General features: G+C 33.5%; 12 protein-coding genes, 1 long non-coding RNA gene and 1 pseudogene across 23 annotated transcripts; 4 read left to right on the top strand and 10 right to left on the bottom strand.

The window, feature by feature from the left end:
- Positions 1 to 27,977: 27,977 nt before the first annotated feature.
- Positions 27,978 to 32,084, top strand: LOC146883528 (uncharacterized). The gene is made up of 2 exons (XR_014984670.1): positions 27,978 to 29,473; positions 31,847 to 32,084. It is a non-coding gene; the product is annotated as an uncharacterized LOC146883528 (long non-coding RNA).
- A 12,671-nt stretch (positions 32,085 to 44,755) lies between these two features.
- Positions 44,756 to 49,666, bottom strand: LOC114163444 (uncharacterized; annotated as a pseudogene).
- Positions 49,667 to 50,936: 1,270 nt separating this feature from the next.
- Positions 50,937 to 53,505, bottom strand: LOC114163445 (uncharacterized). Its single transcript, XM_028047754.2, has 12 exons — positions 53,479 to 53,505; positions 53,356 to 53,395; positions 52,973 to 53,048; positions 52,755 to 52,882; positions 52,575 to 52,674; positions 52,368 to 52,494; positions 52,142 to 52,155; positions 51,918 to 52,038; positions 51,657 to 51,827; positions 51,514 to 51,582; positions 51,225 to 51,293; positions 50,937 to 51,137 (listed from the first exon to the last, which is right to left on the bottom strand). Exons 1-12 carry the CDS (start codon positions 53,503 to 53,505, stop codon positions 50,937 to 50,939), a joined length of 1,143 nt encoding a protein of 380 aa, XP_027903555.2.
- A 1,470-nt stretch (positions 53,506 to 54,975) lies between these two features.
- On the top strand, positions 54,976 to 67,851 carry LOC114163446 (peroxisomal membrane protein PEX14-like). Of its 4 annotated transcripts, none has more exons than XM_085666856.1 (11): positions 54,977 to 55,648; positions 55,774 to 55,813; positions 55,949 to 56,142; positions 56,320 to 56,509; positions 56,661 to 56,750; positions 57,245 to 57,306; positions 57,422 to 57,464; positions 57,548 to 57,615; positions 58,721 to 58,765; positions 66,682 to 66,750; positions 67,113 to 67,851. In XM_085666856.1, exons 1-11 carry the CDS (start codon positions 55,505 to 55,507, stop codon positions 67,539 to 67,541), a joined length of 1,374 nt encoding a protein of 457 aa, XP_085522982.1. In that variant the 5' UTR covers positions 54,977 to 55,504; the 3' UTR covers positions 67,542 to 67,851. The 4 variants fall into 4 exon arrangements, with proteins under 4 accessions (XP_085522984.1, XP_085522982.1, XP_085522983.1 ...); XM_028047755.2 differs by having other exon boundaries at positions 54,978 to 55,648; positions 57,416 to 57,464; XM_085666858.1 differs by lacking the exon at positions 58,721 to 58,765 and having other exon boundaries at positions 54,976 to 55,648.
- Positions 67,852 to 83,033: 15,182 nt separating this feature from the next.
- Positions 83,034 to 98,079, bottom strand: LOC114163134 (peroxisomal membrane protein PEX14-like). Of its 5 annotated transcripts, none has more exons than XM_028047253.2 (14): positions 97,786 to 98,077; positions 97,454 to 97,528; positions 96,739 to 96,828; positions 90,353 to 90,597; positions 90,188 to 90,227; positions 89,859 to 90,052; positions 89,492 to 89,681; positions 89,252 to 89,341; positions 88,697 to 88,758; positions 88,539 to 88,581; positions 88,388 to 88,455; positions 87,238 to 87,282; positions 84,135 to 84,203; positions 83,034 to 83,772 (listed from the first exon to the last, which is right to left on the bottom strand). In XM_028047253.2, exons 3-14 carry the CDS (start codon positions 96,815 to 96,817, stop codon positions 83,344 to 83,346), a joined length of 1,554 nt encoding a protein of 517 aa, XP_027903054.1. In that variant the 5' UTR covers positions 96,818 to 96,828; positions 97,454 to 97,528; positions 97,786 to 98,077; the 3' UTR covers positions 83,034 to 83,343. The 5 variants fall into 5 exon arrangements, with proteins under 5 accessions (XP_027903054.1, XP_027903052.1, XP_027903053.1 ...); XM_028047251.2 differs by having other exon boundaries at positions 88,539 to 88,587; positions 97,786 to 98,075; XM_028047252.2 differs by lacking the exon at positions 97,454 to 97,528 and having other exon boundaries at positions 88,539 to 88,587; positions 97,786 to 98,079.
- On the top strand, positions 93,241 to 94,740 carry LOC114163135 (peroxisomal membrane protein PEX14-like). Its single transcript, XM_085666287.1, has 4 exons — positions 93,241 to 93,982; positions 94,108 to 94,147; positions 94,283 to 94,476; positions 94,654 to 94,740. The coding sequence occupies exons 1-4, from the start codon at positions 93,839 to 93,841 to the stop codon at positions 94,738 to 94,740; spliced, it is 465 nt and encodes a 154-aa protein (XP_085522413.1). The 5' UTR covers positions 93,241 to 93,838.
- Positions 98,080 to 109,208: 11,129 nt separating the features above from the next.
- On the bottom strand, positions 109,209 to 110,432 carry LOC114196281 (uncharacterized). The gene has a single exon (XM_028086877.2). The coding sequence runs from the start codon at positions 110,281 to 110,283 to the stop codon at positions 109,420 to 109,422; it is 864 nt and encodes a 287-aa protein (XP_027942678.1). The 5' UTR covers positions 110,284 to 110,432; the 3' UTR covers positions 109,209 to 109,419.
- A 7,737-nt stretch (positions 110,433 to 118,169) lies between these two features.
- LOC114162800 (putative inactive poly [ADP-ribose] polymerase SRO2) lies at positions 118,170 to 120,517 on the bottom strand. Its single transcript, XM_028046775.2, has 5 exons — positions 119,898 to 120,517; positions 119,388 to 119,626; positions 119,162 to 119,298; positions 118,990 to 119,085; positions 118,170 to 118,433 (listed from the first exon to the last, which is right to left on the bottom strand). Exons 1-5 carry the CDS (start codon positions 120,395 to 120,397, stop codon positions 118,404 to 118,406), a joined length of 1,002 nt encoding a protein of 333 aa, XP_027902576.1. The 5' UTR covers positions 120,398 to 120,517; the 3' UTR covers positions 118,170 to 118,403.
- An 11,835-nt stretch (positions 120,518 to 132,352) lies between these two features.
- ATM (Serine/Threonine-kinase ATM-like protein) lies at positions 132,353 to 214,887 on the bottom strand. Of its 4 annotated transcripts, XM_028086425.2 has the most exons (78): positions 214,608 to 214,885; positions 213,976 to 214,084; positions 213,707 to 213,850; positions 212,840 to 213,001; positions 212,547 to 212,739; positions 212,306 to 212,462; positions 212,072 to 212,211; positions 211,864 to 211,951; positions 210,509 to 210,612; positions 207,631 to 207,729; positions 207,071 to 207,127; positions 206,806 to 206,890; positions 205,580 to 205,654; positions 204,572 to 204,613; positions 204,435 to 204,505; positions 203,189 to 203,237; positions 186,463 to 186,534; positions 186,153 to 186,308; positions 185,972 to 186,061; positions 185,709 to 185,896; positions 183,292 to 183,889; positions 183,085 to 183,156; positions 182,844 to 183,005; positions 181,165 to 181,287; positions 180,560 to 180,687; positions 180,177 to 180,333; positions 179,938 to 179,984; positions 179,805 to 179,868; positions 178,095 to 178,169; positions 170,564 to 170,683; positions 169,928 to 170,113; positions 169,251 to 169,372; positions 169,083 to 169,152; positions 168,843 to 168,970; positions 168,567 to 168,708; positions 168,347 to 168,484; positions 168,161 to 168,259; positions 168,018 to 168,064; positions 167,248 to 167,440; positions 166,926 to 167,147; positions 162,261 to 162,332; positions 161,113 to 161,182; positions 160,139 to 160,256; positions 159,876 to 159,999; positions 159,526 to 159,663; positions 157,339 to 157,449; positions 157,182 to 157,229; positions 156,945 to 157,049; positions 156,718 to 156,804; positions 155,926 to 156,356; positions 154,249 to 154,315; positions 154,101 to 154,175; positions 153,031 to 153,153; positions 152,739 to 152,903; positions 152,044 to 152,142; positions 150,846 to 150,997; positions 150,544 to 150,745; positions 149,524 to 149,571; positions 149,375 to 149,458; positions 145,185 to 145,268; positions 142,513 to 142,593; positions 142,330 to 142,419; positions 142,187 to 142,249; positions 141,811 to 141,951; positions 141,669 to 141,725; positions 141,473 to 141,532; positions 140,203 to 140,297; positions 140,003 to 140,111; positions 138,341 to 138,430; positions 135,289 to 135,368; positions 134,903 to 134,981; positions 134,251 to 134,297; positions 134,074 to 134,173; positions 133,606 to 133,737; positions 133,390 to 133,524; positions 133,238 to 133,303; positions 132,799 to 132,942; positions 132,353 to 132,599 (listed from the first exon to the last, which is right to left on the bottom strand). In XM_028086425.2, exons 1-78 carry the CDS (start codon positions 214,680 to 214,682, stop codon positions 132,522 to 132,524), a joined length of 9,099 nt encoding a protein of 3,032 aa, XP_027942226.1. In that variant the 5' UTR covers positions 214,683 to 214,885; the 3' UTR covers positions 132,353 to 132,521. The 4 variants fall into 4 exon arrangements, 3 of the variants coding, with proteins under 3 accessions (XP_027942226.1, XP_085522645.1, XP_085522646.1); XM_085666519.1 differs by lacking the exon at positions 138,341 to 138,430; XR_003606605.2 differs by lacking the exons at positions 132,353 to 132,599; positions 132,799 to 132,942 and having other exon boundaries at positions 133,390 to 133,513; positions 214,608 to 214,887.
- Positions 170,781 to 172,331, bottom strand: LOC146883529 (uncharacterized). The gene has a single exon (XM_085666521.1). It carries the CDS (start codon positions 172,329 to 172,331, stop codon positions 171,504 to 171,506), a length of 828 nt encoding a protein of 275 aa, XP_085522647.1. The 3' UTR covers positions 170,781 to 171,503.
- On the bottom strand, positions 186,579 to 193,151 carry LOC146883530 (uncharacterized). The gene has a single exon (XM_085666522.1). It carries the CDS (start codon positions 193,068 to 193,070, stop codon positions 192,558 to 192,560), a length of 513 nt encoding a protein of 170 aa, XP_085522648.1. The 5' UTR covers positions 193,071 to 193,151; the 3' UTR covers positions 186,579 to 192,557.
- On the bottom strand, positions 193,457 to 195,127 carry LOC114195971 (uncharacterized). The gene has a single exon (XM_028086426.2). It carries the CDS (start codon positions 194,878 to 194,880, stop codon positions 193,459 to 193,461), a length of 1,422 nt encoding a protein of 473 aa, XP_027942227.2. The 5' UTR covers positions 194,881 to 195,127; the 3' UTR covers positions 193,457 to 193,458.
- Positions 214,888 to 236,967: 22,080 nt separating the features above from the next.
- Positions 236,968 to 238,851, top strand: LOC114196321 (dof zinc finger protein DOF5.6-like). The gene is made up of 2 exons (XM_028086928.2): positions 236,968 to 237,153; positions 237,542 to 238,851. The coding sequence occupies exons 1-2, from the start codon at positions 237,100 to 237,102 to the stop codon at positions 238,514 to 238,516; spliced, it is 1,029 nt and encodes a 342-aa protein (XP_027942729.1). The 5' UTR covers positions 236,968 to 237,099; the 3' UTR covers positions 238,517 to 238,851.
- Positions 238,852 to 250,015: 11,164 nt separating this feature from the next.
- LOC114196173 (pantothenate kinase 2-like) lies at positions 250,016 to 272,452 on the bottom strand. The gene is made up of 23 exons (XM_028086730.2): positions 272,152 to 272,452; positions 271,621 to 272,035; positions 270,893 to 271,102; positions 270,646 to 270,698; positions 270,271 to 270,387; positions 269,665 to 269,784; positions 269,261 to 269,355; positions 269,085 to 269,178; positions 268,848 to 268,979; positions 267,828 to 267,940; positions 267,557 to 267,749; positions 266,282 to 266,493; positions 265,068 to 265,112; positions 264,949 to 264,997; positions 262,520 to 262,602; positions 261,098 to 261,214; positions 260,088 to 260,151; positions 259,315 to 259,461; positions 259,087 to 259,245; positions 258,625 to 258,708; positions 256,377 to 256,571; positions 256,217 to 256,288; positions 250,016 to 250,337 (listed from the first exon to the last, which is right to left on the bottom strand). The coding sequence occupies exons 2-23, from the start codon at positions 271,919 to 271,921 to the stop codon at positions 250,248 to 250,250; spliced, it is 2,745 nt and encodes a 914-aa protein (XP_027942531.1). The 5' UTR covers positions 271,922 to 272,035; positions 272,152 to 272,452; the 3' UTR covers positions 250,016 to 250,247.
- Between the last annotated feature and the right edge of the window lie 7,771 nt (positions 272,453 to 280,223).

Below are 280,223 nucleotides of genomic sequence, written 5' to 3' on the forward strand. Positions count from 1 at the left end.
TTTATTAAATTTGTAAACATTAATGGAACCTAGTTTATAAATTTAAAAATATTTTTAAAAAATTAAAAAAAGAAAACAAATATTTAAATTAAAATATATTTTAAATGTCTGTTTACTTCAATTTTTTAAATTTAAATGAATATTTTTTTATACACTAATAAATATACATCACTTGATCAAAATCACGCAAAGAACAAATATTAAGCAAATAATAATAAAATTTTAACATAGATCTTGTATCTTTTAAACTTCAATATATGTTGGATGGTGATAAAAAAATTCATGGAAATTACATTAAATTTTTATATTATAGTAAATAAAATTTATTTATACAATTATAATGACAAAATTACAGTATGATTGATAATGAGTTAGAAAATAAAAAATAATTATATAAAATATATCAAAATAGTATTCTATATGATAAAAATAAACAACAAATAAAAATATTAAAAAATTATCAAATGTGTGTCTTAGAAACAATTGGAGAGACTATTGAATGAAATTGCACAAGGAAAACAGATGTATAATTAAGGGTATGATAAAATGAAAAATACCTTAGAGATTTGAGAAAACTTTTCAAATATCAACATAATATGGTTGAAAAATAACGAAAATTGTTTTAGCGAAATAAAAGAGTTATTCAAATTAAGCAAAAATTAATAATAATAGAGTAAAGGAGATAAATTTGTTATATTACCTAGTAAATGAAATGTTTATGTTATTAAATATTTAAATTGAGAGTGTTTAACAAAGGAAAGAAAAATGTGAAAGGAAAATATACAATAAATGTAAATATTAAAAAAGAATAGAAATATTAAAAGGTGAGACATAAAAAATATTTAATTGACATGCATCATTTCAACATAATTGCATAATGGTTATGATAAGATGAAAAATATATTGGAGATATGAATGAGTTTCATGACAAACTAACCAATTAGAATAAATAAAAAATAAAAAGTTTCTAGTACTATATATATATATATATATATATATATATATATATATATATATATATATATATATATATATATATATATATATATATATATATATATATATATATATATATATATATATATATATATATATATATATATATATATATATATATATATATATATATATGTTCCTACTAGGACCAAACGTCCCTAGAGGGACATAAACTTATGCAAGGCCCGAAAAGTTCCATACGATCCTGATGCCTACTCTACCTGGGTGGCATAGCCTCAACGAGCGCGGGGTGCCTGCAAAGACACTTTGAAGTTTAAGTCAGCAAAGGCACAAGTAAGTGAATAATAATTAGTGAATCATAATCATACCTCGTAAATTGTGAACTATTTATACAACCTAGATGGACATTGCTTGTTGGGCCTAAGGTTTACGAGGTTGCTCCATCCTAGGATTTCCTTAATCAACTTATATGCTCTTAGTTGCTTTGTGATTCATACTTCTGCCTAGTTGGATCTTGTACTGTAGTACTTTAGATGAACAATGGCATGATAGCTTCTGTCTTTGCCAAATGTGGACTTCGTTGTGATGTTCTCTACGACTCTGTGTGGATTGGGTCGAGACAGCCTCCACCACCCCCTACGGGTTGGGCGCGTAGGTTAGCCGAGATGGTCTCTACCACCTCCTACGGGTTCGGTCGAGACTTATTCGACCCTACAGATACAATATATATATATATATATATATATATATATATATATATATATATATATATATATATATATATATATATAAGGTTACTTAATTAACTATGAATGTTTTAATAATTTAAATGGGAACAAGGATATGGCGGAGACATGTATTATAGTGGGTATGGGGATGGAGCGGATATGTACATCTTCATACCCATCTCCATACCCAATTGAAAATGTAAGATTCTCCATACTCAGTCAATACAGAAATTCTCTGTTAAAACGAGAACGGGTTTGAATAATACCCACATGACAGGTTTAGTTATCATCCCTAAATAAGAGGAATCCAAAGTTATCAAGGCATAATTTATTCTATGATTCTTTAATTAATTAGGATTGAAAATGAAATCATAATTAAAGATACGTTTCATTCCAAAGAGTCGACGATAAGAAACAATTATACCCCTTAACTATAATAATAATAATATTATTATCATTATTATTATTATTAATAAGTTTTTCTTTCAATATTTTGCTATTTTTTAATGATAATAAGATATATTATTTTCTTGAGTGGATAATCGAAGTTTAAATTATTAACATTACTTATGTAAGTTAATAATTAACTAAAATTTAACTTAATTAAATTTATCTACATGACATATTTGAGTGCTTTTAACAGAGTTTTTATTAACAAAATTTGTTATTAAGTTCTCAAAATATCATTTATTTTCGTCTAAGAAATTTGTTGTTTTCTCACTTTGAACTTGTTCATAAATTCTTGGTCTACTTTTCGCTCAACTTACTCTTGAAAGAGAGAAGGAATAAGTTAATTTAGTGATTTAAGAAGATTGGAGAGAAAAAAGTGAGTTAGAGATGAGAAAATAAAAGTAACGTTACACCTAGGTGAGACAAAAATCTAAGAGTAAGTAAGATCTTTAAATAAAAATGAAAAAATAAAATAAAAAATTGATCACTCACTAAAACAAAAATTTAAAAATTGTAGTTAAAAATATTCAAATGTGTAAAATATTTAAAACTTTAAATAAAAACTTGTTACAAAAGTTAATAACTGGTGTAATTTTATTACCAAATTATTGTCTTTTTACTTCATGGGAAAAATAGTGTTAAAAACATACATATGTAATACACATGTATAATATATAATAAGCTTTATTCTCTAAAAGAATTATGTATAATAAAATATCATGATGCTCCTATGCTAACATACCATCATAATGATTCAATAAATATAAATGTTAAGGTAACTTAATTTAATTTTTAACATTATATATATATATATATATATATATATATATATATATTAATGAAAACATCTGTGATCACTTTTTTATCTTAATAAAATAATAATAAAATTATTATTATTTTTATTACTAAAATATTGAAATTTAATATAAATATTTTTTATAATTTTATTGTAAATAATTTTTATTTATTTTATAGGTTATAATTAAAAAAAGAGAGTAAAGTCTAAAAAATTATTAAATTGAAAAAAAAATTATTAAATTGAAAAAAACAGTAAAATTGATAAAATAAATATTTTAATTTATAAAAACTTTTATTTAAAAAATAAGCTTAAAAAATAAATATGAAATCAAAAAGAAAAATCTTTTCACGCATTTATATATCCAATAACCATATTATTCACACATTTAAAAAAAAAAAAAAAACTTATTATGTGTAGTTGTACATATCAAATCTTCTTACCTAGATTGAATCTAAGCTTTTCTTAGCACTTCCATAAATCAAGTAGAAATCCAAGTATCCAACAACTCTCAATCTATATCAACAACATCTCCTCTTAAAATCCAATAAAAGAGACGTAAGAATATAATTAAAACTTTAATAGAAAATGATATACTTACCAAACATAAAATCTTATTGATTTACAATCATATTCTTCTAGCTCCTTAAAGAATAGTTTGAAGAAATAACAAATAAACTTGTCCTCGTAGGTATTGCTTGAACCCGTCCTCATTTTAACAGGGAATCTCCGCATTAACTAGGTAAGGGTATGGGTATGGAGAATCTCCGACTTTTTCAATTGGGTATGGGTATGGAGATGTACATATCCCGCCATAATAGCCGTCCCCGCCATTTTTATGTCTCACATTTGAATATTTATATTATTTTTAAATATTTTTATTTATTGTATATTTTTCTTTCACATGAGAATATTTAATACTCTCAATTTAAGTGTTTAATAACATAAGTTTTTCATTTACTAGGTAGTATAAAAAAATATTATTTACTTATTATTATTCATTTTTGTTTAATTTGAAAAACTGTTTTGTTTCGCTAAAATAATTTTCGTTATTTCTCAACCATTGATTATATATGTTGATATTTAAAAAGTTTTCTTAGATCTCTAACGTATTTTTCATCTTATCATACCTTTAATTATACATTTGTTTTTCTTGGTGCAATTTCTTTCAATAGTCACTCAAATTATTTTTAAGACACACATTTGTTAATTTTTTAATATTTTTATTTGTTGTTTATTTTCATTATATAGAATATTATTTTGATATATTTTATCTAATGATTTTTTATTTTCTAACTCATTATCAATCATACTGTAATCTTTTTCACTATAATTGTATAAATAACTTTTATTTATTACAATATAAAAATTTAATGTAATTGTCATGAATATTTTTTTATCACCATCCAACATATATTGAAGTTCAAACATACAAAATTTATGTCAAAATTTTATTATTATGTTTATTATTTTTTCTTTGCGTCATTTTGATCAAGTGATGTATTAGAATTTTTTTAGTGTATAAAAGAGAGATTCATTAGAATTTAAAAAATTGAAGTAAACAAACATTTAAAATATATTTTAATTTGAATATTTGTTTTCCTTTCATATTTTTTTTTAAAATAGTTTTAAATTTGATCAACTAGGTTTCATTAATATTTACAAATTTAATAAATATTTTGGTTCTCATGAAATTTTATTTGGTATTCTAATCTAAAATGTAAACAATTATAATTTATTTCAAAGTATTTGATATTGAAAAAACAATCATCCTCCTAATATTAAATATTTGATAATATTATGTTTCGTTTACCGTAATTTTTTATTATTTTATAAAAATTAATTAAAATTAATATTGAAGTAGTAAAATAATGGGTACGGGTATGGGTACGAGATTATTTTTTCTTTGCGTCATTTTGATCAAGTGATGTATTAGAATTTTTTTAGTGTATAAAAGAGAGATTCATTAGAATTTAAAAAATTGAAGTAAACAAACATTTAAAATATATTTTAATTTGAATATTTGTTTTCCTTTCATATTTTTTTTTAAAATAGTTTTAAATTTGATCAACTAGGTTTCATTAATATTTACAAATTTAATAAATATTTTGGTTCTCATGAAATTTTATTTGGTATTCTAATCTAAAATGTAAACAATTATAATTTATTTCAAAGTATTTGATATTGAAAAAACAATCATCCTCCTAATATTAAATATTTGATAATATTATGTTTCGTTTACCGTAATTTTTTATTATTTTATAAAAATTAATTAAAATTAATATTGAAGTAGTAAAATAATGGGTACGGGTATGGGTACGAGATTATACTCGTTACCCAATGAAGATGAGAATGAGACAAAAATTTGAAACCCGTTGTATTTGAGTATAGGGATGAGGAATAATTATTTTTACAGGGATAGGTATGGGATAACGAAACTTGTCCCCGCCCCGTCTTGTTATCATTCCTGTTTGACAAAGTAACAATAGTTAGAAACTTATATGAATTTAGGAAGAATTCAAATTAAAAAAAATGAACGAAAAATAAGAAACAAATATTTACCTTCTATATATAAACTTTTAAATATTTATCTATTTAAAATTTATCTTAATTAATATTATTTCTTTTTTTTTTTCATTTAATGATTTAATTACAAAGTTTTAATTTTGGTAAGAACATAGTGCTTGTTTACAAGAGTTGACAAATGAAAAGAAGGTTGTATATTCACCTAGAATTTTTCATGAATTGTGCTATGTCGAATGACTAAATTCAACAAGATTATAGTATAGCTGAAGGTTTAGCATCTTTTTAGGTGAAAAGTATGTTGGTCCGTGAGTCTTAACTTTGCTATAACAGACAAATTATTACCTAATAAACGTTGAAATTACTGGGAGAAGGTACACTAAAAGATTATTTATATGTATTGTATTGTGTATATTTATCTTTTCACGACATTTTATATTTTTCAAAAAAATTATTTATTTTTTATACATATGCTCTTATTACTACATTTATTCTACTAAAGTTAAAAACATGTAAACATCAAAACTATGAACGTGCAATTAGATCAAGGGATGAACATGTAATAAAAATAAATCATGAGGGTTATTTTTCTTAAACAATCCCTACGATAAAATTCTTAAACAATAATTAATTTTAATGATAGAAAATATGTTTAAAAATTAATTTTATAATTAAAAACTAATTTATTTGATAATCAAAATCTTAATAATTAATATTAACTACCAATTTAAATACAAATTTATAATCTAAATTATTTTAGTTTCCAATTTAAAAATTAATTATAACTTCTTATTCACTATAAAATTTTTTTAATTACTAAATTTTAATTTATAAATTAATATCTAAATTAATTACTATAATAATTAATTATTTTTTGTATTAAAATCACTGATTATTTAAAAATTTTCCTGAACAATTGTAATAAAGTTTTATAGTAACTAAGATTATTATATTTTTCCAAAAGGTGATATATATATATATATATATATATATATATATATATATATATATATATATATATATATATATATATATATATATATATATATATTCGATGGATTATTTTCTAGAGTAAATTTTGTGACAATTGTCTACCATTTTCACCTATTCTTCTTCAATTTATAGATCTATATTTTCTATTTAATTTTTTTTTTCTTTTTCACAAATAAGAGTAATCATAAATAATTGCTATCTTCTCTCTTTTTTTCCTATTTGACCCTCCCATTTTACCAGTAGGTAAAGAAGACTTTTCTATTTGTTTACCTCAAATGAACTTTGTTTAGATGAATAGTCATTGCGTCTATTGTAAAAAACAAATGTGAAAAACACAAATTATTTTGGATACTTAATATTTTGCGGTGTTTGATAGAACATGTAGAAACATTCTTTTACTTTACAGGGGGTTCTTTGTTAATTGATTTCAGGAACATTTATCTTATTGTGTAGTTTTTACACAATTATTTACACAGATCAACATTTTTATGTTTTGTTTTCTTCATAGGTTTCAGAGTTTCAAAACTCAAAATTACATACAAAGTTTATACTAAAATAATGTTATTTATTTTGGAAGTATATATATGATAAACTCTGGTAAAATTGATTCTTTCCATCGTTAATATATAACTGTATTTTTGTAAATTAGTTTTGGTTTAAATAGAAATTGTTCATTCAATTTGACACGAATAATTTTTAGTCCTCTTAGAAAATATATTCAAATTAATCATCATAAATCATTATTAATTTTAGTCCTTCAGAACATACGAAGGAATTAGTCCTAAAATCATAATGTTGGTTTTCTTTCACTCTATATGTTGCTTACATGGTAAATAAATTACACACCACTCTAGCTAACATTTATGATTAATGGATCAAAACGAAAATAAAGCATATCATTAGAAATGTCTTTTTATTTTTTTTTTTACAAATTCTTATTAAAACTCTAATGCTGACAAGAAAACACGTTATAATAAATTCTTTTCTCTTAGCAACGAAATTGGTTGAAAGAATGAAAAATAAGAAAAGCATATTGGTTACCTTCATGCAAGGGACCACGAGCATTTCCTCTAAGAAAAGAAATTTATGAGTGAGGAATTACATAATTATTCATTAATTACAAAAGAGTTTATGTATCATTTGTTTGTTACATAAATCAACCATACAAACAAAATGGTCGAGAAGAAGCAACACCATTTTTAGGACTAGTTTCTACAAAAAATTTTAAGAACTAAAGAAAATGTTTTTGAAAAACTAGTTTCTACATATTCTACAAATATATTTAAATCATTAGTTTATTAGTAATTTAAAGGAGAGATTTACAAGAAATGTTAAATATCAAAATGAGGTAAGAAAAATTATTTTGGTTTTACTTACTATTTCTTGGTATTTTCAATTGAATCTTAGCGTTGTATGTTTCCTAAAAATTCGCAAGTCCATTCAATTTTATAAATTTATAAAATTCGTTTCAATCTTAGCATTCTTACAATATAAAACGATCATAACTCAAACTACAAAAAATTGATTACAAGAGTATGTTAAATAAAATTTTACAAGTCATTACATTTTTATTTAATCTTTAAAATTCACAAAAACTTTTATGTTAAAATAATCTTTTAAAATTATAATCCAAAACAACTCCTTAAATTTAGAGGTATTAAATAAAATATAAAAAATAAATATACCGATAGGGATGTAATATACAGACACAAGAGTGGGTAAGATGCACTACTAATTACCTAATCCAAACAAATCATAGGCAAATAGACAAATTTTTTTTATCCCTTGATCGTATCTGAATTCCTACCTAGGAAATAGTCCTCCACCTATAGCACTAGATGGATTCTTTAATGTTTGTGTGCGTATGCAAATTAGCAATAAAAGAGATTATCTTTATTACTTAATTATTGCAATAATCAATTGAAGAAACACGTTTTATACTTGATTTCGTTAAAAAAGAAGTAAACTTATCTGAATTAATTAAAAGGATATGAAATTTTTTGTATTAAATAGTTTAATAAAATACAAATTCATTAATAAAATACAGGTTTAATTACTTGGACACCCACTTTGGTAGATGTGTGTCAATCTGGTACTCGCTTTTAAAAAAGTGTCAATTGCATCCCACATTTTGAAAAAGTGCTTCATTTAGGTCATTTTCAAACGGGATTGACTAACGCCGTTAACGACGTGTCACATTCCTGTGTGTGACATGTGGCATTGTCAGTGTCACGTGGCATTGTAATGCCACGTGTCAATATCACTATCAGATGTCATTGTGTTGATTTCGATTTAGTCCCCATATATGTCTTTTTGTTTTAATTTAATACCTACTTATGTGTATCTGATTCAATTTTAACCTCCTTTTTTTTAATAATTAAAATCTATTTTTTATAAAATTAAAATTAATTAAGTATAAAAGTTTTATAAAAATTAAATATTTGATATTTATATTAAAATTTAGTGGTAAAAGTCATTTTATTAAGTCATTTTCAATAAATAAAAATTAGTATAACAGTCATACAAATAGAAATTTTGGTTTAAAATTAGTAAGAGACAATATTGTTCTATTTTGAAAAAAAAATAATTAAAAAAACATGAGTACTTAATAAAAAAGTAATTAATAAATTAATATGTTAAAAAGTCGTTTTTAATAAAAATTATTAGTATAACATTTATACAAATAATAAATTTGGTCTAAAATTAAGAGAAACAATATAAATATTAGTACTTAATTTTGTAAAATATTTATACTTAATTAGTTTTAATCTAATAAAAAATGGATTACAAAATTATTTTAATTATTAAAAAAAATTGGGACAAAATTGAATTAAGTAGGTACTAAATTGAAACAAAAAGACATATATGGGGACTAAATCGAAATCAACACAATGACATCTAATAGTAACATTGACACGTGGTATTGCAATGCCACGTGGCACTGACAATGCCATGTGTCACACACAGGGACCTGACACATGACATTTTTAATTTTTTTTTAAAATATTAAAAAAAAATCAAAAATTTAAAAAAATCAAAAAAATCACATACTAACACGTGGCACGTCGTTAACAGTGTTAGTCAACTCCATCTGAAAGGGACCTAATTGAAACACTTTTTCAAAAGTTAAGATGCAATTGACACTTTTTTAAAAACGGGTACCAAATTGACACATTTCTACCAAAGTGGTACCATCCGAGTAATTAAACCAAAAATACACTAACTACAGAAAATCTAATAGGTAAAGCTTCAAACTGGCAACACATTATAATTACCCTTTAACATTAAAATAATTTTCCCACAATGTTAATTGTATCCATATTAACAGATTGAAGATTTCCTCAATATCATGAATCATGAATTTTGTAACAATGTTAATTATATCCATATTAATAGATTGAAGATTTCCTCAATATCATGAATCATGAATTTTGTAAACAATGGTATGGGAAATGATTAAAATTTCGTTTTTCTGAAAGTATACATTTCTTTTTTCACCCTATCATTCTCTTCCTTCATCCTATCATATTATATAATTCCTACCATGCCCTTTAGTCTAAAATATATGAAAACTAAGACCCTGGATATTACTCAAATACCCACATTGGGATCATTTACATGTGTCCATTTGACAATTTTTTGGACAATTACCCCTTTTGAAACATGCTTTCTGTGCTTTAAAACTTCAAAACATTAATTTACTGCTTTACCCATTCTATCCCGTCTCCATTTCGTTTTATTGATTGCGTTAAAACTCTTTTGGCGTTTTCCACCTCTAGGATTGCTGGGTGGAGGGAGTATTGTGCATTGAGTTGATGAATGTTGCATCGATAAATAAATGTTATGTTAGAGTTAGATTGTGATATTTTTTTTAGTGTGATATTTTCTCAGTTTGTAAGGGTGTTGTTGGGTTCTTCCTTTCTTTGTATTTCCTACATTTGTCAAGGTATGCCATTTTCTGTTCTTTGGTTTTTCTTTTCTTTTTTCGTTCTTTAGTTTTTCTATTGTGGTTTATTTTTGTTAACTACTTTGAAGGTTTTAGTTTTCAGTTGTTACTTCTTCTAGGTTTCATCAATGTCATAAGGTATGGCATTTATATTTTTCATTTTTGTTCCGTAGGTTTTTTCTTTGCTTTATAGTTTTAGCCCTGCATTTATGTTTTTTTTAGTTTTTTGTTGTCAGCTTCCTTTGTTGGTGTTCGGTGCTTGCTTTCTTTGCATTTGTTGAGTTTGAGGATGTATGTATTTTAAGTATTGGCATGTGTTCTTTAAAGGTTTTAGCTTTTGGTGTTTACTTCCCATGGGTTTCGTCAAAGTCATAATGTTTGGCCTATATGTGTTTTGTGTGTTACTTCGGTGTTGCTTGAGTTTTGCTTTGTTTTTAAATTATTCTGAGCCATTGATCTTATTTTATATTTTTGGTTTTGTGATTTCCAAAAGGCTGTATTACTTCTCTTTAAATGGTAGGGAAATTTGATATGATCAAAGATATTGATAATAGAAAGAAACTTTAAAGCTAGCCGTTAGAGTAAAAGACTTGTGGTTTGTTCAAAATCGTGATACTAATCATCATATGGAGTTGATTCTTTTGGATCAGAAGGTAAACAAAGTGTATTGTCATTTTTGTTTGATGAAATATGGAATCATCTATTTTTAATGGTTATTGTTACTGTGTTGAGTGATGTCATAGCTACAATGGTAAAAAAAAGGAAAATTTAAGTTTGTGGGAAGAAAAGTTGGTTGAGGGTCATACATATATAATTCATAATTTTAAAATCTTGAAGAACAAATGTCAATTTCAGGTATATGAGCATTCTTACAAGTTATTGTTCATAGGAGCAACAACTATAAAAGAACAATCAATTTCAAATATTCCATTGAACGTTTACAACTTCAAAAGTATTTAGATATTGCTGCTGATTTGGTGTATGGTAAGTAAATATAATGTTGTTTTTTTTTTCAATACATATGTTTTGTTAATATTTATGAAACCTTTAAATATTTAATGGTTTGTGGTGATGTTATTATTGGTTCAAGATATTATTGGAGTGGTGGACAACGTCAAGTGTAAGCCCCAATCCAACAATGTTGTATTTCATATAAGAGATTTTAGGTTATTAAGCATTGAGTATAATGATTTTTTTGTTATTGTGGTTTCATATTATTAGTTGATATTGATAAACTATTATGATTCCTTCTATAGTTGTATTGTGGTTGGGTGTACATTGTGTAATTCCTAGTACGTGAAATTTATGAGTAATTGGAGGTGAGACCCAAATTCAGATATTGTTGTCATTATGTTGACTCAAGCTAAGAGCAAACTGTGTTCAGGTTTGTAAATTTAATTTCAATGCGGTTTTGTGGTTTTGTAATAATGATTTGATTGTTGCTTTTAGAATGGTGACCAATGTCAATATCAAACTCTAGGAATGGTTCCAAGTTGTTAATGGGTGATGAATATGCTGAATTGGTCTGATTCAAGGAGCCATGGATATAGCATATGTTTGTTGAATTGTTTAGTATGGATGATATTGTTTACCATTTATTGTATCTAATAACTTACATATTGGAATTATAGACGTTTTGGCAATGAAGTTAGTTAGAGTCAAGAATGTAACCAATTGATTTCACAATCCTAGTATAGTGAACATGACAAATTTATGTATAAAGTTGTTGTTAGTACTGTATCTGAGATCACAACTATGAAGAAGGTAATGAAACACTAATAATTAGTTTGTAAGATGCTTATTGAATTTTTAATTTCATATTGTAATAATTCTGTCTTTGTTGGATATAGGAACTATATTGTATTATTGTTGCGAATACTATGAAGTTTAATTTAGGGAATGACGAATGGTGTTATCCAATATGCAATAGCTGCAGGAAGAAGATTGGTGAAATAAATGCATTTAAGTGTTATCTTTGTGGGTTTTATAATAAAAAACCTGGAATTAGGTTTGTATATTTTTTTTAGGCTTAAATACCTTTTTGGTCTTAATTTTCATGAGTTTTGTTTCGTTTGTTCCTCATTTTTTTGAAATGTTCTAAATGGTCCTCATTTTTGTAATTTGTGGTCAATTTGGTCATTTTTGCAAATGTCTGATTCAAGGAGTCATGTCTTAGGAACACGACAATAAAGGAAAGAATAAAAGAGAGAAAAATAGACACAGAGGATTTAACGTGGTTCAGCGTACAATGTGTATGCCTACGTCCACGACTACACTAGAAAGTATTTGTATTTCTGGTGTATCTTAAAGCTTTACATAGAGTCTCTTATATAGTAAAATAGAGAACCACATCTCACTATTCTAAGCGATGTGGGACTAAATCAAGCACCATAATACTAACAATTCTCCCACTTGGGGTTTGATTTACATTACCACCTAGTGTAATGCCTTCATCATCAATTTTCTCGAAGGCCAGTTGAGGCAATGCAAAGCCTCAACTTAGTTGTTGTGACAGTCTTGGTCAACATATCAGCTGGATTCTCTGCACCTGGAATCTTCAACAAAATCAAATCTCCATCATTTATCAAGTTTTTGATAAAATGATACTTCAATTCAATGTATTTGCATATGGAGTGAAGAATTGGATTTTTAGCAAGATAAATGACACTTTGATTGTCACTGAACAATGAAGGTTCATCTTGCCCTTTTCCTAATTCTTTTAGAAGATTCTTCAACCATATAATCTCTTTTGCTGCTTCTGAGATAACTATATATTCAGCTTCAGTGGTTGAAATGAAGACTCTTCCTTGAAGTTTGGACTTCCAACTGATAGCTGTGCCATCCAACGTAAAAATATAACCTGTTGTGCTCTTTCTACCATCCAAATCACCTCCCAAATCTGCATAAGAAAACCCCTGTAAAGTGAGATTACTTCTTTTAAAGGACAAATGCATCTTTGAAGTGCCCTTCAAATATCTCAATATCCACTTCACGCCTTCCCAATGCTCCTTTCCGGGATTGGATAGAAACCTGCTCACAACTCCCACTGCATGTGCTATATCAGGTCTGGTGCAAACCATAGTATACGTCAAGCTCCCTACTGCAAATGCATATGGCACTTTAGACATGTGATTTTCTTCTTCCTCTGTCTGAGAAGATTGCCTTTTTGAGAACTTTAAGTGAGTTCCCAAAGGTGTATTCCTAGTTTTAGCATTTCCAACATTGAACCTACTAAGCAATTTTTCTATATATTTTTCTTGAGATAAGTTTAGAATACCTTTAGATCTATCCCTGGAAATTCTCATACCAAGAATTTGCTTGGCTGGACCAAGATCCTTCATTTTAAAATTTTCTGACAATTGTTTCTTCAACCTATCAATTTCTGCCATATTAGCACCAACAATCAACATGTCATCAACATACAAGGCAAGAATGATATAACTATGAACATATTTCTTCACGTAACAACAATGATCTTCTTCACATCTGTGAAATCTTGAGTTTCTCATAAACTCATTAAACTTCTTATACCATTGTCGCGGTGCTTGTTTCAACCCATACAAACTTTTATGAAGCTTGCATACAAGATTCTCTTTGCCTTGTACTTCAAAACCTTTTGGTTGTTCCATAAAGATTTCTTCGTCAAGATCTCCATGTAGGAATGCAGTTTTCACATCTAACTGCTCCAGATGAAGATTTTCTGCAGCTACTATACTCAAGATAACTCTAATGGTAGTCATCTTGACAACATGAGAGAAAATTTCTGTGAAGTCAATTCCTTGTCTTTGTTGGAACCCTTTCACTACGAGTTTGGCCTTATATCGTTTGCTCCCATCTGGTTCTTCTTTTAACCGATAGACCCACCTGTTTTGCAAAACCTTCTTTCCTTCTGGAAGCTTGGTTAAAGACCATGTCTTATTCTTCTGAAGAGACTTTATCTCATCTTCCATTGCTAGCTCCCACTTAATAGATTCACCTCCCTGCATAGCCTCAACAAAATGCTTTGGCTCACCAACATCAGTCAACAAAAAGTAACGCAATGAAGGGGATTACCTTTGTGGTGCTATAATTGTTCTGTTAGACCTTCTAGTCGGTAATTCAGGAGTTACTGACTCTACTATCTGTTCAGGTTTTGACCCAAACTCTGACTCGGGCTCTGACTCAGGCTCTACTTCTGTATTCTGCCTTCTGTTGGCTACATCACTTTTTGAAATTTCTTCTAATGATACCTGCTCTGGCTTTTTATTTGCTTTTGCAAATTCTGCAGTCCTGTCCTTATAGAACATGTTTTCATTAAAAGTAACATTTCTACTTCTGATAATTTTCTTGTTTTGGTCATCCCAAAACCTGTAGCCATATATGTCAGATCCATAGCCAATGAAATAACATCGCTTTGCCTTAGGGTCCAATTTATCTCTACTATTAGAGTTCAACAAAATACATGAAGCACAACCAAAAACTTTCAGATGTGAAAGGTTTATCTCATTTCCATACCATACTTCTTCAGGTAACTGATAGCCTAAAGGAACTGATGGTTCTCTGTTTATGAGATAGGCTGCTGTGCTTATTGCATCTGCCCAAAATACCTTGGGTAATCCTGACTGGATTCTCATACATCTTGCTCTCTCATTTAAGGTTCTGTTTATTCTTTCTGCCACATCATTTTGTTCTGGTGTTCCTGGAACCGTCTTTATCATTTTGATCCCATTCTCTGAACAAAACTCCTTGAATGGATTACTGTCATATTCTCCACCATTATCAGACTTCAAACATTTAATCTTTAAACCTGTTTGAGTCTCAACCTCCTGTTTCCACCTTTTAAACACAGAAAACACATCAGATTTATTTTTAAGAAAATAAACCCATACCTTTCTTGTAGAGTCATCAATGAAGGTTACGTAATACTGTAAACCTCCAAAAGACTTCACTGGAGCTGGCCCCCAAACATTTGTATGCACTAGTGCTAGTCTTTCAACTTTAGACGACTTACTTGTTTTGGAGAAGCTAACCTTTTTCTACTTTCCAAAGATACAATGTTCGCAAGGTCCAACGTCAACATGCTTCAAGTTAGGTATTTTACCTTTTGAGACCATGAGCTTCATTCCTTTCTCACTCATATGCCCAAGCCTCTGATGCCACAAAGAGGAATTGTTGCCAACTTCTGCAACTGATATCATATCCTCATCTGCAATCATGTAAAGAGATCCTCGCTTCTTTCCACGAACAACAACAAGATTACCTTTCATTACTTTCCAGTGTCCATCTCCAAAGGTGGTGTAATGACCTTCATCATCCAACTGCCCTATAGATATTAAGTTTCTCTTTAAGGCAAGAATATGTCTGACATTGTTCAAAGTCCACACACTTCCATTAGAGGTTCTGATATTGATATCACCTCTTCCTATAATATCAAGAGATTTTCCATCTGCAAGGTAGACCTTCCCAAACTTTCCTGGAACATAGTTAGATAATAATTCTAAGGAAGGTGTAGTATGAAATGACGCACCTGAGTCCATAATCCATGAGTCAATAGAACTATCTAGACTACATAATAGTGCATCTTCAATTTCATCAGTTGCTGCATTTGCTGATTGATGACTATCTTACCTCTTATTGTTGTTCTTCCTTGGAGCCTTACATTGATTTGTAAAATGACCCCTTTTCTGACAATTCCAACAAGTGATATCATTCCAAAATTTTGGTTTTGATTTCTCTCTAGACTTTGATCTACCTCGGCCTTGATTACGACCTTTCTGGCTACTTCTTCCTCTAGTTTCAGTACTCAATGCTGAACCAGAACTAGAACTGGAAGATTCCCCTAAACTTTTCCTACGAACATCTTCGCTTAAGAACAAGTCACGGATGTTATCAAGCTTCAACTTACTATTACTTGCAGAATTACTAACTACAGTAACAGTTGCACTCCAACTTTTCGGAAGAGATGATAATAAAATTAATGCTTTCACCTCATCATCAAATGTTATCTGTACTGATGTCAACTGCGCAATAATTGTATTGAATTCACTAATATGATTAGTAATCGAGTTACCTTCACCCATTTTTAGGTTGACTAGTCTGCGAATCAAATACACTTTATTGGTTGTAGATGGCTTCTCATACATATTTGACAATGCCTTCATCAAATCTACGGTTGTGTTCTCGTTCATGATGTTGAACGTAACATTTTTGACTAATGTCAACCGGATCACACCGAGTGTCTACCGATCTAACAAATCTCATTCCGCCTGCTCCATGTCAGTTGGCTTCTGCCCTGTTAAGGGTAGATACAACTTCTTCTGATACAGGTAGTCCTCTATCTGCATCTTCTAGAACCCGAAGTCACTGCCATCAAAGTTCTCAATCCTCACCTTCCCTTCTTCCAATGCCATTGCTCTTGCTGCTTTTACGAAAGCTCTTGCTGCTTTTGACCAAAGCTCCTGCTGCGACTTTTGACCAAAGCTCCCACTACTTCTCTAAACTGAGATCCCCAAGAAGAAAAAATAAAAACCAAATCTTTTCTAATGTGGAAGATCAGACAATGCTGCAACCACAGAGCATACTAAGAAAAATGGCTCTGATACCAATTGTTGGGAACAAGGCAATAAAGGAAAGAAGAAAAGAGAGAAAAATAGACACAGAGGATTTAACGTGGTTCGACGTACAATGTGTATACCTACGTCCACGACTACACTAGGAAGTATTTGTATTTCTGGTGTATCTTAAAGCTTTACATAGAGTCTCTTATATAGTAAAATAGAGAACCACATCTCACTATTCTAAGCGATGTGGGACTAAATCAAGCACCATAATACTAACATCATGGATAAAGTATATGTTTGTTGAATTGTTTAGTATGGATGATATTGTTTACCATTTATTATATCTAATAACTTACATATTGGAATTATAAACGTTTTGACAATGAAGTTAATTAGAGTCAAGAATGTAACCAATTGATTTCACAGTCCTAGTATAGTGAACATGACAAATCTATGTATAAACTTGTTGTTAGTACCATATCTGAGATCACAACTATGAAGGAGGTAATGAAACACTAATAATTAGTTTGTAAGATGCTTATTGAATTTTTAATTTCATATTGTAATAATTCTGTCTTTGTTGGATATAGGAACTATATTGTATTATTGTTGCGAATACTGTGAAGTTTAATTCAGGGAATGACGAATGGTGTTATCCAATATGCAATAGCTGCAGGAAGAAGACTGGTGAAATAAATGCATTTAAGTGTTATCTTTGTGGGTTTTATAATGAAAAACCTGGAATTAGGTTTGTATATTTATTTTAGGCTTAAATACCTTTTTGGTCCTAATTTTCGTGAGCTTTGTTTCGTTTGTTCCTCATTTTTTCGAAATGTTCTAAATGGTCCTCATTTTTGTAATTTGTGGTCAATTTGGTCCTTTTTGCAAATGTCGTTTAAATCGTTAACGAAAGGTGAATAGTAACTACCATGTGTCACTCTGTGGTTTTTTTAATTTTTTTAATTTTTTTTTTAATTTTTTAATTTTAAAAATGTTGTCCACGTGTCAAGTCAGCATTGTGACACATGGTAGTATCTCGTGGCTTATATTCAATTTGGTCCCAATTTTCGTTAATTTTGTTCAATTTAGTCCCAATTTTTGTTATTTTTGTTCAATTCAGTCCCAACTTCGTCTTAGATCTTAAGCGTCGAACCTCCGCTAAGGCACAAAGGGAGATGTGTGCAGTTTATAACTATAATTTGTATCTTTAGCTTTTGTCTATGCATCTTGTACATATCACCCTATCATCTCATACATCTTTTTTTATTTTATTTTCTCATTCTTTTCTTTTTTTCTCCATACTTTTTCATGGTCTTGTCGCATTTTGTTGGTTCTAGGTAGCAAATTTTAAAGTTGTGATTAAGTCCTCAAAAGAAAATGGAAACTAACATGGGATTTGGAGACGGGGAGCATTCAAGTGCAAACAATTTGAAGAAAAGGATATCGATCAAAGCAAAGGAAGGTAATCTGAGTGGTCTCCGAGAACTAGTGAAGAGAATGAAGTCGACCCAGAGGGATGCATTCAGGGGAAAATATGGAAATTTGTTGAACCTGTTAGAGGTGGAGGTCCAAACATCAACGATTACTGTTTTAGCTCAGTACTATGACCCACCCCTAAGATGTTTTACTTTTCAAGACTTTCAGTTAGCACCAACAATCGAGAGCAGATTTTGGATATGCCTCTCGAAGGCAATGCTCCATATAACTACCTCAGACAATATACCCCTGTCTTGATGTTGTCTGAAATAATGAAGATACACCCTATGAAGTTGGAAAGCAAACTCACAATTAAGGGCAAAGCAAGGGGCATTCCTCAAGAATACCTCGAGTGGTACTTGCACCAGTTAGCTGGGGGGAAAATGGGAAACATTTATGGATGTACTGGCTTTAATCCTCTATGGTGTCATGCTTTTTCCTAATGTCGAGAATTTTGTTGACTGTGCTGCCATGAATGCGTTTGTGGGATACAAAAGTCATTTTGAAAATCCTGTCCCTGCCATTCCAACAGAGGTGTATGGGACTTTGAATCAATGTCATGAGCTTAAGAGAAGGAAGATGTTATGTTGTTTACCGGTGTTGTATGTATGGTTCATCTCTCGTGTGAGTCAGGGCACTTTGAATGCTACATGTCCTGTGGAGGAGCTACTACAATGTAAACCAGAGATAGAAGGGGCCAATGAATGGGCACAACTCTGTGCAAGCTTAAGTGAGAAGAAGATTAGATGGTGTGTTACCCTAATGTGCCCCTTATGGGCATCTGGTGTTGTATGAATTACAATCCTTTGCTAGCACAAAGACAATTTGGGTATCCTATGAGAGGATCGCCAACACCTACATTGCTCGCCACATTGCGAATTTATTACGAGGAAGGGACTTTTGCTGAAGTGCTTCACCAAATTAGAGACGCTTGGGGCAATATTGTTCGTGCAGAGGGGGACCAAAGATCATGGACTGTTGATGAAAGAATTCCTTACAACCAATGGCTTGCAACAAGGGTTAAGGAAGTCAAGTTGCCATTCAAGTTGATTTCTCCAGACTCGAATGTTGAAAAGAGGTTGTTGAATGCTGAGGTTCAACAAGCGAAGTTGCTGAGGGCAGAACTAGAGAGGACGAAGCAGGAAAATATCACGTTGACCAATGACCTTCGAAACCTACAACAAAATTATGCAAACCTCAAACATGATAAGATGGAAAGCGAGTGGGTGCATGAAGAGTTGATAAGAAAGCAGAAACAAGACCTAACATCAGTTAATGCTGAGCTGAGGTGGAAATCCATGGAGTGCGGTATAATAGAGATATCAGAGCGTGTTAGAAAAGACTTGTGTGATGAATTCAAGAGGGACAAGCAAGAAGCACTGGAAAAGTTGCGGGACATACAGATCAAACTTAATGATGCCGAGTAGCGTGTGGAAGAAGAAGTGGCGAAATTAGAGAAAGAACGTTTGCATCATGCAGAATCAGAAAAAAGACATCGAGAATTGATGATTCCGGTGAATGAATATGTCGTGGAACAAGGACGAATTACAGAGCACTGGAAGATATGTTTCTCACAGCTAGCCTCCCTTGTTAATGAAGCCATCAAAAATGTCCCTAAGTTATTAGCTGATGCTGAGTCTGCAATGCCGATTTTTAACCCACCTAAGGGGATTGAAGCTTTCCTCAACCACTGCAAGAAGCTGATGGAAGAAATGAAGAATGTGATGACTAGGGCTCAAGATAATTAATCATGACTTCCTGTGTTTCAATTGTTATGCACTTGGATGCTTTCTTGTATGGATCACATTGTTGACTCCGTTTTGTGCTAGTTTCCATTATGCTTGTTGTAACATTCCGTCAGGATATTACGAATTTATAAATAAAATAAAGAAAATAAAATACTCAGCGCATTTAATAATACCTCATTTTCCCAAAGCGCGGGAAAATTTAAAAATTTATTAAATGAGCAAATAGAGTTCATAATCATACGATCCAAACTAAAGAACAATGGTATAAAATCACCCTTCAGGGTTTACAATTGTTTTCAAAAGAAATAAATAAAACATAAGAATTTCCCAAGTCAAACCCCTCTCCGCGACTAAGCTGCACCTGAGTCACATGCATCAACAACATTTGCTCTCGTGTATCGCGTACACGATCATCGCCAAACACACGCAGATAGGATGAGCTTAGCAGATAAATCATATATATATATATATATATATATATATATATATATATATATATATATATATATATAAGGTTACAAACATATATAGCTACATACACACGTATCATAGTACTTAACTTGACATCCCACATTGGTCTATACTTTTATTCCTACTATTTGACCCCCAATCAGATTATTCGTGTTCTACATCGTCTATTGATTACTTCAAGGTGACATGCTGCCATACCTATCGAGCACAACCGACAGAGCACGTGCGAGAAACAATGTTACGGATCATACACCGCAACGCCAGGTAGAGTTCCCATATACGAACATAGTCCGTATCGTCCCAAGACTACCAAACTCGTCAACCAACAACCGAGGAGGGCAATCTATCTGGACCCATCCGTACTGGCCACAACCAGCACACTCACACCGGCAACACTCGCCAACCCGAGCCACAACTCAAGGGTTCCTTGTGTTCATCCGCCATCCCGAGCCACAACTCAAGAGATGCTATTCCGAGCCACAACTCAAGGAATACAACGTGCTTAACCCCTATCCCGAGCCACAACTCAAGGGATACGTTCTGAGCCACAACTCAAGGAACTCAGCAAACCCACCTTTAAAGCACCGCTAGACGTCTTGTAGATCACAAAATTCACAACCAAAATTCAAAGCTACTGCAGCATAAATCGCCAAGCGGGTGACATGTACCGCCAGGCGCTGCCAGCTCTCAGACCGCTTGGCGGGTGTCGCGTACCGCTAGGCGCACAACGCCTTTAAATTTCTCTTGCAACAGCAACCGCCTGGCGAAACTGCCCCCGCCGCCAGGCGCACCAAGCCTCGAGACCCCACTGTGATCCCGCTACCGCCTGGCGGTCCAGGTCCCACCGCCAGGCGCCATGATAGTACAACGCGTACTGGTTTTTCTGTTCAAGTTTAACACAGTTTCTTACCTCATTTCCATTTGATCAATCCCCAATATTATTTAACTTAAATGGTTACTAACAATGGTGAGGTCAAATCCTCACTCCCTAGCTTGATAACAGGACTCATTCAATTACGATATTAAGCTCCTTCCTTCTTAACCTATTGGTACTCTTAGATTCTTTACCATTAAGTTGTTGTCAAACCTCTTTCACTGTTTGGACTCTCATCCACAATAATTGGTCAATTCGCTAAACCCCCTTGTACCCAACTTAACCAGTATTCAGAATCTCTACTACGCCATAATATAGAAAGACCTCCAATATTCGATATCACCACCTCCTAAGGAATTTCTCACCCTTGTAGTTCATACACAACTCCCTCGTCAAACCATCCCAACTATCACAATTTCCATCCACTGATCCCAACCCAACGGAAAACAGAATCCAACCTCAGCACACAACACTTCAACCTACAACATCTCTGCCATTGCACTGGCACCTGGCGGCCAGCCCCCGTGCCGCCACGCGTTGCTTACCATCTGGATATTTTTCCAGATTTTTCCCGCACCCAAAATCCCACCATTTCTTCACCCTTGTGAATTCCCACTACAATGCAATCCAGTTCAAGTACAATCACAAGAACTACATATTTTAATCACACTGATCCTTATTCCTATGTCCAATTCACGGTAATTCAGTTCAAATAGCAATCAAAGATATCACACCTTCAACCCTAAACTTACACACACTGTTCCATTCATTTAAGCCATTAATTAGGTGACTATACCTACTGTTGGTTAACATTATCACTCTATACGATTCCCCGCTGACTTTTGCCCCGATTAGATTTAGCCTAGAATTCCAGAAAACCCAAAAATGAGTCAGATTACCTCGCACCGCCTGGCGGTTCAACCAGTCCTGCCAGGCGCTTCATCAACAGACCCAGAAAGTGGCTAAGACGCCTGGCAACCGGGAGTGTGCCGCCAGGCGGTTCCTCTTCCAGGAACCCAGACACACCAATTTGCATGAGTCGCCTGGCGGTGGTTCGTCACCCGCCAGGCAGTTTCTGGAAAATTCCAGAAAATGCAGAGTTTCACAGAATTAACAATGCACAGACAATCCAATATATCATACATCACACACTATTTAATAATAAGCATAAGATTACGAAGTCCAGCTCCCCTAACCTGGAATTCCTTCGCTTAAATTGAAATACTTGAGAGCTCCCAACAATCACCAATGGTCCTCCTCTTGGCTTCCCCTCAACCAGCCCCAAAACTCACTCCCACTCACTAATCTCAGTAATTTTCGTGCTTTGTTTCTGGTGCCACTTCTAATATTTCCAAACCCTTTCAAAAACTTCACTTTGGCCTTTTAAATGGGAACTTAAGGTTAGGGAAAGGGTTAAAAACAATCTGCCACTTAATTTGAACGTTAATGACCATTCAATCTCCCATTATGGAGTGTTTTTACAGCCACCCTTGGCTACTACTTTCTCTAGGGTTTACGCTAACCCTTCACCTTCATGCCAAACCCAAAACTAGCAAAAAGAGTGTCTAATTTGGGTTTCCCAAGACTTGAACCCATACCCATGCAATTGCCAAATCAATATCAACCATCATGCCAAATTCATATTTCATGCTAACAATCATAATTCAATTATCATATTATGCCAGAACATGATTACATAGATTTAAATAATAAAACAATAATATCTAAAAGTTAGCATACATAGGACTCAAACCCAAGTCCTCTCACACAAACAAAGTACTCTCAACCACTTGAGCTAGTACTTTTCCACGTCATACTAACCATAATTTAATGTCATAATTATTTCCCCACCCGTATTTATTAATTAATTATTTATTTAATTAATTTAATCCTACGGGTCTTACACTTGTGATGGTGTTTTTCACAACTTTATAATTTCTAACTAGAAGTGATTGCATTACGTCGTCTTTTCTTTTTCTTTCCATTTCCTTTTTGTTATTTCTTTATCCATTTCACTCAATAAAATTCAACTAAAATGAAAGTAAAATATGGCTAAATCTCCTAGACACCCTACAGGACGCGACCCTATCGCAAAATCATGGAAAACCAAGGAGAAACCTAAGAAATGATGAAGGTCGATATCCAACAATTGAGGAGTCAGATGAGTCAAATCTTGGAGGCCTTGAATGCCATGCAAAACCCTGGAAAGACATGCACACCACCACAACAACACAGGGTTCAGGGAAACCAAACTTGTCTTCCATCTAGCCTCCCTTCAAATTACACTCCACCCCCTAGAGTGGACTCGAGGAAAGTTTACGTTCAAAATGCCGAAAATAGTGCGGTTGATGAAGAAAATAAGCTTGAAGCTGCTACTTTCACATGTTTTAGGGAAACCACTCATCTAGATATCGTGAACATAATAGAGACAAAGCAACACGAGGTGAAGTTTGTCGCTGCGCTTGGGGACGTTAAGGACGAAGAGAGTAAATTAGAAATGCTTGAGAAGAGGTTGAAAGCCATAGAAAGAGAAAGGAATTTTGCATTCAGTGATGCTTGTTGACTATGCTTGGTCCAAGACATGGTGATACCCCCAAAGTTCAAGTTGCCGGAGTTTGAGAAGTATCGAGGGAACACTTGTCCAAATAACCATATAACCATGTTTTGTCGGAAAATAACTGCTTATGCTCATGATGAAAAACTACTAATTCACTTCTTCCAGGAAAGCTTAACTAGCATCGCTCTGAATTGGTATACGCTTTTGGAACCGACTCACATTCGTTCATGGAAAGATCTGGCTTATGCATTCTTGAGGCAATATGGATACAATAGTGATGCAATGCCTAATAGCTTACATCTGTAAAATATGGCGAAGAAGGAGTTCGAGCCGTTCAAAGAGTATGCTCGGAGGTGGAGAGAGATTGCTGCTCAAGTAGTGCCACCTTTGCCTGATAAAGAGATGACAACTATGTTTATAAGCACTCTGGAATCACCCTTCTATGAGCGTATGATGAGTAATGTTTCCTCAAGCTTTGCAGACTTGGTCATAATTGGAGAAAGAATTGAAATTGGTGTGAAGACAGGGAAGATCGCACATGCTTCTACCATGGTAGCAAGTGTGAACGAGTCTAGTTCTAAACCTGGGAAGAGGAGAGATGGAAAAGCTCAATCACATTCCACCGCTCAAATACCCTTGACCTACCCTCATTTTGGAGCCTTTCTAGGATAAAATAGGAGACCCGACCTTGACTCAACTTCCCACCGAACCGTTGTATAGGGAAATGTTAATCAAGACAATAGGCTTGTGAGTTTCACTCCTATCCCTATGACCTATACAGCATTGCTCCCAAGTCTTCTCCAAAGAGGTTTGGCCTCTATTTGCCCGATGAAGCCTGTCAAGCCCCCGTACCCCAAAACTTATGACGTAGATGAAAGATGTGATTGTCATGGAGGGGCTATTGGTCATTCAACCGAAAATTGTTGGGGACTCAAGAGTAAAGTGCAGTCCTTGATTGATTCAGGACAGTTAAAGTTTGAATGAAATCAACTGACCACTGAGGCAAGGTATGGCAACGCCTTTGCAAATGCTATGGAGAAATGAAGTGGGCTTTAGGACCACATAAGAAGGCATAATTCATTGTAACAGTGAAATTGATGTTGTTTTGTTTGCTTGCTATGAGGACTTTGCTCATTAATGACACGGTTTCATTCATGAACTTCGCTGTGTTTAGTCATCACGAGGTTTCTCCTAGTTTTACTTGAAAACAAGTCCTAAAAGGGTGTCGCGGAAAAGAATGAAAGATGAAATTAATGAAGAAAGTAATGACAAAAAATGGAGGTCAAAAGCAACGCGTTCTGAGTCATTTGGTTTTCTTGCAAATTGTCAAATTCATGTCTTTCAAAAAAAAAAAAAACAGGAAAATGAATAATCAAAAAGAAGAAAAGAATAATGGGGTATCATGCTTTTTGGAGGTCAAATGTTTTAATCAAGAACTACTTGGTGTTTTCTTTTGAAATATTCGTGCACCTATTGCTTGAAATCCTTCACCCTTCGCTTTCCCAAAATAAAGGATCTGCCGTAACATCGTTTCTACCGCCCACATTAATAAACCCAAACCTTCATATTCGGGCAAATTTGCCAAGGTTATCCTCGCTTGTGCTACTAAGGTGATCTCTTAATCCATTGGGACAAATCAAATAATTTGCTAGATTGAAAACCCAAGAGGGCAGTTTGAGCAAAAAAAAAGGGGAAGAAGAAAAAAAAACAAAAACAAGAAAAAAAGGAGGCAACTTGTGTTAAGGTCGTCGAGTTTTGTCGTGGAGTTAATCTTTTGAAAATAAAGCAATTTGAGTTTGAAATGATGTGTGGCCATCTGTCTATATTCATAGAAGTAAGAATTATCCCTTGCTACCCCCATTGAGCCAAAAATAAGTTTTTGTTCAAAAATGTCCTCAAACCAGGGTTATCATTATAGTAAAGGTTAACTTAAAACACGCGTACAAAGCACTCAGTAATCAAATGAAGGAGTCATCAAGGAAGAACAAAAAAAGAAGAAGGAAGAAATCACAAGTGATGACAAATGAAAAATGGAGATAAAATCTGAGAAAAGTGCAGCGTTCAAAAAGTTGGCAAATAAGTCATGCAATACCTATATGATAACCCAGGTTTCAAAAGTGATAACTGATAAACATTCATTTGGACCTTTATGTCCTTTCTTTCAAAACCTTTCAACCCAAAGTCATGTTACAAGCCAAATAAAAGTCCACACTGATTGAAAAATGATTGCTCTAATTTTCTGAAAGCTTAATTCTCTGATAAGGCGACATGGCTGACAATGCAATCGTTAAAATTGAGTGAATGAAAAAAATGCAATAGTGAAAAAGAATGAAAAAATGATGATGTCTCGGGAAGAAGAGAACTCCTTATCATCTAGTCAAAAGCAAGCAAAGGGAAAACGAACCAACTAGGGCAATCCTTTTCATCCAATCCTTTTCAGTCAATCCTTTCCATTTCCACTACCTCTTTTGAAACAACACCCTTGTTCATCCAATTTCTCCTCCATACACCAAAACTGGGGCAATTTTGTGAGTCTCACATAAATTTCTCACCCCAACGCTCATGAATCCCCATATTCGGAAACAAAACCCCTTGTTCAATCAAAATTCTTCTATGAATACCAAAGCTGGGGCAGCTTTCCGGGTTTCACGTGAATATCTCACCATAACACTCATTGATCCATATCCTCACATCCCTTTCCCATATACCAAAACTAGGGCAATTTTTAGGTTTCTTGTGTTTTTCACCCTGACATTCACAAATTATATCCCCTTTTAGGAGTGTAAGAGAAATGATGTGGCCACATGGTTATCTCAGTCTCCTTCAAACTCTTCCCAAACATCTCTCGCTTTTCACTCTTCCATGAACCCGAGCAAGCGTGCACGCATTTTTCGAAAGAGAAAGTCAAGTTAACATTTTGAGCATTACACCTCGATAAGTATGACATTCCTAACTTTCAGGAAACATTGAAAATAAATATGAATTTGATGATTATAAATGAAACAATTGACTCAGACATGCATGAAAAGAACAAAAGACAAGACACATTCAACTTTTTTCACCAAGCATGCGGCTTTTCATATCAAGGTTTTGACACCCTCATTCTAGCAATAAGGTTTTGACACCTAGTGGCAAAAAAAAAATCATAACATGTGTTGACATCAATCCAAAAAAAAAAATCATCAGATTAAAGCCCTCTTCATTCATATGAATGGTTATCAAACTCTTCCCTTTCAAAAGTGCAAAAAGATCAACATATAGTCAGGTTTCCTCCTCCAAGTTACAAAATTCTTATCAATCAAGCTTCTCTTACATATAGGGGTTACGACACCCTGATCCATGCACCAAGGTTTTGACACCTTGTCTCTCTTGCATATCGGGGTTATGACACCCTGATCCATGCACCAAGGTTACGACACCTTGTTTCTCTTGTATATCGGGGTTACGACACCCTGATCTCTGCACCAAGGTTTTGACGCCTTGTTTCTTCTGTATATCGGGGTTACGACACCCTAATCCCTGCACCAAGGTTACAACACCTTGTTTCTCATGCATATCGGGGTTACGACACCCTGATCCTTGCATCAAGGTTACAACACCTTGTTTCTCTTGCATATCGGGGTTACGACACCCTAATCTCTGCACTAAGGTTTTGACACCTTGTTTTGCTTGCATATCGGGGTTACGACACCTTGATCCCTGCACCAAGGTTACAACACCTTGTTTCTCCTGCATATCGGGGTTACGACACCCTGATCCCTGCACCAAGGTTTTGACACCTTGTTTCTCTTGCATATCGGGGTTACGATACCCTGATCCCTGCATCAAGGTTACTACACCTTGTTTCTCCTGCAAATCGGGGTTACGACATCCTGATCCCTGCACCAAGGTTTTGACACCTTGTTTCTCTTGCATATCGGGGTTACGACACCTTGATTCTTGAACCAAGGTTACGACACCTTGTTTCTCCCACTTATTGGGGTTATGACACCCTGATTCCTGCACCAAGGTTTTGACACCTTGTTTGTCCTGCATATCGGGGTTACGACACCCTGATCCCTGCACCAAGGTGTCGACACCTTGTCCACCACTTCTAAGTCAGGGTTACGACACCCTGCCAAGGTTATGACACTTTATCCCTATCCTCCTTTCTTCATAACCCTCTCCTTTGGAATGATCTCATTCACGTATAAAAAAGAAAAATCTCAAGAAGAAGCAAAATCTAAAAAATATTTTCAAAGAAAAAAAGAAAAAAAAAGAAGAAAAATCTAAAAAAAAAGGAATTTCAAAATTCAAAATAAATAAAAATTCAAAGTTTGTCTAACATTACAACCCTCTCTAATAGAATGGTTAGTGATTTCTCTCTCCCTTTTGGATAAGACCCTTTTCTTAGGATTGGTTCAGTCCAGTTCACTTTAATTCTTTTCTTATTCACCCTCTTCCTTGTCAAAACCCGAACGAAATTAGTGTTTCTATCTTTACTTATCTTTTACTATGATATTACAAAAATTCAATTTTCATATTATCAGTAAAATCTAACTAAAAAGGGACAGCTGTCAACACCCAATTTCGTCCGGATTATATATTTATTTATTATTATTATTTATTATTTTTATTTTTATTTTTATTTTTATTATTATTATTCTTTTGTTATTATTTTTATTTTATTTATTTATTTTCCATCTTATTTTACTTTGATTTTATTGTGTTTTATTTTGTCTTTTTATCTTATTTTCTTTTTATTTTATCTATTTTTATTTTGTTTTCAATTCTCTTCATTTTCATTATTATTTTTATTATTATTTTATATATATGTATTTATTATTATTTATTTTATTTTATTTTTACTATTCATTATTTAAAAAAAGGAAAACGGATTAAAAAAGAGGATAAAAAGAAGAACGGATTTGAAAAAAAAGGGATAAAGAAGACGTAAAAACAGAAAAAAGATAGAGCAAAGAGAAAGAAGTTGCAGAGCATTTAATTTTCTGCACACTGATTGCCTAGCTCTTTCCTCTTTTCGCCCCCTGGAAGGTGGACTGGCTGAACTGCAGCTACCTTACCATACAAAAAATAAATTGCATCAGGGATAAGGAATGCCATAGTGACTAATCAGAGGGGCATGGATTGATTGAAGGGAAAAAGTGGCTCTGTTGGTGACAAAACAAGGCGAGTAAGCAACCGCCACTTCCCACCCTACCATGAACAAACAGAGAGGATCTCATAAATAAAAGAAAAAAGAACACTCGAGGAGGAGATACACAATTTAGGAACAAAATACAGAACAAGGAGAGAACAACAGGGAGCAAAAGAGCACGCAAAGGAGCACGAAGATAAAAGAAAAGGCAAAAGGGAGGGGACGGGGAGTGTCACAAGAAAAGGAGTTCCGAGCAGGAGAGGAAATAGCACCAAAAGGTAAGTTCGCTACTTGAATCTTGGGTAATTGTGATTTGAAACGTATGTGACTAGTTATGCGCTTGAACGAGTGTTGGTTGTTAATTCTGGATTCCATGAAAGTTATTGTCACCTCCATTTATATATACTTGTGCCTTGCATCTGAATAAAAGAAAATGATCAGAATCGAATCACTTCAACCTGCAACCAGAATACATACACAAGAGCATATTTACATCCATCTGACCACAACACGTTTTACATTCCTCATTCCCCATTCCTCCAATCTACACAAAACAACCAAAGCCAGAGAACCTCTATTCACCCATCCTCACCATTTTCCATATCCACCCAAATAGCCAAAGTTGTGAACATTCCTAGGACCTATTTTCACCACTATCTCGTCCACATTCTCGCACACGAATGAGCCCAAATCTGTCTTAGCTTTCACCTCCAGATTCATACCTTCATATAACAACAATATTTTCTTCCTCAATGTTCGAATCCACCTGCATAGAAACCAAGATAAAAAACAGAGAACCGGAACCCCCTTTCCAGTGTCAAATACTCATGCGTCATCTTCCCCAAATCCATTCATCCCACCGAGCACAAATCAGAAACGGAGAACAGTGGCGTCTTCGGGAAGGAGGAGTGACCCTTGGCTCGCGCGCAGGGAAAAAACGAGAAGGGGATGATTCGGGAAGTTGGGTTCTCATTGGCGATGCTTTCGGTGGTGGCTGGCGTCGACGGCGGCATGTTTCGCCGACCGTGGGACTTGTGGCAGCGGCACCTGTCTTGGTGGCTCGTTGGCTTGAGGCATCAGAGAAGGGGCTACCGTTTGTGAAGTGATGAGAGGTTTAGCTAATTAGGGTTATTAGGGTAGAGGAAAAATTGGGTCTGTGTGGCTTTTCTCGTACACCCCCAATATTAAGTTTCTACACATCCACGACTTTGCTATGGCTTGGGATGGCTATTCTTCGTGCGCCTCCATTTTTACGACCCTGCACTCCCGCCTCGTTTTGTTGCTTGTTGGGCTTCGCTGCATTATTCACTTTCTCGCGCACCTCCACAATTACTAATCTCACACCCCTTACATACACTTTTTACTCTTATTTTGGGCTTGTTTTATATTTTACTCATCGTACCACCACTTTTAATAAACACACCTCACTTACTTCATGTACCTCTCCCTAATTACTCATGCACTTTCATAAAAAACAAAAATATTTGAAAATTACCAAAAATTGTAAAAAAATAGAAAAAATAAAAATAATAAAAATGTTCTCTTTCACTTTATTGTGTCTGTCCGGTCGTCCGCACCGTGTGACACTCATTTTCAAAAATACCAAAAAATGTTTTCTTTCTCTTTTAGTGTCTGTCCGACCTCTCGCGTCATGTGACAAGTATTTTCAAGTAATTCAAAAAATACAAAAAATATATAAAATTTCAAAAAAATATAAAAATATAAACTTTTTCAAACAAAGTCTTTTTAAGAACTACGTAATCCTTGATTCTCCACCGTGAGATACGTAGGAGCAAGGCTAGTCCTTGTCAGGTTCACCTCCAAAAAATCAAATTATTTTCTCAATTGTTTCTCATATCTTTTAAAGAACTACGTAACCCTGATTTCTCATTTTGAATGAGAATACGTAGGACCAAGGTCAATCCTTATCAGGCCCAAAAAAAATTAAAAAAATATTTTGTTTCTTTTAGCATTTTTGTCTTATTATTTTTGGGGAAAATTAATATTTTGAAAACCATATCAACTTTGCATTTTTAATTAAAGGTACCACCCTCGGGCGGGCGCGGTAGGGTGCTAACACCTTCTCTACGCGTAACCGACACCCGGACCCAAAATCTGGTTTTTCGCAGACTTGTTTTATTTTTATGGTTTTCCATAGTTTTTCATAATAACTATGGTGGCGACTCCAAATCTCTTTTTAAACCTGTTTTCTTTTTTTGGTTCGCCGCCCCGTCGCGATTCCGGTTGCGACAACAATCAAATCTTTTATAACTCACAAAATTAATATCAATAACAAAAATCTTGTATTGTAGTTGACTTTAAGTGGTTCGATAGCTCATGATCCTTACATTGTTATTTGTGTTACCACTACAAAGGAGTTATTGTTGGACTTGGAGGTTGGTTGCGAGCACCTGAATAATATACCAAGTGCAGAACTTTCTAAGACGAAAGCTAAAAAGTGAATGAAACAAGAAAATGACTAATGTGGACCAGTTGATATATATATATATATATATATATATATATATATATATATATATATATATATATATATATATATATATATATATATATATATATATATATACTTATTAATGTTGTCCATTATGTGGTGTATTTTGGAACCTATAACAATTTGAATGTTTTTTTAGGTCGTGTTTGACTTTTTGGTTGGAGTTGACTGTTATGGACGGGTAATGGTTGTAATTTTTGTAGTACCGATGAATATCGAACATTATTGGTAAAATGTAAATTTGTTTGCAAGTACCAAATTTTATGTCATCATATGTTGATAGTGTTGTAACTATCAATATACATTTGAATTGTTAGCCTACAAACATGTTAACCTACTTTTGTGGCATATAATAAATGTCATATGTTATCACTTAAGTTAAATGTTACACATTTCTATATTTATGCACTTTGCACATTATTATATTAATATAAGTTACTCAATATAGTTTTTTTACAACCAATCATGTAATTTGATTGGTGAAACGTAAATTTGTTTGGACTCTTTATCTACAAGTACCAACTTCTTATGCATAAAAACTAAGGCCCAAAATATGTAAATATGTAAGTCTTTGCACTAATACCAAATTTGGTTTTGAAGTTGTATATTTAGTTTTTCGTCTCCTTTTCTTTAAGGTTAACCTATAATTGTCAAAGGCTACATAAATTTAGAGCTAAGGAATAAGAACCACGAACACAATTAATCATACATAATATACTTAACATTGATATACATAATATAGATGTATTTGAATGTACTGACAAAATAACCCATGAACCAACATAGCTATATCTTTATCTCCATTATATAGATATACGTGGTTAGGTCCTCATCTACACCAAGTCGGATTATAGTTCCTTCCTTGAATTCATTCTGATTGTAGAAATTTTTTGCATCCACAACTTAAAAAGCATTCTTTGTTATTTCTTTGAGACCTTTAAATTGTACAAGGCCAACAATCACCATCAACATTGACCAATAAGTGGCGCTTCCTCTTTTTAGCCAAATCTTTTGCTGCAAAGTTGGATTCCAAATACTGAACAAAGTGAGAATTTCGTTATAAGTATAACGCATGAAACAATATTACATAATAATATCCAAGTTTAAGAGTTAGATACTAGTGAAGAGGATTCAACATCATTTGTAGATAACTATTTTCTCATTGAATGGTAAAAATTTGTAGGGTCATATCCTCTAGAACTTGAATCATCATTAGTATTGGTAACCAATTCAGGAGAGTATTCAATCCCAATGCCTTCAAAAGAAAAAACCTTAAATAAAATGTATTTTTGTCAACATAATTCATATGTATGATTTTGTTTTCCTTCAGACTGTAGTACTGACACATCTTTATGACCCCTTTATATAAGATCAAATATTTATTGCCTAACATCTAGATACCAATATCATGTTTCTTCTGACGAGGATCAATAAGGTGAACCATGTCAAAGGGCAATTCATGTCACCAAAATAGAAGAAAAGAGTCATCCAAGCGAATGAAATTCTACAACCACATTAAAAAAATTGCAAGATATCGGGATAAATTTAATACACCAAAGACAATATTATGAACTTTAAAATAGTACCTCAGAGACCAATAGATCATATTTAAAACAAGTCAAAAACCTCAAAGAATACAAAGGTTGTTGTGGAATAGGAATCATTTTGAATGTACGATACTCTATTTCATCAATAGAGAAATTGAAAATCCTAAACTGAAAGTAGCGGTGTCCACAATATAGTATGACTAACCAGTACATATAATCAAACTTATAATAATTTGCAAGTTCACGAGCTATATGAATTGTTCGGGTTTGGGTCAAAGAGTCCTAAAATTCAACCATGATATAGTTCCCTCTTAGATCCTGAAAATAGTTTGGACCCATTAGCATGTGTTGTCCCCAGTAAAGCAAGAAAGTTTCTTCAAACTGAATGACACAATAATCACAAAATGGAACCAAATCATGTTTACATTGATTTTTATAACCATGTATTGACCAAATAGCATATTACAAAGCTTGGAGAACAAACCATAAACACAATTCATCTAATAAATTCAAAATGTAGTTTTTTCCTTTAGGTATGCTTTATAAGTAACTGATTTTGGAAAAGTTGGAGTCTTTGAGATGAAAAGTTACAAAGTACTTAATTGTTGCAAAAATACAATATTTCGCCATGTCAACTTGTAGGACAACATTAATTTAAAACTCTAAATGTATACGATCTAAAAGTTGGACATTTGATGAAAGATTTAATTATTACAACCAATCTAACAAAAAGAGTTACAAAATAAAGAATTATTTGTCAAAAATGACAAATAAGTAGTGTTAAAGAAATATGATAACATAACTTGAAAACTAACCTAGTTAGGAGATACCAAGGTAATTAGACTCTGAACCAGTTCTTGAAGGAATAATCCTCATTGTAGAAGTAGGATTGTGAAGTTCAAAGAGATTTACAGAAAGGGGAAAGTCAAAAGTATATATTACTCTGAACCAACATCAACAGTTATCAAAATAGAAGGTTCTACGTTAACACTAATTATGGATGTAGACATTTGATGTAGTACACTTGAGATTAACTTTTAGAAATTCAGTTCAACTAATACGCATTAAAATAATACAACTTTATCTAAAAATGAAATGAAAAAAGGAAAAATTGTATCAAAATGTCCAACCTTGAAAGATTGTAAAAGGTAAAGTTACAGAATATGACATATAAAATTATTTCCTTAACTATTCCTTCATTGTTGATCTCAAGAAGTTCAAAATGTACTCATGATATACTATCAATCATTTCTACATTAAAGGATTTAATAAAATAAACTGATTAAATAGATTTCATTTTGGCACGCATTATACATCTACCTAGAATGAAAAGTCCATTTAAGAAGTTTTTTTTCAAAACTCCAAATATGGGAAGTAGTAAAACAAAGAACAATCTCTGCATATTAACAATTTAAAGGAAAAAGAAGGCATAAGTCAAGTAAATGAAGTTGGAGGTATACTAAACAAATTTTCCTCAATACATTATGGATTACTACTTCACTAATAATGGATTGGACATTATTTTTAATGTTTTTGGTTTTCTTGGAACACTATCCATGTATTTCTTTTATTATGGGATTGAATGTAAAAGTTTAACTACACTCATCTATACTATTATTGTCTTTCAGATAAATGTGTTTTTAGTATAAAAGATTAATATGGAATGTGAATGTGTACAATGTTTTTGTTTCAGTAACAATATCTATTCTTACAGTGACCAATATGAGTGGTCAGAACTTCAAATCAAATGCAGCTTGTGCAAATGCAAGACTGAAAAGAAAGTTGATGTTAAAAGAAAAGAAAATGAAATGTGCAAAAATGAGTCAAAGTGTCCAACATGATCAAGAGTAGGGGAAAAAGAAGGAATTGCACACCACTTTGTGATATAACAATGATGACTTTCCTCAATCAAGACTTTCCTCAACCACCACAAGGAAAAAATAATTGAATGAATTGTAGAAGCTTGCATTAGAATTCTCATCGTCAAACTCTATATTAGAAGTTTCAAGTTGCTGCCCTAACAGGTCAATCATCTTCGGAGACACTGCTAAATGAAGCTATAGTACATCAAAGTAAAAGTCCACAAATTAAAAATATCGTTACAAGTAGTCCTTACTAAATTTGTACCTATTGAACTTATATACGGTAGATTACATTTCAAAACACATTTAGAATAGAAATATTTGTTGACAGAACTACAACATCATTTTAGATATACTAGAAAGGTTTTCAGATTCACCACCCTATGTAAACAAAGACATGCAAGAACATTGTATAGGAGAGGGAATGAAATTACACAGAGCATGAGTCCAAAATTAGATTGTATTTAATAGTTAATGTTTGTATTGCATCTATATTGAATTCCCTTAACTAAGGATATTCTTTATTAGACACAATGTATGAAGATATTGGTGATCCAGTATTCATATTCAAGGAATGCAAGGCCTATATATGGTACGAGGAAAAGATTAACAAGAGCAAAAGGTGCGTGAATCTGACTTTCATGTGTTGTGGTAATGGTAAAGTTCAACTACCAATTCTAAAGGACCCACCAATTGTTTTGCAACGTCTTTTATTTGATAATGGATCCAAAGAGAGCAAGAACTATCAAAATCATATTAGAACATATATGATGTTTGCATTTATATCACCCGAAGTAAAATTTGATAAAAAATTTAAGAATGGAAAAGGACCCCCCTAATTTATGAATCCACTGTCAATCTTGTCATAGAATAGGCAACCTTTTACCCGTACGAGGAAGGCTTTTGAATTTTGCCCAACTTTATATTTATGACACTGAAAATGAAGTTTAAATAGAATGAAATCTTTAAGGTACATGAATGTTTTTATTCTATTGTTGTAAATCCAACAAAATAATTCCTCATTTAATTGATTATTGTTTTCAGTAATAAAGACAATATTGATTCGGAAATTGTCAAAAAAATAAATAAGATGCTAATGAGTTCAATTGTTCATGCCAAATCATTTAGAATGGCAATGCACATATATAGAGACCAGCCATTTGATAACTTGAAATTAGGACTTATTGTAGACAAGACCAAAGATGGAAGGATATATAATGTGCCTAATATTTCAGAAGTTGCAGCCCTAATAGTTGGTGATGTAGACACTACTTCAGGCAGAGATATCATTATGGAGAAGCAATCCAACAAATTACAAAGGAGAAATGAGTTGCATATCAACTATTTAGGATTTCAATATCCTTTACTCTTTGCATATGGGGAGGATGGTTATAGATGTGATATCAATCATCGTGATAAACCAGGATTCAATAGCAAAAGGATCTAACTAATAGTTTGGCACTAGTTCTATTCAAGTTACAAAAAGGACACTCGGAATCATTAACTTTGCTTAGATCTAGACGACTTTTTCAGCAATTCATTGTTGATTGATATACAATGATGGAGTCTTAAAGATTGTCATTCATTAAATATAATCAATCAAAGTTAAAGGTTGATAAATATAATAACCTTTTTCAAGCTTCCACAAACTCACAAACTCAAGGCTCGCAACAAGGAAAGAGGGTTGTTCTTCCTCCTCTTTTATTGGTAGCAGATGTAACGTCCTAGCTGGAAATTACTTGAATAAAATAAATAATATATAAATAAAACTCAATAGTCATAAAATACTCTTCCTAAAACGTGGGAATCTTTAAAATTTGTTCTACACGCTTAAATTCAAATGAACATAACTATGAATTATATTACAAGTTCCAAAAACCATTTGAAGGTAAATCAAATAACTATAAATAATTCATAATAAAACTCCCAAGATAGCCCTTTTTCCATCTCTATGCGTCCCCAGCATCACCTGGAACATCATTTGCTCCCGTGTGACAAGTCACACGATCATCGCCAAACACACAAAAAGGGTGAGTTCATAACAATATAAATATACAATTAGTAAAAATAGAGATTCACCTATTTACCTATACAATTACTTGACCATGGACTCAGGCTATATCATATAGCTCCAAACCTCCCCACTCGTAGCAAGTCTCAATGAGCACGAAACATAAATAATAATAATAATAATAATAATAATAATAATAATAATAATAATAATATAAATAACAATAATAAGTATAATACTAATAATAATAATAGTAAAATAAAATAAAAATAATAAAAATAATAAGAATAAAAATAATAAATAATAAATTTAATAAATAATAATAATAATAAATAATAATAATAATAGTAAAATAAAATAAATAATAATAATAATTGTAATGATAGTATTAATAATAATAATAATAATAAAATATATTAAGAATAATAATAATAATAATAAAAATAATAATAGTAAAACAAAATAATAATAATAATAATAGTGATAATAATAATAAATGTGTCGTATTTAGAAGAAAAACCCTAAACGCTAAGCCAAAAAGATATAATAATGATAATATGCGAAAAGAAATTTTTTTTATGCCAACAAAGGTTTGAACCCATATCCGCATAATGACCAACAAAGGTACAACCAACAAGCCAATTCATGTTTCTTGTTATTTTGAGCACCTACACACTTATCAATATACTTCACGCGTTCATGCATAAATGAAAAATAATTAAGTAATTAAATTATAATACTAATAATGACATAAACATGACTCAAACTCAAGTCCTCTCATCACAATCAAGTGCTCTCAACCACTTGAACTAGCACTATTCCTTACCTTCTCTCTTCACATTAATTAACTTAGGGGTTCTCGCCCTCGCGTTAATTAAATAACATATATTTCTTTATTTAATTTTCTCGGGTCTTACAATAGAAGATTCATGGACCAACTATATTTTGATGGAATGACAATTTGTAGTTATATGGGATTTCTAGATCTTTTTATAACTCTCACATGCAATCCTAAATGGCCGAAAATAAGTAAAGCACTGATCAAGCTAAAGCTATCATCAACAAACCGTCCGAATATAGTTTCAAGGGTCCTCAAGATTAAGTTTGAACAACTTTTGACAGACTTAAGTAAGAATCATTTATTGGGGGAAACTATTGCATGTTCATCCCTTTATAATCATAATTATTTAATATTGTTTTGTATCAAATTATTTAATATTCTTTTGTTTGAAAATAAAGGTTTTCTGCTTAATTTGCATTCATGAATACCATAGAATTTCAGAAGCGTGGTCTACCTCACGCACACTTGTTGATCTTTTTGCATCCCACTAGTAAATACCCAACTACTGATGATATTGATAAGGTAATCTTTGTTGAAATCCCTTATCCAATAAATAGTCTTGAATTGCATCAATGTGTTCAAGATCACATGATTCGTGGTCCTTGTGGAATAACAAACAAATCACTACCTTGCATGAAAAATGAAAAATGCTCACGGTTATTTCCAAAAAAAAAAAATCAAAGCACCACTACCATATCAAAAGATGGTTATCCTCATTATCGTAGAAGGAAAAATTCATTAATTGTAACCAAGAATGGTGTTTGCCTATATAATCTTTCTATGGTTCCTTACAACCCAGAATTGTTGTTGAAGTACAAAGCACATATAAATGTTGAATGGTGTAATCATAATACTTTCATTAAGTACTTATTCAAATATATCAACAAGGGTTACGATAGAATAACAGTTGCCATAGTTGTAGAACAACATGAATTCTTTTTGAACAAAGAACCAATAGATGAAATCAAACTATATCTTTAGAATTGTTTATATATAAAACAATGACATTTTAATATATATATATATATATATATATATATATATATATATATATATATATATATATATCTCCTTGTGAAACATGTTGGAGAATATTTTCGTTTTCTATTCATGGACGAAATTCAGCAATAGAAAGACTATTTTTCCATTTTCCAAGAGAACAAACAATATACTTTAAGTATGATGACGAGATTGATGATATCATGGGAATGACAATAGTTTCTAAATCAATGTTTATAGGTTGGATGAAATGTAATAAAAAATACCTAGAAGACAAGGAATTAACATATGTTGAGTTCGTTTCCAAGTTCATTTCCAAGAGAACAAGAAGTAAAGTATGATGACGATATTGATGATATCATGGGCAAGGCAATAGTTTCTGAATCAATATTTATAGGTTGAATGTAATGTAATAAGAAATACCCTAGGGAATTAACATATGTTGAGTTCGTTTCCAAGTTTGTTTATATCACGAAAGATAGATGTCGGAAACCGAGGAAAATGAGGAATACTATTGGAAGACTTATTTGAGTGCCTCCAAGTACTGGTGAAAGTGTTTTATCTTAGAAGAATGCTAACCCATGTAAAGGACCAACATCTTACATAGATATCAGAATAGTCAATAATATAATATAGGTTAAATTATGCCTTTGGTCCCCATTTTCGTAGCAAAATATTGATTTGGTCCCTCTATTTTTTTTATCTCAATTTGGTCCTTATTTTAGAAAATTTGATACAATCAAACCCTTTCTGTTAGTGGTGTAGTAACAACGTTAAAGGAGTATCACGTGTTAGTCCCTGGATTTTTTTAATTTTTTTTTATATTTGATAAAAATGTGTTTATATAAATAACATCAGTGTCGTATTAAACCCACAGTAGAACTTGAACAGATTGACTTCCACATCCTTGATGAATTATCGTTTAACAGCAAAAAAACAAAATTGACACATGTTTTATTCCACAATACTAACTTTAGATGATAAAAGTAGTACGATCGCTAAAAGAATTTTAATTCTACAACTTACTTATATGCATGAGAAGCCATAAACAACTCAGGTTCTCCACCCCATATAAGGTTCCTCTATCCACATATACATCAAAAATATTAGATAACCAAGCAAAGAAAAATACAATCCAAAAGAATCATACATCATCAAATTACAAAACATACCATTCTGTCTCCTCCCACAATGCAAAAAAAAAAAAAAACATAAAACCACAATGTTAAATCCAATAATAATAACAACTAACGGTTAATACAAAATTTTAAAAAGAAGAAAAAGGAAAAGCATTTGAAGCATAAAATAAATGAAAAACAAGTTGAATATTTTTATAATCCCTTTTGCAAAACTAAAGATCTTAAATCCTTATCGCTGAGCGTTATCTCTCCAAGCTTCAAAAACAAACCAAAAAATGTTAACTCCAACAACTAACGATGAATAAAAAAGTTCAGATAAAAAGGAAAAACATTTGAAGTGTAAAAAGAAAAGCAAAAAAAAAAAATACTACAGATCGAATCTTTTGCAAATGACCTTAGATCTTTATCCTCGAGTCTTATTTTGTTCGACCTCAAAGCACTTCAATCTGAAAAAAAAAAAAATCAAATCTTTCATGAAGAACAGTCAACACGAAAGAAAAGAAAATTAGTGGAGTATGAAGAAAAAGAAAGAAGAAGGATCCACAAAGAAGAAGAAGAAAAATAAGAAAAAAAAAACCTAGACCAAGCAAAAGTTCTATTTTGCATGAAGAACGACAAAAAGGAAGTAAAAAAAAATTAATTTCATACGAAGAAAAATAAAGAAAAAGCATCCACGAAGAAGAAGAAAAACAAAAACTAACCTGGTGGAAGCAAACGTTTAAAATTGATGTCCTTGGAGAAGAAGATCTATCATGCTGTCAGTCAACATCAATCAGTAATTAAAAAAGGTTTTCAACGATAAAAACACAACAACATAAAAAAGATAAAAATATCCTCAATTTTAGACTCATGTCAATGAATTAGAATATTTATTTTAATAACTTACCTATACTAAGATTTTTTTAGATATAAGTAGATAAGTAGATATAGTAGATTTTTCAGGATATTTGGGGAAATTCTATAGTAGTTTATTTTGTTTAGATATTTTTCTTTTGACTTTTACTCCTTGAAATATTAGACTTTGTATTAATCGTTGAAAATAATGTTAATTTACATTTCATTCCTACTATTATGTTTACTTTTATCAAGCGATTTCTATAATACTTTTAAATTTTTTGTTTGCTTCCAAACTTTTTTATCATAATAATCAATATGTTTTATGTGATATATATATATATATATATATATATATATATATATATATATATATATATATATATATTACTTGTTTTTTATAAAGTATATCATAATAATCAATATATTATACTTTTTGTTTTTTATCAAGCAATTCATTTTCATCAATTTTCATCCTAAATCTACTCAAATTACATAATTTTTCTTTTGAATAAATAACCACACTTTCATCTTATTTTCCTCTCAAAGCCATTCAAATTCATTTTTTTCAAATTCATCTTTAAATCTAAACACACCTTCATCTTTAAGTTTTTAAGTGAGAAATGATGATGCTATCCATCCAATAAAAGTTATATAAATTTGTTAGAACCTAAAAGAAAAAAAAAATCATGTAGAGTTATAATTATTGTATTTTGAGTGTCAGTTTAGTTGAAATACTAAAATATATAAAAAATAATTTCTGTAATACCATATAATTATTGTGTTTTTAATGTTAGTTGATATACTAAAATATATATCTAACATTAGCTTAAAAAGCTTACACGTGTTAATATGTTTAATTCCTGACCTATTATTTCACAAACTAATCATAATATAATAGATGTATGAAATATTAGGAGTAAATTAGAAATAACAAATTTATCAAAAAAAAATCTGAATTTTTCTTCGAGTGCCATGTGTAAAATCTACAAACTTTTATAAGGAACTAGCATGAGACTCGTGTCGTGTTTTTAGTTTTTAAAACTTTTGTTTAGAAAACAGATTTGAATATTATTATGAATAAATCAATAATTTAATTTAAGAGTTATAGATGTTATAATTGTCAATTTAAATATATTAAAACGATAAATTCATCTAACAATGATATAATTATATATTTACGTATAATTAATTGTTGCTATGTATTATGTGTTATATGTTATGTGTTTTTGAGTAATTTGGAGTAATCAATTTGTGATGACATAGATTGTTATTTTGTTTAGATTAAGAAATGTCAGTATGATGTTTTTTAGAAGTTTAATTACAAAACATTGTTTGTGATAATAAGTTTAGAGTTTTAGTCAAGATTAAAGAGTAAAAAACAGGTGTTAATTTTTTTTGTTTTGGATTTTCTTGTCAGATTTCAAAGTTATTTTTTATAAACACATTACTATTTATATTTACATGATTCTAAAGAATATGTAATAATTATATTCCTTAAGTAAATATAATTTTGATATAATTTTGTATAATTAATTACGGTTATATATTAGTGTTCTTATATTTGTAATATTATTCTCTTATTGCTTTATTAATTTGAGAATTAATTTGAATTTAACGTCAATTTCGCTTAATTGTTGTATGTTTTGCTATTATGGTTTCTTGTTTGACCTAACAGTACATCATTAAAGTGCTATGGTAAACGTTTTTACTACTAATTTAATATCATTAAAATAAATGTAATATTTCTATCAGGATACGAAAAGATGGTGGCAATATGAACTTATTACATGTCTTATCGGGTTGATATTTGTTTTGCACATTGATTGGTTTCGTCAGGGGGTTTCATTTCGTGCAGACGTTACGTTTGGTTTCTTTAAAAGGTAAGTTGGATCAGTGCGCGTGTGTCTAGTTAGAAACGAAGAAACAAACCATCATCCCTCTCGCAGTTACAACAGCGTCCAAACCTGAAAATGTCTTCATCCAGGTCTATCAGCTTCACAAACTTTTACCAGAACTCAGTCATGGTGATGGAGCCCGCAGAGGTTGGTGCATTATTTTCTTTCGTTTAGTTAAAGTTTGGTTTTTTGGATAGCAATACCTACTTTCTGGCCTAAAGTTCATATTTTTTTGTACGATGGTGTTCTGGTTGAAGTGTTTCTAAAATTTTTTGTTCAAAGTTTTGATTTTTATGAATCCTTCTCCTTTCATATATGTTAGGAGTGTCTCGAGTTCGAAGTTGGTTTTTATGAACAATGGGGCAAATTACTACTAATGGGGACCAACTTTTTTAGTGATCTGAAAGGAAATATCATAAATATAGAGTTTGAAGAAGGTCTTTTGGGTCAGAGACAGATTCGTGGTGTTGAGAAGATTCGGTCCTTTTATAACCTTAACGATGTTTACTATGTCTGTATTGTTTATTGTGGAGACCGTTATTTTCGTATAAGGGTTTTCGACTTGGACTGGAAGGAGGTTGAGTATCCTGGTAAAGCAAAGAATTCTTGCATGTAACCCTTTGTCTTCAATAAGGTTTTTCCAAGCGTTTAGGGTGCAGTTCATCCCAGCCACGGTATGCAATATTAATCCATTTTTATTGCATTTACAACTGCATTTGTATGGTCATTGATTCTAATACATTTAATCTGTTCATTGTTGTCTTAGATGTTGATTATTGTGCTAGATTACTTCCAAATATTCTGTCAGGATAAATTTGCATTTAATTACGCGGTCAAGATGTATGACCCTTTGTCGAAGATGTTTGAAATATATGTGGATACAGATGAGTCTTTGAGGATGGTTCTGTTTGGTTTTAGTAGGTACATTCCATATTATCGGATGACTGGTCTGTGTTACCTACATTTAAACTATGTAGGAAACAATGTATTTCTTCATAGGATCTTCTCGGCCGAAGGAGCAGAAATGGATTATAACAGAGATTCAGCCAATGCTCCAAACAACCAAGTTGCAGTTGTTGCTCCTGATTTTGAGAAAGTATTAAGCAATTATGATGTTAAAGCATCTTCTTTGGTAAGACTGATATGTATAGTCATGTTTTTATATTTTAGTTCATATCTATGATGGCTTAACATATTTTCTTCGAATGTAGTATCTGGATTCCAAATTTGCAAAAGAATGCTTGATCAAGGGACGCAAGAGCTACACACTGACGAATGGCCAATCTCAATTCTGGGACTGTAAAATACGTTGGACGAGTAGAAGTTCCTATGAGTGTTACTTGACCTGTGGTTGGAAGAAGTTTTGCAAAGAAAATGGTTTGGCTGCTGGTGATCGGATAAGATTTGTTGTGGAGGATGAAGAAAACAACGTCATCCATATATTGAAGAATTAGCTTATTGTAAAGTTTTCAATATTTTGTCTCTGAAAGTATTACGTAGGACCTATGAACACTTAGTTTAAGTTTCTTTTTTTATGAACTGCAGATGTTAGATATTTTGTATATCAACATTAATGTATTTTGGAATGTTGATATATATGTTTATGTAAAACTACTTATTTATATTGACTATTATATTGACTTATTGACTATTGAATTCATATATTGTTATTATTTATAAGAAATTAACCATTCGTTTTTAGGATTTAACTTACTATAATATTACGTTAATATAAAAAATAAAATAACTTCTATATAATAATATTACTTATATTTATGTTTAAAAAGTCAATTTTATAAATAATTGTAATGTTCATAATTTGTTGGATTTAATTTAGTATGGATAGTTGTAATTAGGACAACTTGTTAATAAATGAACATGGATCATCATTTGCATCAGCTTATTTCATTAATAATATCAGACATCTGGGAGGTGCAATCCAACACAATCTAAAGATTGACCTTGAGATTTGTTTATGGTCATAGCATAGGATAACATGATTGGGAATTGTCTTCTAATCATCTTGAATGGCCACGGTGACTGAGATGAGGACATGGACATACGCGGGATGTAAACTTTTGTTCCTTTGTTTTTCCCAGTTCTAATTTTTGCACTAGTTACATGCTTTGCTAGTCTGGTGACTATTAATCTGCTTCCATTACAGAGACCTTCAAATTGATCTAAATTTCGCAAAAGCATTATTGGTGTCCCAACTTTGAGTGTTATATTATGGTTTGGTAATCCTGATGTTCTCAATGAATTTAAAAATTTTGGTGTAATACCGTCATATACATCAACGTCCATGGTGTCTGAAGTATCAATGCAGTCTACGCTGAGGTATTCTTTGACTTCACCTGAATTTTATGAATAACAGTTGTTAGACTTTTAAAATATGACAAATGTATGAAAAAATGATAAGTATGAGTTAAGTATCACCTGGAATAGAATCCAGAACAGATTTATTGATTTCATCTACTGTTTCAATTCGACTGGCTAGAATAGCTCTTGATATAAAAAACATCTCATCATTGAATTTTTGGTGTAGTTGTGGATAAGTGATATTGATTATAGCTTGGATAGGGTCTTTGTAGTTTTTGATTATCCAGGAAGAAAACTCTTAAATTTCAACAATAATAGAGTTGTGCAATCCCTGTTGTAACAGTCGCATGTTTTTGGTCAAGTTCAGGATCTGGCAGTGCTCCCAAAGATAGGATGAGTTGATAGTTGCATGAACAATTTGTCTAAAATCCCCTTCAAATACTATTACTTTGCCACCAAAAACAAAATCAGATTTGTTATGTTCTCTCAAGATATCTTTTAAAGTTCGATCCAGTGCCTCAAAACAAAACTTGTGTGCCATTGGTACTTCATCCCAAATTATGAGGTTGGCCAATTTCATCAAATTTGATAGTTCACTACCTTTTGTAATGTTGCAGACAGAGTGTTCAAGTGTTGGAACTTGAATTTTAAATTTTGAATGAGTTGTTCTACCTCCAGACAATAACAAAGAAGCTATACCACTTGATGCAACTGTTAGAACTATTTTTCCTTCAGAACGAAGAGCAGAAGATAATGTGTTCCACATAAATGTTTTTCCAGTTCCTCCATATCCATATAAAAAGAACATGCCCCCTTTTTCATCATGCACCGCATTATTAATCTTTTGGAAAATACGTCTTTGTTCATCTGCATATCAATAATAATTTAGATATATTGCAATGACTTGTATTGCAAAAATATTTAGAAGAAATGACTAACCTGTCATACTTGTAAAATTTGATTGAAAGATACGTAGTTCATCATCCTTGTTATAATCAAGTTTAGCATACACTAATCAGTTGCCACAGTAATTTACTGCAAAATCATTAGGATAAGGCATGGAGGGAAATTCCTTTAATGTTCTCCTATTGTTCTGTAAAAGCTTCTCAATTTCAATCAAAGTCAAATTTTTCAACAATTCCATATTCAGGTTGAGGCCTGCAACAAACAACTTAAGTTAGCATACTTTCATATCAAAACTTGAGATTAATATTGTTAAAAACTATTTGACATGGATTTCTTGCAATAATTCTTTCATTATATAGAATTCCATCAGAAAGTCATTCCTATGTTTTCTTCCAAACCTCCTCAGGTTTGTTGATACTATTTGACATGAGCATAGTTACGAATAATCTCCTCAAGAAGTTTCTAGATCCCCATTCTTTGACTTCCTTGATAGCTTCAACATATTCTCTATCATCTCCAAAAATCCAGAAGCTTCACATGCTTCTCTAAATGTAGGATAAGTTATGTTTGAACAGTTCACAGATCTATGTAGAATATTGGACCTTTAACAATTGTTAGCATCCTCCTTAGTTAGAAAAGTTCACCAGTTGTTGGGGGAACCCAAATAAGTCTTCCAATGGTATTTCCTTTTTTCCTTGGTTTCCAACACCTTTGATTCTTATTATATACATACTTAGTAACAAATTGTGGATATGTTAACTCCCTTGCATCTGAATATTTCTTATTACACTCCATCCAACTTATGAACATGGACTCCCTAATTGTCGGTTTTGCCATGATTTCATCAATGTCATCACCATCCTTGAAGTACACTAATTGCTTGCCTGGTAGATGAAAAAATAATCGTTCAACAACTGGATTTCTTCCATGAATTGGAAATGAAAATATTCTCCAACATGCTTCGCATGGAGAAATATATCTGCAATCAATATATTGTTTGATTTCATCCTTTGGAAGATCAGTTCAAAAACCTTGCTTCTCATTAGAAATAATGGCAGCGGTAATTCTATCATAGCCCTTATTGATGTACTTAAATAAGTATTTGATTGAATTAGACCGGTTGCACCATTCTACATTGACATGAGCCTGATATTTGAGTAATATGGTAGGATTGTAAGGAACCACAAATCGGTTATCTAGTGCAATATCATTCTTCAGAACGCTAAGACCATTGTTTCTTCGACGATAATGAGGAAAACCATCTTCTGAAATTATTGTAGTATCTTCAAATTTCTTTGGAAAAAATCGAGAACACAATCCATTTTTCATGCATGGAGATGATGTCTTAAAGATTCCACATGGGCCGTGAATCATATGTTCTTTTACACAGTTATACAATTCTGCATCTTCTTTGGCACATGGTATTTCAACTTAGATTACTTTGTCAATATTCATGGTTGTCGGATACTTGCTTGATGGATGCAAAAATAACAACAAATGAGCATGTGGCAAACCACGTTTCTGGAATTCAATACTATACATGTCTGCAATCATAGATCAGTTACATGATTAAAATAATCAATTAAATGAAATAAGTAAATAGTTAAGTATATGAAGTATACAGACATGCTATGACCCTTCCCAATATGTTCTTCTTTGTTAAATCTGATAATAGTTGGTCAAATTTGATTCTGAAAACTCTTGCAATGATATCTGGCCTGTCTGAAGGAGTTAATTTTAAAGGGTTCAATATTCTGGAAATCTCTGGCCATTTTGGATTGCACGTAAAAGTTACAAAAAGATCTGGGAATCCTACATGACCACATATTGCCATGCCATCAAAATATAATTGATCCATAAATCTCCTACCACCAACAAAGCTAGATGGAAGCACAAAATGTTTTCCTTTCTGTGAAGCTTTTGTGTAGCTATCATTGCTTGATTGACAGAGGTTATTGTATTTGTCAACCCTGAACTTCGACTGATTGTTTTTGATGAATGATAGCCTTTCAGACTCAATCATTGTATATCCATTTACAACAAATTGTTGGAATAATCTTCTTGATCTAAGAATGATCATTGGCTCACATTGTCGGGTTTGAATTCTGAAACAAAACCATTCCCTAATTGTTAAGCGGTTACGTTTGAGTGCTAAAGAATCACGATGATTAATATCATGCCTATATCCATCTTCACCATAGGGAAACAGTAAAGGATACTGATATCCCAAGTAGCTTGTGTGCAACTCGTTTATTCTTTGTAATTTTCATGTTCTGTTTTCCATAATAATATCCCTAGGAGATGCAGTGTCAACATCTCCTACTATTAATGTAGCAACCTCTGAAACAGTAGGGATGTTGTATATACGTCCATCGTTCTGCCTATCAGCAATAAGTTTTAATTTAAGATCATGACATGGCTATTTTGCATATTTGTCCCTTGCCATACGAAAAGATTTAGCGTGCACATTGTACTTATCTAGCATGTTTGTTAGTGTTCTAACAATTTCAGCATCAATATCATTGTTGTTCCTACATTAAATTTCAGATCAATACAAACATGCAACATAATATAATAAGAACTATTAAGACAAATTAATTGTACCTCAGTGATTGAATTTTGTTGTGTATCTCGTTTTCTGTATCATAAATATATAATTTAGCAAACTTTGGTTGTTGTCCAATTGGTGGAAGAAGACTACCAATTCTGTGACATGATTGTCCTTGGATTCTCAAATTTGGTGGACCACCTCCATTGTTGTATTTATTGTCAATTTTTGCTCCAGGTGATGTAAATGCAAACATCATGTTGTATGTTCTAATATTCTTCTGATAAGTTCTGCTCTGTTTTGAATCTGATTGAAATAAAAGTTGACTTAGCTCATCCGGGGGTTTTTTCAACATTGGCAATTCAACTTTTCCATTTGAGCAACATAGCTGAAAGTTCGGATTAATCATATGATGAGATTTGGCAATGCATTCTTGATACCACATATATGCATTGCAATGCTGACAAACATAGATCGGATCTCCTATATCTGCATACAATTTGCAAATTAATATAATTATCAGTTCAACTTCCCATATATCATAACAACTATGTTTATGAAAAACTTTTTAGATTACTTATCTTGCATTAGCCTCCGTGCTTTGATGGTTCATATCATGTACTTCATCAATGACTGCTTAATTAATAATGATGAAGATATCAGTAATAATGACGAATTGTTAATTTGATTTCCAAAATACAATTACCTTCTATTGTTTCACCACGCAATTCAGACTTATCTGAATCTGATTGTAGTTCATCAACATCTTCTAATACAAATGATTGACTTGGTATATTCCCTTGACTTATGTTAGTCACATTATTCACAATGCTTTCAAACTTGTGAAGCAAACTTTGAGGCTTTTTTCGTGAGGCTGTAACATTTCTTTGAACATTCCTAAATCTAGGATCAGAAGATTGAAGTTGTGATTCCATATGCAATGAATCTTGATTAACAAAATAAGTTGTTACATCAGCTAATGTTGTACGATCTCGTGTTTTGTTTTCAACGCGCTTCTGATTTTTGCATGTAGCTTTCATCCTCTTCTCCTGCATTATCAGTTTTCTTTTTATTCTTGCACTTAAACTGCAAATTCTATTTTCATCAGCTATCATTCTACATTAAACAACACACACAGTGATAATTATTTCGGAAATAACAACATTTGCATAATATATAAAGGTTATATATGAAGATGATAGAAAAAACTTCTACACGAAATTTTCAGAACATTACAGATATAGTTCATAATACTGCTTTGTGAACAGATAAATGAAACAATTCCAATTAATGAATAACAATAGTATGGTGTGCTTCAACCATTTACAACAGATTTGATTTACCAAATTCTAATATGCTTATCCATTAAAGGTTGTGTTTACATAAGGTTATCTAAAAATTTTGGCAGTTGCATGATATTGGATAGATGAATCGTGAAATTTTTACCGTCAAAATTAACACCACTATAAAGTCATGTCATGGGAAACATGATTTGGGGTTCTTAAATGCAAGTCTTTTCACCTTAATGTGTCTAATCTGCCAGCTTTATACAATTACATTTCATTATATTATATATGATATTTGCTCTTAGACATTGCTTGTAGCGTAGGAAACAATCATCAAATTCATTGGTTTAATGCAATACAATATCGTACCGTCAACTTTAACTATTGCACATTTTTGGCTTTATTAAATGTCGGTCTGATGATTGCTTTAATGAATTATGATATCCTACTGCTCTATAAACTTTTACGTATTTTTATTAAATGCATGTCTAATCAATCCAGATAACATGTTATAAAAAAGATATGAATATGTTAAACTGAATGCATAGGTTCGAATGTAAGAAAAGTTCGAATTAATATACATGTTAACGATCATGTATCAACGCGTATAATGGTAGTATTCATAACACGGTCTGATACTAGTCTTCTTTAAAAACAATGGATAACATGTTCAATTCTGATTATAAATACATAAACGTATTCAAGGTTACAATTTTTTTTTATAATACATGTTACTATTGACTTTATATATGTTAAGATATAAAGTCACTATGATTTATGAATTGCTAAATACGATCCCTAAATATATCAATGAATTAAACATTTAAAGATCACAACATACAAAAAGTGCACAAACTTTCTTATAGGTAATCACAACCAAAACTATTTAAAATACTAAAGAAGGTTTCCTAGTGCAATTTATCAAAACAGGATCAACGAATGTAACCTTTGAAGGAGCCAAAACATTTCTAATAAAACCAACATAAAGTCTTAAGCAAAATTTACTACAATAATTTCCATAGCTTTCATAAATTAAATATCATTTCTCGTTCTTGATAGTCTTCATTGTCTTTGTAGCTGACAATTGGGCTAATGGCAGGTCCTCCAAAAGATCAAATTCCATGAAATTTGATGGAATATACTCTATGTCTTCATTGTTACTGGTAGTACAAAGATCTTTTCTGGGCGTGACACATAAAACAACATCCGGATCAAGATCAGCAGTCCTAGAAAGGCACATCTGCAACGAATTATATGTTTAGTCAAATTACATCTTTAAACTGTCCAGTAAAATTAAGACACTAAATGTATGTACTTATATACTTACTAATGAACTATCAGTATCAGCAAATAAGTCGCATGCTGCATTATCACCACATTCAGGAAGTTCCATTGCCTAAAAATTTAACATTCAAAATTATAAATTTTGATCAGACCACAAATCAGACCGACTTTAAAATATTTACTAAAGAACTCCCAGTATGAGTATGGACATCAGACTCATTAGCACTCATACGTTTCCTAACCTCAATTGCATGCATTACTCAATATACATTAAAACATACAATACAGGAAAATGGGTATTAATAAAAGCAACTAATTTCAAAAGTACTCACTATGGACTTGTCCTTATGAACCTCTAATTCATCAGAACAATTTTCCTTAGCTTCAACAATTTCCATTACCTGCAAAATTTGATTTGTTTAGTTCCATCTCAAAATACATGACATAATCCATACACAACAATTAAAATTACAACCTGAGTTTGTCCAAGAATACTACTAATGTGACCTATAATTTCACGATCAGTTGAAACTCTCATTACTGAAGCAGGTCGGTTATTTCCTTGTGGCTTGACCTTGAAAGCCAAAGTACAACCCAAAAGAACATCTAGATCCTCCGGAAAACACTTAGGATCCTCCTCACCATCCTAATATATTTTGAAAAACAAAGATGAAATGAAATATGAGTATTATTATGCCACTATTATATTACTAATGGAAAAGTAAAGATGTACAACCTTGGTCATTTTCTTTCGCAAATCACCAGCAGAAAGACCAATTAAATTGATGCAGTCTTGGTCCCAAAGCATGAAGTTAGCAACCTTTTTTCCATCGATCACTTGAATTTCAAGCTTGTACCTGAAAACATATATTGAATCATAAATAAGATTATAACATACGTAATCTACTAAGCATTAATTAGTAATTAGTAAGATAATTTGACTACACAGCTATTACTAACCTCATTTTTGTATACTAATTATAACCATCACAATTCAAACACTTAAAAGAACCAACTTCATATGTTCTTTTTGCACATAAGTTACAAACCAAGTAACTCCATCCATCATTTCTTAAGTTAAATTTAAGGGTATGTGCAACAGTAACACATGAAATCTCCTACAACAATAAAAGAAGGATTAATAATAACAAAAATCGATTATAAAAGTATACAAAATCAAAACTACCTCTATGACAGTCAGGATCTCTGAAACACTCTTAACAACAGTTTTATACATAAACCTATCAACATGACTAATCTGGGAAGACCCACTATATTGGCTTCCCTCCTCAAAAATTTCATGAGCAGTAGTTCTACACAATAAACATTAGTTAGTACTTATCAAATACAAAGAGTTATAGAATAACATAGTCGTAATATAAAACTATTTTACTTTGAAAACTCCTTCCTAAATTCAGTCAGTTCAGGTATATCATCTCCCATAATCAACTTCGATCCATTCCAACAATTAGACAATGACACTGGCCATGAACCTATATACAAAATAATTGAAATAAATTTCCAAATAACGCAGACTAATAAATATAACAAACATTTCGAAATACAATCAAACCTGAGGCAGCCTTTATCTTTGCCTGAGTAAGAATAATAGCAGGATAAGGTGTTTCACGACTTTCCCTCCAATAACTAACCAATCGCATACAATATGAATCCCAAAGAGTGCAACAGATTGACGCACCACTGCATTATAGAAAAAAAAATTCAAAACAACATTAAAATAAAATAATAAACTTAATCTATGACAAATAATAACATTACAATCAATTGTACCTCAAGTCCTTTAGGTCAAAGACAACATTTTTGGAACTTGGTTTCTCCTCCACATTATCCACCACACCAATGACATCTAAAATGAAAAAACAAAACAGTAAGTAAACATAACAAAAAAATAGCAAACATATATGAATCATGGACAAAAAACTTAGCAACCAACAAATATGCAGAATAGTTTCCATCAATGATATCCTTTATACTCTTGAACTTCCAAACTTTTGCAGGAATACTGGCAATTGGTTGTCGTCGTACAAACGTTGCTCCAATAAACAATAGCTTAAATGGGTGATCGCAAACTCTATATTGAGCTTTGTTGTTAAGAATTTTGAAGTTATGCATTATATAACTTTCTCCCTCCTTTAGTTTGTCTTCCTACGTACCAATGTCTTCCTTCTTAATCATAGCAGGGATAACATCACCCTGACCAGCATAATCATGCATAAACATCAAATATATACACATAGACAATACAATGATACAATGACAATACAATGATACATTACCTTTTGATCAGTCAGAATCATCTCCATATTTCGTTTGTAATCCCATGACTCAACAAATCACATATCCACAATTCGGACAACAAGTTTCAATGTCTCCCTTTTTCCATCAATATCCTTGATCATATCAAATTTCCTTGCCATCTAATACATAAAAATAAAACAGGTTAACTGCTTTACAGGAAAAAAACATACAACTTCAAATTAACAAAACACATGAACAACACTGAAAATAACAACAAATTATATTCAGAAGTTTCTAAATAAAAATTATCAACCTTTTCTTCCACAACATAAACACAACAAAAATTATATGTTCAACCTTTAGAAGAAAATAAAAGTTGTGCACCGAGTAAGAAGAAGAACAAAAAAAAAAGAACAACAACAACAACAACAAAATGTAAAAAAAACGATAAAAAAATAACTACAACGAAAATGGCTTCTGCAAACCTTCAAAAACAAAAATCACAAAAAAATAAAAAACACCAACAAAAAATTTTTAAACTTAACTACTGTTGGTACGAAGAAGAAGAAAGCAGAAGAAGAAGAAAGAACTATCAAGCAACAAAAATAAACAGCCAAAAAATAAATTACGTTGCCACGAAGAAGAAGAAAGAATATGCAATGAAGTCGAAGAAGAAGAAGAAAAAATAAAGCAAATATTTGTTCGAACGAAGCTAACGTAAGAACAAAAAAATAAAAAAACAGGAAGAAGGAGGCTTACGTTGGTAATTTGAAGAAAAGAACTTTTGCAAACTTTCAACAACAAAAATCACAAAAAAATAAAAAATAAACAGAAGAAGAAGAAGAAGAAGAAGAAGAAGAAGAAGAAGAAGAAGAAGAAGAAGAAGAAACAACCATCAACCAACAAAAATAAACAGCAAAAAAAAAACTTACGTTGGTATGAAGAAGAAGAAAGAAGATGCAATGAAGTGTCGAAGAAGAAGAAAAAGAAACGCAATATGTTTTTGAACAAAGCTAACGGAAGAAGAAAAATTGAAATGCCTCCGCTAAATGCAATGCCTTGAAGAAGAAGCTTCTGTCTATCGACACCATCAATCAACAATTAATGCTTTCAGCGGCAAAAAATAATAAAACCCAGAAAACGAAAATACCCTCTATTTGAGACAGGTGCCGGTAAGTTAAGATGTCTATTTCAGAAATTTACCTACACTAAGAATTTCTTAGATATATAGTAGATAATTTTTTTTTATTTAAGCTTTATAATATATGGTTATTTTTATTTTAAAATATTTTTTAAAAAAGAATTTGAACGACGGATATACATAGCGGCTCAAAAAGGTGAGGGCACATAAAATACTTTTGATTTTGCCTTTTCTCAATCAGTGTAGCAATAATCAACGTTGCGAATGCGATGAGCAAAAACACACCTCGATTCGGAGTTCAGAGATAGTGCGGACCAGGGGCTATGGCTTCTCAATCCCCTTCTCTTCCCATTTCCCCACTTCAAACCGCTGGTTTCACTCTATGCTCTCTTTCTCTCTGTTTTTTTTTTCTCGTGCAACTCGATAATGTTAAACATGATCTGCGAACAATTTTTTGAAGCTCACGAACACGCTCTCCACTTTCTACTTCGCATTTGGATAATCATTGATCGATGAATTCAATTAATCTAGAGCAAATAAAAATACGGTGATTTCGTTGTGTTTCATTTGTCGTTTTAGATTAACTTACTATAGCTTTGTGTGAAATGATTAACCTACGTAGTTAACCTGAGCTCTGGTTCGTTATTCGAGAGGTGTGATTACTGTGTGGATAATACTGTATTTTTCATCGTGTTTATTTAGTTTGCTGTGTCGCTATTGGATATTTCTGTGCTTGATGTTTCAGAAAAGTTGTTGGTTATATTATTTCTTATCGAATCTTTTGATTAAATTGATTCGTTGAATCTCCTTTTCATGGTGTAGGTGGTGAAATTGCACAACCGGAAAATGTTGATCAGCAGAATAGTGGAGAGGAGCTTGGTAAACAAAGTTCAGACACATCTGTGTTTGTTAATTCAGAACCAATGCGCGAGGAACAAATTCAAAATGCTGTGAAATTTCTGTCGCACCCGAAAGTTAGAGGTTCTCCTGTCATCCATAGGCGGTCATTTCTGGAGAAGAAGGGCCTTACGAAGGAGGAGATTGATGAAGCCTTTCGGCGTGTGCCTGTATGCTTCTTTGTTGATCTATTGCTGAATTTTCTATTGTATATGCATGAATACAACCAGCTAATTGATTATCACTTGATTGTATTTTCTTCTGTTGTAATTCTTATCTTCAATTTGAATCTCAGGATTCAGCTCCCAGTGTGCAGACAGCTGGTGTAAATCAAGGTGCAGTGTCTGATGTTGAAGCTGCCGAATTGTTCTTGTGTCTTTTGGACTTAGTTTAAGCTGCCATTTAGTTATTCTGTTCAAATACTGGATTTCCTCTCAGTTGTATTTTGTGGCTCACTGTAATACTCACAGATGAACAATTAAAGCCATCTTCAAACATTCATCAGCAAAGCCAACCACAGGCTTTGCAGACGACTGTACCAGCTTCTACTGGCGTTATTACTTCACTGGGAACCTTGTCACACCACCATTTTCACTGGTCTCATGCCCTTATTGCAGTTGGATTACTAGCTACTTCTGGTGCTGGTACAGTTATACTAATTAAGGTATTTGCAACTAATTCTTCTGGATGATTCTATCTAAGTTGGTATCTTAGTGGGCTTGGTTTGACATATTTATCTTTTCTTGTACTTAACTTATTTTCTTGCTCTATTCATAAGCTTTATCACTTTGTGATTTGGTTGGAGACTCACTGAACTTTGGTAGCATGTTCCTTGTTTTAGAATTCTGTTCTCCCTTGGTTAAAATCCTGGTTGCGCAATGTTGTGCTAGAAGGGGAAAATGACCAATTAAAGAGAACAGGCTCAAAACCAACATTGGCAGAAGAAGCTGCACAGGCGGCAAAAGCAGCTGCAGTTGCAGCTGCTGATATGGCAAAAGCTAGCCAAGAATTACTGGCTTCTAAAATTGAAGGTGGATGAATAAAACTTCAATTTAATCCCTGTAAAATATCTATAAATGTTTTAATACAACTAATTTTTTGTTTTAATACTACTAATTTTTGTTGACATCTCTTGTTACTGAATAATGACTTTGTTGCTGCATATGGTTTTACACTTCGCAGAAAAGAGATATTTTGTACAAGTAGTGAGCCTTTTGGATAGGCAAGTGGAGGAAATGAAGTTGATGACCATTGCAATAAAAAGATTGGAAGGTAATTATAAATTTTTATTTCATATATTGGGATAATATGAACAGTTCATTGCTTTGAATATTTGCTAAATGATTTTGTTTAGGATATGACAATTGCAATTGTATATTTGTTCAGAAGGCTTTTGATTTTTTGTTTTACCATTTTGCAATGGCAACTTTTATGTTTATCATGAGTTATCTTGATTGTTATTTATTAACCTGTGCATTTATAGCCCCCTCTAGAATTCGACAGGGATAGTGATGTATCATGGTGAGCAAGAGCTTTGACAAATCATGTGCATTTTGACTTTTATGACTGGATTTTATCCTGACTGTGCTAGCTAGCTCTCTCTTACACCTCATTTTTCTTTCTTAAAATCTTGAGAGGCTTCCTCAAAGCTGAGTGACTTTGCATGTCAGAAATTCTATCATATTTAGCCTTAAGATTTTTTTAAGGTTCTCATTTTTTACATTCTTACTAAATATCATGGGCTCCAAATTGTGGATGTAAAATAGCTTCTGGTGGACTCTCTGTCTCCAAGCAAGAAGATCGCCAAGTCACTCAAACAAGTTCAAAGGTCAGATTATTAAGGAATATTTTGCCTTGAATGGAATTTGACACAACTCTGGCCCCCATTTGAGTTGTTCAAAATGTTGACATTTGACAACTGTAATTTTTTGAAATAGATACAGCAACCTATCCTTAATGGGAAGTCAGACTACGAGTCCCAATCAGGTTGTTATACATTAATTTAATCCCTATCAAATAAATTAATTTTATTTATGAATTATTACTTATGGTTAGAATGTTATATGTAGTGAGATCTTCATCCCCTCCTGTATCTGTTCAACCATCTAGTGCTCCGCATCCAAAATCATATTTGGAGGTAAATTTCTTTCTTGTTGTTTATGTTTTCTCCGCCATTTACCCCTGGATGCACACACTTTCTACGGGCACAAGGTGATATTTGAGTCTTTTTTTATCTCTTAAATCAATTATGATCCATTAGTATAATACGTGTATCTGATATGGCATGTTCTGATACGTGATAAGCGTATTTTAAAATTAATAGGATAATGTGATAAGCGTATTTTAAAATTAATAGGATAATGTGATATATGCATATTGAAAAATATGCAAAATTCTTAAAAATATGAAAAATATATGATTGCTATTGTATGATACAAATTAAATTCAAATGTATTAAACGATGTAAAAATAAAAATTACAAACTATTGTCACCATAAAAGAATTACTACTTTATAAATTAGATACTTCATTGGTAGGTATCGGTAAAATATCCCAAAAGTATCGAATACAAATACTTTCATTGAACACAAATTGATGTATCGGTACATTATAATAAAGATCATTGTTCTACTAATCAAAAGATGACACTTATTGGGCATTAAATACTTTGGGGTCTAGCTGTGGATTATAGTTCCTCTTCTTATGGGTAAATATATTTTTTAATTTATGGAAAGTTTTTCTTGGTTTATGCTTCTAAAACTTTCCAAATCAACACTAGTAAATGGATGATTGGGATTTTTAACTAAAAATATTAAATTGCAACTTTAGCTTATTTTGTTGTTCCTTTGACTTGAATAATCCAGGGAACAAGAAATAATTTTATTGATAACAATCATATCAATTCCATTCTTAGCTCTTCTATTTTGTAACAATAAATCTTTCTAAAATAAGGAAGTAAAATATGTACGACTAAATAAGATGATTCTAAAGATAGTATAAGAAGATTCTGAAGATATTTTGTCCTAATAATAAGATTTTGAAGGTATTTTTATCCCAATAAACCTCTATTTACAACACTTTGTTTGTTGGTTGTAATAACATTTAATTTACTTCATCCACTTTACACGTCGATTAACCAATGTTTTAGAAAAGACTCAATATTAGATCCTCTATTTTGTTTATTTTAGTTGAGGTCATATGGTCCTTTGTGTGGATTATTTCCTTCCATTATTTTTCTGCAGATAATGGCCATGCTCCAAAGAGGAGAGAAGCCTTCTAATATTAGAGTAAATCTTTATTCCTTTCAATCTTGATAATTTTAGATACATGCCTAAAATCATATATCGTGTTGAAATCATAATGAACTATTCTGCATTTACTGTATAGTGTGGCTTTAGATGAGTAAAATCTAATCTAGACTAAACAAAATATCCTCCAATTATGTGACAGGGTTGGCTAAAAACCATGTGTTTGAAGACACCATGGAACTTGATTTATGTTGAAAGGATTAGTGACAAAGGAGGTCACGGAGGATGATAGTGCTTTGATACCATATTAAAAAACTGATTTTGTAGATTGGGTTATGTTTAAATCCACTTTTTAAGATGGTATCAAAGTTTGTCCTAGCAAAGTTTGTTGAACTCATGTCACCCACTACTAAACTACTCATAAATATGTAGTCAATGCTTGAGTTGTTTGGTCCTTGGTGGGGATATGAACAAATTGTAGTATATAAGTGGGTGCAAATCTCATCTAACAAACTAGTTTTGTACAATTGAGTTAGGCTAAGATCTACTTTTTAAAAGAGTTTACGTTGATATGTAAATATTGTGTATTAAATGTAAAATATTCTTAGTAATACTAACAATATTTTAATACTTTTTGGTATGAAGTAAACTCTTACGACTTTACTATCCGAGTCTACGATTTGAGTTTACGAAGTTCTCACGAGTTTACGGAAACTCTCGAGTTTGACAATCTTGCTTAGTATAGTAGGTTCAAATCCTTTAAATCGAGGAATACTAATGAGGAGAAAGTTGAGGAATTCTAATTTGGAGAAAGTTCAAAAGCTCTTTTAATTAGGAGGGAGAATACTCTCTGCGCAACATTGGCAGGACAAGGAGGTTTGTCATGCAACGTCTAGTGGTGATATGCCTATGGATTATGTTTCTACTTTAATTAGATTTTGAGGTTGACCATGGTACCCACTATGGCTAGGAAATTTTCTATTCTTTGAATTCCACCCAATGCATTTGTTGAGGATGGACCACTTTGACCCTCCTCTTGGTGATATTTCTTTCCTTCCTCTTGTCTTGGACATTATTCATTGCTGATGGAAGTTATTTGGTAAACCTCATCATTCCAAAGTGGCTCAACCCTCATCCCATTAACCCTCTAGATGTTGCATGACAAACCCACTAGGGCTAGCTAATCAACTCTGAACCACCCTACTTATGATGACAGTCAAAATTGCTTAATTTATGCAAAAAGGGTTAATTTATTAGAATATTTGTTTTATCTATCTGACCCCTATGTGTAGATCATCATAACTTTTTTGTGTTTGTACTTATATAAGAATCCATATAAATGAATGCCTGAGCTAATAGATCATTGAGACATCGTAGACACTTTTTCATATTTTCTACTCTCAAGTTGGTATCAGAGTGGGTCGATCCTGTTCTATCATTGTTCGGTGCATTCACCATGGTCCTCTATAGTCCACCGCAAACCATCATCACTACTCATTGCTCACCACCATCTTTAGGTGGTTGTGTTTGTCTCTTCAAGTGACACAAAACTTAGTGCTTGTTGCTTGCCACTGTTTAACGCCAGCTGCTGCCATGGATTTTGCCAGAAAAACACTAGATTTGAAGCATCTCTGTGAACAACGGAGAACCTAATTGAGCCTGAAGGTCAACTCCTCCCTATATGCAACATTTGTAGATGGCGCACTCCTAGGCTTGTGCTCTCCACGTGCCCCCTTCCCGCCACCATAATGACTTCACATCACCTTCGTTGTTGTTATCGATGGTTGTTTCTGTTGCAACCATTTTTTTCTTCATTTTGTACTGGTTCAAGCTCAACCCTCGTTGAATACCTTGTAGGTTCCTTCTTTATCATTGTCTTCTTTTTCTTCTTATCTAAAATGGAGGCTTTTGAACTTGTCCACTCCTTTTCTAGCTTTTCCATAATTGTTGTGGAGAAGCTTAGTTTATTTTGGTGTGCATTGGTGGAGCTCTAATTTCTTGGATAAGGCTTTGGTGATCACTTGGAAGAAAATGCTAGTAAACTACCGCCCAACCGGGTTGAAGAATGGAAAATGGATTTTCTGTCCTTGTATATACTTAAACAATCTTCCTAAGTCTAGTTTTACAAATATCATAATGTTGTGATACATTTAGGTGTGATTCATAGTAAAGTTGACTATGCTGTCCTCTATCATTAATCACCTCAAGGAAGCATCCATCTCAATGACAAGATGACACTGTTCATTTAAAATAATTCCTCACGTTAGTCTAGACATACGATCTTTTAGTTATCATGGTAGCTCAATCCAAGAATCTCTAATGAAATATGCACTCAATATTTTGTAGTTCTTGAAGAGATTTCAGATAAATGAAACAGTGAAAAACTACACTGTTACTGTTTTACTACTGTTTATATAAGAAGATAGTAAGCAGAATACAAAGAGTCAAGGCCCAGTCCTAACCCTAACCCTAAAGAAAGGATCCCATACATGATAAATAAAATATTACATCTCAACACTCCCCCTCAAGCTGGAGCATATAGATCATATGCTCCAAGCTTGGAACATATAAATTGAATTCTAGGCCCTCTTAAAGATTTAGTCAGAATGTCTGCAAGTTGTTCATTAGAGCCGACAAACTCTGTAACAAGATCCTTGGATAGTAATTTCTCTCTAACAAAATGACAATCAATTTCTATATGCTTTGTTCTCTCATGAAACACCGGATTGGAGGCAATGTGAAGGGCTGCTTGGTTGTCACAATATAACTTCATCTGCTCATTTTCACAAAATTTCAACTCTTGAAGGAGTTGTTTAATCCATACTAGTTCACATGTAGCTAGAGCCATAGATCGATATTCCGCCTCTGCACTAGATCGAGCAACAACACTTTGTTTCTTACTTTTCCAAGATACAAGGTTCCCTCCAAGGAATACACAATACCTTGTGGTAGATCTTCTATCAATTGGACAACCAGCCCAATCTGCATCACAATACGCTTCAACTTGAGTACTTCCCTTGTTCTCATACAACAATCCTTGTCCTGGGTTACCTTTTACATATCTGAGAATGCGAATCACAACATTCCAATGATCAATGTGGGGATTTTGCATAAATTGACTAACAACTCCCACTGGATAAGAAAGATCAGGTCTTGTTATAGTAAGGTAGATGAGTTTTCCAACCAACCTTCTATATCTCTCTGGATCTGAGAAAAGTTCACCTTGATCTCTTGTTAATTTTTGATTTGAGTCCATAGGGCTATCAATGGGCTTGCAATTTGTCAGACCTGTTTCTTCCAAAATATCAAGAGCATATTTTCTCTGTGCAATGATGACACCTTCTTTTGATTGCGCCACTTCAATACCAAGAAAATATTTAAGACGACCCAAATCTTTGGTCTGAAAGTGGCTAAACAAATGGTTCTTCAATTGAGCAATTCTAGTGATATCATTTCCTGTGATAACAATATCATCAACATAAACCATAAGATAAACACATTTGTCAGGAGAAGTATAACCATAAAATACTGAATGATCCGCTTCACAACGTTTCAATCCAAAATTCTGCACAACACGACTAAATTTACCAAACCAAGCTCGAGGAGATTGCTTCAAGCCATAGAGAGAACGATGCAACTTACAAACTAACCCAGACTCCCCCTGAGCAACAAACCCAGGAGGTTGCTCCATGTATATCTCCTCTTCCAGATCACCATGAAGAAAGGCATTTTTAATGTCCAACTAATACAGAGGCCATTGGCGAATGGCAGCCATAGCAAGGAAAAGACGAACAGAACTTATTTTAGCCACAGGAGAAAAAGTATCACAATAGTCAAGACCGTAAACCTGAGTATACCCCTTAGCGACGAGACGGGCTTTGAGTCGGTCTACAGCGCCAGTCGGACCAACCTTAATAGCATAGACCCATCTACAGCCCACAGACTTCTTACCAGGAGGAAGAGAGACAAGTTCCCAAGTCCCACTGTGTTCAAGTGCTTGCATTTCATCAATCATGGCTTGTCTCCATCCAGGATGACCAAGTGCCTCATCAACATTCTTAGGAACCTTAATGGTAGACAAGGAGGAAACAAAAGAGAAATATGGAGGAGACAAACGATGATAACTCAAAAAGTTATAAATAGGATGTGGATTACGAGTAGAGCGAGTACCTTTCCGAAGGGCAATAGGCCAAGTGTGATCGGAGTCAAGAGAAGATGAAGAGGATGAAGGATCCATGATTCGAGAATCTGGTGGAGAAGGATTTGAGTCACAGGGGTCTTCAGGCAAGGAAGGAGTCACTGGAGTGCGACGCTGATATGTGAGAAGAGGTGGTTGAACAATGTCATTGGCATTTTGAGGTTGAGTTTCAGGAAGAACCAAGGGATCACAGGATGGTAAAGGAAGGACTTGTTGAATAGATGAACTCTCCTCCATGGAGGACAAGAAAAAAGGTGTGTCCTCAAAGAATGTAACATCAGCAGACATATAATACCTTTTGGTTGAGGGAGAATAACATTTATACCCTTTCTGAAGGCGAGAATATCCCAAAAAGACACACTTAATAGCCTTTGCAGAAAGTTTATCAAGACCTGGAGAGACATTATGAACAAAACAAGTACATCCAAACACACGTGGAGAAACACGATACAAAGGATCATTTGGAAAAATTATCGAGTGAGGAATTTTATTTTCAATAGAAGAAGAAGGCATCCTATTGATTAGAAAACAAGCAGTGAGGACTGCATCTCCCCAATGATGAATAGGAACATTGGTATTCAACATGAGAGAGCGTGCAGTTTCGATAAGGTGTCTATTCTTTCTTTCGGCTATGCCATTTTGTTGTGGAGTATGAGGACATGTTGACTGATGTAAAATTCCTTGGGAAGATAAAAATGAGGAAAACGTAGCAGAAAAATATTCCTTAGCATTATCACTTCTGAGAATTTTAATTGTCTTCCCAAATTGGTTCTTAATTTCATTAAAGAAGGACACAAATATGGATAAAAGTTCCGATCTTTCTTTCATTAGATAAACCCAAGTACATCGAGAGAATTCATCAATGAACGTTACAAAATAGTTAAAACCAAAAGAAGTGACACGACTTGGTCCCCAAACATCAGAATGAAAAGTAAAAAAAGCAAAATTACATCGTGTCTCAGACTTTTTAGGGAAGGAAGATCTAACATGCTTTCCTAACTGACACGATTCACAATCTAAGGCTTGAATGTGTTTGAGACTCGGAACCATCATCTTCAACTTAGACAAATTTGGGTGACCTAAACGATCATGCAAAAGTTTTGGGGATGAAGTTGCAAAACAAGATACTGAGGAGCTTGGTTTTAGGAAATAAAGTCCCCGTGACTCATGTCCTTCTCCAATCAGACGACCCGTACCATGTTCCTGTATAGCAAAGGAATTAGCAGTAAAGGTTACAGAACAATTTAAGGAACGAGTCAATTGACTCAAAGAGATTAAATTATAAGGACAATGAGGAATGTACAAAACAGAGTTTAAATTTAGTGAAGGTGATAAAGAAACTTTGCCAATTCCTTGAGATGCCACTTTGGATCCACTTGCAACAGTAATAAAATGAGGACTTTTGGGAGAGGAAATGGAGGAAAATGAGGAAATGTTACCAGAGACATGATCTGAGGCACCTGAGTCAAGAATCCATGGACTAAGACCTTCCACAGATTGAGAGATGCATGCAGTTGACATTGAAGAGGATGGGTCAGGATTGTTGGATTTCTCAGATTTGTACCTCAAGAATTCTTGGTACTCTTCATCAGAAATTCTAGATTCTGAATGATCAGACTTGGACACATGAGCAGCTTTATCGGGAAAACCATGTAAGGAATAACACTTGTCTTGGGTATGGCCCATTCTATTACAATATGAGCATTGAGGACGCCCACTTCGACCACCACGTCCTCCACGGTTGCTCCGACCTCCTCCTCTTCCTCGTGGTGCTACCATTGCTGATGTTTCAAAAACATCAGTTGAACTTTCATCTTTGACCAATGTAGGTACACGAAGAAGTCTAGTAACTAAGTTGTCCATCGAAGGGATTTGATCACCGGCTAAAACTTGATCACGCACATGATCAAAAGTCGAGTGTAGGCTCCTCAGAATTAAGACCATGTAAAACTTATCAAGTTTTTTGTTGATATCTTCTAATGAATCAGCCACAAAAAAACTCTTCAATTCTTCTACTGCAGCCCTAGCCTTTCCGATATGAGAAACCATATCATGATTGATTTGTTTGAGTGAGGCTACTCTTTGAGTTGCATCAAAGAGGCGTTGAATGTCGTTAGCAAAAATATCTTGTGCCCTTTTCCAAAAAGAGAAGCATGTCTTGTAAGGTCTCAAAATGTCTAAGACCCCTTGCTCAACTGATTGCCATAAAACAGCACACAACTGAAAATCCAATTTCTGCCACTTAGGTTTCTCTTCCTCTGAAATATTAGAGACCTCTTTTTCAAGATGATCATGATAACCTTGACCAAGAAACCACAACTCCACCGAAGCTGACCAAGAGGAGTAATTTTTCCAGTTCAGTTTCGCAGAGGTAATAATAGGAGTAGCTGATAGAGAGGGAGACATTCCACCCGTAGAAGCCATTAAAGAAAAACTTAACTTTTGAGAAGAAACCCTAGGTTCAAGATATGGTCACCGAAACAGAGAACCAAGAGCAGATATAAGACCAGGAGGCTCCGGCGAGACGAACGACGGTGGCGCGGCGCGATTCCGGCGCCGGGAAGGCGGCGCGTGGTGTACACGCGCTTGAAGGTCGCCGGAGAGAAGCGGAGCGTGGCGGCGCGTGCGGAGGTTTCTGGGGACGTGACTTGCGGGGATGGGTTGCGCTCCTCGAGGCGCACCTAACCCTGACTTCGCCGGAGTAAACACGCCGGCGGCGACGGCGACGACGACGGACGGCGCGGCGGACGGCGGCGGACAGTGGCGGAAGACGGCGGACAGTGGCGGTAGACGGCGGACGATGATAGTCACAAACAGTGAAGATGAACCAGACTCATGTTCTGGCTCTTGATACCATCTTGAAGAGATTTCAGATAAATGAAACAGTGAAAAACTACACTGTTACTGTTTTACTACTGTTTATATAAGAAGATAGTAAGCAGAATACAAAGAGTCAAGGCCCAGTCCTAACCCTAACCCTAAAGAAAGGATCCCATACATGATAAATAAAATATTACATCTCAACAGTAGTAATTGTCCTATTGAATGCCAAACCTGTGTCTTATGTAACGAGAAACCGCTATCCAATTAGGTGAAGCCCTTGTCCGATTCAAGAATATATAGAAGGTCGGGTGAAAAACTAAATTACCTCATTGAAGCGGAATACTAGGCCCTGCTTTAGCAACATGTGAACTTATCTTGCTAAAGCAACTCCTTAGAGAGGTCCACTTTGAAGAGTCGATGCAAGTGATGTTGATTTGTAATAATCATGTACTTTGCATATTGCATCTAATTTAGTAGTTTGTCATGAGAGGAAAAAACACAGGGAGATGTCATTTTATTAAGATAGGATATCACCATTAGCTTCATTAACTTTCGTGACCAATATTTCACCAACCTTGAGGGGGCAGTGTTGAAAATTAGAATGAAATATTTTGCATTTATAGGCCAGTAACATATATGATTTGAAGGAAAAAAAATCCTCTGATTATGGTATTCATTGCATTAAAGCCTATATAAACTAGTATCCTTTGTGCATTCAAATAGTAGCTTTTAGCGTATACACATCCCATTTGTGTTCTATTGATATAAATTAATAAAATATTGATGGAAATAAAATTTGTTAGTAAAATGTGAGACATGGAAGGTGGTGCTACCATGAAGTAAAAGATTGTAACACGCAAATAAATTTACTCTTATTCATTTGGTTTTCGATTTTTACGTAGAGTTACTTCTATGACACGGTGATTTAATGCAGGAAATTGATGATTCTCCCCCCAACCCTTATCAGCAACCATCAAACCCTCGCTTAGCACCTAGAGCCAAGGTATATTTATATTTGTAGATCTTTCATTACATTTCCTAACTGTTTCTATTTTAAATTAAAACTACTTGCGCAAGTCTATAATTTATAAAATTAATTTTTGTTCACATTTCAAGTGTTTCTATGCATTAATCCAATTGCAAAATTATTATTTCTAGATCGTGGATTATGATTACTGACCATCTATGTGATAACACCAATGACTCATTGGACCATCAAGGAAAAGATAGTTGATGTAGGCATAAATTTCATTCCTAGTTGTTTTGCAAATATCATAAGCATGCAGAATTGCAGAAGCAAGTAACTGATTCATATGGCAATTTAACAATTTCTATTATCCATTATTTGCTTCTCATGGCTTCTAGCCTTGGGAGGTTAGTCAGGTGCAAAACACCTCAACCCAAGTCCTCCAGTATCAAGCAAATGGCAGGGTCCAAGATAGTGGTGGTGACAACTCAGTACCCTGGTGGCAAACAAAGAACATCAGAATCAAAGAGATTGATAACGAAGTTGAGTATAATGTAGCATCTGTCGCATCCAGTCAGCAGCCACTCCAACGAATGTGGGTTCCTCCTCAACCTCCTCCCATAGCAATGCCGGAGGCTGCCGAAGCGATCAGACGCCCAAAATCAGTCCTACAAAAGGAAGCAATTCAGGATGATCATTCAGCACCAAGTTTTTCAGAGTTCTCTAATGGATCCAATTCCGAATATGCAATAGAAGGCAACGGCATCAACTCACTTGTCAGCTCTGGTGAGATCCAAAATCATGAACTCAATTACGAAGAAAAATAAAGGTAGATCTTTGTATTTGGTCATCTTTATTCATTATAACAATACATGAAATTGGATCTAGAGGTGTCTAAGTTGTGGAATAGCTTGATATGGTTAAGCTTTTATTTATACTATGATCCCTTTTACATGAAGGTCGAGTCTACACCAAAGCATTAAGTGTCGAAATGTTAATAGTCAGTGGTTACCCGTGTTTTTTCCCGCCTAAACAACGGTCTCACTGTATATGCAACACCACATAAGCACTTTGGTTATTCCTTTTTTTTTTTGAACAAAATGTTACCTTTTAATAATCAGCTATTACTTTTTAAAATTTTTAGTCTGTATCTGAATATATTTCAATCCTTTGTTAGAAATTAGCTGGCTTAGAGACGAAAAGACTTGTTAGTAGTTCTCTTAAGCGAACAGTTTGAAGGATAATCAATAAGGAGGAATGATGAAAAGCTTAAATTCAATAAAAAACATTATTCATATATAAATTTTGTTTGAATTCTTCTTATTGGTCAATTAAAATAGTTATTCTTAATTAAGTCTACAAACTTGTGTAGGTTGTATTTTTTGTTATTTATTAGCGTTATTCAATTCTTACAAAAAGCTTGCTTAATCAATTGGAGTTGTAAAATGTGTGGGGTTTTATCATTTTACATTGAGAGCGAGAGTGGTACCATCATGAATAGATAAAAAGTATTTTTAATCAAACCAAGTGAAGAAAGTAAAGAATGTTTAGCTAGCTTAGGCCTTACGTCAGAGATGACACCTCAGTAAAAGGAAATCTCGAAAACAATTAAGCAAATAAATCAATTATTATAAAATACTAAAATGCAATATTATTTTCACAGGGTCTAAAATGTATTAATTTTATATAGGAGCCAAAACAGTGCTAATTTTATGCAAAACTATAATGTAAGATTTGCTTAACGCCATTGTAATAAATCAAAATGGCAAGGATGAAGATGTAGATGTCAATTTCCTGTAAAGACCAAAACTTAGGAAATGTTTTTTTCGTATATGGACTAATTTGGAAGCCAGTGTCAAGTACGCTAAACAAATGATAGATATCAATAATATTCTTATTTTTGGTTTATTGGAAAGATTTTGGATTGAGTGGTCAGAACATTTTTTGAATTGCATATTGTGGAAGTTAAAAAATTGAGTATTGTATTCAAGATTTATAATATTATTTATTTGGAAGATCTGTATAATAATACAAAACCGCAGTTCTGATAAGGCATGCGCTTACACGTTTTCTCTTGGTGGGAAAAGAGGTCCATGCCCACGGTTTGAAACATGGGTTTGAATTAGATACACACGTTTGTAACAGTTTGATTCGTTTTTTAGTGACATGTGTTTGCTTAGAGTTGGCAGAAAAAATAGTTTATAAGATGAATGAGAGAAACGAGGTTTGGTGGAATATCATGGTTGATTCTTACGCAAAGGAGGAAAGTTTGACACTGTTAGGTAAACGTTTGGACAGATGCAGAACGAGCATAATCCTGATGAGTACACGATGGAGTGTCTTGTTGCTTGTGTTGGTTTGGGTTTGCCGGTACGTGAAATAATTTAATAGGCTTTTTGCTTCCTGCACGCTCTTAATTGCAACCTGCACCCCTATGGTGAAAGTAAAAGTCAAAAAGGCCCTTGACTCCTGTTTTACCTCATAACCTAATTCTTCCTCATTCTCCTTCATTGTTGCTTCCATAAACCTTGTGCTGCATCTCTACCACTTCTTAACGTGTTTTTCGCTCCCTCTAGACACTCATTATTATCTGCTGATACCTAATAGTCACTACCACTACGCATTTTATTAGTGTTGGTCTCAAAGAATCACACAATTTCACGTGAGTATATTTTCCTTGTTTAACTTTTCGGATTCATTATTCTAGAAACATGTTGAATTAATCATTCCAAAAAGGGAGGGAGGTACAGTATTTTGCAATGTTTTAAATTGTACATATTTGAAAAAAAAGTATTCTGGAATGATCAATAAGAAATATGTTCTAGAATACGTAATTTAGGAACATATTTTAGGATTGAACATTTCAGATCCAAAAGACCCAATCTTTTACATGTTTTTATGGAACATGTTTTTGGCTTTTACCGTCACTTTAGCCAATGATGTTGATTTTTTTTTTTTTTTGTGTACTTATATATAACGATGGATAGAATAAGGGAAGGTTTTGAATTTGATCATGTGAGACCAAATGCCTTCGTAAGAGAGAGCATGGGGAACCTAGTTTGATTAATGGGGTAGACCATGAAGAGGATAATGTCAAATTGAAAGACTATCAATTAGTGGTGGATGATGGTCATATAGGAGGGCATGTGGAAACTTCATTATTCACTAATTATGAGGGATCATCTACTTAAGTGTAGTTACATACAATTAATAAAAATATAATGAAACGTAATATATTGTGTTACATAAGAAATAGGAAAAAAAATACTACAAATACATCATCATATTTATATCATTGATATCATGTTAACAAGAAGTGACCTTTTAAGTTATAATTCATACCATTAATTACAATTCAAAATAGATTACCATATTCATAATGTTACTGACTAAGTTATTTAAACAAGTTTATGCGAACAATAAGTCACGACTCCTCCCTCATATTCAATGTCACAATGACATGATAACCAACATGAAATTGATCAATAAACAAGATTAATCTCCTTATCAAAATATATTTCAGTTGTCCTTTGCCATATTTCTAAGTAGATGAACTATCATACTAGAAATGCATGACATCCACATGCTAAAAATAAAATGGGTTACACTTTATTGATCTTGCAATTTTATTATTATGTCCCTTTTATGCACCTTTTATTTTGACCTTCTTATGAATGCACACAATGATTTCATATTTAAATATGAAATTTCACAAAACTTACTCTCTATATTAACCTTGTCGACAATATTTAAACCTATGAAATCAAATTTCTATTAAATAAGCAATTATTTGAATGACTCAACATATAAAATATAAGAGAAGTTTGATCGTATTCATATCTAGTAATATGATACCAACCATATGATTGGTATCATATTAAATTAGAGTATAGCGGGTATGGATATCCACGGGGACGAATACTATGATACCGTTTCCGCCTAGTTAACATGCGAGTATTAAAAATACATGTATCTGTTACCCGCGGGTATCTATTTACAATATCTATTTTCTACCCGTTGCAGGTTTTATTTGTGAATATCCGCATGTATACGAATTTTTTTGACATCCCTAATCATTACACCTCTATTTACAACCATCATATGAATCAAAAATCTCGAGAGTTAGATTTCCAGAAATAACTAATATTTATTTAGTTGTTACATTACAAAAAAAAATGTTTCGTTAATAACCAATATTTTAATGATGAAAAGTTATTAGTCATTATAGTGACCAATTTAGATATCAATTTACAAAATATTATTGATTACTAAAATAGTCACTATTATGAATAAAAATTATAATTGATCTCTAAATTGGTTTTTAAAATTTAGCTACCAAAGTTTTAGTTATTGTTGAAAGTTTTACATTGACTAGAGATAATACAATTTCATAGTATATAAGTAGGTGCAAACCTCACCTTACAAGTCGATTTTGTGGGGTTGAATTAGGCTTAAAGTCTACTTCTTAACATGGTATCAGAGCTATTGTTTAAAAAACATATCCTAACCATATTTTTGTTTCTTCTACATATAGTTTTCACCCGTTATTTCGGGTCGCTATTGGACCACCCATTAATGTCTAATTTCATTCAAGAGATGTATCTCGGCGTGAGAGTGTGTTGGAAAGTATATAAATGGGTGCGAACCTCACCTTACAAGGTGGTTTTGTGAGATTGAGTTAGGCTTAAAATTCACTTCTTCTCAGCTACCAAAGGAATTAGTTTATAATTAATTAATGATCAATTATAATTTTTTATTCATAATAGTTACTATTTTATTAACCTGTAATTTTTTATTTTTTAAATTAGTATCTAAATTGGTCACTATAATGACTAAGAATATTTAATCACTAAAATTGGTTATTAATAAGCCATTTTCCTGTAGTGTTAAAAAATATTCATGAAAGCTTTATGGAAATAAAATGGCAGTCCATTTTATTTATTAAAGTTTTTAATTTTCTTACAACATCAAATTGTTTAATAAGTGTAATAAAATAGTATTTATACAGTAATCTTTTTTAACAAAAGTTAAATTTTCACATCGAAAAAATTGGTTCTTGAAAATTTTATTTATTAAAAGCTAAAAATTAAAACTATTGAAAAACGAAAAATTTCCTTGTACGAAAGTCCCCTTTAAGGGAAAAAAATGAATTACATTATACTACCATCTAATCATGTATGCTCATATAACTAAATATTTTAAATATCATGTTTAAAATGAGTTCTATTTGGTTGAAATTGAGAATATTTTTTTGTTAACGAAAAATCACAAAAATTCTTTGTAAAAGATAATATTATTCAAAGGTAAAGATAACTGTTAGTAAAAGAAGAAATATATTTAACATACGGCATATATCTATAATATGATCCTAAGATAACTAGTTAAATTGAAATAAATAAGTACTCAGTGAAATTCGTAGTAAAATCAATCCAAAAAGAAAAGCTGAAGAATTTTCCAAATTATAATAAATGTAAGTGTTTAACCAATAAAATAAAATAAAATATTTGAAGTTAATAAAAAAATAATTTAGTTAATAATGAAACTGTATAGTGCTAGTTAAATCAGCTTGTGGGGGCACTATCCGAAAATAAGTCAATAAACTATCTGTTATTCCCTAAGTGCCATCATAGGAGACAATCACGTTGACTTACAAATTATTTTTTATCACATTCACACTAAATCTATTAATTTTTTATGTTCTTTTATTATCTTTAATAGAATCTGATTTATAAAATTGAAATATAAAATAGTTTTTAAGAAAATATGGACTTATTAAGGTTCTAATAAAGAATCTGATTTAGGGTTAGGGTTTTGTGGATGGAATATGAGATGATAGAAGAAGCTTTGATTAAAAGCAAGAGAATAATAAGAAGTTTGTCCGCCACTTTAGGAGAAGAGAGTGGAAACCTAAAACACTCAGAAGTGGGTTACACCTGAACTTCCAATTCACTATGAATCCTTAATTCCCACTAACATTCCATCATGCTAATGTAAGATCCTTGTACCTTGCTATTGCTACTATGTTGTAACCATCCAAATCGTATATTATAACGTCATCTACTTCTAATTCTTCATCATTTCAAGCATTTTCCTTCATTTGCAAAAACTATGGAATGATTAAATATTTTATTTAGTTTTATCATTTTTGAAAGAAATGCTAAAATCCAAGTTGTTTAAAAATTAAACAAAAAATGATATTACTATTTTTATATCTTTTGAAGAAAAATTTTAATTTTATAAACAATAGAGCAGTGAGATGTGTCAATTTGGTCCAACACACAAGACTTAGCCCTGACCTATGTGGGCTAAGGCAAAAAAAAAACCCATCAAAAAACCCCACAGGGCCTAAAACCCCACAAAAGTCCTGTGGGTCAAGGCCAACCCATGCATGGACTTTCTTCTTAAACACGAAAATTATATTAATTTTTAAAATATATTATTAAACTTTTCGATGACTTAGACGGGATCGACGACCTGGATTGGCCGAGCAGGCCCAACAATCCGGATGTGACCAACGACATGGACAAGCCCGATGATATGGACTCAATTGATGACTAGAACAAACCCGACAACCCGGATGAGCCCAACGACCAAAACGAGTCCGCAGACTCGGACGGGTCCAACGACCCGGATGGGCCTGACGACCAAAATGGGCCCGATGACTAGAACGGGCCCGACGACCCGGATGAATCTGACGACTCAAACGAGTCTGACCCTAAACGGGACAGCCATCCCGATGGGCCCAACGATCTGGACGGGCCCGACGACCCTAATAGGTCCGATGACTCTAACGGTCCCAACAATAAGAACGGAACCCACAACTCTAACGGTCCAAACAAACTTATTGGTATGACAATCCTAACGGGCCTGACAATCCGAACGGACCCGACGACCCAGATAGGTCTGAAAATAAGGATAGGTCTGACAACCCGGACGGACCCGACCACTCGGACAATCTCGACGACGCGAACCGACCCAACGACCCGGACGACCAGATGAAACGGAGAGGTTCGACAACCAAGATCGATCTGACGACTCGAACGTGTCTGACGATCCGGACGGGCCTGACGTCTCGGAAAGGTCCTATGACCCTGATGAGCCCGACAACCCAGATGAGTCGATTGACCAGCCCGGGTCATCGGGCCTGTAAGGGTTGTCAGGCCTGTCTGGGTAGTCATGTCTGTCTAGGTCATCAAACCCGTTTGGGTGGTTTGACCCTTCTAGATTATCCAAGTAGTTGGGCCCATCCAGGTCTTCAGGTCCATCCTAGTCATCGGATACGTCGAGTCTGTCTAGGTTTTCGAACTCGTACATGTCGTCGAACCCGTGCAGGTCGTCGGGATCATCTGGATCATTGTGTCTGACTGGGTCGTCAAGTTCGTTTGGGTCATCGAGCCCGTCTAGATCGTTAGACCCGTTTGGGTTGTTGGGCCCGTCTAGGTCATCACGTCTGTCGAGGTTGTTGGGGTCGTGAGGCCCGTCAAGGTCATCGCTCCAGTCGGGGTTGTTGGGGGTCGTGAGGCTCGTCCAGGTCATCGGGCTCATCTTGGTGGTTTGACACTTCTAGATTGTCCTAGTAGTCTGGCCCGTCAAGGTCATTGGGCCTATCAAGTTCGTTGGGACCATTGAGCTTGTATGGGATTTTGAACCTGTTCAGGTCATCGGGCCTGTCTAGGTCGTCAGGCTCGTTTGAGTTGTCGAGCACGTCCGATTATCGAGTCTATCGGGCCTGTCCAGGTCCTCGAGCCTGTCTGATTCTTTAGGTCCGTCAAGGTCGTTGGGTCATCGGACCCATCTGGATCGTCTTGCACGTTTGAGTCGTCGGGCCCATTCAGATCGTCCGGATAATCTAGGTAGTTTGGTCCGTCTAGGTCATTTGGCCTGTTCGGGTCGTCGAGCTCATTTGGTCGTCGAGCCCGTCTGGGTCGTTGTGCCCGAGGGATGTCCTGGTTGTCGGGCTCGTCTATGTCGTAGGGTCCGTCCGGGTTTTCTAGTGCATCAAGGTCGTTAGGCCATTCGGGTTGTCAAGCCCGTGCAGATCGTGTGGCCCGTCTGGGTCCTCGAGCTCGTTCGGGGCTTCGGACCTGTCCGGGTGATTAGGCATGCCCAACTCGTCGGGCCTGTTTGGGTTTTAGGACTTGTCCGGGTTGCTCAACTTGATTTTTGACTTTGACTTAATGTAGTATTTTTAGGGGGCCTAACCCACCTTAGTCCTAACCTTAACCCATTGGGGAGGGGGCTTTGGGGGCTGGGGCTTTTATTTGGCCCCCTAAAATGGGGCTTAATGAAGAGTGGGCCAAGGCTGACCCATGGGCTAGGGGCCAAATTCCTCTAAGTGTGACCGAATATAGATTAAAAGAACAATTTGAAGAAATAAGATTGATTTAAAAAGTTTAGAAGGGAAGGTGTGAAAGGTTGTAAGTTCAACTTATCCGTTAGAAACCTAATAACTAACATTTGTCGATAAAAAAGAAAAATAAACTAAAAGAAAAATAAAAGACAGATAACAGTGATATTAATGTTGCTGAAATTTTTTAATAGCCTTATAATATCACTAGCCTGCCTAATCAGAACATAATAGGTTAGCTTTATAAACTAGTTTGAGACTTAATGCTTACGCGCATGTCGTGGTACACTACAAAAATAATTATTTTTAGTGGAAGTTAGATTTGGCATTTCTGGGGGTTTTAACCCCCACTAATGGTTTTACCAGGGGTTTGCAATTCCTCTGGCAAAGCAAGCGTAGCTAACGGATTACCGGGGGTTTTTAGCAACCCCTGGTACCAGCACAACTTATTGGGGGTTTCAAAAACCCCCGCTAATGCCTGGGGTTCCAAAAACCCCCGCTAATGCTTGGGGTTTCGAAAACCCCTGCTAATCTCGGGAGTTCTGAAAACCCCCACTAATCCCGAGGGTTCTGAAAATCCCCGCCAATGCCTGGGGTTCCGAAGACCCCCGCTAATTCCTCAAAAACCCTCGTTAATACCAAAAAATTAGTGGTTATATTATTATGGCATTAGTATAATGCTAAAGCTGTACGGAAAGAACCTTATTATGTGGAATTTCTTATTTGATGGCTTAACATTTTGGTTTTCATTATTATTTTGGAAGATAATTACATTTGACAATACAACTAGAACAAAAAGAAAAGTAACTTAACCCTAATACAAATAAATTACTTGGCTGAGATGCAGATGGAGGTGGAGGACAACCATATTTATTTCACCATATTCCTTTCTTCACCTTCCAGCTACCGCTTTAGGAAAAAAGTAACATAACCAACTTCCATTTTTGTTCTACTAGGAACCCAACGCTTTCACCAACTACATATTATCATTCAAACAAGGCACTGTTAATTAAGTAAGTCGCATTCACATCACCAATAAATGTTGATTTATGTGATAAAGAGCTTCATCATGTGATCTTGAACCTCATGTACCTAATTTCCTTAACACTAATTCTATTCATTGTTGAAGCAACGATTCTGTTTATGAAGCTTTTAAACCACTTAACTATGATTTATCACAAACTGTTTGAGAAAATAGATATGAATTGTAGAGTCCAGTCAAGCTCAAATTCGCAACGAAACACTAAAGAAGGTAGCTAGCAACTGAAATTGACCTTGTTTGATGTGTATATAGACTATGTAGGTGTTAATAATTTAATGTTAAGGGAAGAAAACGTAAGAGTGATCTCAACCTATGATAGATATTTTATTTTGGGTTTTGTTTGTTAATTTCAATTATGTGCGGAAAATCACCAATGAAAATCACCTATGGTAATTTTCGAAACTGGAGCTATTCCAGAATGTATTTCACCAAAATTTTTTGTTAAATGTATGGTTTAGATTTTCTTCTTCTTCTTCTTGTTTTGTTCTTCTATAATTTTTTTATTATTTTCTTAATTAAAATCTAAATTAAATTCATTAAAGAAAAGACTGTTTATATTTTTTTTTTCAGGAAATGGAATATGAAAAAAAGTGGAAGAAGAGGAGGGGTGCAGGATTCATGCAGGGTAATGAAAGAAGGAGAATGGTGATAGAAGAAAGAGAAAGAGAATGATGAGGGACACCTTCTCTAACTTTAATGGTGATAGAAGAATGAGAAGGAAAATGGTGATGAAAGAAGGAGAATGGTGAAGATTAGTTAATGAGAATTTTTAGTATAATTTAATTGAAGGGTAGAATATGGATATAAGATTCTATGGTGAGATGCATGAATAAACACCCTTCACTTTAGTCACAACAAATATTTTATTTCAAGATGTTTTCACATTCACTGTCATAACCCATATATAGTTTACATGAACAAGCACTGAAATATATGTTTAAAAACATGTCATTCATGTGCAGTACTACTTCATTAAGAAATATTAAATCTCGTATTGATGCACTACAGCGTTAAAAACCATTTATCTGTCCAGAATCCTCCCTTTTTCATGAATCATTTGGATAGTGAGAAACTGCTACAATAATAAATATTTTTCTACAGTTAATTGATAATCATGAATCATTAGGTAACCATGTATGTAAGGGTATAATTGATGATTTGACAGCAAAAGCAATAAGAAATCCCATATAGAAGATTATTTCCAGTGCCACGGGATATGATTGATTAGTTAATGATTCAAAATTTAATATTGGTTCATTAGAACTATAGAAACCCATACCCAGAATTCCCAGTAATAAAAAAACAGAACTTCCCGCAGTGTACAAAATAAACTTTGTAGTTGAATACAAACGTTTTTTTCCACCCCACATAGATAAAAGTAGATAAACGGGAATTAATTCTAATTCCCACATGATGAAAAAAAGTAAAATGTCTTGAGAAGAAAATGTTCCTAGTTGACCACTATACATTGCTAACATTAGAAAATAGAATAATTTAGATTCTCGAGTAACCGGTTGAGCTGATAACGTAGCTAACGTAGTGATAAATTCCGTTAATAAAAGGGGTCCTAGAGAGAGTCCATCTATTCCGAATCTCCAGTAAAAGTCAAAAAAATGGATCCATTTATAATTTTCTGTCAATTGGATTAGTGGATCATCTAATTCGAAATGATAACAAAATACATAGATTATTAGAAGGAGATCTATGAAACATATTCTTTAGGTTAACCATGGTTTTTTGATGGGTTTTTTTTTTGCCTTAGCCCACATAGGTCAGGGCTAAGTCTTGTGTGTTGGACCAAATTGACACATCTCACTGCTCTATTGTTTATAAAATTAAAATTTTTCTTCAAAAGATATAAAAATAGTAATATCATTTTTTGTTTAATTTTTAAACAACTTGGATTTTAGCATTTCTTTCAAAAATGATAAAACTAAATAAAATATTTAATCATTCCATAGTTTTTGCAAATGAAGGAAAATGCTTGAAATGATGAAGAATTAGAAGTAGATGACGTTATAATATACGATTTGGATGGTTACAACATAGTAGCAATAGCAAGGTACAAGGATCTTACATTAGCATGATGGAATGTTAGTGGGAATTAAGGATTCATAGTGAATTGGAAGTTCAGGTGTAACCCACTTCTGAGTGTTTTAGGTTTCCACTCTCTTCTCCTAAAGTGGCGGACAAACTTCTTATTATTCTCTTGCTTTTAATCAAAGCTTCTTCTATCATCTCATATTCCATCCACAAAACCCTAACCCTAAATCAGATTCTTTATTAGAACCTTAATAAGTCCATATTTTCTTAAAAACTATTTTATATTTCAATTTTATAAATCAGATTCTATTAAAGATAATAAAAGAACATAAAAAATTAATAGATTTAGTGTGAATGTGATAAAAAATAATTTGTAAGTCAACGTGATTGTCTCCTATGATGGCACTTAGGGAATAACAGATAGTTTATTGACTTATTTTCGGATAGTGCCCCCACAAGCTGATTTAACTAGCACTATACAGTTTCATTATTAACTAAATTATTTTTTTATTAACTTCAAATATTTTATTTTATTTTATTGGTTAAACACTTACATTTATTATAATTTGGAAAATTCTTCAGCTTTTCTTTTTGGATTGATTTTACTACGAATTTCACTGAGTACTTATTTATTTCAATTTAACTAGTTATCTTAGGATCATATTATAGATATATGCCGTATGTTAAATATATTTCTTCTTTTACTAACAGTTATCTTTACCTTTGAATAATATTATCTTTTACAAAGAATTTTTGTGATTTTTCGTTAACAAAAAAATATTCTCAATTTCAACCAAATAGAACTCATTTTAAACATGATATTTAAAATATTTAGTTATATGAGCATACATGATTAGATGGTAGTATAATGTAATTCATTTTTTTCCCTTAAAGGGGACTTTCGTACAAGGAAATTTTTCGTTTTTCAATAGTTTTAATTTTTAGCTTTTAATAAATAAAATTTTCAAGAACCAATTTTTTCGATGTGAAAATTTAACTTTTGTTAAAAAAGATTACTGTATAAATACTATTTTATTACACTTATTAAACAATTTGATGTTGTAAGAAAATTAAAAACTTTAATAAATAAAATGGACTGCCATTTTATTTCCATAAAGCTTTCATGAATATTTTTTAACACTACAGGAAAATGGCTTATTAATAACCAATTTTAGTGATTAAATATTCTTAGTCATTATAGTGACCAATTTAGATACTAATTTAAAAAATAAAAAATTACAGGTTAATAAAATAGTAACTATTATGAATAAAAAATTATAATTGATCATTAATTAATTATAAACTAATTCCTTTGGTAGCTGAGAAGAAGTGAATTTTAAGCCTAACTCAATCTCACAAAACCACCTTGTAAGGTGAGGTTCGCACCCATTTATATACTTTCCAACACACTCTCACGCCGAGATACATCTCTTGAATGAAATTAGACATTAATGGGTGGTCTAATAGCGACCCGAAATAACGGGTGAAAACTATATGTAGAAGAAACAAAAATATGGTTAGGATATGTTTTTTAAACAATAGCTCTGATACCATGTTAAGAAGTAGACTTTAAGCCTAATTCAACCCCACAAAATCGACTTGTAAGGTGAGGTTTGCACCTACTTATATACTATGAAATTGTATTATCTCTAGTCAATGTAAAACTTTCAACAATAACTAAAACTTTGGTAGCTAAATTTTAAAAACCAATTTAGAGATCAATTATAATTTTTATTCATAATAGTGACTATTTTAGTAATCAATAATATTTTGTAAATTGATATCTAAATTGGTCACTATAATGACTAATAACTTTTCATCATTAAAATATTGGTTATTAACGAAACATTTTTTTTTGTAATGTAACAACTAAATAAATATTAGTTATTTCTGGAAATCTAACTCTCGAGATTTTTGATTCATATGATGGTTGTAAATAGAGGTGTAATGATTAGGGATGTCAAAAAAATTCGTATACATGCGGATATTCACAAATAAAACCTGCAACGGGTAGAAAATAGATATTGTAAATAGATACCCGCGGGTAACAGATACATGTATTTTTAATACTCGCATGTTAACTAGGCGGAAACGGTATCATAGTATTCGTCCCCGTGGATATCCATACCCGCTATACTCTAATTTAATATGATACCAATCATATGGTTGGTATCATATTACTAGATATGAATACGATCAAACTTCTCTTATATTTTATATGTTGAGTCATTCAAATAATTGCTTATTTAATAGAAATTTGATTTCATAGGTTTAAATATTGTCGACAAGGTTAATATAGAGAGTAAGTTTTGTGAAATTTCATATTTAAATATGAAATCATTGTGTGCATTCATAAGAAGGTCAAAATAAAAGGTGCATAAAAGGGACATAATAATAAAATTGCAAGATCAATAAAGTGTAACCCATTTTATTTTTAGCATGTGGATGTCATGCATTTCTAGTATGATAGTTCATCTACTTAGAAATATGGCAAAGGACAACTGAAATATATTTTGATAAGGAGATTAATCTTGTTTATTGATCAATTTCATGTTGGTTATCATGTCATTGTGACATTGAATATGAGGGAGGAGTCGTGACTTATTGTTCGCATAAACTTGTTTAAATAACTTAGTCAGTAACATTATGAATATGGTAATCTATTTTGAATTGTAATTAATGGTATGAATTATAACTTAAAAGGTCACTTCTTGTTAACATGATATCAATGATATAAATATGATGATGTATTTGTAGTATTTTTTTTCCTATTTCTTATGTAACACAATATATTACGTTTCATTATATTTTTATTAATTGTATGTAACTACACTTAAGTAGATGATCCCTCATAATTAGTGAATAATGAAGTTTCCACATGCCCTCCTATATGACCATCATCCACCACTAATTGATAGTCTTTCAATTTGACATTATCCTCTTCATGGTCTACCCCATTAATCAAACTAGGTTCCCCATGCTCTCTCTTACGAAGGCATTTGGTCTCACATGATCAAATTCAAAACCTTCCCTTATTCTATCCATCGTTATATATAAGTACACAAAAAAAAAAAAAAATCAACATCATTGGCTAAAGTGACGGTAAAAGCCAAAAACATGTTCCATAAAAACATGTAAAAGATTGGGTCTTTTGGATCTGAAATGTTCAATCCTAAAATATGTTCCTAAATTACGTATTCTAGAACATATTTCTTATTGATCATTCCAGAATACTTTTTTTTCAAATATGTACAATTTAAAACATTGCAAAATACTGTACCTCCCTCCCTTTTTGGAATGATTAATTCAACATGTTTCTAGAATAATGAATCCGAAAAGTTAAACAAGGAAAATATACTCACGTGAAATTGTGTGATTCTTTGAGACCAACACTAATAAAATGCGTAGTGGTAGTGACTATTAGGTATCAGCAGATAATAATGAGTGTCTAGAGGGAGCGAAAAACACGTTAAGAAGTGGTAGAGATGCAGCACAAGGTTTATGGAAGCAACAATGAAGGAGAATGAGGAAGAATTAGGTTATGAGGTAAAACAGGAGTCAAGGGCCTTTTTGACTTTTACTTTCACCATAGGGGTGCAGGTTGCAATTAAGAGCGTGCAGGAAGCAAAAAGCCTATTAAATTATTTCACGTACCGGCAAACCCAAACCAACACAAGCAACAAGACACTCCATCGTGTACTCATCAGGATTATGCTCGTTCTGCATCTGTCCAAACGTTTACCTAACAGTGTCAAACTTTCCTCCTTTGCGTAAGAATCAACCATGATATTCCACCAAACCTCGTTTCTCTCATTCATCTTATAAACTATTTTTTCTGCCAACTCTAAGCAAACACATGTCACTAAAAAACGAATCAAACTGTTACAAACGTGTGTATCTAATTCAAACCCATGTTTCAAACCGTGGGCATGGACCTCTTTTCCCACCAAGAGAAAACGTGTAAGCGCATGCCTTATCAGAACTGCGGTTTTGTATTATTATACAGATCTTCCAAATAAATAATATTATAAATCTTGAATACAATACTCAATTTTTTAACTTCCACAATATGCAATTCAAAAAATGTTCTGACCACTCAATCCAAAATCTTTCCAATAAACCAAAAATAAGAATATTATTGATATCTATCATTTGTTTAGCGTACTTGACACTGGCTTCCAAATTAGTCCATATACGAAAAAAACATTTCCTAAGTTTTGGTCTTTACAGGAAATTGACATCTACATCTTCATCCTTGCCATTTTGATTTATTACAATGGCGTTAAGCAAATCTTACATTATAGTTTTGCATAAAATTAGCACTGTTTTGGCTCCTATATAAAATTAATACATTTTAGACCCTGTGAAAATAATATTGCATTTTAGTATTTTATAATAATTGATTTATTTGCTTAATTGTTTTCGAGATTTCCTTTTACTGAGGTGTCATCTCTGACGTAAGGCCTAAGCTAGCTAAACATTCTTTACTTTCTTCACTTGGTTTGATTAAAAATACTTTTTATCTATTCATGATGGTACCACTCTCGCTCTCAATGTAAAATGATAAAACCCCACACATTTTACAACTCCAATTGATTAAGCAAGCTTTTTGTAAGAATTGAATAACGCTAATAAATAACAAAAAATACAACCTACACAAGTTTGTAGACTTAATTAAGAATAACTATTTTAATTGACCAATAAGAAGAATTCAAACAAAATTTATATATGAATAATGTTTTTTATTGAATTTAAGCTTTTCATCATTCCTCCTTATTGATTATCCTTCAAACTGTTCGCTTAAGAGAACTACTAACAAGTCTTTTCGTCTCTAAGCCAGCTAATTTCTAACAAAGGATTGAAATATATTCAGATACAGACTAAAAATTTTAAAAAGTAATAGCTGATTATTAAAAGGTAACATTTTGTTCAAAAAAAAAAAGGAATAACCAAAGTGCTTATGTGGTGTTGCATATACAGTGAGACCGTTGTTTAGGCGGGAAAAAACACGGGTAACCACTGACTATTAACATTTCGACACTTAATGCTTTGGTGTAGACTCGACCTTCATGTAAAAGGGATCATAGTATAAATAAAAGCTTAACCATATCAAGCTATTCCACAACTTAGACACCTCTAGATCCAATTTCATGTATTGTTATAATGAATAAAGATGACCAAATACAAAGATCTACCTTTATTTTTCTTCGTAATTGAGTTCATGATTTTGGATCTCACCAGAGCTGACAAGTGAGTTGATGCCGTTGCCTTCTATTGCATATTCGGAATTGGATCCATTAGAGAACTCTGAAAAACTTGGTGCTGAATGATCATCCTGAATTGCTTCCTTTTGTAGGACTGATTTTGGGCGTCTGATCGCTTCGGCAGCCTCCGGCATTGCTATGGGAGGAGGTTGAGGAGGAACCCACATTCGTTGGAGTGGCTGCTGACTGGATGCGACAGATGCTACATTATACTCAACTTCGTTATCAATCTCTTTGATTCTGATGTTCTTTGTTTGCCACCAGGGTACTGAGTTGTCACCACCACTATCTTGGACCCTGCCATTTGCTTGATACTGGAGGACTTGGGTTGAGGTGTTTTGCACCTGACTAACCTCCCAAGGCTAGAAGCCATGAGAAGCAAATAATGGATAATAGAAATTGTTAAATTGCCATATGAATCAGTTACTTGCTTCTGCAATTCTGCATGCTTATGATATTTGCAAAACAACTAGGAATGAAATTTATGCCTACATCAACTATCTTTTCCTTGATGGTCCAATGAGTCATTGGTGTTATCACATAGATGGTCAGTAATCATAATCCACGATCTAGAAATAATAATTTTGCAATTGGATTAATGCATAGAAACACTTGAAATGTGAACAAAAATTAATTTTATAAATTATAGACTTGCGCAAGTAGTTTTAATTTAAAATAGAAACAGTTAGGAAATGTAATGAAAGATCTACAAATATAAATATACCTTGGCTCTAGGTGCTAAGCGAGGGTTTGATGGTTGCTGATAAGGGTTGGGGGGAGAATCATCAATTTCCTGCATTAAATCACCGTGTCATAGAAGTAACTCTACGTAAAAATCGAAAACCAAATGAATAAGAGTAAATTTATTTGCGTGTTACAATCTTTTACTTCATGGTAGCACCACCTTCCATGTCTCACATTTTACTAACAAATTTTATTTCCATCAATATTTTATTAATTTATATCAATAGAACACAAATGGGATGTGTATACGCTAAAAGCTACTATTTGAATGCACAAAGGATACTAGTTTATATAGGCTTTAATGCAATGAATACCATAATCAGAGGATTTTTTTTCCTTCAAATCATATATGTTACTGGCCTATAAATGCAAAATATTTCATTCTAATTTTCAACACTGCCCCCTCAAGGTTGGTGAAATATTGGTCACGAAAGTTAATGAAGCTAATGGTGATATCCTATCTTAATAAAATGACATCTCCCTGTGTTTTTTCCTCTCATGACAAACTACTAAATTAGATGCAATATGCAAAGTACATGATTATTACAAATCAACATCACTTGCATCGACTCTTCAAAGTGGACCTCTCTAAGGAGTTGCTTTAGCAAGATAAGTTCACATGTTGCTAAAGCAGGGCCTAGTATTCCGCTTCAATGAGGTAATTTAGTTTTTCACCCGACCTTCTATATATTCTTGAATCGGACAAGGGCTTCACCTAATTGGATAGCGGTTTCTCGTTACATAAGACACAGGTTTGGCATTCAATAGGACAATTACTACAAAATATTGAGTGCATATTTCATTAGAGATTCTTGGATTGAGCTACCATGATAACTAAAAGATCGTATGTCTAGACTAACGTGAGGAATTATTTTAAATGAACAGTGTCATCTTGTCATTGAGATGGATGCTTCCTTGAGGTGATTAATGATAGAGGACAGCATAGTCAACTTTACTATGAATCACACCTAAATGTATCACAACATTATGATATTTGTAAAACTAGACTTAGGAAGATTGTTTAAGTATATACAAGGACAGAAAATCCATTTTCCATTCTTCAACCCGGTTGGGCGGTAGTTTACTAGCATTTTCTTCCAAGTGATCACCAAAGCCTTATCCAAGAAATTAGAGCTCCACCAATGCACACCAAAATAAACTAAGCTTCTCCACAACAATTATGGAAAAGCTAGAAAAGGAGTGGACAAGTTCAAAAGCCTCCATTTTAGATAAGAAGAAAAAGAAGACAATGATAAAGAAGGAACCTACAAGGTATTCAACGAGGGTTGAGCTTGAACCAGTACAAAATGAAGAAAAAAATGGTTGCAACAGAAACAACCATCGATAACAACAACGAAGGTGATGTGAAGTCATTATGGTGGCGGGAAGGGGGCACGTGGAGAGCACAAGCCTAGGAGTGCGCCATCTACAAATGTTGCATATAGGGAGGAGTTGACCTTCAGGCTCAATTAGGTTCTCCGTTGTTCACAGAGATGCTTCAAATCTAGTGTTTTTCTGGCAAAATCCATGGCAGCAGCTGGCGTTAAACAGTGGCAAGCAACAAGCACTAAGTTTTGTGTCACTTGAAGAGACAAACACAACCACCTAAAGATGGTGGTGAGCAATGAGTAGTGATGATGGTTTGCGGTGGACTATAGAGGACCATGGTGAATGCACCGAACAATGATAGAACAGGATCGACCCACTCTGATACCAACTTGAGAGTAGAAAATATGAAAAAGTGTCTACGATGTCTCAATGATCTATTAGCTCAGGCATTCATTTATATGGATTCTTATATAAGTACAAACACAAAAAAGTTATGATGATCTACACATAGGGGTCAGATAGATAAAACAAATATTCTAATAAATTAACCCTTTTTGCATAAATTAAGCAATTTTGACTGTCATCATAAGTAGGGTGGTTCAGAGTTGATTAGCTAGCCCTAGTGGGTTTGTCATGCAACATCTAGAGGGTTAATGGGATGAGGGTTGAGCCACTTTGGAATGATGAGGTTTACCAAATAACTTCCATCAGCAATGAATAATGTCCAAGACAAGAGGAAGGAAAGAAATATCACCAAGAGGAGGGTCAAAGTGGTCCATCCTCAACAAATGCATTGGGTGGAATTCAAAGAATAGAAAATTTCCTAGCCATAGTGGGTACCATGGTCGACCTCAAAATCTAATTAAAGTAGAAACATAATCCATAGGCATATCACCACTAGACGTTGCATGACAAACCTCCTTGTCCTGCCAATGTTGCGCAGAGAGTATTCTCCCTCCTAATTAAAAGAGCTTTTGAACTTTCTCCAAATTAGAATTCCTCAACTTTCTCCTCATTAGTATTCCTCGATTTAAAGGATTTGAACCTACTATACTAAGCAAGATTGTCAAACTCGAGAGTTTACGTAAACTCGTGAGAACTTCGTAAACTCAAATCGTAGACTCGGATAGTAAAGTCGTAAGAGTTTACTTCATACCAAAAAATATTAAAATATTGTTAGTATTACTAAGAATATTTTACATTTAATACACAATATTTACATATCAACGTAAACTCTTTTAAAAAGTAGATCTTAGCCTAACTCAATTGTACAAAACTAGTTTGTTAGATGAGATTTGCACCCACTTATATACTACAATTTGTTCATATCCCCACCAAGGACCAAACAACTCAAGCATTGACTACATATTTATGAGTAGTTTAGTAGTGGGTGACATGAGTTCAACAAACTTTGCTAGGACAAACTTTGATACCATCTTAAAAAGTGGATTTAAACATAACCCAATCTACAAAATCAGTTTTTTAATATGGTATCAAAGCACTATCATCCTCCGCGACCTCCTTTGTCACTAATCCTTTCAACATAAATCAAGTTCCATGGTGTCTTCAAACACATGGTTTTTAGCCAACCCTGTCACATAATTGGAGGATATTTTGTTTAGTCTAGATTAGATTTTACTCATCTAAAGCCACACTATACAGTAAATGCAGAATAGTTCATTATGATTTCAACACGATATATGATTTTAGGCATGTATCTAAAATTATCAAGATTGAAAGGAATAAAGATTTACTCTAATATTAGAAGGCTTCTCTCCTCTTTGGAGCATGGCCATTATCTGCAGAAAAATAATGGAAGGAAATAATCCACACAAAGGACCATATGACCTCAACTAAAATAAACAAAATAGAGGATCTAATATTTAGTCTTTTCTAAAACATTGGTTAATCGACGTGTAAAGTGGATGAAGTAAATTAAATGTTATTACAACCAACAAACAAAGTGTTGTAAATAGAGGTTTATTGGGATAAAAATACCTTCAAAATCTTATTATTAGGACAAAATATCTTCAGAATCTTCTTATACTATCTTTAGAATCATCTTATTTAGTCGTACATATTTTACTTCCTTATTTTAGAAAGATTTATTGTTACAAAATAGAAGAGCTAAGAATGGAATTGATATGATTGTTATCAATAAAATTATTTCTTGTTCCCTGGATTATTCAAGTCAAAGGAACAACAAAATAAGCTAAAGTTGCAATTTAATATTTTTAGTTAAAAATCCCAATCATCCATTTACTAGTGTTGATTTGGAAAGTTTTAGAAGCATAAACCAAGAAAAACTTTCCATAAATTAAAAAATATATTTACCCATAAGAAGAGGAACTATAATCCACAGCTAGACCCCAAAGTATTTAATGCCCAATAAGTGTCATCTTTTGATTAGTAGAACAATGATCTTTATTATAATGTACCGATACATCAATTTGTGTTCAATGAAAGTATTTGTATTCGATACTTTTGGGATATTTTACCGATACCTACCAATGAAGTATCTAATTTATAAAGTAGTAATTCTTTTATGGTGACAATAGTTTGTAATTTTTATTTTTACATCGTTTAATACATTTGAATTTAATTTGTATCATACAATAGCAATCATATATTATTCATATTTTTAAGAATTTTGCATATTTTTCAATATGCATATATCACATTATCCTATTAATTTTAAAATACGCTTATCACATTATCCTATTAATTTTAAAATACGCTTATCACGTATCAGAACATGCCATATCAGATACACGTATTATACTAATGGATCATAATTGATTTAAGAGATAAAAAAAGACTCAAATATCACCTTGTGCCCGTAGAAAGTGTGTGCATCCAGGGCTAAATGGCGGAGAAAACATAAACAACAAGAAAGAAATTTACCTCCAAATATGATTTTGGATGCGGAGCACTAGATGGTTGAACAGATACAGGAGGGGATGAAGATCTCACTACATATAACATTCTAACCATAAGTAATAATTCATAAATAAAATTAATTTATTTGATAGGGATTAAATTAATGTATAACAACCTGATTGGGACTCGTAGTCTGACTTCCCATTAAGGATAGGTTGCTGTATCTATTTCAAAAAATTACAGTTGTCAAATGTCAACATTTTGAACAACTCAAATGGGGGCCAGAGTTGTGTCAAATTCCATTCAAGGCAAAATATTCCTTAATAATCTGACCTTTGAACTTGTTTGAGTGACTTGGCGATCTTCTTGCTTGGAGACAGAGAGTCCACCAGAAGCTATTTTACATCCACAATTTGGAGCCCATGATATTTAGTAAGAATGTAAAAAATGAGAACCTTAAAAAAATCTTAAGGCTAAATATGATAGAATTTCTGACATGCAAAGTCACTCAGCTTTGAGGAAGCCTCTCAAGATTTTAAGAAAGAAAAATGAGGTGTAAGAGAGAGCTAGCTAGCACAGTCAGGATAAAATCCAGTCATAAAAGTCAAAATGCACATGATTTGTCAAAGCTCTTGCTCACCATGATACATCACTATCCCTGTCGAATTCTAGAGGGGGCTATAAATGCACAGGTTAATAAATAACAATCAAGATAACTCATGATAAACATAAAAGTTGCCATTGCAAAATGGTAAAACAAAAAATCAAAAGCCTTCTGAACAAATATACAATTGCAATTGTCATATCTAAACAAAATCATTTAGCAAATATTCAAAGCAATGAACTGTTCATATTATCCCAATATATGAAATAAAAATTTATAACTACCTTCCAATCTTTTTATTGCAATGGTCATCAACTTCATTTCCTCCACTTGCCTATCCAAAAGGCTCACTACTTGTACAAAATATCTCTTTTCTGCGAAGTGTAAAACCATATGCAGCAACAAAGTCATTATTCAGTAACAAGAGATGTCAACAAAAATTAGTAGTATTAAAACAAAAATTAGTTGTATTAAAACATTTATAGATATTTTACAGGGATTAAATTGAAGTTTTATTCATCCACCTTCAATTTTAGAAGCCAGTAATTCTTGGCTAGCTTTTGCCATATCAGCAGCTGCAACTGCAGCTGCTTTTGCCGCCTGTGCAGCTTCTTCTGCCAATGTTGGTTTTGAGCCTGTTCTCTTTAATTGGTCATTTTCCCCTTCTAGCACAACATTGCGCAACCAGGATTTTAACCAAGGGAGAACAGAATTCTAAAACAAGGAACATGCTACCAAAGTTCAGTGAGTCTCCAACCAAATCACAAAGTGATAAAGCTTATGAATAGAGCAAGAAAATAAGTTAAGTACAAGAAAAGATAAATATGTCAAACCAAGCCCACTAAGATACCAACTTAGATAGAATCATCCAGAAGAATTAGTTGCAAATACCTTAATTAGTATAACTGTACCAGCACCAGAAGTAGCTAGTAATCCAACTGCAATAAGGGCATGAGACCAGTGAAAATGGTGGTGTGACAAGGTTCCCAGTGAAGTAATAACGCCAGTAGAAGCTGGTACAGTCGTCTGCAAAGCCTGTGGTTGGCTTTGCTGATGAATGTTTGAAGATGGCTTTAATTGTTCATCTGTGAGTATTACAGTGAGCCACAAAATACAACTGAGAGGAAATCCAGTATTTGAACAGAATAACTAAATGGCAGCTTAAACTAAGTCCAAAAGACACAAGAACAATTCGGCAGCTTCAACATCAGACACTGCACCTTGATTTACACCAGCTGTCTGCACACTGGGAGCTGAATCCTGAGATTCAAATTGAAGATAAGAATTACAACAGAAGAAAATACAATCAAGTGATAATCAATTAGCTGGTTGTATTCATGCATATACAATAGAAAATTCAGCAATAGATCAACAAAGAAGCATACAGGCACACGCCGAAAGGCTTCATCAATCTCCTCCTTCGTAAGGCCCTTCTTCTCCAGAAATGACCGCCTATGGATGACAGGAGAACCTCTAACTTTCGGGTGCGACAGAAATTTCACAGCATTTTGAATTTGTTCCTCGCGCATTGGTTCTGAATTAACAAACACAGATGTGTCTGAACTTTGTTTACCAAGCTCCTCTCCACTATTCTGCTGATCAACATTTTCCGGTTGTGCAATTTCACCACCTACACCATGAAAAGGAGATTCAACGAATCAATTTAATCAAAAGATTCGATAAGAAATAATATAACCAACAACTTTTCTGAAACATCAAGCACAGAAATATCCAATAGCGACACAGCAAACTAAATAAACACGATGAAAAATACAGTATTATCCACACAGTAATCACACCTCTCGAATAACGAACCAGAGCTCAGGTTAACTACGTAGGTTAATCATTTCACACAAAGCTATAGTAAGTTAATCTAAAACGACAAATGAAACACAACGAAATCACCGTATTTTTATTTGCTCTAGATTAATTGAATTCATCGATCAATGATTATCCAAATGCGAAGTAGAAAGTGGAGAGCGTGTTCGTGAGCTTCAAAAAATTGTTCGCAGATCATGTTTAACATTATCGAGTTGCACGAGAAAAAAAAAAAACAGAGAGAAAGAGAGCATAGAGTGAAACCAGCGGTTTGAAGTGGGGAAATGGGAAGAGAAGGGGATTGAGAAGCCATAGCCCCTGGTCCGCACTATCTCTGAACTCCGAATCGAGGTGTGTTTTTGCTCATCGCATTCGCAGCGTTGATTATTGCTACACTGATTGAGAAAAGGCAAAATCAAAAGTATTTTATGTGCCCTCACCTTTTTGAGCCGCTATGTATATCCGTCCTTCAAATTCTTTTTTAAAAAATATTTTAAAATAAAAATAACCATATATTATAAAGCTTAAATAAAAAAAAATTATCTACTATATATCTAAGAAATTCTTAGTGTAGGTAAATTTCTGAAATAGACATCTTAACTTACCGGCACCTGTCTCAAATAGAGGGTATTTTCGTTTTCTGGGTTTTATTATTTTTTGCCGCTAAAAGCATTAATTGTTGATTGATGGTGTCGATAGACAGAAGCTTCTTCTTCAAGGCATTGCATTTAGCGGAGGCATTTCAATTTTTCTTCTTCGTTAGCTTTGTTCAAAAACATATTGCGTTTCTTTTTCTTCTTCTTCGACACTTCATTGCATCTTCTTTCTTCTTCTTCATACCAACGTAAGTTTTTTTTTTTGCTGTTTATTTTTGTTGGTTGCTGTCTAATTCTTCCTCATTCTCCTTCATTGTTGCTTCCATAAACCTTGTGCTGCATCTCTACCACTTCTTAACGTGTTTTTCGCTCCCTCTAGACACTCATTATTATCTGCTGATACCTAATAGTCACCACCACTACGCATTTTATTAGTGTTGGTCTCAAAGAATCACACAATTTCACGTGAGTATATTTTCCTTGTTTAACTTTTCGGATTCATTATTCTAGAAACATGTTGAATTAATCATTCCAAAAAGGGAGGGAGGTACAGTATTTTGCAATGTTTTAAATTGTACATATTTGAAAAAAAAGTATTCTGGAATGATCAATAAGAAATATGTTCTAGAATACGTAATTTAGGAACATATTTTAGGATTGAACATTTCAGATCCAAAAGACCCAATCTTTTACATGTTTTTATGGAACATGTTTTTGGCTTTTACCGTCACTTTAGCCAATGATGTTGATTTTTTTTTTTTTTTTTGTGTACTTATATATAACGATGGATAGAATAAGGGAAGGTTTTGAATTTGATCATGTGAGACCAAATGCCTTCGTAAGAGAGAGCATGGGGAACCTAGTTTGATTAATGGGGTAGACCATGAAGAGGATAATGTCAAATTGAAAGACTATCAATTAGTGGTGGATGATGGTCATATAGGAGGGCATGTGGAAACTTCATTATTCACTAATTATGAGGGATCATCTACTTAAGTGTAGTTACATACAATTAATAAAAATATAATGAAACGTAATATATTGTGTTACATAAGAAATAGGAAAAAAAATACTACAAATACATCATCATATTTATATCATTGATATCATGTTAACAAGAAGTGACCTTTTAAGTTATAATTCATACCATTAATTACAATTCAAAATAGATTACCATATTCATAATGTTACTGACTAAGTTATTTAAACAAGTTTATGCGAACAATAAGTCATGACTCCTCCCTCATATTCAATGTCACAATGACATGATAACCAACATGAAATTGATCAATAAACAAGATTAATCTCCTTATCAAAATATATTTCAGTTGTCCTTTGCCATATTTCTAAGTAGATGAACTATCATACTAGAAATGCATGACATCCACATGCTAAAAATAAAATGGGTTACACTTTATTGATCTTGCAATTTTATTATTATGTCCCTTTTATGCACCCTTTATTTTGACCTTCTTATGAATGCACACAATGATTTCATATTTAAATATGAAATTTCACAAAACTTACTCTCTATATTAACCTTGTCGACAATATTTAAACCTATGAAATCAAATTTCTATTAAATAAGCAATTATTTGAATGACTCAACATATAAAATATAAGAGAAGTTTGATCGTATTCATATCTAGTAATATGATACCAACCATATGATTGGTATCATATTAAATTAGAGAATTTGAAGGACGGATATACATAGCGGCTCAAAGAGGTGAGGGCACATAAAATACTTTTGATTTTGCCTTTTCTCAATCAGTGTAGCAATAATCAACGCTGCGAATGCGATGAGCAAAAACACACCTCGATTCGGAGTTCAGAGATAGTGCGGACCAGGGGCTATGGCTTCTCAATCCCCTTCTCTTCCCATTTCCCCACTTCAAACCGCTGGTTTCACTCTATGCTCTCTTTCTCTCTGTTTTTTTTTTTCTCGTGCAACTCGATAATGTTAAACATGATCTGCGAACAATTTTTTGAAGCTCACGAACACGCTCTCCACTTTCTACTTCGCATTTGGATAATCATTGATCGATGAATTCAATTAATCTAGAGCAAATAAAAATACGGTGATTTCGTTGTGTTTCATTTGTCGTTTTAGATTAACTTACTATAGCTTTGTGTGAAATGATTAACCTACGTAGTTAACCTGAGCTCTGGTTCGTTATTCGAGAGGTGTGATTACTGTGTGGATAATACTGTATTTTTCATCGTGTTTATTTAGTTTGCTGTGTCGCTATTGGATATTTCTGTGCTTGATGTTTCAGAAAAGTTGTTGGTTATATTATTTCTTATCGAATCTTTTGATTAAATTGATTCGTTGAATCTCCTTTTCATGGTGTAGGTGGTGAAATTGCACAACCGGAAAATGTTGATCAGCAGAATAGTGGAGAGGAGCTTGGTAAACAAAGTTCAGACACATCTGTGTTTGTTAATTCAGAACCAATGCGCGAGGAACAAATTCAAAATGCTGTGAAATTTCTGTCGCACCCGAAAGTTAGAGGTTCTCCTGTCATCCATAGGCGGTCATTTCTGGAGAAGAAGGGCCTTACGAAGGAGGAGATTGATGAAGCCTTTCGGCGTGTGCCTGTATGCTTCTTTGTTGATCTATTGCTGAATTTTCTATTGTATATGCATGAATACAACCAGCTAATTGATTATCACTTGATTGTATTTTCTTCTGTTGTAATTCTTATCTTCAATTTGAATCTCAGGATTCAGCTCCCAGTGTGCAGACAGCTGGTGTAAATCAAGGTGCAGTGTCTGATGTTGAAGCTGCCGAATTGTTCTTGTGTCTTTTGGACTTAGTTTAAGCTGCCATTTAGTTATTCTGTTCAAATACTGGATTTCCTCTCAGTTGTATTTTGTGGCTCACTGTAATACTCACAGATGAACAATTAAAGCCATCTTCAAACATTCATCAGCAAAGCCAACCACAGGCTTTGCAGACGACTGTACCAGCTTCTACTGGCGTTATTACTTCACTGGGAACCTTGTCACACCACCATTTTCACTGGTCTCATGCCCTTATTGCAGTTGGATTACTAGCTACTTCTGGTGCTGGTACAGTTATACTAATTAAGGTATTTGCAACTAATTCTTCTGGATGATTCTATCTAAGTTGGTATCTTAGTGGGCTTGGTTTGACATATTTATCTTTTCTTGTACTTAACTTATTTTCTTGCTCTATTCATAAGCTTTATCACTTTGTGATTTGGTTGGAGACTCACTGAACTTTGGTAGCATGTTCCTTGTTTTAGAATTCTGTTCTCCCTTGGTTAAAATCCTGGTTGCGCAATGTTTTATTTCACCATATTCCTTTCTTCACCTTCCAGCTACCGCTTTAGGAAAAAAGTAACATAACCAACTTCCATTTTTGTTCTACTAGGAACCCAACGCTTTCACCAACTACATATTATCATTCAAACAAGGCACTGTTAATTAAGTAAGTCGCATTCACATCACCAATAAATGTTGATTTATGTGATAAAGAGCTTCATCATGTGATCTTGAACCTCATGTACCTAATTTCCTTAACACTAATTCTATTCATTGTTGAAGCAACGATTCTGTTTATGAAGCTTTTAAACCACTTAACTATGATTTATCACAAACTGTTTGAGAAAATAGATATGAATTGTAGAGTCCAGTCAAGCTCAAATTCGCAACGAAACACTAAAGAAGGTAGCTAGCAACTGAAATTGACCTTGTTTGATGTGTATATAGACTATGTAGGTGTTAATAATTTAATGTTAAGGGAAGAAAACGTAAGAGTGATCTCAACCTATGATAGATATTTTATTTTGGGTTTTGTTTGTTAATTTCAATTATGTGCGGAAAATCACCAATGAAAATCACCTATGGTAATTTTCGAAACTGGAGCTATTCCAGAATGTATTTCACCAAAATTTTTTGTTAAATGTATGGTTTAGATTTTCTTCTTCTTCTTCTTGTTTTGTTCTTCTATAATTTTTTTATTATTTTCTTAATTAAAATCTAAATTAAATTCATTAAAGAAAAGACTGTTTATATTTTTTTTTTCAGGAAATGGAATATGAAAAAAAGTGGAAGAAGAGGAGGGGTGCAGGATTCATGCAGGGTAATGAAAGAAGGAGAATGGTGATAGAAGAAAGAGAAAGAGAATGATGAGGGACACCTTCTCTAACTTTAATGGTGATAGAAGAATGAGAAGGAAAATGGTGATGAAAGAAGGAGAATGGTGAAGATTAGTTAATGAGAATTTTTAGTATAATTTAATTGAAGGGTAGAATATGGATATAAGATTCTATGGTGAGATGCATGAATAAACACCCTTCACTTTAGTCACAACAAATATTTTATTTCAAGATGTTTTCACATTCACTGTCATAACCCATATATAGTTTACATGAACAAGCACTGAAATATATGTTTAAAAACATGTCATTCATGTGCAGTACTACTTCATTAAGAAATATTAAATCTCGTATTGATGCACTACAGCGTTAAAAACCATTTATCTGTCCAGAATCCTCCCTTTTTCATGAATCATTTGGATAGTGAGAAACTGCTACAATAATAAATATTTTTCTACAGTTAATTGATATTAATGGTTAACCAACTTTCAATAATTGATAGGTAGTATCCACAAACTTGTCCACAAATGTTAGAATTTGTATGGATTAACACTGTCATACACAAAATTAGTTGAAGAGCAAATTAAATTACTCACATTACTCACATTCCTTTTCTAATTTTTAATTATAAACCAGTACATCAATTACTCACATTCATTTTCAATAATTCTAAATGGAATTAAGAACACAAGTATTTAATGTTATCACTCCCCAATACAATTAAATTAAATAAGAAGGTTGAAATTACAAGAAGAGTGGTCTAAATCCTAATATTATGCATAAGCTAACTCTCAAACATAAGAGTGATCTCAAACGTAAGAGTGATCTAGAAAAATCACCAATGAAAAAAATCCCATTATGTGTGTTCAATTGATGCAGAGTATTCAATTGATCTCTAAAATAATTTTAATCATCAACATTCACATATAAGTACCTAAACCCCTCAACCCAAAATTTTCCAGTTCAACATTAATCAATATATCATCATCTTATTTAAAGTTGACAGTCTGTTATAATAATCCAACAATCCCAAATACAAGTTGATCCCAAATGAGAAACAAATAGAAGCATCCAAAATATCAATTGAATCTCATATAAGCATTACAACCTGGTCATGAACCGAAAACTCCAACACTAACTCCATACAAAATAAAATTTAGAATTCAAATAATAAAGGAGATGCACAAATTTAGGCTTGGAAAATTGTGAACTGCAGATGCATAAAATTACCTAGACGAGATTGATAATGAGCTGCAGGTGTAACTACATGTCCCCATGTAGAAGATTTCTTGGTTGATATTTTCTTCATCTTCAGGTGGTCTGCAAATGCATAGAGTAAGAACATAGTAGTCTAAATCTCAAAAATTTTTAAAACATACAATGCATCATCTTGATTGGCATTGACTCTGCAATGTAAACACACTTCACTAAATGAGCATGGGAATTGGGATCACGACCACCAATACGTAAATAATGATGCCTTTTGGACCATACTTTTCCTGATTGTTTATAACTAATCTTGATTGTTTTCATTATTGTATGTATTATTAAAGGGGTGAAGAAGTGTTTATAACTAATCTCTTTTCTCAATCATTCTTAAAACACCTTGCCTTTTGGACCATACTTTTCCTGAAAATCAAAGTAAAAGTAGAAGGTGTAGAGAAAATAAGACATACATTTTCACAGACTTGATCAAAATCCATATGCTACCAAAAAATCCAAACAACATGAATACAAATTTGACTCCTCTAAAGTAAGGAAAGTGCATAAATGCACATTATCCTCTAAAACGTGTCCCCCCACTTCAGATTAAAATTATGAATTCCAAGACAACAATAATAGATAGAAATAAATGGGACGCATGCATCATTCACAGATCACATCGAACAAAAACGAGACGGGGATGATCCATTAACAAGAAAGTTAAAATAAATGAGAGACTCACTGTTTCTGTAATGCACTGTGTGTGATCTTGAACGGTGTCACGCCCAAATATTTTCCCACAGTCAATGAACGACAACTGAATAATAGATAAAAAAATATTATAATCTATCAATTAATGTTCTATGTTTTTCGTCTATTTTTCGTCTCTGAACCACACAATGTTCATAGAGCCTTTACATTTACAATTGATCAATCTAGGGTTTTAGTAGAATGTTTTACCCAAAGTGTGATAATCAATTAAGCAATCACACAAAATTGAAAGCAAAGGAGAAATTGAAAGCAGGGAGAACGGTGAGCACAATCGAAAGATCGATGATAAAACTGAAATCTAACCTTGAGCGAAAAGTTGCTTCGTCTTGATGAGAAAATTTGATGCGGAGATGGCAGAGATGGCGATGAGGAACTGCGATGTGAAATCAGAGTGAAGAAACCTTGATGCGAGGCACGCTGAGATCGGGAGATGATAGAATGAGAGAACAGTTGCTTCGTCTTGATCAAAAAATTTGATGGCAGAGATGGTGGAGATGGCGGTGAAGAACGTCAGAACGAAGAGATGAGAGGTACGGGAGATCGAGAGATCGGAGATGAAAGGGAACGTGAGAGTTGTTTTAGGTTTTAGAGTGAAAATAAAAAATAAAAAAATTATAAACTAAATTTTACTGGGGTTTTTTATATAACCCTCGAAACTTAAAGAGGGTTTTTAAAACCCCTTTTATATTTATGCCTTAGTAGAGGTTATTACAACCCAAATAATAAACCCCTAATAAAATTATATTTTTTTTAGTGGTATTTTTTTTTTTTAATCTTTATTAGAAAAAGTTGATGTAATTATTATTTTATTTGTATGAATAGTTTGCTTACATAATAATAATATTAAAATTTTGTAATTATATATAATTATAAATATAATATCTAAGATAAGATGTGTATGCACATATTGTTAAAGCAAAATATATGTTTATTATGAATTATGATTTTAGATATAAAAAAAAAGGTAAAAATACAAAGTTGATGATAAAATTTATAATTACAAAATATTAAGATTAAAATTTATAATTACAAAATATATGTTTATAATATTTTAAATGATAAATATTAAGATTAAAATATAATACTTATATATGATTTTGTTTGTACTAAATTATAAAATTAACATAATATATAATATATGATTAAAATTTTAAATTAGACATTTTAGTAAAATATTATATTAAATGTAATCTTTTACCTTATCTTTAGTTTATGTTGTTTGTAAATTCACGGTATAGAAATTATTTGTTAATAATAATAATAATAATATACTAATATTAATACTAATTTTAATATTAATTAAAATAATAATACTAACAATAATACTACTAATTCTAATACTAATAAATCTAATAATACTAATACTATAAAATTAGTAATAATACAAATAATAATAATACTAATAATTATTATACTACTAATACTAATACTACTACTAATATATAATAAAACAATAATAATAATAACAAAAACAACAATAACAATAATAATAATAATAATATATATAAATGTATTTATTAAAAGTGTATCTAGATTAAAATTTGTTATAATAATGAAATTTCGTGGAGATTTATGAATATTTATAATTATCTTTTATTATGTTGGTATATATTGTAAAAGAAAATATGTAGTTGTTGAAATTAAAATTATAAGTCATTGAGATCTAATAATTAAGACCAATACTAATAATACTTATACTAATACTTATATAAATTCAAATAATAATACTAATCTTAACACCAATACCAATAAAAATAATACTAATACTAAAACTATTTTCTAAAACGTCTAAAAGAAAGTTACCAAACAATATAGCTACATAAAAAATATTTATGTGAGAAATAAAACATGTATAAGTTTCTGTTATTTTTCAACTTCTTCAATAAAAAATTCAAACTATAGGCATAATTTTGTTTGGTAATAATAATAAAAGAAAAAAAAGATGATTCATAATCTTGAATAAAAACATCTTAATAAAAAGTAAAACTTTTGACAAAACCATAATGAACTATAAATTTGAAAATGTTATCTTTGCAAAACTTCTATTCGGCACCCGTGCATCCACGAATCAAATCTTTATGTTAAATATTATTAAAATATTTATTTAATTTTGATTCATTTTTGTAAAATTATATTTTAAAATTAAAATTGTAAACATGATTCAATTAATATAGTTAACAATGCTAATGTTAATATAGTAAGTACTTAAATTTAATGTATATTATGTTAAATTTGTTATGTAGATTAAAATTTGTTACAATAATGAAATTGGTTGAGAGCTATGGATATGCATAATGTTTTTTATTATGTTGGTAGATATACTGAAAAAGAAAAGAAAATATGTACTTGTTGGAATTAAAAATCCAATTCCATTCTCACGGGATAAAAAAATATAATATGAAAGACAATTACAATAACTTTATAAGCATAATTATTTTCTAATCCACCACCAGAAGAAACTCCTTACAAAAAAGTTATAATCAAATAAATAAACAAATAGAAAATAAAATAGTAAATCTTATTACATTTACTAATCATAGTGACTTCAAATATTTATGCTGTGTATATTTATCAACAATGGTTTTAATGCGAGCATATGGAGGGACCTTGAAATGCACACCAATCATTTGATATCATCAACCCTCCTTTCAGAACAAACTAGGTTTTACAATGTGTGTTCATTATTTTTGTGAAATATTTCATCCACAAATGCTAAAATTATCAAATAACTTAACCAGAAACGATTCATTGTTGAAAGAAAAATCTAGTTCCAGACAAGTTTTATTTTAGGAGTTTAAATTTAAGAATCAATTGATTTTGATTTGAAAAGTATGTTCCGTATGGAATCGAGAATAACGTTTGGACCTAAGATTAGAAAAGAGTAAATAGTATAATGTGTTCACATGTAATTCACAATTGTAATCATAATAAAGGTAAAAGCACTAAGATTTGAAAGTGACTAATCCTCAATTCTCATTCACTTGAAGGAAGATAATATATTCTGGAAAACTGTGATTCAATGCTTCACTAATCCTCCTTAATACCTTTCATTACCAATTACTTTTTCTAATATCCTTAATTTTTATTTTCTCTACATTCTGTTAACCTTTTGGCCCGTCTCATTTTGTCTCACAAAAATACCTCCAGAATTTACTACCTTGTTTTGGGAAACTTTTTCTATTTCAAACTGCATTCACAAATTATACTTACAGAATAGGATACAAAGAAAAAGAAAAAGAAGTCCAGATATAATAATAATAATAATAATAATAATAATAATAATAATAATAATAATGTTATAAGAAAAAGAAAAGTATATGCTTGTTCCATGTTTCATTTCTCAATTCGATAAACAAAGCTTATGTAAAGATAGAAACAAAAAATTCCACATCTATAAAGATAACACAAATAAAATGTGTGACGAATATTAAATGATAATCTTAATAAATATATTAGTTAATTGGTACAAGTATTTAACTATCCATTTGTTAATGGGATAGATATCAATATCATGATATCCGGACAAAAATATCCGTTATTTGTTAATAATTATTAGAAAAATTTATTTAAGTAATTTTTTATTCAAAATAAATTGTAAAAATATATTATTCCACTTCATATATTTGTATCTCTTTATATAGATTTATAAAATTAAGGTTATTTTATAAGATTATTTTTTTAAAAATTTATATTTGACACAACCCATTTAAATTTGTTTTTCAGAAAACTAAATTTATTTGTATTAATATGTTATTGATAATTTGATTTGAGTTATTCTTAAAAATCAATTCTTTTTATCTAAGTTTTTATTATATTTGTATAAGGATAGACACTATCGTTACTCAACATAACTCATTACAAGACGTGGTGACGTATCTCAGTATAAGAATATTAATTTTATGCCAAAAAGTTAAAATACGTACGTAAACATTATTATGAAGTTTTTTATGCGCCAAATAAGAATGATTCTTCACATCCCACGTCATGAAAATAGAAGAAGAAAAAGATGATGAAACAAAAACTAAAATAGAAAAAAGAAAGTATGATCCAAATTTATAAATGTAATTAAAGCGAACAGCTCATACATTAATAAAATAAAATCTGATTATATTACCGAATAATTAATATTTAATACGCACGATAAATTATTAATTAATACAATAGTTTTATTAATTGATTATGTACAAAATTTGTATTTATAACACTAAAAATGTATAGACTTAATCTTATGTAAATAACTACGGCGTAAAAAGGAATTATTTTCAGACAAAACCCCTTCCTAAAAGCCTTGGTGTGTGATCTCTGAGATGCTTTCTTTGAAAAAGCAGAAGAAAGTGCAAAACATGTTTCTTTCACTTTCACTTTCACTTTAATGTGTTTTCTAATGCCTATTGGGTAAACTTTGTGTACTGGGATTAGATTTTTATGGAGAAAAATTCACAAAGGACAATTACAGAGAAATTAATAGAGGACACGAAGAATACAGTGGAGTATATCCTTGATAAACTTATTTTCTAATAAAAAGTAAATAATTTTTTTTATAAATTAAAATTAACCTATGTATAGGTTAATTTGTATTCATCTTATAATTTTATGGATTTTACTTCTTTGCAAAACTATAAAACTTTTTAACATAAAGCCACATAAAATATGAACATCAACATTTAAAATCCAGAATAACAAATTTTTCTGTATGTAATATCTTAAAAACTATACTATTATCATATAAATCCATCAAAGGATTGGATAAATTTTATAATAATAAACAATACAACTTAAAATAATATATATATATATATATATATATATAGAGAGAGACATATATTTCTCATAATAATTATCGTAGTGTTTGCCTATTGAAAAAAACTCATTCAATATAGTTTGAAATTTATTCAAAAGTGTTTCACATTTCTTTTACTCCTTTAAATGGATGAAACTTGGAATATTCCTTTTAAGAGAAGTCACATAACAACATTGTATGCCTTTAAGTTGAGAAAATATATCTTGTTGTCCTTATCTGTCCATAGATTATGGGCAAAGTCTCATTGGTTATGTTTATTGGTATTAAGTTTTCCCTATCCACAATGTTCATCAAGTTCATATATCATGATTTGAAGAAAGTTGTCATTTGTTGCTTAAAGTAGTTAAACTTTTCACCTTCGAACAAAGGTGGTTTATGTACTATTTGACCTTCATTATCCATTGTAGAGTTAGATCTTTTCCTTTTTTCTACAAATAATCAACATCAAAAGGTTAACTTGGATGCCAAATAAGAAGAACAACTCTATGGACGATAATTAGGTGGAGCGAGTGTGGCTTGATTATACTTGTCCTTGTTTTTGAAGTAAAATTCCGAACTCACCCTCTTCCTTATCGTGTTGCAGGTATACTCAAAGTTGTGTCATACTTACTCTTATATTGTTCTAAATATTAATAAAATAGTTTTATTACAAAAATATCAACAAATGAAGCGTGATATTATAAAGGATTCAATATTAAAAGGAGATACATTTTCTTTTCTTCAATGCCAAAATTCAGGGAAGAAATTATGATTGTCTGAACCTTGAAATAGAGTACCATATAACAATTGAATAAATGTTTTGTAATTATATAAAGGAGTAAACAATTACACATAATTGAAATTTCATGACAACTCAACATCTATTATTTTAGAAAATGTTGAAAGAAAAAGTATTTCAAGAATTTGAGTGATCTTCGAGGATATCAAGCGAGTTAAATTATTAGGAGAGAGAATGAAAAATTTTATAGTGAAAAAAAGATATTTAAGAAAATGAAATAAGAATTGAAGAGCAAGAAGGAAGATAAGTCTTTCATGTTGTCTAATAAAATAAGGATTTACACCATTAAACACTCGATTAATAACCAAATGTTCTTACGTTGTTGACCTCAGGCTTACTCACAATTCTAATGAAATTTTGAAAACATAAAACATATGTTAGTTTTTATAACTAAGTAGATACATAGGTTAGGATTGAAAAAAAGTAATACTTACTCTTGTAACATGTTTTTCAAAGCAGGTGGAATCTTCCTTTGGCATAAATAAAACCATACAACTGTACATTGTCTTTGAATGATGACACATAGTTGCCAATGATACCTACCATCAATCACAAGTACTTAGCATAAATAATTAATAATACTTCATAAAATATTACTAGCAAAAACACTTACGCATCAATGTATGGTGCATAGTAGATCTCTCTATTTGACTCAACCATCCATGTTTGCAAATAAAGTTTAATGTGGTCATGTGAGTTTCCCGAAGGTTGAATGGTTTGAGGCTCAATGAATCCATAGACAGAATATCGACCTTGGTCCACAATGAATCCATAATAAATCTACATACATCAAATAAAAGTTAATGCAACAATAATATTAAAAAATCAAATACAATTAGTCCAATTTTACAAATAACAATAAATATAATTTTATTTCATAATTTTACAAATATTATTATAAAAATTCAAAAAAAAAAGAAATAGGCCAAAAAAACTAAAAAAAAATAGTTTAAGATAAAAATTATAATTGTAAATAAAAAAACCAAGCAATTATATACATATAATGAAAAAGAGATAACAAGCAAAATAATCTCAAAACGATGCAAATGGGGATGAAAACACATAATATTTGGTTGAAAATACCTAAAATCAATCCATAATCAAATCCCAACCAGTTTGGTGGTGAAAAATGTTCGAAACTCACTTATAGGAGGTCGTAATAATGGTCGACGACGGGAAGGATCGCGAAACACTGCAAACGGGGATGAAAACGGAAAATATTCGGTTCAAAACGCCTAAAATCAACCCACAATCAAATCCCAACAAGTTTGATGTGAAAAACGTTCGAAAATTACCTAGAGGAGCTCGGAATGGTGGTCGCCACCGGAGAAGCTTCGCGAAAAATTGGTGGCGCGATGAAACAATTAGGGTTTCTGCGTTTCGCGTAGAGAAAACCCAAAAATTAATGTCGGGGCTGCGTGGTCAGACGTTACTTAACGTCGGTGCAGAGGGGGTCAGATGTTAAATAAAGTTGGGACAGAGTGGGTCAGACGTTAAATTAAGTCGGGGGCAGAGAGCTCAGACGTTAATTTTTACATAACATCGGGATACTGTGGGTCAGACGTTAAATTATGTCCGTGTTGGAATGAGCAGACGTTAAAAAAGTCAAATAATTTACAAAAATGTCACCGGTCATTTTTAACGTGGGACTTTTTCTGGATAGACGTTATATGAGTGACGTTATAGGGCTATTTTGTGTTAGTGACGTTAATTTTTTTTTTTCAAATTACATTAAACCTATTTTTATCCATTGAAGTGTCATCACAAACATATGTATTATCAAAAGTTTGTCAACAAAATTTTATTAAAAAATAATTTTTCAAATATTACAGTTGTTGAAGCTGTTGAAACTCATGTTAGGAATCCAAGTGTGAGTCTAAGTCCCACATTGACCAGAATTGAGAAAGTAGAGCACCATATAAGGATCAAGGCCCATAAACCTATTGCCTTAAGGTTTTGGGTTGAGAGTGGTGTCAGTGTCTTATGTGGTTAGACTCAGATCTCATTGGTGTTTGTTCTCCCCAGTGAAACCCCCTCTGTAAAACCTAACAAGTGGTATCAGAGCCGATGGTTAATACCGGCTCAGACGAGTCCTAGTATCGAAAGTCTTCCTGATTAGGAATCGAAGTGTGAGTCTAAGTCCCACATTAACCAGAATTGAGAAAGTAGAGCACCATATAAGGATCAAGGCCCATAAACCTATTGCCTTAAGGTTTTGGGTTGAGAGTGGTGTCAGTGTCTTATGTGGTTAGGCTCAGATCTCATTGGTGTTTGTTCTCCCCAGTGAAACCCCCTCTGTAAAACCTAACAACTCATTATTCTAGGCTTAGAAATTAAATATAAGTGTGATAATGAATGTATTTTTCTGTTTAATTAATCTCTTAATTTTTGTTTTAGTCGTATACATATACACGTATTTAAAATCAATGTTTTATAATGAAACTAAACACGTTAATATTTATTTAAAATCCTATATTAAATGATATTTGAATTCTAAATTGTCTAAACACATTACTACACCTGCTTTACACGGAAGAATGATGTACACATTTGGTCTTATTTTTGGATTAAGCCTTAATCAAATAATAAAATAATAGGTTTATTAAAAAATTAGCGAGAAAATTATAACGTACACGGATCCAGTAACCTACTTCTCTTACTATTCTTCGCGTCTTCGACTATTACTCTTAATTGGAACACATTCTTCTAATCAGAGTTTAAAGCGCGTTAAACAATCCACAAAACTGCAAAAATTACAAATATTGTCAACTTATGCCTTCACATATATAATTCCAATTTTCAAATAAAGCCACAAAACCAGTGCCATACGCTTCATCCCTCTTTATTTCAAATATTTGTCCTCTTCCTACATTTTATTTACAATTCTTCTAATTAAAAAATAACCCTATTTCATTGCAAAAATATATTTTTTTATTAAAAAAAATATATATATATATATATATATATATATATATATATTTATATATATATACGCTCTCAGTTTGCTGCTTTTTAATTTTTTTTTATTCCACAGTTACAAATAAAGAGAGAATAATATTTTCATTTGTGATAAATTGAGCTCCCACAAAGGATTGAACAACAGGAATTTTACTTGGTACCAATATGAGACGTGTAACAAGAACGAAATTATTCTATTTAGTAATAAACTTCTTTAATCCTAATTAATTATATATGTGATTCATCGTTTTGAATATTTGGTATCTCTTAATTACGATGCAAATTCCAATAATATCCACGCTTTACTATTTTTTTTTAATTTTAAAAATATAGATATTAATTCATTAACTTTTAATTTGAAAGTCGACTATATGTAGTGTGAAGTTAGAATTCTTTGTGTGGTGGAATACACTACCTTTTCTTCCATTAAAAAGCTTCCGATCACAATCGATTTGATGTTTCTTTCCATTAAATAATCTTTTAAGAAGTGAAAATTTAGCTTAATTTAATTAAATTATGAAATGAAGTTGTTTGTATCTATTTATATATTATATATTATGAATTGATTTTATTTTTAATTGATGTTGAACTTCTAAATATTTTTCAAAATAACTAGTTCTACCATGATCAAAATCTATTTTCAATTTTTGCTTTTAATTCCCATATGGACTCTCTTTTTTTCTTGTTTTTCTAATAACGTACAACAAGTTGACACAATGAATCAAGAAGAGAAAATATAAAATGAATACAGAAGAGAAAATATAAAATAAATATGATATTTAGATTTTGGTGTGTTATTTGAATTAACTTAATCCTCATTTTGTTTTTCTTCTCTCAAATTTGTAAATTAAATATTCGTAGCCAGATGAATATGGAAATGGAAATGACACTAAATTATAATACGTAAAATATAGTTTTATATTTTTTCAAATTTGCATGTGCGGCTTTTCGACTTTGAGATTATGACTTATCTCTATGTTCATTATTTTAAGTTACGAAAACATACAAATTATAAAATCAGTATCGAATAAGCGGATGTAAACTTAAACAGAAGTTAAAAAAATATAATACTATCATTTAGATCTATACTAATTTAAACAAATAGTAAAAGAAAATATATCCTATATTAATTTAACTAAATATAAACATTAAAAAAATTAAGATTAAAGTCTGCTAGATTAACAATACATTCAAAAAATGTTAAAAATAAGTTATATTAGTGTCCTTTAAATTGGCACTAAATTAAATAACTATAAATATACTAAAATGAAGTAAAATTAGTGCAAATTTCATTAATATTAAATAAATTATATTAACTTTGACTCAGTTCATATTAACTTAAATAAATGTTAAAAATAAATTAAAATAACACTTAATTAATCTATAATGACTTATACAAATATAAATTTAAAATTAAATAAAATTAATACTGTTTTGAAATACATTAAATACCTATAAATATTATTAAAATTAAGTAAAATTAGTGTCAACCTAATTAACAATAATTTTATATTAAATAAATTATATTATCCTTGACTTAATTCATATTAACTTAAATAAATGTTAAAAATAATTTAGACTAACATCTAATTAATCTTTAATAACTTATATAAATATAAATTTAAAATTAAATAAAGTTAGTGTTTTCTTGAAATACTTTATCTTGTGTTCAATTTTATTGTATTTGATTTTGGTTTCAACGTAACAAAGTTGGCTTAACCTGGATCTATTTATAATTAATGTTATAATGTAGTATCTAGTTGAGAATAATATATAGTGATTCCTTCCATTAAATATGTATATGCTTTTGACGTAATTAATGAAAAAAAGTAAGTTAAATGTTATCTTAGTCACTAAACAAAGCGTAACAAAATGTCATAATATTCGATATATATATATATATATATATATATATATATATATATATATATATATATATTATGTGATCGACAAAAATTGTGTAAATGATTTCTTTTGTGGAAAATTAATGATAGTCAGTAAAATCTATTATTGATGGTATATATGATTCCTGAGACAAGCATGAGAAGGGTTACAAAGAATTATGTAACACCTTATCTTACTCTTTTTGAAACAGTCATTACGCACCATTATTCCTACCTATAATCTTATTATTATGCTAATTAAAGGTGCCTTTCACATCCTTTTTAGTAGTTAAGTGTATCAATGCATGTCATTAATTATATATTATTCATTTTTGTGTACTAGATTAAACATAATTCCAAAGCTGATTTTTTATTTTTTTTTTCCAAATTCAAAAGATTAGTTATACCAAGAAAAAACAGAAAGTCCTTTTCCTTAAAATGTAGATTCGAATTAAAAGATTTCATTATAAAACATAAAACATGTAAGTAGTTTGGCCAATTTTAGCTTGGGATAATTTGCGATTATTTTTTTTTCTTTCAATTTTATAAATTTATGTTTTTTTTCATTTTCTGTTTTATCCTTGAAATCTCAATATCATATTACTTCACTCAACACTTTCATTTTCTCTTACTTCAAGCTGGAGCAGAAAATTATTGAGGCCATGACACTGTATCGAAACAAATTCAATATTTGCAATTAGATTTTTTATGTGTGGTGAAATCAAATACATGCACAATAAGGAGTTTTTTCCTTTTAATGACAATCTCTTATACTCCGAAGTATATATCTTAAGAAGTCTTCAAAAAATATAACAACAATTTTTTGTTTTATTTTATCATATATAAAATATAAAATTGGGAAAGAAAATTTATTTTTAACTTGATTATTTAAATAATAAAAAATATCTCTTTGACATGATATTCTTTAACCAACCAAACCCTAAACTTAGTCTTTCTAAATCCCCCTTCGCAGAAAATGATCTTTTCAGGTATACCAACATAATACTACCCACTCTTTTTCATTAGAAGAAGACCCATTTTTATATGCTGTTAAATAAATCAAACCTCGACAAAATAATACAAAAAGCAAAAAGAGCATAGAATATAATTTGATTAAACTTGCAAAGCAATTCTCCCTTTATATTTATTTATATACATTGTAGACTTAAAAAACTCATCTACTAATTAGGAGTCCCAAAAGCAACCCAATCTATACAAATCCCACTACCACACCATTTCATACACAAACCAGCTAGCCCCACCACAAACTTCAAAACTCATTACCACTTCAAGAAAGCAAAAACCGTGGAGAAAAACCTTATAATTTCCGCAGAATATACATCATAAAAACAATAATCTCATCCTCTTTAATTACAAATATACCCGCCCCAAAACTTCCACAACATGCAAACAAACCGAAGAAGATGAAGAACATCAAGTACCAATAAAACAGGGAATAAAAATATTAAATGGATTAATGATTAATTAACAAGTAATAATAGTATTGCGTTGAAAAATCAAAAGGGGCGCAAATTCCGACCAAGCCCATTGACATTGGTGAAAAGTCCAACCAATTCTGGTCTGTAAGGCAAGAAAGACTTCCTCTTGTTCTGTTCCGCATGATTCTCCGTTCCAACTGTTCCGTTCTGAGGTTTCACTTTGTTTGTCGGAATCTGAAACACCACTTGCTGCTGTTGTTTTTGTTGCTGTTTGTCTTTCCCCTCACTGTGGCTCCTCAGAAGCAAATCCCGAAGCTTCCACCGTTTCGATGCGGACCCCGTCGAGTTGCTCTTTTTCCGTTCCCTTCCGACGGCGTTCGGAGTCCACACACAGTACGCGCCTTCCGCCACCCCCTCCAGGTCAACGCTCTCGTCCGTTGACGACGAGCACGACGCCGTTTCACCCTCCTCGAACATTAGCTTCCTCAGAGGGAGACGACGCCGTCTCACCGTCCCCTCCGGAGTTGCAGCGGTACTACCTGTAGTGTTCGGAACACTCAAAACGTCGTCGTGAGAGGGAACGCCGAAGATTGGGTACATGGGCTTGATCTGGCCGTTGTAGAAAATGTCGTCCGCGGAAACCGGAGAAGCCAAGTCGTGGGAAACAAACGCGAACTCGAAACTGTTGTCATCGTCGTCGTTTTGCGCCGTGGACTCGTCGTTTTGCACGGTGAAGTCGTTGTCGTCGTCGTTTTCCCACGCCGGGAAGAGCGCGTCGTCGTCGGAATGAGGGTCGCGGCGGAGCTCCTCAATTACCCTGGCGGCGATCTCGGCGAGTGTCTCCGAGGAGTAGCTGCTGAAACTGGGAGACGGGGATGGCTTCTGGTGATGGAAAGAAGGTTCTTCCACCTCCACCTGCGGGCGCTGGTGATGCTGCTGCATCGTTTGTCTGGTTTTGAGCTTTGGAAAACGCGATTCCGTTCGCTTTTCTTTCGCAGCAATTGAGAAAAAAGAAAAAGACAAAGCGATATATTGAGAGAAAGAGAAAAGGGTTTGGTTTTGGTGAAATGAAGGAAAGTGTGGTGGGTGGTTCGGGAGTGGGATATATAGGACGCGATCAGTTGTGGTGGTGGTGCAGACAAGATTTTTCTTTTTCTTTTTCTTTTTCTAAATATAGCTTTTATTGATTATTCAATTATTCAATTGGTATTATCTAGAATAAATATTAATATAAATACGCGCATAAAGAAAGGAAAAGGGGGAATTTGACGGATTGGGTAAGGTAAAGTTTGGTAAGTGTGAGCCCAATAAATCGGCTACTTCTATTACTAAACTTGTTGATATATTTATGTGAGGTTGTTGTTTGAGTGACACGTATGAGGTGTTGGGATGGTGACGCGTGTAGGCATGCGCAGTGATGAGGTATTTTTTGGGAAGGTTAAAGAGTGAAAATTGAAAGGAACAATTTATTTTTTGGAAAAGGAAAAAAGGTGGTAACGGCGGTGGATGAAATAATGAGGTGGTTGATGATGATTGATGAAGGATTGAGGAAGGTGTTGGACCCACAGATGATTGGGTTGATTTAAGATTTTATGTATTAGTTTGTGGGAAGAGGGCAGAGCAAAGTAAAGGCATTGTCGTCACGGATTTTGAGCAGCAGAGGGAGGTAACCTGGACGTGTGTTTTGGTGGCACATGATGATGAGATGATAAAGATGAACGTGTGTGGAAGGTAAAACACCACCACCAATCCTATACTCTCATCACACAATTCACAATCAATTTCTTCCTCTTCCAGGGAAAAAGACAACTCGTATGCTCACCGTCACAACCTCCATCTTCACTTTTCTTAACTCATTCAAAAACATCAAAACGATCAGATACATTATTTTCTTCGTATGCGACACCATTCAACATTTCGGGACCTTTATTTCACAATGTTTAAACACTAAATTTGGTATTTTAATTATGGCTTTATTTTGCTGCCTTTTAAAACCAGAGATTTCGGTGTTTTTATACGTAGATCCAATCAAAACATGTTACGTGTAATTATTTCAATTTGTGACATTGCTTTAGTTGATATTCAACTCATATTTAAACATTTGCAACTCACGCTCATTCAATTTAACTTCGGTCATCCACTTCTTGCCGACCATCCAATGCACAACATAGCAATTCATCAAAGATAGAAGAACACGATAAATCGAAACAAGTCAAACCCTTCAAACTCCCAACACACCGATGAAATCAAAAGTTACATAGGGTTTGGGAATGCCACTTTTTTGTTTTTTCAAAAGTGGGTTAGTTTAAGCTTAATTTACAAAAAAAAATAAAAATTCTTAACTTTTAAATTACATATACATGTTTAACAGAAAATAATGCCATATTATTTAAAATAATTATAGATGACATGTTTTTATTAGATCTTCCACGGAAGAATGCTAAAATCTCTCTTTCAAAAGAGCCTTGAAGTAAGTCTTTTAATTATATGCCATTATCTTGGTAGCTTGTTCCTCAAGCGAAACACAAGGTCAACTAATAGAGACCGCAGTGAGATTTCCAAACAGAAAAATAAATAAATAAATAAATAAATAACACAACAATGGACTACGTTTCTGGAAAAGATTTAGAAGTAATAATATATTTTGATTATTACATGTGATGATGGAGGGCGAAGTTGACTAATACAGACGCTTTGTTCACATGTAGTTTGATTGGAATGATTCAAAAGCATCATAATTCTCTTGTTTAAGTTAAGCGTCTAGCTATATAACGTGTGAAAGACAAAACAACGAAAGTGGCTACTTAGCCCAGAATCAAAAACATTACCAAAACATCATTCCAACTTGGGTTATTATGAGAGGTCGCAGTGGATGCCACAAACCAGTGCTGTGTGATGTTCAACACCCACATGGCTACTTTGTCACTTGATGACGTGGCACGACTTCATTGGGTGACAATTTCCATCATTTTCTGTGTGATGTCATTTGTACTATCAGGGTGATATCAACCTTCTAAGCATTCCAACACTATGTATAACTATGATTTTAGATACAAAAATCACATTTTATCCAGAGCATTCAAGAGTCTCTCTACTCACTATTTCTTAATGTATATATTCCACATCTCTCTTTTGTCATAATCATGTAAATATCTGTGATTTTCTAAACCAGATATTAAACATATCAAACATGTATATTTTAATTTATCAACGAACAACTATAAAGTTATGGTCTTAAATTGATCTAGTCCATATAATGATTGCATCCAAGTTCGGATGGTTATAACTCTAAAACCAACATAATCTTTTAAGTAGAGTTTGTGTCTTATGATTTAGAAAAGTGTAATTATTTTATATTATTATTTATGTGTAAGTTGTTATAAGTTTTATATAATTTGAGATAAGATTAATTTATAGTATATAAATAAATGGAAATTTTATTTTTTTAAGTTGAGTTGAATTATCGTACACTTCTTAATTTGATATCAAAATTATGAAATAAAATATATTTTAGTGAAGCTTATTGTTGGTTGAATTTAACTGGTATCAAATCAGATCATTAATAAAGGTTTTAAATGCTGAATGATCAAAATAGGGACTGTAGGAACAAAATGTGGAGGTGTAGAAAGGAAAAACCTTGGTATTATTGAATTTCAAATAGAAGAAAATGATTGATTTTAAACCGATGGAGAAGGATGGTACCGAATGAATTATGATTGAAGGGATTAATTAATGTGGATGAGAAAAGCACGGGGCAAAATATATGCTTGTTTATTGCTCACGCTGAATCAATCAATCAAAAGATTTCGTAACAACTTGCGTAAAATAGATCCTTGATGTAAAGAATAATAAAAACTCTTACTCATTCTTGATCATTCATTGCATTTTTGTTACTTTAGTTTATCATATGATGGCATGGCATAGATTAAACTTTGTGAGTAAGTAAAGGGCACCGCGAGAATTAATGCCAAACAACAAATAGCGTGATGTGTTTTACTAGTTTCCTATCATTTTTTAGTATTTTCGTGTAATTTCATCCCTCTTCATCATTTTGAGATTGACCACATTTCAATTGTTTTTCCTACAGAAGTTATTAATATAGATCGAACTTGGATCGAATTGCAGGAATCAAATATTTGAGATTTTTACGTTCAAGAGATCATAATCGAAGCTCCGATTATTAGTTCTAAATCATGAACAAAGGATGATATATTGAAGAGCTCAATCAGATTCTATTAGACTGTTTTGTGGAAGGGTCTGATCAAAGGGTTAGTAGATTGTCTAGCACAGACAGTCTAGCGGTGGCACAATAAAGAGTCTATGCTAACATTTGTTGATGTCTTTGTCTTTAATTTTTTTTTCTTTTTTATTTCGGAGGCTTAAGTTGTATATATATAGACTCTCCTAGGTTAAGACGTTGACATTAATGTAAAATTCTTTATATATATATATATATATATATATATATATATATATATATAATATTCTAAGTTTGTTTTATTTCAATCTAGTTCTTTGTGTTGTTTTTTAGTATTATTGTTGTTAAGAACTTAACGATGGGTATAAATAAGAATAAGAAAAGAAATTAAAAAGGTTGAAGAAATATGACCATCAAGGATGACATCAAAAAGTTTTTTGAGTATAACAACTTTGGCTGAGGATCAAGATGAAAGTCATCTTGATATAAACAAAGTTGTGTTGAGGCTTTGAATGATGAGGTAAACATGCTAACAATTATATTTCGGAAGTAGAAGACTAATGTGATCAAGTTAGAAGTGCCATAATTTTGTGTCTTAATGATAAGGCATTAAGAGAAGTCATTGTATACAACTAAGTCTTTTCACAACACTAGTACAACGAAGGACTTTGACACTAATTATTTTTGACATTATACTTTGGTAATCGAATCGAAGCTTATCAATGTGAGGTAAACAAGGAGGGACTTTTGGCTTTTGTTCTAAACCAAAGTATAAATTTCGACATTAGGCTTCAATTGTCTCTAAAACTGAAACCTATACCAGTAAAAAATTATAACAAAAGGAATAAACTTCGATTTTTAGAAACAATTGAAGCCTATTTGACTATATGTTTCGTTACTAAGAAGCGATCAAAGCCTATTATGGTATTTTAAAAACAAATATCCATTCATGTTATGGGATTGACAAGTGTATCAAATCAAACAAGTTATAAAGTGAAAAGTCCAAATATCGTTTCCAAAGATAGTTGCGCAAAAACTTGACAAATCTTATAATTTATAACTAAATTAGACAACAAATTTCACAAAAATAAATTTCTTTTTACATTTTTATCAAACATATGGTGTGCAACAGTATGATAAAGACATTATTTAGATTGAGTTTCATGATTCAATTTAGAACAAAAACACCAAACAATATACTTATAATTCTTTCTCTAGCATTTATACTTTTTGTAACAAGTCCTAATATCTTATTTTTATTATAAGTTCACATTAATAATCAAAGTTATGATACTATGAATGACTAAAAATGTTCTACATTTATATTTAGCATGTGAAATTTATTAACTTTTTTATTTTAATCTTGTTTCTCAAACTATCTTTGGATCAGAAGATGCTCTAACATATATGATTATTTAGAATATGTAATTAAAATAAGTAAAACATAAAAGTGAATGAAAAATTATACAAAATAGTAGAATTATCGAAGAACACGAGATGTTGGTTTTGTGGAGATGATCCCCACTAGGCCCATGGTTGCTATTAGAGACATGCGTCAAACTGTGGTCGTGAAATCCATCAAGAACGTGGACAAGAAGGACCTACCGAGTTAAGGTCAAGAGGCTGCACAAAAGAGTTCATTGTACTCAGGAAAGTTAATTCCGAAATGGATTTTGTTAGTACCGGAAATTTGATTCCAAGACCTTCCAAAATGTTGTTTCTGATATACTCTGAATTTTCAGTTATGGTATACCATTTCAGATTAGCTTCCTTTGCACTACTCCAAATGCATTCCCAAATGAAGAAGAGGGGAGAGGACAACGTACATCATCTCCATGTTTAATGCATAAGAACAATGCATTGAAGCCAGCCAAAAGCATAACACACGCAACAGGAACAAAATGGTCTGTGAAAAAATTAGGATTAAAGTAAATAAACCATAAGGTTATTATGGGAACTTCCTTTTAATGATGGGGTGTATTAGAAATTGATGGGGTGCAGAAATTAATACCCAATTTTAGTTGCTATAAAAAACCCAAATTATTGTCATTTTTATTCTTTCTTCCAAAACATGATATTATATTTAGCTACTTATGGGGAAGTCATTTGACTTTATTTCAGAACTCTAACTTAAGAAGGTTACCCAAACAGTTTCCTTTAAATAATCAAACCACTACTATAACTGAGTTTGTTTATACTTTTTTTAAAAATATTATAAGTATATGCTTTCATGCATTTAACTAATATGCTTATTTTAAAAATAAAAGGTTTCTTCTACCTTTTCTTAAAAACAAATTCTGTTTCCTCTCTAACAATTAATTTTTAACTGCCCATTTTACAAGAAAATAATTATTTTTTAAAATTTAACCAAACATTCTATCTTGCCTCAAAATTTAATTTTCTGTAAAAGAACCAAACAAATTAAGTTACTGTAATTACATAACTATAAAGAAAGATATATTAAGGGTTTAATGAAATTATAGCAATAACATTTTCCATTTTGTTTTCCTCACTTACTTCTCTTAATCCGTGGTTTTAAAAACCTTACGAGGTCTATCCTAGGGATATAAAAAATATTTGTATCGGCGGGTATCTGCAAATAAAATCCGCAATAGATAGAAAACAAATATTAAAAATGGATACCCGCTACCCGCAGATACGAGTATCATAGTATCCGTACCCGTGGATACCCGTACCCTCTAAACTTTAATTCACAAAACTACCCTTATATATATATATATATATATATATATATATATATATATATATATATATATATATATATATTAGTAAAAAATATTCTTACCTAATTTTTTCTCAGGAATCAATCAGAGAGAGTGAACTTGTTGATTAAAACATTAATTAAAGAAATTTTCATTGTGTTGAACGTTATTTTATATTTATATTTTTATGATTATTTAAATTTGTATGAACTTGAGTTTGTTTGAATTTTATTTAAAATTTATGACAGTGATGTATTTTATTTTATTTTATTTTAATTTATGATTAAAAATTTATTTTTTAAATAATATTGTAAATACTTGCGGGTATCCGTGGATACCCGCAAATATGAAAAAAATAGACGGGTACCCGCATAACGGATACCCGACGAATATGGACACGGATACGAGACAAATATATATCCAAGCGGGTAGGATACGGTGGAATTACTACCCGTATCTTACCTGCCCCGTTGGCATCCCTAGTCTACCCTATATAATAACTAAAAATATAAAAAAACATCGCAAGTGTTTATGTAATTTCAAAAATATTGAAGAGATAATCAATGTATCAATGTAATTTATGTAACTTAAATACATTCTGTGGACTGAAATGCTTTGTTGTTTAAAAAAGTATAACTTATTAGCCACGCCATTAACTTCTTTTACTATAGAACATCATACACATGAAAGACATGATTTTTTATTAATAAAATATAAAGAATTTTGATTACTATAAAAGATATAAAAGAAAACTATCTTGTTATATAGAATAGAAAAAAAAAAAAAAATCCTTCGCATAATCAACCATGTTATCAACTTAAAATTGAAAATCTTTAATATGAAATGAATGTTTGGTTGGTCATTGAATGATTCATATAGAAACAGGCATGGATTTGAGACACACAGATTTCGTCACGATTTGTAACGTTTCATCTCTAAATCCTATCCAAACAAAACCATTAACGGATAGAAATGGAACCAATCCAAAACATATGTAAGTGATTGCTTAATAGGAATTAATTATATAGATTTAATTAATTGATGATTATCTAATAATCATTAATTATATAGTTATAATTTTATTATTTTTTTCTATTTTACCTTTTTTTTTCTTTGGGGCTAAAACAGAGGGAAGAAAACCACCTTGTCTGAACACTAGACAAGAGTAACAAGATCATAACAAGGAAACCATGGTCTGTAAAAATCATGGAATCCGGGACGTTGACGTGACAAAATTAATTTTTAGTCAAAATAAAAGGAAAAAAAAAAACTTTTTCTGGAAGAAGATTGAGCACACAGATATCACAAGAAAAGAGTGAGAAATTTTAATGTAATTTTATGAAAACAACTTTCTTTCTTTTTTTTTTGAAAAAAAAAAAAAAGGATAAGGGAACTTACAATTTACAGTAGCAATATGAATAGGGTTTGAAAGTTGAATCCTATAACCTGAAGTGAGAAGTGGGACTTGTCATGTACCATTTAATCAAAAAGCTATAATTATCACAACCCAAAATAATACAGGTCATTCACATTTGTTATTTTTATTTTACAAGTATAAAAAATTGTTTTTAATAAATAATTATTAAATGAATGTTTTGATATAAAATAATATTTTTCAAAGAGATTCACAATCAGAGACAAATTTATAATTAAACAGTTATCCAAAACTTTTACACAATAAATTTATATAATTTTATAAAATTATTATTTTAAAACAATATAACTTAAATTCATATTTATATTTCCAAAACTTTTTTTAGGGTTAACATACCTTATAATAAATTATAATAATATCCTAAAAATTTGCAAAATTATATAACTGGTAATGAAGAAATAATATATTAAAAGAGGAAAAAGAAAGAAAATTAGTATGTACAGGACAGTGCATTGGCATTGGCGAAGATCAATGAGTCCATCATAACCTATTTGTATTAATGGATGACATCATTTTGAATGGAAGTGGCAACTAAAGAAAAAACCATTCCTTCTCCTATGCCTATCTGTGCTACATACATCAACCTCAGAATAGAAAACTACAAATTACAAAACAAAGAGAAAAAACAGTTTTGTGTTTGGTTATGAAGTTTAGTATTGTGTCAACCCCAGCATTAGAACTCATGTGTCGTTGCTAACCCATTCTTTCACCTTGTTTGTAGAAACCTTTGTTTCTTCTGAAAGAAAGAACAAATTTACCCAGTTAGATTATAGTAATCATAGAATACAAAGCCAAAGGAAGATAACAAATATCATAATCAAGCGTACTAGATCTAAACAATAGAAGATGGTTGCTAAATTCTTAAATTGACTATGACACTAAAATTTTTTAATTCTTAAACTCAGTTGCTACTTTTCCCATAGGGTTGGAGGTACAGGTAAAGTAATACTATTTTGGTACCTACTGTTTCTTTGACAATAATGTTCCAACCACTTAAATTAATACTAATGACATCCCTGTTGCCCACAGAAACTAATTCCATTTTCGGAATTTCCAGAATAATTAATCCAGAAAGAGAAAGAACAATTATTAGCTGTAGACTATTCATCGTTTTAGATCTCTGATCAAACTTTATGTATTACCACTGTTTTCTGATATTAGGAGAAATTTAAAAGAATTACCCCATTAATTCAGAACCATCTAGGTGAGAAAAATCTGACTGTGTTAAGGTTGTTATGATCTCAAAATCTATACTGATAGAGGTAAAAACCATTAAGAAGGAACAATCCTACCTTTTCTCTGAAAGATTTGATGACTGCAAACAGCAACTTGTCCCCTGCTATTTGTCTCACTCTTTGTATAAGCTCATGTCGTGAAATCTTCTTCTCCTGCAACATGAAAAAAAATGAGAAAAACAAACACGAAACACACTCAAACACAGATTCAAGCAAGAAAAGCACTTACTCTTTTATCTCTGTAGAACTTGGAGATTAGAGCAATATCACGAGAAGCCAAAACCTTTGAAAGTGCAGAAATCAGAGTTGGGAATGGCATCCAAGGCGAAGTAGGTCTCGAAAGTTCTTCTTCACTCTTCTCAACCCCTGCAAACCAAACCACACCATCATCTTAAAAATTACCAAAAATAAAAACACACAAACATCAATGTTTTTGATTCAAAATGGAAACACACCTTTGAAAGAAGGAACCCTGAAGCTTACAACATATGCAGGCAAGACATGAGTGTTCATGCGATTACTCCAAATTATGTACTTGCTAGGAGCTGAAAAACTATCCACCCCGGAATCATACTTCTCGGAACTTGGATAACATTGTTCTGTGTCATCATCAACAAGCTCCGATCTCCCTAGAATAACGCGACACAGAAGTGCGTGCCTCACACCGTCTTTGCCAACTACACACTCTCTAACACTGCAAAAAGCAAAGTTTCATTCGAGATTCAGAATCAACATAATAATACATTGTTGTGAGTTGGTATGACAAAAATATTTTCAATCAGATCAAATTTTAAAAACTAACTATGATGAGAGATCAAAGTTTAAGATGATCTAAAATTAGTAATACACGATAAAATCTATTAACCACCATAAATTTCTCAACCTAAAACAAATTTACTCTGAATTCTATTACCAAATATTTTTATATCTCAAAAATTTGAACGTGAAGGAATTAAAAGACAAACATTTGGAGAGGAACGTCATCGGGGGAGAGAAGTAGCTGAGGACCATGGACGTGGGCAAACCCGTGAGAAACTATGTTGTTTACGTCATCTTCACCGCGAGTTCCGTACCAAGCGTACTTGACGTTGGCATTCCCTTCACGCAGTTCTGCCACCGCCCTAGCGTGAAGCTGAAACGACTGGAGGCGTGCCTGCAAAACGACGCCAGAACACGTGTTTCGGTGAACGGAAAGAACCTCCGTTTTGGGCCCAAGCAGACCCAGCCCACGAATAAAGCGTGTCTTGATAAGGTCATGAAGCACATCTCCTTGAAGAAGTCTGACGAAAGAAGCGTCTTCTGATGACCCCATTACCGTGCCGGAAACACTGCTCTCGCTATCTGAAAAAACCGAATCTTGATCATCATGTTGAGAGAGTGTAATTTGCTCCATAGACGAAGGTAGAAAAGAAGTAAGACTGAGTTTGAGGGAGTGATGAGGAAAAGTGTGAAGAGCCAGAGACATAGTATAGTATTTATAGGTTGGTGGTTTTATTGTGTTTTTTTGGTTTAGTTTAGGTTTGCGATGGGCGGTGCAAAGAGAGAGGAAAAGTGAGAGTGTTGGTTAAGGCTGGCGCTGCTTGTTTTGGAGAGAAACCTCCAGATTTAGAAACTGGAATAACATTTATGTTCTATCCACGTGTGCATCGGGTTTTGTGTGTTACTGAGGTTGTTTCAATTATAGTTGCTACAAGTGGTGCTGTAGTTTTTAACCCACTATTCATTTCAGACATTGTATTTATACATACTTTCACTAGCTTTTTTTTTTTTTTTAATAATGCAATGGAACACACACCAGATAAATAAATGCAGGTTATCGAACAAACAACGTTATCGTGTGAATGTTTATAATTGTTTAATGTCAGATGCAAAAATTAAAATAAACATTTTCAGATTATGAAGATTCAAAATTTAATCTCAAGTTTATCTCAAATTTGAGAACTATTACTGTAAAAAATTCCACTTTATAGATGTTTCTTTAGACAGAAAACTAAAAATCAGTCCATTCACCTTAAGCTTTCTTTGATTACACGCAATAAGGATGAGGCTCTTTCTTCCATTGGAGTTCGACAGGGTAGAAAATTGTCAATGGATAAAATGTTCAGATCACACCATTTGAAGATAAAATATATATTTTAAATTATGTAATTCTGAAATACATTTTGAATGGTATTAAGTAATTCAAAATATATTTCTAAATTTGGAATAATTAATATGTTTCCAAATATGTCAGTTAACACGTATTTTTAAATTACCTATAATATATTTCTAATTTATGTCAGTCAAAATGTATTTTTAAATTCCTTAATCTGAAATAGATTTTTAAATCTAAAAGCATATGTTAAATTGTATAATTAAGAAAAAGTTTGCGATTTAAATTCTAAATTATATCATTTAAAATATGTTTATGAAATGTAAAGTCAATAATATATTTTTAAATTTTGAATTGTTATATTGAAATTATACATATTTTGAATATGTGTGTGTGAAAATTTATGGCTTTAATGAAAGAAAGAGTCTAAGTATGCGATTTTTTTTTCTGTGTATAGTTTGGGAGCAAACAAAACCACTTGTCATGAAGAGAAGTTTTCTATGATAAGGATCCGATTTTATGAATGTGGTAATTGACGTCAAACGTGGGTTTGGTCTTATTTAAAAGGTTATGTTAAAATTAATTTTTTTATAATATTAATTATTTTAGTTTTTCTTATTTATAATACATTTCATTTCTTTGATCAACTTTTGAAGAACTAATTTGAAACTAACTATTTTCACACGAAGTTTACCATTATCGATTGAGGTTAGATTAATGAGACATAAGATGTTTGTTACAGAACTTAGAGCTGTCAAAATGGGTTGAAACCTGCGAGTCAACCCAACTCACCACAGGTTCGGACCGAGTTAGGTTGAAATTTTTTTACAAATTCAATACGAGTTGATTTTTGACCCGACTCATTTAGAACCCGGCTCACCCAGGTTGAACCGTGGTGAGCTGGGCAGATAAAAGGGTCACACAAGTATTTTTTTATTTTTTATTTTATTAAGTTGGGTTTTACATTTGAGTCATGTTAGGTTTTTTTATCCAACACATAAATAATTTGTATTTTTTTTATTATTTTGGTTTGTATTTGTATTGTATTAAAGTTTATTTAGATTTTAATTAGAATTACAATTTAGTTTTGAATGAAAAAAAATAAAAAAATTGTATTTTTTTTAATCAAGTGAACCCGTGAGCCAACCCGTTTAACTCGCCAACCCGTGGTGGGCCGGGCCGGGTTCAAATTTTTTTGACTGGCTAAAAAGTGAATCGGGTTGAGTTGACTCACTAAATTATCAACCCGTGGTGGATTGAGTCGAGTCGAGTCGGGTTACCCGTTTTGACAGCTCTAATAGAACTGTTTTCACTCAAATTAATTCATAAATTTATTCTAACTCTAAAACAAATAATAATTATGAGGGATGATTATGTATAGATTTAAAATCTTAAAAATGTTCAAATGAATGAATATTTATTTAGACAGTTGTAATATGAAAAATTTATGTTGATTTTAACAAATAACCGATTATTATATTTTAATATGAAGATAAGATTTACACATTAGTATTTTACGGATTGATTCTCAAATAATTTTTTAAATACTTAATTAACTTTGGAAAAACGTTGTTATATCAACTGTTTTCTTTCTCTATAAATGCTAGATCGAAAGATCATTTGATAAGACAAAAAGAGAATGTTAGCTATATTTGAAAAACCTTTATTTCTATAAAGTTATTTTAATAAGGAGTGTTTTCACATCATCATCTTTTATAGATTTCTACTTCAAAATAATCTTTTAAAGAGTTGTATCTTTAAAATAACACTATTGTTTTAGTTGTTAAAATAAGACTTAATTACTCGGATCATACTTATTTTGGTTCGAAAATTTCAAAATGGTACCTACTTTAAACTTTGTCTCAATTTAGTACTCAATTTTGATTATTGCATTAATGTAGTACCCTCCCTTAAGTCTTCGCAAACGCCGTTAACTACCTTGCCACGTGTCAACCTCTGGTTTTTTTTAAATTTTTAATTTTTTTTTAAAATTTTTATAACTTTTTTTTAAATTGCCACGTGTCAAATCCTTGATGTGACATGTGGCATTGTCAGTGACACGTGGCAAGGTACCGCCACATGGCAAGGTACTTGCTAATCGTCATTGTCTTGATTTCAATTTAGTCCTCACATGTGTCTATTTGTTTCAATTTAGTACCCATATATGTTTATTTGTTTCAATTTAGTACTTGTTCTATTTGTTTGAATTTTGTTCAAATATATTTTTTTTAAAAAGAGGAATATTGTATCTCTTTTAAGACAAAATTTATTATTTATATAAATGTTATATTGATATTTGTTACTAAAAATTAGTTATAAAATTAAGTATTGAAATTTATATTAAAGTTAATGGTAAAAGTCATGAATAACATATTTATGTTTTGTTACAATGATATTTGTTATACTCATGAATAACACAGTTTTGGTAAATTTGTTATTCATGACTTTTACTATTAACTTTAATATAAATTTCAATACTTAATTTTATAAGTCACTTTTAATAATAAATATAAATATAACATTTATATAAATAATAAATTTGGTCTTAAGGGAGACATAATATTTCTCTATTTTGTAAAAAAATATTCAGACAAAATTGAAACAAATAGAGCGGATACTAAATTGAAACAAATAAACATGTATGGGTACTAAATTGAAACAAATAGACATATACGAGGACTAAGTTGAAATGAAGACAATGACACTTGGCAGGTACCTTGTCACGTGGCGATACATTGCCACGTGTCACTGACGATGCTATGTGTCACATCAAGGATTTGACACGTGACAATTTTAAAAAAAAAAATTAAAAATTAAAAAAAAATTAAAAAAATTTAAGAAAAATTAAAAAATTAAAAAAAACCAGAGGCTGACACGTGACAAGGTAGTTAATGGCGTTTGCAAAGACTTAACGGAGGGTACTACATTGATGCACATTACGAATTTGAATACTAAATTGAGACAAAGTTCAAAGTGGGTACCATTTTAAAATTTTCGAACCAAAATAGTATGATGCGAGTAATTAAGCCTTAAAGTAATGTTAAAGCTCAAGAAGTTGATTGAGTTGAACTTCCAAATAATTTAAAACCATTTTCCAAATGATTGAAGAATTGTCTTTAAATCAATGGATGCTTTAGAAAAATCAGTTTTAGATTAAGAAAATATTACTTTTAGTTTTATTTAATCTTTCCTAACCATGTAATATGAATTTAATTGTTGTAAGAGACGTTAGAGAGAAAATGACACCAAAAGTTATACCGAGTCACCCTAATAAAGAGTATTGTCAGTTGCTTAATCACTTCGATTAAACCAATCCACTAATTTTAAGTTTTTACTGGTACCTTACAAGAAAAACAAGAAGTATTATTATGAAAATAGGAAAAAAAAACATAAAAAGAGAAGGTTGAATTGTGCTTTAAAGCACTTTTTGCAATTATGGTCTGATAAGTGATATTTAGACAATAGTTTTATATGACAAGTAATAAATTAATGATTTTTGCATCTAATGAGATATAATTGGCGTAACTTTAGAGTTTCATAAATTTACTTGTGTACAGACACTAATAATTATATATTGTCTCTTAGAGGTTTCCTCTTTTGGTAACCCATTTTCTTGAGTTTTTTTTTTATAATTTTTAAGGGCTTATATTGTCTCTTAAGTGTGGTCCTTAAATTGGATATACATGAAAAATGTTTGATCTTGGAAGATAGAGGATTTGAAGTTTTAGTGCTCTCAGTCAAACTTTTAGAAAAATGATTACCCCGCTTGTTTTTTTTCTTTAAGAAACTCAAACTTAGTTTATTTGATGCAAAATGTACGTCTCATTATCAAATGTAGTTTTGTGTTGGAAAAGTTTTTCATTTTCAAGAAGTATATAGTTAAATTTTTTTTAAGATTTAGAACATCCTTAGATGTGCTCTAGCACTTTATATGAGATTTCTTATGAGAGTGATCACTCTCATCTTCATCATCATCGGATGATAAGGGATTAACAATGAAGGAAGACTCAAAGATGGACTTCAAATTTACATATGTGTCTATGCTAACCATTTGGCAAGAGTTACTCTTCTCTATGTTTGATTCAGAGTTGGAGCTTGAGTCAGATTTATCCTTTATTATTTCGTTATATTTGCATTTTGAGGAGTTCCATGTCTCTTTGGTTTATCTAAGCATGCAATTTTTGTTAAATATCTATTTCTCACTGAGTCTAATCCTCCTCAAGGGTCATTATCTCTATGTTTCATTTGGTTATGATGCCCCATAACCTATATAGGGTGAATTAGATGTACACTTTCATTTGTTCATCTAGTAAGGATAATCTTCTTTCATGAATACTAGAGGCCTTGTAATAATACACATTATATCTTTATATTGGTTCGTCTTATCACACAAAGTACGTCCATTTTCAAATAGTCGATTAAGTTTCACTAAGAAGGCTAACATAATGAAGTACAATACAAGTATTCTTTGAGATCATAGCCACTCTTGACTAACTCCTTGAGTATTATTTGGACTCGTAGCCACTCTTGGTTGGCACTTTTTTACCAAGCCACTCCTAGCTCAATGAAGTATTCTTTTCCAAGCCACTTTTGGCTCAACCAAATATTCTTTCACAAGCTACTCTTGGCTTAACCAAACATTTGTTTTTTCGCAAGTCTTTCTTGGCTTAGGACAAGTTATCTTTCAGCTCGTAGTTGACCCTATTCAAGTACTCTTTTACAAAGCTATTTTTGGCTCAAGCAATTATTGTTCCACAACACGCTTTTGGTTTAAATGAGTGTTCTTTTAACAACAATTACTCTCGATTAATAATCGAATATTATTTATCAAACAACCACTTGTGGCTAATATGTAGAGAATTATTGTTTTTTTCTTATCTTTGATCACACTTTAACTTATTAGGTGAGGATCACCATTTGTTGGTGTATATAGGATTTAAGTATTATTCCTTCTAACTTGTTGATGGATACTAATAATGTTCGTTTTGATATATGATCATTATATAAAATGTAAAAAAAAAAGTTGTGTAGTTTTTGGCATTTGAGCAACTTTAGTTCATTTTTAGCGTCTTCTTTAGACTCACAAGCATGATAATGATTAAGGCATTACTCCATGCAAAAAACAATGCTATTTCTTCATTTTCTCAACTTTCCAAAAGTTATATGTATTTATCTACCGTTTTAGTAGCATGCATTTACTTGATTCATCTTAAAGTGCATTGGCATATGAAGTTGACAATTCTTCAAGAGTTGACAATGTGTTGTTTAGAAATTTAGTGAAAAAAAACAAATTTAGCTATTTTCTCGAGAGATATTTTAATGTCTCTTATCCTTTGGCCAACGAATCTCTTTGACAGATGAAAGTGGTAGACATTAACTCCAATATAGCATAAACATTTATATGTTATTTGTGTAGTATGATGTTAGCTTACTCATATGTGTTTCATCATTTGAGAGCATTCACGCTTTATCATATATATATATGTATCATCTGTCTGATGAAACACTTATATATTACTGGACTTGTTGTTCATTCCAAACATCTTTTTTTAAATGAAGCATGATGATGTTTTTACACTTAGCTATTTTCGGTACTTGACAAAATCATAAGGTATTGACTTTTTCCCTAACAATGACACATGACAATATCTTGATTCCTACAAGATATCTTACAACATCTTGTGAAATCTTATAATTAAAACCCCAATTACAAACCTTAATCAAGAACAAAATAACTCAAAAGAAAAAGTTTATTGTACAAGACCATTTGTCATTAGGGATGACAATGGGATGGGGACGGGTTTCACTATCCCATACCCATCCACATACAAAAAATTCATCCCCATTCCCATAGCCAAACTCAACGAGTATCAAACTTTTGTTCCATCCTCATCCCTATTAGGTAACGAGTATACACTCGTACCCATACTCGTACTCGATTTCTTACTGTTTCAATATTTATTAATTAATTTTTATAAAATAATAGAAAACTACGATAAAGGAAACATAATATTATCAAATATTCAATATTAAGAGGAGAGTTGTTTCTTTAATATGAAATATTTAGAAAGAAATTAGAGTTGTATATATTTAAAATTAGAATACTAAATAAAATTTTATGAGAATCAAAACATTTATTAAATTTGCAAACATGAACGAAACCTACTTGATAAAATTTAAAAATATTTTTAAGAAAATATATAAAAGAAAAACATATATTCAAATTAAAAAGAGTTTTTAAATGTCCGTTTACTTCAATTTTTTTAAATTCTAATGAATATCTTATTTCTACTCTAATAAAAGTTATAATACACCACTTGATCAAAATCACGCAGATTGAACTAATAATTATAGAATTTTAACATAGATCTTGCATTTCTTAAATTTCAATATATGTTGGATGGTGATAAAATAAATTAATGGCAACTATATTAAATTTTTATATTATGGTAAATAAAATTTATTTATACAATTACAGTGACAAAATTATAGTATAGTAATGAGTTAAAAAATAAAAAATAATTATATAAAAAATATCAAAATGTTATTCCACATGATAAAAATAAACAACAATATCAAAATATTAAAAAAATATTGAATGTGTCCTAAAAATAATTTGAGAGAATATTAAACAGGGACGAGTATTATGGTGGGTATGTGGATGAGGATGAAGCAAATATGTACATCCCATTCTTCATACCCAATTGAAAATGTTGAGGATTCTCCACACCCATACAGAGTCAATGCGAGGATTCCCCGTCAAAACGAGAACGAGTTCAGGAAATACCTATGGGGTAAGCAATACCTACTTGTGATATGATCTTAGGGGCCAATGCAGTTTTTAGTTTTCTTTGTAATTTTTATCATTTTAATTAAATATGAAAAATTATGATCGATATTAGAGCTGTCAAAATGGAACACCTGGCCCGGCCTGACCCACCATGGGTTGGTCTCTTAGTGAGCCAATCCAACCTAGCTCACTTAGCGAGCCAAAAAAATTAGAACCCAGCCTGGCCCAACACGAATTAGTGGGTTAAACGGGTTAGCTCGCTAGCCCACTTATTTAAAAAAAATGCATTTTTTTTCTTCAATAAAAAAAATTGAATTATAATTCTGATTAAAATTTAAATAAAGTTCAATATAATCCAAATACAATCTAAAATGATGTTAAACTGCAAATACAAACTAATATTACAAAAATACAAATTACCAATGTATTGGCTAAAAAAAAAAAAACCTAACATGACCCAAATGCAAAGTCTAACATAATTAATAAAAACACTTATGTAACCCTTTATTTGTGGGTTGGTGAGCCAACCCGACTCACCACAGGGTTCAACCCGGGTGAGCCGAGTTTTTGGTGGGCCGAGTCAAAAATTAACCCGTACTGAAATTTGTAAAAACTTTTCAACCCAACTCGGTCCGAACCCATGGAGGGTCGGGTTGGCTCACAGATTCCAACCCATTTTCACAATTCTAATCCATATAATGGGAATTAAAGGCATCATTAAGAAGTTTAAAGATTACTTATTGAGAATTGATGTGGAAATAAGGAGGTCTTCTTTAATTTATCTTATAATACGAGGGATATATGAGGAATATAATGTGATAAGGTCTTCTTTAATAAGAATGCGCGCGCGCGCGCACACACACACACACACACACACATATATATATATATATATATATATATATATATATATAATATTGTCAAAAATTTGATTTTTGTCTTTGTTAGAATTTTTTTGGAGTTTTGAGTTATAAGAATCCAAATTTGATTTTATAAGGGTCATTTGTGACGATCAACCCCATGAATTATTAGTGACCTTCTTATTTTTCTTGAGTGTGACATCAATATCCTTCTTCAAACAGTCTCCCTATTTTCTCATCAGTTGGAATCAGAGATATGAATCTTGATATTCAATGAGTTTTCTTTTATACTTTCAAATTTTTATTTTGATTAAATAGTGATTTGTTCCTAGTATTCGTTCAGTTTTTTCAATTTGGTCATACTTTTTATTTTCTTTTCAATTTGGTCATAATATTCGTCAATTTTATTTAATTTGGTTATTTTCGATAACATTGGTAAAATAGTTAATGGATTGTGGACAATAACTGCCTCGTGTTATTTTTTGATTTTTTGACTTTTTTTTTAATTTTTTTAAATTTTTGTAAAAAATTCATTTTTTTTATTTTAAAAAAAATACCCACGTGTCAAGCTCATATCATGAGGATAGAGAGAAGGTATATAGATAAAGAGAGAATGCTTGATGAGTATTGGAAAAGACTTGGTAATTGTGATGAAAGAGATGGAGAAAATTAAAATTAGTAAAGAAAAAAAGAAATCAATAAGAGTTAAGAGAAAATAAATGAAAGAAAAGAAGATGAGAGCAAAATAAATTAAAGAGAAGGAGATGGAAGCAAAAGAAATAAAATGTTAGGATCAAGTGCTTACCACTAGGCCAAAAGTTATAGCCATTAGTCAAGTCGCAACTCTTTTTACTTAAGAGCTTAACAGCCCAAGAGCCATATTCGAATGACTCGGCTCATTTGGCCTTTGCCACGAGACTTTTGATGTCACATGCAACAATCTCCTCCTCAACAATTCTTTCCCCAGAAATCACACATTTGGAGTGTGACTCAACCCACCTGGCTCTCGCCACGGGACAATTGTGCAACTCGCAACAATCTCCGCCTTAACAATTGTCCATTGAGAATATAACTCGTGACCTTGGCTCTGATAAAATGACGATCTTTGATCTTCACATTTTGTTTCTCTTGGAGGAAGCATATTCTTAACATTTAAGGATGAATGTTTTTTGAAGAAGGAGGAAATGATATCATCTTGGGAGGTCAAAATAATTTTGAGCTTTTTGTTGTTGGAATTTTTATCTTTTTAATTAAATATGGAAAATAATAATCTATATATTGGAAATTTAAGACAACATTAGTGAGTATTAAAGATTACCTAATTAAGAGAGGCTTACCTAATTCATCCTATAAAGTAATACACTTATGATGAAGATATATATGAATTTTGATAGAAAATTGAGTTTTCTCTTTGTGTGAACTTTTCAGGAGTATTGACTTATAAGAATCCAAATTTGATCTTATCAGGAAAACTTGTGGTGATCAATCCCATAAATTATCACTCACCCTATCTTTTTTTCTTGAGTGTGACGTTAGTATTCTTTTCCAAATTGAATATTAGAACAATGTCCCCTATTTTCTATCAATTTGGATTGATTTTAGATCAAACCAAAAAGAAAAGTAAGAACGATGATCCTTAATATATGTTGATCAATTGATGATCTTAATTCAATGATTTTAATTTATTATATTTTTGTAGGATCGTGGGTAGTTAAAGTTAATGTCCCATAATCGAAAGTTAAATAAATTAGGGTCATAAATGATTGAATTAAGGTTGTAGTGTAGAAATTTGGCTTGTATGGTTGTGTAACATTAGTTTTGAGACGACAAATAATGGGTTAAACGCACTTTTAGAGATGTCATAAAGAGACAATAGGTTCCATTTGCCTATTGGTGAGATGATTATCATACTTGATGATGTGTCTACACTCTTACACATACCTACAATAGGACATTTCTATATGTATGTCACTTTAGATGCTTTCTAAATGCCCCACCTTACATGTGCATACATCAACAAACTTTTCCTTATGAAAATTAATCGTACATCATTAACATATTCAATAAATAATAACCATTACAGGCAAACAACTTCAAAATGTTGAACACACCTTTGAAATTCATCACAACTTGAACAATCCATCATACCTTGTCATGCATCCTGACCACCTCCAAGCCTATGTAGAATCCACTAACATTTTAAAATTTTCTTTATTCATTTGAAACCACCAACCTTGATATGATAATAACAAACCCAAGCTTAAGTATACCTATTCAAGTATGTAATGCTATAGTCACATTTTCAACACAAATAATGACATTTTATTTACATCTTTCGATATAATCTCTTTTAACTAATTCATCTATAGTTGACTCACATTTCATGATATCATAATTTTTATCCATATCAATCAACATATGAATATTTTTTATTTTACTTAAAAATTGACAATCCATTTTGCTAAAACAATCTTCATTACTTCAAGTTTTACTTCAAGTTTTGAATTGGCCAATGTAGAAACTAAACTTTACTTTATCTCTTAGGTCACATATTATACATTTTTTGAAATGTATTTCTTGGATTTTTACAATTTATAATCTATAACTATGATTTTGTTTTTGTTAAATTACATATTTTGGTTCCTATTTCGTTCAATTTTGTCAATTTAGTCATAATATTTTTTTATTCAACCAAGTTCTAATTTTCGTCAATTTTATTCAATTTAGTTCTTTTTTACTAACACCATATAAATGATCAACAGTAATTAACTGACAACCACGTGTTATTTTTTGATTTTTTTTAATTTTGTAAAATGTTGTCAACCCAACAACATACCACATCTCAGAATTAATGTTTTATATTAAATTTGGTTCCTATATTCATTATTTTCATTTTATTTACTTACAATTTTTTTTAATTAAAACAATTTTATCCCCCTTTAAATTGAGACCAATTTAATTTTTATAAATATTATAATGTTTAAAAGGTTAAAAATTACATAATTACATAAAATAATGGTTTTACTCTACACTTTTTAACATATCAAAATTTTAAAAATCACATGTAACTTAAACCTCTTAAAATTTTAGATCAATGAAATATTCTCTTCTTAAAATTTTTGTTCTAATTTTAAACTAATTGTAACCTTAAATAAAAAATTTAATAAAAATATAAATTTTTAAAAAAATATTATAATAATATAAAAATTAAATTTATACAAAAATATTTAACAAAAATATGAATTATGAAACATGGAATGCATCTGAAATTGTGCATTCTATGTTGTGTAATATAAAATAATACATTCCGGGGGAGCGTAAAAAATATATTCCCTTAGAATTTTCTCATTTTGTCTAATTTTTTCTATTTCATTTAATTAAAAATTGTTAAGAAATGACCATTACGTAGAAAATAATATTTTAAATCCTACTAACACACATCTTATGCCTTGTTAAAGATTTAAATATTTGATAGTGTATCACGGTAATTTAGGGCAGGTTTGTGATAGCAAAATTTAATTGCATAATATGAAAATGTAGTTTGAAGTTATATTTTAACGGGTTCTTACACAATCGTATAATAAACATTGTATTGTGAAACAAGGCGAACTAATCTGTTTATTTTCTACCCCAAAATTAACAAATTTCATCAGCAATAAAAACTAAGAACACCACCACTTATTATGAATAAGAGATATTTTCTAGCAAAGTTGTTTTTAACACAACCATTTTACAACTCACCAATCAAAATTTCATTAGGGACAGAAACTGGTCCCACTATACAAATTGAGGACAAGTCCAACGAAGTAGATCATTGGGTCTCAAGGGATATAAAGAAGGGTGTCAATTACAACCAAGCTCCCCAACCAGGAAACATTTGACATAATCGTTCAGAGTCAATGGCATCTTGAATGAGTTGTTGCACCTGCAAGTAAAGGTACCAACCATAATTATTTTTTTTTCATGGGATGGAAATTGAAAAACTATATTCTCCAGTTAGATGGATGTATCTGTATGGTATGAGTGGTCGCATATGAATGCTCAATGTACATAACAGGTTAAACTCTTAAAGCATAACACCAGTCATTTTGATATGTTTTATCTTTCCAACTTAACAAAAATACCTGCCCATGGATGCTACGCATTTCACCATCTTCATACCCATCCAGCTTTTGCTTCACTCGTAGAAGGGCACGTGTAGCATCCTTATTTCCTTGGTAATCATTTTGTGGTTCCTCCAAACTTGTATCAAAATCATCATCCAAATCCTGTGGAGAAAAGGAAAAAGGTAATCATCCTTATTTCCTTGTAGTCCTTATTATGTAAATCAAGTAACACAAGTTTAATATATTTACAATCAGCAACATTATTGAGAACCCAAAAGAATATCCACTTCATTATGCTAAGTGCTAATTTACGTTCGCATTCCTGTTATATACTTATTTCGACAATTTATGATAAGTGCTAATTTATCCACGATCAACGAACACTCATGAGATGCTGAACATTTATTTAAATAAAGAAAATAACATGAGAGAGTCTAAAAACCTGCAGACACTGTACCTTTTGACGCTGCAAAGCTTTCAGAGGAGATAAAGCCCACTTATAAAGAGGATCGTGTATAAAAACCTGCAGAGGACACTCATCTTTTAGGAAGAGATTATAGAAATGAAAGTTCGATTCACACAACAAAAAATTGACAGCAGTGTGATTACTTCAACAATCGTTAGCAGTGCTTCTTTGTTAGTCCGCATGACAGACAGTGTTTCCTCACAACATCTTCGAAAAACCCCCTCTACTCCGGTTACACCCATTCCATCAATTATGTCTCTTGTAAGCCTAAAGGGAACCTGCCAGCAGTTACAGGTGATAACAACAATCCAGATGAACTATGGAATAAGTGCATAATTGAAGGACTATAAAGTACACACCCGTTCTGGGGTTTTAAGCATCAAGCCTTGTTCAAAAGCAACACCAAGATCTATGTGAACAACCTCTGCAGTTGCCTGATCAATTAAAATATTCATCGAATGTCGATCTCCAAGGCCAACGATATAGCCAACCTGAATATGAATCAACTAATAAATGTACCAAGGATTGTAATACATTAATGTAGATGAGATTTTGGTGATTTCCAGACAATAAAAAAAAATATTAAAAGGCTATTTTAAAATAAAACTGAAATCATATATAATGGTGGATCGTGATCATATGAGTGGGCAACATATGAACGGCTAGATCAGAAGTCAGTAGTATTCATTTCAACATGCTTGCACTATCGCAGAACCGTAGATATATTCCTTCAAAATTGGGGATAAAAGTATAAAACCTTCAACAGGCACACCGGATTCCTTATATTGAAAAAAATAAGCACGCATGGGAAAGTAGAATGCTATTACCATAGAACTAGCAGCAACACTTCGAGAATACGCAAGTCTCTTTTCAAACCACTCAGCTGGCTGTAAAAATCTCTCCAAGAAAAAGTAATGCATAACAGGCCTGCATGAAAAAATGATTAAGCAAAGAAGCGGATGACATGATTTGAGTCCTCTAGAAGATAAGGAAAGGAAAGACACCTGAAATTATTGCAAACTTCCTGGAATGCTTTGCGCTTGTCCCTCTCCTATCAAGCAAACATCAAACGTAGTATTAATCTATTTGACATCAGAAAAGAAAAGGTATAAAATAAAGTTTTATTTTTTTATTTTTTTTATATATATATATTTATGCTATCAGTCTGTATTTTCAATTTGTTTTGGTTTGCATTCAATTTGACAATGCATAGTTTAATAGTTGAATAAGTAAAACGATAGTGAAGAATTTGAAAATGAATTTCACTCGATAATGCATAAGCACTATAAGATCCCCAACATTATTACCTAAAGTACAGCTTCACCGATTTCAATACAAACTATAATTGATATTGTTTGAAGATTGCCTCAATTGCAATCACCCTTGGCTGGGCTGACTTAATAACAGCTTAAAGGGGGAGTGTGTTTAGTCCTACATTGACTATAGGCATTATTTAAATAGAAATTATGAAGTTCGGATATTCACCTTACAGCCCAGTTATGTAGGATTCAAATTTAGGTCCTAATTTTATATTTTATAGTAAACCTCAATTTTTTTTTCAAATATAAATTCAAATTGTCATAACTTTAGAAACCTATGAAACAAACAATATAACATTACTAAGTTCACACAATTACTTAAATATTATTTTCTTACATTTGCCATGTGCTCTCGGCATTTAAGGAATGACCAGTCTCCCATTCCATAGCGACCATGAGCACCTCCATTTCTCATGCTGAAAGTTCAAGAAAGACTGTTAGATATAAAGCCATTCATGGCATAATAGTATTAGTCTATGACCATATGGTTTAGATATTGATCCATGTTCCCTAATAAATGTCATACTTTAGCAAAGGTAGGATAAATAGTGCATTGTCCATCTTTCATGCCCAAAGGGGTTTTGATAGAAGGGGAAATATAAAACCATTCATATACTTCCATCAAATAGCTTTTGGGATAGTTGGTTCAAAACATGAATCAGTTACTTCATAGATGAAAAGAACAAGGAATTGTGTAGCAAAACTTGTCTTTCTTTGACTGACCTCCCTATAAGGTATTCACCGAGAGGAAGAGTTCCATTAACCCACTCAAGAACACCAGCACTTGGAGTAAAAGGAACAACCTGTTTCATAAAAATGTGAAAACTCTCAAGCATTTTAAGTTTCGTCTCCTCCTGCCATAACTTCAAAACAATAGTACAATATAGAAATTCTAAAATAAAAATAATTACATATAGCCTCAAATATATCCCTCTCCGGAGTTAAGTTTATAAATGTTTACAACCAACAAAGAAAAAAATGGATGTAATAGATGTTCTTTTTTGATTTTTCAGGCAGAAAAAAAATTTAGAGCAACATTTTATTTTTCAGGCCTAGAAAAATTCCTACACGCAGTTAGAAGCATATTGTTTGATATATTAGATTATTAGATAGATATCTTATCTTTATCTTTAATTACTTTGTTATTATTGCTTATTTGTACTTTGGGCTTAGCCCATATTTCTTCTATTATAAATCCAATACCCTGTGTGTATTTTCTATACAAGAGAGATTAATGCCATACATAGTATAGAATTGTATATGTTCTGAATGTATTGTGTGTATAACGTAGAGCACACAATATGTAGTTATACTATTGAATAGAATCATTACAATAAAGGCACATAATAATATGGAATCAATCATCCTAATTTTCGAGATTATGTAACAGTTGATTTCTTAGAAATTTATAACCGCTGATTATATGCTAACACTCCCCCTCAAGCTGGAACATATATGTCATATGGACCAAGCTTGTTACAAATGTACTCAATCCAAAGGCCTCTAAGGGACTTGGTGAATAAGCCAGCTAGCTGATTGCTAGATTTGAAAAAACCAGTAGTGATTTCTCCAGAGAGCACCTTTTCTCTAACAAAGTGACAATCAATTTCAATGTGTTTGATTCTTTCATGGAAGACCGAATTTGATACAATGTGAAGTGCAGCTTGATTGTCACAAGTAAGCTTTGTTTCATGGATATCCCCTATTTTTAAATGTAGTAGTAGTTGCCTAAGCCACGTAAACTCATAAGTGGCTGCTGCCATAGCACGATATTCTGCTTTTGCACTAGATCTGGCAACTATATTTTGCTTCTTGCTTTTCCATGAGATAACATTACCTCCGATAAGAACACAACACCCAAAAGTGGATCTTCTATCTGATGGTGATTCTGCCCGATCCGCATCAGAGTAACAAGTGATCTTAGTACTGCCTTTGTCTTCATACAATAATCCTTGTCCTGGAGCCTTTTTTATGTATCAAAAATACGTGTCATAGCATCTCATTGGCTATCATAAGGAGCATTTAGAAATTGGCTTACCACACTAACCACGAAAGTGATGTCGGGTTTGGTGATGGTGAGATATTTAAGTCTGCCTACCAGGCAACAATATCTTTCTAAGAATGGCTCCTCCTGACCCGGAAGAAGCTTGATATTGGGATCTATAGGTGTATCACAAGAACGACAGTCAAGCATAGCAGTTTCAGTAAGAATGTCTAGGGCATACTTACTATAGAATTGTATATGTTTTGAATGTATTGTGTGTCTAATGCAAACCACACAACATGTACTTATACTATTGAATAGAATCAATTACAATAAAGACTCATAATCATATGGAATCAATCACCCTAATTTATGAGATTATGTAACGGTTGATTTCCTAGAAATTTGTAACCGCTGATTATATTCTAACACTTATGTTGATTAATGACAATTCCAGGAGCAGATTGAACAACTTCAATGCCTAAGAAATACTTGAGAGGACCCAAATCTTTACAATGAAATTGTTGTGAGAGGTGCTCTTTGAGTTGTCAAATTTCAGGCTCATCATCACCCGTGATGACAATGTCATCAACATAAACAAGGTAAATGCACTTGCCAGAAGGGGAATGGTAGTAGAAGACAAGTGATTAGCCTCACACCTGGTCCAAATATTTGAGAGGGCCCAATTCTTTAGTATGAAATTGCTGTGAAAGGTGCTCTTTGATTTGTTGAATTCCAAGCTCATCATCACGCGTGATGACATTGTCATCAACATAAACAACAAGGTCAATGCACTTGCGAGAAGAGGAATGGTAGTAGAAGACAGAGTGATTAGCCTCACACCTGGTCATGCCAAACTGAATTAAGACAGAACTGAAACGACCAAACCAAGTCCGAAGAGATTGCATCCAACCATAGAGAGACCGTTGAAGCTTAGTGTTGTTCAGATATTGTTAGATATTGTTAATCACAATATCAAACAATATCTTCTATTTACTTTATTTATTTTTAGTTACTCTTTTTAGTTGTACCTCTCTCTATTATAAATATAAGGAAGATTAATCTCTATTTTCTCTATATTCAACACTTATAGATAAGACGAGAATCACCAAGAGCATGGAAACCAAGGGGTTGTTCCATATAAACTTCTTCCTACAATTCACCATGTAAGAATGCATTTTTTAATATCTAGCTGATGAAGATGTTAATGATGAGTAGCAGCCACAGCCAGAAAGAGACGAACGAAAGTTAATTTGGCCAAAGGAGAAAAGGTGTACCCATAATCTAGACAAAAAATCTGTATATACCCTTTGGTCCAATTTTCACTGTATAAAACCAATGACAACCAACAATTTGCTTGCCAAGAGGTAAAGGAACAAGTTCCCATCTGCCATTAGAATGTAAGGCTACCATCTCTACCATTGCCTGACGCCAGCCGAGATCAACCATGGCTTCAACTGTACTCTTAGGAATAGACATAGAATCCAAAGAAGAAACAAAGGAGAAATAGGATGGAGACAAACGATCATAATTAATGGTAAAAACATAGAGAGAGTTCCAATTACGAGAGGAATGAGTACTTTTTCGTATCGCAAAAGGAAGTTCAGGTGTAGGTGTGGATGGAGGGGTAGTTGGAGCAGGAGATGATACTTGAGGATTAGTAGTGTGAGTCACAATTGGAATTTGACCCCGTGTATGGTATTGTATAGGCAATTCTAAGTCATAAGTAATGAAAAACTAATGAAATTCACCAGCACCAAAGGCCAAGAACTTTAAAACAAAAGAATATACCTTGTAGGTCCGTACTCCTAACCTTCTTTTCCGTGTATCTTGATGGTTCCTAAGGAATGTGTTGACTAAACCAAAGAATTGCTCCATCACCTACAAGAAATCACTAGTTATGTAACCATCAAAATAAGCAACACATATGAGCAAAATAAGATTCCTTAGAAGGTGCAAATTCCCTTGAAGAAAACTGTAAATAAAGGAAGTGATAACATTTATTATGCCATGACTAATAATATATACCGAAATAGATAGACATCTAAAACTTTCATTCTATGGACAAGCCAAAATGGTTTGCCAGATAGAGATAGACATCTAAAACTTTCATTCTATAAAAATTGCTACATGGTTAGTTGCCTACGGATGAACTACTTGGGAAATGTGGAGTATATGTGATATGATTTTCTCCTCAATGCTACAATGATTTTGAAACTACTTGTTGGAAGTCTCATATCGACCAGAGATAAGACAATTTCATAGTATATAACTGGAGTGCAAACCTCACCTTACGAGCTGGTTTTGTGGGGTTGAGTTAGGCTTAAACTCCACTTCTAACATAGTATCAAAGCCATTGTTTATAAAAAAAAGCTTATCCTAGCGAGATTTCTTGGACATTTTGTTCCACCTGCTATCGGCCCGCTAACGGATCACCCATTAATTTCTAGTCTCACGCATGAGATGTATATACTTCGGCATGACAGGTGTGTTGGCGTCAGGGGGTGTGGTAGAAGTCCCACATCGACTATAGATAAGACAATTTTATAATATATAACTGGAATGCAAATCTTACCTTACAAGCCGGTTTTGTGGGATTGAGTTAGGCTTAAACTCCACTTCTAACACTACTAATTATTTATTTTTAATTTCTTTTGCAGTTAGATTATGGACCTGACTCCAAAGCATCTAATAACCACAACGGCTGGACACATCAACAATTAAGACAAATATACATCCCAATGGGAATTGGAGTAATTGGTGGTAGCCTATGATGCTATATGCTTTTTCTCATACTAAATTTGGAATAGCATAAATGAGAAGGAATTAAGTATGCGGATAGTTTAGCTGCTTATGATATTAGAACATTAACTTTTTACTGGGTGGAATAGAGTGCTTCCTTGTGTTGTCTCTGAATTTTGTAGGCATTGATGTGGTTACCTACATCTCAGATTCTCTTAATGGGTTTTCGATTGGTTGCCCCACCTTAGTATTTCTTTTTTCTATTAATTGTATTAAGAAGGTTGCATATGATTGGTACATATTGTAATGCTATCCTGCTTAGGATTGCAACCTATACAGTGATGCAATACCATTCTTTTTTATTAATCAGTTTGTTAAAATAATGAATCAGTTTGTTAAAATAGAATGTATGACTTGGGTATTGGTTTCTCTATCTAAAATTTGGTGTAGTCCCCATAATTAATAAATTTTGGTTTTAATCCGTAGTGTTAGCAATATGCCAAAACATTTCCGCTCGAAAGGCAAAATTAGGACCGTTGATATATATATCACATGACTAAACAAGAACAAAAAATATATTTAAAGATTTTGATACATAAATTTGTCTAATAAACTTCAGATGTGAATTTTATTCTTAACATGGACACATAAATAATTTGGCACAACTTCAGCAATTACAAATGATAAGGCATAAGTTAAAAGAATTCATACAGCATCCTGTCTCAGGTCATCATTTCCAGATTTTGCTAGTTGTCGATATCTGCAGCCATCAGAACCAAAGCATTCAACCACTTTTGGAGCATTTATACCATTCATTATCCTGAACACAAACCAGAACAAAGTAGATTGATGCATCAAATTTTGCATCCTAAAAAAGTTCTGTCTAAATGCTATAAATGTTTGATACTTACATAACTGAATCTGATAGTCCTTTGAAGTAAGGAAAAGTGCCTTCATGATACTGACAACTATGATCAATTGATATTGTAGCCGTCACTACAGGTACCTAAATGTCCGAAGTACATGCAAATTTAAAAGTTTAGCTGTTGACAATGTATGCACAATTGCTCATGTAAATATACACAACCAAACATTCAGGGAGTGTATACACAGGCAGACACAAATTCTACCGAAGAAAGACCTATATAAATAAAAATCTTCTGCACTATGACTTTTTTTAGTGACCGTTCTGGTCTTCCTAATTTTAGATTTTCTTATTGGGTTTGGTAAGACCACCAACTTTGTTGTTTTGTTTATTTATATTTTTTTAATAATATTTAGATATGCTGCAACTGATTGTTACATATAAGAGTGCCAACCTGATTGGTCTTGTAGCTAGTACAGTGATGCCTAAGCATATCTGTTTTCATTCAAAAATATAACTTCCTATTTGAAGTTTCTAAATATTATGAGTTTATGCCTTCAAATCTTTTTCTTATGTTGGGCACTTGCTGAAGTCGTCCAGCAATTTGAAGATATTTTCTGATAATTTTTTTTTTTTTAAAGTTACTGAGGAATTGGTTATTGTGTCAACTATCTTAGAGTGTTTGTTGCAATTCTCTGAGTGAATCTTTCATATTTTTTTTTTCTGATGACGGCAATTCTGTAGTCACCCAGCACACTAGTCCAGTATAAAGAGAAGTCTTTTCTCAATCTGTTTTTCTGTTCTTTCTTCCATGTGTATTCAGTGGTTGTTTACTCCTGCGCACTTGATACCACAATCACCAACATTATCAAATATACCATAATCCAAAATCTTAGAACAGTTCACCTTTTCAATCAACACGTGTTATTATGATGTGATTTACATTACAAAGCAATATATAAATATACTCACCAGAATATTACACACATGTTTCAAGCTTTATACTTATTTTTTTCACCACCTCTTATATCCGATTAATATTTTGGTTTGACAAAATATTTATAATTTGCTATGTAATTATATATGTTGTTTACCCTACAATAAACGTCATAACATTTGTATTATTTTTCAAATGTAATAAAATTTTATTTTAAGCAAAAAATAGAACTTCAGTATTTTTGGAAATATTTTTGTTAAAATCCCAAAAGTCACATAATGAGCAACATGGTTCTGACAGTTGTCCCCAAAAAACCACCATTCAGTCAGTTCATCAACCAATATGCTTCATTATCACATAAATTTAGCAAACTACTTACAAGTTCTAGCATCGGCAGACTACGCAAGTCCCTTGGTAGTGTCACCTTTTTATTTGTATCCTGCATAAATAATCCAATCAGAAGGCTGTAAAACTTAATATTTTCAGGTTACTAGGCAAGCAAATGATAGAAATAGCTTCAAATGCATTCGTGGACATAAGAAAGAATGGATACGAAGCATATAAAAATATCTCACCTCTCTCTTTGTTTCCATCTCAGCAAGTCTGATATAAATCTCCACCATTTGTTTCATCTACATATGCAACAAACGGTTTGAAGGTAATTGATTGCTAATTGGAACTATAAACGAAAATATAGAATACAAAAAGTGATGTTACTTGAAGAATGATAGCTCGATGATAAGATGACAACTCATTTAGAAGATTTTCCGCTGCAAGCTTTTTGTCGATATCAACCACAAATGAACTTTTACTACGTTGTTTGTCCTTGATACGGTCACCGTTTGCCAGAGCCAAAAGCTACATAGAGAATAGATATGAAAATATTTTTTCCTCATTGAATTACAGTTATGCTTGTAAAACAAATTCAAAAACTGCCACAAAAGAATTTCACATCGAAGTAAAGCCAAAAAAAAAAAAACCATGGTTCATTAATGTTTTCCCTTAATCGAAATTTTTTTACTATTGAAAATAATAAAAAAAATTGTATCAGCACATAAATCATTGCCTAATAATGGATAAAGGTACTACTTACTTGAAGTATCGTATGATATGGATGATCAATGGCCATTTTCTTCACAAGAGAAACCAATGCAAACTGTATATTCCATGTCCATATTAAATAAGAAAATATACATGAGGAATAATTAATGCATATAGATTTGGATAAGCCAGAACCTGGAAATTGAGATGTCCATGACCATCCTTTGTGTTACCCATTCTAGAGGCAATTTGATATACTAAAGGTATAAATTTGAAAGATTGAACCTACGAACAGATTCAAATGGAATCAACATAGAAAGCCAACAAAAACAATCTTAAGATTTGGTTAACGGCCATATAAATTGAAAAGGTTTATACCTCATCAATTGTGCTAAGCATGCTATTTACAACTTCTTTTTGTGAGGAGAGACTGAACCACAGGGAAACAATGCGAAACACCTGAAAGCAAGTAAACACGTTAAAGAAATCATATTGACAAGGACAGATATTAGGAATGACTTGAATAATGAGGGAATAAAAACAATATATTATTAAATAACAATCATGCTAATTACATATTCTACTCCTGCATTAGTAGCAGAGAATAATAAAGAATAATAACATAAAGGAAATACGGGCTAAGTCCAAAATACACATAAAGAATAATAATAAAGAAACTGAAGATAAAGATATCTAACTACATATGGAACAATATCCAACTAACAACAACTTCAAAAGGATAATTGCTTTCCTTTCTCACAGGGTTCTCCCTGTCTCAAACATCAACTCCATAAAATTGCCCCTGAACATCCCAAAGATAAGAATATATAGACTTTCCAAGAAAGTCTCCCCCTGTCATTAAATTTCTTCCTAACCCTATCATTACTTCCCTGCCTAACATTACTCTCCTCTGCTGGAACAACCTTGTCCTCAAGGTTGAACTTTAGAAATTTAATTTGCTTGAGATCTTCATACCCTTCCATGAGATCTAGTACCACCACTTCTACATATGTTTCCTCTAATATAAAAACTGGCCAAAGGTGGTAGAGATTGTTCATAAGCAATCTCAACAGGAGTGCACTTAGTTTCCTAATGAAATTAACCTGTTTTTTCTGTTGCTCTGCAATAAAGCACTGTAATATCAGGAGCGTTGTGTCCTGCTTCAATCTGCTCTGGTTTAGCTTCTTTCAATTCTTCTTCTTGGAGCTCACCAGCTGAATTACAAATTGTCTCTAGCTCAAGAGCTCCATCAAAACCGATTATATTTTAATTTCTTATCTTGCCTTTAGGTAGTTCCTTTGTTTTGGTAACTTCAATAACTGTTGTCTTTCTCTTTTTTCTTTAGAGTCTACTTAAAATAGACTCAAGTGTTTCTGTTTGTGTTATATCAATAAACATCAGAACATCCAATTCACAATTTCCCACATTGTTACTTTATTTCCTGTTTCCACAATTCTCAAAACCTAATATGGTATCTAGATCAGGTTACTGATCCTGGTTACTCGCTTATGATGTCTATTTCTTCTTCCCACCCATCCCCTAACCCCTTCTTTACACACTCAGTTGCAGAAAAATTGATGACACCAATTATCTCCTTTGGAAGGAGGGTGAACCTATCATTAAATATTAGACTTGTAGTTAATTGGTCTCTTTTTCTGTTATGTAATTTAAAGACTAAGTTTATTTTCTGTTTTAGGCTGTTTCTGTGGTGTTTTGTAAGTTATGGCAGTTCCTTTCTGGTTCAGAGTTTATTTAATATAGACTCATGTGCTTCTGTTTTATGTTGAACAATTGTAATCAACATTTTCCACAATACAAATAAATATTTTACTGTACTTCTATTTCTAATATGGTATCAAGAGCAAGATCTTGATCCTGGGGTTACGTGTTTATGATGTCTTCTTCCCACCCATCTCCTAACCCCTTTTTTTTCGCAATCAGTTGCGTAAAACCTTGATGACACCAATTATCTTCATAGGTTTATGGTTAATTCTGTCATTCCCCCACACTTTCTCTCACCGTGACAATGGTGTTCTTAATTTTGTTCATGAAGAATGGGAGGTTCAGGATCAATTTACTCATGTGGCTTCAATCTACTTTGTCCAAGGGAATTTTATCTCGGGTACTTGGTGCAGTTCATTCCTATCAAGTTTGTGACCAAATGAAAGCCCATGCACGGTAGTTGCATACTAATCTTCGTGCCCAAACCCATGAGAACAAAACCATGAAAGAATACTTGGGTCATATTAAATCTATGGTTGATGACCGTGCTGGCATTGGTTGCCCTATTAAACCAGATGAACATGTTGATGCTATTCTTGAAGCAAATTTTGAGACTCCTCCAATTACTGAGGTTGAGGCTTTACTACCTCCTTCATGAATCTCGTGCCAATCAACATCAATCAAAGCTTTTTCCTCCATTTGTTCATTAATATCATGCCCTCATCCAATTCTTCTTCCACCAGATCATTTGCTCGTGGTCCTTTCTCACGTGGGGGTTCCCCACATGGTGATGCTAGGTCTGTTCGCAGCTGTGGTTGTGTTCGTCGATATGCCAACCTTCAATGTCAAATTTGTCTTAAATATTTTTTCTTTTATTGAGGCAATACCAATTTTCAACCCTCTAATTCTCTTGTCCTATATGATCCTGCTACACAGCAGCCTGTTTCATCCATCACTTCTAGTAGTGCACTTAATATCCTGCTAATAGCATGCAAGTCTCATAGTCTTCCTTCTTCCCTCTCTAATAATGTTTATATTGTTCCTTTGAGTTAATTTTCCGAGTTCCATCAATTAGAAAATGTATTTAAGTTGTCCAGTTAATTATAGTCTAGTTATTACTGGAAAGCAGTAATATGAAAAAAACAAGGAAACGAATTATTTAGAAATAATTCTAAAATTAATATGTTAAAAATAAGAAATTATGAAATAAACATCTTTTGTTACAATAAAGATAGACACAACTATAAGATGATAAGTTCAATAAAAAGCATTTAAGCATACATTCAACAAATTGTAAGTAGTGAAGGAAAGTAAGAAGAATTACATACCACTCTCACATCATACTTGTCACCAATGACTAAACACTGTTTATATCCCTCCAATGCTAGGCTAAGAAAATTGTCCCGATCATCCTGCCATTTTGAAAGGAAAAATAAAGACTTACATTTACCACATTGTACGTAAAGGGTTGGGATAAGTATAAGTTAAACTACAATTATTTATCAATAGGAAACTATTAATTCTTTTGAATTAAAATAGAGCATTTAATATAACATTTCACAAGAGAAGTTTATTTATCAATTTAATTGGGGATTATTTTACAATTTGAAAAGTTTAACTCTATTTATCAAACCTTTTCATTTAGTTGCACACATAATCATATATAGATGTTCCTTCCTAACACTTGAGAAGAGTCTAGATATGCGTGAAAAAGGATTTTTATCATATTAATTCAATTGTGAAAAAATGTGTAGCCAGTCAGCAATAATTGTGGAATTACTTTTCTTGAACTCAAAAAGAAACAATACATTGTTATGTAAAGGAAAAACGACATCTTAATAAAATGAAATAAATCTCTTGAAATAAACAATGTAAACTCCAAACATAACGACTCTAAATCTAGAGCAAATCTAGCAAATAATCTCCAAATCCCAATCCCTTAATTTTAGGGATTTCTAAAACACAAATCTATATTTATTATCCAACCAATCTATATTTATTGTATACTAAATGTTCAATATTTACACCTATATTTCAACTTCCCTTCTCAAGCTAAGGAATAAATATCCTCCATTCCAAACATAGTTATGAGATTATGGGAGGCTGAGGTATTCAGTCCTTTCGTCAGCATATCAACCACATGTTGCTTGGACAAAATGTCTAACATGCATACTAAATATTCTTATAATGTTTCCTTAATGCTATATGTTTTGTTCTATCATGCTGAATAAGATGATGTGTAATGTCTATTCTTGACTTATTATCACACTAGATATTCATGGGTCCCTCAAAATTAATCTTTATATAAGATAATTTGTATCCATAATAACTTGCATAGCCCTTATGCCATGGACCTGAATTCTAATTCCACGGTTGATCTTGCAACCACATTTTGTTTTTTGCTTCTCCATGTAAGTTCTCATCAAGGAAAGTACAATATGCAGCTGTTGATCTTCTATCAATAAGAGAACTTGCATGATCTACATCAGTGGATGCTTCAAGATTTTGTCTTCCATTTCTTTTGAACAAAATTCCCTTTCAAGGGTTACCCTTCAAGTAATGTAGAATTCTATAAGTAGCTTGAAGAGATTTCTTTTGTTCATGCATATACTGACTGATGACACTCATTGAATGAACCGTGTCAAGTCGTGTGCGAGCCAAACATATCAATCCTCTAACCAGGCTCTGATACATCTTTTTATCTATTGCTAATTCCTCTTCAGCTTTTTATAACTTGTGATTGGGATCCATTGGAGTTGACATTGGTTGCACCCAATTTTCTAAATTTTTGCCAAAAAATCAGTTATATATTCAATATGTAAAAACCATTATAATCTTCCAAGTTCTTTTAGTTCAAATTCATGGACTAGTCACTATCTCAATTCTTCCTTCTCTATTTCATCATTTCCAATCACTATAATATCATCAACATAATACCCCCTCTTTCCCTAAATGTTTAATAACAAAATGTGATCTCCTTGACTTTGATTGTATCCAAGGAATTGTTTCAGTCCATAAAGAGCCTCCCGCAATCTGCACACTTTATTTTTGTCTTCTTCAAACCCAAGTGAAATATTCATGTAAATTTCTTCTTCTAGGTCTCCAAGGAGAAATGCATTTTTAACATTATATTGTAAAAGTTTTCAATGAAAGTGACAGGCAGTATTCATCTTAGCAACTGGTGCAAAAGTCTCCTAGTAGACTATTCCATAAGCTTGAGTGTATCCTTTAGAATCAACCTTGCCTTGTACTTTTCAATAGACCCATCAACATTATATTTTACTATGAATATCCATTTGCAGTTAACAATATTCTTCCCTTTGGGTTTGTTAAGAATTTCCCAAGTATTCTTTTCCAATGCATCCATCTCCACTTTCATGGCATCCCTACATTTTTTCTTTGTCAAAACTCCCCAAATCAAGTATCCATATAACTCACTTTTATTTCTAAATTTCCTTCTATAATACACATTGTACTCTTTCTTATTATTTCCCTGCCGAACAATACCCACCACTTGAACAACCTTAGCCCCAAGGTTGAATCCAGAAAATCGATCTTCAATGGTAAAAATGTCTTCCCACATGGCCACTTCGGACCCACCCTCTTGCCATTACACCAACACTTGTTGAGATTACTCTAGTGCTTTGCTTACTAGCCAAAGATGGTGGACATGTCAACTTTGTGGTCCAAAATAGCATTCAAACTTTCTAAAACAGATTGTGGAGCAAGATAAAACTCATCCACGGTGGTCTCACAAACTTGTCGTTGCTCGATCAAGTATTGAAGTTGAGTACCGCAGTTTAGCACAATTTTCTATTGAACTTTTATGGATACTATTAAAAATGTGGATTTTAAGCCTAATTCAACCCCACAAAACCGGCTTGTAAGGTGAGGTTTACACCTTACTTATATACTATGAAATTTCCCTATCTCTAGTCGATGTCAGACTTCCAACACACCTCCCTCACGCCGAGATAAATACATCTCGTGCATGAGTCTAGAAATGGGTGATCTATTAGCGGCCCGATAGCGGGTGAAACAGAATGTTCAAGAAATATTGCTAGGATAGGCTTTTTAAATCTAACTCTAATACCATGTTGGATTTTAAGCCCAACTCAACCCCACAAAACTGGCTTGTAAGGTGAGGTTTGCAACCCATTTATATACTATGAAATTGCCTTATCTTTAGTCGATGTGAGACTTCCAACAGATACAAACACTATTGACAAAACTAAATTAGATTTTATTTCTATACTCTATACTCTTTGTTTTCAATTATTTGTAGTTATTAGAAGGTTACACTGTTTTATAAACGTCAATAACTACATTTTCTTTTTTGTCTATTTGTTCTGATGTGAACAAAACATAGTAACTCTTTTTCAATGACAATATACTACACGTAATTTTCTGTACTTTTGCACAGTCATAACACATCTCTCCCTCTTCTCTGTAACATCCCTTTTGGAAAGTCCTGGCCTAGATTTAAGTTGTCAAGACCTCTTCAGTGATATAAACAGGATGCTTAAGGTGCTCAACAATGGACACATCATGGGTAACTTCAAGACCTCATTTTACAAGTTCAAAACTTTTCCTCAGCAACTCAAGTTTAATATCCTGACGGGTCAGCATCTCCCATGGTGTTTTTCTGTCCAGTGTTTTAACAACAAATGGTTCATTGTTTGCCTATTGATTGTAGCCTTCATTGGGCACCAAGTTAAAACTAAACAAAAGGTCTTTCAAAATAATAACCCTTTTTGTGAGGACTATCTGTAAGGACTTTTCTCACGTTTCTTGATAACACAAAAGGTCTCACAGAATAATGAATGCAAACAAGCTCAAAGCTCGGATCAACAGCCTGATAGAAATTGTTAAAAGAAACCTGTGTTTCTTTTACTGACAGTGCAAATTTGAGTTCCTCTTGGTAATTTCCTTTTGCATCTTCAAAAACGTCTTTGTATGAAGGATCACAAACTACAATGACTTGTTTCACTTGAACCAAGTTAAACCAAGTGTGGAAACTAAACCAAGCAAGGGTTGACCAAAAAGCAGGAGATACTACTTTGATATGATAGCTTCCATCCTCCTGCCATGCCCTCCGGTCAACATGCTTCTTTCTCTCACAACATATTAGATTTTGAGAGAAATGAACATAAACACGAAAATTAATGCAAGATCTGGTTTATTCAACACTTGCGAATGCACATAAACATGATTCTTCTTAAGAAACTCTAAAGAAAATAAATTCCACAAGACACACTCAGCACAATATAACCACCTAATAATTGTAAATTAACTAAATCTAAAACTGTAACTGAAACTGAAATTGCATTAATTCAATTGTATATCAGTACAAAGAGGGTTTATGCAAATCTCTACACTGGTAGAATAATGATTATAATATCTCTTTTAGTAACCTAAAGTATCTTAGAAGTATTAGTTACATAGATAGATTGGTCATATCTCTTTCTAACTCAACAACAATTTTTCATAACAATTACTCGCCAAACAAAATAAATACCAGCAATTTCTGGGCTTCTTCCTTGTCCATTGCTACTTGCTTTTGCAATTCTTGTATTTTCATTGAGTAGTCGATTTTCTCCCCCTAAATTATATACTGAGTTAGAGCATCAGAGAATGAAGAAGTAAGAAAAAAAATATGTTAATTACCTTTGTTGAACTTCTTAACCTTTTTATGAGTGCTTCCAACTCTATTGTCTGCAGAATCAAAAATACAAATTTTGTGAGGGATTAGATTGCATCTTTTTAATTTGTATTTAATTCATTGCATACCTGAATCCCAATATTTCACCTTTCAGGGATTAGGATGAATTATTCACATTACAAATTATAAGTACTCCATTGCACATTTGAATCTCAATATTCCAGGGATTAGATGAATATATAGCTACTAGTCAATATTCCTTTCACAGATATAGACACACAACAAACCGGATCAGAGTGTACAAGGAAATAAGAATCTAGTAAAAAAGAAAATACAGAACCCTCAACAGACAGTACTCTCATAACTCCCGTTATCTTACGCTTGGCACATTATTAGACTTGTATTAAGTTTCCCTCATTTTACGTTATGTACTATATTAGGCTTGTCTTAATCTACATTATGTACTGTACTGATTGTGATAGTTTATTTACTGCTCTTCTTAGGTATCCTTAGGTAGTTGTTGTTTTTGGCAAGTTATGGCAGTTCCTTTGTCTTGGTAACTCTCAATAACTGCTGCCTTCTCTTTCTTTATCAGAGTCTATTTAAAACGACTCAGAACACTCTATATTGTATAACTAATTTATGTTTTTAATATCAGATTCATCAAATTCATGCTGTTACATTGCCTTTTCTTATCTTACTTTTCTCAAAATTTAATACACATATTATAATCAATCAATTAGGTACCTTAGGCTTTCTTAAACGCATTTGAATCCCAATATTCCAGGGATTAATAGAATACATAGCAACTACTCACAATTCCATTTCACATGGATATATGCACACACAGCGAATCTTATCAGTGTACAAGGATATAAGAATCTAGAAAAATAGAAAATGCAGAAACCTCAACAAGCATTAATCATAATTCCTAAAAAAAATACAAAATAAGGAAACCCAAACAAGTGTCATCCATAATCCCTATTACCTCATGCTTGCCACATTCAAACCAATCAATTAGGTACCTTATGCTTTCTTAAACGCATTGCTGCTTGCCATTCATTCGAGTTAAGTCTTTCTTCATGGCTTCTAAATAGAGCATCAGCATAGTGTGCAAGATGAAAATGAGTCTGACATTTCCTTTTCATGGCATTCTTAGCTGTAGCATTCACATTCTCGGCAATAGAGACTGCAGGTTTCAAATATTTCTCCAAAATTGTTCTCGAGCTGCAATTTCACAGCAAAACAGGGAAAATAACACCAAAGTGAGCATCAAGAGAGAGCATATTATTAAAACATTAAACAGAATTCAGTTTTCTTCTATAACTTGCTAGATCTAGTTTCTGCCAGCCACTTCCCAACCAATCGAAATGCATCGGAAGCCTCCTCATTAGAGCGATAATTCTGTGATATATACATTGCAAGGTTGATAGCCATCACATTTTGACCTTGAGCACGGAAAAGCTTTGCTTCTTCAAGCTGCAACCCAAATAGTAAATTACTCGGCAAGGTTGATGACAATAATACTACAACTTTGTAAGTGTTAGAATTCATGGTAATAAGAGTGGAAACAGTTATTACTCATGTGGCAGCTAACAGAATTCCTTACAATCTGAATAGACTGAATATATCCAGAGATGTGTTGGCCAATGTGGGCCCACTCCAAAAAAAAAAGAGACAGGCCATCGACTAGATCCCCTAATCACTATATATATACATAAATATAGTGATTAGTGGTGAGAATCGGCAAAGCAAGAATCAGAAGCAAACATGCATATGTTAATGCCAACCAATTCAATTGTGCCAAGCAAATCAGGTGTTATGAAAAACATAGCACAACAATAAGTATAAACGAGAACTAGAGTAGAGAATGTTTTACTTTAGTTGAATTTTATACATGATTTGCAACCAAAACAGGGTATTTGATAACAGAAAAAATTGTGGAATCCTCCCAACTTTTCCTTATGTGTGCCATCTCAGCAATCCCCCTCTGCTGCCCTAATCCCTCCTTTTTCAAATTCACAGTTCTCCCTGTCTTACTCTACTTTATCATACATGCAGACATGATGGACACTCTGCAAACTTGGCTCTACCATTAACTCCTATAATCACCAAAGTTCAGGTTCGCATCTTGTTACAGCTAATGAGTACCAACATCATTTTGCTTTAGCATGAACAAAGTTCATATGTAATGCTTCTAGTAATTGATGAAAATTTGACTTCTTAAGGGATTGTGAACACAAATGGTTTTCTAAACTAAAGAATTGGAATTTCAGCAATTCTATTCCTCTACATTTTAAATTCAACTGTATTTTAAGTTGTTTAATACAAAACATACTAATAGTTTAACATATAATCATATTTTTAACTTGGTCTTCATTTCTAGATGGGCTGGCTCATTGAATTTGTCTGTTAGTCCATGGAAAACAATCAAAATTATTGCTTTCAAAATTGACATTGAGGAAAACACCAGTACTGTCTATCTCCAGATATCGACACACATAACATCGTAGCATCCCCCTTACCCGTCCAAGCCAATATAAGGATGAGCTTTGCCCTTTGGTTTCAACAGAAAGGAGTTTAAACTCCTGCAGAGCAGAAGCTGCTTGAGAGAACCTACATCCCTGAAAAATAGAAATAACATATAATGAAAAATTAACAATAAATTAGGTTCATGGTTTCTAGAAAATTATAATAGCCCAACCTTCCTAAAATTTTAGGTTGTTAGATTGAGACCCAATAATAATTTTACATCAACATATCCTTTTACACAAAAAGCTCTGAAGCTTGAAGTGTAAATAAACAATGTACAGGCCACTTTATGCGTTTAAATAATTTCAGTTACCATGGTTGAGCCAAGGATTGAATCCCTTATCACTTTGTAAAGAGGTTCTATGTTTTAATAACATGTCAAGTACCAAATCTCCTAAAAGCTTTAAGTGTTTGAAACATCCTAAGGAATAGATTTTTTTTCTCTCTCTAACTGATAGAGTCAATGGAAAGATGAGATAGCAGAATGGAAAGATGAGATAGCAGAATGGAAATAGAGAATTGAAAACTATATTATTAACTCAGTAACTCTGAAATGTCTATCTAAATATATACATAGAATACAAGAGATCAAGAACCCAAGGCCCAGACCTCTGCAAATAAGAAAGGTTATTTACAAGAGAAGGGAAAATCTATGTATCTATCTTTAAAAGTAGCAGTAACGATATACCTTGCGAAGTGTGGTGGCAGACTGCAGAAGATGTTGCAGCACACAGTCTCTAGAGCTTAAAATTTGAAGTAGAACTCGACGAAATGCTATAAATGGTTCTAGCAAATTCATATGTAATTGTGTCCTTTGCAAAATTGAGCACCACTCCATATCCAGCCATGACAACTAGTAAGCATTAAAAATAGTTCTAAGCTTCAATGCTGATAATAATCACTGTCTGAATATCATAATATATTTTGCGGAGTGAAGAAAACAAAGGTTCTTCCATGAAGGACAGAGGTACACTATACACCTGCTCAATGGAAGGAATCATAGGCTCAGAAGAATTGTTTGGCTTCAGTAGGAAAAACTTTGTGGTATTATCTTCACTAGTTCTCCAGCGTAAATCCCAAGCCATGCCAAGATGATAAAGCATCTGTTGAAGATAAGAGGGAGGCTTCACAAATTTTATTCAGTTAAATAAATATATATAATATAAGTATAATATATTCTTTGTCAAAAGCCTCGTCAAGACAGAATTCTACAAATTTCCATTACATACATTCATATATTCTATGGAACAATTTTTTTTAATTTATACATAATTTATAACAGTACAGGCAACTTAATGTGGAGGATAAGATATCCTCACTGTTAGTGTATATACTATAGTCAACTATGGTGAACCTGTATTATTAGTCAAACTTGTAGAGCTGTAGGTTTTTTTCATTGTATATGTTATTTTCTATGTACAGATGTTAGTTTATAACAACTTCTTAAACATCTGTGTCTATATATACCTCTTGTACATAAGATTCAAGTGTGAAATCAGTTAATAAAAATATTCTATTCAATTATAGTTTTTCACGCTCTTTTCTCTGTTCATGTTATTCAACACTCACTGGGAAAGGACCTGGGCCTAACTTAATCCCAAAGATAAACTCAAGGGACAAAAGCATTATAAAGAATAGTTTGGCCACATTCATAACCAATGTGGGATAACAGATCCCGTAATCCATTTACGCGGGATGGAATGAGTAGGACTACTTTGGCCGTACTCCACAACAATATGATCTTGGGAAAATTATGTTTTGACAATGATTTTTTTAACAAACTTGACAAAATTGCCATAAATAGAATTAAAATAAATAAATCTTTTATTTTTTTAACCAAAATAGTAATAAAGTTGTACTTTTTTTTGTTAAAGTATGTTAAAATTTTTGTAATAAAGTATCATTTTCCGTAATAAAGTTTGTTAAATTTTTTGGTTAAAGTATTATTTTCCATGATCTTAACCAAATCGGTTTACATGCAGTAATAAGAAATATGATGTAGTGGCAATATATGTCATATTAAGGATCTATAGATTGGACAAGTGGGTACCTGTAGCTTGATGATAGTCAAGTAAATGTACTCAGTGCTCTCTTCACTTGCAAGAGAAACAGATAACACAAGCTCCTAAAATACATAAACATTTATATATGCATAAAGTCCTCAAGTGCTTCAAGACAAGTTAGGAAAGAAATATTACCTGCTTTGAATCTCTTAGTTTTCTCTGGAAATCAATTAGATCACCCTCCTCAAGTGCCCTTAAACAACTGAATACAAGAATAATTAAACTCAAATTTAATGAAAAGTTTCATTTTTCTATGGTATAAATTGACTCTCATTAGTAGCAAAGATACAAGAAAAAAATATATGATGTGATATAAGAATAGGATAAGATACAAATGTGATAGGATAAAAGCAAGATGGAATATAAGTTGTGATGGTGGTGACAATAACAATAATAATTAGAGGTGTAAAATTGGGTCTATCTCGATGGGTTAGCCCAAAAAGCACATAAAACATAGTCGAGCCAAGAGAAATTGTGGGTTAAATGGAGCAGGACCACTTTTAGCCTTTCCCATTTAGCCCATGGGAAAATAGCCTTTGCCTGGTAGACCTATAAATTTATGGCCCAGCCGTCTTTTTAAAAGAATACTAATTTACAAAACCATATACATGCATTATAACCTATATATCAAGTAACTATACCTAAAAATTAAAATTAATTTCAATAAATATATATAACCTATATAACCTATAAATTATATATATTACTTGACATATATAACCTATATATCAAGTAACTATACCTATAAATTAATACATTAGATTTAATTTTTTTCTCATTTTTTAAAATTAGTCAAAATGATCCATTGGCTAGACAAAGGTTGGGTCTAAAAACATAAATTGGTTGGGAACATAGGTCGGGTCAGACAGGTTGCTCTGAGCCACCCATTTTACAACTCTAACAAATAATCAAATGGTAGTAGTAGTGATGGTGATGATAGTGGTGATAATGACAATGGTGATAATGGTGATGAGATAATGGTGGCAATGACGATGGGTAGAAAGGTACCAGTAATTATGGAAGTTCTTGTGTTAATGATGACATTAAAAGTGGTGTTTTAATAGTGGTGGTGATGGTGTAGTGATAGTTGCTACGGTGGAGATGAAGAGTTAATAGTAGAGGAAGCAATGATGGCTGTGATGCTACAGCAACTGTTGGTGGTGGTGGCACTAATGATGATGGTGAAAGTTGGTACAATGGAAATGACAATAATTGTGGAATATTTGGATACCATGCATATAGAGAAGAGAAAAGAGCAGCTGGTAAATAACTATTAAAAAAGCCAACTACATAACATGTCCTACAACACTCACCCCTTGGTATACCAAATACAAAAACTAACTAGATAAGATAGGCAACTGGCTAAGAAAATCACAAGATGTTGGTAGACCAAACAGTTGATTATAGCAAGATAGCATACTTAGCCAATACTAATATCTGGCCATCAAACGAGCCCTTAAAAGTAATCTTACTGCACAAGTGGACTGTACTTTTTTACTTTTCAATTCAGTCAGTTACTAACTGAAATTCGCTAGCAATAGCTATAGTACTCTTTTGGTTAGTTAGTTAAAATATTAACATCTCTATATATATAGTGTGTAATTTCATAAAGGATTATTGGGTCTCGTTATTTTCCAATATAAATAACACTGCTGTCAACCAGAAAAACTTAGTTCATTCTGTCTCTAAAACTATTAATTACAGAGTGCATACTGAATATCTTTTAGCATACCTGAATGAGCAAAGAGTATAACAATTGAACAAAGGAGGTTTAAATTAAAATCAGCCCAACAATAAATAAAACCATATTACCTGTGCAAATTTCCATTGAAATGATCACATTTGATATTTGGAATTAAAGGAAAATTAGTTCCAACACATGGTAAAGAGAAATCCCACTTCCCAGCACGCCAAGCAGATTCATATTGTAATTCAGTAAACTCCAAATCATGCTGATGCAGATCCTTGGTTGAAGTCAAGCCTCGGCAATACATGTCAAGCACATGTGCACAGCCAATCTGCTGCAAGGATCTAATCAACCCTTTGTAAGGTTTACTCTGCCTCATCTCATCTGTCTCTGATGCAAAGGATGAAGGATGTGCTGATCCTGTTTGTTTCAATGCCAGACCTACTGAACTGCCATCGTTCTGTACTGAGGTATGTGACTGCACTTGCAAGTCATAATACTCTAGGGCCTTTCCCCAGTTTCCCTCATGCTCAAATGTGATTATTTGAGAAGTCAACTATTATTTATATCAACAAATATAAAATAAAATGAAATAAAGAAAATCAAAAGAAAAGAAAAAGAAAATGAAACTGATGAAATAAAACTTAGTCCAAAACCACATAGCAATTATGCATGACCTATCTCGCATGGATACAAACATGGTACTAGGAAAAGGCATACAAGTTCTAAATTTAAAAAAAGGCAAATATAAATATCGAATTTTACTTAAGGATAACCATTAGACAAATAATTTTCTGCTTCTGTACAGCAGTTTGTTGGTCCCATTCGTATCATTCAGTTAATAAGTAGTCTAGTAGTGTTGACAATCGTTCAGTTCTGTGATAAAGCTATTAGAAGGAAAAATAAGGCTCACTAACCTTGTGAGACTGTAGAATTCCATATAAGCTATCTGGTTCGTTGATTCTAGTGACTGCCGAAACAAGAATTTCAATATGATCTGGCAACTGTTAGGAGGCCAACAAAACGATCAGATGTAAATAAGAAATAGAAATACTTACGGAATAAATATTTTACAAATTATGCATAGCCAAGAAACAAGTTAATTGCACAAAAAATTATTTAAAACATATTCAGTAGAACTAACCATTTCATTATGAGAGAAATCTGGACCTCCAATTGTTAACGTTTTAAATTGTTCTTCACACCAATGTTCCACATACATAACTGAAGTAAAATATGACCCACAACTCTAACAAAAAAAAAAAGCACATGTAACAAAAATTTATATAAAAACAAACGGTCGAAAAGAAAGAAAATATAGGAAGATAAATAGGAAACACAAGATAAAGGAAAAGACAAGTGCATAGAATCTGCCACTTACAGCAGCCAACTTGGCAACAAGAAGATAATCAATGGAGAGCCAATAAACCTTGGAAGATTAAAGCAAAGAATAAATTCTGTTAACTTTTGCATTACATAAATTATTCTATTTTAGAAAATAATTGATATTTGAAGGTAAGAAGCCAGGAAGATAATACTTTCTCCCATGAGGACGGTGACTTTGCCAAGGAATTTGAAATAACTGCAGATTCTCTTGCCTTTGCAGAAGTGGACCGAGTTTTAGAACTATAACTGGAAGGCCTTGAATTCTGCAAATTAACAAAGTAAAACAGGGTTTTGTTAACATCAGCCCTTGGCAATGATTTTAAGAACCTAAAAGTGACAACAAGGTATGGACTACACAGCATGGTGCATTTTATATAAGTACCATAAAATGAAGGTTTAGGGAACACAAACATTTCAATTTGATATGGCAGGTGTCTCAAATAGCAAATTATTGGATAAAAACATTCACAATATTTCTATAGTAATTACAAAAAATATCTTCAAAATATTCCTATTCATTTCAACATATTTTTATTTCCTTATTTTAAAGGATTTGATTATTACAAATAAAGATGAGAATGTAATTTGTGTGATTGTTATCAATAAAAAATTCTTTATTTCCTTACATAGTTCAAGTACTGATTGGGTTCTTATTGAGGAGAGATACCAAGGAGATTTAGCACCAATGAGCAAACTCATATTGCAATGAGGACGTTTACCACAATATCCACCATGACTTGAGTGTGAGCTTTTGGAAGCCATGGGAAAAGTACTTGAAATGGGCAAAAAAGGGGTGCTTGAATGTGAGGAAGGAGATAGAGGGTGCACCAGCAAGAGGGTCATGCCGAAACAGTGAGCACAACACAATCAGATACAGGCACGTGAGAAGCACAAGCCGGGAAGAGACTGCACGTGAGGGCTCATGCATCGGATTGAAACGACAAATGAAGTGCGGTGGTCGCCAGAGACGGTCCTGATCATAGTAGACACAGGAGGAAAAAGAAGCTTGGTGATAGAGACTAGGGGCGCACAACGGCTACGGGTACTGTTAAAACAAAGAAAAACAAATTTAAGATTGAAACCTTAAACCACTGATACTACAACCACAACAAAAAGAATCACCATACACCTGAGGGAAAATATACCATATGAAAAAAAAAAGACTCACCCAAAATTGGGTAAAATTGGGTATAACACGAGAACCCAAAATCTGATCACAGACATGGGAATATTTTTCAGCAAGTCTGTGTAACATCACAACCATGAAGAACCTTGACCATTGCTCGATTTCTTCAGCAAGAGTAGAGGCTAGAGGTAATACTTCATTAAATTCATGAAAAAGAGCATTCATCTTACCTAAATAATCTGCCACAGGTTCTGAGTATGAGGAGCAACAACATTAAGCAAGTCATGAAAAACAACATTGGCCTATTCCCAGAATTCATAAATGTGTCATAGGCACGAAACATTGGTTTTAAAGAAGAGTGAATGATATTCTTGAGAACCATGCATAAGTAAGCATCAATTCTCTTCCAACAAGGAGCAACATCAGTCACTTTGAGAGTAAGATGATCAAAATGATACCCCTAACTCTTAAGCCAAAGTTTCATGTCGGACGCCCACGTTGTATAATTCTTGCCATCTAACTTATCAATGGGCAACTGCACATTAACATTGGGAGGAAAAACTAACGAATCAGACATGGATGCGACCAAAGTGGAAGAATTAGTAGCGAAAGTTGCCATGGAGGAGAAAGAGAAATCCTAAAAAATAAAAGTGCTCCAATGGAAACACGAAGCCCACATCTGGAAAGGTGCAGCGGTGTTGATCGAGGCGGGAAATTATGGCTCATGCACCGCCACACATAGCAGAAGCGGACAGTGACCAAGACATTACGACAGCTCGTGGGGGCGGGGGACCACCGAATACGACGAAACCAGCGACGTTGGATTCGCTTGGATGAGACAATCACAACAATGTGGTCGTCGGTCGGAATTGGATCTCCGGCGACGATGACGCCAGCGGACAGCTGCGAACAGTGGTGGACAACGGCACTAGCAATGGAAGTAGTGACAGAGGCAAAAAAATATGACAACCCATATGAACTTATTAGTGGTATCAATAAAAAATATAACATTTGATTATATTCTAACATATATGAAAAGATATATTTGAAACTTTGAATTATATTTTTCCTCTCATTCATGATTGTATTTATTCAATACATAACTCACATTGGAGATTTTTTTATTCATTTCATTAATCATATGTTGTAATATTCTTTGCCTCAAGCAAGTCAAAATATGTTATGAAAAATAGTACAGTTGAATAATATTCACCTTAGAAACTTCTCGCTTCGATGGCACAAATGAAGATCTTTCCATGACATAACGAATACGAAGTTCATTAAGACAGTTTAAAACCACTTGAATCGATTTCATCAACTTATTTGACTCTGTAAATACATGCTCTGTCAACTGCAAAATTCAACAACACTTCAACTTACCATGCAAAAGACAAAAATGTAGTTGAACTTAAATAACAAGCTTATTAACTCTAGTTCAACAATGCAGGCGGTAGTACAATCAATGTCATATCATTATCATTATGAACATAAAATTAAATGACTAAATAAGCTCTCAAAAAAATTAAGAAACGGAAGAGGTGCCTTCCATCTGTAGAATACAACCTGCAGACAGATCAATTTGTGCAAATCGATCTCCAGATCCTTCCTTGCAGTGATATTGACAAAAATGCTTGGCAAAAGAAACTCAGCAACTTCCCCTTTAATCTTTATAATATCTTGACAAAGTCTGAATTACAATATGCTAGGAAAATGAGAGGTGAAAAAGAAAAAAAATGGAGCCTAATAAAGGTCTGCTAGTTGATAATTCTAACAACTAATCATCATTTAATTGTCAACAATTAAGTAATTAGATATATTGACAATACCTTAGTATTGCATCACTGCAGTAAACAATAAGTGAATACACCAACGGGCAAATCCACATTTCAAAAGTTTTACCATCTGTCACCCAAATAGTGGACTTCTCCAATGAAATTGCTTCAGCTGAAAAAATTAAAGATTAACACAAAAAATATTTAATATTTACAAAGAAAGGGCTAATAACAAAAAAGAAAAAAAGAAAAAAAAAACTCAGAGAAAGGAATATTGAGGCCGGAATAAAAGAAAACTCACTGACTAAATGTTATTAATGAGCTTTGCTATGAATTCCCGTAAAGAAAGAATATCTAATAGCCTAGCGTCAACGTTAGGATCTAGTAACGAGGCTTAAGTATAACCGTGATTCTCTTAATGTCTCAAACCATTCCAGGCCAAGTATAAGATCAACACGCACAAAAAACTACCAAAATAAGGCATGTATTTGTAACTTAATTCCCCCAATTAGATCACCACCCATTACACTTGCATGGTTAGAAAGAAAAGCATTCACTTACACTTGTGGCTGGCGCACCAACATATAGCCGAGTGTGGGGAAGGGCCCCCCTCCTTTTTTAAAATTATTACCAAATATGTGGAAAAAAAATATTTTGCCTCTCCCTTGGAGACCAAGTTGTGCTTGCCCCCATCAACAATAAGAAGCAATGTTTGGAAAGTACATATCGCTTGTCAAGCTTTGTTTGTTTTGAAAAAACTAAACCTTGCAAAGAACTAAACCTCAAAGACTCAACCTCACAAAGTCAACAACTTGGCAAAACATCTTCCACCATTTATGGTCAATTGCAAGAATATCAAGATTGGAATAAAAATCGATGAAAAGGAAAAGATTATAACATCCAATCCAATGCTATCACAACGTCTAATTAAAATACTAGATTAATAGTGGCCATGAACATTAACTTTGATCAGATCAGTTTTACTGGAATTCACGATAACATGGTTGTGCACACACCAACCAATATACCTTTTGACTTCTTATCTAGGTCCAAAAGGAGATTTTCCACAAGTTCAACATTGACACCTTTGGAATGCACCTGCATTAGAAGACAATAAAATCCATAACAAGAAACACTAGTTCAAATGATAAACAGTGTGTCACATGCTTATAGTTTAGGTCAACCTACATGTTAAACCATAACATCAAACCAAAGGAATGTGTGCCACTTCAATCCTTAAGCATGTACTTTTAAAGGGTAATTGGTCATCACTATGTCTTCTATGTTTCGTAGCAACCTAACCTTTTAGCACCCGAAAACTTTTGCATTATTAGATGTTGAAAACAAAATAGCATGATCACTACCCAAAGCATAGAAGTTGGGACAAAATTTTGATCATTTAATTTTAATTTATTCTATTCATAATATTATAATTGAACATAATTTTTTTACTTATCTTAAGAGATGGACTATGAGTCTAACTCAACGGCTTTTAAGGTGAGGTTTGCACTCACATGTATACTGTAACCTAGCCTTATCTTTAGTCGATGTGAGACTTCCATCACACACCCTACACACCGAGGTATATACATCTCGAGTGCGGGACTAAACAATAATGGCTGGTCCAATAGCAGTCCAATAGTGGGTGGAACAATAGATCCAACAAACATTAAACTTTGCTAGGATAGGCTCTCACCCCATGGCCAATTCAAATTCCCTCTACATCCCAATATTTTTCCATTTCTACAACTCAAAAACTCTATTTCAATCATCTTAACTAAAAACAACAAGTTGAACCTATCATAAAGTCACGTAGACTTTATCAATTTGTTGTAAACCCAGTGACTCCTCCGCACTTTCTTTCAAATTATGACTGTGGTTTTGGAAAAATAAACCTAGCCTATGAAAAATGGGAAGTGCAAAACACACAAGATTTAGTACAGTCCTTCTCAGATTCTATGGTTTCAAATATGGACGATTTCATTTTCGTCCCCCATGTTTTTTGTATCCTCTTTTCTTGGTTTTCATTATGGATTTTCAAGTAATAACATATGGTTGTCAAGCTTTCAACTGTGATATTTCTTGTAACCATTGATTTGTCCTAGAAGTCAAATTTACAAATTTTAACATGAATAGAAAGAAAACTAATATTTTGATGCCAAAGTTTAAATATTACCTCAATTAGAGACTTCTGATAAGAATTGAATGATTGTAAAGCACATTGACCTCTTTTAGTTGAAAGTATTGCCTGCATTTCAAAACCAAATGAAATTATTTAACACAAGCATTTAAGAATGATAACTATGTCAACCACCTTAATCCATTTGATATGTGTCATACATTAAGTAGTAAGAGATTTTGAATAAACAAAGAAAACAGTTGTGACTATGTAAAAACAATGCTTAATATTAAGTTTTTGAAAAGGATACAATACACCGTGCAATTCTGCCAGGCAAAACTTACAGAGAGAAAGAGAGAAGTTATAAGCACTAATAGATGGTTACAAATTAGTGTAACCTCCGAAAATTAAAAAATAGAGAAAAATATAAAATATAAAATATAAAAAGAGATAAAAGTGTATTACATAAAAAGAGAAAAAAAACAAACCATAAACATATAACAGCAATAGCCCCCCTCAAAATCAAGGTGGGGGGATTTGGGCAAATGAAGTCCAGCACACTAAGTTTGGAGCGGAGTAACTTAAAATAAGCTAAAGAGAGTGGTTTCGTGAAAGCATGAGTCCTCTGATCAAGACTGGAAATATGAGAGACCACGAGTTGCTAGGATAGCACTTGTTTATGAACAAAAATGATATCAATTTCCATATGCTCAGTTTTGGAGTAAGAAATAGGGTTATGGGCAACAACCCTTTGCTTATCATAGAGAAGAAGAGTGGAAAACGGAAAGTGTTGCTTTCGCAAATGGGCTTGAATCCACAAAAGTCCAGTAGATGCTTGGGCTAAGCTGCGGTACTGAGCACCAAAGGTGGATGTAGAGTCATCAATGATAAAAGCCCAGTCTGCATCAAACAGGGCAGTGAGGGTAAAAGGAATGGAGGAAGAGGCAGCACACAAATGAAGACCATAGGAGGTGGTACCCTTGGGATAGCGGAGAATTCAACCAAGTTAGATTCCAAAGTGTGAGAAAGGATCTGACAACAGACATTGTTGACAGGATATCTAATGTTTGGACCTGTGACAGTTGCATATTGAAGAGAGCCAACCATAGAGCGATATAGTGTACGATCTGAAAATGGAGGATAGTCAATATTGCAAAATATACAGGAAGAGACCAAAGGTGTGAAAATAGAGTCTGACTCAATCATCATGGTTTTGTGCAGAACTGAAAGAGACTAACAATTAATCTCAATACCCAAGAAATAATCAAGTCTTCCAAGTTGTTTCAAGAAGAAATTGTTATTCAACGGTTGAGTAAGCTGTTGAATAAGGGATGGTAAAGTACCCCTGATAATAAACTCAAGATTTACGATCATCTTCAAAAAAAAAGGGGGACGAATAACGGGATTAACAACAAACCGATGGAATTTGTTAGCAACAGAAGTTGGAAAAATCTAGGAGGGAGTAGGGAGGGAAGTAGAATTGGGATTGGCCATGGTGGACCAACAAGCAGCTCAAAATACTATAATAGATTTTGAATAAACAGAGAAAACACTCGTGTGACTATGTAAAAACAATGCTTAATATTACGTGTTTGAGAAGGATACAATACATAGTGCAGTTTGAAAGGGAGAAGTTATGAGCAGTTATGGATGGTTACAAAGAAGTGTAACCAAAATTACATATTAAAGAAAAATAAAAAACAAAAAAAAGATATCAAATTGTCTTACAAAACAAGAAAAAGAAGGAAACAACAAACAAACAATAACATATAACACTAATAAGTAGTTAGTTTTTATTCTCATACCAATAAAATGATGAAATTCCAATACAATACAAGTTATATTGAAACAAGGACCAAATCATACTGCAACTTCACCAACAACTTACCAAAAAATACATTTATCCATAGAACCGGTGCAAGAATATAATAAGTTGATTATTTCCTTAAACTCGAGAAGGAATGTTGGTTCCTCATACCAAAGGAGGAAGGTCTTGGCCATAAAGTGCTCTAAAAGGAGACAATTACGTGGATGCAGTATAATTTGTCTTAAACAGAAGCTCTGCCTAAGGCAAGTGTAAAGGCTACTACCTTGGTTTCCTACCTATTAGATATCATAAGCACTTCTTAACAACCTCATTTTGTCCATCCGATTGTGGAAGATAAGCCATGTTCATGCCAAGCTGAGTTCATGTTAGCCTACATTGGTAGCCAGAAATACATGCTGATGAACTACCTCCTTTACAAACAATTCTACTTAGTCTTTCTTGAAAAAGGGAGCGACAACGGCAAGAAAGGGGCATATTTATCTAGACCATCTAGAACCATCAAAATAGAACCTTTTCCTTAAATCATAGCAAGGACACCTCTTTATGTTATCTGATCCCAATCAAATGACTTTTTCTTCAATAAAAGAAGATTAAGGGTTTGGCTAGTTTACCATTGTGGTGTGGTGAACCACATTGTTTCTTACTTCTTTCTGTCAGCAGCCACACCGTCGACTTGCCTACATATGACCGAGATATTCCAAACTCATTTGCCAAAATAGATGTTTCTTTTTATTTACTCTTGTTGGAAATTTTATCGATTATAGATAAGACCAATTTATAGTATATAAATTGATCCAAACCTCACCTCAAAAGTTCACTTCTGAAAATGGTATCAAAGCCATAGTTAAAAGCTTATCTAGGCAAGGTTTATTGTTTGTTGAGCTAATTGTTCCACTCACTATCAAGCAGTTATTGGACCACCCTTTAGCGTGAGGCGGGTGTTCGAAGTCCTACATAAGCTAGAGATAAGAACGATTAATAGTATATAAGTCAGTGCAAACCTCACCGTACAAGACAGTTTTATAAGATTGAGTTAGGCTTCAAGTTCAATTCTTAACAACTCTTAAATCATGTTGTAACAGCACGTCACAAATTGCCTATCAGTGTTGTACATGTTCTTCTTGATTGGTGCTAAAACTGAAAAGGTGGTAACACCTCATTCATTAAAGATTGGAAATTTGAGGTTGCATTCGTCAACTCAAACGACATAACGAAGAATTCATAATGCCCTTCATGAGTACGAAAAGTTGTTTTCTTGATATTTTACTATTGTTTCCTTATTTGATGGTAGCCCGACTCACCTTATTCAAAAAAATGGTGCCACCCTTTATATCATCTAGTAACTCCTCCATAACTAGAATAGGAAACTTATTGGGTATTGTAATTTTATTTAAGGCTCTATAGTCAACACAAAATCACCATTCCCCATCTTTTTTCTTCATTGAAAAACAACTTGGGCAAATGTGCCAGCTCCTAACATCTCTATCACGATTTCAATATATATCCTTGGTGTTGGTGATAATTGTATCGGCAACTATTTGGTATTTGAGCATCCACTTTCAAAAGAATTGCATGATCTTGCCCCCTTGAAGAGGTAGAGTACCTAGAACTTCAAGAACCTATGAATATTCATCAATGACCCTATCGAATTACTCTACAAGCTTGGCACCCTCCTTTGTTGTATCTAATACTTGCTTCCACTCCAAAATGTACCCCTCTCCTTCATCTTGAATCCATGCTAATAGCTTTTAAAGAAACTGCAGATTTGATCAATTCAAGTTCAGCTTTAAACAACTTCTTCTCTGCATCAATTTTTAATTGGAAGGTTAAAGTATCAAAGTTTTCCTTGATCTGACCGAAGCTAGCTAACCATTTCAAACCCAACACAATATCAAGTCCACTCAAACCAAACAAGAAAAAGTTTGCCTTACTGTCAACTCCTTTAATTCTAGTTGACATCCTTTACACATACCTCTATACAGAATTTTAAAACCATCACTAAGCTCAACCAAATATGGACTTATATCCATTACTAGTGACTGGAGTTTGGTGACCAACTTTGTAGAAATAATGTTGAGTTGTTCCACAATCAATTAATACCACCACCTTGCAACCAAACAAATGACCCCACCACTTTAGAGATCTTCTAGTTGTGATGATTATTGCGATTCATGCCACCTCGCCTCAATAGTTCCTTACTTTTGTATCCCATTCTTCCTCTTCTTGTCCTTATAATAACATCAAGACATTGAGTAGCTTTTGCTTAAAAAGCTGATTCAAACTAAATATTTCATCACAAGGAAAACACTCACCATTTTCAATCTTTTTCTCGAAGTTCTGATTCTGTTTCCTGCTACCTCTCCCCAATAGGTCCTTCCTTTTGTATCCCATTTTTCATCTTCTAGTCCTTCGAAATAACATCAAGACATTGACTAGCTTTTGCTTAAAAAGCTCATTCAAACTAAATATTTTTTCACAAAGAAAACAGTCACCCTTTTTAATCTTTTTCTTGAAGTTCTAATTGTGTTTCCTGCTACCTCTCCTCAATAGTTACTTCCTTTTGTATCCCATTCTTGCTCTTCTTGTGCTTCTAATAACATCAACACATTGAGTAGCTTTTGCTTAAAAAGCTGAATCAAACTAAATATTCCATCACAACGAAAACACTCACCCTTTGTAATTTTTTTCTTGAAGTTCTGATTGCATTACCTTTTTAAAATTAATTTAGGAAATATATATAGAAGTTTGGAAAACTAACTTATGAAATATAATAACATAACTTAATGCAATCAGATCCCTGTGATTCAAGGATATTAATTATAATATGCTAGATATAGAATAGTAAAATATTATTGTTGACTGATCACAAGACTATTTCCATAAGGAAGACTTACTCGAAGGGTTTGTGATGCCATATCAACAATTTTCACAGAGTCATCCATCAGATATTTCATTAGAATTTTCATAAGGACAACCAAATGTTCTTCAGATAAGCATGCATCCATGTCAGAACTGATTTTTGTCACACTGTTGGTATCAATAGATTTACCAAGACAAATATGATTGGTCTTGTCATGAAGATGGAATACAACAGAGTATGGGTCTCCGGTGCCAACCTGAAGCAGCACAGCCACAATAAAGGAACTAAATTTCCAAAAGTGAGAGAAAGTGTGATTGCAATATGTCATAGAAGTCTAAAACTAATAAAATTAATACCCTAGAAATGAAATCTGAAACTAATTCTCGAACTTCACTTGCATCATTAGAACGACACATGTGAACAAGTTTCCAGACTGCATGCACAATTTCTTCATCACCATGCCAACATCCATCTCTAGAAAAAACTACTGCCTTCCCTCTTCTTTGAAGGGTTTCTACATTCAGTAGCTTCTTGTGGAATGCCTGGAGACTGAGAAAAAACTAATTCAGGAATGAAGCATCACAGAAACTATAACATTGTCCATTTAATATTTTAATCAATATATTCATTGTGATATTTTAGGAAGTTTTAGATTTTATTCTATCAAGATATTTTAGAACGCTTCCAATTTTATTCTGTCAAAATATTTTAGGAAGTTTCAGATTTTATTCTGATTGGTTTTAATTCTGTAAATTGGTTGTATCTTGGTTTTATCACTAGTATATCAATCCCTCTGTCTCAGCGATTTGTTCCACAGAAGAGGTTGGTCTTGTTTCCTGAACTATCCAATCAATGATTGCATATATATCAGATGTATGTAATGAGACTGAATAAGAAAGACTATTTTCTTCTAAACTAGAGAATGTTCAAATAAATACATGGTAAATACCTGTCTGTCTTGCTAAACAAACTCATGCACATGAAAGTACAAATCATTATTAGAATACTCCTATGAAACATACACCTTTTTTAATGATATTTAAAAAGAAAGAACCAACTTAAGGCCATAATCATGGAAAACTAGGAATGTAATAGCATAGGAATGACTATGGGAAAAGGAAGCCACCTTGATAAAAGCAACCGAGGTGGAAGGTAGGAAGACTTCTTCACAAACTGAAAATAACAATGTACCACATAACAAGATAAATTTATCTTGAAACTTGATGTTGTACAGCCACAAAAATGCAATGGAAAATGATACTTATTTACCTTTGTTAAGTGGTCTCGTATAGAATAAGTGTGGCATAATTCCTTATGGAACTTTCGTATCTCATCAAATATTTTTACTTCGGGGAGTGGCTCCAATTCCTGCAAGAAATTATTTTGATATATCTCCAAGTTGTAATAGACCAGATCCTTAATATAACAGATACCAGCGGAATATCAGATACTCACTTTAACATAATCATACATAGATGAATCAGAGTCGACGATTAACATATGGAGCAAAGATAAAGCTTGTGATGCAGAGCTATCACAATATTCCTGGGTTTCAGAAGGAATGCAACATGCCACCAACTTCGAAACAAGAAACTAGATAGGACACATTATACAAAACATAAGTTCAAATAGTAACCAAGAGTCGAAAAACGTGCAAAAATGAAAAAGAATATACCTGGAGCTGTTCTCCAAGCATACCGGTCACATCTGTAGAAATATTCCTTTTGAGATGTAGCAACAATGCATTCAGTATTTGACAACATTGGTCTTGTAAAGGGCGACATTCGATTAATGACCCAGTCAAGTTGAGAAGGTAACTACATTTACTCAACATGTAAGCCCATGATCAGTAACAGAGTAAAATATCAAAGCCATCATCGCTATAGATACAACAGATTTTGAGTACCTAGTAATTTAAAAGCCGTACATAAATTTAAGTCCATAAACTTACTTAGAAGTGCTTAAAACAGCAGCTCTCTGACCAAGAATAGTCACCAGCACCTCAATTCCAGCCAATCGGTGGCACTTATGCCTGTAATGAGCTGCTGCTACAATTTTATAATGAACTTCTACCAAAAACTTCGATTACAAAATAGTTGAATTTATTAGAAACCCTTGGAATGGAACGGAAATGGTAAGTAGGGAAAAGGATAACAAAATGGTGTTGCTAAGTTTTATGTCAAAAAATTACCATGAAAACCCTATCTGGGCGAAAAATGTTGATCTTGTCCGCAACAGAAGCACTTGCATGATTATCATCTCTACATCTCAAAACAATTACATATTTCATTTTAAGAACAAACTCAAATTCAAAAAAAAAATAAAAATGATGAACACCAAGGAATAAAAGATAACTCACAAGTCCAAAAATCCATCAACAATTGTACGAATTTCAAGGGACACTATATCCTTTGAAAAATAAGGAACTATGGCATTCAATGAACAAGAGCACAAAGATAAGATACAGCTGACAATAGAGACCTAAAAGTACAAAGTTCAAGAATATAATATTAAATACTGAAGAAATGTATCCTTAAAAAAATTCAGGTAATAATGATACAGAAGATATTACTATCTGTCATGCCAACAGCGTGTATCTTAATTGCAACACTACACATATATATGGCACATGCATGTGGTTGAACGAAAGGAAAGAACAAAATTAAGGGCCCAAAAGTTTTCACATAAAATAGCAGAAAAGAAATGTTGATGTATGAAAATTTTCCTCAAAAAAATATATTGATCTGAAGATTAAAAACCTGTTGCATATTTGTAACCTGTACGTAGATTTGTAAAAAATCTATAGCTACATTTGTAAAGAAAATATTTTCCTATAAATACCAATACCAAAGGTAGCACAATGTTTTCCATGGTTATTTGCATCACTCCCAGTTTTCATGTCAAAATTCAATAAAATAAAAAATCTATTGCAAAGAACTTTGAACTGAACGAAGATTGAATTGTAGTCAACACATAACCAAGCACACAGAAGGTTTTTTTTTTTAAACAAAAACCCTAGAGTGAATTCAAGAATACCATATGTCTCTTTATGAGCTTGTCCCGTTCTTTCTCAGATATCTGAGCAACCTGCAAAATGGAACTCTGAAGTACTAGTGTTCCCTTCTCTGATTCCGGTGTCTTACTGCAATGCAAAGCCATGGAAATTGAAAAAATTGAAGTGAAGTGATTTTTTATAAGAACTGCCAAAGGTTGACAAGCGACCTGCATAAAGGAATTTTGTTAGATTCAGAATAAACAAAAATAGTGTCAGTGTGGACAAGTTTCTCCATAAGTACTTCTAGGACAAAAAACTTCAGAAAAAATAAAATTAGTTCCTCCATACTCTAAAATTAACCCATGGAGAAGCTAATTTGTAGAAGTTATTTCATCTTACTTCAGCAAAACTTGATTTTAAGTCATGCATAAGTTAATTATAGGTAATGATGTTGATTTCACTTTTCCTTATTTTGCTCTCTGAAAAGTCCTTACGAAGAAATTTCTTCCAGACAAACCCATAAACAAGTATTAGAATGTCAGTGTAACGACATGCAATATATGACGCAGTGCAAACATTTATATCACTTTCCATGGTAATGCCATCTTACTTATTTTATAACGATAGAAGTTTCATTAATAGTATCAAAGATCTCCTCACTAAGGAACTGATCATACCTTGGCAACCCAATTGAGATCAGAACTGTTTTCATTGATAAGAAGAGCAGGAAGTAGCCATGGGCAACAATATTGGAGGAAATGACCAGGATCTACATCAGGTAAGAAAAGGTGTCTTGTCTGCAAAGCAGAATTCTTTTTCATTTATGGCACAGAAATATTTCATCACAATACAACAAAAGAATACCACTATCAAAATAAAAACATAGATATAAATTTTTAGATTTGCAGAGTTTATCAAAAAGAAGCTTATCTCTATCCAGGGAACAAAATAAGGAGGGTGGAAAAATTATGCTTGGAAAGAAATAAACCAGAGGATGACATGGCACAAGAACAATATTAAAACTAGTGTAACATATATGCAAGTAACATTCATGTTAAGGCCGGGTTTGAATGTTAAGATAAAATAAGAGATAAAAATTATAAATGATATGATCACGTGTGTCACATAAGCTCTTACTCTATCCATGTTTGACACGTACCTAATGGCCTAATGAATGGTATTATAAACCATCAATAAATAAACAACAAAATGAGCCTTATGAAAGATGGTGGTGGATGGGACTGGTGTTGTAGGTCAAGTTACAACAGTGCCACTTGTTAGAGAAAAGAAGAATGGTAGAAGGAATAATAGAATATGGAAGGTTTATTATCAAAGGGACAATAAATGAAGGGGTATCAGTGGGAAAGTTGTTTTCAAGAGGTGTTCGGTTGGGATTTGGTATATATATTTAGACCAACCATATCTTTTGGGCAGGTCTCTTATTTTGAACATTGAATTGTAAACGAGTGTTAACTCATATTGTTAGATGATATAATATTGTGTTTAATAGTTGAGCTCAGCCCATTATGTATTTCTGGGATTTGGCCCATTATCAATATAAATAAACTGTCCTTTGTGTAGGGTTTACACAAGGGAGATTAATCCCAAAACCCTATTTCATCTTATTTTACATGGTATCAGAGCATAACATTTGTCAATCTTGTGGCCTAATTTGCCACAATGGTTACACTTGGGTCGTCCCTTTCCCGGCTTGCGAGAACGATTGCGATCATCCCGCTGAGAGACCAAGACTGAGGAATCATCAGCACAAGTAGATGTATCAATGATTTGTTTTCTTGGCACACGTAAAAGGGCAGAACTAGTAGCAGTGAAGTTGGGCACAACAGGAGACCCCAAAATCTGGTCGCGAACATGGGAATATTCATTAGAAAGACTATGTAATGCCAACAACATAAAGAACTTTGACCGTTGCTCAAGTTCTTCAGCTGGAGTGGAGGCCGGAGGCAATAACTCATTAAACTCATGCAGAAGGGCATGAATTTTACCCAAATATTCAGCCATGGGTCCAGGACTCTGCGGAGCAACAACTTTGAAAAGATCCTGACAAACACCATAAAGACGCTGAGTGTCATTGGTGTATAACAACTTGGCCTGTGCCCAAACATCTGAACATGTTTCATATGAACGAAACATTTGTTTCAGCGAAGAGTTAATGGTGGACTTAATGACGATGCATAATTGGGCATCAATTTTCGTCCAGCGGGAAACTTCATCTGCAGCAACTGTAGTTACACTCTGGGTGAGATGATCTTCATATCCTTGACTCTTGAGCCAAAGTTTGATATCGGATGCCCATGTCGCGTAATTTGTGCCATCCAACTTGTTAATGGATAAATGCACATTGACGTAGTTGGTATAAACAGAGGGTTCAGACAGCGGAGTGCTTGAAGATGACACACCCGAATTGGCAGCGGAAGAAGCCATAGAGGGAGAAACCCTAAAAATTCAAGGTGCTCCGATTGAAACAACAACCACAGATTCAGAAAGAGCTCAAGAAGGCGATTCAGGCGAAGTTGATCGGCGTAGAAAACGACCGACGATGCGCCGTCACGCACGGCGGAGAGGTGGCGGCTGCCGGAGCTTGCGGCGGCGCGTGGAGGAGGCGAACAAAACCGTCTGGTCGTCGGTCGAAACTGCAGCTCCGGCGACGGCGGAGGAGGCGACGGTGACGACGGCAGAAGCGGCGGCAATGAGCCGAGCCAGGTCGTGGTGGCTTGTAACCCAACGGGGGCGTTAAGGTGCTGGAACATAATATTAGACTGTGTGTGGTGTGGTCATTGACTGCTTTCTTCTACTTCAAACGAAGTCATGTCCCTAATAAGCAACCGATAAGGTGTAGGGGGAATTGAAGCAATTAGCAGCACTTGATCGCATTCTGAAATATATATAGTGATAATGGTCGTGAATATCTCTCTCAATCCTTCAAACATTTTATGGCTTCTCAGGGCATTCTTCATCAATCATCATGCGCTTATACACCCCAACAAAATGGAGTGGCTGAGCGCAAGAATAGGCACCTTATTGAAACAACTCGCACTCTTTTAATTCATGGTGCAGTTCCTTCACATTTTTGGGGTGATGCGGTTCTTACTGCTTGTTATCTTATTAATCGCATGCCTTCTTCAGTCTTGCATAACCAAGTTCCTCATTCTATTTTATTTCCTCACGACCCTCTTCACCCTTTACCTCTTAAAGTCTTTGGGTCCACATGTTTTGTTCATGATTTTAGTCCTGGCTTGGATAAGTTGTCTCCGAGAGCCCACAAATGTGTCTTCTTAGGATTCCCCCGCTCACAAAAAGGGTATAAGTGTTTCTCTCCTTCCCTCAATCGTCATTTTATCTCCGCTGATGTCACCTTTGACGAGTCTTCTTTTTACTTCACACACCCCTCTTCTCGTTGTGAGCCACCATCTACTACTATAGATATCCCTGTTGTGTGTGATCCTCCTAGTGTGCCCACTTCCAGTGCCACCTTGGATTCTCCTCAGCCACCTCCGAGTGTACCTATTGCGGATAGACCACCTCTTCAGGTTTATAGCAGAAGACATCGTTGCCAACCACCAACACATGACTCACATCAAGTGCCGAGTTATTTGTCTCCTCCAGTTCCAACAACTGAGTCTGATCTTCCCATTGCCCTTCGTAAAGGTATGCGTTCTACCCGTAATCATTCCCCTCATTATGCTGCTTTGAGTTATCATAGAATCTCTCCATCTTTCTATACATGCCTTTCGTCTATTTCCTCTTTGTCCATTCCAAAATCTTTAGGTGATGCATTAGCCCACCCTGGTTGGCGTCAGGCCATGCTTGATGAATTGAGTGCTCTCAGGCATAGTGGAACATGGGATCTTGTTCAATTACCATCCGGGAAACCTGTTGTTGGTTGCAGGTGGGTCTATGCTATCAAAGTTGGCCCTGATGGCACTGTTGACCGTCTCAAAGCTCGCCTTGTTGCCAAAGGTTACACACAGATCTTTGGTTTGGATTATGGTGATACTTTTTCTCCAGTGGCCAAGATGGCATCTGTTCGCTTATTCATTGCCATGGCTGCTCTTCGCCAATGGCCTCTTCACCAACTTGATGTCAAAAATGCATTCCTCAATGGCGATTTGAATGAAGAAATTTATATGGAGCAACCTCCGGGTTTTGTTGCTCAAGGGGAGTCTTCTGGATTGGTTTGTCGTCTTCACAAATCTTTATATGGCCTAAAGCAGTCTCCTCGGGCCTGGTTTGGAAAATTCAGTAGTGTTGTTCAACAATTTGGCATGTCTCGCAGTGAAGTGGATCATTCAGTTTTTTATCGTCACTCCAGTGCTGGATGTATCTACTTAATAGTGTATGTTGATGACATTGTTCTCACAGGAAGCGACAACCTTGGCATCTCCCTCTTAAAGCAACATCTTTGTCGTCATTTTCAGACCAAAGATCTTGGAAAACTCAGGTATTTCTTGGGTATTGAAGTAGCACAATCCAATAGTGGTATTGTCATATCTCGGAGGAAATATGCATTGGATATTCTGGAGGAAACTGGATTAATGAATTCTAAAGCAGTAGAAACACCCATGGATCCTAATATTAAACTTCTACCTAAACAGGGGGAGCCTTTCTCAAATCCTGAACAGTACAGACGGTTAGTTGGAAAGTTGAATTATCTTACTGTTACTCGTTCTGATATTTCCTTTGCTGTTAGCATGGTGAGTCAATTCCTTAATTCCCCATGTGAAGAACATTGGAATGCAGTTATTCGCATATTAAAGTATATCAAAAGCTCTCCTGGAAAAGGTTTACTATATGATTCCAACTCTGATACAAAAGTTGTATGTTATTCAGATGCTGACTAGACAGGATCTCCTTTCGACAGAAGATATACTTCCGGATATTGTGTCTCAATTGGTGGTAATTTGATCTCTTGGAAGAGCAAGAAACAAAGTGTTGTGGCAAGATCTAGTGCAGAAGCAGAATATAGAGCTATGGCTTTAGCCACATGTGAACTTGTTTGGCTTAAGCAATTGCTTCAAGAATTGCAATTTGGAGATGTCACTCAAATGACACTCATATGTGACAATCAGGCTGCTCTTCATATTAGCTTTAATCCTGTCTTTCATGACAGGACCAAACACATTGAAATTGACTGTCACTTCATTCGAGAAAAAATCCTATCCGGGGACATCAAGACCGAGTTTGTCAACTCAAGTGATCAATTAGCAGATATTTTCACTAAGTCTCTTCGAGGACCTAGAATTGATTATCTTTGTAACAAGCTTGGTACATACGATTTGTATGCACCAGCTTGAGGGGGAGTGTTAGATGATATAATATTGTGTTTAATAGTTGGGCTCAGCCCATTATGTATTTCTGGGATTTGGCCCATTATCAATATAAATAAACTGTCCTTTGTGTAGGGTTTACACAAGGGAGATTAATCCCAAAACCCTATTTCATCTTATTTTACACATATCAAAGGAGAGAGTTTCCACAAAAGATAGGAATACATTCAATAGTATTGACCATTTTGATGTCGAGTGTTTGGATTTTTGATTAAAGAGCAATTGATTACGTGACTCAATTCCCTAAGCCATTCAATTCGTATGTCAAAATGACTATAGAAACAACTCAATATAGCTGAAAATGGTGATAGTATACCCATATCAAGATCCGGGCAACTTAAGAATCATGGATTCAATAAAATGATGTTTTACATGTTTCACTAAAGAGTCCAATTAATTTCTCAAAGATGATATTTATGAACTATTACACATCTTGATGCATCTTATACAATCTCTAGTAAAAAGAGTAATTTCCATTTGACTTGATTCACTCTCATGTTTTGAGACATGTTTTAGAATGGTTTATTACTTATATTGATGATTATATTTGTGTCATGTGACCATACATTATGAAAAGTAAATCTAAGGTCTTTTACTTTTTTGTAAATGTAAATTTTTCTGTCTTGTTCAAAATCAATTTGGAAAAAACATCAAAAGTAAATTTGATTACAGTACTGAATAAGTGCATCAAGAATTCTCCAAATTTTTGTCTTATAATGGTATTGTTCATGAATTAACATATGTTAACACTCCACAACAAAACATAGTAGTGGAAAAGAAAAATCATCACATGTTAAGGTATTTAGAGCCTTCCTTTTCCAAATGTATGTTCTCAAACCTATTGGAGAGAAGTTGTGTTGGCAATTAATGCCATAGAAATACCTACATTGGTCAAAGAAGCCATAAGAAGTGAACATTGGACTCATGTAATGATGACGAGGAGATAGATGTATTAGAAAAAACCTCAACATGGGAAATTGATGTTAAACCAAGAGATAATAGGTTAATAAAAAGGTAGAGGGTGCTGATGGATATTTGTTGTGAAACATATGGCAGATAGGCAAATAGGCAAGTACAAAGCTAGATTAGATGGACAGGAGTACACTCAAACTCATGGAATTGGCTATGTGGATACTTTTTATCCTATAGAGAAAATGAATATAGTTCAAGTAGTTCTTGGTCTTGCAGCTCATTTTAGATGTGAGCTACACCTGTTGGATGTGAAGAATGTAATTCTTGAAGGAGCTTTAGAAGAAGTGCACATGGAGATTCCTCTTGGATTTGATACTCAATGGAAGAAATAAATTAAGCCCCCTAAAGTACACTTTATACAATCTTAAACAATCTCCAAGAGTATGGTTTGGGAGATTTACAAAACCAACGGTTTCTATAGGATGTAAACAAAGCCAAGTACATGATACTTTATTCATAAAGCACTCTATGGGCAAACCTACACTATTGTTGGTCTATGTGGATGACATGATTAATGCAGAAGATAATGAAACTAAGAAAGTGGCTTCAAGAAAAAATTCAGAGCACAATTGAAATGTAAGGCCTGGAGAACTTGTGCATATATTTATCACACCAAAGACTAACATCATATATTGGTAGGAAAACTAATATATTTATCACACATAAGAGCAGACATTACTTGTGCAAATAGTGTGGTAAGTTAGTTTATGTGTGGTTTGAGAGAAAGCTAGGTAGTTGAAGAAAGAGATACAAAATTCTTCTGTACTTGAAGTCAAGGCTAAAGAAAGGGCCTATTTTTCAAGAATTCCTTTTGACCCTAAAATATACACAGATGCAAATTGTGTAGGTTCTAATGCTTACAGAAAATCTACATTTGGGTTCCAACACAATAGGACCAAAGTGAACTTTAAGCCTAACTCAACCCTATAAAACTAACTTATAAGGTAAAGTTTGTACCCATTTATATATTGTAAACTCGTCTTATCTCTAATCAATGTGGAAACTCCAACACACCACCTCACGTTTCGAGCATAGGACTAGATATTAATGGGTGGTCCGATAACGGCCCGATAGTGGGTGGCACGATAGGCCCGACATGCAACAAATCTCGCTAGGATATGTTCAAACTTGTAACTCTGATATTATTTTAAGAAGTGAACTTTATAACTCAACCCTACAAAACCGGCTTGTAAAGTGCGGTTTACACCCACTTATATATTGTAAACCCGTCTTATCTCTAGTCAATGTGAGATCACCAAGATATTGAAATTGGCAAGCACTGGGCCTAGTGATTACAACCTATTTCCCTATAGGATTTCAACCACAAAGCATTTTCACTGAAAGGCTTCCTAGGTAGATTCTAGGATCTTGTAGGAAAGTTGCGAATGATTGATATTCATGTAATAACCTAAGGGGGAGTATTGATTTCAGCATACTTTTATAGGAAAATAAATTATTAGGACAAAAAATAATCTCAATATCTTCAATGTGCTCTGAATAATTGAATTGAAATAGAGATGATGAGAATGTAATCGATGAGATTGATATCAATAAAATTATTCTTTATTTTCTTACATAGTTCAAGTACTTCATATGTTAGAAAGTGAATTTTAAATCTAACTCAACCTAACAAAATTGAATTGAAAGACGAGGTTTACACTCCTTTATATATTATCATTTAACCATATCTCTACTCAATATGAAATCTCTAACAAACTCATTCAAGACTTAGTAAAATTTTTCATGGAGTAAACCTAAGAAGAATTCATTACCTTGTTGATGCTAAATATATATAGATGACACAATTGGCCTTTTCTAGTGACAAGCTGTGACTGAATACATAAATAAAGAAACAAGGCGTTACCTTGCACTTCACCTAATATATTACCTCAATAAGTGCGGCTAAGCTTACACCACATGCTACCCAACAAAAGAGAATTGATCCCAAAAGCTCTTCTAAGTACTGCATCAAAGAAATTTAAATTCAAAGAAACCATTATTAAATCGTAAGTGTTTTAATCTTTGAATGCATAACAAAATAATCTATTTAAAAACCATTATCACATTTAGAATGTGGTGTCCCATCTATACTCTAAGGCTTTTGCATACCCAGCATTCATAAGAAAGAGAAGAAAAAAAAGCTAGAATGTTGCTATGATGCAAGTCAACTAAAGGTTGAAGACCATATTACACTAATAGAAACCGAATCAGATTATAGAATCTATATGGCAATTAGGACATGATACAATAGAATAGGATAACTATACCATGTTATTGTAATTTAATATTTGTGGCACCAACATGATATTATAACATTACCTTATAAGTTATAACTTATATTACTGTGTCAGATTGATGTATCTCTTATCCCAAGGGGAGATATGAATTAGGTTCAACATGATAGGATAAAATTTCTTATCAGTAATATAAATAACATTGACTACTAAATTTAAAAATTATAATGGCAATTAAAATACATTTCAAGAAAAAGGTATGAACCATAATATATATTTCCTAAAACTTATATAATTTGTTTACAATTTCAAGAAAAAGTAACTATATAAATAAAATACAATTTTGCTAACATTAATAGATATGAGAAATTAATTTATATAATAATACATACTGTAATTTTTATTCCACATATTATCTTAGTGTTATAAAACGAGATATAATTGTGGAATAATTTTCCTTGATGATTTGAAGAAAAATACATAGGTATTTACGAAGGAATAAATATCCTAATTAAGGAAATAAATCTCCTGAAATAAAGATCCTAAATCAGGAACAAATCTGCCAAATAACTCTTAATCCCCCCAATCATTTAATTTAGGAATTTCAAATAATACTATATTTATTGTGCAATAAATAAATAATATTTTCTACATATTCTAACACTTATATCATTAAAAATTATATTAATATATTATATTAAATAACTATTATTATAATATTAATTATAACTTTAAAATATTATATAGAGTTTTATGATACAAAAATAGCTATATAAATAAATATAATATTGTATAGTTTAGCTAAAACTATGTTTTTTTTACATTTTCACTGATGTTTAAAATATAAATTAAAAGTCAACCTTTAAAAAATGATATGTAATTGTAATGAAGACAATTTATATCATGGAATATTATTTAGTTTGTTAACTTATCCTGCTGTTATCCTATCATGTCAATAATTTATCGTACGTTATTCTGTTATCCTATCATATTTGTCCAACAAATCAATCATTAAATATTTATTAAAGGAAACCCTTGATTTACTCTAAATTCAAGAATGCCCACACATTTTATCTTCAGTTCTGGTCTCTCATTAGCGTTTAGCTCATGACAATGCTTCCAACCTTGATTATTTATTTATACTTCTTTTCTCCTTTACTCTTTTGGAGCACATACCTTTTGTCCCCTATGTGCTATACTCATTTAAAATTTTTGTTCATGAAAAATACTACAATAAATTTTTTTCTCTTGTACAAAAATGCCTTTGGATCTTAAGCACATTCTAAAATTACCAAGCTGCAGACATAGAGGCAAAGCATATGTAACTAAAATCTCAACTAGAGTCATAGCATAGCATGAATTACCTTCATTCTAGTCAAATACTGAAGCTCTCCAGACAGATTGTCGAGCACTGCATAGACTAATTCCCTAAAAGAAACTGCACAATATGAGAACCTACAGTGAAAGTTTTATAATGGGAAGGAAAAATACATTTACCTATGAGAAGGATCAATGGCCGAAACCACACATATCATGAAAACAGCCTGCATAATGGTATAAGGGTCACCAAATACTCAATGGGCTCTGAATAATTCATATGAATGTGTATACAAATATAGCCAAATAAAAGGAAATCCAGAACATGTTTTATCATACATCACAATAACATTTCCCAGGGACAGCTGGTACAGAACCATAGAAGAAAATAAAAACAAAATCCTTAATCAATAGTGTACCTCTAACTCAATTTTCTCACTGTGTAAAGCAAGATGCATGAGAGTAATCACAACAGTTTCCATTATAGGTTGAGGCTGAGGACCAGCACCTAGCACCTCCTTTGCATGGATGACTTTTCCTTTGGAGTAGACAACCAACTGAACACCGAAATTCAAACTGGAAAAACAATAAAAAAAAACACAAATTGAAGTTTTAATGACTGACTACAACCTATGCTCAAACGAAAACACAAATAGATTCTAACTACTACTACTTAATTAACAGCAGAAACTAATACCCAAAACCTCCCAAAAAGCCACTTCCAAAGGAAGGCATTTTATTAGAAATGACAAAATTGTCATAGATAAATAAATTACGTGGGACCATTTAAAATGCAACCCACCAAATGTCCTGAAAGAGCTCTTCATGACCATCCCATGTCTGGAAAAGAATGCCAATCCTCCTTGCCAAGAATAACCGAACTCGATAATCCATATCTTTAAGCATAAGGAGTAATCGTTCTATCATAGTCTGTCAAAATAGAGGTAATGGAATGACAAGCATTGAACTAAAAAGAAATAGAGCTAGTTCTAAAAGTTATCAGCAGAGAGAAATATAGAGGTAGAACGAAACAGCATCTCACAAAATTCTCATCTACAAAGTGCACAAGATTAAAGAGTTAGGCGGGAAAGAGATCTTCCTTAAAAGAGAAGAAAAAGATGAGAGAGAAAATATAATGGAAGCAAATTTATCCAATCCCTCAACATGGTAAGAGAAATGCCTTTGAAGAAACCCATAGGGTACACATCAACACTCTCTAGAGTTTAATTAACCAGCCTTTGGTTATCTTGAGCTCGTCAATGCATGGCATTGCCAATAATATCTACTTCAAATCAATCAAAAACATCTATTTATTCATTATGTTTAATCACTATCATGCCATTAAGACTATTCCAATAGGCCCAGAAGGACCATGGAAATTCTAGGCAAGAAAAATCTAAAAGTCACCTGACCAATTTGAGGATCGAGCAAAACAAGATTGCAAATGGAATCAATAAGCTTCACCCGTCCAAACCAATCAAGATCAACCTCAGAAAGTTTATGCACAAAGTTTCCTAGTGCCAGAAAGCACTGCAAGAACAAATTAATTGCTATGTCAGTTTGCATAAGAGATTTAAAATTTCTTTCATTACGTTTCTAACCAAAAGCCATGTTTACTTAGATATTAAGCCTGGAATGAAAAGAGAAGTAGGCTAGAGTAATAGACTAGACGACTCCATTATGACAATGTAAAGACATTACATGTAGTAATAGAAAAAGCCAGTTATCACACAATAAAACGATAGTTGTTTTGTGTTGTACCTGTCTCTTTACCCATGACTCTAGATATAACTACCTGATTTTTACTCTTCCCTCTCCTAATTGTATCTCAGAACTATCATTGTTAATACAAATATGAGAACATAAGAGAGAAGAATTAAGCTCTCTAAATTAATATTGTCTCTTTTTATTTATCTCAAGTGTATCTACTCTTGGAAGGGGAGGACATAGAAATAGAGGAGGTTATGGTGATCAAAGACGTACTTAAAATTCTTATTGTAAACGAATGATTCATACTCAAGAAAATAGTTTCATTTTGCATGGCTTTCCTAACAAGATAGTAAATATCTCCAGATCTGAAACAACTGAACCAAAGTTTCATGATGAAAAATATAATGAATATTTGAGGTTAAAGTCCTGCCGCAAATACATATTTTCATAATTCTCAATCTGTGAACCATCAGCATCTCACAATATATGCAAAGTCAAATACAATGGATAATACACTCAGATGCTTGTGATCATATTTCTGATAATACCTCATTGTTATTTCTTCTCCTAAATTTTCTCACCTCAACATTAGCCTATGGAACCAAATTTGTTTATCTTGGAGTTAGTAAAGTTTCCCTTTCTCTTTCTTTAACCTTATCTCTTCAAGTCAATTAACTAAACCATTAAATTGTTTCGTAACCTTTGATGTCAAATCAACTGTAACTAGTGTTTCCTGAAAGGACAAAACACATAGAAATTGAGTATGATTTTGTTAGTGAAAATTTGTTGTCCAAGAAAATTTGCACCCAGTTTGTTGGCTCCAATGATCACTTTGCAAACATTTTAACAAAAATATTTGAGAGAACCTCAAATTCAATTTATATGCTCCAAGCTTGAAACTTACAATTTGTACGCTCCATCTTGGAGATGAGTCATAGAATCGTAGGGTTAAACTGTATTATATTTTTCTTTCTCTTTCCTTAAGCCTCTATTGTATGCCATTGATCCTTATTATTATTATTATTATTATATATATATCTGTGTGTGTGTGTGTGTGTGTGTTTGTGTGTTTGTGTGTTATGTGTGTGTGCATGTATATGAATCTGAATCAGCAAAGAGACCCAAAATAAGATCTCTCAAACTCTTTTTCTCATTTGTAGTCTTTTCAAGTATACACATGAGATCAAAATAGCAGTCATCCTACTACCCCTCTACTATCTGCTATTAACTACTATACTATTATAGAATCCCAAGCCTAAAATTCTCTTTTTCAATTCATATTTATTTTGAATACATGATCAAAGAAAATTAATAGACATTGTGTCCCTAGAAGCCAATCAAGATCAAAATCCATAAACATAAAAATTCACAGGTACCTGTTTAGTTTCCACTTCCGTTAAATATAGGCCACATTTTTCCTTACCAACAGAATCCAAGGAAGCTAAGTTAATCAGTAAAGTATGAGCAGCAATCAATACAGAATCACAAGCAAGCTTGAATCCAACTTGCTCAATAATTATATCATTCATTAGATTCACCTACAGAGAGCACAAGGAAACTAGATGTTATGTTTTTTGATTTGATATAGTTTAATGAAATGTATACTCATTTTCATACCAAATCAATAAATTGTCCAGAAGAAGACCAAAAAGGATGTTGACAGAGATGATACAATATTTTCCCACGCACCTGAATTTTGAAAAGAAGCAAGAAAAAATAATAAAAATAAAAATAAATAAAACTATTCAATCAATCGGAAAGAAAATATTAATATTTTACTAATAAATTCATGAACACCATGCAGTTATTGTGTGAAAATTCTACCTTAGGATCATTTTCTTTCTCCATTAACTTAAAGAGGATATCCCAGGTAAGAAGAGAAGCAGAAAAAAAACTGGAAATCACTGATATCATGCCCATTTTCCACTTCTCTGCAGAAGATGAAACATCGCTGCCTACTCTTTTCCCAACAGCTAAAGTATCAACCTCTCTAGAATCATTATTAACATCCAATTCCATGTCCATAATTCTGCTTATACTTCTGTAATTCAGAAAAGAACTTTGAATATTATCAGTAGCAGCCATATCTTGTACGATTTTATCAGACTGAAAGTTCATCAGATGCTGAGAATAACTTTCATATAGATTAACAAAAGCTTTCAAGAGTCTCTCCACAGATTGGATTAAGTGACCAAATGGAGCAAAGCCCATCAAATTCTGATCCCTCAATTTGATACATACAGGGGATAAAAGAAAACAATGCACGGAAGAAACAAGACGGCTTAAATCATCACAAGTAGGATCACAACCTAAGCAACTAAAAGCCTGGAGTTCAATGTCTTCTTCAATAATTCTTACAGCATTGTCAAGCAACAGCCGCAAGTGTTCGCTTAATTTAGAACAAAATGAAACATTAATTTTCCTGAAACAACACAACCATGTGTGAAAGTCAAAAACATAGGAATAAGGTAAATAATTATGAATATCAAATGAAAGGAGTGTCATGAGTAAAAACAATTACAGTTTGGGTTCGTAACATTAGCATTTATTGGAATAATCCAGCAGCCATAAAAGATGAGACGAAAAAAACCCTAAACCTTAATACAAAACTACGGAGAAGCTATCATATTAAACACTCTACTTTTCAGGTGCTAGAAAAAGGTAAATTCAAAACAGAAAATGTTCCAACAAATTTAGCCTACTACTTTTCATTATTCTTGAAAATAAAAATTGTAACTATTTCCTCGTGCAGTATTTTCACTAAACCAAAATCTAAAATCCATATGGGCCTGTATGGTTTTGAGAAAACATTATTTTCATTGTCTTGATTTCCTAATTTAAGTTCACTCAACCAAATTCATATTGACTTAAATTAGTAGCTTCTCCAGCAAATTCTAGTGGAAAAAAAGGATAGCCTTTTTTGTTGAACTGCACCAAGAAAGATTGCCTGCATTTTGTGATCACTGTCAAACCATAGGACGTGATCAAAGACATTGCAGAAGATTAGCAATCAAAGATAACAGGAGATAAAAACTGACTGGAAAATTCCAAATTCAGTTGAGAATTCAGGGATGAAAGAGACTGTTAATGAAAAACTTTATTCAGAATAATAATCAGCCACTTTGTGATGACAAAGATCAAGATTCTTCAATCCAGGAGACAAGGTAAAAAGAGGACTTTCGGGTTAGTTCAGAAAATACTCTCAATGTGGTTCACGTGTTGGATCTACATGTCTATCTAAACCAGAGAAATTTGTGCATCAGATAGAAACAATTTCCTTCCTAGTAAACCAAAATGACAAGATAGATCAAATGGCAGGTTAGGTCATAACTCATGTCAAAGTGAGATCTCAACCTGCTAACTCTTTACTCAATTTTACAGGCAGCATCCCTATCCAAGATATTGTAACCTATGGGTGACTGCAGCTAAGGTAGCTTTTCAACACCATGTGACTATTTCCCTATTTTTGCCTTTTTTTGTACACCATCCGAACAAGATGCCCACTATCTCTTTCTTTTTATCATCTTCATCTAGTTTCTATCTATATATCATTTGATCAGAGAGGCTCTGAAACCATGTATGACCAACAATCCCAAAAGCTTGGTTTACTAGATAAAGGACATGAAAGAATTTATATAAAATCTCTAACAAGATGGGAGGATATTTGTTTCTCTGAAGGCTTTGGCATCTAGTTATTGTCTCACTGTAGAAGAACTTTGACTCTTCTAAATACAATAAAAATCTCTTTAAACCTGAATTGTACTGGGCTTCTTAGTTTTATGATTTTTTCTCTCACTTTCAGGAAAGGAAATCTCTACTTCCATGAGCATTAGAAGATAGTAGTGAAGCTAAAAGTATGGTATCATTTCGCCTCCTACAAGCTAGAAGTATATTTAATACCAAATTTATAATAATAAACTAAAATAAGACTTCCAATTGCATTTCATTCAAGTATTATATAGCAGCAAACCCAAACTTTCCCTCATAAATAAATATAGATTTGTTTATAAGAAATCCCTAAAAGTAAGGGATTGCGATTAGGAGTTTATTTGGTAGATTTGCTCCAAATTTGCAGGCTTTATATCAGGAGATTTATTTCCTTTATTCAAGGTGATTTATTTCCTTTATTCAAGGAGATTTATTTTTACAGTTCTACTTGATCAAATTTGCAAGCATAAACACCAATTTTTTGGTACCAAATGCATACAAAATAGAAAAATAATGACCCAAACGTAACAAACCTTGTGAAGAAACAACCATAAAGTACGTTAGACAAGAGAGAACATATTAAGAAAGTATCAGGCAGATGCCTCTTGTTAATCTCCTCTTCCACCAAAGCTCCAAGAATAGAGGTCTCCATTTCATGCAATAGCTGATCACTTATTTCCCGTGAAACCCGAACATGTGGACATATTTTCACTTCGGCAGCCTGAAATTTAAATTTTTTTAACCAAAAACCATGAATGTTAACACAAACAAGCTTCTTTATTTGAGGGCACCAAACCTCAACTTTGGACATCTTTCCAATTTCTGCAAGAACTTCAACAGAGCAATCCAAAAACTCAAGAACACATTGGTATTTAGGGTCTTCAAACTACAGTTAACATTATGATTAAGTTTTTAGTGACAGTTTAATCAAAACTAAAAAATAAATATTAGTACAGGCAGATGTAGCTAGGCTGAACCTTATGAGAATCATCTTGAGCATCAGTGACATCAAAATAATTGTGAGCCAAAGGAACTTCTTTAAAGCATTGAGTAAAAGGAACAAAACCTATACAAAGTGCATATATAGCACTAGGAATGAGCAAAGTTATCTGCTCATTCAACATAGAACAACCCTGCGTAATAAGGAACAAATAAATGTAAGTAAAGCAATCGTGCATTATGCCTTCCTCCCATATGTAATGGGTTTGACCATTAAATTTGTGTTTTTCTTAATACACATAGTGAAGATTAAAATACTTTGCCCGTAACAATTTTATGTAACCAAACCTTCCAATTAAGATGGCACAAAGTTGCTCTTAAAAGGCTTTTCCTCAGATGTAACGTATCTTGGGGGTCAGCCTGCATGTTATGCGAACAGTAAATTAAATGCAAAACTGGCTCGGCACAGAAATACGTTCAACTTTTAAGTGAAAAAGGTCTGTAGTTTACCCATACACATACATTTGCAAAACATCATCTTACTTATGCAACAACAAACCGAGTATTACCAAGGAATATAAGAATCAATACTGAAATGAATCATATGAAAGCTTAAAACTTGCTCGGTTCTCCCAGATCTAATTTTCCTTCCCCTGCCCACTTGTTCCTGTCCTCTTTTAGACTTGCTTAATCATGGCCCTATCACTACTCCATTAATCAAATCAAAAACTTGGAAAAAGGGCTAAAAGAGGTTTGACCTACACCAAACTATGGATGATTAATTTGATACCAGTCCATTGATCTTAAATCCTGTAAACTTAATCAGCAGAAAAACATGCATTACCTTCTGGCTATACATGCCAGACCTCCATAATTATTATGTATACCAATAAATGTTAGAAAACCTATCAAAGGAGCTGTTACCAAGCCACAAAAAGTGTATACAGTATATATTAAGAGTATCAGAGATAAACACATAATTAAAATATAATATGAAATGTGGCAGGGAGTTCCATGATGCAAAAGAAGACTTTTGCTGAAGTCTTTCATAACACTTGTGACGTACCTCTCAGCCAATTGCCTACACCTTGCACTAAAAGTAATTTGGTCACAGTTCAGGTCGCCGAGGATAACAATCTAGTTGGTCTCACTCGCATGGCAAGGGTTATTCTCAATAAGTGTCATAAACCCTATACACTTCACGACCTTGGTATCAAACAGAGTTTGTTATGGAAATCTTTGGGCAATTGGAAAGCCATCCCTCTCGGCAAGGGATTCTTTGTATTCACTTTAAGCCCCCTTGAGGATATGCATCGTGCTCTTGCTATTGGAATATGAAACTTAACCCCAGGAACTCTTAGAGTCATTGCATGGTTATAAGACTTTCTTCCTCAATGATGAAGATGACAAAGGCCCAATGTTGGGTGAGATAATATGGTCTTCCGATGAAGTATTGGAGAACTAGATCACTCTTTTCCATTGCAAGGGGAGATAGCAACCCCTCTTTCTATTGATGATTGTACCATCATCGAGACTAGTGGGGTTTTCGCTAAAGTGTTAGTTGGTGTAGTTCGCAATTAGAGCTTCCACTGCAATTATTAGTTAAAAGGTCTGGCTTAGCCTTTGGGGTGGATGTGGAATATGAAAAGCTCCATCCATATTGTTTTGCGTGTCAATTCATAGTACATACCCTAAACAATTACAGGAAACGGGTTCAGCCAATGACTAAAGATCACACTGCTTTTGCTGCTTCTAGAACTATGCAGACTTAAGTGTTAAAAATCTTGGTCCCTTGAATGAGTCTAATCCAGATGGTTCCAAACATAATGAAGTTGTGAGCATAGGTAATGCTGTTGAAAAACTGGTTCAATCTAATTTGGGGGTTGATGGCATAGAGCAGCCTACAAAATATGCTATTGGTGTTCAGAATGAGGTTCATTCCCCGGTTCAAAATCCTTTGGATAGTAATCCAATTATTCTTCATACACATCTTTATAATCTGCTGCAGGATTCTAAAAATATTTCCGAAAACAGTAGGGAAAATTCTGTGAAGAAGGATGTTGCTAATTTTCAAAATAGCAGCAAATATTCTAGTCATGAGGCTGATAATTTGGATTAAGCTCTAAATACCATTTCAGAGGTGAATGTTAATCCTTTTCTCATTGGGAAGTTGTGGTCTTCTAGAGTGGATGAGGAAGAAGATGACTCATTAGTTGACAATGATGAATAACAATTCCTTTAGTTAAGTTAAAATCTCATCATAAGAGGCGAAGGCCTAAAAAGTACTAGAATTGTTTAGTGTACATATGCATTGTAAATGTCTTTTTTGGAATATTAGAGGCCTACAAAGCACGATATTAGTGTTAATAACAGCAAAGTGCATGCTCAATCCATTTGCATCTATTTATCTAGGCATAATAAAATTGTATTTATCACTAGAATATATGGTTCAAATTCTTATCTTGTCAGAAGAAACGTTCAAATGGATTTATCTATGCGTATCTTTTCTCATGCTGGCCACCTGGTGCCTTTTGGAGGACTTCAGTGCTATTTTGGACAGTTCTGAAGCCAGAAGGATGCTTCACCTATGCTTCTCTCTTATGAAGATTGTAGAAGTGGGACTGAAGGATATAATTCTGGCTCTCTCTATACATGATCTAAGGGTCGGACGGCTCACCACATAATTGACTGGAAATTGGACAGTTTTTTATACCATTGATTGGCTGGATGTTTGGAATATGGCAAACTGTAAATCCCTGATCAAATTCAATTATGATTATTTCCCTTTGTTGTTCTCTTCAGCTATTGATTAATGCCATTTCAGGCCTTTATTTAAGTTTCTCACAATATGGTCCACTCATGATCTGTAGTAATGTCGTTAATGTCCCCTCTTTTGTTTTGTCTTGCAAAAGCCATGACTAGAGGTACGCAACTCCTGGTACAAAGCAGAATGGTTCCTCCCATGGCTAGTTCAAAAGGTACATGCTTTATTTCTCAAGTATCTTTATGCATATTGAATAAAGTGAACAGAGAAAACAGAGAAAATGAACTGAATGTATTTTATTAACATCACACACCAAATCATATGTTCAGTGACATATTTATATATGTCAGTAACTCACAGCTGTAGCTGTTATACACTTGACAGTTGTACAAGAAAATAAAGATATACTAGAGTAGAACCTACAGTTGTACAATACAACATAACACACAAGCCAACGATAGGTAACTATACTATACTAACAGCCCCCCTCAAACTCAAGGAGAAGATTTTTCAAAAGAAAAATTCTTCACATGGAGTTTTGGCACGAAGAAGAGCAAAACGTGTTGAAGGGAGAGCCATAGTTAAGATATCAGTCCACTGGTCAAGAGCTGGAATGTCAGAAATACACAATTGTTTGGCCACAAGTTTTTCCCGCATGAAGAAAACATCAATCTCCATATGCTTGGTGCGATTGTGAAAAACAGGATTATATGCGATTGAAATAGCACTCTGATTGTCAAACAAAAGAGTAGGAGTGGTGCAGGAAATGTGAATATGTGTGAGCAACTTAGAAATCCAAGACAACTCAGCAAACGTATGAACGAGACTCCTATACTCAGCTTCGGTGGTAGAATGGGTAACCACTTGTTTTCTAGATATAGAATTGTATATATTTTAAATTTATTGTGTGTCTAATGCAGACCACATAATATGTCTTTATACTATTCAATCGAGTCAATTAAAATAAAGACACCTAATAATTAGAAATCAATCATACTAATTTTTGAGATTATGTAACGGTTGATTTCCTAGAAATCTGTAATAATTTATTATATTCTGTTAGATATTGTTTGATATTATTAAGATATTGTTAGATATTCTTAATCACAATATCAAACAATATATTCTATTTACTTTATTTATTTTCAGTTATTCTTTTTAATTGTACCTTTCTCTATTATAAATAGAGTATCCTATGTGTGGTTTATACACAAGGAAGATTAATCTCAAACCCCTATTTTCTTTATTCTCAACATATTCTAACACTCCCCCTCAAGCTGAAGCATATATGCCATATGCACCAAGCTTGTTACAAATGTACTCAATCTGAGGTCCTCTAAGGGACTTGGTGAATATGTTAGCCAACTGATGGCTAGAGTTGACAAAATCAGTAGTGATTTATCCAGGGAGCACCTTTTCTCTAACAAACTTATAATCAATTTCAATGTGTTCTTTCATTGAAGACCGGGATTGATACAATGTGAAGTGCAGCTTGATTGTCACAAATAAGCATTGTTTCATAGATGTCTCCTATTTTTAGTTGTAGTAGTTGTTGCCTAAGCCACGTAAGCTCACAAATGGTTGCTGCCATAGCACGATATTCTGCTTCTACACTAGATCTGTAAACTATATTTTGTTTCATGATTCTCCATGAGATAAGGTTTCCTTCGATAAGAACATAGTACCCAAAAGTGGATCTTCTATCTGATGGTAATCCTACCCAATCACATTATAATAACAAGTGCTCTTAGTACTACCTTTGTTTTCATACAATAATCCTCGTCCTGGAGCCTTTTTTATGTATCAAAGAATACATGTCACAGCATCACAATTACTATCACAAGGAGCATTTAGAAATTGGCTTACCTCACTAACGACAAAAGTGATGTCGGGTCTGGTGAGTTTGCCTACCAGGCGACAATATCTTTCCAGGTCTTACAATGGCTCCCCCTGACCCAGAAGAAACTTGATATTGGATCCATAGGACTATCACAAGGACGTGACAGTCAAGCAGTGTTATCAATATCGGATAACGGAAAATATCGGCAAGCCAAAAATCCGTTATAAAGTTATAACGGAAATCATATCGGGTTATAGCGGAAAGTATAATTTTTGAAAAAATAATTATAAAGAAAGAAGAGAAGTAGAAAAAATTTGAAAAAAAGGAGTTGACGGCGGCAGGCGGCAGTGGCTGACTATGGCGGCCGGAGGCAGACAACGGTGGCTGATTGTGACGGCAGGCGGCAGTGGCTGACAATGGCGGGTGAGCAGCAGCAACTGGTGGTGGCAGTTGTGGCTGTTAGTTGCAGTAACTAAGGCCAAAGTTGAAAGAATAAGAAAAGAGATGTTTTAATCGATATTTTACTGCATCAGTAACTAGTAAAAGAATAAGAGAAGGGCCACAGTAAAATATAAAAGAATAAGAGAGGAGTTGTGGGCTTAGGTTAGGTCAAATAATGTTAGTGGGCCTGACCTAAATTAAACCTCCGTAAAACTGATGTAGAGTAAAATGCATAGAAGGATGAAATTAGGGTTTATGTGCGCCGGCCGCTGACTATCTCATCTCCCACACTACTCATCTCTTCTCAAACACAGTAGTTGCACTATCTCTTCCACTTTGCTACTGTTTATCTCTTTCTTCAGTTCTCTTTTTTCGCCATTACCGTTTCGCCACCGCCAGCCGCCATGTGTTCTTTGAATTGTCAAATTCCAGTCTCATCATCACCCGTGATGACAATGTCTTCAACATAAACAATAAGATAAATACACTTGCCAAAAATGGAATGAAAGGAGAACACAAAACGATCAACCTCACACCTGGTCATGCCAAACTGAACTAAGACAAAACTGAAACGACCAAACCAAGCCCGAGAAGATTGTTTCAAACCATAGAGACCGTTGAAGCTTACAAACAAGACGAGAATCGTCGGGAGAAAGAAAACTAGGGAGTTGATCCATATAAACTTCTTCCTGCAATTCACCATGTAAGAATGCATTTTTAATATCTAGCGGATGAAGAGACCAATGATGAATAGCAGCCATAGCCAAAAAAAGACGAACAAAAATTATTTTCGCCACAGGATAAAAGGTGTCCCCATAATCCCGACCAAAAATTTGTGTACATCCTTTGGCGACCAAGCGAGCTTTTAACCGATCAATATGACCATCAGATCCAATTTTCACTGTATAAACCCAATGACAGCCAACAGTTTGCTTATCAGGAGGTAAAGGAACAAGTTCCAAGTGCCATTGGAATACATGGCTGTCGTCTCCTCTACCATTTCCTGACACCAGCCGGGATTAGCCATTGCTTCACCTGTAGTCTTAGGAATAGACACGGACGGAATCCAAAGAAGAAACAAAGGAGAAATATGATGGAGACAAACGATCATAATTAATGGTAAAAGCAAAGAGAGGGTTAAGATTACGAGAGGAACGAGTACCTTTTCGTATCACAACAGGAAGTTCAGGTGTAGCAGGCATGGGCAAAGGAGTGGTTGGAACCATGGTTATCGAATCGAGATTCGTATCGTGAATCGTTTTGTGAATTTTTTTAAATCGTGAATCGAATCTTACTTTGAATCGTAAGATACATGATAAATAAAAAACATTAAAAATATCATATATTATAATTAAATCAAGATCTCCAATTTAAATGTTACATCTTAATTTTATTCTTTCATTCATCATCTCCAAGATCAATGTCACTTAGATCATCTACTTCATCTAATATAACATTCTGTGGCAACACATCTTCATCTTCTTCATCCTCTTCCTCAACTTCTTCAACCATCCTTTCAATTCCATCATCATTTGCTGGTGTAGTAGATTTTCCCTTTATGTTTAAGTTTCTTGGACCCCTCTTCCTTTTCTTGCTTGGAGCTCCCTCTTCAAGAGTAAAAGATTCATGTATATCCATCCATGAAACATCGTTTGGTAGACAAGGATCCTCTTTTTCAGTAATCCACTCATCATCTGATTCAATATCAGATAGACATATAGGATCATAAGTATCTCCTTTCTCTTCTCTAACCTTTTGTCTCATTTCAAGTTGAAGATTATATTTAACAAAGACAAGAGCATTTAATCTTTGTTGTTCCAAGCGGTTTCTTCTTTTGGTATGGACTTGATCAAATATGCTCCAGTTTCTTTCACAACCAGTAGCACTACACGTGAGACTTAAAATTCTCATTGCTAGATTTTGCAACTCTTTACCTTCAACACCATAACTTTCCCACCAAAGAGCTGCAATGTCAAAACTAAAATTTATAATTGCGAAATTATGCTTTTAATAAAATCTTGAGAAAAAAAAAAGTTATACCAGGTTGCTTCTTATCCCTAGTGTCAATTGCCATGCTTCTTCCAAATAATCCTTGGGCTTTCTTAAATCTATCAAGTTGTTGATCAAGTTGAAATCTAATCCTTCTCTATCAGGGATCATTTTTTCTATGGTCTCATACAAACCATATGAAACCTCTTCATCCGGATTGAAGCTTTTGTCATAATGAAATCTAATATAAAAAAGAAGTATAGTGTTATAGTTATGAAATTGTAATCTAAGAAAGTATAGTGTTAGTTACTTACTTACAATTAAGGTAGTAAGCAGCAGCATGAAGAGGTCTATGTAACTGCAAATTCCAACGAGTATCAATTATTTTCCACACCTTTTTATAACGAGATTCTTCATTCTTGAAATTTGCAACTATTTGCTCTTTAGCTCTATCCATAGCTTCATAAATATATGTCATTGCAAGTTTTGAGTCTCCATCCACAAGCCTTAGTATTTTTACAAGTGGAGTGACACATTTCAGGCAATATTGGATAGATTTCCAAAATCTAACATCAGATAAAACAATGCTCACTACTTGTTTACCTTTAGTCTTACTAGCATGTTTAGTAGTTGTCCATGCTTCTGAAACAAACATACCTCGAAGAGCATTTCTCTGTTGTGCTATACACTGAAGGGTTAGAAAAGCAGTTGCAAATCTTGTGACTGCTGGTCGAGCTAATTCTTTTCCTTTAGAATATTTTCTATATAAATTTAGGACCCATGTGTGTCTATAAATGAAAGTTGTGACTTTTTTTGCATTTGCAATCGTATTGTAAAATACTGGAAGTTCACCAATGTCTTCAAGAATTAAGTCAAGACAATGAGCTGCACACGGAGACCAAAATAGTTTAGTTCTCTTCTCTTCTAACATCTTTCCTGCTGCCACAAAATTAGAAGCAACATCTGTCACAACTTGCACGACATTATCCTCCCCAATTTCTTCAATCACAGAATCTAACAATTCAAACATTTGTTTAGCATCCTTGATCACATTACTAGTATCAATAGATTTTAAGAACATTGTTCCGCTTGGACTATTAACTAAAAAGTTGGTAAGAGACCTCCCTTTTCCATCTATCCAACCATCACACATCAAAGTGCATCCCCATTTTTCCCATTCAACCTTATATTTCTCCAAACTAGCTTGGATATTGTCAACCACTTTTTTCAGATAAGATACTCTATCTTCATGATAAGTTGGAGGCTTTAAACCCTTTCCATATTCCCCAACAGATTTCAACATTTGGGTAAATAAGGAGCTTCTTACCAAATTAAATGGCAAAGCATTCCCATATATGCAGTTGCAAATATCTTGAATCACCAACTCTCTATCTTTAAACATTTCATTTATGGTTGTCTGTTTTGCAACTCCTTGTTTCCCCTTCTTACTACATTGAATATTTGTTTCTTCAAAACAGTCTACCCGATTTGCTTCTTTTATTTTTTCTTTATCTTCTAACAACTTCAAAAACATTTCTCTAACATCATCAGGAACAGATGTACAAGCAATGACATTCTCCTTTGTTCCAGCAAGATGATGTTTAATTCTTGCTACACCATCCCAACAAGTATGTGAACAATATTTGCACTTGACTAAAAGTCTATGAGGAGGAACACTCTCACAATGATTCCATGTAATATCTATTTCTTTCTTTCTCTTTGTTTGAGACATACTCTTTTTAATTCTACAAATAAGAATAAATTCAAACTAATATTTCTTCTTAAAAAAATATAAATTAACATTCACAATAAAAAAATATAAATTAACATTCAGAATAAAAAAATATAAATTAACATTCAGAATAAAAAAATTTAATATAACATTCAGAATAAAAAAATTTAAATTAACATTCAGAATAAAAAAATATAAAAAGAACTATCAAAATATAAAGTATAAAACGTATACTTTATTTTAAAGATTAATTATGTTTTAGTAAACTATGAAAAAGAAACATAAATTATGCTAAATTATTTTAAAGTATAAAACACATATTTTATTTCAAAAAGAAACGTAGATTCTGATCTTTATGCTAAAAAGATGGAATTTAAACAAAAAATAAAAACGTAAAGAAAGATCATGTGTGAAGGTTTCCGAAAAAGTGAAATAAAAGGTTGATGTGATGTACATTTACTTTTACAGTAAATTAAATATTATTAAAATTAAAAATCTAGAAACTTCATAAAAAGCAATATATGAAGAAGTCAGCGGCAGAAAACATTTGAAAACATTTGGGCAAAAAACATTTAGGCAAAAAACATTTGAGCAGAAAAAATTTGAGCAGAAAAAACCTGTTCCAAATGCTTTCAGGATGCTTTCTTCTTCACGCGGTGCTTTCTTCTTCACGGGCAGTCAAGTTTTTTATGCTTCTTCTTTTCTCTTTCACTTTATGCTTCTTCTCCACCTTCTTATGCATCTCATATTTCTTTTCCTTCTTAATTTATAACCAAATATCCTTTCAAATGTGACTCTTCAGTTTGGGTTTTTTCATTTTCGATGTGTATTGCATGTTGCGTGAAGCTCATCCGGTGTGAGTAGCAGGTCTGAGTAGCGTGTAGGTAGTGTGTCTCGTGAGATGTGTATTTTGAGAAATATTTTGGGGAAATGTAAGCGTGGGCAGAATCGGCTGAAACAAAACTGAATCGGGAATCATACGATTCCTACACGATTCAGAACACGATTCAAGTCAGAAAACGATTCATCTACTGATACGTTTCGTTTGACCAAAATTTCGAACCGTATCGCGATACGAATCGTACGATTCTAACGATTCTAACTACCATGGTTGGAACCCACTTATAAACTATGAAATCGCCTTATCTCTAGTCGATGTAGGACTTCTAACACATCCTTCTCATGCCGAGATATATATATCTCGTGCGTGGGACTAGAAATAGGTGGTCTGATAGTGGGTAAAACAAAATGTCCAAGAAATCTTGCTAAGATAGGCTTTTTAAACCATGGCTCTAATACCATATAGAATTGTATATATTCTGGATGTATTGTGTGTCTAATGCAAACCACACAATATTTATTTATACTATTGAATGGAGTCAATTACAATAAAGACACCTAATAATTAGGAATCAATCATACTAATTTCTGAGATTATGTAACAGTTAATTTCCTAGAAATCTGTAACAACTGATTATATTCTAACACTAGACAACAATGAAATTAGGTTAGAACCAAGGAAAAGAGTTGAATTGGAAGTAGATCGTCTATCATCAATGTCTGAAGCCTAATCACCATCACAAAAAGTTGCGAGAGAGATAAGCCTATGCAACAATGCTGGCTGAAAATGAAGTACATGAACAATGTTCCTTTTAGATACCTTAAAATGTGTTTTACTACAGTCCAATGTGAATCAAGCAGATATGTCATAAACTGGCATACTTTATTAACAGCAAAGCTTATTTCTCAGTGGGCTCAGAAGGAGACAAAAACAAAGATGGATGAATTCTATGTTCAAAAATACAAATTTGGACCTTGTTTGCATTGGATGAGTATTCAGAACCGGTGTAGGAGAGATTGACACCAAAGACATGGAACCACATGAACTGGAACTAGAATGAGAAACATGTGGTGTTAACTCACTAGCAGATGAAATGGAATTGTTGGATACTAGATTAATAGACAGTTGAGGTCGTGACAGATTGGGATTTAATGTAAAATACTGACCAACATCTATAACAGTATTTGGAGATTTAGGAAATAACTCAGAATAAGGAAACCAGTGTTCGTCAAATAAAACATGCTTGGAAAAAAATACATGACCACTAGAAGATAAACATTTACAACCTTCATGAAAATGAGAATAGCCTAGGAAAAGACATTCTTCAGTTCTAAAATCAAGTTTGTGAGATTTATATGGTAGTACTTGAGACTGAGACTTTAAAATATGAGTAGTGGACAACAGTACCACTCTCTTCCTCTTCTATTTATAGTGAAGCAAGCACGTACATATGAAAAGATATGAAAAGACTACTCTAAGATACTAGGCATGATTACATGCAACAGTAGATATGGCAGTAGGTAGTTTCCCACACTCAACACCCTACACATAGGGTTAATGATACAATAGGTATAGGTAATAATTCTAACACTCCCCCTCAAGCTGGAGCATACAAATCGTATGAACCAAGCTTGGAACAAATGAACTCAATCCGAGGTCCCCTTAATGACTTGGTCAACACATCTGCAAGTTGGTCATTTGACCCAACGAACTCAGTACAAATTTCCTTGGTCATCAATTTTTCTCGAACAAAGTGGCAGTCAATTTCTATGTGTTTAGTTCTCTCATGAAACACTGGATTTGATGCAATGTGGAGAGCAGCCTGGTTGTCACAATACATCTTCATGGTCTGAATTTCACAGAAGTTAAGCTCTCGAAGAAATTGCTTTACCCATATGAGTTCACACGTGAGAGACGCCATTGCCCGATATTCAGCTTCAGCGGTGGATCGAGCCACTACATTTTGCTTCTTACTTTTCCAAGAGATAACATTTCCTCCGAGGAGGACACAATATCCCGTAGTAGAGCGTCTGTCAATAGGAGAGCCTGCCCAATCAGCATCACAGTACCCAGAGATTTGAACATTTCCTTTATCTTCATATAGCAAACCTTGCCCTGGAGCCTTCTTGAGGTACCTTAAAATACGGATGATGGCATTCCAATGTCCAAGACATGGAGTCTGCATAAACTGGCTAACAATTCCAACTGCGAAAGATAGATCAGGCCTCGTAATAGTGAGATAAATTAACTTTCCAACGAGCCTCCTATATCTCTCTGGATCGGAGAATAATTCGCCTTCTACTGTTGTTAACTTCTGATTCGGGTCCATAGGACTCTCTACTGGTCTGCAGTCAATCATACCTGTTTCTTGTAATATATCAAGAGCATATTTCCTTTGAGAGATTACAACTCCATCTTTTGACTGAGCTACTTCAATGCCCAAGAAGTATTTGAGGCTTCCGAGATCCTTGGTTTGAAAATGTTTACACAAGTGCTCCTTCAGTTGAGATATTCCAGTAGTATCATTTCCTGTAATAACAATATCATCAACATATACTATTAGGTAGACACATTTCCCAGGAGAGGTATGTTTGTAAAAGACTGAGTGATCTGCCTCACTGCGCCTTAACCCAAATTTCTGAACAATGGAGCTGAATTTTCCAAACCAAGCTCGTGGTGATTGTTTGAGGCCATATAAAGATCGATGCAATTTGCATACCATACCAGACTCCCCCTGAGCAACAAACCCAGGAGGTTGCTCCATGTAAACTTCCTCCTCAAGATCACCATGAAGGAAGGCATTTTTGATATCCAATTGATGAAGAGGCCAGTGACGAATTGCTGCCATTGCAAAGAAGAGGCGAATAGTAGTCATCTTGGCCACGGGAGAGAAGGTGTCACAATAGTCAAGGCCATAAACCTGAGTGTACCCTTTTGCAACCAATCGGGCTTTGAGTCGATCAACCTGACCATCAGGGCCAACTTTAATTGCATACACCCATCGACAACCAACAGCCTTCTTACCCAAAGGGAGGGGCACGAGCTCCCAAGTATGATTGCTTTCAAGAGCCTGCATCTCTGCAATCATGGCTTGTCGCCATCCAGGATGATCAAGTGCTTCATTCACATTTTTGGGAATAACAACAGAAGACACTGAGGATAAAAGTGAACAATAGGAAGGCGATAATCGGTGATAGCTAAGAAAATTATAAATGGGATGTGGATTTCGAGAGGAACGAGTACCTTTTCTGAGAGCAATGGGCCAACCTGAATCACCTTCATCAGGAGTCATGGGATCAAGAGACGAGGGAGAAGAATCTGAAGTAGGGGATTCACCATGTTCTTGAACAACTGGACTATTCGTCGGCGTCCTGTGTTGGAGAGAGTCAATAGGTGGAGATGATGGCTCAGGAGGACTTTGGTCGAGACTTGGAGGGACAGGGACATTGGAAATATTGTATTCAACCACGGGAATAGGAAGGACCTGCTGGATGACATGGACATCTTGAACAGATGGAGAGAAGTAAGGGGTCTGTTCAAAAAATGTAACATTGGCAGACATGTAATATTTCTTGGTTTCAGGAGAGTAACATCGATACCCTTTTTGAAGTCGTGAATAGCCCAAGAAAACACATTTGAGAGAGCGAGCAGAAAGCTTGTCTAACCCGGGAGACATGTCATGAACAAAACATACACAACCAAAAACTCTAGGGGGAGTGTTAAAGAGAGGATTGTCTGGAAACAGAATGGAGAAAGGGACCTTATGATTGAGAGAGGAAGATGGCATCCGATTAATAAGAAAACCTGCAGTTAAGATGGCATCTCCCCAGTGATGGACAGGAACGTTGGCACTAAGCAAAAGGGTACGAGCAGTTTCAACTAAGTGTCGATTTTTCCTTTCTGCTATACCATTTTGTTGTGGCGTATGAGGACAAGTAGACTGGTGCAGGATACCATGGGAACTCAAAACATTAGAAAGAGCAGACGAAAAATACTCTTTGGCATTGTCACTTCTTAAGATTTTAATTACTTGACCAAATTGATTCTTGATTTCATTCAAAAAGGATGTGAAGAGGGATAATAATTCAGAACGATCTTTCATAAGATAAACCCAAGTACATCTCGAATATTCATCAATGAAAGTAACAAAATACCTAAAGCCAAAAGATGAGACACGACTAGGTCCCCAGATATCGGAATGGATGACAGAAAAACTAGAAGTACACTTTGATTGAGATCTTTTAGGAAAGGTAGATCTAACATGTTTTCCTAGTTGACATGACTCACATTCTAAAGTCTGGAGACGACTAAGTTCAGGAAACATTTTCTTTAACTTGGACAAGTGAGGGTGACCAAGCCGATCATGTAACATTTTAGGATTGGGGGCTGCAACACATGACACACGTGGACGAGATCCAAAATGGTATAATCCGCCCGCTTCATATCCTTCTCCAATCCGTCTCCCCGAGCCACGCTCCTGTATAACAAAAGATTTGTCATCGAAGGTTACAGAGCAATTCAATGTTTTGGTTAACTGACTTAAGGAAATTAAATTGAAAGGACAATTAGGGACAAAAAGGACAGATTTTAGATTTAAGGACGGAGATAAGATGGCTTGACCGACTCCCTTTGAGGATGTTTTAGAACCATTTGCGAGGGTTATAAAATGAGATTTTTCTTGGAATGAGATGGTTGAGAACAAGGAGGTATTACCAGAAATGTGATCAGAAGCACCAGAGTCAATTACCCATGAATTGTGACCTTCCATGGATTGAGAGATGCAAACAGTTGATGTACTTGGAGCTTGGGATGACTGTGCCAAGCTGTTGGATTTGAGGCGTAGGTACTCTTGATACTCGTCCTCAGTGAACTTGGAGTCAGTAGTCTCTGCCTGGGAGACATTGGCTGTTTTGGCAGGAAATCCATGTAAAGTGTAGCAGTTTTCTTGGGTATGACCCATCCTTTTACAATACGTACACTGAGGACGCCCACGACCTCCACGTCCACCTCCTCTAGTTCCACGACCTCCTCTTCCTCGGGTGGCAACCATGACAGATGGTTCCACTACAGCAAGAGTTTCGGGAGTTTGAAGAGTTGGAACACGTATCATGCGGGAGATCAAAGTTTCCATGGAAGGAACCTCATGAGAGGTCAAAAGCTGATCTCGGATATGATTAAAGTCTGGGTGTATAGCGCGGAGGATCATTACCATATAGTACTTGTCAAGCTTTTTCTTCATTTCATCTAGAGAGTCGACTTCCAAGAACATTCGGAGTTCTTCCACAGCAGCTTGAGCGTCATTCATGAATGACATCATATCATGGTTAGTCATTTTCATAGATGCCAACTTGTTCGCCGAATCATAGAGGCGTTGAATATCATTTGCATAGATATTCTGAGTTCGCTTCCAAAACGAGTGGCAAGTTTTGAAGGCCCGTAGGGACATCAAAAGTCGTGGTTCCACCGATTGCCACAATAGAGCACATAGTTGGAAATCCGCTTGTTTCCACTGTTCAGCTTTTTCAGAAGGTACGTGGCTGCCATCTTTCTCAAGGTGTTCGTGGTGTCCTTGACCGAGAAACCACATCTCGACGGCAGCGGACCAAGATAAGTAATTTTGGCCATTTAGTTTCTCGGACGTAATGCAGGGGCTTCCAGAGAATGAAATAGCACTCCCAGTTCCTCCAGTGGCCATGATAAAGAGAGGATCTCGGAAAACAGTAAAACAGTGACGAAAACAGTGAAACAGTGACGATTTTCGACTTCGAAAGGGACGATTTCCACAAGAGGTGCTACTGAACTTCACCGGAACAGAGATTTGATGGTCAAAACGGGTAGAGGAGGCTCCGACGACGGCGACGGAGGTGGCGCGACGACGAACTGGCGACGGGAAGGCGGCGCGTGAGCGGCACGCGCCTGACTGCAGCGAACAGAGAAGACGCGCGTGGAGGCGCGTGGCGACGGCGCTACCTGCGACACCGGCGGGGTTGGCTGTCGCGCGGAGAGGCGGTTCAGATCCGGTGGTTTCCGGACGGAACTGCGTCGGTGGACGGCGGCGGACGGCGACGGACGGCGGCGGACGGTGGCGGACAGCGGCGGAGGACGCAGACAGTGGCGGACAGTGTTGAGAAGTTGTTTGACAGTGTTGGGTAGTTCAGAAACGAGGTTAACCGAACTTAGACAGCCGCGGACAGCGGCGGTGACTAACGGCGATCAACCGCGGACAGCGGTGACGGACCAGCTGAGACAGAAACCAGAGCGGGATCGACCCGCTCTGATACCAACTTGAGACTGAGACTTTAAAATATGAGTAGTGGACAACAGTACCACTCTCTTCCTCTTCTATTTATAGTGAAGCAAGCACGTACATATGAAAAGATATGAAAAGACTACTCTAAGATACTAGGCATGATTACATGCAACAGTAGATATGGCAGTAGGTAGTTTCCCACACTCAACACCCTACACATAGGGTTAATGATACAATAGGTATAGGTAATAATTCTAACAGTAGTAAAAGAGAAAACAGGAGCATCCAAAAGTTGATGAACTTAAACATCTAGAGTTTTATAAAAAAATTTAATATGGAATGCAAAATTAAGAGAAGTTGTTGCTAATCTATTTATAAGATATACAGCAGTGACAAAGGCATAATCCCAAAACTGTAAAGGAAAGGATGCATGATTTAATAAGGTAAGACCTATCAAAACAATATGTCGATGTTTTTTCAATAACATCGTTTTGATGATGAGTATAGGACAAATGAGTCTATGAATGATACCATGATGAGCAAAAATGTTCATCAAGGGACGATATTTACCACTCCAATTAGATTTGGATGGCCTAAAACACTCAAATGACACTTATCTGTGACAACCAAGTTATTCTTCGTATTAACTCTAATCCTGTCTTTCATAAAAGGACCAAGCACATTGAGATTGACTGTCATTTTATTCTAGAAAAGATTATATTAAGAAACATCAAGACTAAATTTGTTAACTCAAGTTATCAATTAGCATATATTTTCACTAAATCTCTACAGGAACTTAGAATTGATTATATTTGAGGGAAAGTGTTAGATATTGTTAGTTACAATCTTGGCTTAGCCTATATTTTCTTTATTATTGTTCATTATAAATATATTACCCCATGTGTATTTTCTACATAAGGGGGAATTACTTCTATATCTAATTTTCACTATTTTCAACGTACTGCATTCCACATCATGTTTTTAGGTTTATGTGTTCTGACTAGGACCTATCTCAGGCTAAAGTTGACTTGATTGGCTATTCCAGGTTGCATTTGGATGCCATGTCAATGTTATTCTTATATGCTCTAACTCACCGATGATATAGCTCTGCTGATGTCAATACTAATTTTAATGAAAGCAAAGCCTATAAGCTAAATAAGAATCTAACATCAAGTAAATTAAAGAGAAAAAATGATAATACTTTCTTAGCAACTTACATGGGAATTTTTTCGTGAAAAGTAGCATGAAAAGAAATACAAGATGGATCTGCATAAAATACAAATGAGCTAAATAAGAATGCAGTAACATAAACAAAGAAAAATAGAAAAGGGAAATCAGTAAATTCAGAATTAATAGTTGCTACGTTCTATTGGTAATCCAGCCTCCCAACTTCAATTAAAGCTTCACATTACCAACAGCATAAACAACACACAATAAAATGGCAGCTAGCTACTGTTCTCTCTGACAGGATGTGAGACTGTTTACATAATAGACTTCATGTAGTCAATAGCAGATTGCAGCACAAAGTGTTTTACCTCATCAGATGGTCCACTGGGATAGTGGATATCAGGATTGCCACAATTTTAATATTATAATAATAAAATAATATTAAAACTCGTAATAAAGTTATTTAAAACTCGAATACAAAAATATAATTCATGATAAAGTATCAAGATCTGAACATTTTATTTTCTTCTCTATATTTTGATTAAAAGAAATTAGAAAACTCTGATTTTGAGCCACGGTCCAATACTTTGAACTTTAGAGTGAAGGTCTAAACATGATTTTTTTCATAGAACTAAAATACAAAAGTTAGTAAAGTACAACAGAAAAAAACTATGGTATCATTTAGTGTTAGGGTTCCAATTCTTTCTCTAGAGTAATTCGGGTCATGCACCCTTCTTTGACCCACTTTTCTGTCATCCAAATAGCAACAAGGGCAGTCAGGACTCGGACAACTATAAGTTGAAGAATGGGAGTTTGATGTGTTTTGGCTGCAAAACACCCTATTACAGCAGCAATAAGATAAGTCTTGAAGGAGCGGCAAGGTGACAGAGCAACAATCAAATTTCTTTCAATCCCAAAATTCTAGAGGGATGGTGGTAGAGCAAGAAGGCACGGGAAGATGTTAAGGGGATTTCAGTGCAAAACATATCTTTGAAGGTTTGGTCTTTAGTCAAGTCAAAAGGCATCGCTTAATTTATATTACTGACCTCACTTAGTAATATAAGGTGTGTGTTGTTGTTGTAGTGGTAGTTATTGTTACCAGCCATCATTCTAAATAAAGAGAGAAGTGTGAAGATGTTATAAACATCCGTTGAAAAATATCCAACTAACTAGATGAGTGAAATAATGTACGATTGATGTTATTCATTATTCTAAAACACACGATATAATTTCACTTATTCAGTAACCTTAAAACCATATTTTGCAAGTGCTGTAATCTAGGTAAAAGACACTTACATTGAATTTGGACGTTTGAAAATCTGAAGATCCCACACATCTTGAGGTATTACACTTGTATTCACAAAATCCTGGATGGAACCAAGTGTTGTTAGATTTATTAACACTAATCTCAAGATGTAAAATAGATAACTCACATTTGATGTTATATTACTAAGCAGCAGCAAAGAAGCATCCACCTGCATGAGTGTCTCTTTATCAATTTAAAATGGAAACTTACACAAAAAATAACCAAGAGAGAAACAATTTATAACTTCTCACATAATGATGATGATAATGATGATAACAATAGATAAAATATCCATCAAATAAAAAGGTTAACTACGCACTGTCCATCAATCAGTCTATCTATTTTAATTATAACAATGCTCACAACTAATAACAAGATAATTAAGTAGACCAAGCATACTGCAACACCATTCAACTTGCTTAAAGAGACTATATATCATTTTTACCATGAGATCTCTCTTAACATTTCCCCATGTCCTTCGTGGTCTCCTTTACCCCCATTTCACATACCAAAAAATATGCGATTTACTTTTCTCATTAATGCATTAAATAACCTTCTTTGTACACGTCCAAACCACCCTAACTGATTTTTGTCTTCGTTTCCTCAATTTTGGCAGCCAAACTGGGCACCAAAATAGTTACTGAATATGCTAATCAACTTAATGCTTTGTGGATGGAATTGGATCAATACATGGTCATTAACGCCAAGAGTTCAGAACACTCAGCAAGTTTAAGAGAGAACACTAAAAAAAATCGGGTGTATGATTTCTTGGTAGGCCTAAACCAAGAGTATGATCAAGTCAGGGTTCCAAATGTTGGGAAAGAAGAAGGTACCAAGACTCAATGAAATCATGGAAATTACTCAGAGTGAAGAAAGTAGGAGGAGTCTAATGCTAGAGACTCCTATTACATAAAATTTAACAATAATTGTTAATGGAACGGCAGCAATGGTTGCATACCAAAGGAAAGGACGCTCTCTTACAAAGATGGAAAGGAAAAACAAAGGAGTACTTAACCTATCTAAACAAATTAGGTTATACAGCCAAGATAAATCATTCAAACAAGGACTAATTAGATACCCATAAAAAACTACAATTTAAATTAGGAGCATATAGTTTTGTCAAGAGAAAACTTACAAGAGCATTAATATTGCTAATAATTGGTAACCCATGCACAATAGTGCTCCACAGTAGTTGCCAACCATTAATGAACTGCAAAAGTTAGTTTCTCACCAAATTAATGCATATTGTAAGGCAAAAAATAACATTCGGGAGAAGCAAAAGGAATAAACAATTCTCCAATGTAGCCCTACAACAAAAACAATTTGTCAACAAAACTGTTAAATTCAGTGACTAGCAGACTTGTAATGAATACATTCTTTTGAAATCAAACTATTAGAGTTAATAGAGAGAAAGAAGAGAGCAGGGAGAGAAAATTGAAACTGAAAAGGTAAATTCTGCACTGGTAAAATGTACAAAGGAAAACAAGGATTGAATTTATATTGGAGAATGAAAAAAAAAACAGGACGGTAAATAACAACTTGTAAAAAGAAAACAACTATAACAAAAGCTACATCAAACTGAATACACACTAACACAAACTAAATTCCAGTGAGAGATTATTCAAAATATTCAATTAGCCTAAATCAGACTTCAAGGTCAGCCCTTGTCCATACTGCATTTTGTTGTAATTCAATTATTAATATTGTGTAAATTCTTGAAATTGCTTGATTTATTGATTATTTGAAAAGAGTTTACAGGAATTGTGTGATTGCTACCTACATTCAATCTTTATTTAAATCAAAGAAAAATAAGAAATACATGAAGGAATGGCTGGTGACATCGAGGATGGGCATTGCTGAGGAATGGCCAGGAAAGGTGCCAAACATTGATAGAGGGACACACGGTACAGTCCACCCATGAAGAAAGGAAGAGAGAACTGAATCATGATCTTTTGGTACCAAACTACAGGAATTGTATGGTTGCTACAATAGTTCAATCTTAATTTATGATGAAAGAAAATTAAGGAAAAACATAAAGGAAATCTAAAACACATCCAAATTATAAGTTTTCCTATTTACAAATATTCAACAAGATTTTTCTCAAATACTATAACCAATTCAATAGAGTTAACCTAGATAATTAAATAGCCAACTAAAATGTAGACTTGCTTTCCTAGATAAAATTTAATACAAGCAGGAAAATAACTACGGGTGAATAGAATAGGATATGATCATCTATAACAAACAGCTTTTTCACATGTTCATCTTCCACGATGAACACTTTCATATATTTAGCATTAAAATTTGGAAGCATTTCAGACAATAAAGGATTGTGAAAATGTGTATGGGAGAGATAGAAACCTCATTAAAGGCAGAAGATGACACTGCAGATATCTCCATTCTTGAATTTGGCAGCAACAGAACAGAAGAAAGTTCCAGCAAACTCCTTCACATGCAACAGAACATACACAAGTTGAAATCCACAATACCAACTCAAATAGACCAATATGTTGTAATAATATGGGAAAATGAATTGAAGTCCTATAACGAACATAAAATGCAAGCACTGCTCTGTCTCCTTCACAAGAGATTATAAAACCGTACAAAGAAAACAGGGTGTAAATACCTCAGCGTCCACAGCAAACCATCATAGATACGATCACCATTCGAAGAATTCATGATTCTGCAATATTATCTGCACTTTGTTAATAATATTTATCATCAACATACCTTCTATTAATATTCAATTCAAATCATGAGAAGGTTAATTGGGAATTTTAAGAAAGTTCACATTCCAACCCAAAATCATCTTGCATTACCTCTAACTATCTAGAGAGAAAAAGGGTAACTTGACTATAGTAAAAAACACACAGCACCAGAGAGGCAAAGAGAAAAAGTACATGAATAAAACAAAATTGTAAGCAAAGAGCAGAAATAAAAACAGACGAAGAAGCAAAGAGCACAAATAAAATTGCAAATGGGATGACAAAAATCAAACTTCTCATCAAAAGAAAGGAGAAGGCAAGAGAATTAAGAATCTTAGTTTCCAACTACATCCTTTTCTATCCAGTGTTTTATGCTGAAAACCAACAATAATTTTAAATAAGAAACCTATGAATGGAGTCAAATTGACACAAATAATCACAGTACCTGTTCCTTTCTTAACCCCCACAATCTTAAAATTACCTTTCAAAGCTCATACATATGCCTTCAAACCAGTAGAGAAACATATCTTTGCAAATGCGAGTATGGAAGTTGCGAATCAAGGAACAAAATGCAGCATTCCTACACCATAGATCCTTCATCAGATTTTACCACAACAATGCTACTTTAAATCTCATCAAAAACCTAGAATATTCTCTATTAATAGAATACACTACAACAAATTGATTTCTGCATTACGATACCATCAAGGACTTTACTACAGAATATACATCCAAGAATAAGATCAAATATCATAAAAAAAAAAAAAAAAGATAAAATGACAATAAAAATCGAGAAAACCCAAAATTGTTTCAAAAGCTAATAACTTAAACACTCGGAAAAGGGTAGTGTGAAAAAATAATACAATTTCTACCAAAATTTTACATTTTTATTTATGGTAAATTTGTAATAAATACCACATCCAGTCCACACATGCACACAGTAAAAATTGCTTAACTGCCGTGAAGGGGTTAACTTGTTAGAATAGGTAGACTCACTTTTGCATTACCTATTTGGCACCTATGTATAGATCAACATATTTTTTTGTATTTCATTGATATAAGAACCCATATAATGAATGGATAAGCTACAAGAAAATAAAGATCTCCAAACATTCTTTCACATTTTCATTCCTATGTTAGTAATAGGATGGGATAATCTGGTTCCTCTTTTTCATTGTCCAGTGTGTTCAACGCAACCCCTACCATTGTTGTCTTCATGTCTCAACAAACTGGTTCAGTTTGTCTTATCGAGTGACAGAACCCTGTACTCATTGTCATCATCCATTGTTGCCTACTACCACCACAATATTTGAAACAAAGCACATGCTCTATAGCACCTCTCCTAGCTATGAATAGCCCATAGCCCAGCCATCTCGAAGGCCAACTCCTCCCCATGAGCCTCCATGTGTGGAATTTGTACACGGCACACAACAAGGCGTGTGTTGTCAACGGCCTTCTGACCAGTAGACTGACTTCACGCCACCTTTGTTATTGTCACCGGCCTCTTTAGTCTTTATTCCAACCTTTTTATCTTATTCTCAATTGATTTGGGTACAACCCACCTTCAACACCTTGCAGGTTTCCTTTTTAACCAATATGTTCTTTTATGCTCAAAAATAGCTTCTTCAGAATTTATCCACTCCTCTTTTGAGTCATCCATAATTACTTTAGAGAAGCTTAATGGCAAACTTACTTATCTTTGTCAGCATCAATTGTGCTTTGGTCTCTTGGAAAGGTTTTCCATGATTAATGTTTCCCTGTATAATTTTAATTACATAATTAGGAGATTTAATTACATTTCATAATTACAAGGATAAATAGGAGGATTAATAGGTTGGCAGTATATTTATATTTATTGTACAAGATCACTGGTCTTGAATTGTTGGGATAGCATATATCCATAAAAATTAGTATTTTCAGCTATTATATCTACGTATTCTATTGAAGAGCAATTTCTCCTTTATGAATAATATCAGAAACAGTCTTTTTGGTTTTGTTCTGTAGAAGTTGTTGTCCAAGGAAATTTGCATGAAATTTGCAACTCCAACAATCACCTTGCAGATATTTTGACTAAATCCTTGAGAGGACCTCGAAAAATCAATTTATAAGTTCCAAACTTAGTACATATAATACACAATATGAATGCACCGGCTTGAGGGGCAATGTCAAAATTGCTTAAGTTTTTTGAAGGTGGTTAACTTGTTAGAATAGGTTAACTAATCTTTGTATTACCTATTGGCATTTATGTGCAGATTATCATACCTTTTTGTATTGTACCCATACAAATGAATGAATTAGCTAAGAGAAAATGAGCTCTCTTAGGCCTTTTTTCATATTTATATTCTGAAGTCTTATAATTACTCCATTTCACATGTCATGACAAAACAACCACAATTGCGATCATGACCAATCATTTTTCTCTCTATGTTTCCATTTCTATAAGTAGATAAACCAATTGAGAATAATCAAATGCCTAATAATACAAACAATTAAATATCATCTTAATACATAAGAATTTTATTTCATTGTTAAGAACTCAAAATATTATAAGTAAACGAGGGAAAATTTTCATGGAGCAGCAACTTAGAAAGTTACTTTTTATCTAAACTAGAAGTTCTTGGCAAGTAAAACCATGGGGAACAAGACCTAGGTCTAAAATTGAATTTTCAATTCATTTCATTGCTGTGCTCCATAATTTCAGAAAAAAAAAATTAATCCTTTAACCTCTATGAAACCATAAGCCCACAAATTAGGCAGCATGATACCACAAGTTCAAAGTTTAAAGTGATAAATTTGAGAGCCAAATCAGAACCCTAGGCTTCCAAACAATCTAAGCATGGCATAGTATTAAACACAAGTCAGTGCATCAATTAATCCTCTGTGCAAAAGGCCTAAGCACAATCAACTTTTCAATATTATGAATATAAGGGAAAAAATGCCATGGTTGCACAAAAAATACAAAACGATCTTGGACATGGTATAAAACCAATAAGGCACATGTATAATATTGTTTATTAGATGTTCTATCATTATAAAACATATCTGATTAAGAAAAGCTAAATATTTTGAATAAGAGAACATACGAGTAGACAGAAGACAGATCAACAGATGGAGAAGACTCAAACCCAAAACAAAATTTAACTGATATAAATACCAACTAAAGTTAAAAGTTTTTCAAAATGATTGACTTGTATAATAGAATGACAACTATTATAGGAAAAGGGAAGAAAACAGTTGAAAAAGATAAGGTGAGAAAAACAAGTACTTAACAGAGAGGAACAAAAAATTATAGTCTGTGCCATTATGGCATACCACAGAATGTGTTGTGCAGTATAACGTCAAATTAGCTTATAAATTACCATAACCATTTGCCTTTCATGAGTGCCTCCCTAAGGATCACAGCAGCAGGCTCCCTCTTGACCCGTTTTTCACTCAATGAGGATCTGGTTGTATTGAGGCATGCCTGAGGAATAAAAATTAGCCAGCAATATGGAAATTATATAGGGGAGAAAAGAAATAAAAATTAGTAATACATTATATCCCCAAAATAAAATAGCCAGTTTTTATCAACCAATAAACATTACTGGACATCAAATAAACAAATAACACTATACACATGACAGAATGGTGGTTTTCTGTTGAAGGAAAATATTAATAGTAGCACAAGCAAGAAAGTCTGCCAAACTAAATGGATCATCCCAACAACAAAAGCAAATGACACTAAGTTAAATTAGGGAGTAGGGGAGAAAAAGGCAATCCCTTTTTCTTCTGTCACAGGTTTCTCCCAACCTACTGAACCAAAGATTAATCCCACTCATACTGCTATAATTGTCACTGACCCAACAAGTTTTCTAGCATAGGGAATTGAATAAAGGTTCTACACTACATACATTGTCCCTACAACGTATGAGGAGCATAGAATACCAAACCACTACGTTAACCCATCAGATTAAAAAAAACTAATACAAAAGATACGTGTGAATAATAAGGAAAGTAAAGGGCTACATAAGAAGGCTGACCAGCTTATCTACATAGCTATTAAGATTTGACAGCAGACTTGAGTAGACAAAGTAAACTCTGATATTGTTGACCTAAACTGGAATGATACAAAGATGATGATCCTTTGTTACAGAAGTCCTATGTAAAATCAGAGGATTATCATCGACATGTGTCAGTTATAGCTAACTGTCTAACAGTAATAACTGTCACAAAGAAACAAGGAGATTACAAGTGAATTGTGAAAAACTAGAGAAATATCCCTAACAATATCACAGAAGGAAAATCTAATACAAACCATAAGCAGAAAACCAGAGATATCAACAAAGACAATACAACGTCAAGGCAAATCTGAAGGCATTTGCTAAGAGGGAGCTCATACTAATGCAGGCATTCTGCTCCAACTAATCACACCAAGGGCACTACAAAAAACCACACATATCCTTAAGATTTTGGCCTCCTTGCTTTTATTGAAACCTCTCAAACAAAAACATGAGAAACTGCTCAACAATATACCAGCAAAAGTAACATTCATCAAGCAAACCATGTAAAAACATAGAGGAAAAAGGAATCATAAGAAAGACCATGACTAGTCTTGCCATTAGGAATTAAATAATTATGTCAGAATCAATCAACACAGTTGCAGAGAGAAGATAATTGAGATAAAAAGACTTAAATACTAAATCGAGGGATTGACAGCTGAGTTTCTAGAAACTACCCTATAAAATAGAACTGCTGCAAGTTCCACCAATCCACATTGTGAGCTACTTAGAGCTCCTAATTTATCATCTTTATTTCCATCACCCCTGGGTAGAAAATTCAATAAGATCATCATGGATAACATCATTAAAAAGTTTATTAAGTTCACTGAAAAACACTAGAAGATCCAAACACTAAAAACACATCAACATGTTAGAAACACATACCGCAGCATGGAAGTACCAGACAAGCTACCTTGATCAAGATCCTTACAAATCACATCCAAAAGCTGTTCTACCAATAAACACCTATCAGCAGCACCTCTCATTAAACTCAACTGTATCCTTGCATAAAAAACAAGTGAATCCTGCAGCAGAAATATCAATAGAATAGTTTGAAAAAATTTGAAAATAATTTATAACTTAAGCAGCTATTTGCCTTAAAAAGAAATTGCAAGAGACCTTAAGGACTCGATCATGTGTCGCCAGCCAACTGTGGAACACAAACTGCTGCAGGGCATTATGAATTTCGAGCAACTCTAAGCCTAAATTTGGACCATCATTCAATAAATATGTATTTATACACTCAACAAGTTTACGTGCCATCTTGCTCTCATCCCTGAAAAAGTAAAAAAGAAATGGTATTGCACTATAGCAGAAAAGAATAATAGAAAAAAGAATTAATGAATCACAGTGGAAATACCTTATGAATGAACATATTCTAACAAAACCCTTGACAATGTTTTCTCTAACATTATCAGGGTAGTCTCCAGGGGGACATTTTAGGAGAGAATGAAGTGTCAAGATATAACGGAAGACCTCCTCCTTGGAACTATTGCTAATATTTTTTCCACTCAAGCTTGTTTCAACTTTCTCAATGTACAGAAACACCAGATCTATACAAAACAATTTGATTAAAAGGATGGTGGGGAGATTTAAATGGTATTGTTGATGAGATTGGAGGTAATGCAAGCCTTAAGTTTACAAAACACTTACTGCAGTAAACACGCCTCCTCATCTGGAAACTATAATCCCTAACAGACAATAGATGCCGAAGGACAACGCCATATTCAGACTGAAAGCTTGGAACATTGCTCAGAACATCCCAAACATGATTAAAAAGTAGTTTAACTACAGATGACAACGGTAACATTTTTCCTAAAAAGTAAAAAGAAAAACAAATAATTAAAAGAAACAAAGTGTATTAGTAAATATAAGATTAATTCCCATATTTCTCTTTGTAGAGTTTATTAAGAAGGTTATTACCAAAATTATATCAAAATAAAGCCTCAAAAGTGTCAAACAATTATTAAGTGATACATAACCACGTTATTTCCTTACAAGTAATGAAAACTGAGTAAATACCCAAATTGGTCCCTGAAATATTAGTGCCCTGGCTGATAGCTCCTTGATTAAAATTTTCATGTTAATGAATCCTTGAAAATTTTATTTGTTTGCATAGAAGTGATTCTGAATCAAATATAAGAAAAATATTGTATTTGTGTATAAATAGAACATATAGAACATTTGAAACAAGCTTGGTGCATAAGACATATATGCTCCAACTTGAGGGGAGTTTTAGAATATAATTAGTCATAATTAGCCATTAGCTGTTACAGATTCTAGGACACTAGGATCATTGATCCATGATAATTAAGAAAGAATTTATTGTATTTGATTTTGTAAATTGGTATAAATACATACTTTGTGGTGCACATTAGACACACAACATTCAGATAACACTTCTTTATATAAATGTATTAGTTGGAGTTCCTCGTTTGAATTTTCCAAACTATTATTTGTTTAAAATCAAAAGGGGGGAAAAGAACAAACATGTTCCAAACTAAACTACCTCCGACTGACCTGAACACTTGGCATCCTCCGCACGTTGAACAGCAATTCTAAGAGTCTTCGCATATATCACTTTTGGATTTCTCCGCTTACTTGAGGATATTTCCGCCGATGCCGATTTAATAAGTAATGAAACAAGAAAAGGCCATGTTTCAGCTGCGCCACAAAATTTTAAAATAAACAAATCAATCAATAGTGTACACCATACATCTTGGCTTTGGTACTATTAAAAATATTGCATCCACCAATGCTTGCAAAATTAACTTAAAAACGAATCTTACTGTGAGGAATTTCATCTGGTTTAAGCTTTGCAGTATTCAGTCCAATAAATTTACAGAAGTTATATGACCTTTCTCCTTCTAACCAAGTGTTTAACAACTTAATCCCTTCCTGTTGACATACAACAACAATGCCACTAATTAGAATAACACGGTCCTTACACTAAAGAGAGAATACATACAATGAATAAATATCATCCGACACTAATAAAAAAATAAAAAAATCAATGCGTAATAATTCTTAAATGTACTTGAAATACAGGCCAAATGTTACTCTGATTTCAGCTATCAGAACTGAAACATCATTTTGGTGAACCTTAATTAAAAATGTAGCTTATAAACATTTTTCATCCAGACTGTTGCAATTTTTGTAGAAGTAGAACTGAAAGAGAAAAGCTATAAATAATACAAAGAAGTTGATTAGACAATCCTTCTCTACTACTCTATTTCAAATTAATGCAACAATGAGGCACTCAGGAGACAGATTTCTTGATCGAAAACTAGAATATCGACACTAAAGTCAATTTATCGCTACATGCATAACATTAACAGGAACAAGAAATGCTCTTTTCCCATTCAAAATCACTGATTAGCGAAAGAAAGAAGTAGTAGAGAGTTGGAGAAAGGAAAATGACTTCGCGAGCTTTGACTTTATCGGATGAGAGTTTTTCAACAATCTCTTGAACGTCTCTGGAGGTGACTTTCGCCATGATCGGAACGCGCTCAACGGTATCACATTGAGTTTGAGGAATGGAAATAGATAAGGTAACTTGCAGGTAGGGTTTTAGGCGTTGAGAGATGTGGCGGGAGAAGAAAACGAAGGGTTCTAGTTGGGTTCTTGTCTGCACCACGCGTTTCAGTGAACTGTTTGAAACTAGACGACTAAAATGGAGATTGATCGAGGATTTCAGTTCTAGCACCCGTTTAACGTTTTAAATGGTTTACTTGTTTATTATTCGTAAAATTACCTCTATCTAAAATTTTGAAAAAATGAAAATTTATTTTATATTGGTAAAAATTATGAACCACAAGAATATTTACAACTCATATCTTGACTTTAATTGTAGTTTATATTTGTATTATTATAATCGTTGAAAATGACATTTTAATCGTATTAAGTAAATTCCTTCAACATTATAAGATTTTAAATTCTCTAAATTTGTATGATTTAAATTACTAACGTAATATGATTTAAGGTCTATAGAATATGATATTTGGGTATTTTAACGTTATTTATATTTAATCTGTAAACTAATAATATTTTTATGAGAAATAATTTTTTACATGGACAATTTTAATACATTTAATTTTAATTTAGATTCACACGGTAACAATCACACATTTATCATATTATTTAAAATTATTATACATTTTTTAATATATATATATATATATATATATATATATATATATATATATATATATATATATATATATATATCACGCATTTTTTTTTATTATCTTCAAAATAAATATATCAACATATATAGTATGTATCCAATACAATATCATATTCATGCATCATACTATACATGATAATAAAATTACTAAAACCATTATTGAAACTATAATCATACATTTTTATTATTTAGATTATTCCATTCTATAATTAAAATTTAAAAATTAAAATTATACCATTTGTAAGACCCATTTTTTCTGGTCTTATGTTAAAGGGTTTGGCCTTAACTTTTGGGCCTAAGGGTTGGCCCGCAAGGTGCCCAAAACCCCTAAATCAGTCCTAACCCTCTCATTCTGTCACACTTTGCAAAAATAGCTCTTTTCTCACTGCCACTTCCTTTCCAACAGAGCTTTGCTAGGGTTTGGCTCTCATTCCTCATTGAGCTAAGAAAACCCCATCCCAGTCCATGTAAGTTGATCTTCGACCCATATCTTCTTCTCTTTAGCCCTATTTTTCGTGGTCCAGTAGAGGTTCATCTGGATAACCTTGTTTCTCTTTCTGGGTCATTATTTCCAGCTCCTAAATCGGCTCACAGAGTTGTTGTGCTTGATTATGGAGTGCTTGTGTCTTCCGCTAGCATCTGTCCAAGTAAGGGAAGTTAGGGTTTCTCATTTTCAAGTCATATCTACTTGTGGTAACTTTGTTTCAGTGTTTAAAATGCTTGGGTGTTGTTATGAGAGCTTGTAATGTTGCTAAATGTCGTTGGGGTTCTTGAATGTTGGCTGTTGCACGAGGGAACAATAGTGAGCACTGGTTTTCTTGCCCAAGCAAGCGTGTCTCGCCTAGGCGAGATTAACAGAGGCTCGCCCAGGCCTTTTACGCGAGTTGTCGCTCAGGCAACCAATCTTCGTTTTGAGTGAGGGAATGTCTCGCTCAGGGGAGAAGGTCTCGCCTAAGCGAGAAAGTGCAAAAGGCCACTGTTCCTATTTGTCGAGCTCTCGCCAAGGCGAAAGGAGCTCGCCTGAGCGAGAGACCCTCTCGCCTAAGCAAGGAGCTAGGCGAAGAGTATGCGTGTTCTATTGTTTCTCTGTCCTTGGATGTTGGCTATATGTTTGGATTTGATTATACTTTTAAAACATGAATTGGGTGATTATGTATGAGTGAGATGTTTTATGGTATGTGATGGATAAATTTAACATGATTTGGGCATGTTGCATGTATGGAATGATTCATGGGCTAAAAATGATGAGTTGGTATGGAATATGAATGAAGGTTAGTTATAAATGTTGGCATGAGATTTGTATGCATAACAAGTACATATTGGGTTGGTGAAACATGATTGGTATGTGGTTAAGACGTAATTCCACGATAGTTTCATGGTGGTGCCTCATTGGTTAGGGCGTAATTCCATAGATCTCTAGGTGAGATCTCATGGTGGTGCCTCAGTTGGTCGGGACGTAATTCCATGACCCCTATTAGTGGGAGTTCATGGTGATGCCCCATTTATATAATTTAGTAAGGATTCAAGGTAAGGATTGCATCCTGACACTCTAAAGAGTCAGTTAGTCTCACATAGAGCGTACTAACTCGAGTTGTGAGAGTAGCAAGAGGCCTGAAACACTTTAAGGGCTAATCTTGTGTGTAGGGGAAAGAAACACTGTAACAATTAGCTCGGTAGAGCAGGAAAGGCCACCACAAGCTCGTAACATCCCAAGACTACCAAACTCGTTAGCTTAATACTAAGGAGGGCAATCTATCTGAACCCATCCGTACGAGCCACAACTCAAGAGTTCCTCGTGTTCATCTGCCATGCCGAGCCACAACTCAAGAGATGTCATTCCGAGCCATAACTCAAGGAATGCCACATGCTTAACTCCTATCCCGAGCCACAACTCAAGGGATACGTTCTGAGTCACAACTCAAGGAACACTAACAAGTCAACCTTTGAGATATCACCAAAGCTTTGTAGACCACGCGCATCCAAAGCAAGCAAAACACAACCTCAACCTCTACAATATTGTTGGGCGCTGCTGCTAAGCCAACAGGCGAAACGTGCTTCCAGACCGTGTGGCGGGGGACACGTGCCGCCAGGCGCCAAGCACCTTTTTTGCCATTATTTCTACATGTATCGCCTGGAGAGGCAACCCTTACCGCCAAGCGCCACGCGTTCCAGGTTTTCTCTGTTTTCGTAGATATCACCTAGCGAATCGTCCTCACCGCCAGGCGCTACACTAGTAATGCAAATTTACTGGGTTTTAGCACCACAAGACATACTACTTCTCTAATCCCAGCATAGAAACATACTGTAGCTTTCACCAAGTTCCAGATATCATATCCTATAGTCTTGTTTTCCACGCTTCTTAATTTATTAATAATAGTTCCATTCCCACATGGGTTCCCCAACCCAAAGTACCAACTAATTGATTTGTTGGAAGATCACTCTTATTAATGCACATTATTCCACTGTCCACTTTTTACCACTTACACACTATCATTAACCCTAGAAGTTACTGCATTCTCCACTCAATTCCACTTAACATAACAATTACACCATAACCAATATCTACACCGCATTTTCAACTTAGATGAATCCATTTAACATTTCCAACTCTCAAAAGTTATATTCTGCCTTGTTATCAACCACACTCTGGTTTAGTTAACTTGTAATGGACTATCATGACATCTAAACCTGTTAAAATCAATTTATAAGTTATGACTTGCCATTCTCATATAGTCCTACCTCATGCAATATTTATCCTTTAAATTGTATATCTAGCATATCCAAATTACCTTTTTAGTACTCCAAATGACTAGACTAAACTCCTCAACCCACACTGTACTCCAGCCACACAATGTCCACTGCTCTAGTATAATGCCTAGCGGAAATTTGGGTGCCACTAGGCAGTTCATCTTGTCTTGGAGCCTAGAAATTTTCCCCTTACATCTGCGAACCTTACCCATTCCTAGATTTCCAGATTCTCCCAAGGTTCACTTAATAGACTACACTCACGCGATTTAGATCATAGTTCATTCATAAACCTTTCAATACACAAAATTCTAATAACATTCTTTACTTAATTTGATCAAATACAAAAACCCCAATTTTTAAACCATAATAATCATATTTGACCCATTTCATTAAATTCCTTCGCATCACACTACAATTTCACCATAATCCCTTTTTCCCAGGCACCCATAATCAATTACAACTTTTTCCACCGATTAGAATCAACCCAAAACTCTAAGAACATCAAAATTGAGCTGACATGGCTCGCGTCGCCTGATGGGTGCTCATCACTGCCAGGCCATTCAAACAAAACCTAGAAAACTAGGTGGAGGCACGTGTCGCCTGGTGGTCGGGATCATATCACTAGGCGATTCCTCTTCAAGAACCCAGAATCACGCAAAAAAGGATGAGTCCACTTGGCGGCAGTTCATCACCCTCTAGGCAGTTTCTGGAAAAATTCCAAAAAACACGAAATATACACAGTCTGGACAGAGTATATGCATCCAATTAATCATACATTTCATACAATTAAGAAATACGAATTAAAAGGAACGATTCAAGCTCCCATAATCTGTATTCCTTGCTTTAAAATTGATATGCCTAGAGGTCTTCCTTGATCAACAATGGCAACCCATTTTTCCTTTCACGAACCACACTCACTCTCTCTTTGAATGCAATGATAGCTCTTAATTTCCTCTTCTCACCTTGCTCAACAATGACACACTCAGAAACCTTTCTTCTCACCCAAAATTGGTCTTTTAATGGTGTCTTAATGGTAGGTTAATGTTCTAAAACGAAAATAGGTTTAATGTTGATGGTAATTGCCATTCAAGGATCATTATGAGCTGTTTTTCAGCCCCTCTTGGCCAGCTAGGGTTCCTTTGCCCTTTCACATTCATGCTAAAGAAAATTTTGTCAAAAAAAAAGTTTAATGTGGATCTACCGAGATTCAAACCCACAACCATGTCAATGTCAAGTTAATGCACAACCATTCAACCAATTTATGTTTTATGATAATTCCTATAATTCTAGGATTATATTATCACTCATCATGATCAAGTATATTATTAAAATAAATAATCAATTAAATAACACATAAATGACATACATAGGACTCAAACCCAAGTCTTCTCACACAATCAACTACTCTAAACCATTTAAGCTAATACGTTTCCACGTCACAACAATCAACATTTAATTTTATAAAGGCTCTCAATACCCGCATTTATTAATTAATTATTTATTTAATTAATTAAATTTAGCAGATCTTACACGCTCGACGTCACTCGACATCGAAGGTGGAAAGGCTGCAGTATTTTTTTAAATTAACTTCGGTTAGTCTGGCAACCAACGTCAATTTTGACGTTTTATTTACAAAAATGCCACCGATCATTTTTAACGTTTGGGTTTTCTTGGACAGATGTGCAATGGATGACATTATAAGCTATTTTTGCATTAGTGTCTTGCACCCCTTTTTTTCTTCATGTAACACCATAAAAGTTCTAATTTCCAAGCAACCCTTTATTAAAATTATAAATAAAAATCTTTATAGATTTTAATTTTTTATATTTTTTAAATTGAGTATTCCGGAAGGTATTTCGGGATTTGGAAAATGGGTTTCAGAACACTTCATTTGAAAAGTATGAAAACATATATTTTGGATTGAATGTTTCGGAAGGTATGTTTGAATCAAAAATATATTTTGGAACAATCAATTTGGAAATAAAAATAAAATTCAAAATAGGTGTTCCAGAAGTAATTCCTGCAACAATACTTGCCCCATGAGACTCAACATTGTCCTCAAGGTGGTGTAGAAGCTTCAACTCTTCCCATTTCTCCCCAAATGTATAATCTGGTGACAGACCAGTCCACTAAACTATAGCCATCTTGGTTGACTGGTTGTCAAGGATGATGGTTGTCACAGGGTGGTTGTCCCTAGAATCCGTGGTTAATTCATCCATAGTGGCGATAATAGCTTAGGCATAATCGACGGTGTGAAAGTTTATGTAACTGGAAAGGGAGACCAAAGACGTACTGAATGCAAACATAAGTGCTTGGATAAATCTGATAGTTTTTCTTCATGTAGACGAGCCAAACCCGCTGCCTGCAACAAAGAAGTTGGTTGTTGGGCTAAGACCTTAAGTCAGATCTCTGATTTGAGTCTGGAAATGAAATTACTCAAAAGGAAAGGGGGAGGTAAACCCACAATGCGGTTAACAAGAACCTCAAACTCATATAAGTAAACCGAAACTGAGGAAAGTTAGGTCAACTTGAAAAGCTTACCTCGGGGGTTATCATAGGCGATAAGAATAAAACGAGTTTTCAGGGCTTGTAAGAATTGTTGCCATGACTCGATTTGGCCATTATGGTACATCCATTGGTACCAAGAGAGTGTTAAACCATCTAGATAAAAAGATGCGACAGTGATGCATTTTTCCTCGGGTGTGTGATGGTAATTGAAGAATTGAGAAATTTTAAAGATCCAGCCACAGGGGTCAGTACCATCAAATTGGGGAACATCCAACTTAAGGAAATGGCGTTGAGGAGTAAGAGGATCTGACATCCCACGCGACGATCCATCAGAAGAGGATTCCAAATTAGTAATGCGAAGGGCAATCTCATCCATGCGATGGGTCACACTAGTAAGAACCTAAATGACCTCATCCAACTTCTTAGAGTGGGAACAAGTGGTGGCCATGGAAGGAATTCAGTTCAATGAAAGCACTAATTGATGGGAGATATGCGCGCAAAGTTCTGAATTCAAGGACAAAACAAGCTTCCAAGAATAATAGAAGAGAAGAGAGAGAATTAACTTTTTTCATTCCCCTTTTGGCTCCCATTATTACAATATATATAGTCTGTAATATTCCCTATTCATACACACAAAACAAAGCACATGCAATCCTAACAACCATATTCTAGAACATGTTGAGTCATAGGTTAATAGTGAAAGTAGTCATTCCACCCTATAGGCCTATATATGGCACATTTGGGCTTATTCTCCCTAATGATTGGGCTTGGTGAAATGTGCCCTGCAACATTGCACCATTGTTGTAGCACCTTTGTATGTGAAAACGAATTTGGCCCAAACAACGCTGTCCACCACGAGAACTAGTAACCACCGCTGTCCATTGTCCCAGCCCATGTTCTACCATCACGAATGTGAAGTGTGAGCCCTCCTTCGTCAAATCCACCAACCAATGCGAACCCAATACCTCAAATGCATCCCAGAAACCATCGATATGGGTGAAAGGAAGAACGAAAGAAAGAAAACAAAACCCCACACAAACCTAAGATTCTTTCTATACAATTCATGCAACACATCCACAAATAATCAAGAAGAAACCATCCCTCTCACTTGTAGGTTTATGCAACCAATATACAAGGAAACCATAGTAATTGTAAAAGAAAAATAAGAAAAACATTCAAGCATTGTGGAGTGTACATACATCAAAGAAAACAACAAGGGTCATGCATCAAACCAAAGAAGTGATAAGAAATATACAAGTTCAGCTTGCCCTACTTGGAAATCCCGCTACACTTGTTCCACTAGCGTTCTTCTTTGCCTTAACTTTGATCTCCACCCTTAAGACCTCCTCCCAACCTTTTAACACTCTTCTAACTCAACTCTTTAGGGTTCTGAACTACCTTATTGTTAGCCACACGAAAATATGTTGTTCTCTTCACTTTTCTAGCACTAAAACTAATTTAATTAAAATAAAAACGAATTTAATTTAAATCTAATATTTAATTTCGTCCTGAATGTCTAATTAAGTTCAATTAACCCCTTTGTTTGCGTCCATGTTCATAGAACATACCTTCAGCTCTTCACCTACCTAAGATCGTCACCAAGGCAAAAAAAAGTATTATAATTTTTCTCTAGACAAGGTTCAAACACACCACCACCCAATTAAATTAACACGCAAATAGCATCAACAGGACTTAAACCCAAGTTCTTTCATAAGGACCAAATATTCTCAACCACTTAAGCTAGTGTTACTCCTTGTCTTCTCTCTCTACATTAATTAACTTAGGGATTCCCACCCTCACATTAATTAAATAAACATTTATTTATTTATTTAATTTTCACGGGTCTTACAGCTGACCCATGGTTCGCATAAAAGAAAAAGAAAATAAGAAAAAAGTTGCACTTTTGTATATTGATTACTTTCGTTCTCGACTTCTTGTATCAATGGAAAAGATAAGTGTTATGTATTTTTGAATGTGCTAAAATTTGAAGAATACATCATGTATCTCAAAGTACAAATATGAATATGATGAAAATGTTGAATTATCAATTTATCATTCAACTCTCCAAAGTCTTTGCTAAATTTTGTGAATTTGTTTAAATTTCTCAATTTGTTGAACATTGAAAACATTATCATAAGAATTAAAAAAAATAGGCGGGCTCGTGGGCCAGAACTTATACAAGGCGGGCCAAACTTTTCAGCCCACTTTTTAATGCGAGGTAGGCCAGCCCGACTCGTATTTTGCGGGCCAAGTATGGGATGGGTCGACCCGCATTGCCACCCTTACTTTTAGTTTTCTAAATGAACGCAAACATTGTTCTTCTGTGAAGCTTTTGTTGACCTAAAAGTTTCAACATTATGATTTTATTCTTCTTAAGTTATTTTATATAAGTTCTAAAGAAAGAAGTTGTTGTGAAATTGTTTTTGGCTGTTGAGCAATTTAAACTCTTTTGTATGTCTTTCCTTTGTCTACTAAGCTTGGTATTAACAAATGCATTAAATTCACTTTATACAACAAGAACTACTCTTTTTTGCTTTTTATAACATCCTCGTAGTTGGATTTACTTATCTCTTCTCAGCCAACATGTATTTTTCTTGAGTTTGTTTAAAGTACAATGTCATACGAAGTAAATAGTTCTTATAGAGTTGACAATCCATGGTTTAGTGAATTGTTGGAGAAAAAAAACTTTAGCTCTATGTAAAAGAGATCTTTAGATTTCACTTGTCATTTACTAACAATTCTCTTTGTCAAATGGAAGTAATGGACATTCCTTGCAACATATAATAAGTATTAATGTGTTGCATGAGGTTAGCTTACTTCTATGTGATCATCATTTGAACATATACATCATGTCAAACATAAAATGATATCTCACATTATTGTATCTTCTGTCAAACAAAATACTTACATCTTACATAATCTGTTGTTGAATTAAATTAATCATGATAATATTTTATACTTGGTTATTTTTAGCACTTAATCAAAATCATAGAATGTTGGACTTTTTCTCTAACAATTTTTTTCTTCTATTAAAATTTCTAATTGGCTCACTTTTATCATTTGTGGTTTTACTTTTTAATGATATATTTTAGTTTTATACACCATATTGTTTTCTTTGTGGCTTTCTAGATTTTTGGATTGTTATTGTTTAATTCTTAGTTCATTAGTTAAGATTTGATTTTATATGATTCTAAATGTTCAAAATTCAATGTTATTGAAGTATAATTGGCTTTTTGTTGTTGTTGTAAAACTTGAATTACACATTAAATTGAATATAAAGTTATGGTTGTTTTTCTTATTGGATCATAACTCTAATTTAAATTGAATACATTGGACCAATTTGTATTAGCTTGTTTGGAGTGGAATGTGGAGACATTTGTGTATGAGTTATTAATGTTCACCATAATCAACCTATGCAACACTTTTGATGTTTCATTTTTTTTGAACTTGATAAAGAAAGGAACTAAACTTAAAAGAAAAACTAGACTTGGACATGCATTTGAATAATTGTCACATGGGGTATTTTTAGTGAAAGGAATAGAAGCAATCATCTTCAAGAATGGGAGAAAAGACAAAGAAGACAACTTTAACTTAACACAAATGAAAGTTTTGGCACAACTGACAACCTGAATTGATGTAAACCAAAAATGTTTGCAAGACAAATTAAAAGAAAATGTATTTGACATTAACTAAAAATCACTATTAGTGTTGATAAAGAAAGCCTTAACTAATCTTGATTGAAAAATATTTTTTACTAGCATTCCTAGTAATGTCAGATGAAAAATAAATATGATCAATTTTAATTTAAAAGAAATATTTTGACAACATTTATTAGTAAATAATGTTTAAATTATGATATTCAAACTTCAACCTAGCCAACAATGTGTATATCTTAGAAAATCAATGCCACTCCTAACCAAAAATAGTTAAAAAAGGTATTAGAAAAGAAGAGACAAAATTTGAGAAAATATACTAATAGAAAACACATAAATTTGAAAATATGAAAAAAAAAAATTCAAGTTCTTACTTCTTTTAGGTGTAATTTAGAATTATTTGAAATTCTTATTCAAACAATATATTTTGTTTTTAAATTTTTTATGAAAATGAATTATTAAAATTCTCTATACAATTTAACCATTTAATTTTATAGATGATTTAATGGTCCATTAACTATTTATGAAGATTCATTGGATACCTCATTACTGTTGCATAAACCTTTTATGGTTATTTTGGACGTTAGGCTACAGTTAACGAATTGTAGTATATCAGATTATAGTCTATAACAAACATCTTAAACTACGAGAGATAATTGTAGTATATAATTTCTGATAGGCTACAATTCTTTTTAAAAGCGTAGCCTATTTGTATCCAAATAGATTACATTTTTCACAATGGAAGCAACTATGAGAGGACCAAAAAGGCTAGTCACAATGTAGGTTACTAAGAAGCTTAAAGGGACCACTCTTTCAATTGCTAGTTAAGTACAAGACGAGTCAATTAGAGGCTAAACACAAACAAAGGAGAAAGAAAATAAGAGGGACCCAAAACCTAAATGTGGGTTCTTCCAAACTAAAACGAGGAGGAACGAGGGAAGAGAAAAATATTCTCTCTTTCACGGTTGGTTATTGAGCACAAAGACGAGTCAATTAGAGGATAAAAACGAACATAGGAGGAAGAAAACAAGATGAACCAACACGAACCTGAACGTGGGTGCTTTCAAACAAAAATGAAGAAGAATAAAGGGATAAAGCTTATCTCTTTTGTGGTAGAGGAAAAGAACGAGTTCTGCAGTGGCAAGAAATAACAAATGTTTTCATGGGATAGTAAAAAATGAAGAAAATAATCCTATTCAGGAAGGTAAATGCAATTATTAAGATAAAATCATAGCATATACTAATATATATTACAGTTCATTTGAGTAACCGTAGTCTAAAGTGAGATTGTCTAACTTTAGACTACGATTACTCTAAAAAATTATCCCATATACTTGTATATGAAAAATAGAGCCTAGGCTGACGTAATAAGATTTTTTAAAATGCGGTTAAAGACTAGGCTACGATTAAAATAAATATTCTACAGTTCCTTGAAGTAACCATAGCCTAAAGTGAAAATGTCTAACTTTATGTTAGAATTTCTCAAAGAAATCAATGTTTCAATCATAGTCTATTCTTTGAGAGTATTCTGAAAAATTTTGTTAGACCCCTTTCTTTTTGTCTTATAAGTTAAGGGCTTGGCCTTCTTAGTGGGTCCAAGGTCAGCCCACTTAGTAACCCCAAGACCCCTTCCAGTCACTTACCCTTTCATTTTGTTTCTTTTCTCTAAAAATAGTTCCCCTCCCTTCTCCATCTTTTGAGAAGAAGTTGTAACATCCCTGATAGATATTACTTAATTAAATTTTTAAAGATATAAAAGAAGTTTAAATGTCGCAATTTTATTAATCCCAGATGCGGGAAAAATCAAAATTTAACATTCAATGCAACAACATTCAATGAAATTAAATCCAAAAGGTATTACAAGTTCCAAATAAATCATGAAAACATAGCAAATCCCTGGCTCTAATTCCCAGCTAGCCCCTCTCTCCGTCTCGGGTGTTAGTAGCATCACATGTATCATCAACTGCTCCCGTGTAAAGAATTACACGATCATCGCCAAGCACAAACAAAAAGGGTGAGCTCGACAATATAAGAAATCACATAAATTAAATAATATAAAAGACCCAATTATATTATCATAATTAGACCTTGGTTACATTCTCAACACTCCCAAGGCTTTTCAACCTCCAACATAACAACAAAGTTAGCCATGGACTCAGGATTTATGATGCTCACACGAACCTGCCCGCTCGTGGTCATGCCTCTACGAACCTCCCCGCTCGTAATCCTACTCTACGGACATGCCCGCCCGTAGTCTAACACATGTGATCCACTAGCTACGTATCTCCCCACACGCAGCATCTCTCAACTATGAGCACGGATCATACGAACCTACCTCGCTCGTATCCCCACAGGAGAGTAAATATGTATGAACCTCCCCGCTCATACAATCACATGCCAACCACCATCCATGAACCTACCCGATCATGGCTTAGCATCTCTTGATCCACGTTCTCATCAATGCGTACAAACAATACACACAAACTGCACTAAAAACTCGCTTAGGCTAGAAGCCTTAGCTTAAGCGACTAGGCCTGTCTCGCTCAGGCTAAGCTTTCTCGCTTGAGCGAGCGTGCTAACCTGGTTTATCTGCAAAGTGTCACTTAGGCGAGTCTCTCCTCGCCTGGGCGAGATCACCCTTCGTCTAACACCAAAAACTCTCGCCTAGGCGACGAGTTAAGCTTTACACAAAGTTAAACACGAGGTCTCGCTTAAGCGAGAACCTCTCGCCTGGGCGAAAAGCCTTGTCGCCCAAACATCAATCTCCTCGCCCAAACATCAATCACACCCCTCGATTTCTCGCTTAGGCGAGAGGTACTCGCTTGAGCGAGATAACAGGTCGCCCAAAAACCTGGGCACTCCGCCTATGCGAGTAGCTCGAGCAGAAACAGAATCACGACTCTACAACTTTCGTCTGGGCGAGCCTGGCTCGCCTGAGCGAGAATACATATTGGTTCCCTGTTATGCGCACACGAACACACAAACCATGCCAAAACCTTATCCCAAAATTGACAACCAATCCCTTCCATCATTCCAGTATTACGAACCTGTTTTAGACCCCAAAATTTGACCCCCCAAATAATGCAATTAAACCATAATCACATACAGTATCAAAAACCCCATTATTTTCATATACTCTCATAAAAGAGTGCTTATACAACATACATCAGTCAAGGTTCAACCCAATCACATAGAGCATGAAAATTAAATGGCAAGGATACATATATTCGTGCATAACACTGCAGTAAACAAAATCAGTACAATCATATAATTATTTATACAGAAGAGCTCCCCTAACCTGGTTTTTTTCTCAGCTTCAAATAAAAGAAGATGGATGGTTCTTCTGGCCCCAAATTGGTTTCCCTTGGTGCTCTCCCAACTCAACTCTCTTGAATTTCCTCTAACCCTCTTTTCACTCAATTTTCGTGCTCCTTACCACTCTCTAGGTTTTCAGACTTCAAAACCCTCTTCATTACTCTATTTTCCCTTTTTATATGGTCCTAAATATGGTTAATGGCAAAAAAAAAACGAAATAGGCTTTTTAATTATTTATAATTGCCTTTCATAGCTCATTATGGGCTGTTTTCTTTCCCTTCTCTTGGCTGCCCAATGTCTCTAAGGTTTCTCCACCCTTTCACATCCAGACCACAAGTACTTTAACAAAAATAAAGAGATTAATTTTTTTCTCAGCTTCAAATAAAAGAATATGGGTGGTTCTTCTGGCCCGAAATTGGTTTCCCTTGGTGCTCTCCCAACTCAACTCTCTTGGATTTCCTGTAATCCTCTTTTCACTCAATTTCCGTGCTCCTTACCACTCTCTAGGTTTTCAGACTTCAAAACCCTCCTCATTACTCTATTTGCCCTTTTTATACGGTCCTAAATATGGTTAATGGCAAAAAAAAAAAACGAAATAGGCTTTTTAATTATTTATAATTGCCTTTCATAGCTCATTATGGGTTGTTTTCTTTCCCTTCTCTTGGGAGCCCAATGTCTCGAAGGTTTCTCCATCCTTTCACCTTCAGACCACAAGTACTTTAACAATAATAAAGAGATTAATTTGTTCTCAGCAAGGGTTGAACCCACAACCACTCAATCACAAGGCAATTGCACAACCAAATCAATCAAATTCATATTTTATGATAATCCCCAATATTTTAGGATTTCATTATCACATCTCACATTCAAATATATCACTAAAATAATTGCACAAATTAAATAACACATAATTGGCATACATAGGGCTCGAATCCAAGTCCTCTCACACAACCAAGTACTCTCAACCATTTAAGCTAGTACTCTTCCACGTCACAACAATTAACATTAAATGCCATAAAGGCTTCTACCACCCATATTTATTAAATAATTATTTATTTAATTATTTAAATTTCTCGGATCTTACAGAAGCTCTGCTACGGCACAATTAGAACCTCCCTAAAGCTACTCGAACTCTTCCTCCGTGTAAGTTGAGCTCGAACCTCCTCTTCTCTTTTTCATTCCTGTTGCTTTGGCTCTATCTTGTGTTGTCTCTAGAGCCTTATTCTAGTCACTATGTACCTGTTTTTAAGCATCTTAAATTGTTTCGGAGTAGCAGTGCTCCTTTCCTCTTAGGGCTCATCTTGTCAAAAGTGATAGCATCTACCAAAGGTAAGGGAAGCTAGGGTGTCACACGTTTTCAAGTTATTATGCTAGTTTTTTGTCTGTTTCACATTTTTTATTCTTGAATGATGTTGGTGAATGTGTGAAAATATATGGCTTGTGTTTGGTGTTAATATCTGGTAATGCATGCGTGAGCAGGGGAGGAACATGTTGTTTTCTCCTAAGCGAGTGGCTCTCGCCTAGGCGAAAATAGTAGAAGTTCGCCCCTGGTTTGTACTTGAACTCTCGCTTAGGTGACGAGCTTACATTTTGAGCGACGAGTCATCTCGCTCAGGCGAGAAGGTCTCGCTTAAGTGAGAACCCATAAAAACCTGCAGTGTTCATTGTTCAAACCCTCACCTAGGCAAGATGGGCTCGCTGAAGCGAGAGAATCTCTTTCGCTTGAGCGAGGACCTCTAGCTTAGGCGAGACTTTCACAGAAAACATTATATTGGCTAAAATTGTTCCTTGATTATTTATTTACCTTTCAAACTTGAAGTATATGATCATGCATGTTTGGTATGCTTTAATAACACCAAAATTTTACTGTATTTGGTGTGAAATGATAAATGGATTGGTTGGTTGGTTGGTCTTGGACATGAGAATGAAATGTTTTGAGATATCATGTGAATTTGGTGTGAGGAACATGGTTGGTATGAGATAGACTTAATTCCATGAGCCTCTTGGGGAGACCTCATGATAGTGTTGTAGTGTATATAATTAGATAAGAATTCAAGTAAGGTTGCATCCTGAAACTCAAAAGAATCAGTCAGTCTCACATAGAGCAGAATGATTCAAGTGGTGAGAGTTGCAGGAGGCCCTAGTCTTTGGTAGGATAATGACCTAGATGATCATAGGCTAACCTTGTGCGTGTAGAGTAGTAGAGGCCACCACAAGTGTAGGCATCCAGCGAATCGTATCTCATTATATGTATCCAGATAATTAAGTCATAGAGTCCTGTTTGTTTGCTATCACATGATTGAATGCCTACTGTTTTAATTATCTGCTTGCTATAACATGTTCAAAATTTCTTTTTTACTCTAGCTTACCTTTTTGCTTGTGTCTGTTTTCTTGTGTGGTTTTTCCTTTTGCAATGATCATCAATTAATTGGTGTGAGCAGATTTGGAAACCCCTAGTGATCGTCAAGACGATGGGAATGCAGTAGTCTAGTGGTCCACGAGTTGGTCTTGGGCTTACTAATGAGCTCCTTTGTTGCACAATTACATTTCAAATTATTTGCTGTGTGAGCAAAATTCTAATTCTATCTATTTTAGATAATTTTGTTTATGGCAATGTTTGGTGCCTTTAGCTTTCTTACATGGTATATTTGTGGATGACTGTAACAGTGAATCCCTTAGACTCTTTGTCTTATGTTCTATTTTATATCATATTCATGTGATGTTTTATTTAGTAAATTTATTCTATTTAAATGGGATGCCACAAATTTGACATCACCATATGCTATGCTTTTGGTATAACAAAAGTTTATTTGAATAGTAAAATCTTATATCTTGTCGATACTTACGAATTAAAATTAACTTAACAAACTTTTTTTATTTAAGTTTACATTTTTAAAAACATGTTTTAAAAAAATTCAATTTCAGTTTTACTAAAAATATATTTTTAATTGCATCAAAATGTATTATTTTTAGGTTAAAGTACTCTATTAGTCCACGTTTTTGTTCAAAAATCTCAATTAGGTCCTAAGATTTTTTTAAGTCTCAATTAGGTCCACATTTTTGAAAATGCGTAACATATACTAACGGAATGGACCTAATTGTTACGAATTTTAAAAAATATGGACATAATTGAGACTTAAAAAAATCTTAAGACCTAATTGAGATTTTTGAAAAAAAACGTGGACCAATGAAGTATTTTAACCTTATTTTATGAATGAATATATCCATCTATAAATATAAAAAAATGTTAATGAATTAATTACATTAATTTTTTTTAACTAAACAGATCAAAATAACTTAATAACTTTTTTATTTGAAATAAAATATATCCTATGCATCCAATCTTTTTTTAACTAAACAGATCAAAATAAATTTAAGATACAATAAATTTATTATTCAGTCTTTATACAAAACCCTACCCAATAAGACAAAGACCAATACCTAACTAGAAAACGACGGTGCCCTCGAGGGAAAATCTTAAAGGGATATAAGTGGTCGGGTGCCTTAGGCAAAGGTGGGTCCTCAAAGGGACTCCATTTGGCTTCAATAATAATAACATAAACACTAATCATTCTTGCTCAGTAGCTATTGCGAGGCAGAGAACAAATCAAGGGACGACAACCAACGACGAACACAAGATTCAAAATGAAAAAAACATACATTGCAGAGGTTTGATAAAAATATTATCCACCCCCACACCGCCCCGTAGATTCTGATCATACAAAAATAATCCAATGACAGGAATTTGTTTCAGATCTCTTTCCCCATTTCGTTGCGCGCCGCAGTCACCGTTGGCAGTGTCGCGCATGCGTATATACGTTTGTTAGTACCATTTTATATATTTGTGCCTTAGATTGGCTAAGCACTCAAATTTCTTTCTTTACACATTATGTAGGGTGCCTAGTTTGACATGGTTGTTAACCTATGTGGGTGCCAAGTTCCAACACAGAAATACACCAGTCAATAACCACATGGATTTCATCAACTTTTCTGGATTTCAATTTTTTCTATATTTCATGATTATAATTTCCGCATAAGGTAACTATAATTTGGTTATGAATTATTCGTGAAAATTAAACTTGGATAATATTCAAAAGGTCCATCTTCAACATCAAATTATGTACATTCTCCAACTTATGTATACATGTGGGTGGTTGGTTTAATAGTGAGTTGAAGAAAAAAAAAAAATCCAACAAACAATATCCACTTGTCAATAAGATCTCTACTGTACATATTTAGAGGGACTAAGATTAATACAATAGACAAGTGGATGTAAATCTCACCTTACAAATCACTTTTGCAAGATTAAGTTAAACATAAAATTTACTTCTTAATATAATATCAGAGTCATAAGTACCCCTATATACCCTAGTGAAATTTGTTAGGTCTATAGTTTTAACAGCTATCAGACCTCTACCAAACCATCCATTAATATATAGTCTCATACACAAGATGTATATATCTCAATAAGACCAACTGCACAATATATTAGTGAGTGTAAACTTCATCTTACAAGTCAATTTTGTAAATTTGAATTAGACTTAAAATTCGTTTCTTAATATACATAGATAACTTTATCTCAAATTTAAATTAGTTGTGTAAAAAAAAAGAATAATATTCTCTCCGTTTCATTTTATTTGTCCTTTAAAGTTTTTCAACACACATATTAGGAAAAACAATAAACAAGTTAACTGCGAAACAGTAAATGAATTATTAAAATTTTTTATACTAAAATATATCAAAATCTTCTTTACAAATAATTAAGATACTAAGTTAATTTCCAACCTAATTAATTTATAACCTTGTTAGATAATATTGGCTGCTACCTATTTGGTTTGTGATTGACAATGAAAAAAATTAGATTGGCCTAAGTATTTGTTTAAAATTAAAATAAAATTGTAAGATTGTGTTAAAGAAATAAAGAAGAAAAGTATTAAAAGATTTGAAGCACAGTAAAATGAAAGGGAGGGACTAAGCACATGCAAAGAATCCGAGTGTAAGTTGTTTTGTTGCTTCCCCATGCGCACAGCAGGACCAGGCAATTATTTGGACTACACACAGATCTTGCTTTGAATTGTGTAGAGTATTTTACTTTAGAGCTCACACTGGACCCAACAAATTAATGTACTTCTCCGTAATATATTTGATTGCAATTATTGGCAGCGGGATCCGGAATTATATGTGGTGCTATGATGCAAAACTTTTTATAATAAGGAATGAATAATATTGGTCTTCCTAGGGCCTTTTAATTTTGTTTTCTTGCATGCATCATTGCTGTACATATGAAAGGAAAACTTTGAGATGGACAGAAAATAACTCTCATGGTGGACCTAAAGAACCAAAGTGACTGCACTCATAACGAGGTATTAGCGTTCCAATTTTTGACCAAAATCATAACGCGGACCACATACATGTATATGTATTCTTGCCAGAGGGAGGATATGGTTTACAACCTTAATGCTACTATATATTATTCTGTTTATTTATATTTTAGTACGTAGAAATATAATATTGTGTGTTGTCCACATCTTCTTACGTGCTAAAAGGAGTGTTACCAAAATAAAAATAACAACAGTTTTTATTAAAAGCAGTCATCAAAATGTTGTATGTAATTTTTTTTAAAAAATACTAAAAATAGTTATAAAATTGTATATATATACTAAAAACTCTATAATTAATGAAGGTGATATCTTCTTAAAATTAAATAAAGGTAAATAATGTAAGAAATTAACTAAAAAAGAAAAAAATATGTTGGTGATGGTAAAATTTGAATTATGACATGGGAGAGTGAGATTAGTTATTATGTGCCTTTTTTATGAGAGTTTATCACCATTATATTCTCTTAATGTTTTATAATGAAAATAACAAAAAGTAAATATATAATATATTGAACATATATAAAATTGTATCTGCCATAAAAAAACAAGTATAAAAAATAACTAATACAAATAAATATTATCTTTACCTCTTCCACTACTGAACATGGTTAATTTTGAAATGAAATGCATATCTAAGAAACCAAAAAAGTCTTCTTTTTTTTCTTCGTCATATTATTTACTACATTCGTATTTATTTTATAGACTTGTCTAACTTACCCCAAATAAAAATAAAGTTAATGGCATTTGAAATTGTTGATCTGTTTCTATAATGTACTTTATTGTTGGTATAATAATTAATTGCACTAGCGACATTCTTTAATTCTATTTTTAGTTAGAGTAATTAAATAACTCCCTCTTTTATTGTCTTTTTTTCTTTTTATTTGTAAAAATTATTCTATAAGTAGCATTTCTCAAATATAATAGGGGTGTGGTAGGAAGTTTTATAATTATTTTATATTGATCAATATTTTCTATTGGACAATGTAGCTTTTCATCAGTTATTTTGCTTTCTGTGCAAAAGAATGACCAGCATTTTACGCTTTTGATCCATGCATAAAATAACAATCTATAGTGACACTTACATATGTAGATTTATATCATGCACATATAGACGTGTGTGTATATATATTATTATATATACATAGCTCATGAAAATTATATATATATATATATATATATATATATATATATATTTGAAGGAGATAAGTATCTAATTCGAAGGGGGAAAATTAAATTTTTTCCTTAAAAAAATTAAAAGATCGGAAAGAAAATTTCCCGCTTTAAATATTTTTGAGAAAATGTACAGCTTTTAAATTTGTGTGGTTTTACCTGGCCTTTTCTGAACTTTCATTTGGTTTCTTTAAGAAAAAAAAAAAAGAAGAAGGAAAGAACAAAAGAAGATCGAGAAAGCAACTCGGGTGTAGGACGTAAAAACACGTAGCTTGAGAACGAAGTATGTTCACAGTTTTGGGGTTTTTCTCTCAAAAGGTGATACTTATTGTTAATTTACAAGATACCTATTGATGCACAAAGGCATATAAATCATATGCACGGCATGTGCATATATATATACATGGCAAAAAGCCAAGAGGGTACACTATTACACCATTATTGTCTTTGTAATCATATACGGACATAGGTCTTTAGCTTCTGCACATGCCATGCATCATGCTGCAAGTTAACAATAGTATATATTTCTCATTTAGTCCAAAGAGACCGTTCATAAATATGCGTCTTTCATTGGCTAATCCCACATCATTAGGCCACATCTTTCTGAAGCTTTGTTGTAACTGTATTTGTGATATTGGATTCACACAGCAATTGTTATGTGTTTGAAGTTCCAAATTAACTAAAAAGATAAGATCACTTCACACTTCACACTATACAAGAAAGTCTAAATATTATCTTATAAGTTTAGTTTAGTAAAGTTGAGTTAAGTTTAAGGTCCAATTTTTAATATGATATGAGAATCATGAGGTAGAACTTATTCTAACAAAGTTTGTTGTTTATTGGATTTATTGTTTCACTCATTGTCGAAATGCTATCGAACTACTCGTTAATGTTTAGTTTCACACAGTGCGTAAGGGATGCTTTAAAGTTCTATATCAACAAGAAATAATGTCAATTTACATTATATAAATTGATACAAACCACTTTACAAATTGATTTTGTAAGGTTAAATTATACTTAAAATTTATTTTTTAATATATATTAATGTCCAGTCTCACATACAATATGTATATATAGAAAACACATTAACATTTTATATTAGTTAAAAATAAGATTAATTTATATTATATAAATTAATTAATTAATACAAATCATAAATTGATTTTGTAAAATTAAATTAAATTTAGAACGCAATTCTTAACGTTACGAAGTACTTCTTAACATTATGAATTGTGAGAACGGAAAACTATGTAGCAGCAGGATTATGATCGAAATTCCATGTAGCGGAATTTAAACTATGATGTTACTCATCAGTATACATAGATTGGAGTTAGTGTTTTTGTTTTGCGGGTGTTGTGACCCTTTACCAACCAACGGGTATTGAGTGGATGATTTTACACTATTCTCTGATAGAGCAGGCAGAAGGTAAGAACAAGTAACAAGTACCTAGAAGAAGAGATAGCAGCAGTGAGTAGCAATGATAACATGGTTATGATTGAAACAATAATAATCCAGATCTTTAGATTAAAGCAGGTAGAAAACGACCATCCAATGGGAAAAGAAAGGGAAGCATGGAGCAGAGAGAGAGAGAGAGAGAGAAGAATGAATATTAATTAACGAGGAATTGAGGTGAAGGCAAGTAACATGGGAACACACACACTTTATTCACCTGACACTGCATGTACTTTAGTTGCTGTGGAGTGGGGTGTGTTCCTCACGCCAACCATATCCTACATCTTATTCATCTTCTACATAGTGGATAAAGATAGCATCCTCGCTCCTCTTTCGGGTGTCACTCTTATGATCAAAGCTTTTCAGTTTATTCCCTACCACCCCGCCTACTTGAGGAATATCAGTTCAAACTTTCAACTCACCACTCTCATATACCACTTTCAAACAACAATACATACATACATACACATACATTTCATTTCATATTTTCTTTTCCCTTCTAAAGGAGGAAGACAAAGATTATGGTGGATTCTCCACCTCACCCCAAAATATGTTTTACAATTTAAAGCTTTTAAATTTTGAATAAAATATCAAAAAAGCATCACTGGCGGTCAAATTAGGCTTCATGTGTTTCAAAAGATATAAACAGGCAATGCCTTTCTTAACACACGTCACATAATTTAAATTTTCAAATCAATACGACGTTATTTGTCTGAATTTCCGGTACGATGTAACATTCAACATTAAGTTAGTTAACATTCACTAACATAAGACACCAATGACTTACAATTGTCAAAATCAATATAATTAAACTAACTTTTCTGATAATAATCAAATAAATTGCAAGGTTTTCCTCTATATGGGAGTGAGGTGTGAAGGGAAAGAGAGAGAGGTGGGAGAGATAGAAGAAACACTTAACAGCAATGGCGCGTGTGGGAGATGAGAATATATCCCTTGCTTGTGGGAGGAGGTGGAGTGGGTCCAAAATGGTGTTTGTGTTGTGTGTGTGGGGCTTGCAACGTAGAGTGCTCTTTCGGTATGCGTTCTTTATCGGGGACCCAAATATTCTCAAGCTTCTGTCACGTCAGACACGACTAGCGTGACGTACCCATTCTCTACATACCCCATCAACGCTCCTCCTTTCTCCACGTCACCAACTCATACACATCCCACCCTCCGTTGTGTCACTGAAGATTTAGTCAAGTTGAGATAAGCTATTGGCATTAGAGAGACAGGTCAAGGCCCACCATTGTTGTCACCGACGGGTTTTACACACTGTAGCTCTGCGACAACATGCCACCTCTCACTCACTACCCTCAACTTTTTCTTCCTTCTTATTCACTGTCCCGTCCCATGTAGCAACCACACACATGCTTTGCCACATTACAATTCCCTCTCTTCATTTCCCTCTTCACATATTATTATTCCTCTTCTTCTCTCCTCCTTCTTCATCTTCTGCAATGCCTTTCACAAACTGCAACTAGCACTCACACACTTCACTCAATGGGGTTATCTTCTTTGCACGTCTGCATGGATTCATCAGATCATTGGTTGCAGGTATAGTATATATATGACTACAACACACACACACACACACACACACACACACATCATCAATGCAACCTTCATTCATTCTTCATCATGCTTCTCAATTATCACTCTCATTAATCGACTCTCTGCTGAAAATAGCAGTTTGTTCAAGGGTTTTAGTGAAGTAACGTTAGTTTGCAAGTGAGTGTAACAATGTGGTGCACCCTGCAACCTTTTTGTTTTGCAATGTGAGAGGGGGGTTGGACCGAATTGAAGAATTAAAGGAGAAAAAAAGAAGAGAAAGCGAAGAAAAAGAAAACTAATAGGAAGAGAACAAAAAGAATGGAAAGAAAAAGACATTTAAATTTGTTTGAGTTAAATATTAAATTGTTTATTGGTTTGGAAAAAATGTCAGGGCACAATTCACGAGGAGTCTGGAATGGATTCTTCCTCTTCACCCTCTGGGGACATGCTTACATGCTCAAGGCCCATGATAGAGAGGAGGCTAAGACCCCCACATGACCAAGCTCTAAAGTGCCCCAGGTGTGACTCAACCCACACCAAGTTCTGCTACTACAACAACTACAGTCTCTCTCAGCCAAGGTACTTCTGCAAGACCTGCAGAAGGTACTGGACCAAAGGAGGCACTCTTAGGAACATTCCTGTTGGTGGAGGGTGCAGAAAGAACAAGAAAGTCTCTGCCAAAAAATCCAACGACCACCAATTAGTCAACAATCAAATTAGTCAAACACAGCCCCCACCCTCCTCCTACCATCACAACCCCAAAGACCTTCAACTCTCTTTTCCAGATGTACAATTTTCCCACCTCAGCAACCTGCTTGGGACACATAATGCAGGGGCACTGGGAGGAAACCCTAGCTTCATGGAGGGCAAGTATGGTATTGGCATGATCGAGAACCCTAGGCCAATTGACTTCATGATGGAGAGCAAGTTGGAGGGCATAATTGGGAGTAGTAGTTCTAGGAATTTTGATTTTTTTGGAAATACTGACATGGCTATGGGTGGTGCTGGGCTAGGAGATATGCATGGTAATGCTCAAAATGGGTTGCCACCAAATTTTCACGCTCTTTGTCCCTCAGCTTTTGGTGGCATGTCTATGTCCCTTGATGCCAACACCACTACCAATGGTGCTGCTAATAACTACTTAATGGACTCTTGCCAACGCTTGATGCTGCCATATGATGCCACTGAGGACCATAATGCCTCAATTGATGTGAAGCCAAACCCTAAACAGCTATTGTCCCTCGAATGGCAAGACCAGGGTTGCTCTGATGCAGGCAAAGACTCATTCGGGTATCTCAACGGTCCAGGATCATGGACCGGCATGATGAACGGCTATGGATCTTCCACCACAAACCCTTTGGTCTAAAAGCCAAATCCCAAGTCACAACTCAGGTGATGATGATGATGATGATATATGCATGGATATGATCAACGGCTAATCTCTCTCTTGGCTTGGTTCTTTTGACCAATTACCTATAATCAATGACCATCATCACTTTCCCTACGTATATTTTATTTTATAAGATATTATATTACTATTATTATATTATTATATACATAAAGCCTTTTGATGATGGGAGGGTTCCTCGTATTTTGTTGTGTAGTGTTTCTTTCTAGCTATATCTATCTCAGGGTGGTCTTGTTCAGATTTTTATTGACTTATATAACATGAGAGTGTGAATGAGAAGCTTCAGAGTCTAATTCGACTGCCCTTGGTGCGTCACCTTTTGGTTTATATATATTATATTTGTGTCTTTGTGTGCGACACGTCATGAAAGCTTTAGGATTTATGCTGTAACATCGAGGAAGATATGATAGTTTTTTTTCCAGTTAAAGAAAATGCAGTAAGTACTATATTATCTTTATGCTTGTAGGGCTTTTAATTCTTCATCTCGCTTAATTCATTTTGCTACTGTTATTTATCATTTCCCTTCTCGTTTTTTCCGTAAGATATTTTTAATTACTTTTGGTCAAGGAATTAACCAAGAGTTTATTCTCATGGAGTGGAAGCCTAATTTTTGTCAATATTGAATATTCCGTAGCCTTGCATGGGATTGAACGTGTCACGTGTTTCGATCTAACAACATATGGAAATATTCAGACACGTACGAGGAAAAAAGAGAACAATGTTCATTTGAATGAAAGGTATAGTTTTATATAAACTTGGTTAATTAATACAAAAGGAAGTGTAAAGTAATTGAAATCAGATACGTTGGGATCCATATGATTTATAGGTCTTTCTTTTACGGTGAATGACAATGAAAAGCATACAATTTGTTTTGGTGATGAATTTTTCAAAACTAAATTTATCTTTGAAGTGTGTTTTCAATCCTATAATTTATTAAGAAGAAATAAACCGAACAATTTTAAAAATTTATTCCATTTTCTTTCAATTTAGTACTTTTATACTTCAACTTTTACACTTATTCAATACTTTTCATTTTTTATTATATAATTTCTGTACTTCTTTTGCTCTTTCTACGTAAAGCAAAAAACTGTGTAATATTGTGATTATATATATTTCACATAAAATAACACGTTAATGAATGTGGCTTAAACAAAAGGCGACACATATATGGTGGTCTAAATCATATTGAAAACGATGGATGTAGAGATGGCAAATAAATCCGTGCCCGTGGGTATCATTCGAACCCGTATCCGTTTTGACGGGGAATCCCCGCTTTGACTGGATATGGGTATGGGTATGGGTAATACCCGAAATTTTCAACTGGGGATGGGATGGGGATATATATATACCCGCCCAAATACCCGTCCCCGCTTAAATTACTAAACTATTTATAATTTATTAAATAATCTAAAAAATATATATAAATAAATAATATATTTACACATAAAATATAATATAATATAATATAGTATATATACATATAAATAAAATATACTTTTATATATATATATATATATATATATATATATATATATATATTTACACATATACATGTAATATAATATAATATAATATAATATAATATAATATAATATAATATAATATATATACATAATAATATAATATAATATATATAATATATACGTATAAAACAAATTAATCATTTAACTAGTGAGATCTTTTATAAACAAATTTATAACATTACAAATTTATAAAAATTTAAAAGAAATATATATATATATATATATATATATATATATATATATATATATATATATAAAAGCATAAAATATCTACGCATATACATATAATATATATACATAATAATATAATATATATTATTATATTTATATTATTATATAATATAATATAATATATACTTAAAATAAATATATATCTATAAATATATATATATATATATATATATATATATATATATATATATATATATATATATATATATATAAACATAAGATATCCACACATATAATATATATACATAGTAATAATAATATAATATATAATATAATATAATATATATAAATAATTATATATATATATATATATATATATATATATAAACATAAGATATCCACACATATAATATATATATACATAGTAATATAATATATAATATAATATAATATAATATAATATATATATATATATATATAACATATTTCTCATTCTCTTTGTTTTTTGTTATACACTTTGTTTACTCTCTCAATTGTCTGGTTTGTTTTTCAAGATTTAATTTTGAAGGTAATTTTTCTTCTTCTTATTACATAATTTTTACTCTCTGTACATGGTTATGTTCAAATAGGTGTTCCTCAATTTCATTCTATGAAATAATTTTTAGGTTACACATTTGATTATCTTTATTTATTTATTTATTTTCATGAAAATGTTTGACTCTTATTTTGTAGCTCTTCTTTTTGTTACTTTGGTTATACACTTTTTTACTCTCTTTTAATTATTTGGCTTGTTCTTTAAGGTTTAAGCAGATCTTCAAGGTACTTTTCCTTTTATCATAATCTTAATTATACATTTTTTTTTCGTTATGTTATGTTCAAATGGATATTCTCAAATTTGGGTCACACATTTAATTATCTTTACTCCTTTATGATAATTTTATTTATTATTTATTTTTTGTTTCATGATAATGTTTAATTCTCAATTTTAAGTGCTCAATTGCATAAATCCTTAATTTAATTCAAGATCAAAAGATGAAGAATCTATGTTTAAATTTGAATTATTATTAATTTAATTTTGTTATTTGTGCTATTTCGTTTAAGTGGTATAATATAAATTTTTAATAGTATAAAAAATATTTGAAATATTTTTAAACTTGATTATTGGTTTTCCTTTTATATTTTGTTAAAAAAGAAATTAACCTTTTTACTTTGTTTGATTTTTTTTTGTTACGTATGTTAGTTTCTAGAGAAAATGAGCACAGGAGATCAAGATTTGCAGGTACCAAGTCCACCACAGTGTTCACAACAACCAACTCCCTTTCAAAGTTCCAATAATGACAGTCAATCTCCATTGAATCCATCTACGCAAACACCTTCAGAAGTTCATGATGAAATACATTCAACAACACAAGTAGAGCCTGAGAAAGGGAAATTGAAAAGTGTTGTGTGGGAACACTTTGAAAAGATAAAAGTTGATGGAAAATACAAAGCTAAATGTAACTATTGCAAGAAACTGCTTGGTGGAGAAACAAAGAATGGAACAAAGCACTTGCACCATCATACAAACATATGTATTCAAAAGAAGGCTTTAGCAAAAGGAAAAGGGGGACAAAAAACACTTTTTTCTAAGATTTCAAGTGGCAAAAAGGAATTGGCTTGTGGAGCTTATAATGAAGAAAATGCCAAGAGGGAACTTGCAACAATGATTATATTGCATGAATATCCATTGTCAATAGTGGACCATATTGGTTTTATTAGATTCGTGACAACAATTCAACCATTATTTCAACTTCCTTCACGAAATACGATAAAGAAAGAGATACTCGACATCTATGAACATGTAAAACAAGTTGTTATGAAGTTGATAGATACAAATAAAGGAAGAATAGCAATTACATCGGATATGTGGACTGCAAGCAATCAAAAGAAAAGGTATATGTCTATCACAGCTCACTATATTGATGACAATTGGACATTGCAAAATATAATTTTGAGGTACACCTTTTTTAATTTATAAATTTTCCAGTAATTTTTTTTATGCACCTCTAGAAAGATTATATGTCTTACAAAATATTGCTTAATTTATAGGTTCATTTATGTTCCCGCACCTCACACAGCTGATCGACTTTGCAATGTATTAGTTGATTGTTTGTTCGATTGGAATATTGATACAAAATTGTCTACTATCACTTTAGACAACTGCAGCACAAATGATAGCATGATTGAAAAAATTAAGGATAAGTTGAAGTTGGACACACTCATTAAGAAAGGGTCTTTGCTTCATATGCATTGTTCAGCACATATCCTTAATTTGATTGTGAAAGAAGGGTTAGCCGTCCTAAAAGAAGGGGTGGAAAAAATTCGAGAAAGTGTAGCATATTGGACAGCAACTCCTAAAAGAATGGAAAAATTTGAGGAAACAGCTAGACAATTGCGAATTTCTTTCACTAAAAAGTTAAGTTTGGATTGTCCAACTAGATGGAATTCTACTTACAAGATGCTTGATATTGCCATATGTTATAAGGATGTGTTTTTTAGGTTAAAGCAACGTGAAGCTCAATACACTTCTTTGCCAACTGATATGCAGTGGGAATTTGCAAAGGATGTTTGTCGAAGGCTAAAATTATTTAATGACATCACAGAAATCATTTCTGGCTCCAAATACCCAACTGCCAACATCTTTTTCCCAAAGATTTGTGAGATCAAGATTGCAATAAATGATTGGGTTAAATCTCCTGAGATAACCATTCAAAATATGGCAATACAAATGTTAAAGAAATTTGAAAGTTACTGGAGTGTTATTCATGATATATTGGCAATTGCTTCAGTTTTAGATCCAAGGTACAAGATGGACATGTTAGAATATTATTTTTATAAATTGTATGGTAATGATTTTGATCTGAAACTTAGTAGGATTCGTCAAATGTGCTATGATATGGTTTTGGAATATCAATCAAAAAAGAATGAAACTTCTTCTTATAGAGCTACATCATTGGAGTTGGGAAAGGATGTTGATAATGATGCGAATGAATTTTTAGAGTTTATGGCAAAAAAGAAAAAATCTAGAACTACAGTTATGAAAACAGAGTTGGATTATTACTTGGAAGAAGATAATTTGCCGGTTACACAAGAATTTGATATCCTATCATGGTGGAAAACAAATGGGTTAAAGTTTCCAACCCTTCAAGCAATTGCAAGGGATGTTTTAGCTATTCCAATAACAACTGTAGCTTCTGAATCTGCTTTTAGTACTGGTGGTCAGATATTAACTTCTCACCGTAGTCGACTTCATCATATTACTATAGAGGCTTTGATGTGTACAAGAAGTTGGATATGGAACTCAAACCATCTAGGTAAGTTACTCAAATTTATTAATATTTTTTGTTAGTATTTTTTGTGAATTCTCATCTAATATTCTACATTTGGTGTTTGTAGGTGTTAAAAAATTAAAAGGAAAAGATGTTCTCATGAGTGAAAATGAATCTGATGAAGAAGGTACATTATATTCTAGTAATTAAAATTTTCAATTTCAATTATTATATCATATCTAATTTTTCATTTTTTTTCTATGTGTAGGTGGATCGAATGCAAATGAAACCACTGATCATTTGTAAAATTAATAAATATTTTGGTTATTATAAAATTTTAGTAATGTGTAATTTTTTAGCTTTTATATAATTATTTGAATTTTATTTAGTTGTTATTTGATACTTTAATTTGAGATTTATACTATTATAATATTTTTCTTAATATTTGACATCATGAAAATCAAAAAGAGTATGTTATTTTAATATTGAATATTTTGATAGTATCATGATTCCGTTGGTGTGATTTTTAAATTTTTTTTATAAAAAATATTTAATTGATATATGGAACAATAAAAAAATGGGTATGGGTATGGGTATAAGAAAATACCCGTTACCCGGTGGGGATGGGGATGGGTCAAAAGTTGTATACCCGTTGGGTTTGGGGATGGGGATGGGGATGAATTTTTATTATGGGGATGGGGATGGGATCATGATACCCGTACCCGCCCCGCCCCGTTGCCATCCCTAGATGGATGTTGTTAGGATACTTAACAAGATGTTATTTCATACAACGCTCGAACTTATTTTCTCTATGACAATCTCTTCCATTGAAGGAAGAAAAGGAAATAAAAGCAAGGAGACAAATAAAAAATAGGAAAATATGTAAGCAAAATATTTTTTCATTAAAAAAAAAGAAAGAAAAGAGTATTGCGAGATCAAGAAAACAAGAAACAAACTAACAAAATAGAATATTGCATAAGCTAAAAAATAATAAGCAAAAACAAACAAAACCTGACGTGCGCGCTTGAACGAAAACAAAGATAGCTCAGCACATATAAGAAAATAAAAGAAAAGAGTTTATACATTATTACTCTACATATATTTTATTTTTTAAAAGCAATATTAGTATTAGTGTGACTCTAGTCAACTCTTACTATTTATTTATTTTTTAAGTATGATTTAGAATGGATCCAATCACACATGTCATTCCCTTTCTCCTATGTCATTCCCTTACTGAAGCGATCTATGAACGCTCTGAGTAGTTCGCCTTGGTCTTGTCTTATGCCCAGGAGGGAGATTGTGGTAGTTTGGTGTGGACGGCTGCCAGCAAAATGGGTGGAAAACATGTGTTAGAGAACGTCGAAGCTGTTCATGGAGTAAGGCGGAAGGGTTATGAACCATTCTAGAGCAGGGCCCTTGAGGGTGGTGGGGAAGGCTTTGCAGAAGACTGCGTCTTGGGACGTGTACAGGGCGACATGTGTGATGTATACTTTGAGATGTTCGTCAGGGTCGGTTTCGTCGGTGTAGCGGTCCAGCGTGAAGGGTTCCCACTAGGCAGGAAGGGGGTGTTGGCGATAAAGTCCGTGAAGGGGTGACGACGTCTGGGCTGGTGGGGAGGGAGCATATGAGGTGGGATGGGATGGTTGATCATGGCAGGGAAGGTGGAGGTAAGGTTGTGAGGGGGGATGTGGGTTGTTGGAAGGTAATGTGGGTTGTAGGGTGGTACGTGTGTAGTGTGTAGGGTGGTGGGTATGTTATAGGATCTGGGTGGTGGGGAGGGTAGCAACAGGGGTTGGGGCTGTAGTATGACCTGGTTGAGTGGATGGGAAGTGAATGGGATGGGTGGAGGGAATGAGTGTTTGTTGGGTGGTAGTGAAGGTGTGAGGGGTGGGGTTGTATTCGCTTTCCTCTTCTGTGGGCTGGAAGGCCGGGGACCTTGCAGCCTCAAACGCCTCCTTGGCTTTTCCCTTGAGGGTGGGATCAGCTTCAATCTTTCGCCTAAGGCGAGAGTTCTCTTGGCGCAGCGCCTCCATCTCATCAATGCTGCGTTTCTTCAGATCAGCTAGTTCTTGTTGCATCTTCGCCTGGCCGTCCAGGATGGCGGCTAGGTCAGGGGTGATGCTAGGAGGTCCTGAGGGACCGGCATCCGCCTGCTTGTTCACTCTAGCTCTGCTGCGGGTGGAAACCATCTTCGGAGAAAAATGGGTACTAAAGGTGTTCGTCTCGTGCCCCACGGTGGGCGCCAATTGTTCCTGCAGAGAACAAATAAGATGAGTTAGGCACAAGCGTGACCTTACCATGTAGTCCGCTATCTCCTCAGTTGGCCTCTTCCCGGTTGGTACATGTCAGCTTGGACCCAGGAGGGGTTACCTGCAGAAGAGACTCTGAAGCTCAAGTAAGTCAAAGCTCTCAAAAGGTCAAATCAGTGATTAATGAAGTAATGAATGCGTACGTTTAATTACTAGAGTCCACGTGTATTTATAGAGCATTAATCATTTTTGGTTATGTCATGGGCCGGGCCCTGGCTTGGGCTCTAGTTTGGGCTGTAGGTGGGCCTGGGTTACTGAACACTATGGGGGCTTGGATTTTATTAAGTATATTTTGAGTAGCCGGCCTAGGCCGACTACTTTTGTTGGCGGTTTACATTGGTCATGTGTCGTCTTGTGCAGGTTGTCCCTCTAGATGTTCAGGTTATCGGTTTAGGCTGGTAAGGCTCAGGCCAACTCAGCCTAGGTTGATTACTTGACTGCTTTGGCATATATGTATCGTTTTATTACTATGTGGTCGAGTTGGCTAGGTGTGGTACAACATACATACATAGCGACAACAACACCCATTCCAAAACTTAAACCGAGGCACTAACGATGAGCACAACGGAACTACCATCGCTTAGAAAATGGAATTGGGATCTTGATCAATATTTTTGGAAATCAAAATAACATAATTAAAATGTATATATCTAATTACGATTACAAATACAATAAAAATAAATACATAATTTAGTATAATGATAAATAAAAAAATCACATATTTTAAAGGAATCCATTAATACCATGATTCAAAATAGGTGAAGAACTTGAATTAATCATGTTTTCATCTTCAAAATAGTTTCTCTTTTGTCACTTTTAAAAAATGGATCTATTCTTTTATAATTCTGTTTTCTTCTTCTACGACTATTCTTATGAGCAGTTCTTTATATTTCCAGATCAAATAGAAGATTATTAGCTTTTGTTTTGCTTTTCATGCAGAAAAAGAAACACTATACAAAACAGGTAAAACAAGATGAATACATGCACAATTTGAATATACAAAAATGTAAGCAAAATGAATTTGCAAATGAATGGAAGAGCCTAAAATGGTAAATAACACAAATTGACTGAACAACAACAAACAAATCCCCGACAACAACGCAAAAAACTTGTTAACTCATTGGCAAGTGTACCAAATCGTTTCAAGTAGAAAAATGGAAGTCCAAGTATGGTTTTTTCCTAGGGATTTGTGTTTTGTTTGTCTAATTATGATTATCTACTAATTCGACAATAATAAAGATCATTCATTGATACAAGTAACGTGGAAATCATATGAAACAACTAAATTAGAAAAGTTAAAGATTGATTCGAAAAAAGCTTCACCAGAATTGGATTTCATGAACCAAATTAATGCAATAGTATGTAACACAATATATCTATAACTTATTCAAACATTCATATAATGAGCATACTTGACCTAATTACTTATAAGCAAGTTCTAAATCTATATGTTATATCACTAATTTCTTAGCCATATTAACATACAATTTGCATTAAAATGAGATGTCTAAATGATCAAGAGATTAAAACTATTCCTAAAACCAAACTATTGGGTGTTCTATCTATGTCTAAGTTCCAATTCATTTCCCAATGAATAGATACTAAGAAATAGCATGATATTCCATCATACACATTCATAATCTAGATATAACATTTGAATAACGAAAGAGATTATATTGCATCAAAAAAGTTACACTGAATATGAGTTCATTACATCCAATCCTAATGAAATGGAGTTTAACTACTCCTATGCATCTAGAACATACAAGTTGGATGAAATCTAATGAATGAAAGAATTTGATGTCCTTTCGCCCTAAAATCACCCTTGACCGAATTTTGAGGTTCTTCTGCGTTTCCACACCAAAGAACTCCTTTTTTTTCCGTTTCATTCATGATACATTAACCACTTTTAGAAATTGTCTTATCGTTGGGTCAGCCTAGACTCTCGTTGAGTGAGAGACAACTTTTGTTTCACTTTCAACTATTTTGTCTTGTTGAGCGAGACAACATACGCGCTAGGCGAATATTAAATTTGACCGTTGAGCTGTTAGAATCGTGCAATAAAATGTTTGCGTAGGAAAAAAAATCAAGAGGGGGTGAATTGGTTTAATTAATAAAAATTAATACTTTGAAAATTTTCCCAAAATTTACCATTTCAATTAAAGATTCTTTCCTTTAATGTAACTGCAGATTGATAAAGAGAGTAGGGAAACAGAAAATTAACATAGAGTATTTATACTGGTTTTGATAAAAAAGACACTATGTCCAGTTGTTAATATCTTAAACAGGGAGATTAACTTAATCACTAAAATAAACCATAGTACAATCACAAATAAGCGATTTAAAGGGTACACCTCTCTTGAAGACATAAGAGATCAAGAACAGTTCCTTTGAGTAACACAAAGGATGAACAACTTTCTTAGCAACAACAACGACACTCAATCTCTCAAGAACCCACTTGGTGAAAGTTATCGCTCTACCTACACCAAGTTTTTCAAACCCTTTTCAAAACATTCATACAGTTTCTTTGCAAGCACAACACTAAACTTCTGATAACCAAAAAGGTTATTTTACAAATAGGTTTAGTGCTCTATAAATAGGATTTCAAAAACTACGTTAAGGATCTGAAAAAAAAGTCACAACTGCCAGAGATAATCGATTATTCCATAACAGTTTTTGAAAACTTTATTTTGCGCTAATAATCGATTATCCTTTAAGATAACTGATTATTCCAGAGAACTGTTCCTGAGAATTGAAAAATACTTATGATAATCGATTATCATAAGTGATAACTGATTAACACAATGCGTTTTGTTAAAAACAAAAAACCTTCCAAGAGAGGTGAGGTGCAAGTTGTTGTCTTTGCTCTGTCTTACGAATTTCTAAGCTAACTTATACATACATACTAAATACAAACTATAACTTATTACAAAAGGCTTTAAACAATAACAAAATATTCTACAAACAATAACTTATTACAAAAGGATTTAAACAATAACAAAATATTATTCCACTATTTGCTTGAGGTTCCTTTTATTTGTCATCATCAAAATCTTGCAACACCATTCTTCTTGTTTTGCCAACACGAGGGAGACCTTTCGTGGCTAAGCGAAAAAGTCATGACAAAAAAATTTTCAAATCTTCTTAAAATGTCCATTTTCTTACACAATAATCTTAAGAAAACCAAATTATATCTTGAAAGAAACATAAAAATCTTACATCTTCCTATGAGAAAAACACATAACACATGAATGAATGCAAATATTAAGTTAAAATAAACATGAATAATAAGTATTTATTACACTTATAAGTCGGCCTCATCACATAAAAATAATAAGGATGAATTGAGTTAGTAAAGGTTAAAGAGTTAGAGTGTATTAGCAAGATTATTAAGGATATTCTCATGACTTGAGTGTTAGAGTATTTTTTGTAGGCACACTCCCTTTTGGATCGAGACGATCCTTAGACTTGGAAGCATATCAACTTAACTTGAAGGATGAAGAGTGAGAATAATAGAAGTTCTTGTGGAGTATTTGCAGCGTGGTTTTGGTCTTGCAAGAACAGCAACTATCCCACAAAATTATATATAATAGCTCACAATTCATCTTTCTAGTGAAATATATAACAATCCATGTGTACCAAATAAAATTGTTGTTTCTAAATGCTGTAGCATCAATAAAAACAAAAATATTACGGCAATAGCTTCCTGTACCTTATCTTTTTTCTTCTTACACCCCATCAAACATGTGAAATACTACAATTGACCTTTTTACCGTTTTTACTTTAACGAATTTTTTCCGTTATCACTTCATAGTGTTTAAATCTTCTTCCCTACGTTCATGGTCATAGTTGCTTCTACTATGTGAGCTGCTTTTGTGGACTTGATTTTGGGCGTAGACCACCATGGGGACTAAAGTTATGTAAGTTGTTTAAACAACTATTCTGAAAACAAATAAATCGAAAAATTAAACAAAATTTTTATTTTTGTTTCATAAAAAACTAATTAAAGTTTCAACTTAAAATTCAGTTTTTAGACCCATAATTAATTCCTTGGCGCAGAGCTTAATATATGAACGTTTATCTAAGATGAAGCTAGCTGATAATTCAATGTGATTTTAAATAATTCAACGTAAATCCAATGAGTCATTGTACTAACTTACGAAATTAACATTAAAACAGAGTCTTAACTAATTATATTGGACAATATTATTCCCCAAAGTTTTGTCTAAGATTCCGGTACACAATTTGTAATTGCAAAAATATGGATTTGCACTATGCACAGAAACAAAAAGCATAAGGTGAAATTTATACACCCAGATGATTCTTTCAGGGTCTTAGTACTGATTGAATTATAGAATCAACCCGTCCACAGAAGCTTTCAACTAACAGGTTCGTATTTGCAAATACAGTCGTATATGTTCCCTTTAACCAATTTTTCAGCCAACCTCTGATTTTTCACCATCGCAAGCTGCCAAAAAATTAAAAATAAATAAATACAGGTAGAAGGGAGAATAAAAATGTATCAAACAGACCACTCTCTTCAACAGAATGGTAAGTAATTCAGCAGTGGAAGCATAACAATGATAGAAGTGATCAAGTACTGCACCCAGATTAACAATGGCATAAAAAATGAGCTCGTGAAATTGATAATTATAAATCATAACGACAAGGGTATGGTGAATGCCACAAAAAGCCTTGGAACACTTAACGTGGAATATGAGGTATAGAAACAAGTGTGTTCTCTGATGAAGATTTTTACCATAACTCAAAATGAAGGAAATTACTTCCTATACGTGGATGTGGGTGGAGAGGGTATATTCCATCTTGCTCATAACCTCAACTGAGACTATGCTTAAAGAATGCCAGTAACAGATGGTGGGCATAATAGGGAACATGGATGCAATTGATGGGTGGAAGCAGAAATCAAAGTCCACATCATTACCTTGTAATTAATTTGGATCGTAAAACAAGATAAACAAAGGAACATGCTAGGGTGTTGGAGTTCGATGAACTTATTGATGAATAGGTGGTGGAGACTTTTTATGTCTGGCTACAGTCTATTTTTATGCTACTGCATTGCATATAAATACACCATATTCATTGTTTATTATTATTATTATTACCTAACACTTGTAGATACCTCTGGAACCATTATTATTACTATTATTATTATTGTTAGATGATATAATATTGTGTTTAATAGTTGGGCTCAGCCCATTATGTATTTCTGGGATTTGGCCCATTATCAATATAAATAAACTGTCCTTTGTGTAGGGTTTACACAAGGGAGATTAATCCCAAAACCCTATTTCATCTTATTTTACATGGTATCTAGAGCTTAGGTTAGTTTACTACAGCCACCGTCCCGCCGCCACTCATTGCCGCCGCTTCTGCCGTCGTCACCGTCGCCTCCGCCGCCGCCGTCGCCGGAGCTGCAGTTTCGACCGACGACCAGACGGTTTTGTTCGTCTCGGCCAGGCGACTCCAACGCCGCAGAGATCGCCGCCATCGGAGCTCTCACGCGCCTCCACACGCCGCCGCAAGCTCCGGCAGCCGCCACCTCTCCGCCGCGCGTGACGGCGCGTCGCCGGTCGTTTTCTGCGCCGATCAACTTCGCTTGAATCGCCTTCTTAAGCTCTTTCTGAATCTGTGGTTGTTGTTTCAATCGGAGCACCTTGAATTTTTAGGGTTTCTCCCTCTATGGCTTCTTCCGCTGCCAATTCGAGTGTGTCATCTTCAAGCACTCCGCTGTCTGAACCCTCTGTTTATACCAACTACGTCAATGTGCATTTATCCATTGACAAGTTGGATGGCACAAATTACGCGACATGGGCATCCGATATCAAACTTTGGCTCAAGAGTCAAGGATATGAAGATCATCTCACCCAGAGTGTAACAACAGTTGCTGTAGATGAAGTTTCCCGCTGGACGAAAATTGATGCCCAATTATGCATCGTCATTAAGTCCACCATTAACTCTTCGCTGAAACAAATGTTTCGTTCATATGAAACATGTTCAGACGTTTGGGCACAGGCCAAGTTGTTATACACCAATGACACTCAGCGTCTTTATGGTGTTTGTCAGGATCTTTTCAAAGTTGTTGCTCCGCAGAGTCCTGGACCCATGGCTGAATATTTGGGCAAAATTCATGCCCTTCTGCATGAGTTTAATGAGTTATTGCCTCCGGCCTCCACTCCAGCTGAAGAACTTGAGCAACGGTCAAAGTTCTTTATGTTATTGGCATTACATGGTCTTTCTGATGAATATTCCCATGTTCGCGACCAGATTTTGGGGTCTCCTGTTGTGCCCAACTTCACTGCTACTAGTTCTGCCCTTTTACGTGTGCCAAGAAAACAAATCATTGATACATCTACTTGTGCTGATGATTCCTCAGTCTTGGTCTCTCAGCGGGATGATCGCAATCGTTCTCGCAAGCCGGGAAAGGGACGACCCAAGTGTGACCATTGTGGCAAATTAGGCCACAAGATTGACAAATGTTATGCTCTACATGGACGTCCTCCTCGGTCTGCTGCAGTAGTTCACTCTGATCCTCCTCCCCGATCAGCGACTGTGGATCCTGCTTCATCTGATACCGCAGGGCACCCTGCCATTTTCAACGACTTTCTCAAATGGTATGAGGAACGTCAAAGTTCTAGTTCCACTACATCTGCCTCTGTTGCACGCACAAGTACATCATTCGTTGGCCTGACTCACTCTGATTCTCTTGGTCCTTGGGTTCTTGACTCAGGCGCCACAGACCATATTACTGGTAACAAATCTTTGTTTTCTTCTTTGTCTTGTCCGGATCATTTACCCTCAGTTACAATGGCTGATGGGTCTAGAGTCTCATCTCATGGTGTTGGTACTGTTAATATTTTTCCATCCATATCCATTGATCATGTTCTTTATGTTCCTGGGTCTCCATTCAATTTATTATTTGTCAGTCGACTAACTCGTTCTCTTGATTGTATTATTTCCTTTACCAAAGATTCTGTTTGTTTACAGGACCGGAGTTCGAGACACATGATTGGCACCGGATGTGAGTCTCATGGTCTGTATCATCTTCGTCCTCCTTCACATGTTGGCGCGGCTATGGAATCACCATCCCTTCTTCATGCACAATTTGGTCATCCCAGCCTTGCCAAACTGCAACAACTTGTCCCCAGCTTGTCCAAGTTATCTAGTTTGTCGTGTGAGTCTTGTCAATTAGGAAAGCATAGTCGTAGTTCGTTTCCTTGTAGTGTCTCACAACGAGCTTTGTCCCCTTTTGCATTAGTTCATTCGGACATTTGGGGACCTAGTCGTGTTAAGTCTACTTTAGGTTTTCAGTATTTTGTTACTTTTATTGATGATTATTCAAGATGTACTTGGTTATATTTAATGAAAAGTCGTTCTGAGTTGTTCTCTATTTTTCAATCATTCTTTCATGAAATTAAAACACAGTTTGGGGTTTCTATCCGAAATTTGCGGAGTGATAATGGTCGTGAATATCTCTCTCAATCCTTCAAACATTTTATGGCTTCTCAGGGCATTCTTCATCAAACATCATGCGCTTATACACCCCAACAAAATGGAGTGGCTGAGCGCAAGAATAGGCACCTTATTGAAACAACTCGCACTCTTTTAATTCATGGTGCAGTTCCTTCACATTTTTGGGGTGATGCGGTTCTTACTGCTTGTTATCTTATTAATCGCATGCCTTCTTCAGTCTTGCATAACCAAGTTCCTCATTCTATTTTATTTCCTCACGACCCTCTTCACCCTTTACCTCTTAAAGTCTTTGGGTCCACATGTTTTGTTCATGATTTTAGTCCTAGCTTGGATAAGTTGTCTCCGAGAGCCCACAAATGTGTCTTCTTAGGATTCCCCCGCTCACAAAAAGGGTATAAGTGTTTCTCTCCTTCCCTCAACCGTCATTTTATCTCCGCTGATGTCACCTTTGACGAGTCTTCTTTTTACTTCACACACCCCTCTTCTCGTTGTGAGCCACCATCTACTACTATAGATATCCCTGTTGTGTGTGATCCTCCTAGTGTGCCCACTTCCAGTGCCACCTCGGATTCTCCTCAGCCACCTCCGAGTGTACCTATTGCGGATAGACCACCTCTTCAAGTTTATAGCAGAAGACATCGTTGCCAACCACCAACTCATGACTCACATCAAGTGCCGAGTTATTTGTCTCCTCCGGTTCCAACAACTGAGTCTGATCTTCCCATTGCCCTTCGTAAAGGTATGCGTTCTACCCGTAATCATTCCCCTCATTATGCTGCTTTGAGTTATCATAGAATCTCTCCATCTTTCTATACATGCCTTTCGTCTATTTCCTCTTTGTCAATTCCAAAATCTTTAGGTGATGCATTAGCCCACCCTGGTTGGCGTCAGGCCATGCTTGATGAATTGAGTGCTCTCAGGCATAGTGGAACATGGGATCTTGTTCAATTACCATCCGGGAAATCTGTTGTTGGTTGCAGGTGGGTCTATGCTATCAAAGTTGGCCCTGATGGCACTATTGACCGTCTCAAAGCTCGCCTTGTTGCCAAAGGTTACACACAGATCTTTGGTTTGGATTATGGTGATACTTTTTCTCCAGTGGCCAAGATGGCATCTGTTCGCTTATTCATTGCCATGGCTGCTCTTCGCCAATGGCCTCTTCACCAACTTGATGTCAAAAATGCATTCCTCAATGGCGATTTGAATGAAGAAATTTATATGGAGCAACCTCCGGGTTTTGTTGCTTAGGGGGAGTCTTCTGGATTGGTTTGTCGTCTTCACAAATCTTTATATGGCCTAAAGCAATCTCCTCGGGCCTGGTTTGGAAAATTCAGTAGTGTTGTTCAACAATTTGGCATGTCTCGCAGTGAAGTGGATCATTCAGTTTTTTATCGTCACTCCAGTGCTGGATGTATCTACTTAATAGTGTATGTTGATGACATTGTTCTCACAGGAAGCGACAACCTTGGCATCTCCCTCTTAAAGCAACATCTTTGTCGTCATTTTCAGACCAAAGATCTTGGAAAACTCAGGTATTTCTTGGGTATTGAAGTAGCACAATCCAATAGTGGTATTGTCATATCTCAGAGGAAATATGCATTGGATATTCTGGAGGAAACTGGATTAATGAATTCTAAAGCAGTAGAAACACCCATGGATCCTAATATTAAACTTCTACCTAAACAGGGGGAGCCTTTCTCAGATCCTGAACAGTACAGACGGTTAGTTGGAAAGTTGAATTATCTTACTGTTACTCGTCCTGATATTTCCTTTGTTGTTAGCGTGGTGAGTCAATTCCTTAATTCCCCATGTGAAGAACATTGGAATGCAGTTATTCGCATATTAAAGTATATCAAAAGCTCTCCTGGAAAAGGTTTACTATATGATTCCAACTCTGATACAAAAGTTGTATGTTATTCAGATGCTGACTGGGCAGGATCTCCTTCCGACAGAAGATCTATTTCCGGATATTGTGTCTCAATTGGTGGTAATTTGATATCTTGGAAGAGCAAGAAACAAAGTGTTGTGGCAAGATCTAGTGCAGAAGCAGAATATAGAGCTATGGCTTTAGCCACATGTGAACTTGTTTGGCTTAAGCAATTGCTTCAAGAATTGCAATTTGGAAATGTCACTCAAATGACACTCATATGTGACAATCAGGCTGCTCTTCATATTAGCTCTAATCCTGTCTTTCATGAGAGGACCAAACACATTGAAATTGACTGTCACTTCATTCGAGAAAAAATCCTATCCGGGGACATCAAGACCGAGTTTGTCAACTCAAGTGATCAATTAGCAGATATTTTCACTAAGTCTCTTCGAGGACCTAGAATTGATTATCTTTGTAACAAGCTTGGTACATACGATTTGTATGCACCAGCTTGAGGGGGAGTGTTAGATGATATAATATTGTGTTTAATAGTTGGGCTCAACCCATTATGTATTTCTGGGATTTGGCCCATTATCAATATAAATAAACTGTCCTTTGTGTAGGGTTTACACAAGGGAGATTAATCCCAAAACCCTATTTCATCTTATTTTACAATTATAATCATTATTATATAATAACATTCTTCTTTGCTGAAAAAAAATAAGATAAGGACATTGGAAGAAAACATATGCTTAATTCTAGATATGCTGCTGGTGAGAAAGATAACGCATATGAAGAATGCAAATTGATTCATGATTTCACTTATGCAACAACCACAAGTAGTGGAGTCCTCAACACGAGCCAAAAAACGACAATAAAGTTTAGACAAGCATTAAATCAAGGATACTCAACCAAAAACCGAATGATGAAAAATGGCAGATTAATTCATTAGATTGCAATAATGGCTGTAAACCGGATACTATTACCTTTAAAGCATCACACTTAAACCGAGCATCGAGGTTAGTATGAAGAGCTCTACCCATCCCTTCCAAAATTAACTGCATTCAAAAGCTTAATTAGAATAATTTAGTCCTTTAAATTTTTAGATCCACAGTAGTATTATCAACTACAGATAAAGTGCCCCACCAGATCAGCATCTTTTGCGGCAGCAGCAAGCTCAGAGCTGACCTGTCTTAAGTCTATACATGGACTACCACACCCGTTCTCGACAACCATCAGAGGGACAGAAGATGAATTTTCTTTAGAGCTGTTTGAAGTATTAATCATTGCATCCACAAGCAAGCCTCCAACTTCAGCAGCATGCCTTAGAATGTCACAATGCTGTAAACTAGAAGAATTAGTTCCACTTAAAGATGATCTGGTCAAGGTGAAATCAACAAATAGAAATTGAATACGAGGTTGATTAGAAATGAGCAAGAGCACAACTAAACCCCAAAAGTAAGCTGAAGAAAGCATTGCCAAAGCCTTACATAAGGAGTATTTTGTCCATATTCTTTAATAAGGTAGGAAATCTTAAAACACCCATCACAATCGAGACGACACATTGTGAAATTTGCAGGAATAGCAGGAGAGTGGTCCATTGGTAAGTGTGGCGATTACTTACATGATCTTACTTTTTTCTAAGATCTTCATTTACATTCGTGCAATGAACTTTTTTTTTCCAATTTTTGTGAATTTATATACTATTATAGCCAAATCACCTATGCTCATAGTTGAATAGGCTACTACTCATTTTCACACATTTTTGGTAGAAAAATAGGAGCTTGAATTGGAAGCAGGAAGTAACTACTGGGACATCTCACAAGCGAGAAGTTTACTCATTGAGTGAGTGACACTTGAAAATGACAACTCAACCTTTTGATTTCACTCAATAAGATGAATATGTCTTAGGGTTGAGTTGTCATTTTCACTTAGTGAAACATCAGAGTCGTTAAAAGAAAATTCACTTTATAGACATAGGACAAAAAGGAAAACTTTGCTACAAGAGAAAACACTTATGCATTGGTAGGGGGATTTTGGTGAATGGACTAGATGGAGAGAGCACCGAAGAGACTTCCAACTTCAAGCTATACATTTTCTTGCTCATTTGTTATCATGCAAATGTTCTATCTTTGTGTTTCATGTTGCATGACTTAATCATTTATGTATGTTCAATTGCAACAGAAAATGTTTCGAAAGCAATAGACCTAAGGTTGAACAACCAAGAGATTTCATTTTAGTATAATATTTGATGTCTTGGTCAGTGTAGCACTTTATCTTCATGAAATTCGACTATTAAAAAAGAACTAATGGATTAATGTTTCTACAATAAAGTTTAGGCTCTTATAGTGAGGAATTAGGATTTGAGTATATTGGATTCTTAAAGGCTATTCAGTTGAGTATATAAAATCCAAGCCTGAGGATCACTTTATATTATTATTGACTACCTTATATGCTTGCAAGTTCTTGCAGAAATTCATTTATCTCATTTGTGTTAATGCTAGGATTGTAGTTAGTTTCTTTACATCAACCTTCAATTCAAAATTCTTAAGTCCTTAATAGTAAAATATATAAATTGTCTAAATGAGTGCAAATTCCTGTGGTGACAACTTCATTTATCAACTATACTACTTCAACTGTTACGCTAGCGAAGAAGTTAACATCGAACACTAGGGGTGAAAATATGTTTTGATATCATATTAAAATTAGATTAAGACGCAACTCTCAAAAGTCATCTTAAGAGGGGAGGATGGGCCAAACCTAATAAGGAGCAGTTTGAGCATATTCCATGTTAGTGGGGCCCCATAACAAGGTGAACGGCACTGGAAATAATTTAATAACACACCCTTTCATAGATAATACATATAACACAAAATGAGTTCTTGTCCTTTTTGAAATCAAGTGAATGCCACACCACTTTATTTCAATTGTAAAGGAAGGTTTACATAATTAAATATAAATATTCCTATTCCATTTCATACAGAAATGCAAAAATTTGTTTGTAAGAATAAACAAAATAAAAGAGCTAGCCTACACAATAAAAACCTCACTTTCCTTCGCAGTGCCCTGCATTTTTAACAGAAATTTCAGTACTTTTGTATCTCAATTCCTTGTGTTCAAATAATTTACTAAATCTTAATTGAAGGGACCAAGCCAGCTCAAAGGGGGAGGATTGTCCAAGTCTTATTATGAGTATTCTTAGCCAATGTGACAAATGTTAACAGTTTCTATAACATAAATACAAACGGAATTTAATGGCAGGCATGTTCTACATTGATCTCAAGAACAAATAGAGGTGTCTGAATGGTGAGGACATTCACATGAAATTTATAAGGAGCTCTAAAACATAAAATGTAAGACCAAATTAGTGTTCACAGAACAAAACTACACAAACCTTGGCAGCCTCAGCTATGATGTCAGGAAGCTCCATTGCAGTTACATCATTTAAAGCAGGAAGAGAGTTTGCAACCAACACTACCTGGAAGAACACATCTTTAGTTATTGCAGTAACAACATAAAAGTTATACGCATCAGCCTGGGTTGTATAGCAGCCAAGCTAACAAAAACCAATAGAGTTTACTTCTAAAAAATGAAATCACGATAAAGAAACTACACCAAAAAGTAGGAAGATTTCACATTTGAGACTGGGCTACCAATAAATATCAATATTATCTACGAACTGTGGATTCATCTATTACCAAAACATCTTTAGAAAACTAAACATTTATTATTAGTAGTAAAAGTTGAAATTCAAATCAAATTATTATTATTATTATTATTATTATTAATGACAATGTTTTGGAAGGGGATTTAAGAAAAAAAAAATTGTGGTACAAAATATAGGAAGTCAACTTACTTCAGTTCCTCGGCGGAGGAGCTCCCTAGCTAGAGGAAGCATCCCTAGAACAATGTCAGCACCTGAGTTGTCTACAAAAAGTAAAGCTCTCTTGTGCCGAGTATTTTTGTTGTTTTTGGCCCCTAACATTCTCTCTTTAAAGTCATCAAAATCATCCACCTATATTAGAAATAATTAGTTAGTATTGAACTATCAACTACCCAAACAAACATATTTAGTCTCACTTACCCGCCACGGTCTACGCATTTTGTTGCGACTCATTCTGTAAATTTCAATAATAGTTCCTTTATGATAGAGATCCACACATGCACGAGATCCCCAGTCAAAAATGTTTGCCGCCAGAACACCTTCAATTAGTGTAAGCAGTCTTGATTCCTGAAACAAAGGAGGGTTTCCCCAAGTACATTAGAAGCTGGGATTGTTTAATCCACCAGCAGAACAAAAAATACTATATAGTTGTGTACGAATAGTTACAGTGAGTACCAGCATAAAGCTAACTAATACAGTTGTACCACCACTAGCAGAACAAAAAATACTAGATATTTGTGTATGAATGAGCCGGTGTGCTACCAGCATAAAGCTAACTCATGCAGTTATACTATCACCCAAAGTAATGAATTTGTCAAACACAATTTCTTTGCAAGGATATAATATTAATTAGATAAACCACTTGTTACAAATGAGTTAGGTACGTTAGAGATATGATATGATTTGATAAGGAAATATCTTGCCAAGTATTTCGCATTATAAGATATTGGTTTTGTTCCTTATTATATTTCTTCTCCACTATAAACATAAATAAGAAAACTCATGTGTGTACCCAATACACAAAATTCAATATATTTTTCTTCTTGATCCTTAACATAATACTAGAGCAGTATCATCCTTCCCGACTTCTTTTGTCATTGGTCCTTCCAACACCAATCATAATCATAAAAAAAATACATGAGAGAATAGTAATGACTCCTCCCAATTCCAACATGCTAGATTAAGAAGATTACCTCATCCATACTATCAAGTTCCACCAGCAAGTCAGGTAAAACAGCAAGTGATGCCTCATTTTCCCTATTTTACACACAATCCAAACAAATGAAGTTTTCATAAAATATAGGAAATTGTCCATAGAATATAGGCATGAAAATGACATCAAATGAAATTTACATTGCCTGCATGAATTTCTTTATTAAAGAAAGAATATTTATATATTACAATAAAATAGTGAGCCTTAGCACAACAGAAAAGTTTGTCTTGTGATTATGTAACTGTAATAGCTGCATTTCTAATGTGGGTAAGCATTAGGCTGTGTATATATGATCCACGTCCAACCCAGATCCCATGGTGTGAGCAACGTGCAAGCCACTCTTTACTTTGTTTTCAGATTCACATTGTAAATCTAAAAGGGCATAAATAAAATATATACATTAAAAAATCCAGAATTTAAGGATCAATGGGTTATGAACAAGGCTAGATAGATATAAGAAAAATCAAGATATTTTTACTCGAGGACAAAAATTATCAAACAAATCTTGATGAAATATTATTTCGAACAAGGGAGTCCTTCTGCATCTTAAAAAAATAACCAGTCCCCTTAAACAATAATAAAAATAGACTTAGATTCCCATTTTAGTCTCCTGAAGGTAGCTCTCTATATGTGCTAATAGTATCAGGAGAATGAGTAGAAAAAATAGAAATTTCAAGGAAGCACACCAGAAAAGTCAAGAACCATGATTTCACCTTTCTTCTAATTTACCATGTAAATGAAACTTTAACATTCTTATATGTCCATTCATTAATGGAAATAGTTAAGCTTGTAATCTACATGGGGTTCACCGAGCTAGTATACGATCTCTTGTTTTATATTCACATCAGCAGCTAATTCCCGTGGAGCTAAGTAAATTGCTTTAGGACAATTTGTACATATAATAAGGGGCTTAGAAGGTGATTCAGCTACATCACAAACACAGGAAAAGACCCCAATTTTTATCATTTTCTACAGAAAAAAGGTGAATACCTCTGCTTTATACTTCTGTAGGCATCAACAAAATGGAACTCCCTCAAGCATTCTTCCCTCATTTCCAAGAGGTTGGCGAGGCCTAGCTTCCCATATGCTGAAGGCTCCTCCATCAACCTATTCAGTTTGTAGAGATATTTGATCACTAAAAAAAGCTCATGCCATGTATAGTCTGACTCTTTATAAAAGAATAAAAAAAAGCTTATTCTTATGTTAAGTCAATGAATTTTAAGAATATAACAATAATTTAAAAACAGTAGCGAGTCTCGTGTGAAGTTTTTTCCTTTGAGAGTTGAAGAAATGCGTGGAAACTGGGATATGACAACCACATAATTGATTATGCTATGTAACATACCATAATTGATTAAAAAAGTAAAATACTAGTTGATTTAAACTTCCATAATCTGGTTATGGAGAGACCCATAACTGATTATGGGAGCTTGATTTGTTTTTCTTATATTATAGAATAAATAAATAACATCATATTAATAATAAAATTTATTATTAATAAAAAATTAAACAATCTCAAAAAATCAATTTTCACTCTATTTACCTTTCATTTCTCTTCAACTAAACTGTCCCTCTTTCTACTCTATTTCTACCAATTTCTGTTCCTTTGTTTTCCATTCCACTTACTTCCTTTCCTTATATTTCTTTCCTCTTCACAGAACATTTCATAAACCTGATGCTAGAAATTTAGTTTAGGGATTCAATTGAGGGAACTTCCTTCATTATGTTCTTGAGGAAAAACATGTTGGTGGAATGATTCAAGCTCTTAGGGAAGTTGTTGTGTGTACTAGAAACAAGATTAGAGGAAAAAGTTTTGAAGCTTGGTTTAAAGAGCAGATGTAAGTCACAAGTTATCACCAAAACACCATGGATTTGTTTCGTACTTATTTGATTAATTATTTGATTAGCAACGTCTTATGTTGGACATTTGAATTTAATTTTACATTAAAATTGATACCATATTTCCTCAACTTGGTTGAAAATTTCATAAAATTTTTTACTTTCAAAGAATGTTGTGTTAAGAACCAATATTCCTTCCCAAGTGGTTCCCATTTTCAAATCCAGTACAATTTCTCTAACTTTTCATCAAGCACACATGGGCATTTCTCTTCTCATGATACAAAATTAAAAACGCAGGCGTGGGGTAGAGTAGACAGAGCTCAAGTACCTATTCTACAAAATTTGACATGCTTGTTGTACTTTTTATTTTGTTAATGAGTGTAAAAAACTATTGAAATATGCTGCAAGAGCACTTGACCCACAATAAATTTTTAAAACTAATCCAACTGATTAAAGACAACACAAAAATTCTCTCAAATAGTACTTAATAAGTTCACAACAAGATAAGCAGAGTTACCCATGCATCAATAACAAACGTAAGCCATCAAAACAGGAACGTTATGTCAATATTACCTTGCCAAGTGGGCTGAAAATGCACGAGCAAAAGCATCACCCCTTCTCTTGGCATCATCAGTTCCACCTTCACTTGCTACTGCCTATCATGTTTTAATTGGGAATCTCACAATCATAAACTACTTTCTAATAATTTGGCTTTCACAGTTTACTTCCAACAAGATGATCCATGCATTAGAAGATGGAACTATACAAAACACAACTGAGAAAGTCAAGGTTTGAATGTAGCCCTTCAACAAGTGAAATGCATAACTAAGATCCAGTCTAGTTTTTGGGTAAAGTATTTTGCTTTCATCTGTATTTTTCACCAATACTAAAATCAAGGTCTTGTTTTCACTTTGTTTCATATTTTAAAGATTTAAAAACAACTTTTTATTTTCGATATTTCCTGCACAAATCTTCAAAGTAGGAACAAAGCAAAATAGTGTAGCTTTGTATTTGCTAGTAGAACAGGAATGGAAATAAAATATTTTCTCAAATCAAACATAAGTTTCAAGATATAAGAATTATACAAAAAAATTACACAGCGTGATCTAACTGATTTTGGGAAAATTTTTAAATCTAAAACACAAATAATAATTTTTTTCAGCATATAGCATATCAATCATGCACTGTTGTTAGCTTCTCGTACTAGACAAGCTTGCCTCTTACCATTTTGTATATCTAATTCTGAGACCCGTAGCTATTTATTTTAACAGCATCCTGCTGCAAGATTATTGGTAAGCCTCGTTGTTACCTTCAGTATATACACTATGTCAGGGAATTGTTACCAGTGAAAGTCTCTTAAAGTAGTTTGGAATATACACAATTATTACGGTAATTTTGTGATCCTGTTGGCCTCTATGGCACTCAGGTACCATTTTAGTGAAGACCTTTACCTTTTAGTAACAGAAATGCAGTGAATTTGGCAACCTTTACTGTTTTCTGGTGTTTAGATTTTTGAATTTCTTTTAGAAGGGCATAGTATTAGAACCTAAGGTTATATTCTCTCTTGGTTTCTTATCATGTGCACAAGTGTGCTTCTCGAGATATTTTAGGAAGTTTGAGATTTGGTTCCTACTGTTTTTAATGTTGTGTATTGTTGTATCTTGATTTTATTACTAGCATGTCAATCCCACAATCTTAGGGATTTGTTTCCTAGAATGGCATGTTTATTTCCAAATTTATCCAATTAATGTATATATATATATATATATATATATATATATATATATATATATATATCATATCAATGTCATGAGACTAGCATACAAACCCTATGCAGCCTTCTTTGCTGCGACTCACTATTCTTAATTGCAGCCTTCATTGCTCCATGATTCATTGTGTCCAAATTGATTCTTCCTCTTTCTACCTTACTTGCACATGATTGTAATGGCTGAAATGGGAAATGGAGACAAGCTCTAAGAATTGCAAAATCAAGGAGTATTGTGTACTTATTACAACAAGCCAGGCCACATTAAGGATAAATGTTGGAAGTTGCATGGAAAACCTTGGAGCAAAGATTTGGAATACAAAGGAGGTCCTCCAAAGAGAGGAGGTAAAGCATCTCATGTTGTTATTTCCTATGTTGTTGTTCCTGAAAATCAAGGAGGGATCTATTCAACTCAATCATGAGGAGCTAAAAGGAGTAAGGTCCTTCCTTAGTAAATTGGAAAACCCACATTTATGAGTGCATTGACATATTCTGGTAAGTTACCATTTTCTATTGGATTTAATGTCTCAAATACACCCTTCACCCACTATAGGATGTGCTATAGTGTAAGCAAATGTAAGCATGATTACTACAGTTGGCCAAGGAGATAGGCAAAAAACCCAACTAAAATTCTAAAAGATGTGCTACATGTTCCCAAATTGTTCACAAATCTGATGTCTATACACAAACTTATCAAATATCTCTCATGTAATGTGGTTTTTTTATAGAAACTATTGTATATTGCAGAACAACGAATTAGGGAGGACGATTGGAGATGCTAGAAAATGGAATGATGCTAGGTACATGGAAGATCTGAACATATGTGTCTACTCAAGGACAGCTTGTAGACATACCAAGGGGCTGAATAACAATAAATTGGAGAGAATTATATCCCAGCTAAAGATGGAGAACACTTATTCACCAGTTTAACGAGGAGTGCCGAAATATTTTAGGAAGTTTCGAATTTGATTCCTATTGTTTTTAATTTCCGTATATTACAAGTTTATCAATCCCACAATCTTAGGGATTTGTTTCCAAGAATAGACAATGCTTATTTCCAAATTTATCCAATTAATGTATGTATATATATCAAATGTATGTAATGACACTGAGTAAGAGAAATATTATTAAACTTGAGAGTGTCTGATAAGTTCAATCTCAATGTGTTTAAACATTTGAGTACAAAGAGCCATAAGCATGAACAACAGATGTTCCAACTTTCAAAGAAATTGATTACCTTGTCCACAAGATCTGACAAATGCTCTGATAAAATGGTGAGCCAATATCTACACAAGATACAAATTGTTAGCTTAAGAAGAAAGACTATGATCTATGAATTACAGATAAATTTCTTACTCTAGTTCATTGTTATCTGATAGGTCAATTGTATTTGGCTCGTACCTGTAAAGAGGGGAATTCAATACTTATTAAAAATAATGAAGGTAAATTATGATATCATATATATAATCAATTGGCAAAATCAATGAGTGAGCAAGCAAACAATAGCCAATACTTCACAAATATAAGTCATAGGACCAATTTTGACTTTTAAATCTTATGTGAAGGATAAAGTCTGACGATTATTTAAAATAAATGATAATGAAGATTTACTCATACAATAAACCAATATATATCATAGTTATCAATCTTGGATAACAATGCACAACATCTAGCTTTTGAAACCACCATAGTAGGTGAGAAGGTTCCATTTTAACTAGGATAATGATATTTTGACCAACTTTTTTTATCCACTTTTAACACACCACTCCAATCACCCTTCAATTATCACATCACACCACTAAAAAAAAATCAAAATAGATAATTGAAGGGTGATTGGAGTGATGGTTAAAAGTGGATCAAAATATCACTTTCCTTTTAACTATTATAATACGAACAAAATAATTTATACTATACATAGTAAAACCAAAAGAAAGGAAATTAAAGAAATTTCCAAAAAATAAAGTAACAGTTATCTCACACAATCAACTTGATAATGAAGTAGAAGAACATAACAAATTAGATGAAAATTAGTAAAATGTGAAAGAGGAAGTTTAAAGGAAGATAAAAGAATGCAAGCAAAACAAAGGAAAAGCAAGTCCTAGAAAATGTGAAAGGCAACTTTTATAGTGGAATGGTCACGGAAGAAGGGTTTCAAAACCTATCTATGTTTCAGAAGCAAACAATTCATTAGAAAAAAAAAAAGGAGAAATCATAGTTTTACACAAAATAACCTAAATAACATCGTTTCAAAGAAGCAAGTAGATGTTCGATGCCATCTTGCGGTAGCACCATTATAGCATGCAAAAATCTGGTATTTTGGCTGTGCTGATATTGGGTTGCAATGGCTACCATTGAGTCTGCTATTTGAATCAGATTGCAGCCCCTCCACTGCACTCTTCAATTATGCTATAGCGCTGCTGACTTTTATGGCATATATAAGTATGGATGTAAATGCAAACAGACATAGCTTTATTGCCATATTTAGCAATATAAACCACCAAAACAAATAAAAACATGGGAAGCCTAAAGATTAAACGAATGATCTCGGACCATTCAGTGATTTTGCTTACAATTTTGGGTCTGCTAGTAATGGAAACACCTCCAATGTTGGTACTAGATGGAGAACACCGACGCTTAGAGCACTTGCATCAGATCGCAGAGTACTTCCTTTTGACAAAGGAACCTCAAAACCCCCAAGTCCAGTAGTTCCACCAAGTGGACTCATTGGCACAGGTGCAGTAATCTCAGTTCCCTTCCGCAAAAACTTCTCCATCCACGAAATCTGCATTGAAAACTCTAAATCATAAATTTCTAACTAATTGAGTCACTTCAGAACTTAAGAAAATAACTATTGATGACAACAAAGTCATTATGTTCTGGAAGAATTTGCAGGAAATGATTAAAGCAACCTAACAATAACTCTAACTAAGCTTTAGCATACATGCTCACTTGCATCAGTGTGGGAAATAGAAAATGGGAGGAAAATGTGTGTGAAGAGAGGGAAAGAAAAAAGAAAGAGAAAGAAAACTGACTCCAAATTCTACAGCTCAAACACAATATGGAAAAGAACATCATGATTGCAGTCCTACAGTTCTGGATTTCATGATGGTGATTGGTTACTTCCAGTGACATGCAACTGATTGCAGTCATGCGCTGATTATAGTCTGGTGTATCGGACTGAACACTAAATAATGCTACAATATGATACCCAGAGAGATGCCACATAACCATACATAACAGATACAATCTACGCACCTCATCACCTATGCATTCTAATTTCAAGCAATTCTACAATTAGAATTTGATTATTTTATTTTAAACAATTATAGCACAGAAAACATGCACTTCTGAATAGATTACCTTTTAACTCTTACCTTGTCAATTTGTGATCTGATACCAGATATTTAGAGGTACTTCCATCATCTATTTTCATGTTCCACACATTCTGTCTTTAGTAGCCATCCCAATTGGTAGACAATTGTTCCAACTCAGTCAAATATGATTACAGATAAAATCATTTTACATTATTCTAAAGGAAATCTTATCAGTGGAGTTACTTAAGCTATTATATTATTGCAACTTCAAGATGAACATCCAACAAAAAAGTGGGATGACCTTATTGGTTGTAAAGGAATTGATGCTCCCTAAAAACACCCTATTAAATGGACTTGAGAGTTATGTTAGGATTAACTATTGTTGTAAGCTGTCTTTGTGGAAAGCTAAGCAAAACCAAACGTGCTAAATCCCTAACTAAGAAGTCTAGCAGAAAAAACATCTAAACATTATCCCTATATCTTAACCAAGGCACGAGCACATGTTAGAAATTTCCAATCCCTATCACTTGCCTTCTCATTCAAATTTCCAAGTGGTGGGCCATGAATCTTGCCTCCTGTATACGGAGCACCCATTGGAAACCTTTCCACCAACTGATGAACCATGAGGTCATCTAAACCATGCTTCTCATAACTCATAAATGCACCTAAAGCTCCAAGAAATCCTTCATGTCGCAAGAACATTGCTTGTGCTTCTCCATTTGACCTAAATGAGAAATAATATAATGAATCAATACAGTATTTTGATTGAAAGCAAAAGAAATCTAGTTATGTCTTTATGTACCAGAAATGTACAGCAAAAGAAATAGTGTCCATGGTATAGGCATGACCCCTTATAAAAAATCCACCAAAAAAGATTCTCTTCAACCGAAATCGCAATGCATTCAAGTAAGCTATCTACAGAGATGAAAAGAACACTGGTTGGGTATCTTCTAGAAGAACAAAATATAGATTAGAACGTGAAAATTACTGATGATGGATGCGTAATAATGCTTGCATGTGTCACCAAAACTAGTTTTGATTTAGGAGTTGTCTGTTTTCTTTAGGTTGCATTTAAATAATGGAAACTACGTCTATAAAATCTTCTCTAAAAATCAATCTATTATTTTTTAAATCTTGAGAGAAAAAGGTTAGCAAATGTTCAAAGACCTAGAATGAAATTTTGTAAATACAAGTTGGATGATTTAAAAACAAAAAAAAACAAAAAACTGGTGTTGCTTGTATTTTTACAAAAGCTTCTGGAAAATATATTCTTTCAACAGTCATTTTTATTAATGTTGCTAGAGATAGAAAGTCATGCGTGACCCTCTATGCAGTTCTTGAGATCATAGTCTATATAGTCAAGAATTTAATTCTATGTTCCCCCATTATTCCAATCAAAGGTTTGTGTTTCAAATCAACGTAGAATGAGATTGTCCATAGGTCACGCTCAAAGAGCTCTTGCATGTTAAGAGAAAATAGATAATAGGACAATTAATAGATCTCCACCCAAAAGCTCAAACCCTTAAAAACGTTAGTCTTCGAAAATAATTTGAGTTATAAAACCCGGAATTTTTATCTTATATAAGAGCAACTTCCCCAAACCAACCCCTGCACCCTTCTGTTTTCCCATCACCCACACACAAATTTTAAGTGAAATTTGATAATATTCAATAAACTAAGTACGAAGAACATCATTTTTACACTTCTAATTTATAAAAGTGTTCCTTGATATTTTAAATAACGAAATGAATAATAGAATGAGATGAATGAGACAGTATATACGTATGTATGAAAGATGGTAAAATTATAGTAGTCAACTCACCTGGCCAATATTGTACGAAATCATCCTTAGAAGAGAAAGTGATATATCTTCAGGTCTGTATTCTTCAAGCTCCTTTTTTTCTGATATTGTTTTGCCAAAACTTGAGGCAATAGTGGAAGCTGATAGGCCAATCTAGTACGGTTTATTCATACCAGGAAAACTCCGTTGATTAATTTGGAACAATTTCACTGCATAATGAATACTTATAAGGAAATAATAATAGCTGAAAAAAATTACCTTAGAATAGTCCAAACCTCCGTATATATCTCCAACTAGCATGTCCATACTTCTATTATCTCCTTTCTGACTCAGCTCAAGCAACTCATCAAAACTGAAATTCATTTCATTATCTTGTAAATACTCAATAGTTCAAAAATACCAATATATAAAATAACAAGTCAAATGAAAATTACCTCTTGCACTTTGTTAACAGTCTTCCCAAGCCCCAATAAGTACCACCCCCAACATTTGTCCCACTAATCCTCTCAAATGTCCCATCTCCATCAACCTATATCACAGAAATTAGAAATCCAGATAAGAACATGTTAGTCTTTTGGCTCAATTTGGATAAACTTCTCAATAAATACTTATAAGAGAAGAAAATTAGAAGATAAAATGAATCAAACTTCTCCCAGAAGTTAAAATCATCATATTCTCGTACCTCAACTTTTAATAAGAGACTTCTCTTTTAACTTCTCCAAAAGATAAGAAGCTGAACTTAATTTTAACCTTTGGGAGAAGCTTGATTAATTTTACAGAAGAATATATCCAAAGAGATAAGAAAACTGATTAAATCAGGAAACAAGACAAAATGTACCTTGATCATACTAACACCAGATCCAATATTAACCAGAAGATAAGGGAATAAATCATTGGGTTCAATTTGAACAAACTCTTTTTGGCCCTCCATGTGTGTGAAAGCTTCATGACGAATTGCCTACTAAGTGGTAGAACTTCTAATCAGAAATTATTGACAGTGAAAAGAAAAAATACAGATCAGTCAACAAGAAAAACTATTACCATAAAACTTACTGGTCACATATTCCAAACTAAGATAGAAGAACTACCACAAGTCAATGACAGAAAGGATTATCTCAATCAGATCTAGGTTGGTAGCAAGCACCAGACAATGTCAAGAAGGAAAACAAAGTAATAGTCAACTATAACTATGTAAAAGTTTACACAAAAAGAACACGTCGGTCTTGTGTTAATCAATTGGCTGTTTACCTTTAAAACAAGGAGAAAACACAATAACATGACTGGGAAAAAGAAGCGAATTTACAGTTTCTTTTAATCTTTATTTATTTCTTATTGTCTATTTTAATTAGGAGTATGAGTACAAATTCAAAAGACAATCTATTTATCCTATCTAGCTCAGCTGACATAAATAAAAAGAAAGCGAAAAGCAATTAGAAGCATCCACCTTAAGCAAGAAGTTAGCTCCAGCCACAAGGCAGTCCATTTCATCTTCTTTGTCAAGACTAACCCCAAGTCTTTCTTTGAAAAGATCAGCATACTTGTATGCTCCACCACCAGTAGCCTTTGCCATGAAATGAATTTGTTAGTGTTGTACTTCAATAACAGCATTAGCGAAAAAGACAAATAAAAATAGTTATCCCTTTTGCAATAACTACATCTAGATGAGATAAGTAGCAAAATGATACAGCTTTTCATGAGCAATCTAAAATAAATTATGATTGATGATTTAAAGAAATGATATATTCAGAAAATTAAAACATAATATAGCTTTTGAATCGTCTGAATAAACATAAACAACAGTCAGATACTCAATAGTTACCTTAATTATGCCATTCTGGTCAGTCACACCATCAGAGTAACGTGACTCCAACCCTATAGCCAATAAAAGAAGTTCAAAAGTCATAAATTCATTCTGTCCTGTGTAAAAGTATTTAGATATGTATAATGTAGTGAAATTGACATAGCACATAGAAGATTACAGAATGATATTGAATGCACATCACTATTTTAGAGAACAAATATGTAGAAGATACTGATTAAAGTAATAAACTAAGCAAGACTATTACCACCACAGTGAAGCTGCTTTGAATGAATGAAATCCAAGCACTCATTAATCTTTCTCGTTTCAAACTTCACAAAGTGTAGCCTTCCACCAAGGATAGGGTAGCTTCTCCTGTTACCATTAGAAAACCCCAGTCGCTCTTTTACACTTTTTCTTTTATCATCCACTGATTGGTTTTCATGTCTTGAAAAGTACACCAACTTTATCAGAGATCCTGCACATATGATTGAATAAGATTAAGTTTCAGAGTTTGGACATATTTCACAGGCTACCAGCCATTTACTTTCCCTAAATTAATACAGAATTGAGTCAATTTACCAATTAGATTTCCTTAAGTTCAAAACAAACTGAGAAGAACCCAAAAGAAAAAAATTTCAAACTGTGATAGGCCCTTTATTTAGTTATTCTGCTTTCTCCACCAGAGCCCTCAAGGGACAACATAAAAACACCAGAAATAAGGGACAATAGCAGGTGAAAAACCTAATAAAAGAGTGATAGGTTTAATAATGGAGGCCTCAAAAGATTGTAATATACTAACAGAAATTGTCAATTCTAACTCAGAACTCCCTCCAAAAGCGAAACATAACAAAAACCACTTGCCATCAAAAGGAACTAAAAAAATATCATGAAGTATACATGGGCACATTAAACTTCAACAAAAAAGTCACCAAATAAAATGTGGCACTATGAATTCATTCTAATAAACAACAACTATCATATAGATATATATACCTCCAATGTCAAGTGCTAGGTGAGACAAATCATCAGATTGATTAGGCAACAAAATGGTGGGATACTTCTCCTCCTCATTCCCTTGAATCTCAGCTTTGCTCACATCAAGTTGAGGCCTCGAACCCGACCTGTGCATGGAATTGGCAGCCGTAGGAGTCATCTCTCTTTCCCCTTCGCCGCTCTCCACTTGCGTACGTGTGATTTTAATGCTGCTCTTACTCTCCTGCTTCTGCAATTTCTCTTCTTCGATAATTCCAACAACTTGGTTTTGTTGCTGTTCCTTTTCTACAGAACCAGCCATCTTATATAAATTCAGAACCACCCCAACTAAACCAATCCAAACTCGCTCCCTAACCCCACCAACCTCCCTCCCACCGTCACTCCCCTATATTTGGTCACTGGTCCTGTACCTATCCTACAACCCCAAAATCAAACAAAACAAACAACGCAAATATTTTATCCATTCCATGCTAAAAATTAAAATAAATACTAATGTATTATATATATAATATAATGTCAATTACTATTTACCACTACGTCGTGGGACAACGGAGAAGCCATTTTTACGTCGATGAAATGATAAAAAAATAATGCAAAGCGCGAAGGGAATTTCGATCTCGGAGATAATGGAATTGCGCAATTACGCGCCGAGGAAACGGTTTGGAATTTATTGAAAGGTTAGTGAGTGAATGAATGAGTGTTTGACAATGACTAGAGTGAGAAAGTGCTCCTTCCTAGGATCAAAGCGAAAACAAAAATAGGGGTACTCATGGACCAAACTTTCGGAGAGAGAAACTGGTTATGCCATTGAAGAGTGCAAACGGTGCTATGTCAGTAATATGTGGTATACGTCGAGTTCAACGCGCGCCTACTCCATGATCGTCATCACTTCGTTACGCGCGCTTGTACCTACGCGCCCATAGAGAGCGTGCTGTTCACTTCGCTTGTTACGTTTTTCATTATTATTTTATTTCGTATATGTCTGTACCCTGTCTCTACTTTTATTTAGACAAAGGATCCGATTGGATCGGCTTTTCTATAACTTTTCATGAAACATTTTCTTTTATAAATTAGAATTAGTTTATACAAAAAAATTGAAAAATATACTGAACAACCTTTAGAAATTAAATTGTACATAAATTAATTCTATTTTAAGAAAAAAAATTATTTAAAAGAAATCTATGAACTCCTCAAATATATCTTTAAATAGGTATTTTGGGAAACCTATTTTGATCAATTTATTACATGTTAATATACATGATTAAAGCTATTATAAATATAGGTATTGTGACATATGTGTTTTAGGGTCTTTAAGAATTTTAGAAAATAACACAATCTTATTTATCAAGAGGTATAAAAGTTAAAAGTATTAATACATTTTCTACACAAAAACATCTTCAACTTATACATTTGGATTTGTTTGTTCTTGCCTGTTGAAGATAAATGATACAATATAGTTATGATAGAAGTCTATTCTATATGGACATTACTAAAATTCTTGAACCATGAGGATGAAACTTTCATAATCTTTCACAGAATTTGTAAACATCTTTCAAATCAGAAAGGGTTTATCAATGGTTTCTATCATGGAGGAGAATTCGAAAACAAAAATATTCAAGCCTTAATATTAATAATAATAATTTTGCAAGTCCAAAAACAACTTTTATCATGATGGTATTTTGAAAGTAAAAATAGACCTATACAATAAATAACTTAAACAATGTTAAATGCAAATTTATGCTATGATTTGGTATTTATAAAATAGAATTTACATTACACTATTAATTAAAAAAATTATCCACAAATTGTTGAAATATAGGAAGTTCGCCATTTCTTTTCCATCTTTGAGATTCAATGTTTCACTCTCACTACTAAGAAGAGTTTAAGAAAGTTTGATTAAGTGATGAACGAATCTTCGTTAGATATTCCGAAACATTTAAGGCTTATGAAGTCTACAACTTGAAAACTTTAAGAGTTGAACAAGTTATTGTTGTAAGATTCAATCATCATACATAAGATTGATAAGAAATTACCAAACTTAGATGATTCTTTTACATATTTAAACTCTTGAAAAGCCAAAGACAAGAATAGATGCTTTTGAAGACTAATTAAACAATCTGAGAGAACCAACTAGATGTAATTTTCAAATGATGAAGAATCATCTAACAAATGTCATCACTGTTGTATTTTATATAATTTTATTATATAAAATTATTATTCTCTATTATTATTGTGGATTAACATTAATTAATAAATTAAATTATTTGTTAATATCAATTATATTGCATAATTGTTATTAATTTATGGATAATATATATTGAGTTTCTGATGAACGATCCGTGATGGGTTGGATTGTTCAATGAACGGTCTATGATGAACTTAAGTATTCAGAAACTTGTTGAAAGGTCCCTGGTCTCTGTTGGTAAGGTTATAAAACTGATACCCATTAATCAGTTTTTTATGAGACGACGTCAGAATATATTTGTAAGATGCACTCTAGAAAAACCTACCAGAAAGAGAGCAGTATAGTCTCACACGTAAATAATTTCTAATCTTTCATTGATTCTATTTGGAAGATCAGGTATCATTTTTATCTATATTGTTCTTAATTACTGATCATCAGGTACGCTTCCGCATACTTCTTGTTATTAGAAACTGCTATTAATATTGTAATAATATATTATATCGATAATTTGATGCTTCTAATGATTTATTTTGGATTCATAATCTAACAATCACAAGCAATCATAATGGAGAAATAAAAACAGTGTCATCATACAAAGATCGATTTGCATTAATATCATAGCAAAACGTAATTAATGAAGTAAGTATAAAAGAATAAGTTAAACAACATTTTTCACGCATCACATATTCAACAATGCATATAATTATTCATCAACATCATTTATTCATGACAATATGCTCTATTTCCAGAAGATTCATGTATTGAATTAGATCTAAGAGATTTTGCACATGTGTCATATGCTCTACACAATAGATTTTGGAAGAATAGTTTAGGTTCTATTGGGCCCAAGGAACTAAGTCTCACTCATGTTACCTACTAGCATTAGTCCTTTTCTATACCACAAAAGCTAGGTCATAAAACCATATGACAAGATAAATTTCTATACCATATGCAAGGCATGGTCCTTTTAAATACCATCCTTTAAAAAAAATGTTTATCAACTCTCACTTAATTATTTCCCTTTATGTAAGTCCAATAATTAGTAGAGTTAGAATAATCTCCTTTAGAGTCCCTATTGAATATACCTACTAAACCACACAACATAGGATTTTTCTTTGAAAATGTAACATCTCGGTCGGATATTACTAATTCAAGTAATAAAATTAAGATATATGATGAAAACCTCATTTATTATACTCCGCTTCCCAAAAGCGCAAGAAATTTTTAAAACAATTATTAATCGAAAGTTATCCAAAAATCCATAATTTATGAAACTCCAATACAGTATCCAGATTCACAAATTAGTAAAACGTTGTTTACAAAGTTCATAAAAACAATAATGATAAAACTCCAGTAAAAGCTTTTCCCAACTAACCCTCTCTCTGATGCTATGCCTCACAAGCACCACCTGTACTCTCGTGTAACGCATTACACGATCATCGCCAAACACAAGCAGATAGGGTGAGCTCATAAACAGTTAACATATAAGTTAATAAAAAATCAAGATACACCCATATATTTTATTCTAGTTAATTCTTGGCTAAGACCTTAATCCCCAATGCTTTTCAACCTTCACAACACACAAAATAGTTAGCCTCAAATTTAGGGTTTATGATGCTTACACGAACCTGCCCGCTCGTGGTCCTGCCTCTACAAACCTCCCCGCTCATAATCCTGCTCTATGAACCTCCCCGCTCGTATTCCTACTCTACGGACCTACCCATCCGTAGTCCAACACACGTGATCCACCAGCTACGTACCTCCCCGCATGCAACATCTCTCAAGTGTGAGTACGAAACATACGAACCTACCTCGCTCATATCATCACGTGTTCATCACCAATCATGAACCAACCCGCTCATGACAACATCAAGCATATTCCAGACTAGGACCAACACAATAAGCCATGTAAAACATATCACCACGCACCCTGCCACTACACCATCGCCTAGCGCAGCCTAAGCACCGCTAAACAAAATGGCAGTACAAACCACCTGGCGGTTCCACCTAACCGTTGGACGCCACAACTCACAAGACATCCCTGTTTCCTACTATCGCCTGGCGGTCCACTCTACATCAGTAAAGTGACACTACTGGTTTTAGGTACTCTAATTCATTTCCTAGCATTCAACCATTCAATTCTCAAACATCCAAAAATCAACATACACATTCATATATTCCAAATTACAACATCACAATACATATGCATCTTTCAAGTATAAACACACATTCCTCTCTTTTATAATTCATATATACTTACCTCTTAAATCAATTCCAACACACACTTTAGTTTTCCCTTCTCATTTTCCCCAACCCTTTGCATGCTTACAATTCACATACCCCACATAAGACAAAATCAAAGCTATATACTATTCTGCATGACCTCGCAAATTAATTACATTTAAAGTAGGATTATCATGTTCCCATAATTTCCCAAATCCCGTCATGATCATGCAACACTCGGTCATAGTGATATCATCAATAGTGGCCTTTTTCACATACTTATAACATCATATATTTGAGCTAACATATATAGGTTCATATATTCAACATGTCTCAGTAAGCACTACCAAAAACACACTCATCAATCACACATCTATATATTTACATATATACATTCACCAATCAAGGCCATACCAGCACTTGAGCACCCTTAATCATCCATTAGTAATCATACTATTAGGGAATTCAAACAACCAATCACGAGTGACGTATATCTCCCTCTGCAGACATCCAATTCAAATCTCCACCGTTCAAAGTGAAGAATTACATGTTATGGACCACCTGCCAAAATTTCACCTAAATCGAACGGTTAACGAACCGGAAAATGAAGTTTTACAAAAATTGTGCAGACTAGAAAAATCGGTGGCGCCTAGCGGCATAAAAATAGCGTCGGGCGAAACCTGCTCTACGAAAACCCGAAAAACAACGTTTTTCGTGAACAGAACACCACACTCATCGTCGGGTGACAACTCTTTACCGCCAGGCGGTTCTTAACAAAAACCCAAAAAATGGGTTGTTTTAACATGAGTCGCTTGGCGGCAGTTCACGCGCCGCCAGGCGGTGCATACTGCTCTGGAAAAATCCCATATTTTTCCAACACCTGTGAAGAACCCTAAATTCCCAACTCTCATTCCATTCAATTACACGCATAAAATTACTGCCATTTGGTTTCTTCCGATTCATATTCATCAAGAACAATGTAATTTCATCATGGTTAAAACCCCTAAATTCATATTAACAATTTTGGCCCCAAACTCTAACATGAACCCTTCATGATTTGCAACCCATTCAGTCTTTCAAGTATCATAAAACACAGTAATGATCAACGATTATACAAAATCACTCATTCAACATGCCTATGATACTTTCGCAACAAACAGAAAATATCATAAAGTCCATAAAAATATCACAGAAATCACACTACTATTCGTGACGCTTGGCGGAAATACCTGTACCGCCCAACGGTTCATCTAAAACAACCGAGAAATGGGTGTCACGCTCAAGCATCGTCTGGCGGGCCTTCAAAGCCCCAAGCGGTTTTTGGGAATTTCCATAAACTCAAAACCTATGGAATTTTAATGTACAAAAGTCAGCCAATCATACAACATACCATGAAAAATCATACAATTTAATATGACAAATAGAGCAGCTCCCATAACCTATTAATCCTTACTCAATTCGAAAACTCCAAGCTTATTTTGTGCTCCCCACAAGTGCTCCTTTGTTTCACCACCAAATTGACCTGAAACCCTTGCTCCTATGCTGATAATGGTTGCTTTGATCACTTCCTTTCCTAGTGCACTCACAACAGTAGTTTACCCACTCTTACCACTACTTTTTCATCCAATTATTAGAGTAAAAATTCCTATTTACTCTCCAAAACGAAAATTTGCATAAAGGAGGCTTAATGATTATTCATTAGTCATTAACAAGGTGTTTTCTCAGCTCCCTAGGCTGCCTCTCTTGGCAGCTAGGGTTACCATGCCTTTTCATCTCCATACCAAAGGAAAGTTTGGCAAAAAGGAAGTTAAATTTGTTCTTAACAAGGTTTGAACACACAAGCCCTCAATTACAAAGTCAATGCACAACTAATTCAACCAACATATGTTTCATGATAATTCCTATAATATTAGGATTACATTATCACTACTCACATTAAATCATAACATTAAAATAATGCACATTTTAAAATATCATATAATTGGCATACTTAAGACTCAAACCCAAGTCCTTCCACACAACCAAGTATTCTCAACCACTTGAGCTAGTACTATTCCACGTTATATCAATTTGCATTAAATGCCATAAAGGCTTCTACTACCCACATTTATTAAATAATTATTTATTTAATTATTCAAATTTCTCGGGTCTTACAGAAAACACTATATACAAATCATAAGCATGAACATTCAACATCAATCTCACACATATAGGCAAATATATATATATATATATGTGTGTGTGTGTGTGTGTGTGTGTGTGTATATTTGTTTTTGTGTTTGTGTCTATGTTTATATGTGTGTGTGTGTGTGTGTGTGTGTTTGTGTGTGTGGGTGTGTATGTCTATGTCTATTTGTGTGTTTGTGTGTGTATGTGTGTCTATTTGTGTGTGTTTGTTTGTATTTGTGTGTTTGTATATGTTTGTATGTGTTTGTGTTTATGTCTTTCTATGAGAGTTTGTGTGTTTGTGTCTGTGAATGTTTGTGTTTGTGTGTCTCTATCTGTGTGTGTGTGTGTGTATGTGTGTTTGTGTGTGTTTGTTTGTGTTTGTTCTTTATGTGTCTATATTTGTATGTGTGTCTTTGTATGTCTTTTTGTGTATATGTGTGGGTCTGTGTCTGTGTTTATGTGTATGTTTGTGTATGTGTGTCTTTGTGTGTGTATGTGTATGTCTGTGTATGTGTGTCTGTGTCTATGTGTGTTTTGTGTGTGTGTATATGTATGTCTATGTGTGTTTGTCTCTGTGTGTGTGTGTGTGTGTTTGTGTATATGTTGGTGTTTGTGTGTGTGTGTATGTATGTGTGTCTGTGTTTGTGTCTATTTTTCTGTCTGTCTGTCTGTGTGTGTCTATGTGTCTGTGTATCTCTGTTTGTGTCTGTATGTTTGTGTCTATGTGTGTCTGTGTATGTGTCTCTTTGTGTGTGTGTGTGTGTGTCTAAGTGTATATAGGTTGTGTTTATTTGTTTGTTTGTGTTTGTATGTGTGTCTTTGTGTCTGTGTGTCTGTGTTTGTCTATGTCTGTGTGTATTTGTGTGTGTTTGTCTATGTTTGTGTGTATCTGTGTGTGTTTGTCTGTGTTTACGTGTCTGTCTATGTTTGTGTGTTTGTGTATGTGGGTGTGTAAATATGTATGTGTCTGTGTGTGTGTCTGTTTCTCTGTTTGTGAATGTGTGTGTGTGTCTGGATATGTATGCATGTTTGTGTGTGTGTGTGTTTGTGTCTTTGTGTGGCTCTGTCTGTGTGTGTGTGTGTGTCTATGTGTTTGTGTGTCTGTTTGTGTTATTGTGTGTGTCTGTGTTTGTGTTTGTGTCTGTGTGTGTGTGTGTGTTTTTCTGTGTTTGTCAGTGTGTGTGTGTGTCTATATGTGTGTACGAGCGTTTATGTGTGTGTATGTGTATGTGTCTGTGTGTGTGGCTGTGTGTCTGTTTATGTTTGTGTGCGTATATGTTTGTTTATGTCTATGGTGGAGCTCCTTGCATGGTTTTTGGAAAGGTGAAGCTCCTTGATGTAGTGGAAATAGAATGGAAGCAACGTTGAAGGCCCTTGAGCTTTGGGATGGTGTGGTGGAGATGAAGTTCTAGGAAGGAGAAACTATCCTAGTGAAAGGAGGCTAGAGAAGATCTAAGGAGATTCCTAGCTCCCACGACTCTCAATAAGGCAAATGTGTGGAGTGCTTTCAACATCAAGGCATTTACAATTCAAATTAAGAGTAACCTTTACACAATGCATATGAACTCTCTTATATAGCCTAAGGAGAAGGAAGAATTCAACTAGCCTAAGTTTATGACATATGCAAATTCTTTCTACACTTCCACCAACTCTCCTACACTTCCAATGCTAATCACCAACCCTTAGTTTGTACCATAAGTCCACTTGATCACCTTACAAAGAATCTCCAAATCCTATGTTCTATTCTTTGATAAATCTTATTCATGGTCCTGTCTTAGTTTATTTAATCCACCCTATTCTCATATCCAATTACTCCAATTACCAAACCACACTAGAATTAATTCCTACCATTCATTCATGCATATACAACCACAACAACTCTTTGTCTACTGGTTCTCCCAACCTCATCCATAGATAATTTTTTTTGACCCAATAGGATCTCGCACCCACAACAGTGCCTCTCAGCCACGTAGTGTTATTTTCACTATGCTGGTACCTGGTATGCCGCTTGGCGGTGCATATGATT

Source organism: Vigna unguiculata, chromosome 9 (assembly GCF_037176805.1).
Source record: "Vigna unguiculata cultivar grain cowpea cultivar isolate G323 ecotype 2 chromosome 9, ASM3717680v1, whole genome shotgun sequence".
In the NCBI taxonomy this organism is placed as follows: domain Eukaryota; kingdom Viridiplantae; phylum Streptophyta; class Magnoliopsida; order Fabales; family Fabaceae; genus Vigna; species Vigna unguiculata.

Bases quoted from the DNA above. Each gene is read 5' to 3' on its own strand.
- LOC114163445 (XM_028047754.2), bottom strand. From the start codon at position 53,505: ATGGAGATGATTCTGACTGATCAAAAG. The intron at 53,396-53,478 runs GTAATGTATCAT...TATGCTGGTCAG, and splicing joins TGATTCTGACTGATCAAAAG to GGTGATGTTATCCCTGCTAT. The intron at 52,495-52,574 runs GTAAAATAGTTT...TTTATTGTGTAG, and splicing joins TTTAGGAAGGAGTTTTCAAA to AACTACTGCTCATGAAATTT.
- LOC114163446 (XM_028047755.2), top strand. From the start codon at position 55,505: ATGCGCGAGGAACAAATTCAAAATGCTGTGAAATTTCTGTCGCACCCG. The intron at 55,814-55,948 runs GTGCAGTGTCTG...TAATACTCACAG, and splicing joins GACAGCTGGTGTAAATCAAG to ATGAACAATTAAAGCCATCT. The intron at 56,751-57,244 runs GTAATTATAAAT...GATGTAAAATAG, and splicing joins TGCAATAAAAAGATTGGAAG to CTTCTGGTGGACTCTCTGTC.
- LOC114163135 (XM_085666287.1), top strand. From the start codon at position 93,839: ATGCGCGAGGAACAAATTCAAAATGCTGTGAAATTTCTGTCGCACCCG. The intron at 94,148-94,282 runs GTGCAGTGTCTG...TAATACTCACAG, and splicing joins GACAGCTGGTGTAAATCAAG to ATGAACAATTAAAGCCATCT. The intron at 94,477-94,653 runs GTATTTGCAACT...TCCTTGTTTTAG, and splicing joins GTACAGTTATACTAATTAAG to AATTCTGTTCTCCCTTGGTT.
- LOC114163134 (XM_028047252.2), bottom strand. From the start codon at position 96,817: ATGAAGAAAATATCAACCAAGAAATCTTCTACATGGGGACATGTAGTT. The intron at 87,283-88,387 runs GTAAATTTCTTT...ATTTTTCTGCAG, and splicing joins ATCCAAAATCATATTTGGAG to ATAATGGCCATGCTCCAAAG. The intron at 83,773-84,134 runs GTATATTTATAT...CATGGCTTCTAG, and splicing joins GCTTAGCACCTAGAGCCAAG to CCTTGGGAGGTTAGTCAGGT.
- LOC114196281 (XM_028086877.2), bottom strand. From the start codon at position 110,283: ATGCAGCAGCATCACCAGCGCCCGCAGGTGGAGGTGGAAGAACCTTCT.
- LOC114162800 (XM_028046775.2), bottom strand. From the start codon at position 120,397: ATGTCTCTGGCTCTTCACACTTTTCCTCATCACTCCCTCAAACTCAGT. The intron at 119,627-119,897 runs GTTTGTCTTTTA...TGCTTTTTGCAG, and splicing joins GATGACGTTCCTCTCCAAAT to TGTTAGAGAGTGTGTAGTTG. The intron at 118,434-118,989 runs GTAGGATTGTTC...TCTTTCTTTCAG, and splicing joins TCAAATCTTTCAGAGAAAAG to AAGAAACAAAGGTTTCTACA.
- LOC146883529 (XM_085666521.1), bottom strand. From the start codon at position 172,331: ATGGCTTCTTCCGCTGCCAATTCGGGTGTGTCATCTTCAAGCACTCCG.
- LOC146883530 (XM_085666522.1), bottom strand. From the start codon at position 193,070: ATGAGAATTTTAAGTCTCACGTGTAGTGCTACTGGTTGTGAAAGAAAC.
- LOC114195971 (XM_028086426.2), bottom strand. From the start codon at position 194,880: ATGTCTCAAACAAAGAGAAAGAAAGAAATAGATATTACATGGAATCAT.
- ATM (XM_028086425.2), bottom strand. From the start codon at position 214,682: ATGGCGAAAGTCACCTCCAGAGACGTTCAAGAGATTGTTGAAAAACTC. The intron at 156,805-156,944 runs GTTAGTTCTACT...GCCTCCTAACAG, and splicing joins ATTTCTCTCATAATGAAATG to TTGCCAGATCATATTGAAAT. The intron at 154,176-154,248 runs GTAATATTTCTT...TATGTATTTTAG, and splicing joins AACTAAGAGATTCAAAGCAG to GAGCTTGTGTTATCTGTTTC.
- LOC114196321 (XM_028086928.2), top strand. From the start codon at position 237,100: ATGGGGTTATCTTCTTTGCACGTCTGCATGGATTCATCAGATCATTGG. The intron at 237,154-237,541 runs GTATAGTATATA...AAAAAATGTCAG, and splicing joins CATCAGATCATTGGTTGCAG to GGCACAATTCACGAGGAGTC.
- LOC114196173 (XM_028086730.2), bottom strand. From the start codon at position 271,921: ATGGCTGGTTCTGTAGAAAAGGAACAGCAACAAAACCAAGTTGTTGGA. The intron at 268,980-269,084 runs GTAATTTTTTTC...AAACCGTACTAG, and splicing joins GAGGTTTGGACTATTCTAAG to ATTGGCCTATCAGCTTCCAC. The intron at 259,246-259,314 runs GTAAGTGAGACT...TTTCTAATATAG, and splicing joins AAATGCGTAGACCGTGGCGG to GTGGATGATTTTGATGACTT.